The sequence below is a fragment of the Microchirus variegatus genome (assembly GCF_963457635.1).
Source record: "Microchirus variegatus genome assembly, chromosome: 3".
In the NCBI taxonomy this organism is placed as follows: domain Eukaryota; kingdom Metazoa; phylum Chordata; class Actinopteri; order Pleuronectiformes; family Soleidae; genus Microchirus; species Microchirus variegatus.
This window is the reverse complement of record NC_139804.1, coordinates 4,857,829-5,116,885: the sequence shown is the minus strand read 5'-3', so window position 1 is coordinate 5,116,885 and position 259,057 is coordinate 4,857,829. Positions and strand designations below refer to the sequence as shown.

General features: G+C 42.3%; 10 protein-coding genes across 17 annotated transcripts; 5 read left to right on the top strand and 5 right to left on the bottom strand.

Moving 5' to 3' along the window:
- Nucleotides 1–6,002: 6,002 nt before the first annotated feature.
- Nucleotides 6,003–12,417, bottom strand: napab (N-ethylmaleimide-sensitive factor attachment protein, alpha b). Its single transcript, XM_083886773.1, has 11 exons — nt 12,213–12,417; nt 11,059–11,138; nt 10,854–10,970; nt 10,533–10,579; nt 10,351–10,428; nt 10,147–10,202; nt 9,728–9,812; nt 9,525–9,629; nt 9,330–9,398; nt 9,100–9,150; nt 6,003–7,150 (listed from the first exon to the last, which is right to left on the bottom strand). The coding sequence occupies exons 1-11, from the start codon at nt 12,308–12,310 to the stop codon at nt 7,049–7,051; spliced, it is 888 nt and encodes a 295-aa protein (XP_083742899.1). The 5' UTR covers nt 12,311–12,417; the 3' UTR covers nt 6,003–7,048.
- A 3,273-nt stretch (nt 12,418–15,690) lies between these two features.
- bicra (BRD4 interacting chromatin remodeling complex associated protein) lies at nt 15,691–24,927 on the top strand (the record flags this gene model as incomplete). The annotated part of the gene is made up of 14 exons (XM_083886595.1): nt 15,691–15,736; nt 15,847–15,892; nt 16,432–16,497; nt 16,765–18,846; nt 19,024–19,206; nt 20,506–21,108; nt 21,563–21,755; nt 21,883–21,980; nt 22,087–22,221; nt 22,322–22,386; nt 22,480–22,628; nt 22,726–22,820; nt 22,918–23,023; nt 23,108–24,927. The coding sequence occupies exons 1-14, from the start codon at nt 15,696–15,698 to the stop codon at nt 24,925–24,927; spliced, it is 5,682 nt and encodes a 1,893-aa protein (XP_083742721.1). The 5' UTR covers nt 15,691–15,695.
- A 1,731-nt stretch (nt 24,928–26,658) lies between these two features.
- Nucleotides 26,659–35,486, top strand: ehd2b (EH-domain containing 2b). 2 transcript variants are annotated; one of them, XM_083887307.1, is made up of 7 exons: nt 26,659–26,928; nt 28,041–28,519; nt 28,841–29,017; nt 30,002–30,099; nt 31,696–32,108; nt 33,358–33,522; nt 34,270–35,486. In XM_083887307.1, exons 2-7 carry the CDS (start codon nt 28,299–28,301, stop codon nt 34,822–34,824), a joined length of 1,629 nt encoding a protein of 542 aa, XP_083743433.1. In that variant the 5' UTR covers nt 26,659–26,928; nt 28,041–28,298; the 3' UTR covers nt 34,825–35,486. The 2 variants fall into 2 exon arrangements, with proteins under 2 accessions (XP_083743433.1, XP_083743432.1); XM_083887306.1 differs by having other exon boundaries at nt 30,002–30,114.
- A 2,399-nt stretch (nt 35,487–37,885) lies between these two features.
- Nucleotides 37,886–40,314, bottom strand: nup88 (nucleoporin 88; the record flags this gene model as incomplete). The annotated part of the gene is made up of 1 exon (XM_083885990.1): nt 37,886–40,314. One exon carries the CDS (start codon nt 40,312–40,314, stop codon nt 38,158–38,160), a length of 2,157 nt encoding a protein of 718 aa, XP_083742116.1. The 3' UTR covers nt 37,886–38,157.
- An 831-nt stretch (nt 40,315–41,145) lies between these two features.
- On the top strand, nt 41,146–45,056 carry psmd8 (proteasome 26S subunit, non-ATPase 8). The gene is made up of 7 exons (XM_083886811.1): nt 41,146–41,276; nt 42,561–42,633; nt 42,726–42,828; nt 42,926–43,091; nt 43,381–43,481; nt 43,747–43,858; nt 44,346–45,056. Exons 1-7 carry the CDS (start codon nt 41,172–41,174, stop codon nt 44,481–44,483), a joined length of 798 nt encoding a protein of 265 aa, XP_083742937.1. The 5' UTR covers nt 41,146–41,171; the 3' UTR covers nt 44,484–45,056.
- A 12,579-nt stretch (nt 45,057–57,635) lies between these two features.
- Nucleotides 57,636–59,749, top strand: spred3 (sprouty related EVH1 domain containing 3; the record flags this gene model as incomplete). Its single annotated transcript, XM_083886456.1, has 2 exons — nt 57,636–57,815; nt 58,739–59,749. 2 exons carry the CDS (start codon nt 57,636–57,638, stop codon nt 59,747–59,749), a joined length of 1,191 nt encoding a protein of 396 aa, XP_083742582.1.
- Nucleotides 59,750–65,084: 5,335 nt separating this feature from the next.
- Nucleotides 65,085–76,451, bottom strand: dhx34 (DEAH (Asp-Glu-Ala-His) box polypeptide 34; the record flags this gene model as incomplete). The annotated part of the gene is made up of 16 exons (XM_083886110.1): nt 65,085–65,311; nt 65,410–65,554; nt 66,710–66,901; nt 68,015–68,281; nt 69,306–69,412; nt 70,271–70,379; nt 70,523–70,696; nt 70,778–71,041; nt 72,031–72,132; nt 72,219–72,412; nt 73,548–73,722; nt 73,815–74,032; nt 74,146–74,248; nt 74,735–74,989; nt 75,341–75,652; nt 75,744–76,451. 16 exons carry the CDS (start codon nt 76,449–76,451, stop codon nt 65,166–65,168), a joined length of 3,471 nt encoding a protein of 1,156 aa, XP_083742236.1. The 3' UTR covers nt 65,085–65,165.
- A 1,694-nt stretch (nt 76,452–78,145) lies between these two features.
- st14a (ST14 transmembrane serine protease matriptase a) lies at nt 78,146–93,982 on the bottom strand (the record flags this gene model as incomplete). Its single annotated transcript, XM_083886044.1, has 19 exons — nt 93,890–93,982; nt 90,022–90,181; nt 88,479–88,609; nt 88,307–88,377; nt 88,007–88,173; nt 87,868–87,903; nt 86,856–87,090; nt 85,439–85,581; nt 85,186–85,289; nt 84,122–84,234; nt 83,889–84,025; nt 83,699–83,803; nt 83,493–83,600; nt 81,464–81,580; nt 81,215–81,346; nt 80,850–81,036; nt 79,694–79,965; nt 78,584–78,720; nt 78,146–78,304 (listed from the first exon to the last, which is right to left on the bottom strand). Exons 1-19 carry the CDS (start codon nt 93,929–93,931, stop codon nt 78,146–78,148), a joined length of 2,556 nt encoding a protein of 851 aa, XP_083742170.1. The 5' UTR covers nt 93,932–93,982.
- Nucleotides 93,983–96,686: 2,704 nt separating this feature from the next.
- aplp2 (amyloid beta (A4) precursor-like protein 2) lies at nt 96,687–197,512 on the bottom strand. Of its 5 annotated transcripts, none has more exons than XM_083886008.1 (18): nt 197,206–197,512; nt 147,641–147,814; nt 144,546–144,675; nt 126,871–126,983; nt 124,871–125,106; nt 124,440–124,627; nt 122,882–123,049; nt 120,041–120,174; nt 117,892–117,966; nt 116,747–116,905; nt 114,837–114,965; nt 110,663–110,762; nt 108,933–109,106; nt 108,201–108,236; nt 104,067–104,149; nt 101,654–101,731; nt 98,434–98,589; nt 96,687–97,387 (listed from the first exon to the last, which is right to left on the bottom strand). In XM_083886008.1, exons 1-18 carry the CDS (start codon nt 197,275–197,277, stop codon nt 97,286–97,288), a joined length of 2,307 nt encoding a protein of 768 aa, XP_083742134.1. In that variant the 5' UTR covers nt 197,278–197,512; the 3' UTR covers nt 96,687–97,285. The 5 variants fall into 5 exon arrangements, with proteins under 5 accessions (XP_083742134.1, XP_083742135.1, XP_083742137.1 ...); XM_083886009.1 differs by having other exon boundaries at nt 108,201–108,224; XM_083886011.1 differs by lacking the exon at nt 101,654–101,731.
- A 4,296-nt stretch (nt 197,513–201,808) lies between these two features.
- prdm10 (PR domain containing 10) lies at nt 201,809–214,687 on the top strand. 3 transcript variants are annotated; one of them, XM_083886778.1, is made up of 21 exons: nt 201,809–201,903; nt 203,145–203,306; nt 203,571–203,630; nt 203,719–203,823; nt 204,616–204,784; nt 204,886–205,127; nt 205,934–206,207; nt 206,689–206,806; nt 206,935–207,052; nt 208,142–208,432; nt 208,778–209,122; nt 210,227–210,382; nt 210,478–210,657; nt 210,760–210,870; nt 211,596–211,796; nt 211,882–212,025; nt 212,110–212,280; nt 212,361–212,444; nt 212,617–212,800; nt 212,903–213,000; nt 214,011–214,687. In XM_083886778.1, exons 1-21 carry the CDS (start codon nt 201,832–201,834, stop codon nt 214,200–214,202), a joined length of 3,477 nt encoding a protein of 1,158 aa, XP_083742904.1. In that variant the 5' UTR covers nt 201,809–201,831; the 3' UTR covers nt 214,203–214,687. The 3 variants fall into 3 exon arrangements, with proteins under 3 accessions (XP_083742904.1, XP_083742903.1, XP_083742902.1); XM_083886777.1 differs by having other exon boundaries at nt 212,361–212,498; nt 212,617–212,794; XM_083886776.1 differs by having other exon boundaries at nt 212,361–212,498.
- The last annotated feature ends 44,370 nt before the right edge of the window (nt 214,688–259,057 follow it).

Genomic DNA, 259,057 nt, shown 5'->3' with positions numbered 1-259,057 from the left:
ATTGGCCATTTAGAGTCTAAACATGTGCTGTGTGTATTAAGATATGACGTATTTATAGTTTGGCAGCGACGTTGTCGGCGGTGATCAGCTCCGCCTCTGTGGACGCTCGGTGTGCACTGTGAGCCGGCACAGAGCAGCTTCGCTCGGCCTGTCCTGAGGACCAATCGCAGCTCTTGCCGTCTCCGTTGTCCCTTGACGGAGTGACGGACACTTAAAAAATATTTTGTGCAGTCAGAGACGACGCAGAGGCTCTTCGACAGGCTCTGGGTCGACGCAGAGGACTCTGCGTAACCTGCAGAGCACTTTACGCAGGAGTATAAATTGGGCTTAAGTGTCCGTCACTCCGTCAAGGGACAACGGAGACGGCAAGAGCTGCGATTGGTCCTCAGGACAGGCCGAGTCACAGTGCGCACCAAGCGTCCACAGAGGCGGAGCTGATCACCGCTGACAACGTCGCTGCCAAACTATAAATACGTCAAGTATAATGTGGCCTTTATTTAATCTGTTTACACTGTTACGTTATGGGGACTCAACGTCCTTGTGGTGATAAAAATCAGTAAGGTCAGAGTAAGTCTCCAGGAAATGAATGTAAGTTAATGCAATGTCCTCTGATCTCATGGAAACCAGACTGTGTGTGTGTGTGTGTGTGTGTGTGTGTGTGTGTGTACATGTCTTAAATAGGCTGTGTGGACCAACTGTCCAGCTAACCTACCTTTGTGAGGACATTTTGGCTGGTCCACACAACTTTAATAGGCTTTTTGAGGATTAGGACCTGGTTTTAGGGTTAGGGTTATGGTTAGATTGAGGTTTTTGTTAGAGTAAGGGTTTCTCTCTTTTTTCAAAATTTAGTTTATTATTATTACTTAATTACATTAAGATTATAGCTGACATGATATTCCAACTTTATTCTCAACATTCCAGGCATAATGGCCAAATACTGAAGTCAACATGGCGGGTTTTATCTCGTCATGGCAGAGATCCTGCACGTATTTTACAATAGGAGTCTTGTTTTTTTTGTTTTTTGTTTTTTAAAAGAGGAAGATAACATCGAACTGAAACGCTTCAGTGCTTTTACTTTGACACACGTACAGGATGTGTTGTGTGTGTGTGTGTGACACATGTGACAGATACAATGGAACTGACCTGCAGTTCACTGGAAGCTGTCTTATGTACAGTTCAATTGCAGGAATCTATTCTGAAGAGCCTCACCTGGATCTGAAGATCTCCAGGGGGCACAGAAATCAAATCCACTCCCTGGTGGTGCAGTGCAGTACTACAAGCTGGGCATCATTTTGTTGTAAACCTATTAAATAAATAAATAAAGAAATGTCTCACTGTAATAACCAGCTGAGCTTCAGTTTTGTTCAGCCAGACAGAGAAATAAGGTTTTTTCACGACACGACGTCTGCTGCCGCCTGACATCCTGTATCAAACAGGAAGCATGTCACGTCACGCGACCCCTCTGAGGAAGACCACAACCACACAAGGCTTCAATCTGTCTGACTACCAAGAAGACAGTGAGTGGGTTTACATGCACACTAACAAAAAAAAAAAAAAAACGATTACTGGCAACAGTCGGGTAACTGGAATAAGGCAGGGGTCTCAAACTGGCGGCCCCCCCAATCGATTACATGCGGCCCCCCCACTTAATATCATGTTATAATGAAAACATGGCCCACGAACTCACGAGGTGATAGAATATAATATATGTTTGCTAGCAATGTTTATTATAACAGTAATAATAAGACATTTGGTCATAATTATCCCATTATTAAATGTATCATATACAACATTCAATTATATATACATAAATACACTTGTTAGGGCCCGAGTCACGAATGACAGTGGCCCCGAAACGGCTCCTAGTACAAATTTGAATGACAGTTGTCCACACTATTATTTATGTCATTTCAAATAAATGTCTGTTTTTCATATTAATACATACATTTTGCATCGTAAATAGTATTATTAAGTATACATGTGGTATTGTGAACAGTTATCTAGTCCAATAGATGCGCATTGGCCCCCAGGTTATTTGAGTTTGAGACCCCTGGTATACATGTCTCCAAGAAATGAGATTATTGACGGCAATAAGCCAATAATGATGGATCACTTGAATAACCAGATAACTACAAAAACCCGATAATAATTAGTTTTTTTAGTGTGTATGTGAACACACTCACAGTGAATATGTTCAGACTCAATGATAACCAGCTTAATCTATTTGATTTGGCAGAGATTTCACGCTGGATTCCCCTTATCCAGGCTTGGGATCAGCACTATAGGACCACAACACTGGATCTGATCCAAGGACTTCAACTGGCAACCGTCCGGGTTTCGTCCATGCGCTTCCCCCAAACGGACTTAAAAGGAAACATTGATAACGCCGATGTTTGCGTTCATGCGTTGACAGGAATAGTTACCGTCAGTTACACGCGACGCATTGATTGAAGGCCTTTGGGCAAATAAATAAATCACGACATATAGTTTCAGACGTTGGTTTTCTAGAGGGTTAGCGGCAAATCACACAACTCGGGACTTCAGTGTTTTGATACGCACAATGGCGATATATGAGAAGAGTTGCATTCTTGTGAAACCGATGCCAGGAAATGCCACGCCGTCGCTGTCGTCGCCGTCAGCCGGCGACGAGACGATTACAACATGCAAGAATATGAGATATTGAGTGATGACAGAGAGAGACGTTCAACGTCACGATTCACCGCTCAGTCGAATGAATGCGCCGACTCAGGTTAAAAGGTCACGTTCACTGCTTAGTACACGTATTTGACGAAATGTTGATCCAGTCTTACAATATCAACCCACCATCATTCATATATGACATATGTCGTTTCTTACTATATGGTGATCATTTTAGAGCTGCGACTGACGATTATTTTTTATTATTTTTTAATCGGTCGATTATTTTCTCGTTTTTGTCCGCAAAACGATTTATTTTATGTGGAGCAAAGAAACAAAGACAATATTCACATTTAAGACGCGAAAAAACAATAAGTTATCTATGTTTTAGTGATGGAAAAAAGCTTCAAAACGATGAATCGATTATCAAAACAGTTGACGATTCCCTCACTAATCGATTAATCGATGAATTGTTTCATCAGCTCTAGATCATTTATTACCTTTTTTGAAGGCCTTTGCAGCTGCAGACGTCCCCCTGTTGTGCGCTGCTAAGGCTGCTGCATCAGCCTCTCCCAGTTGGCAGAGCGCCGGTAAACTTTAAGAACCTACTAGTGTCCGTTCTTGCGTTTCCTGGATTTAAAAAAAAACGGCGTCATAGAGCTCCTTTAGTGTTTGTGATCCAGGTTAAGAGAAAAAAAAACCACTGATTTGCACCTGAACTGAGCAAGCTCATTGGTAATCGGTAGTGATGGCAGGGCAAAGTGTAAAATCTGATGCTTCATTTTAATAAAAAACAAATTTGAATTTGCCTGAGGTGATTATCTCACACTCTGGTGAGATGCTCGTGGCCACATCCTTCTCTCCTGTGGCTCATTAGGCAAACAAGGTTAGTCCAAAAAACCCGGGCAGGAGGAGGAGGAGGAGAACCCCCGCGGGGGAAGTGCAACAGGTGAAAAATAAACCACTGCACCTGAGGTCTGTGTGTGTGTGTGTGTGTGTTGTCATGTACGAGCTTTTTGAATGTGTCAGACAAGATTCACAGGATGAATGTGGCAAGTGTGTAACGTGTGAAAAAAAAAAAATTGTGATTTAAAGGGACACTGCGTAGTATTTATGGGTTTATATAACCCAAAATCCACTCTTTTATACATATTATGTGCTCCTGCATTGTCTAGTCGCTGTATAATAGTTTTTGTTTCATTTTCGTAGTGTTTCAAAAAGTCATGTAAAATAACATGGTCGCGGGCCGCGGTTGCATTGCCACGACGTCGCGTTTCTACGGGAGCCTGTAAGGACAAACGCGAGAGAACAAATCAAGCGTCGCTTTACTTGTAGCGGAAGTCCCGCCTCCACTCTCTCCGCTTCGTCTGCTACGGCCGCGGCAGCTCGCCCTCTCCCTCGCCTCACGAACCTCATCTGCTGACACGGAGAAAGACGGCGAGGACGACATTTGACCGGCTGAGGACACCGTATCGCTCAGGGAAGGGAGGGGGTGAGCAGAGGAGCAGTTCGTTGTTGTAAATTTCTCGCCTCTCCTCTAGATGGCACTATAAACTACTTACTTCACCTTTAACAGCTTTTTTTTTTACAAACAACCAGAAAAACATCACAAACCAGCACTGCTCACTTGCCACCATCTTTCACCTGGTGATTTACAGTTCAAAGACAGACCAGAAATGATGTGTGTTGAAGTACTTACTATAAAAAAAACAAACCTCCAGAAGAATACACAAAGCTGGAGAAGAGCAGCACCGGGCTCCTGCTGACAGGTTCACAAAGCTGCTGTCGTGCTCCTCAGTGGAGGAAGTGATATGAACACATGCACCGGCAGATTTCAGGCAGACAGAGGACACACCCACCACGATGCTTCACCCATAGGCTACAGGGTTATTCTTGATATGGAAAATGGATCATTTGTTGAGTGGGTTTTAATCTGATGATGTTTTCCCTGACTCATGCATGTTGAGAAGCTGAAGCCCAGGTCTTCGCTGTGAAGATCGCTTTGAAGATCGCTTTGAAGAAATGATGTCGCCGTTGTTATCTGACAGCATGAAGATATGTAGGGCTACGGTAAAAGTATACTCATGAGTGACGTTACATATCGACAGAGGTGGAAAAAGTACTAAAATATTGTACTCAAGTAAAAGTACCAATACTTTGATGAAATATTACTCAAGTAGAAGTAAAAGTAGTCATCTGAAAATGTGCTCAAGTAGAAGTAAAAAGTAGTTCATTTGAAATGTTGGAAATGTTGGAATTGGAATTCACTCTTGTAAGCGCCGCGGGTGTCCTGCCAGACTTCCGGGCATTGTGTCTAAAGACGTCACAATGGCGGGAAATTTTGGCGCTGACGCGAAAAGCGTAGTGTAAAGTGTACGAAGGAGTATTAGGGCCAACCCAAAAAAAAAAAAAAGAAACAGCCGGTAAAAACAAAAATCTGGCACAAGAAAAAAAATTTGTCACAAGAAAAAAATAAAAAAAACCTCTCTGGATCGCACGCAGGTGCAACCATCGGTACCCGATGCATCTGCCCTATTCCAGCTATTTCATTTTGTATGAATGCGGCCACCTCCTCCAAATTTTTATGGTTTATCCCCCTGAACAAACCAAGTTTCCGACACAGTCTCTTCAGCAGCCATGGCCAATTAATTGGCCAACTAATATATTTTTATGCCGGATTTTTTTTTCTTTTTCATTACTTTTTTTTGTGCCATTTTTTTTTTTTGCACCGGCTTTTTTTTGTCTGACTTTTTTTTTTTTCTTGGGTTGGCCCTTATACTCCTTCGTAAAAGTGGGTCTAAGTTGAAGTAAAGATGGAATAGAACTCTTCGAAGACTTGCAAACAGGATAAGTTGCAGAAGGCCTACTGAAAACGTTAGAGTGAAGAGTAAACCGGTTCATCTCGAGATAAGCACTTAATTAAGGGGGCAGAATTACCATGCCATAAATGACGGCCTATTGTACCTTTAAGTGCTTGTTACGTCCTACTTGATATTTTTAACAACCGGCATCAATGAATGACACGCTGTGCTACAGCAGATAACCTGTTGCTTTGACGACAAGCAAATAACCTGCTTCTGAGGAAGCCAACATCAACAAAAACATAAAATGGAAATGCGGGTTTAAATTGGAGAGTTTCCTGATAATATTAACTGTGACTTGTAACTAGAAGCAGTAATATGTAAATGTGCCACAGAACCACCACGTAGATAACAGAGTAACTGTGCATTTGTAAACAGGAACATTGAATCATTGTGGTGGAGCCTGTGTCCGAGTAATTCTCTGTAACCAACCCGGTTTGATTACTAAAAGAAGAAGGGAAAAAAAGACTTGTTATTTCTCTTCTCACCAATATTTTTCCACGACAATTCCGATTTTTATTATTGACAGGAAACATCACTGTTATACAAATTATTTAAGACAAAAATCATCCGGAGGATACACGGGCACAGTGTTCAGATCAGTAAAGCTTCCTCGTCTTCACTGTATTGCATTTGGTGCAGGCGTTTATTCGCAGCCTGTTTTAGTATCGACAGAAAACAAACAAATCAGACAATAACCAAAGAAATAAGGCGCGAAATGTCTCGATTCAGTGGAAAAACGTCTCCGTTCAAACCAAACCATGCAAATGTCTTAAAAAAAAAAAAAGGGTCTTTTGTGGAATAAAAGCACTTTAAATGGAAATGGCAAAATTAATTAGCTAATTTATCAACAGCTCTTGATAAAAGCAGCCATTATTAATATTATAGTGATATTTCTTTATTTTTTTAATTGTGTCTATCTTTTCATGTCCTGAGAGAGGAAGAGGAAGAGGCAGAGGAAACATTTGCCATAGAATAACCTCGGGTACTCCCGGGGCTCTCTGCGTGAGGGGAGGAGGAGCTCAGGTGAACTGGAGACAGCACGATGTGACCTGCAGTAAAAGTACCAAGAACAACACGACTGCTTTACTCCTCATGAGGACTTTTTTTGGTCGGTTTCATTTAATCAAATGCACATTTTCTGGAAAATAGAATTTGCAGGTCTCAAGTGTCACGTTGGTGTCGTCCCATCCATTTTCATACACTAACGAAAAAATAAAATAAAGCCTTTATATTATATTACGCTGGTATTTGGTATTGCAGCCCAATTATGTAAAATGTTAACTAATACTAGGCCAACACAGGAATCATAAAGATATATCTAACATAATGTGTGCAATGTGCACTCAGGAAGGTAGTGTTCATAACTATAAAGACCATTGTTGTTGGAGGTTTGAGTTGAGCAGATTAAAAAAGGCAAGAAAGTATACTGCAGATGGTAGGAGGAGAACTGTCTGTGAAGGAATACACGGGCTAATGGTTAAAGAATTAAGTGGGAGTGGCCGGCTCGAGGCAAAACGAATCCTTCGTTTGTCGAGAACGGAGGGAAGTCAGCGGAGGTCGCTCTCCTCGTCCTGTATGGTTTTCTTGATGCGCAGCAGCATGGTGGTGAGCCACTGATCCAACCGAGAGATGGTGTCGTACTCCTTCACCTGAGACACGAGAAACGACGTCATCAATTTTATTTATACAGCACTTCTAAAAGTAGACATATTATACCCTATTTCTCCAAGCTAACCTACTTCCCTGGTGTCCTAATGAACATGTCTGTGACATGCTTTGGTCAAAACACCTTAAGGATCAAGCACCACAGCAGTTCAATCACTCTGCCAAAACAGCCCTGTTCAGAACGCTTGCTTTTGAGCGCCTGTCTCTTTAAATATGCAAATGAGACACAGGAAACTACGTAAGCGTCACGGAGGCTACGGCAGCTAACAGCAGTTAGCATTTGGAAAAGCCATTTGCCGACTCTAGCCGGCACATTGCCGTCATATATAAAATGTAAATCCTCTGAGGCTGGACGTTTGTGTAGAACTCTGTGCTGCACTGTGCAGACAAGAATAGAACACTTTGCGGACTTGCCCTCGGACAAAGCGGAGCTCCGCGAGACAATTCCAGGAATGTCTCATTGTGATGTAGCAACGAAAAGGCGGACCACAAAAACATGACCGAGTTATCTTTTTTCACACTTTGCCTACTCATAGGGCCTCCAGAGTCACAAATATAAGGATTAAAATGATTAAAAAGTTGATTTTGCATAATATATCCCCTTCAACATTCTTGACAATGTGACAATGTAAAAAAAATAAACAACTAAGGTGAATAAAACGGGTGAATTGAAACTAGAATTCAAAATCAAACAAACAAGGTTTGTGATTTAACCAAGAGCAAAAAGGGAGTGCGTTTCCAGGGCCGTACACACAAACACAAGTTCTGTAGAATCCGCTTAAATTCTTATCGTGTTGGCTTTTCATCCACATGCAAATTTGGGGATAAGGCAAACTAGACGCGCTAAATTGACCGTGAAAGTGAATGGTGGTTTGTCTCCATGTGGCCCTGTGATGGACTGGCACCAGTGCCTCCTGTGACCACTCATGTAAGGAAATGGCATTTGGGGAGCCCTAAAAATGCTATTTTTGGGAAAAACAGGTGGTAAAATGTAAAAGAAAAAAAGAAAAAAAAATTATTTATTACTTCGTTGCCCCTGGCTTGGTTCTTTCAGTCTGTGACTGTAACATTGTAATAGAGTAAAGTTTTTTTTTTTTTATGCATGCTCAACATCTCCTGTGTTTCTGTGGCAGCGTTACAGCGCCACACAGAGGTTTGGTGGATGTACTACAGTGTTTAGACTATATTGTGGATGAAGACATTCCTTGAAATATTTTAAGAACGGAAAGAAGATCATAAACGTTACTGTTTGCTTTCCCAGAGCGTCGGGGCTCCAACTCCTTTTGTCCGAGTGTGTTTAAAAATGCTCTCCAGCTCAAAAACATTCAATGCGAGGGATGTATTTTGCAGGTGCCACAAGGGGGAGCTAGCATTTCTGTAGTTCATTTAAAATGTCCCTTCCCTTTAAAATGTTCTCTACAATACATTTTGTGATGCATAAAACCTTCTCTTTTTTAAAACTCATGAGTGATTTCAGAACGTTTCCGTCTGGGAATGGTTTTAAACTAGTAAACAAACATTACATTTATTAAAACTATATGTCATGCTTCTTATTTTAAACATATACAGATACATTTTGACTAAGAAGGTTGGGAAAATTCTGCAAACTTGTTTGGGGACCCAAAACAAGTCTCCTGCTTCCCATCTGTGGGTTCCGACCAAGTGCTTGGAGATTTAAAATGTCAATTTTAAAACCTACATTGCAATAATATTGACACTTATTTTAGTCAGGAAAAAGGTGACCATCTAAAAGAGTGTGCGTATTACTTTGAAGCCTAACACACATTTGTTTGTTTGTTGCCTTCAAGAAAAGAAAAAGGGTAAATCTTTTAGACTCTAATCACCAATCAATACTTTTCACTGGTATCCCATCAGTGTGAAATCACAGAGACCCAGCATCATCGAAAACCTTGGCTATAATTGATTAACTCACTGAATCAGTATAGGCGTCCACCTTCTGTTCTTCATAGGCATCTAGAAGTTTCTGGTGAGATAAAAACAGTTCAGTTCAAGCACTGTCAACACTTTTTAAATGAAAACAAGGACAGAAGTCACAGTAAAAAGGAAACAGAGGTAGCATTCAAGTCCGACTGTTTAATTAAACCTCCTGGCCTGGATTTATACTGTTATATTGTTTCAGGGATTAAAAGCCTCAATACCAACCTTCAACAGTTTGCATTCTCTCGAGTCTGAAAAGGCTGGAAACATTCCTTCGTACTTCTGCACCGCGAGCTGAGTGAGAAGAGGAGGAATATTATTATCATTATTATTATTATTATTATTATTAGAGTAGCAGATCACACTACTGCATCTGCCGTGTATGTACTGTCTGGACACAGGTTCCATGACATGGCTCACCTTGGCATTTAACATGTCTATGCAGAAGTGACAGAGCGCCGCCTTGAAGAAGTGATCCTTGGCACTGTATTTCAAGAGCGTACTGTCCATCGCGTGGGTTCCAACCTAAAGAAAATGACAAATCACAGGTCTGTTTAGTTACTACAGCCCTTAGTGGACCGATCACATGGTTAAAAAAAAACAAATGCTGCATCGTATCTCACCTGTTCATAGATATCAATAGCTTTTTGGTACTGTTCCAACTGAGCTGCATAGGTTGCTACTTTCAGAAGGCACTTGTTTGCTGAACTGAGAGGGAGAGGTGGGGGGAAAAAGAGAAAAAGATTCTCAGCCAAAAGACATTTAATGAGCTCAAAGAGCACAAATTAACACAAACACAACAGGATTTGAGCTTATTCCTTCACTGAATCCGTGTTACTGATCGGATTGGACTTTCTGTATTAATAAAATGCTTAATTTCAAGATGTTTTAGAATCATATAACAGAAAGTATTGCCATTAGTGTGACTGTAATACATATGAGATACTGGTTATGGGCCTTAATGATTTATATATATGATATTTTGAATCATATTTGTATACATTAATATAAAAAGAGAAAGAAAAATCATCTTAATAGTCACCTGGTGGACTCTTCCCCTTTGTAATAATCTGCAGCTTGCTCGTAATGAGCGACAGCCTGGATTGGAAACAGGAAATAAGGTAAGGTAAGCACAGCTTGAACACACACACACACGCTTATAACATTTGATTATTATCGTTATTGTTCATTTGAAAGAGTGGAAATCAATATGTAAAGCAGAAAAAAGTTGATTATTTCCTCCGACCTTGTCAATGTCCACGAGCTCTGTCTCGTATATTTCGGCAATGGTGATGTGATGTTTGGCTGCAATGGTGAAGCGGCCCTAAAATCCAAAATAAAGAGGAGGGATATGTAAATCAGACGCTAAAAACACAAAACAATTATAAAAAAAAAAAAACCTCTTCTATTTCTAACATATTTACTCACCATATCCGTGTATATCTCAATAGCTCTGTTGAGGCAGTTTATGGCCTCTGTTGGGGGAAAATAATGATGTTAGTATACACAGAATAACACTGCAAGTGTCTACACGTTTGTTTAAGCATTGTATATTATAGGATTAACAAAACGACTGTTAAAAATTTTAATAAAACAGTTGATTCTGTGGTTTACTTCTACATTTCCCCACAGCAAATGATTAATCTCGTTCCTCATGTGTGATAAAACTAGTAAAAAAAAAAAACCGGTACTACACATGAACTTCAGCACTTGTATGTTTCTGTGATGGTGAGGCGGCGTAATGATTACCTTGTGGATCTGCTTTTTTAAAGGCGTTCCCAGCATCGATGTAGTTTGTCGCTGCGTCGTGTTTGCTCTGCATCTGCAGGTGAAGGCGGGCGGCTTGGGAGAAAGCGTTTCCTGCGGCTGAAAAAAGAAAAAAAATGTCCACCACGTTAGAGGACGGAAAGACTCCAACAACACTTTTGTTCCTTCACGTTTGAAATATTCTTACCACACCAGTTCTTGGCCATCTTGTACATGTTGGCTGCCCTCACGTACATGTCACAGGCCTCTTCAAGCTTGGAGGAACCCCTGTGTGATGACACATGTCGTCAGCTATCCGACACAGACTCCTATCACATCACCAAGGCGGATACAGCGGCATCTTCAAACCTCACCACAAACTCTAATGTAATAATATATCTCTAATGTAAAATCGCTAATGTCTGGTATTGATTTTTCCACTGGCAGACACCTGAGAATCAGGGCAGCTGTTATTTTTTCCCCTCCATCTGATAAACAGTATAATAACAAACAATACACAAACTGATTATCTTACTGATCGTACAGATTGTTTTTTGTTGCTTGCTAACCTCTGAGCACAAAATTAAGTTTATTATTAAAACTACTTTTACATCTAATTTGCACCACCCATGATCACACGTGTATCTTGGTTCTTTCAGTGGTTTACTTTAAATCCAGAGGAATAACAATAAAGGTCGATTTTATTTAAAGCTCCCACTACATTTAAGACTCTTCTTGGCGGTTGTGTACATACATAATGATTCAATGGGAGTCAATGACAAAGAAAATACACATAAAAATGCCTAAGGAGCACACTTTATATGCAATTAAAGAATTCTGGTTATATTTTATAGTGTATATACACTTGTGAATAGTTTTGTTGTACTGTTGTACTACCAGAAGCTTACACACATTTATCCAGGCGATGGCGCCACAGCTCCAAAACTCCCAAGCACACAGTGTTCCAGAGGATATGGAGCAGCACAGTTTAATGTTATCTAATGTTATTGAATGTCAACAATATTATCACCTGGCAGCTGAGTCACGTTTAAATCACCGTATAAACAAACAGAGCAGCAGCTCCACTGTGTAACTGAAGCAATATACTGTATACATACAACCAAGTTGGGTGTCAGGATACGTATTCTGCAGTGACCCGAGGGAAAATAACGCTCAGTACTTATGTAACATTACTTATAAAGATATAACGGTATATACTGCGTAATGGTAACGTGTCGTTAAGATCACAGAGTGTGTGATGAAGAATGTAGTCGTGTGTTTTGACAGATAAATCCACCTTCCGCTTCGTTGGCCCCTTCGCTTGACAAAATTAGCTTCACAGCAGCTAGCTAACATACTCACCCAAACATCGAGCCGAAAAACGACTGCGACGACCGTACTTTCTTCTCGGCTTCGGCCATTAAGCTGGTCGCTTCCTTTTCTTTGCCGCTATGCTCCATTTCTGTGTCGCTGCTCCGATTCAGAGAAGAAGAAGAAAAAAACAGGAAAAAAAACGAAAGTCAACAAACCTGCTAACCAGAGCTAGCGGCAGTGGATTAGCCTTGTCACATCACCAGTGGCGAAAACGTCATCACCCCCTGTCACGTGACACGCTGTACACACAGATGCTGCGTTCAAGTGCGTGTCTGTAACTTTGATTAATTCACATCCCCCGGTTTAAATACGTTGCTACTCACCGGCTCAACTAACCGGCATAAACTAACCACGTACATGTATTTACAATCACAATATTATACCAGTATATATATTTTTTTTTACCACATCATCATCTGTTCTGATCTGTTCCCGACAACGACAAAGCTATTTTACAACAAATTCTAAAACCAAGACAACAACGACTCTATGAAAAAAAATATCAAGTGAGTGTCCTTTGATGTAAACAAGTTGGTTTGAACTCAAAATTTTTTGGGAAAAATAAATAAACTGCCCCAACGGCAGCTTTGCTTGATTGATCGTTGTTAATTTGTCGTATTATCTGCTCGTTTTGTCAGTTTGTCATCGTTTGTAATGGTAGTAATAACAGTTTGCATGCCTATGGCATATATATTGCACTTAATTGTTGTAGTAAGTGCTTTCTAAAGCCAAAACTGCAAAAGTCCTGTATGGATAGCGTTCCCTGGACATTTTGCTGTAAAGCAAGTGTGCACCAAATTAAGTCACATAATGCACAAACTGTTTTCGAGCTTTATTTTCTTTGTGTTTTGTTACCGTTGTCAATTTTTGTCTCCTTGTTTCACAATAAAAATGTTATTGTTCTTACTGTTATAACCGTTGATGGCATACACGTTTTATGTTTTTTCCCCCGTTCATTCAAACGCTTAAATGGTCAAACTTTCCAAAAAAAAATACAGAAGGGGGCATAGATTTCAGTCAGGCAAAACGGAAGTCTGCTGTTTCCTGCCTGTAGTTGGGTCCTGCACAGCAGCCCGTGCGAGGTTGTCCTGGAGACCCCGCGCTGCCTGCACCTCTATCGTCTCGGGTGAGTTTGTCATAAAACTGCATATTTCTCAATTTATCCGAGTAACTGTAACAAACCTGCGATATTCACGCACTGCGGGCAACCCGCAAACTGCACCGGCACCGCAATCGAAGCGCCACGTTTCTGCACGAACCTGCAAACACAGTCATTTTCCACCGAATTCCCAAGCATACCCCCCTCATCCAAGAGTATTCCAACATTAACTCATATTTTGCTTGCAAGGAGAACCACATAGCTCGCTACGCCATTGCGTTAACACTTCTAAGCACAGCATGCTGCGTTTTCTCGGTCGAATTGAGGCGCCCCGGTACTAAACGAGTGTTAAAAATGAGTCAGTCGGTTGTTTGTTTTGAATGTCAAAGGCTCAAGCTAGCTATACGACTGAATATTGTTGATAGCTGGTTGACTTAGCATCCTAGCTCGCTAGGCTAACTAATTTCAACCAAGGTGCCTCCAAACGCTGTAAACGGAGGCGAAACTGGTTTTTGAAACTAATCGTTTTATCAGAGTGAGCTCTTGAGTCAATCGCGTGGTCGTTAAACAGGCTGTATTGAAACATATCTGCAAAATATGCACGGAAAGGCTTTTGAAAACACTAGCTAGCATGTAGCTAGCCGCTTGCAGCGACTCCATTCATATCCTGCGCACTGGCTCTGCTCAGACCCGAGTAATGGCTACAATCCGCTGCTATTTTAGAGCGGTAACCGGGGATGGATCTCCATCATAACCCCGGTAATATATATTTTCAAGTATTCTACGGTTACTGTCTGTGTTATTACAAGTTCAGTGCTTGAGATTTTTACTTGCTCTATCGACACTCCGCACTCGGAATGTTTTCAGGCTGAGTGAAAACCGCGCGTTTTCAGTTTGTTGTCCTCTTCCATCCGCTGTGTCTTGGTGCAAATCGAAAATTATTTGCTCCTTGGTTTCTCGATGTGTACATACCATATGCTTGTTTTATTGTTATTGAATATGTTTATGTAATATATGACATGTTTCAATTGATGAGTAAGTTGGACTAGTGTGTTGAGAGTCAGACTAAATGTGTGTATTTGTAAATCTCACTAATTGCAAGTGTTAATGTAGGTGGTCAAGTCCCAATATCATTTCATTGCCACTGTGTAGACCCATATCTTAGACTTTTAACAGCATTGGACTAATTCACAAACCTCTGTTTATTTTAGGGTTAGGGTTTTTTAGGGTTTTTCCCCTATTTCTTTTTCACTTATGTTTAAATTGGGGATGCATAATGTTGCAAATTTTTTGCCAATGTCCAATATGCCAAAATATCAGCAGTGCTTGGGCCGATAACCAATACCGATATATAGTATGTCTTTCCTTTCACTCAGCTGCAGAGGTAGTCTCTTCTGTGATGTATTTAACATAATATTGTTCAAACTCTGCTGCTGTTACCTATGTTGTGCCGATAATGTTGTGCATCCCTAGTTTAAATATTAAGAAACTACCAGTGTGTCTGTGTTTGCTCATGGGGGAATTCAATGGACGAGCCTTTAATTTAAAACGAAAGAAAGCTGTCGTTTCTGACAAGGCAGCGCAGTTTCTTTCTGCTTTGCAAGGCCAATAATTGGTTATTAAAAAGTTCTGTATCTGAAACACCCGGAAGATTCGTCACAGATTGTTCTTTACTTTTAGAGTTATGCTGCTCACCTGTCAACGCGGTGTATAAGGTAATGACTATAGTGGCGCGTAACACAGAAATGCCCCAGTGTGAAAGCGGTTTAAGGGATCGTCTTGCACGTATGCTGTCCCTTAGTATGTGCCCTGTATAGTAATTGCAGTGTAGTATGATTGCACAATTAACTGTGTGAGCAGATGTTTTTGTTGTTTTTTGAAGTTGGTTTTCCGTATACATTAGAAAATATCTACATGAGCAGTCTTATAGTTTTAGATAAAAGTTTTTGTGGTTCTGTAATGTAAAGTGTGTTGGGATGCAATCCATGCTAAAAGTGTATGATTAATTTTTGCCTATTAAGTGAATGTTAGTAGTATATATAATATATGGAATTACTCAGTTTCACATAAAGTTAGCAGGTAATTAACTTATTATTGGATGTTGCCAGTCCTGTTAAAATACAAGCCTACATTAGCACTTAATCAAGTAAGCTATTAAATGTAGTGCTAAAATATAACAGTGTGATCTGGACCTAATATATTGGACATAGAACACAGTGCTCGGACGGATAGCTGAACATATTATTTGATTATATATGTATATATACATATATACATATATATATATATATATATTTGATTGACAGTATGTTTTGTTTGCTGTTGCTGTGAGTGTATTAACAACTTGATAAATTATATTTTCATCAGTTGTCATGGATGATGAAGACGGCAGGTGCCTTCTCGATGTAATTTGGTAAGTTGTTGATGAATAAGTGCTAAATCGGCTTCTGGTGATGTGTGATAACAATATGAGTCATCTTATTTGTCATGTTGTGAATCTTTTTTATTTATTTGTTTTTACAGTGACCCAGAAGCTCTCAATGACTTTCTTCATGGATCTGAGACCCATGTGAGTATAGGAGGGGGAAAAAAAGTTAAAGACTTATTCATGTGATTCCTAGTTGTTGCCTTCTTCGCTTAAATTATGATCATTATTATTATTATTGCGTATTATAAAATAGCTTGGGGCACTTGTACTTGGGTCAATTTCAGATTTCACACTGATGTACCATCAAACATGTGACCCTCACTGCTTTCATTTTATTTTTCTTATACTGGTGCCATTGCTTCATGGTTGTTTCTCTTTACACTTTGTATGGTCTCACCCTCCCTTCTTTTTTGTTAGGCTAATTCACAAAATGAGAAATACTAATACTAACACTTCCCAGCTCCGTGTCACTCCTTTTGTTTTTGCCCCTCGTCGCTGTACTTTGCACTTTTCCTTTACACTTTTCCTTTACAATCTTGGTTCTATGGACTGTATTCTGTCCTTTCCTTGCCCCCATCCTCTGTTTGATGGTCTGTATATTTCTCTGTCCTGGTGACTTTTGCCTGCTGGTTTGGGTGCCTTTGGTTTCTGTCTGTCCTATCCTGGGTGGGTGTCTGTAGTTGGACACTGACGACCTTTTGGATGGTGCGAGTGACCCCTCCAGCTCGTTCTTCTCTACCACTGGGGTGAGTAAAATCCCCCAATCCTCCTCCTCCTGTTTCCTCTCCATCTATGTAGCATGTTAATCCAAATACCCTCCCTTTCCACTAACATTCCTATACTTCTCAAGCTGTGATTTTCTGCGACGTGACGAGGTTTTTTCGAGGGATTTTAATGTCTGTAAATCTGTGTTAAGGACAATGCACTCCTTGGCATCACATCCACATCTCGCCAATAAAATCCATCTATTCTCTGGTTTCACCTTTTCCCCATTTCCTCTACTTTCCTTTTAGGGCCATGTTCCAGAGGTCCAGCCCTCAGCCCAGCTGTCGGCCAGTGAACCGGCAGGCCTGCCCAGAGTCAGTGTCGACCTGGACTTCCTGGAGGATGAAGACATTTTGGGTGGATCCCCAGGTGGTGATGGTGGAAGCAATGGCATTGGGGCAAATCATGAACCGTGCGACATCCTGCAACAGAGCTTGGCAGAAGCCAACATCACAGAGCAAAGCTTACAGGAGGCAGAGGCTGAGCTGGACCTGGGCTCCTTTGAAATTCCAGGCCTTACACAGGTGGTTCAGACGCTACCTGATCCCAGCCTCTCTGGGGCTGGAGGAACTGCTGTTGGTGTAGGCTTAGGTGTTGGTGTTGGGGGAGCAACGGCAATTTTCCCTGGGTCAGCCACGAGCACCACTGCTACTCCCTCCAATGCCACAGCTGACATGCTGGGGTCAGTCCTTGCGCAACAGGGCCTTCAGCTCCAATCCCAGGTCATGAACAAGGCAATTAGTGTTCAGCCATTTATTCAACCTGTGGGCTTGGGAAATGTGACACTTCAACCCATTTCAAGTCTCCAAGCTCTCCCTAACGGGAGTCAGTCTGGACATCTGGGTATCGGACAAATTCAGGTTGTGGGTCAGCCCACAGTCATGACTATCAATCAGTCTGGACAACCAATCCTGGCTAAAGCCATGGGTGGTTACCAGCTACACCAGTCTGGGGCAGAGGTATCAGGTTCTGGTACTCAGCCGGGGCTTGGAGCCTCAGGAGGCGGACTTTTGATCCAAGGTAATAAAGCCACTTTGGGATCTCCTGCTTTAAATGGACCAGCCGTTTGTGTCAGCAGCACAATAAGCAGTGGTGGTGGTACAATGACTGCTCCTGCTGGGCTCTTGGGTTTTGGCAGCAACACCATAAGTTCAGGAATTGGACCCCAGACTCAAACACAAGGCCAACAAATCATGCAGAACGTAATTATACAACGCACACCAACACCCATTCAACCTAAACCCCCTCAGGGGGGAGCCATCCAACCGAAACTCTTCAAGCAGCAACAGCAGCCACAGCAAGCACCCCAACCCCTGCAAAACGATGCCCACAAGGCTCTGGGGCTGCAGCAGATACCTGTTTCTGCTGCTCAGAATGTAGCGTTCCTGACAGGAAAGCCTGGCTCTAACGTTGTCCTAAGTACTCAAGCCACAACACAAGGCGCCCAGTTTCAACAAACGCTATTCAAGCAACAAGCAGCACAAGCATCTGGCAAGCCCCTTAGTGTACACTTGTTAAACCAACCAAGTAGCATCGTTCTCCCCCCTCAGACTGTCCTGCAAGGTCAAAACCATCAGTTCCTCCTGCCACAGCTTCAGGCAGGTGGCCAGATTCTGACACAGCACCCTGGGGGCCACATCATAACTAGCCAAGGTCCTGGTGGGCAGCTCATCGCAAACCAGATTTTAACTGCAAACCAGAACATCAACTTGGGTCAGGTGTTGACTTCACAGGGCCATCCTGCCCACATCCTCTCTGGACCTATTCAGCTCCAGTCTGGCCAGATGGGCACACCCACCCTCTTTCAGATGCCTGTCACATTGGCCCAGAGTACAAGCCTGGCACAGACGCATACTGTCTCAGGTCATGCCCAGACAGTCATACAGGGCATGCCAATCCAGAACTCCCTGACCATGCTGAGCCAGGTGGAGGGGCTTAGCCCAGCAGTCACACTTCAGCCAGCGCTGCAACCTCAGCCAGGTGGGGTCCCCAACAGCAGCGGCAGCACTGGTGCAGCATCCATGGGTCAAGGCCAGACTGGAGAGTGTGTGACTGTGCTGGGAAGCTCCACGGACCAGGCTGCTCATCCCACTCAGCAGCATGTTCCGCAGCAGTCCCCCATCCTCACAATGCAGCCTGCTTCCTCCGTGTCCACGACGATCACAGTACCCTCGTCTTCTCCGTCCATGTCGGTGTCCACCAGTTCGCCTGTCACCGCAGTGGGGCTGGTCCCCCATCAGGCTCAGCACAGTCCGGGAAGGTTACTGCTCACCAACCAGGGCTCCAGCATGATCTTGAGCCAGGAGTCTCTGCAAATGTTTCTGCAGCAGGTCAGTGTTTCACTCCTTAGATGTTTGCTCTGCTGTAAACATTGTCTTTAAAAATACATAACATTGCACGGTGTGATATCATGGTCTGACCTCTTTGGTTTACTATTTTACTCCCCCCTTCCCTCCAATCCCCTTCCTCCCTCCCTCATCTTGAAACGGTAAATGTACACCTATCAGGAGCAGCACCACCAAACAGAGAATGAGTCAACCCCCTCTGTGGGCGTACCAGCGTCTGTAATCGTCAGCAGCAACAACGTCACTGCTCTGGCCCCCGCTGTCCATGACAGTCAATTAGCTGACTCTTGGGTGGGTCAGAGCCACAGCCCTGGCCCCTCCCACATGACAGCAGTGGTAAAGCAGGTAGAAATGCCCCCCCCTTTATGTTAAGCCCCACCCACTTGTTGCCGCTGCTGCTGCCACAACATTAGGGTATCTTACTTTTCCCCATCACTGCTCTGAACCTCTCTCCTGCACTGCGCATTGCTTTCCTGACCCTCACTGTTGCTATGCAAATATTAGCAATATTACTAATTTGCTTGCCGCTTCCGTGTGTTTCTAACATTGCTACATTGTGTGTCGAAGCATGACCATCCCACTTATTCATGTGTATTGTGTTTCTGTGTCAATATTCAACTTAATATCTCTCCAGTTTGCAACCGATAAACAAGTGCCATTTTTTTAAACTAGTCTACTAGTTTGCTGTTTTTAATTCATTAATTAATTCTATATATTTTGCCGAAAATGCAAACACTGCTCAGTATTAATTGCAGAACGACTAATGTGCATGTTTTTTTTTTTAACCTTTTTTACTGGAACTGATTAACTCGACTCACCTTGCTCGATCAAATTCAATAAAACTCACCTTCATCTGTTGCATTACTCACCAATGACTGATCAGTCACACCAGCACACCTCTCAACCCTGCACTTCTCCTTTACACTATTATATCCTCACAGTGCTTCTACCCCTTGTAATTCCTAGTCCGATCACTGTAATGACTCCCAAACCCAAATTAAATGCTACTCTGACCCGACACCTATCCCTAAGCCCTGAAATCACCTTCTACTTAACCATCACACAGACCTGCTGATCTTTACCTCCTGCTTTTGTCAAATGTTGTTCGTTTTTTGCTCGCCAAATGATCATTTTTTTCTCCTAATGTGTAATCCTCGTCAAATGCTATAAAAGAAAATATTGGGCTTCTACAACTTGCACTTGATTTTAAAGTCTTAACCCTTTGCTTTTGTATTGTTTGTTTGTATTTTCACTGTGTAGTTTTTGTTGTAGTGGTTGGGCGATAAATCCAAAAATCTTTCGTGGTAGTATGTGTGTGATTAAAAAAAAAAAAAAAAAATTGGGTTTTTGTGTTATCACACAATCATTGAATCACACATTTCACAAACGAAACTTTCATAAATTTGACATTGATGTCTAAAATATTCTGAATAAGATTGATATATCAATGTCGCCCAGCCCTGCTTTATACAGTATATAGCATATAATCTTGTCCTTAAATCACATTTACTATAATCTCTGTGCATGCAAAATGTTTGTGACCTTTTTGTTGCTTAATATCCTGATTTTCCACCTGTGCTTAAGGATTGTTTATATTCTTGAATCAGTTGCACATATCAATATTTTGTGATTCCACATCCTCAGGTACCCTCCAGTCAGCAGCCCCTGAAGATCCAGGGTATGTCCCCGTCAACGGCCTTGTCCACAGCTCCCCCGGTGGCAGACAGACCACAACCTTCCCAGTCCCCTCTGACTCTGAGCCAGCACATCCAGTCTCCACACCATCAACAGCAGTCGCGTCCTCCCTCTCAGCCTCAGCCACAGTCCCAGACTCCGTCTCGCTCCTGTACGCCCTCGTCTCACCCTCAGCTTTTTATTGTTCATAACCAGATTACAGAGTCTCCCCAAGCAGTTCCACAAGGCCAGATGCAGCTTCAGCAGGCGCACATTCAAGTGCAGCTTCAGACTCAGCCACGGCCACCCTCTCAGCCTGCCCCTTATCAACAAGATATGCCCCCAATGTCACAGTCACCCAAACCTCCTCCTGCACCACCCACACAACACCAGTTTACTGCGCCTCCTGTTAGCACTGCTGCTCCTGCTGTAGTCAAAGCCCAGGTTCCCATTCAGGGCCTGACGACAGAGCAGCAGCACCACCTGCAATTAGTAGGAGCGCAGATTCAGACCTTGTCAGGCATCGCCCAGCCCTCACCTCAGCAGAAACAGTTACTGGATAAACTGCACCAGGTATTTCACCTTTTATATTTTGACCTTTTCTTTCTTTCTGCCAGTTAAATATGCATGCATGTGTGGCCTTTTTCCATTGATCTGAATCATGGATATCCAACTGTCAATTGGGATTTGTGTCTCACCTGCGACTTTGCTGAGATAACTTACATTTTTGACAGTTCTCTTTCTTCCCGGTTTTCTGTTTTTGATGATGCACACAAAACAGTTTAATTGTACACATGCATGCTGTTTGAGAGGACTGTTGGCTTCACTCAAAGGTCAGATACACCTGTAGTTACTAATGTGAACCTTCAATTCTTTATAGCCTGTGAATGTATGCCACATTAAAATGTGCTCTATGTATCGATGGCACAACATGTGCTTTAAAAGGTTTTAATTTGCAGTAGTTTGTACAACATATGGGTATAAATGTGTTCATCTAGAGTTCCTCATGTGCTTTTTATGTTTTTAGATCCAGCAGAGTATCCTCCTGCAGGTCAAGCAGACTGCACAACCCCAGGCTCCAGCCCCCAGTCAGTTCAGTTCCCAGCAAGACGTGCCTGTCGATAAAGTCGTGCTTGCATTAACGCCCAGCGCTGGAACTCCTGCTCAACTCCCTTCTGTGCTGCAGTCGACGCCAGTGCTCGTAAAAACTCCTGCTACAGGTCAGACATAATTTTACCGAAGCATAACGGCAGGGCCCTGAACACACCTTGAAGTCTTTGAGCTATATTAATAAAAACTATTGTTATTATTCCTCTTTGTAATGACGTGTGTGTGCTCTTATTTTAGCATCAAGTGACTTAAAGGTATTCTCAGGAGCCCAAGGGCCAGCTGGAGCAATGGTGAATCAGACTGTCACTCCTGCAAGCCTTACCCAGCCTGCACAGGTACGCAACATTAGCTAGTCCTTTTCTCTAAGGCTCAATTTCAAAATGACACGTTTCAAATTCTATTAAATTGCCGCCTAATTGTCTTTCCCTGCTGTCCCCAAAGGTTCAGCCAAAGCCAGGAGTGATCAGCTCAGTTGGAGGGATGACTCTGGGGAAAGGTGGGTTGCAGATACAAGTGTTAGGAGGGAGTCTGACTCAAATGCCTGCTCCACAGCCCCCAGCTCCAGCACAAACTCAGGTAAGGAAGCTTTGATTCATTTTAGATCAAGAAACTTGGTCAGTTTTCAGCTTCAGTCCAAATGTTTTAATGCTGATTTTAACCTTTGCTGTCATTACAGACGACGACAGCAACAGCAACAACAATGAAGATGCCTTTCAGTGCAGAGCCCAGCAAAGAAGCCAAGTGCGTGCAGTAGGCATTTTAAACGTTATTTTACGCTGCCTAAAAATGCACTTTTCTTTTAAATAACAGCTCTTTATCTACACTTTATTACAGGATTCTGGAGCAGGTGAGGAAACAGCAGGGTTCGGTCCTTCACCCAAACTACAGTGCACCTTTCCACTCTTTTGACGACACACTGCACAGACTGCTGCCTTACCACCTCTACCAGGGAACTGCCATCTCTTCTCAAGACTATCAAAAAGGTAACGAGCTCCGTAGCTGCAGGCTGTACACCGTTAATTACATTTTCCTCCCCTCATTTCAAGATCTTCATGAATATTTTGGCTCTCTTGTGCACAGTGGATGATGAATTTGAGAGAGTCTCCTGTCAGCTGCTGAAAAGGACCCAGGCTATGCTGGATAAATATCGCTACCTGCTCTTCTCTGAGTCAAAAGTAAGTTTATAAATCAACATTTTCACCTCACAACCCTTCTTGTTCCATTTGTCCTGAATTGGTTTTGAACGAATGTTTTTTGGCCTTTAAACCCGAGCAGAGACTGGGTCCCTCGGCAGAGATGGTGATGATCGACCGAATGTTCATTCAGGAGGAGAAAGTTGCGTTGAATCAGGACCGGGTTCTGGCCAAAGAACGACCAGGTACAATGGCATAGTCTGTCATACGTTGTTGACGTTATCTACTTTGCAGTGTGTGCTAATATTATTCCTTGAATGTCATTGCAGAGGAGTTTGTAGCAAACGCTCGCTTGTTGGAGAGAGTAGTTTCATCCCATGAGAAATCCTCTTCTGCTGAGCAAACCTCAGGGAGTGGAGCTGTACCTGCTGCTGCTGCTGCTGCTGCCGCCGCCACCGCCGTCGCTGCTCCCGCTGCTGCCACCCCCACTCCTGCACCTGCTGCTCCGGCCCCAGTCCCTCCTCCAAACATCACACCCAAACCTCCTGCGGCACCGGCCCCAGTTCCAACTCCTGCTCCAGCGTCTGCTTCGACTCCAGCTCCTGCTCCAGCTCTTACTCCGGTTCCTGCTCCTCCTGCCGCCACCCCATTCCCTCCGACTAAACTGGTAATAAAGCAAGGCGGAGGTGGAGCCTCTGTGTCGTGGTCAAGCAGCTGTCCGCCAGCTGCAGGTGCAAGCAAACTGGTGGCTGAACCCGCCGGCCAAAGCTCGTCCATCAGTCGCACGTCTGCGGCCTCCTCGTCTTTCTCTTCCTCGTCCTTCAAGTCTCAAGCGGCCGACGACGACGACGACGCTCTCCCGCAGAGAACCAGCAAACCGCCGATCAAGACCTACGAGGCTCGCAGGAGAATTGGCTTGAAGCTGAAGATCAAGCAGGACCAAACTGGTTTTAGTAAGGTGGTCCATAACACGGCCTTAGACCCAGTGCACACGCCTCAACCTCAGCCGAGCAGCCAGTCCACAGCCCAGCCTCAGCCTGCTCTACCACATCCAAAGTCCCTTCTTTTATCTAATCCTTCTACTACAGTCATCAGAACTCAGTCCCCCATAAGCACTGCTTCTTCGGAATCACCAGTCTCAATAACGACCCCTCAGTCTAACCCAACACTGAGAGGTCATTTCCCTCCCAACACAGCCCCATCTTCCTCTACCTCTCACACTTGGTCGTCATCCTCCTCCTCGTCCTCGTCCACTCAAATGAACGGGACTGTGGATCATCACGATGTAGGAGGGGTCAAACATAACCCCGCCTCCACTGCCAATCCCTCACCGACGACGTGTCGCCTCCCCCTTCGAAAAACGTACCGGGAAAACATTAGTCCCCGGGTCAGACCTGGTGTTCCTGGGGGAGGAGACGAGAACCTTTCCTACCCCAGACCCACACCATCTCCCCCCAGGCACGAGGCCTCCTCTCCTCCCTCAGAGCGGACAGTGATAGCCAGTGTGAAGGTGGAGAAAAGAGGCAGGGAGGCGGAGTTGGGCCACGAAAGGAGTCGTTTAGGGAGCGCAATGCAGGGGCTGAACGAAGTGGACGAGGTGTTCAACCGTGGGATTAAAACCGCACACCATCACCTCCCACACCTCCTGGAAAAGGAAGGGTCAAAGGAGCGAGTGGAGGAAAACAAAGACCAAGAGACTGACGTAAGTAAGTACAAGAGGGCAGGGGGGAAAAATAGACATAGAGTAGGCGGGACATTCAGAATGGACCAGCATGCCCCTGGGCCGCCCTCTCCAGAGTCCTCCTTCACGCGAGACTCTTTACTTCCTGCCAAACGTTGCAAATCAGACTCTCCCGACATGGATAACGCCAGCTTCTCCAGCGGCAGCCCCCCGGACGACTCTCTGAACGAGCACCTGCAGTGTGCCATCGACAGCATCCTGAACCTGCAGCAGGAGCCACACATCAAAGGGGGCAACAGGTCCCACCAACACCAAAGCCAGCGCGCAGGGGGCTCGGCAGCTTTGTCCCACAGACCCTCGGTCCCGCCCCCTTCCTCTGCTTCCTCGTCCCCCTCCCTGGCCCAGCACCCTCAGGTCGGTGGTCGCGGCCACAACGGCAGCCTGGTGCCCCAGACTCAAAGTAGATAACAGCCCCTCAGCCCCAGACCCGGACTGACAAGTGGGAACTTAAAAGACAGATTTGGAGGCAGGGAAAAGGGGGGGGGGGTCATTGTGAAAACAGTATCACTGTACTACTCTGCCAAGCTGTGTTGGCTTTGTTTGTCCATTTAAATCGTCCTGACATTTCTTTGTCATTTACAGTCTGAGGTTAGAGGCGTTGGTGGAAGAAGCGTGTGTGCGATCTAAGGTAAAAAAAAAAACAGAAAAACGCGGTCGCGTTCCGTCAAAGTTACGCGACGACAAGGTGAAAATTATCAGAGGTTGATGTTCTCAATTCATACATTCCTTTCATGTGGCATGTGCACCAGTTCATCTCATCTGAGCAGTGTCCAAGTGAGCGTCAGGTTGTTTTAGCAGTCGACTGCCTTATTTGATTTGTTTACCTTTGCACTCTTATCAGAAAGAGAGTCCTCAAACAAACAACAAAACAAACTCGAGCTTGGTCGCACCACTCACAAGGCGACTGCTTTGTTTCAACTGGCAAAAAAAATCTAGCAGCCCCCCCCCCCCCATCTTCCATTTTACCTGTACATTTGGGTAAAAGGTGTCGATGGGATCGTTGTGAAGTTGTTTTCCTGTTCACTGCTTGTGGATTCTGTGTCGAGATGTAAAGAACATGTAAGGAAATTCAGTTTAGTTACTGCTCTTTTTAATGTCTGATGATTTTTTTTTTTTTTTCTTCCAAGGTCTTGTTTTTAGACGCCTCCACACACACACCTGCCCCTCTGTAAACTTGTGATGCCAGGTTAGGACTTGCATTTTAGTCAGCAGGGGGCAGGCCACTTTTAACTGTTAATTTTCTCTCTAGTCTCCAGTCGGTTTGTTTCATATTTCTGCAACTGTGCCCCTGCCTCCTGTGAGTGAGTGTGTGTGTGTGTGTATGTGTGTTTGTGTGTTTTTTAAAAGCCTGGTGGACAATTTAAACCCAAACACAGCACAAGCATTGAAATGGAAAAAAAAAGGAACAATAATATTGTACAAAAAGACGGTGAGAGAATTTGAAGTATAGTATTACAGATTAATTTTGTATTGTATTTATTGTGTATAATGACACTTTTTAAGAAATGTACATTTAGTAAAACTGTAAATTAAACCTTGCTTCTTTTATGAAACATAGCACAGCTTTTGTGTCTTTTTTTTTTTTTTCCCAGACAGTGAATCCAATTCTCCTGGATTACATTCCTTTGAATGATTAATGATGACTGAGGAAGGAGAGGGGATGGTTGTGGGGGTGTGTTCTCCATCAGACCACCAGCAGGTGGTGCATGGAAGTTAAAAAAAAAACTTTGTTTGTGCGTATGAGTGAAGATGGGGAGGAGCGAGAGAGAGTTCATAGTGAACTATCACATCTGTAAACGTATGAAAGTTACAGTAGAGAGAGAGAGAGAGAGAGAAATGTGCAGATAAGAAGCCACAGCTGGAGGGAGAAGCATGAGATGAGGTGTTTATCCTCCTAATTAGTCATGAGCGATGATTGTGAGCTTATGTCATGTTAAAATAAAGACTCCACCCAAAATTATTTATTCTCCACTCCCCTCCTCCAGCTCCACACCCTCTGACCACAGCTCATCCCTGCCCTGAGCAGAGTGTTAGTGCTGCCCACAGTGTTGCCAGGCATCCCTGGAAGAAGAGGAGGAGGAGGAGTGTGCGTACGAACGTACGTTACAGAACTGTTGAAATCTGTGTGTGTGAGTTGTGCAGCAGGCAGAGGAGTAAAAAGACCTTTTGCCAGATCTGGAGCTCATCTGAAATACATAAAAAAAAAAAAAAAAACCCAGGAGAAAGAAGGATCCTCTGTACGACTCCCGCTCCGCCGAGGGTTCCTATTTGCTGTTGCGAGGGTACACCCATGCAAGTAGCTGCAGCTCCACCAGAAGACTGACTGCTTTTGTGTCCTCCAGTCAAAATATTTTCCACACTCCCAAGGAGCAGGGGAGAGAGATCACAGCGCCTGAAGACGTCTGTGAGGTAATTACAATTTTTTTTTTTTTCAAGCTTTATGTTTGGATTTAAGGATCAGATTGAGTTTGAACTTTATTGTATGTCCAGGTTCAGATGCAGAAGAGCAAATTAAGCTGTTATGGCAAGTACAGATTATAGTTTATATCTGAAGATTGAATGCACTGAAAAAACTTTATATAAATTGTCAAAAGTTCATTTCTTCACTTGGATATTCAGTAAAAACTCTTCATGTAAGTGTTGCTCTCGCATTTGCAATTGATGAATTCCTTTTTCCAAGTCCAAGTTTGTCCCAGTTTGTGGTGCACAAACCCACAGAGAATTTTTTTTTTTTCCATCTTTAACTTTCACAAAGTCGACCAAAGCCCATTAAATGTCACAGGAAGCCCGTAAATCAGTTTGTGAACTGGCGCAGCTGCTATTATAATGAAAATGGTGGGGCAAAAATCACATTTGTTAGATCCTTCGGGGTTCGCCATTTTGATAGGAACTCTGTCCACACAGGTCTTGTGACATGTCAGTGCAGCATTGCTTTCTCTCCCGTGGGCATATTTCTTTTAATCTTGGTTCAAATGGGGTTTTTTTTTTCCTTAAGACAAGTTACCATCTGCTGGTGCGTGCCTCACTTTTGTGCCTCTTAGCTTCAATTCCTAATCCACTGTTTGTGTATATAAAGTCTCCAGAGGAAAGGAAAAGACCTCTACTTGAGGGTTATATGTGTTTTTTTCCATGTATAAACTAAGATGTCTTTTCCTCACTTGAACTCTGCACACATTTTATGTTCCACCAGGAGGAACTGCAGCGAGGATGGGGGGGGGGTTAAGAGGAATGTCTTACTCATTTCACTATAGAAAAAAAGGAGCTGTGCGATCCCGAACGCAGGGTTGGGTTTGCGAATTTTCCAACGTGAACACCAAATTTTTTTCCAGGCATGCACTGACGACGCTTGGCCAACTTCTCGTTGGGGCTGAGGCTTCCTCCTCCTCCTCCTCCTCCTCCTCCTCCCTTCTTACTTTGTGGTTGTGGCAGATCCAGATCACCAGCTTCACAGAAAAACAGGGACATGTTCAGGATTAATCTCACTTAATCACTTAATCTCCTTTTTCCCCCTGTCTTTCCAGGGAATAAAAGTTGTTTTCAGAAAAAAAAAAAGGAAGACCCAGACTTCAAAAGAAGCATCGCTCCCTGTGGTTCCCTGCGTCGTGTGCGGAGCAGATTTCAAGGACAAGAGAGCAGCGGTCACAGATATACAGGAAACACCTGAAGATTTTCCAGGGCTCCTAAGGCACAGGAAATACAGGCCCAGAAAACACAAACACACACACACGCTCAGCTTCATCTCTCGATTTCTGTAAAGAGGCTCGCTTAAGTCCATCAGCATGTCACGCTGGGGCAGGAAAAATGTGAAAAAGGCACCAGAGGTGATCCGCACTGTGACGGAAGGCCTGAAGTCCCTGTATCGGAAGAAGCTGCTGCCTCTGGAGCAGTACTACGGTTTCCACGATTTCCACTCCGCCAGTCTGGAGGACGCCGATTTCGACAACAAGCCTATGGTGCTGGTGGTGGGGCAGTACTCTACGGGGAAGACGACGTTCATCAAGTAAGATTAATCTGTCGATTGTTTTCTCGATGAATCGTTTGGTCCGTAAAATGTTAAAAAACGTTGATCAGTGTTTGTCAAACCTGGAAATGACGATGTTCTCCAACGTCTTGTTTCGTCCACAAACCGAAATGATTCAGTTTTAACAATTTCTTTGTCGTGTGGAGCAAAGAAGCGAGGAAAGTATTCACATTTAAGAAGCTAAAACAGCTTCAAAATAGTTAATTGTTTCAGCTGTAGAATTTAGAGCTTTGCATCCTTGTATTTGCTAAGTTTTTTTTAAAGAGTGAAGATATAAAAGGCCATCTGTGTGGCTAACAGGTATCTGCTGGAGCAGGATATTCCTGGAAGCAGGATCGGACCTGAACCGACCACGGATTGCTTCACCGCCATCATGCATGGGGAGGTGGAGGGGGTCATCCCCGGGAACGCCCTCATCGTGGACCCCAACAAGCCGTTCCGCAAACTCAACCCGTTTGGAAACACCTTCCTCAACAGGTGAGAGCAGCTGGGCTTCTTTCTTTTTTAAACATAAACATATGAAGGGAGCCAGATACAGATCGGCACGACGTGAACTGAGGGGAGTCCAAACAAGGAAGGAGTGATAACAGAAGGTTTTTCAGCTCGATGGAATTTTCAAGACCCTGTGCCAAATTTCAGAGCAGGGAGGCGCTTGCTTGCCTTATTTGTGGAAAAACTGAGAAAGGGAGCGACATCACCTCCCCGAGAGCCTGGTGAAAGCCGATGAACTCGGAGAGGAACTGTGATGTACGCACAACGCTCAAAAGCTGAGGTCAGGGGCCTCCGCTGGGCGCTCGGGGCAACGACAAACACATGAACTCACAGAGCGCGTGTGTGTGTGAGGCCTGTAAAGAGAAAGCCTCAACGCTGAAGGTTCTCGACTTCCACTGTGTTGTTTTTCCACTGTTTTAAACTGAGAAGGTCATAGAAGGGAATAGCAGCACGGACAGGAACTTGCAGTGCTCCTGCTAATGAGTCTCAAACATGGAGCTGTGATGCCAGTTTTCCAGCAGACCCCCCACCCCCCTTCACCCTGTCCCTCTGCAGGGTGTGTTTTGCGACCGTGTTTGCGTCTCCTGTCTTTGCGTCGACTTCCTGTCCCGCGAGCCACTGGGCTCGTTAAGTTCATAAGTGACAGGAAGTGTCGCTGTTGTTCTAAGCCGCACGTTGTTAGCAGGACTTATTGTTTGATTCTGGCACTAGCGGTCATTTTCCTTCAGGAAGCCCAGAGCAACGAGAGGCCTACTTGCACACAATGGCCTGCAGAGGCAGGGAGGGGCGGGGGAGTCCGGAGAGGACGCGGCTTCCCAATCTGCTCCTTGAATCACATTGGCCTCTTTGATTAGAGTTAGCCATTTTGCGCATGATTCGCGTTCTTTACAAAACAAACTTCCCGAAACTCGCGTGTCGTCATCATCGTTCACGTGCGTTTTTCTTTCCGTTTACCGTTGAAAACACTAGGTTCCAGTGCGCCCAGATGCCCAACCAGGTCCTGGAGAGCATCAGCATCATCGACACGCCGGGAATCCTGTCCGGGGCCAAGCAGAGAGTGAGCCGAGGTGAGGGTAACAAAGGTGAGAGGAAGGGATATGGGGGGGCTGCAGAGACACACATCCCCCTACCGAGCGTCGACTCACAAACTCATCTCCTTGCCACGCCTGGCTAACTCCTGGGACCAGTTTGCTCTGTCACAATAACACTTGGCAGCAGCAGCAGGGAAGCAAGAAAACAGCCATAAAATCCTAATCAGGAGCAGAGATAACCCTGAGAAGAGCCTCTGTCAGCACATCTGGAGGAGTGAACCACACAGTAACTATATCACCATCATCATCATCACTGTAGGTTTTCTGCTCATCCACGCTTCAAATAACCCCCAAACATTCATGTCAATCTGCATGAGCAACTAACGAGGTTAAAACAGCGAGTGAATCCGTATTATGAAGAACACGTTTGGCATTTTGTCATTGAGTTTTTATTCTCCAAGTAGATTTTTGTCACGTATTTAATAACATGTCATGTTATTGTTAATAACATTGATCTCAGAAACTTAAAGATGCATTATGTAATAAATCCAAAGCAACTGGCCGTAAAATCCTCCTAATATGTCACAGAGACTCAGGAATAATGTTCATATAACAAACTGAACTCACCAACAACAACAGTACAGGCAAAATATTTGCATTAAAAATATTTTGCAGACTGCAAATCATTTTTATGTTTTGAAATTATGTTTTGGCATGTGGCGCCACCTACCGCCGTCTACCAATCACTGCAGTCAGTAGAGTGTCAGCAGCCGACCCCGGAAACAAAACCTTAAAGACCTCGGTATTTTGAATTTGAGGGTAGTAACCGTTTTTGACCACATTCTTACATATGGCGCCTTTAAACCTTCTGCTAAAATACTCATTCAAACGTGTCTTTGACAAAGCTGAATTCTTCGTTGACCCGTTTCGTTAATTGAATATTTTGTTTATTCAATATTTCTGTTTGAAATAGACAAGTGCAGAGCAGAGTAGTTGTAGTAGGGCTAGGGTTGGGGTTAGGGTTAGAGATTAGGAGGTTCAATTTCTATTGCACAGCCCTATTGATCCGGTGAGTGGTGATGGTGGTCCAGTCCAAACTGCACTAAAATAGACAAGTGCAGAGCAGAGTAGTAGTACTAGGGTTAGGGTTGGGGTTGGGGTTGGGGTTGGGGTTGGGGTTAGAGGTTAGGAGGTTAAATTTCTATTGCACAGGTCTACTGATCCGGCGAGTGGTGATGGTGGTCCAGTCCAAACTGCACTAAAATAGACAAGTGAAGAGTAGTAGTAGTAGGGCTAGGGTTGGGGTTGGGGTTGGGGTTAGAGCTAACCATCAGATTCTTTAATTCAGATATAGTTACCTGAAAATCTTGTCGAGTAAAAACCAAAGCAATCCATTTTGGACAATGGTCATGTTGACACAGATGAAGAAATCATCATCAAGTGATTCTTTGTGACTCCAAACCTTTAGCTGTTGTAGGGTCGACATATACCGAGAAGAGTTGAAGGGTTTGTGTCTGTGTTGACCTTCTGTACCCTGCTCCTCTCGCCCTGCCTTGTTTTGATTGAGACATTCATGCACATTTATTGTTTCATATTCATTCTCTCATCTTCCCCTTTTTCATAACCAAACAGGCTATGACTTCCCAGCTGTGCTGCGCTGGTTTGCCGAGCGCGTGGACCGCATCATCCTGCTCTTCGACGCCCACAAACTGGAGATATCGGACGAGTTCTCCGAGGCCATCAGCGCCCTGAAGGGCAACGAGGACAAACTGCGCGTGGTGCTCAACAAGGCCGACATGGTGGGCACGCAGCAGCTGATGCGGGTGTACGGCGCGCTCATGTGGTCCCTGGGCAAAGTGTTCGGCACCCCCGAGGTCCTGCGCGTCTACATCGGCTCCTTCTGGTCAGAGCCGTTGATGGTGGCCGACAACCGCAAGCTGTTTGAGCTGGAGGAGGAGGATCTGTTCGCCGACATCCAAAACCTTCCTCGCAACGCAGCCCTACGCAAACTCAACGACCTGGTCAAGAGGGCGCGCCTGGTCCGGGTGTGTAACCCCTTAGTCTGCATGTCAAAATGTCTTCTTGAATGGTCCAGTGTGTTAGAATTAGTGACACCTAGTGGTGAGGCTGCTCAGCCTTCAGGGAAATACGCTAGCCTGGTCTGGCTGGTTACAAACATGGCTGCACAAGATGGCTGCCTCTGTAAAGAAAGACCTTTTGGTAGTGAGTAAGAATTAGTGCTGTCAAACGAGTCAACGGCGTTTAACGGCGTCAACGTTAACGCATGACACGTTTCCATGACGACTGACAGGAAAAAGACGCACGTGACGTCATGTTTACGTGACTCCCGATTGTTAAAACGAGTCTCTAAAGTAACGCTAAACTTTAAAAACAGAAGCACACATACGCACTAAACAGGTACGCTTGGTTATTTGTAGCGCTGCTCTTGTCGTTTAATAAACAGACAGCTCCAGTTCCACTGTAGGTGCGCTAACCGGCGCTAAAAGGAGCTAATGCAGCTAACGGAGTTAACTGGTAAACAGTGCCTGGACTTCGGTGTCGCGGCACGTAAACATGACATGTCATTCGCGTCTTTTTCCGGTCAGTCGTCATGGAAATGTGTCCTGCGTTAACGCGTGTTAAGCTTTTGCACAGCACTAGTAAAAATATTTTGAATAGCCACCAGGGGGCAACGCCACTGGTCGTAAAAATGGGAAATTGTCTGAATCTTTATTTTCTTCAATATATAAATGAGTAGATGACGACGTGCAAAACTTTACGCCAATGTAATTAACAGCTGGTATCGTCCAACTAGAACTGAAACAATTAATCGATGAACTACCAATTACTAAATTAATCGTCAACTATTTTGATAATCGATTGATTAATTTGTTTGAAGCTTTTTTCATGATTAAAACAAGATTTCTTATCGTTTTAGCTTCTTAAATGTGAATATTTTCTTTACAAACATGGATCCACATTTTCGGACATTTTTTGGACCAATCGATTAATCAATTACTGGAGAAAAATAATCGACAGATTAATCGATTGCGAAAATGTCCAACAGTTGTCTGGTTGCAGTCGAATCTTGAATCTTGAGCTTTTAAAAGCAAAGTTCAGATTCTTATGGATGACGACAAAAAAACCAAGTGATTAGCAAATGCAACTTCTGCCAATAAAACCCGCCTAAATTTTACACACTGGACCTTTAAGTATTATTAGACATCACTGTCGTCTCAAAAGGCGGTGTGTAGTAACTTAGCAATAATCGTGTTGTGCTTCCCTTCATCCCAGGTCCACGCCCACATCATCAGCTACCTGAAGCAGGAGATGCCGTCTCTCTTCAGAAAAGTGAATAAAAAGAAGAATCTGATCTACCAGCTGCCAGTCATTTTCTCCAAGATCCAGCTGCAGCACAACATTTCTCCTGGAGACTTTCCAGACTGTACTAAGATGCAGGTAAAGGTCTGAGTCCTGATGGTTTTCACTACTGAGGAGGCAGGCAAATGTGTAAAAAAGTACACTCTTGGAAATAAGGGTTCCAAAAGGGTTCTTCTACAAGGGCTGAGGTTCTACCTGGAACCATTTGCTTCTGAAAAACCCTTTCCCGAAGAAATGGTTTTTCTTGGTAACGCTAATGGTTCCAGTAAGAACCATTTTGATCCAGAGAAGCCTTTAAAACCCCTTTCCTGAATAAAGGGTTTTAAAAGGGTTCTTGGTGGAACCCTCCAAAAGAGTTCCAAGTGGAACCTTTATAAAAAGGTTCTACCTGGAGCCAAAAGGGTTCTCCTATGAGGACAAGCCGAAGAACCTTATATAGTTCTACTTTGCACTTTTAATGTATTTCCAAGAGTGTACAGTATGTAACCTCCCCCACAAGCCTGCATTTTTTTGTATTCAGTAGTTAGACAGGCACGGTGATGTATCTCTATATAATTATTATTATCATAAAATAGCTGTATCATGATATCATCGCGGAGGGCGTTTATCAAGGAGTGTGTTGTGATTAACCCCCAAGCGTAGAAGAAGAGATAGAAGAGCACGGAAGAATGCGATGGCTTTGTTGTTGTTCTTGTGTAAGAACATCGATGTAACCTTAATTTTTTTACTTCATCTAAAATGATTTACGGTGCCTTACACATCTGCACGGTAGTGATAAAAGTAGTAAAAGACCAACAACATATTTTCACTTTTGCCCTTTTTAAGGAGCAACTGATGGTTCACGATTTCACCAAGTTCAAATCCATGAAGCCCAACCTCATGCTGGCCTTGGATGAGTTGCTGGCGTCCGACATTGCCAAGCTGATGCCTCTCCTGAGGCAGGAGGAGCTGGAGGCGGGCGAGCAACTGGGCGTGCAGGGCGGAGCCTTCCTGGGCACCCGCGGCGGGCCGTTCGGCGAGGGCGACCCCTTCGCCGAGGAGAACGGCGAGCCGTGCGAAGGCGAGGAGGACGAGGACTGGGTGGTGACCAAGGACAAGCCCAAGTACGACGAGATCTTCTACAACCTCGCGCCCAACGAGGGCAAGCTGAGCGGCACCAAGGTGAAGGACTGGATGGTGACTTCCCGCCTGCCCAACTCGGTGCTGGGCCGCATCTGGAAGCTGTCGGACGTGGACCGCGACGGCATGCTGGACGACGAAGAGTTCGCGCTGGCGGGCCACCTGATCGAAGTCAAGCTCGAGGGCCACGGTCTCCCGCCGGAGCTGCCCAACCGCCTGGTGCCGCCGTCCAAACGCAGACAGAAGGGCTCCGACGCGTAGGCACGAGCCCCGCAGAGACTCTACTCTCTAAATTCGCTGTCACACTTCCGCTTCGCTGCTGTTTTTCCCTTTTAGACCCATTTGCATGTTTTTGGCCTCGTACAATGGAAATATTGTATTATAAGTGCTCGTCTCATGATTGAGGCTGTAACAAGGGCTCTTTGCAAAAAAAAGATGATGTATTTAGACGTCACATGGGTCTGAATTTGCTTTTTATTATGCACTTTTAAATGATATATCATCTTTGTGTGTGTGTGTGTGTGCGGAGCGGTATTCAGTATATCTTAAACAGAAATACCAACACACACACAAACCTTTGACCGGACAAACAAGACGATGCTATTTCAGATCCGACCGTTCCGGGCGAGTCGATCGTCAACAAATCTTATTTACGCAAACTAATTATATTCACATGATTTGTACTGTATGATAGCAATTCCAATCCCAAACTTAATAACCTGAGCGCGTTTCACTTTGATGCTTCACATGCCACATTTATATATTTGTGCATACTTTATATTATATATGATGATTATTTTTGTAATAATTGTTAAAGTGCTGTTGTTTTGTATGTGCAGGAGCGCGACCTCAGTGCACTCGCTGAGATTAACTTTTCAACCAGACTGAATGATTGATACACTGCTGACTACTGTACACAGCTCCACCCCAAATGTCAACTGTTATTGGAACCAAATAAAGTTTTCCAACTGTGTCGAACGTTTGTTTTTAAAGAGTGAGGAAACTCGACGTAAAAAAAGCTGCTGCGTGCGACGACCGCGGGAGACTTTCTTTTCTCTGGAGCTACAGTGACTCACTCTCTCCCATCTCTGCCAAAATCCCCATACCACCATTTTTCCGAGGCCTCTCATTCCCACCATCTCCGGTCGGTTTCACTCTCACTGTAGCTTCCTTGTGCAAAATCTGAGCAAAACTACAGGCACAAATACTGTCCCGTGTACGTTAGGGATGAGTGTACTTCACACAAGGCTTCCAAGATATTTGCGAGGAGGGAAAAAAAGGAAAGAAAGAAGGGGTGGGCCCTCCACTCCTCCATGGAAAGAAACACAAATGAGAAACAGAGGCGAACCAGCTCTTTCCTCCCAGCTCGCTGGCATACAGTGAGTCACTTGTGAAGAATGCGGTGGGAGGGCCTTCAGAGTTATTAATATCCCCCTTTTCCAAGGGTCTGCTGAGGTTCCTCAGACAACATGCACACAATCCAGACACGATTACACCTTTTCTGTAGAGACCTGCGATTGGATTGGAGCGCGGTTGTGCTTTACTACGCTGGGGGGAAAAAAGGTGAAAGTTGGGAGGTTGGAAAAAGTAAAAGTGACAACAAACGACGACAAATAGTGACGTGTGTTTACGTGGAAAATGAAGGTTCTCGATGACTTTCCATGTCACTGCTCGCGGAGTGGCTCAACATTTTCAGAGAAGCAGAACAATGCCCGGCTGTCACGGGTACACTGAGTCATAAACCAGCTCCAAACATCTGATGCTCATATAAAGCGGTGGTGAGGGACCCCCACCTCCTCCTTCTCCTCCACCTCCTCCTCCTCCTCCTCCTCCATCACACACACACACACACCAGGGACAGACATCCCCAACAATGAAGCTTACTCAACATAAACCGGGGGTCTCTCCACGTACGTCACTCAACGCTTACATGGGGAATTCCTCACAGCAAACCTGGAGTTAAGAGAGGGGAGAAAAAAAAAAGCGCTGGAGGTCATCGAGAGTGGATGGAGTGGTGTGACATCTGGTGGAGGAAAGAGGAGGAGGAGGAAGAAAAGTGCACATGACACCGTCTGACCATAGATGGCAGACTGGAGCTGTTTACTCAAGTCTGTACAAGAGCTCCCATAACTGAGTTAGGTAAACATCACAAGTTTGAACTATAGCTGGAACTAACGATTACTATTTTCGTAATCGATGGAAATGACGATCGTATCAAATTATATGATTCAGTTTGAATGATTTCTTTGTTTATGTGGAGCAAAGAAACAAAGAAAATATTCACATTTAAGAAGCTAAAACAGTCGGAAATCTTCAAATCGATTATCAAAATAGTGGATGGTTAATTTATTCGATCGGTTGTTTCAGCTCTAGTGTGAACAATATTATATTTATCATCTGAAAAAAACCGATATAACTGTTTTTTCTACTGTCGTTGCATTAGTCATTGGTCTTTTTAGCCAAATAGAGACAGAGGGAACAATTAAAGTGACTTATTTTACTACTTTTTTTTATTAATCTCCCTGCTTTCATGTATTAAGATTATTATTTTTTTTTTTAACTTCATTGCATGTATAGAAGGGCCTCTACAACAAATTATTTTTCAAATTGCATGTTATTTTCTCGAATTAATTGATTAGATTTGTGTAAAATCTCCTCCATTATATCTGAAACTGTCTCGTGCCTCAAAGACAGTGTCATAGGGCAACAAAAAAATTATTATTATTTAAATTGTTGACACTTTTTCAAGTTTTGACAATGTCTATTTTATTTAATGGTAATTATTCAATGTTGTGCTCAAGAGTAACCGTCTCGTGTCAGGGTGGGGGAAAAAAAATCTGTTCACATAAGAATCGCGATTCTAATCATCCACAATTAGATTTTCTTTTTTAAGTTTCTATTTTGAAAAACCACATAAAACACCAGTTTGTGTTAATTGTGTACAGTTTATTTTTGTAACTTTCTGGGAGAAAAAGGCAGCTCGTCTAGGCTTTAATTTTTATTTTATTTGTACAGTAAGTTTTTATTTGTTTTGAATGAATAACTTAACTTTAGTCTTAAGTCATTTTATTTAAAAATCACATTATCTTATACAAACTGTATTGTTTTGATGCCATAATTTGCCTAAACACACTATACATTGTATCAATTTTTGAATTGAGAATCGATTTTGAATCGAATCGTGAGACACCCAAAGATTCACATCCCTAGTCTCGTGTACCTAATCTCAAATAAATAGTCAGTTCCAGCTCACTTTGAAGTTTATTTATTCAAAAAGATACCAAACTATGATGAAAATATCTTGGCGAGGTTAGCTCAAAAAATAAGAAATCTTACCCGACTATATTTGACACATTCTGATCGGACTAAACCACAAGTCTTTAAAAAAAAGAAAGAACCTTAACATGTAGACACATCGAAAACAGCAAAACTGAACCACATCTTTATAAAGAGTAAAACAGGCCTGTAGCAAAGATAGTTCCATCGGTAAATATGAATTCCAAAGGCAGATTTATTAACTGGACTGTTTTCAAATGAACATTTGAAACATTCTCCTCAGTTCTTATAAGATAGTGTTTGTGATTTCTGCAGTGCTTAGAAGCTGAAGTGGTTTTTAACGTCCTTTATTTGCTTCATCATGTCACCGATCTGCTGGCCCTGTTCTCTCAGGACGTCCTGGACCACCTTCTTCTGTTGAGCGTTGAGCGAGACCTTGGTCCGGTCTGCGGACGCCTGCTTCTCCACCTGCGTCTTCTGGTACTGCATCTTCATGTTCACCTGTTTGATGCAGTTGTTCAGGTGCTTCAGCTGATCGCTGATGGTCTGCAGCTCCTTCTTCATGTCCTTCTCACTGCTGGACAGTATGGGCAGCTGGCTCTGCAGACTGCCCAGCACCTTCTTAACCCGGTTCATGATGGTCTCCTGGCGATACTTTGCGTCTTCGTACTTGTCGGCCAGCCTCTCTGCCGACTCCGTCAGACTCTTCCTCTCCTCTCTGCACAGCGACAGCTCCTCCAGCTGCTTCTTCCTCTGGCTCGTCAGGAGCTTCACGCGTCTCTGCAGCTCCTCGCGGGCCATGTCCTGCTTGAGAATGTACTCCTCGCGGAAGACCTGCGTGGCTCTGCTGAGGAGCTGCAAACACTCCGGCGGCGGCGGCGACGTCTCCTTGTCCCCGGCCTTCAGGACGAGAGGATTGGTGGAGCTGCGTGTCAGGATGTTGCGGATGTGCTGCTCGAAGGAGTCGTTGGCCAGGCCGCGCAGAGGGGAGCTGACGGAGCCGGAGCCAGGGTGGGTGCAGAGCAGAGGAGGCGAGGGAGGGCGGATGGAGCTCAGCAGGGGCAGCAGGATGCACTCGTACGTGCTTGTGATGCAGATCATGGTGGCGCCCAAGGACAGATCAGACACAATCAAAAAGCCACGAACTGGCGCCGACTGACTGGTAAGAAGTGGCCTGGTGCAGAGAATGTGCTCGACGATGCAGCGCTTCTCAGCAGCCAGCTCCTGGAGACTGTCCTTGTCCTCCTCGTTCGACTGGAGGAACTTCTGCAGCTTGTTGACCCAGATGAGCCCCACGCTGTGCACTCCCGCTTCGTGGGTGCAGTGGTACCTGTGCTGGCACAGGGGGTCTCGGTGCAGTCTGATGCGACAGGTGAAATCAAACTCCTGCGGCTCCTCGTCCTCGCCCGTGGCCACTTTGAGCGTGAGCTCCAACTCGACGCATTCGAAGACGTAGAGAGCCGGCACCGCCGCTGCGTCTCTGATCCACTTCTCCACCGCCTCCTCCTCCTCTTCAGACTCCAGCACCACACAGTGATACAAAGTGCCCGTTTCCGTGGCAATGACCAGGATGCTGGGCACGCATGGCAGACAGAGAATGGCACAAGCATCATAGCCATAGTTGTCCTCTGCTGCAGGATACATGGGGAGGGGTCCAACAGGTTTGGTTAGATTCACGTTGTTTGCCTGACTTGTGTAGCTCACATACGTCTCCCCGTTTTCGTAGAGGATGTACAGAGGATAGACCTGTTGATCTTTGCCGAGCTTTGCTGCAAGGTGCCGAGGAGGAGACGACACCGGTCCGAAGTCGAATGCCACTGCGATCTCACCTAGAGATGCTGCATAGGAGCAAACTGTAGGCAGGAGGCTGCCGTCGTCATCAGACTGCGACAAGGACAGGATGCTGGTCGGAGTCTGGGGCGACTTCAAGCCGTAAAACCTGATGGTGTTGTCGGATGTGAGCAGCACCAGGTGGGGCTCGTCGGTCTCGCTCGGGTACCAGGCCGCCTGTCGGAGATTCACGGACTGGGAGCTGGTGAAGTAGCGCTCCGCCACCGGGGTGGTCTTGCAGTTGATCTCGCTGCGTCCGCCCTCAAACTCGGACCGTTTCCCCCAGCGCTGCGGGAGCTCCAGCACGGAGACGCCCCGCTGCCCCACGAGCGCGACGTGGTGCTGCGTGGGACTCAGCAGCACCTGGCACACCTCGAAGAGAGGCGGGTTGATGCACATCAGAGTCTGACACTTCCCGCCGATGCTGCCGCTGTCGTCCGAGTTCAGCTGCCTCAGGTTGGTCGTGTGAAACAAGCGGTCCGCGTCGTCCCACACGAAAAAGTCCCCGCCCAAACAAAACGCGAGGTTCTTGGCGATGCCTCGTTCATTTTTACGACTTCTGGAATCCGACTTGTCTCGTATTTTTCTGAAAACTGCGTGGTTTGGCAAGTCTTCGACCCACCGCTCCGCGCCGTACGCCGCCATCTTGATTCGTGTTCTTCTTCTTTTTCTTTTTATTTCCGGTGCGTTCGTGCGCATTATCGCCACCTATTGGACCGGAGTGCGGTGTAAGAGAAAACAACGACAGAAAAGACGAACAAACAAAAGAACAATTCACGTATTTTTGTTGTTTGTATGTGTCTATGCACAGTACATCGAATCTAAAAATTGGAAAGTGCTTTATACGTAAAACATTACAATCTTAAAATAAAAGGTGGCTTATATTTGAAAAACTGTTTTGATATTTATTGTATATACCATACACACAACTGAAAATAAAGTGGAAATAACGTAAAATATTCAAGAGTTGTGCAGTTAAATAAAATCTAATAGGGGAAAAAATATATTTCCTAAGTTTGGTCAATCTACTCTTTTGTGCCTTTAATGTTACCTTAATCAAAGTAAAACAGCTTTAGATTAAACAATACACATGTTAGGCATCTGACATAGCAAGGAAGACTACATAATTTCCAGTGTAAAAATGAGACGAAACAACAGAAAGAACAGGTATCTTAATTTATCTTTAATGTTTTGTTTTGTAATTTGAGAAGAAAATGCAATATATCACTAATTGTGTTCAAGATGCATTTTTTGCATGTTTTGTTTTTTTAAAATGTACAACTTAATCGTAAGCAAAACGTGCATTTAAAAAACAATAATGTTGAAAACGATATAAAGAACTGAACAGTGTTATTTATCACATAGAATCAACAGGAAATATGTAAATACACAGATATAAACTGGTTTCCTTCCTTCCACACACTCCATGGCAACACGGGTGTTTCACGACAGTCATTTTAACGTATTACGGTGGCCGGTGTCGTACATTTTGCAGAATCACCATGGCGTTGAAAGAGACCGCCGGACTGTACGATACACTCAAAACAGAGTGGAATAAGAAAAATCCGAACCTGAGTAAATGCGGGGAGCTTCTGAGCAAACTCAAGGTAACGTATATCGTCGATTACCGTCTGTTTTTGGTTCAACGAGGAACCAGAAACAGCCGGTTTATGAAGCGCTAGCGCTGATAGCTTACGTAGCTAAGCTAACGGGGCTAATCATAGCTGTGTGTGGTTCTTGTGTTTGGTAAACTATATAAATACCCATAGTCGTGTCATTACAACGGTAATGTTGCGTTGTCGCCGTCTATCTGATAAAACTATTAAGACATTTAAAGTGATATAAACGAACAAAATAAAGGATTTTAATCAGTGTTGCTAACACGTTAATGTCAATTCATTGTCAAGCTAGCTTGTGCCTTGGATGTGACATATCAACATATCGGGTATATTTATTTTGTATATTGTTCTCGTATCCTAAATGTAACCACTAGTTTAAAATGACCTCAATAAGAAAGTCCAGGACAAATCAAACTAAAGCACTGCATATAAGATGAGTTAGTCCGTGATTAATCCTTAAATGGGAACATTTACAGTGTCACAGCAGCTAGGACGGTAAACATTAAGGTAAAATTTAAAAATAAACATGTATTTTCACATTTTGAATGTACAATAACGAAAAATATTTATAATATGACTTTAAACAAAGGTTAAAATAGAATATACGTTGTAGACATTTCTTACCTACAAATTATATACACCAATATTTTTACTAAAATGAATATACCACTAAATATTATTGACATTTTTATTAAGTATTCTACTTAACATGGACTATAATCCTTAAAATATCATGATGCAGCCACTTTAATAGGCACACAGGGTACCTATTAAAGTGGAGATCTCCTTCAGTGTGTGTTATTTCAGGTAATGTTGCTGTTCTTGTCATTTTCACCCAGAGAACTGCAGCTTACTGGATATTTCATTTGTTTCTTTGCTCCACATAACAAAGAAATCATTAAAACTGAAACATTTTGGTTTGTGAACAAAATAAGACATTAGAGAACATCGTCATTTCCAGGTTTGACGAACACTGATTTTTAACATTTTCTGGACCAATTTTTTGGACCAAACGATTCATCGATTAATCAACAAAATAATCGACAAATTAATCGATTATGAAAATAATCGTTAGTTGCAGCTCTAGTATACACGCCTAAATGCAGTGGGTTGTTGCAATGTCTTTGGCTGATCAGATATTTGCATGAACAAGCAGTCTTATAATCCAGTCGGCAGTGAGTGCATCTTTATCTTAGATTTAACAAGTAATTAATAGTAGCACAAGAGACATGTGAAATGTTGTCGGGAATAACACCAACTGTCTCTTTACAGGTTTCATTGCTGGAGCTGAACTTTTTACCTACCAGTGGGTCTGCGCTCACCAAGCAGCAGCTCATTTTAGCTCGTGAGTATTGGTGTCAAATTAAAGTTTAATTCATGGGGGAAAAAAATCAGTAGCAAAGCTTTCATTAAATCAAATCAACGTCTGTCTTTCAGGAGATGTCCTTGAAATTGGAGCCTTGTGGAGTATCCTGAAGAAGGACATCCCGGCCTTTGAGAGATACATGGCTCAGCTAAAATGTTACTACTTTGACTACAAGTAATGTCACCTTCAGATTCTTTTTTTTTTTTTTCATATTGTGTGGATGAATGTTCTGCTCACTTATTGCTGTTTCTCTCTCTGTTTCCTTTTAAAGGGATGAGCTGCCCGAAGCTGCCTACATGCACCAGTTGCTTGGACTGAACCTTCTCTTCCTGCTCTCACAAAACAGAGTGTCTGAGTTTCACACGGAACTGGAGAGACTGAGCGCGAAAGATATTCAGACCAACGTATACATCAGACATCCAGTGTCCTTAGAGCAGGTGCGGCTCTTTATCCAAAGCCAATGCTGAAAGCTTTGTTATCGCTCTGTCATCACCCTACATATGCAGATATTCCACTGTTAATATGTTCCAAAAATGAATAGTGAAATGCAGGGAGTTAATATTTTGTTTTCACAAACACTGAAGAGGTTGAAATTACTAATTTTAACTAAAAATAGTCTCTCAGACATATGCCTGGTCTGTAGAATCTACATAATACGTCATAACCTTTTGTGTTTATGCCACTTCTAATGTTTTCTAATGTTTTATATCTTCTTGGTCATTTCAGTACTTGATGGAGGGAAGCTACAACAAGGTTTTCCTTGCCAAAGGCAACATTCCTGCCGAGAGCTACACGTTTTTTATAGATATTCTGCTTGACACAATTCGGTAAGTATGAATATGACAATTTCTACCCGCCTTATAACAATATAGTACATTTTTTTCCTTGTGAAAGGGTTGTTTAGTTTAATTTAAAATAACATAATGACCAAACACCTCTCTAACTTGATGAGACTGTACTTTAAAATACAGAGTTGCTTGTCTGTCCTTTGTCACTGACTCATGACGGTGTACACAGACCAGATGATGATATTGTGTTTTACATTTGTGTATTAATTTGTCTAAATGTGTGACCTTTTTATTTTAATTGTAGTGATGAGATCGCAGGATGCATCGAGAAAGCGTACGAGCAGATCCAGCACAGCGAAGCCACCCGTGTGCTCTTCTTCACCTCCCCAAAAAAGATGACAGATTATGCCAAGAAGGTATGTATGTTTTCATTTTACACTCAAGAAGCTGACGTGCAATGAAATCTTTGGGTTTTCTATCTAAAGTTACATTCAATCCCAATGTTGGTAGGAGTAAAAAGTGTCCACGACTTAAAACAGAATAAGAGTAGAAAAACAAGGCAAAAATCAGATTAGTTATGTCAAATTAGGTCGATGTTTTAAGGAGTTTATTTGTCAAATGCAGCAAAGAAACCAGGAAATATTCACATTTAAGAAGCTTAGAAATCATGTTTTAATTATTATTTAAAAATGATTCATTGAATAATAGTTGCAGCCCTAGTATTATTTATCATTATGTAAACAGTTAAAAAGTGCAAATCAGCTAAATATATGGAATGACATAATTTATCGGCCACCGTCTGCCCTGATTTCTAAAAATCAGCATCAGTCACAGAAAAACCTGTGTCGACCTCTGCTCTGCAGACTCTCACGTACAAAATGTGCTTGGTTCACTCTGTTTCAGAGGGGCTGGAGTTTGAGCCAAGACGGCTGTTACTCTTTCACCAGTCAGCAGCAGCGGACAGAAGAGGTGACCATCCCCTCGACCGAGCTGGCGCAACAGGTCATCGAATACGCACGACAGCTGGAAATGATTGTGTAATCCAGGAACACACTCGTCTTTGTACAGACACACTCTGACATAACGTGACGCCCGAGCCACTTCACATCCAGTCCGCTCAAACGCAGCGTCCCTCAGTGGTCGGATTCTTATTCATAACTGGGATACATCCAGTGTCTGTTTTGTTTTCCCCCCGTTTTCATCCACAGGTCTTATTGTCAGGGCAATTGGCTGTCATTTTGAAACACAGGGAACACAATTAAAAGTTTTACAGGTGACCAGCCTATTCAGCAGTTGCTGCATACAAGGATTTCCATTTAATAAATACTTTAAAAAATTTATTTGGCTCATTGAAACTTTACTGACTTCACAAATTCAGGCGCTAACTCTCCTTTTTTTTTATATATATACAAAGTTCACTTTCTCGTTTGTAGAGCTCACACAAATGTGTCGCCCTCGCCTTGTATCCTAGCAACTGACTTTGAATTGCCATTGAAGTTTTGAGTGTTTTCTAAATGGTAATGCCTCTTCCTCTCTAGAAGATGGTTTGTAATCTAGTTGATCTCACACACACAAAAAAAGTCTTTGTCTGCAATAAATGATTCAGAGACTAAACAGTTTGAATGTCTGCTCCTTTATTTCACGTTATTTAATGCTACTACTCCTTGTCCGAGGAAGAAAATATTTTATTTTGAAAAGTTCCTTATAAGCAGCTAATCGATTTTGGTTTCTGTGGCAAACACCTTTTGTGACGATAAAGAAACTAATGATAAAAAATTATCTAGTTTTATAAATATTTATAAATCAACATAAAAACAAAGTAATGTACTTGTTCCTGTGTAGGTCTTCTTAATTGCTGTTTTTGTCCTCGTCATAAGTTTGAATACAGTGAGTACAATGACGAAATGGGAGTTATATATGGAACACTTGGTGCTGTTGTAATGTTTGTTTTTAAATCCTCAAAATGTTTGTTTCCACCCAGTTAAAGTATATCCAAAGAAGGATTGTTGACTTTGTGATTCATCACAAGCTGCTTAATGAGCTCAGTTTTGAATACTCCTCTGATTAAGCCGAGTGAACCTGAGGAAGCCGCAAGACCACGTGGTTCACTCATGAATAAAACTCAGCAGTGCAGCGGGTTTTCACTTTTAAAAATGCTCATTTAAAAAAACAAAACAAAAAAACATTAAAACGTTTTTTAAAAGTTTTTTGAAAAGTCCCCCAAAATTTGACTTTTTTATTTTTTTAATTTGACAGAAAAGTATGTCATCCAAAATTTTACCAAAAAGTAAAAAAAATCATGGGTAAGTATGTCGTCCAAAATTTGACAAAAACATTTTTTTTAATTTGTCCGTAATTTCACCAAAAAGTCATAGTATAGTATGTCATCCAAAATTTTACAAAAAAGTCCACAAAAACATTGTCCCAAAAAAAGTGTGAGGAAAGTTTTTCTGAAAAACAAAATGTCAGGAAACTTTCTTACAGTGGCCCTGAGGTGCAAAACACAAACGCAAATCACAAAACACAACACAAATCAAAAACACAAACGCAAATCAAAAAACACAAACGCAAATCAAAAACACAAAAACATTAACTCAAAACGGAAACATATCACACAGCACAAACACAAAAGCAGAAAACACGAAAACATTATCTCACAACGCAAACACAAATGCAGAAAACACAGAAACATTAACTCACAACGCAAACACAAATCACACAACGCAAACACAAAAGCAGAAAACACAAAAACATTTACTCACAACGCAAAGACAAAAGCAGAAAACACAAAAACATTACCTCACTTTAGCTCACTTGGTAGAACTGCTGTTCTATGTAGAAGTGCACGCTACAGAGAATTCCAGTTCAAATCCCGCCCCAAGCAGAAAACACAAACAAAAAGCATTTAACACAACAACATTATGTCACAACGGAAATGAAATTCATAAAAACGCAAACAAAAAAGCAGACAACACAACAGAAATGCATGTCAAAACGGCAACGCAACTCAAAAAACAACAAAAAACATTGTTTACTGCGATCGACCAGTTCAATGAGCGGGAAACAACGTTTTTCGTTGTTTTTTGAGTTGCGTTTCCATTTTTTAATGATTTTATGTTTTCTGCTTTTGTGTTTTCGTTGTGAGTTAATGTTTTTGTGTTTTTTGATTTGCGTTTGTGTTTTTGATTTGTGTTGTGTTTTGTGATTTGCGTTTGTGTTTTGCACCTCAGGGCCACCGTACATTTTGGGCAAAAAAAAAAAAAATTCAAAAAAATTAACAGATTTTGGACGACATAGTATAGTATGAGGTTTTTGTCAAATTTTGGACCAACATTTTTTTCAAAAAACATTGTGAGATTTTGGACGAAATAGTGTAGTATGATATTGAGGTCGACGACGTATGACGTTTTGTCACATTTTGGGCTAAAAAAAAAAATCATGTTTTTGTGTTTCCTGCTTTTGTGTTTGTGTTGTGTGATTTGTGTTACCGATTTGAGTTAATGTTTTGTGTGTTGTTTTGATTTGCGTTGTGTTTTGGTGATTTGCATTTGTGTTTTGCACCTCAGGGCCACCGTAGTATTTGGACAGGGGGTGGCGCACTTATTGGCCCCTCCCACATCCAATTTTCCACGTACTATCTATGAGTTTTAGGTCTTTAGAATCTTTTTACTTTAACCGTCATATACACATATATGTATATATATATATATATACACATACATATATATATACACATATATACATATACATATACATATATATACATACATATATACATATACATATACATACATATATATATAAATACACATATACAAACATATATATATATATATATATACATACATATATACACACACATATACATATGTATACATATACACACATATATATATATATACATAAACATATATACATACATATATATATATACACATATATACACATGTACATATATATATACATACATATATACATATATATATCCACTGAACATAATCATACAAATGAAAAGTTGAGTCATTGTTAAGTAGGAGAATGAGGCTGATGTGGCGCCCCCTGCTGGTCACAACTGAAACTTCATGTGAGGAAAACCTGTTGAGAAGAAAAGTTTCAGTGGAAATGAAACGAAAACACAGACGACAATTTAAATGATGGAGAGAAAGAAAGAAAGAAAGAAAGAAAGAAAGAAAGAAAGAAAGAAAGAAAGAAAGAAAGAAAGAAAGAAAGAAAGAAAGAAAGACATAAAGAAAGAGAATTAAAAGAAAGACGTAAAAGAAAGAATTAAAGAAAGAATTAAAAGACATGTCTGTGAAGACATGAAAAGAGAGAATTAAGAGAGAAATGTCTTCATGTCCTCGTGTCCTAAACGTCCTCGTGTCCTAAATGTCCTCGTGTCCTAAACGTCCTCGTGTCCTAAACGTCCTTGTGTCCTGTCCTGAGACACAGAGACAAACAGACTGAACTGAGAGTCTGTTTGTGTCGAACAGTTTTACTGAGTTTAAAAAGTGAAGACAGAAACAGAGGTTTGTCACGTTGACTCCTCCCACTCCGTCTCCTTCACTTTATTAAAAATCTAAACTAAACCGGGTGTTGATCAATGTTTTTTTCATGGATGATATCGACTCAAGTCAACTTTATTTACACTTTATATAAATAAAAATAATAAAAACTAAGTTACCATGAGAAAACCCAACAAATCACACGATGAGCAAAAGCCTCGAGGTAGGAGGAAATCTCTGGAGTGTGCGGCCTTCTGCCTCGACCGGTCGGGGTGAAAGGGAGAGGGGGGGGGGGAGGAGGGAGGGGGGGGGCGGAGCCAAAGGACAAGAGAGAGACACACAACAACAACAGCAGCAGCAGCAATACAATCAAAGTGTGACAGTAACATGGCTTTGTGTTTCGAGTTGCGTTCTAAGAGCGGCGGCGTAATCGAGCGGCGGCGTTATCGAGCAGTAACAACTGAGCATTGATAAGCAACTTTGTGTTGTGCACAAACAGAGGTAAAGAAATACAGAGACAATGTAACTGTGCATCGGCGATGGCGTGGAGACGATGGCGAAAACCATGTTGGAAACCATGGTGAAAACCATGTTGGCTTCCATTCTGGAATCGATAAGAAAAACAAAACATGAGTCACTTATGCAACAGTTGGAGTCTGATATACTCACAACCGCAGGTTCTTCTCATATAATGGAGGAGGGGGCGGGGCTAATCTCAGGTGGATTTGGGACGGTTCCACGTTCCACGTTAGGTCTCCATTCTGGAATAGATTAGAAACACAAACAGACAAAAGCAGCAGCAGCAAACATCGACGCTAAAACCTATTTAATATAAGTGGTTTTTGTGATTTACATTTAAAGTCTGTTAATTCCTTTAAATGTATATATAATAAAATACAACTTCAACTAAAGTAAAGCAGAAACTATCAAAACAAAACACACAGACTATAATAATCCTAATCTAACCCAACAGAGATCACACTTTGAGCGAGCACAGCTAAAGGCAAGTGGAGAGAAAGTTAAATCTCTGACAGAACCAAACTCAAAGATGTGCAGCCATCTGCCAAGGCCGGTTGGGAGAAAGGAAAGATGGGGGACAGAGAGGTGGGACAAGAGACAGGTAAAATGGTAGCATTTAGCTAAACACACTCCAATAATCTAACTTACATCTCTAAAAGGTCTTGCATCATCTAAGTTTACCTATAATCCTGATTGTCCGTTTTATTTCTACATAGTCGAACTAACTTTCTGAAAACTGCGGAGGACAATTGTTGCTAAAGCTAAAGCACAAGACCTTCCTAAGAAAGAGGAAACCCAAAAGGTTCCGGCAGTCAATGCAGCAGACCATATATCCTACAAGTTTCATTATCAGAACAGATTAGGTCAGCAGGTGTGGCAAGCGTGCCTCGACAGGTTGGGGTGAAAGGAAAAATGGGGGGGAACAGAGGAAGTGGGAGGGAGATAAAGGAGGAAGAGACGAGGAAAAGGGGGATAGTATGCTACCATTTTAGTGACTATATTTGATAATCTGAAAATCTCTGATAGAACCAGACTCAAAGATGTGCAGCCGTCTGCCTCGGCCGGTTGGGAGGGAAGAGGAAAAGGAAGAGGAGGAGGGAGGGAGGAAGAGGAGGAGGGAGGGGGAAGAGAGACTATGCTAACGGTTCTGAAACACCCTTTTAACAGGAAGTTAAAGAGAGACTATGCTAACGTTTCTGAAACACCCTTTTAACAGGAAGTTAAAGAGAGACTATGCTAACGTTTCTGAAACACCCTTTTAACAGGAAGTTAAAGAGAGACTATGCTAACGTTTCTCAAACATCCTTTTAACAGGAAGTTAAATCTCTGGAGAACCTGATTAAATAATATTAGTAATAATAATCTAAGATATAAGCTAAAGGGCTTGTTTTTCTATAAGATAAGACTTTATCCATCCAGGTGGGGGGTGGTCCACATTCCATTGCGTCCAATCCATTTCCATTGTGTTGAATCCAATCCATTGCGTTGACTCCAATCCATTTCCATTGTGTTACACCCAAGCCAAACAAACAAATGGCACCAAAGCCAAACAGAATCACAGCACATGACCATACCAAATGTCATGAAATTAAACACCTGAAATCAAAACACGAGAACCTGAAAAGTAACAAGTCTGTTTTAAGTCAGTCAAGCGGCGTCAAGGTCAAAACAATGTCGGAAGTCAGGTGTGTGTGTGTGTGTGTGTACGTATATGGAGACCTTCGAGAACCACAAGACATGAACAAAGTGCTCAATGTGATGTGCTCTCATAGACCATATATATAAACCTAAATAAATCTCTGAAAAGCCTTTGAAAACCACAAGACATGAACAAAGTGTTCAATGTGATGTGCTCTTTAAGAAAAAATTCTGAAAAAAAAATTCAGGAAACTGAAAAAAAAGTACAGGAAACCTGCCTTGTAAAGAAAAGGCAGAAAAGTATTTCATGCTTTCAAACTGAAATATATATTGAATTTTACTTTTTTATTTAAAAAAAAAAAAAAAGGAACATTAAAAAAAATTTAAAAACATTTTTGTGAATGTGAAGAAAATGTGAATTATTTTCAATATAATACATGCACAATAGTAGTAGTAGTACAGCCTAGTATATGTCAATAATTAGCAGCAACACTTGTGACAGTGCCATCTAGTGGACATAGCATGTTTTCCCCAACATACCAAAAATGACGCCATCTGGTGGAGAGCAGTGAAAGGTGTCGCTTCCAAGGCAAAAGCCCAGATTGACGCCAAGATCTAATAAAATGTGTGTATTATACTTTAATATAAGTTTGAATGGGTTTGAATGGGACAATTTTTGCGCTTAACGACATGAGTGTAACTCTTGTTTTGTTTTTTCAAACAGTGTATTTTAGCCTTACTGTAGGAGCTGAGCTGGAAATAACAAGATCAAATAAAAAAAAAGTAATGCACGAGCATATGCACTGACACAAAAATGTAAAATAAAGCCAAAATGATCACAAAGAAAGAGAAGAAGAATGAAAAGTGCATTAAAAATGTGCACAATCTGAAAGGTTGTAGTTATACATTTTATTTTAGTAACACATTCATATTCACATCATTAACACATTCATATCAGATTCAGTGATATTCACGTTGTTTTAACACTTCTTTCTTTCTTTCTTTATTATTATAATATTTGTATTATTATTATTAAACCTAAGCTACTGTGCCTTTAAGAGACACTGCTGTCCATGGTGCTGAAACACTGGGATCCTACACAGTTGGAACAGTTGGTTGTGTCCCTTGTTTTGTTTTTTTTGTTTTTTCTTGTTTTGAACAGGGAAAACTTTATAAAACACAGTCATAAACAACACAATTTACTGTGGCAGCACAAACACTGTGATATAGGATTTTTTTTTTTTTTTTTTGTGAATGGAAGCGCAAACGCGCGCGCAAATGAAGCGCCAGTGGTGTTTTTGTTCTACTATAGAGTTTGTTGTGATAATGAATGGAGCAACTGGGGCTCATTTGTGAATTTTTCTTTTTGTAATATTATTATTATTATTATTATTTATTTATTTATTTATTTATTTACCACCCACGTCACTGCACATAACTCCGTTTTGAACAATGCGAAATCACATGGTCGCAAACCTAAAGCCACGATGCTGTCAATGATTAGTGCGGATGTGTTGGCACAGGGGCAGGTAGAGAGAGGAAGGGGATGAGGGAGGGAGGGAGGGAGCGAGAGAGAGAGAGAGAGGGAGGGAGGGAGAGAGGAAGGGAGGGAGGGAGGGAGGGAGGATGCTGCCAGCGGAAAATGGCTGCTGCAACCTCAAGCCTATCCTGATACACCGAAACGACATCAAGGTGGAGAGAGAAAGAGGAGGAGGAGGAGGAGGAGGAGAGAGGGAGGAAGATTAGGAAAAATGAGAGCAGATAGAGAGAGAGAAATGTGACTGAGTGTTTCCTGAAAGGAGGATAAAAAAGAGAGAGAGAGAGAGGGAGGGAGAGAGAGAGAGAAAGAGAGGAGAGAGAGAGAGAGAGAGAGAGAGAGAGAGAGAGAGAGAGAGAGAGAGAGAGAGAGAGAGAGAGAGAGAGAGAGAGAGAGAGAGAGAGAGAGAGAGAGAGACCCTGGGGTGGGCTGCTGTGCTGCAAGCGGCGGGCAACACCGAGCCATGGAGGGCGAGTAAGTCCTTATATTTTCATTTTTAACATTGCAGATAATGTTCTATATTCAACCACATCCGCCACAAAGACAAGACAAGACAGGAGAGAGAGAGAGAGGGGGAGAGAGGAGAGGAGAGGAGAGAGAGGAGAGGAGAGCAGCGCCATCAGTGTTCCACCAAACCCAGCATCAGCATCAGCATCAGCATCAGCATCATGCACTAACATCAGCATCAGCCGCTGCTCTATAGAGACAGAATAAAAAACACACCATTACGTCGTCTGGAATCAACAGCATCCACCCTCATTTTCACGCCACTGTGTGTGTGTGCGTGCGTGTGCGTGTGTGTGTGTGTGTGTGTGTGTGTGATAAACGTGAAGCACCTGCATGTGCATCTTTCTGTGCTTTTACATAGCTCACACACACACACACTGACACTGACACACACACACACCTTTACGCACAGCATTCAACACAACACTGAATCCACTCTGCCTTTATATCATCACATATGTGGTCATTTTACACATAAAATGCGTGCCTGGTTATTTTTATAATAATAATAATAATAATAATAATATTATAAATATGAGTGTGTGTTTATGTGTGTGTGTGTGTGTGTGTGGAGAAAAAAAAGGCGAAATATGGCGAGTTTTGGCTCCAGCATCGCGTCATTCAAGACATGGCTACAGTGAGGCGAGGGAGGGATGGAGGCGTTGTGATTTTTATCAACGTGTCTCGGGGTTTCATTATGATTTTTTAAAGCCAAACTTTATGAATGAAATGTGATTTTTTTTTCTCCTCCTCTCTCCTCTCTCTCTCTCTCCTCTCACCCCCTCCTCCTCTCCTCTCCTCCTTCCCTTCTCTAATCGGCCCCCTCCCCCCATCTCTCGTTTCCTCTCCATCCTCTTTCACCCACTCGTTCCCTTTTTCCCCCCTCTTCCTTTGCCTTGCACTTAGGCCTCATCATCATAATATTTATCTAAATATAATCATGTATGCTATAAATATATATATATATATGTGTGTGTGTGTGTGTGTGTGTGTGTGTGTGTGTGTGTGTGTATAAGTCGACTCCCTGTCTTCCTGTGTCCCATTCATAAAAAAAAAAACCCTATCATGATATCGGGGGTGTTGTTAATGAGCGCGGTCAGCAGGGGCGGAGTGGAGAAAAGGAGCGTCTGCACTGGGGCAAAGAGAATCATGCTAAATTAATACATTTGTTAAAGACAACAATAACAATAACAACAATACTAACAACAGCTTCTACACATGTGGCTGAGTGAAAGAGGGCAGAGTTTGCAGATTTGTGTTCTTGCAGGAATGTTTCAAGGGGGGGGGGCTCTAGTGGAGAATGGGTGCGTTCATTGATATATATCTCTATCTGGGAAACGCTCATTCTTCGTCACTCTCTCTGTGCTGCCTCTGTTTCCACTCCCTTTAATATAAATGTCAGATAATTATGTAATGTGTTTATATATATATATATATATATGTTTATGTATATGTATGTATACACTCCTTCACAAACTATTTTTTACAAAATGTGATTTCAGAAATCACAAGAAAGACATTTAGATATTTCTGAAATGATGCCACGTTTCAGGGATTATCCCGTCTTGTCTTATGTTTTTAATGTTCCAGTGCAAGAAGGGAATGTAGGTTTCATTCATTCATTCATTCATTCATTCATTCACTGAGTGAAAGTTGAACAAACCAGATTACTTGCAGTGCGGGTGCCTGTTGGACATTACTGTGCAGGAATTAGAACAATCTGAGTTAATAATACGGATTAAAGTAAACAAAGATATAATACATATGGAAAAAAAATTTTTAATACCATGAATACCAGCAGTATTTCAATAGGAGCTATCGCACATTTTCAGTAGTATACATAAGTATGAATTAATACTATTACTATTACTACCTAACCCTAATCCTAATCTCACCCTAAAACATCTTCACCTTAAAATTTAATAATTTATGTTACGGGGACATGATTATTGTCCATAAATCTATTAATCTCAGGACACTTGATGATGGTTTAATTCCTTTAACGTTACACAAACCTTAACCCTAACCAGTTAATACTCACTCCTAACTTTAACCTTAACCTATAACCACAATTCAAATCTTATAATCCTAAACTTCTAAAGCAGTTCCTCAGAGTTTCTGCCTCACTAGGACCAGGTTTGGATCTCCATGAGGACTACTGGTCCTAAAGAGGTAACACACACACACACACACACGTTCAAACAAATATCAAATCACAAATTTCACTGAATTTCAATCGTTCTGTTTTACAGATTAGATTAGATTAAGAATAAATCAAGACATAAACGTTACAAACAATTTTCCATTCGCCCTTTGGTTGATGTTTTGGTGGAATATCATCTTTTATCCTCTAAATACTGGAGTGAAAAAACGAGATCATAAATCAAATCGCATCATATATATCAGAGGAATCTTTAATCCCCGATCTTTCAGCCTGGATTCTCAGATTATATCCTCATTATTAGTCTGACTGTGGCTCTGTGTGTTGTTGTTGTCGTCCTGTTGTTGTGTCTCAGGTTGTAACAAACATTAATCAAACATTCAAAGTGATTATAATATGTGGTGTCATTTTACTCACCAGGTAAAGTGTGTTCTTCTGCTTCACGGTTTGATGAGTGATGAGTTAGTTGCATTTCTGTCATATAGAAGCAGTCTGGTCATTCTCCACTGACAAGTCATAGAACTTAGATTCTCTTTTTCAGCAGAAACATGGCAGGAAATATTTAGTTCTTTTTTATTTTGAAAAAAAAAATGTTTAAAAAAAAATTCAGGAAGGGTTTTTTGAAAAAAAAAAAACTTTTTGAAAAATAAATAAATTTGAAATACATTTTTTTTAGAAAAAAAAAACTTTTTGAAAAAAACCCATCTATTTCAAAAAAAAAAACTTTGAAAAAAAAACTGAAAAAAAACCCATCTTTTTGAAAAAAAACATTTTTGAAAAAAAAAAAACTTATCGAAATAAAAACAACTTATTGAAATAAAAACTACTTATTGAAAAAAAAACTTTTTTTTTTTTTTTTTAAAGGAAGGCAATGTAGTTTTTTTTTAAATGTGATGTATTTTTTTTTTTTTTTTTTAAAGCCAAACATTTACATTTAAAGTGACTTAAATCACCTTTCTACCTCACTCTCATGCTCAGATTGAACTTAAGCCGGTCATCTTGGCCACGTCTCCATGCCAACATGTACTGAGCTGCTGCCTTGTGATTGGCTGATTGGACTTTTGCATAATCAGATGAGCAGGTGTACCTAATGAAGTGAAAAAGTAGCATTGTTTACAGCTGCAGCAAAGACAAAAAACCCACGTGTATATTTGAGAAAAAACGTCCCAGTTTTATACGTAGCAGCAGAAACAAGCACATCATCTTTATGTTTATGTTGGTTATTATAAGTTTTTACTTCAACTATGTTACCATGGTTAACTTTGTGTTATTTTGATAAAACAACAAAAAAAAACATTATAATACTTTCCCGTCATCTTTGTGTGGATTTAATCACGTTATCGTCGTCACTCGTGTTTCTCTAATCGGCCCCCGGGGGGCGCTCTCCCCTTCCTCTCTCTCCGACAGTGTGCGTGTTCGCGCAGTGGTGATGACACGTGATGACTCCAGCGGCGGTTGGGTGCCCCTCGGAGGCGGCGGCCTCAGTCATGTGGTCATATGTAAGGGGCGGAGCCACGACGGCCGGGGGCGGAGAGAGTACATCATACGCGGGGAGCGGCTGCGAGATCGAGCGGTGAGTGTGTGTGTGTGTGTGTGTGTGTGTGTGTGTGTGTGTGTGTGTGTGTGTGTGTGTGCGCGGTGTTGTAAATGTAACAAAGTACAAATGCTTTTGTTACTTTGTTAAAGTACAAATACTCGAACCTGCGTACAAAAGTCACGTATCGGTACTTTACTTTGTTATTTCTATTTCGAGCAACTTTTACTTTTACTCCAACTATCTTTGTTACTCGTTACTACCAAATAACATCAGAAGAAGAAGAAGAGTTGGTATTATGGTCTGTATTTATATAGAGTTTTTCTAGTCTTGTCTTGCTGCAACATGGTGTCTTTGCTCAAGGACACTATAGCAGAGCCAGGAATTTAACCCACAGCCTTCCAGTTGAAGGACAACTCGCCCGACCACTGATCCACCATCCTTGCTCTTCACTTTTAAAAAAATACTTTCACTTCTTAAACTCAAGGTACATTTCATATCAGAAAATTACTTTTGATACTTAAGTACAGTAAATGTCATGTACTTTAAGACTTTTAAGCACTTTTCCACCTCTGGTCCCAGCTTGCCCAGAGGCGCAGTTTGTGAACAGGCAAGGCAGGCAACGGCTTGGGGCCCCCGAGACGATAGGGCACGGGCTGTCGTCGGAGCCTGAGGGCTGTTTTTACTGAAATGTGCAGTGACCAGCCGCCTCCCCGTCCCCCTTAAACAACAATGGGCGATTTGCAATGACATCTCAATAGGAAACCCCCCCCAAAGGGGCCCCACCTCACTTTAACCTGTGTGAAGTATTTTTCAGTTATTTACAGTATTTTAGTGTTCTATATATTTATATTGTTTTATAATGTGGGTTCTTTACAGTGTAATGTGTTTTTTTTAAACAAAGTTTACCTAGTTTTTAATAGCTATTTACAGTATTTTATCGTTCTTTACATTTATATTTTCCCATACTTTTTAATTACAAGGTTTTTCCATGTTATTTAATTTCATTTTGTACTCATACATTTTTCGTCGGTGTCAGATTATCTATAACATAATGGTGATGAACACTGGTTGGAAGGAAGGGCCCCCTGGGAATCTTTGCTTAGGGCCCCCACAGACTCTAGAACCGCCTCTGAACTCGCCTACGTCAACGTGGGCGGAGCCAAACACTGCACGGCTGCATGAAACTGCCGTGACTTCCTTTTCACGCGCGACACAGACACAAACGAGTGACTTGTAAAGCAGTTGTTTTCAGTGCAACTGAATCTTTAGAATCAATAATTAAAACAATTTTCAGTTCAGGACCGACAATGACTGTACGCGTAAAGACTGTGCAGATGCATGTTGTCGCTGCATGTCTTTGGCGGCGTACGCTAACTGTCGCTGTGGCTGCTGTGTGTGTCTTCAGCCGGTGTTGGAGTGTGCGGTGCAGAGGGGGCTAGTGTACAATAAGGTGAACCCCATCTTCCATCACTGGCGAGTAGAGGAGCGAAAGTTTGGCCTTACATTCCAGAGTCCTGCCGACGCCATCTCCTTCGAGAAGGGGCTGCAGGCCGTCATCGACAAGCTCGACAGAGGTAGAGCGACACGCGTGAGAAACACTTTTTTATTCGCTGTGTGTGTTTGATCGGCTTCAGGAAAATTTCCTCTGCTCACCCTCAGGCTCCGACTCGCCCTCGTCCTCCACGCCAGAAGAGGCCGACACCGAGGACGACGGACAAGCTGTGAGTGTCCGAAGCGGTTTCCGCCTGACGCGAAAAGTCAACGCAGTTATGGGTGTTTGTTAACGTGTTGGATGACGTGCAGTCTCTGCCAGTCCCATACAGGAAGTGAGTCGTCGTCCAACAGCAGGAAGGAGATGCTTCCCAAGCCCGTCACCATCGTCACGAGCGAGTCGTCGTCCACCTGCTTCGTGCGATCGGAGGAGTTTAGTTTCGGATCCAGCCACGCCGTGACCACTCAGACGCCTGCTCAGGTAGCACATGCAATTTTCTCTGCTCTCCACCTTAAATGTAAAACATGTAAGCCTAGTGTTTAAAATGGGTACTGCAGTTCCCAGCTATTTGTTTTGGTTTGTCAGAGACTTCTTCCTATAGGGCGCGGTCACATGATGACCTGGGGGCCAATGCGCATCTATTGTGGTCAAGAGGGGGCCGGCCTAGAGAACAAAAAGTGCTGGAAAAAAACAACAGACATTTATTTTAAATTATTTAAAATTTAAATCGTGGCTCGAGCCCGAACAAGTGTATTTATATATGTAATTGAATGTTGTATATGATACATTTAAAAGTGGGATAATTATGACCAAATGTCTTATTATTACTGTTATAAAAACGTTGCTAGCAAACATACATTATATTCTATCACCTCGCCTCAGCTACACACTGTGCTTAAAAGACGGTGAGGTCGTGGGCCATGTTTTCATTATAACATGATATTAAGTGTGTGTGTGTGTGTGTGTGTGTGTGGGGGGTGGTGTGTCATGTGTTGTCACCTGTGTCTGCCTCAACATGTCGACATTTCAGCCTATAAGAACTCCACATGAAAAACTTAAAATACCATCGATTCAAAAAAAAAAAACTCCCATAGCTCTCTCTTTTTCCCCCAAGGTTGAGATGTTTTTGAGAGGGGTACTGGGGCTTTTTTAGGTTTGGTAGCATGACACGCTTCAGACCCACAGCTGGAGCTCGCTGTGTTTAGCTAATTTCCTGCGTCGAAGGGCTATGAGCTGCTGTGAATGAATGAATTTAAAGTTCAGTTTGACATGTTATGAGACGATACCATGCATTTCTTCCATACTTCGTACATACTGCTATTTCTGTTTGCGCCCAAACCTTCTGTAAGCGCTGCCACGGTACACGTTGTTCCTCTGTAACCTTATCCCGTCCTTTCCCACAGATCCACACCAGGCCGGGACAGCACCAGCTCTCTCATTTGACGTTGAATCCCCCGGTGCCCCCGCCCCCACCTCCTGCTCCACCCACTCCTCCCGTGGGGCCCCCGGCCTCCTCGCCCCTGTCCCCGCTCTCACCTACGATTTCCCTGCTGGAGGAGGGGGACCTCCGCAGCGTGGACCCTTGCAAAGACCTGTGGGGCTCTAGAGGTTACGAGGATTACCGACGGGCGGGGGCCACCAGGACTATGGTCGGGGGGCTGACCGGGGGCGTGGTCGTCGGTGGCGGCGGGAGTCACCAGGACAAGTCGGAACTGTGCGTGGTCCGCTTCGAGAAGGAGCTGGCCGGCGTGGGGACGGCGGGCTGCGACGTGACGGTGAGCTTGGACAGTAAAGCCTCGCAGCGTCTGTCCTCGTCGTCGCCCACCTGCATGTCCATGCCCAACGCAGTGTCGGGCGTGTCCTCAGGCGCCGGCTCGCCCCAGGAGACGGGCAAAGGCTCGCCCTCCCCGTGCTGCATCCACACCTCGGTGGCCACGCCACGCTCACGGACTCGTAAGAGAGGAGGAGGTGGAGGAGGCGGGGCCAGCGGCGGCAGCGACCAAGGCGCCATCTCCCCCGACGACGACAGCCCGTGCCCTCAGGCGTCGTCGTCGTGCTCGTCCCGCTGCGTGTACTGCCGCTCGGTTTTCAGCGCCTCGGAAAACGGGCGGGGCCGCTGCAGGGACGCCCCCGACCCGGCCCTGCACTGCCTGCGCCAGTGGACCTGCGTGTGGTGCGCGGAGAGCCTGCTCTACCACTGCATGTCGGACTCCGAGGGAGAGTTCTGGGAGCCTTGCTCGTGCGATGACTCGATGGGGGGCCACCCGCACCCGCTGTGCTGCGCCCGCTGGTTGGCCCTCGTGGCCCTGTCGCTCTTCGTGCCCTGCATGTGCTGCTACCTGCCTTTGCGCGCCTGCCTGCGCTGTGGGGAGAGGTGCGGCTGCTGCGGGGGGAAGCACAAGGCGGTCCGATGAGGCCAGGCTTGGGGGGGGGTGGGAGGATGTTCCCTGGACGACGACGACGAGGGTCTGGGTTAAAAAGGAGCGAGCGTCTGCGGGGATGATAGCCGGGGAGGCGCGGCGCTCTTTAGCCCCAGACCTCTCACACGTTCCCTCCAAAGCCCCCCCGGGCCTTCCACTGCATTCCGCTCTTTCTCTTTTCAACCTGGGGGCCTTTCCTCGCTGGTCCACGCCTGCTGAAGGTGCCGCCGTGCTCAGACCCAGGCTCTGTGGGAGTTCATCTGGAGCCTTAGAGTTAGCAGACGTCAGGAGCAAAGATGATGTGTACACTGTTTTCAAAAATGTCCGTTTTTTTTTTTTTTTTTTTTTAATTTAGGAAGAAAAACACAAAAACAAAAGATGTTTATATATATGATTGTAATAATTTTAATTGGTATATTTTATTAAATGTAAAACATATTGACAGAAACCCACCACCACCACCACCACGACCAACACCCACCCCCCCAGTGGCACACACCAACACGTATTCACAAACACAACGATTCTTGGGCGAGTTATATGTTTCACGTCAAGTCAGATGAAGAAATATCACCCTTTACCTCCAATTTTTACCTCACAATGTTTCTCAAAGCCTGGTCAGAAGGAAGAGGAGGAGCGAGCGAGAGCAGCCTTCAAAATAAAACAAGTATTAGCATCTAAAACAGAGACGGAGCTTATCAAAACGCCAAAAGGGACAATTATTGTGAAGGGAAGTTGCAACGACGACCACAAAGACTTAAAAGTCACAGCGTGATTCGTTAATGGTCCAAAAAAGATGATTTAACGAAAAATAATAATTTTAAAAAACAAACAAAAAGGTGTATTAAACTTTTCACAAGCTCAAATTTTGTTTGTAAAGTTGCACATTTAACTCCAAACAATGTCTACTTAACCTTACTGAAACTTAAAAACACTAATAACTAATAAAAAAATCTATCAATCTAAATGTTTACGTGTTGCAATATGCAAATGAGGCAGACTCCAGTATTATCCTCTCATGCTACGCCCACGTGGTGAGCGGTGGGCGTGGCCGAGTGGGCGGGCCTACTTTCAGAATAATTTTGATTCTAATGTTTGAATTCAACATTTAGATTTATAAACCATGTTGAGAATTTGTATTTTGAAGTTTTTTTTATATTGCTAATCTAATCGAATTTCAAAATAAAAGTATCTGTGTAGACACGGAACAAGATATAGTTCATGGTTAAATGTTTTTATTTATGATGCAAAATTAATCTATAATTAAAAATAAATAAATAATAATAATTTACGAGTTAAATAAAGCTTATTTTGTCATTGTTTGGGGTAAAATGTGCAAAAAAAAGTGCTAAAATTCGCCACACTTTATTCTTTTTCCTTCTATTTTCTACATTATTATTATCGTTAGAAACACAGAATCAGTCAAGGTGCTGCTTAAAAAGTGAGTTCCTCTGAGTGAGAGTATTATTGTGTATCTATAGCTAAAGAGCAAACAGTCCGTCCCCCCAAAGAAAAAACGATCCAGACGATGCGCCACCAAAAAGAGAAGAAAAAAAGCAACAAGAATTAAGTGCAATGAAAAAAGTATTTTTGTACCAGTTACTTTAAAAAAAAACAGAAAACCTGAAGTAGAAAGTTGAGAACTGAATACTGTCGTGGTGTTTGGATATGGAGCAGGAAAGAAGAACAGGAACATAAGTGTGTGTGTGTGTGTGTGAGTGACACTGACGAGTGTGTGTGTGTGTAGACTGTTGACCCTGTGATAAGAAAAAGAGACAAAAAAAGATCAGCGGAGGGAAGGTCTTTGTTTGCTGAATGTTGCTTTAAGTCTGAAGTTTGGTTGTTTTTTTTGTCTTTAAAGCTGCTACTTCACGCCCCAAAAACGTTCCCCCACTGCCTTTCAACAAAAACAATCCTTAGTGTGGGTCCTTCACGGTTGGACTTAAAAGAAAAAAATTCTCCCCTAAGTCATTTTGTGAAAATGCTTCTGGTGACGTCATTTGCATTTCTGCACATTAGGAGGCGTATTTGTCTGCGGATCTGGAAAAATGAGGCTGATACAGTGACTCCAATCAGTGTCGTTAAAGCTGCAGTAGGCAGGATTGTTGTTTCCTCTGCACAGTATTAAAAATACTAAAGTCCTGTGGAGCTATGGAGGCCAGTGGTTCAGACCAAAGATGTTGAAAAGTAACTCGTACAGTTGCAGATGCTTCTTTATGAAGTGTAGGATCTATAAATCAGGGTTTCTCAATTCTAGTCCTGGGGGAAAACCACTGTCCTGCATGTTCTAGAAGTTCCCCTGCTCCAACACCTGATTCAAGTACTGCAGAAGCCTGATCAACTCATGTATTTGATTCAGGTGTTGGAGCAAAGAAACTTCTAGAACTTTCTCCAGGACCAGGATTAAGAGCCTGTTTAATCCCGGGTTTACGTGTTTTTTTTTGACCAGAGGTAATGTGTTTAATCAGCATTCACTTCACGGGACACCTTGGTGAAAATGCTAAATTCTTCTTCATCTGCTTCATTTTCCCTCAGCAAAGGTTTTGTAGCGAGTCGTTATTTCAGGAACCCCCTGGAAATGCTATTTTTGGAACAGTCTCACCTGTCGCTCTCACGTTTGCCGTCACCGTCCTCGTCTTCTTGCGTTTTTGAAGATCGACGACGGTGCACGAGCTTCATCCACGTGCTCCGCATCATCATCATCATCTTTTTCTTCTCCACTTTAGAGTGTATTTCCGCGGCAGCCTTACAGCGCCACCTACAGGCCATGGCATACATGCTTCAGCAGTGGTTATCAAACTTTTTTTATACCCGGGAAAACACTGAGCTCTTAACGTGAAACCGTTAGCGCTAACGTTAAAACACGGTGGTGTAAATTCAGCTATACGGACTCTTCACATCCTCCTCCTCTTCCTCACACACTGGTTTAGTGAAATTAGAGCAAGATTGTATAAGTATTTGTTAAGTATTTGTCCACGCAGAACAGTATTTTCTGATTTTCTGAGGATTTTCTGAAGTTCCATTTCGGTGTGGATAAGAAATTGCTGCTTCAGTAGAATCTGTGTTTCTAATGAAGGGACCTCTGTTTGCAGATTAGCTAAAGTAGACGAGCCCTGTGATTGGTCAACGTCTCCTGTAACAGGCTGGATTTAGCAAAGGCTGTAATTTAAACGATTACTATGGAAATATTGACCAATAATATTAAAAATACTGTACCCTTTATTATTATTTTTAAAGGTCCAATGTGTAAAAATAATATTAGCATCTAATGACGAGATTAAATACTCACTCCACCCTCTCCAAAGTGTACCAGGATACTACGGCGGCCTCTTACAACGCTCTCCACTCTCCTCGCGGTTTCCCCTCTTCTTCCTTCGTCGTTTTAATGCGTCCGATTTATTCTCGTTAGCGTAGAAAGCTTCTGCTTTAAGACAAGAGACAAGAAAGCGAGCGCCTTTGCCTCGGAATCCAAACGACTCTACACAAACATCCTTATGGGTCACATATCGTACGTATTACACACTGGAGCTTTCAAAAAGGGGCTTCTGTCTCCACATTGCAGTGAAAGTTTGGAAGTTCGACCATAAAAGGACCAAAATTGATCATTAGAACGGTTGTTTTTGGTGAAAAAAGTGAGTCTAAAGGATCATACAAATGATGACAAACTGACTAAAGAAATGCACTGAGCATCATCTTCATCTGTGGGGGAATCTCTCTTTTAGTTCCAACAGGAATTGTCCTTTAAAAAGTACAAATAATTAAGTCATTAAGCAAAGAGAGGGGGAAACGAGTCACTACCATAATCTCATGTCAGATTATTATTTACGTTTTTTTTTTTAAGTTTTAGCCAAGAACTTTTATCCAAAGTGACTTAAAGTGAGTGAACTGAACACAACTGCTGATCCACACCAACACCAACCCTCCACTTAGTTTGTGTTACGGGGACGTTCAGCACTCGTCTACTTAGGTCTTAAACGTCTTAACGTAAACAAAAAAAACACAAACTCAGTCACTGTCGACTGCCATCGCCTGACCCAACGTTAACCCCACGCCTCACACACACACACACACACACACACACACACACACACACACACACACACACACACACACACTCGATGGTGCAGACACACACACACACACACAGATCCAGTAAAGCCATTGCACACAGTTTGCTTCTCCTGGTCCAGAAACGGTGTTTGAGTTCCAGCACTGACAGTCATGTGATCACACCTGCAGGCCCTCCCATCCTTACATCTTAATAAATGTGCCTTTTGATTTGAGTAATCAATAAGTTATGATTTCTAAAGTAACTCTGTATTCAGTACTATTTCCTTTTTTTTTTTTTCGTTATTGATTTCTGCCAATGTGCATAATTTTCAAATGTACGTATTTATTATTATTATTATTATTAGTTTCAAAAGTAATTAACTGAGATATGACCTGTTTTATTTATTTATTGAGATATTTATTCTGATTCTTTATTTTTTTGGAGACAGGTTTTTATCTTCCGTGCTGTCTTACTTCTGACTTTGTGCCAATGTGCTGCTTTGAGGTGTTACATATCGTGGGTTTGTATCATTATTAAACCCTCACTCTATATTTTAAAAAAAACAGTCTCTCGTTCCATCACTGTGCCTTTTTCCCAAACACGACGTCAAAGTGTGTGATGTTACAACGGCAGCTGGAAACTGTTCAGTGTGTTGGAATATTTTGAAATCAACAGGAAATACATCCAGTGACCACCAGGGGGCAGGGGACAGGGGACAGCAATTTAATTGAAAGTTTTACAAGTACAAAAGGAAGTGTCACAAATGCTATCAAAATAAAAAAATTGCCATTCAACCGAAGATGACGGACTTCCTGTAGGACTTACGGCAAAGTCGTCATTGACTTTTTGGACGGTCCTGACATGATTAGCACGTGTAGCGACTTTCGTCTGCGTACGTGAAACATGATTTTCATTTCCGTAAGCCCCTCCCACTTCCAATTTTGTTTTTACGCACATTCCGCGAAACTACTTTCACACGACGGAAATGTTCACCAGGTCTGAAATCCATGAGTTTTTGGGCACGGGAAAGGGCTTCAAAAACGCGATTAATTCGTGAGAAAAATAAGAAGAACTAGAAAAGCACTCGGAGAGCGCAGACCTCCGCTCAGAATCCCCCCCCCCCCATCCACGGATCACGCCCAAAATGTTATCACTTGTTCCTGGTTCCATTGCAGTCATTTCCTGAAAATTTCATTCAAATCCGTCTGTGACTTTTTCGAGTTATGTTGCTAACAGACATTCCTTCAGTTTCCATAGTGTTCGAGCACCGATGTGCGTAGAGAACGACTCCATAGATTCCCCCCGTTTATCCTCCGCAGAGCTGCGGTGGTCATGTAGTGGTGTGTGTGTGTGTGTGTGCTACTTGGCGGAGGAGGACATGTGCTGCCTCTTGTGTTTGAGGATCTCGGTGGAGGTGAGCGTCAGGTCTTCGTCGCAGACGTCGCAGTGGTAAACTCTGCTGAGACTGGACACCAACGACGGGCCGGCCTTTCCCGCCGCAGGCTCTGTTAGCACACACACAGCCTCGGTTAGCGTCGTGTGATCATTTTGTGCAGTGCAGGTTAATTCTGATTTTAAAATAGAAAAAAAAAAAACTCCTGACCTTCTCCGGGCTGCTGCTGTTCTCCGGCCGGCTTGCAGGAGACCTCGTGCTGCATGCGCTCCAGCGGCGTTAGCGGCATGTAAAGGTCACAGTTAGGACAAGTCCAGAAAGTGCGTAAACACTCGCTGTACAAATCCTTAGAGTCCTGTAAAGGAGAAAAACAAGGACAGAGGACAAATGACTCCTTATTCACGTCAACTATTTTGTCTTTTTGCAATTTTGGAGCAACCTGGAACAAGAATTTCCTTCGGGATTTATAAAGTTCTATCTTATGCATCGACTACTGAATGATTAGTCAGCTATTTTGGTAACAGATGAATAAGTTTTAGTGTTTTTGTTCCCATTTCTCATCTTGTAAAATGTGACTTTTTACTAGTGATGTGCAATAGGTTAGTGGGTGTTAACGCATTCCGCGTTTCCATAACGACTGACCGGAAAAAGACGCGCATGACGTCATGTTTACGTGCCTCGACAACGGAGTCCAGGCACTGTTTACCAGTTAGCTCCGTTAGCTAATTTTAGCGCTGTTAGCGCGCCTACAGTCGAACTGGAGCGTTCTGTTTATTAAAGGAAAAGAGCAGCGCTACAAATAAGCAGCGTACCCGTGTACTGCGTATGTGTGCGTCTGTTTTTAAAGTTTAGCGTTGCTTTAGAGACTCGTTTTAACAATCGGGAGTCACGTAAACATCATTACGCAGACGCAATGCGCGTCTTTTTCTGGTCAGTTGTCATGGAAACGCGGTGTGCGTTAACGTTGACGCGCTAACGTTTGACAGCACTACTGTGTACATTTTCTTTGCTCCATAAAAACACTTCAAATCAACAATTTTTAACATTTTCTGATATTTTAAGGACCAACAACTAATTAGAATAAGTGATTATAAAGAATAATCCTTAGTTGCAGCCCTACAGACAACTAAAACTACACCGTCATCCCATTTGGTTTCACTTATTCAGAAACGATTCAGTGAATTAATTACAGTACAAGTACAGAACAACCACATGGCTCCCTGTTTGACATACAGGCATGAGGAAGCTGAACTCTTTAAATAAGTCTTTTTCTACGATGAAAAATAAAATAAATTGAAGACTTTTGAAGAAAGACCTCATGGTGATGTTTAAGAATCGAGGATTTTTGTATTTAAAATCTTTTTTAAGTATGATAAATTAATGAAGCAGCAGAAAAAATGAAGGACAGAGAGTATTTCACTGATGCTAAGTTTGACATTTTTGCCAAATATTAAGCCATAGATGATATTTTTGTGTGTTAAAAACAAATTTTTTGGGGGGACAGACTCACAGCCAGACAGTTGTAGGTGAAGAAGCTGGTGACACGCAGGCCTCCTTTGATGGGGTGAGGCTTGACCTCTGCTCCTGGAAACAATGGGCTCAGATCAGGAGGTTTGTCCTCAAACAGCTCAGACTCAGGCCGAGGACCGATGTAGAGGTTCTGGGTCTGGAAAGCTGTGAGTCGCCGTAGGCTGTAGCTGACCTGGAAGAAAAGGTGAAAACAAAAGAGTTTTGTGAGAACGCGACAAACACAGGTAGTCGATAGTCGGTGTTTATGGAAGACGATGATGTAAGATTTAACCGCCGAGAACTATTTACATCAGGGGTCTGAAATTCAAATGACCTGGGGGGCCACTGAGCATCTGGACAGTCGGGGGCAGGGTCATTTCAATTTAAATAAAAATATATATATAAATAAACTTTCAATAAGAAAAATAGAAGCAACTTTTCAGTATACGGGTGAGCTTAAAATTAAATCATGCCTTTTCTACCACGACATTGCACTTTTTTCTGATGATATTTCACAGAATTTCATAATAAAAGCATTTTTTGATATGGAACCATGTATAGTTTACAATAAAAGTGTATTTATTAAGGATAAGTAATCTTAATATGGAAAAAAAAACATAACTTATAACTAATGTGCTGTTTTTATTTTGTCGTACACGCATATATTAAGTGTAATTATAAGTTTGGTCCATAAAATGTCAGAAAATGTTTATCAGTGTTTACCAAACCTGGAAATAATGTCTTGTTTTGTCCACAAAGGCAAAAATAATTCAATTTTATTAATTTCTTTGTTATCTGGAGCAAAGAAACCAGAATACATCCACATTTAAGAAGCTGAAAATTCCTAAACACTCAAACCAATTAATCAACTATCAAAGTAATTGTTTCAACCCTAGTTTAACCTCTTCTTCACGCGTTTTTAAGCTCCTACTGCATACTTTAAAGGTGATATTTGCTTTAAAATTCAATATTTTTTTAGGCGAGAGAAAAAAAATCCTTCAGTTATGCTGTGTTCCATGTGCATTTTCTCTGACACAGTGGCATCTACAGTGAAACGTACACCTCTGGTGGAATCTCACAAGTGTTATCTTTAATTTGATACCAAGATAATCCACATAGAGCTTGTAACTGCAGAGATTTACTCTATTTAGTTTGGGCATGTCATTTTCGAGCAGGGACTCCAAAAAAGAGGGTCAGGGAAGAAGAGGTTCATCATTAAATTCACTCTATTCTACTCTGTTTTTCACTGAAAGAACTTGATGGATGTGTCTGGGGCTCTAATCTGAGTCATCCAGAGCGCCGTTACCTCGGTGTAGAGCAGGAAGCGGACCAGGCCGTCGCTCAGCTTCTCCATGGTTTTACGGGACACGTCTTGGCCCTCTGATCTCATCTCCGTGCTCTGTCCGAGCTGCGCCTGCAGGAGGCGCTCCCACTCTGCCCTGAGCGTGAGCGCTGTGGAGATCAGCTTCAGCGCCTCCTCTGGCTGCCTCAGCTCCACCTCCAGCCAGCCGTCCACCACCAGGCGCGCACAGTCAGCGTTGCTGTCCAAAGAGTTGGCAACCAGCAGCAGAGCCTGGAGAGCACACGGACGCAGATAGAGATTTAAAAATAAGGATGTAGATTATTACAGAATGCTATCATGGATAAGTAAAGGGGGCAGACACAGAATGCATACCACATCTGGTACAAACAGGCTTATATAAAGTACTTGAAAGTGAGAGCAAAAGTACAAGTATCTGAATTTGGTAGAAGTTAAAGACAAGGTAAGTTTATTTGTATAGCGCCATTCTTACACAAGGGAATTTATGGTGCTTTGCAGGCAAGGAAATACATTTGAAATTAAAATACAATCAATTAAAAAAATCAATTATAGAAATTAAAACAATTTAAAACATTAACCAATTTAAAATCAGACAGAAATTAATAAAACAATAGAATGCAATTTAAAATCATTATTTTAAAATGATTGAAATCATCAAAAAGGAAAGTTAAAGTAGTTAAAATTGGCAATATCAGAAAGGTGCAGTAAACAATAATCAAAAGTCACCTTTTAGAATATTACTTGAGTAAAAGTCTTAAAGTACCTGACATTTAATGTACTGAAGTATCAAAAGTAATGTTCTGATGTAAAATGTAGAAGTAAAAGTATTGGTTAGCCACTGAGCTAACACTGTTAGCTGAAAGCCAGCGTCCAGATTGTGTACAACAGAAACCCGGAGACCAGAGCCTTGGTGTCGGACACGGTAAACAACGAGCCGCTGGTGTGTTTTAAGTCCATGTGAAGCTAACAGCTGAGCAGCTAACTAGCTAGCTGGCTGGTGCCGTTAACTAGCTAGCAGGCTGGTGCCGTTAACTAGCAAGCAGGCTGGTGCCGCCAACTAGCTAGCTGGTGCCGCTAAAAACAACTAGCGACAAAAAACAGGCATTACGTCACCAACTCAACTTTTATTTTGTAGTACCAAGTAAAGAAGATGGTTAAGGGAAATGTATCGGAGTAAAAGTTGTCAGAAATATAAATAACGAAGATAGATATGTTAAATTTTACTTACAGTAACAAAGTATTTGTACTTAGTTACATTACAACACTGGGTACGAACCTGCAGCGCTGGAGCTCGCACACAGTTGGACAAATACGGCTTGTTGGTCTCCAGCAGAGTGACGAAGGCGAGCAGCTGATGTTTGCTGCTGTCTCTGCGCTCAGGTCCTGCAGAAAGAGAGAAATGTTTTGGGGAAATTGGGAAATAAATGTTGTGAAAGATCACAAATAAGGTACGGTAAAAGGTTCTTTTTGTGAGCAACTTATCATGAACGTTCTTTCCAAAAGTAGACGAGATACCAAACGAGGGGAAGGAAACAGGTGCAACAGTTACAAGAAGTAAACAAGGACCGCAGTCATGAAAATAAGTTTTATTTACGTTAAAGCTTTCAAAAAGCGGAATCTTAAAGTAGTTTTCCTCCCATTTTAACGTCAAATTTGTCGAAGCGCTGAGGCCACACCTTTTTACGTAGAGAAAATCCTTTGACAACTTTTAATCAACAACTTGTCTAGAACATATGGACCGAGTTTAACGCGGCTAGCTCAATCGTGTTAGGACGAGTTCGTTCAAATGCGTAGACTAACCATTTAGTTTTTTCCAAAATGGCCGACTTCTGGGTGGGCGGAGCTAATGGAAGTACATTGGATATTTGTTTGGAATCATGAGAGCAACAAGTTTACCAAATTTGGTTGAAATCGTTCAAAAACTATGTGCAACTTAGACAAAATTTAGCATTTAATTAATTATTATTGATTAAGCCTGACAAACTCACCAAATTTCATCCTGATCCGACGACTTTTTTCTGACAATGACCTGACTTCTGAGGGCGCTATAGAAATCTGGGGCTAGTAATGGGTTCTGGACCTATACCACTATCGCATTTTTCGCCAACCCAGCCTCCGTACCAAATCTGAAGAGTTTTTAAGCGTGTTAACCTCCTCAAAAATGAGCGCAATGTCAGAGAAAAATGATAATCTCAACAGGAACAATAGGTTCATCGCACATTCCTAATATTGACGTATTACCTATTTCGCTATTTCCGCCATCCTCGGGAACATGAAGGACCTCTGGGTCGCTGGCAAACACACTGGTTGGATGGATCACCACTCCGTGCTTGTTCTTTGTGTGAAACACCTGCACAAAGTGAACGGAAATTAAAGTTCTTCATCACGACTGGTTTAATAACAAACTGCTTTAATATTACATGGATTGACCCCTTTATTGCTTTCCAGTGGCGAGAACACCGACGATAAGGGTTTTAAAACCTTGAACCTGACCTGGTCTGAGTCCTTGCGGTTGGTGTTGTGTTCGTCGGCCACGGCCAGCTGAGGGTAGAGTCCTCGGCACAGCAGCAGCTTCAGTAAGGACTGGTGACGCGAGGACAGGTCCTGACTGACGGTGACGGCCTCCTGCAGCGCCGACATGTTGTGACGCAACTTGAACTTCACTTCCTGTCGGAGGCCAAACACAGCGTTCGTGGTCAGTATCTCAAATACCACACAGAATGAATCTCTTTAACGTTGTTGTACAACCTGAATGTCCATATTCTGTCCTGACGCGTCCTTGTCCTTCTTACGCCTGCCTGTTTCCTCCGTGTCTGACCCAGAGGACATGTCTCCGTCCTGGCCCTCCTCCAGCTTCAGGACTTTGCGTTTGCTGCCCTCTTGCTGCTCGTGGTCTCTCTTCATCTGATGCAGCTTCTTCCTCTCCGTGAGCCTCTGCCTGCGCTGCCCACGATTGCCATCGGGGGCAGCGTCTTTCTCCGACTCCAGCAGGCTGTGGCTCTTCAGCAAGTCCTGTTCACCGCAAAGGAAGATGTTGTCAAAATAAGGGGACAAATATATCTATTCTGACTTTGTTACTCCACAGGAAACCACTTTGCCAATTTTGAACGATTACAAACGTCGCCATGCGTTTTAAAATAAGGTTTCACTTGAAGCATCCGTTCTTCTTCTCTACTTCATCACCATATCTATAGGACTTTTAAATTAAACGGTAGAACGAGGAAGATTAGGAGAAGGTGCAGTTACACACAAGTGAGCGAGTTAACTGCTGATTAACACTGAGAGTTTTTATATCATCACTCTGTTAGGAGGCGGAGTTACGCTAACAATGGCTCAGGCGTGTCATCGAGCCATATTTTTGGACACGCCTATAAAATCTTGACTCTTACTGTTCTGTATAAACTTATAACTTGATACTGGTTTTGTATATCTGCTCCTGTTCTCCTTCTTCGGTCTATACCCCCATTTTTCCTTTCACCTAATCTGTCTAGGCAGATGGCTGCACATCTTTGAGTCTGGTTCTGTCAAAGATTTCTTCTTCTTCTGTTAAAAGGGAGTTTTTCCTCTCTCCACTGATGCCCCTAGTGCTTGCTCATTGTGTGAATTGTTGGGTTTCTCTGCACTGCATGATGTTGTCTATGTACAGTGACTTGAGATAATGTATGCTATGATTTGGCGCGATACAAATACATTGAATTGAGTAACAGTAAAATGGTCAGAAATGTTATAGAATGGAAACATTTCTTATTGTAGTGACTTATATATATATTTTTTTAATCAGGTCAGATAGTTTGTCATCTTTAAAATGCCACATGACATGTCGGAATAGATAGAAAAGGTGCCGTCCTAAAACTGTTGCCACAAAGTTGGAAGCATAGCTCTTCATTAGAGATAGGGGGGCCTAGTCGAAGGCCTGATTAAAACGTCCGAAGCCAAATACATTTGTTGATATAGTAGATATAGTGTCATGTGTGAGGAGGAGAATTTGCTTTACTCCATACCCTGAACTGTCTGCGTAGGTTGACCATCTCATACAGCCGCTGCTCCTCCAAGCCCCGCCTTCTGCACCACTTCCTCGAGCCACCGCCTCGTTCCCCCTTCACCTGTTGGTTTTCAAAGAATGAGCTGTTATAGTGTTTACTATGCAGATATTTTTTAAAAAAAGTCACGTTATGTTTCCTTTGCTGACCTCCACCCAGGCATTAAAGGTATTGAGCAGCGTGAAGGGGTCTCCCTGGTTGCTGTGCAGGGGCTGGCGGGCAGTGGCGCAGTCCGGGTTGTGCTGCGAGCTGCGCAGGAAAGGCGACTGAACGCTGAGGGCGGCTGCCACAGTCAACACGGGCTCCACGAGGTTAAACAAAGAGCCCAGGACCAGCATCTTCCCTGTGTGAACACAAACAGTCACTGTCAGCTGCTCCTGTTTGGCAGCTGTCATGAAAACGCAGCAGTGAGGATAAACTAGGGGATTTTTTCTCAGAACTGGTGTTGTCAACGCAAATATGATTCATGTTCTCTGTAGTGTTTTATACAGGGAATAATGAGATGAACGATGTGCTGTGCAATCAGTTTTGACCTCATTTAAACTCAGAATTCTGACTTTATTCCCAGAGTAGTTCTGAGTTTAAAGTCAGACTTCTGAGCGTAAAGTCAGAATTATTCAAATAAAGTCAGAATTCAGAGTTCAAAATCAGAATTCGGAGAATAAAGTCAGAATTCTACGAATAAAGTCAGAATTCTACGAATAAAGTCAGAATTCTGAGAATAAACTATAAAGTGAAAATAAAATGAGAATTCTGAATGTAAAATCAGAATTCTCAGTGTAAAATCAGAATTCTGAGTGTAAAGTCAGAATTCAGAGTTTAAAGTGAGAATTCTGAGAATAAAGTGAGAATTCTGAGTTTTAAAGTGAGAATTCTGAGAATAAAGTCAGAATTCTGAGTTTTAAAGTCAGAACTCAAATATTTTTTTCCTCTGTGGCTCTAATCCTCTTCCGTATCGATACAAATATGATTCCTGTTCTCTGTATTGTTTTATACACGGAATAATGAGATTAATGATGTGCTGTAGAATCAGTTTTAACCTCATGATAATTTGAAGGAAAATAGTAAGTTGTCAATACTAAAGTTTTAAAGGGATAGTATTGACTTCACTGAACACACCACTGCTCACGCTGCCATGCCCATGGACCCATGTGGGACACTTGCTCTCACTGATAACATGGCTGCCCACAGGGATACATGGTAAGAATGGGTTATTAACAAAAGGCTCACTTAATAAAAATACAGTATATACAATATCTATACACAAAATGATACACTTAAAACAAAAAAACCCTGAACAATCCCTATAAAGCACATGTTGGCAGGTTAAAGCTGCAATTGTAAGTGAAACCATTGATTGAAAGAGAACAGGCCAAATAAATGAGCTTCTCGTTTCATGCTCTTCAGTTAATCACTGTGTTGTTATTTTCAAAAACAAAACAAACGAGAGAAATTATTTTTGTTGCCGTGAATCTCACCTATGACCACATCCACAGGAAGCTGCGACAGCAACGTCCCAATCGAAGTCAGATCACCGTGACTGTCAAGCGCCCCCTGCTCTTTCAGATACGTCACTGCAGTCTGAATACTCGCAGCCGGGGGAGGATCAATGAAGACAAAAGACATCGGGTCTCCCAGACACATGCTCTTCATCTGCAAGAGCAAAACAGAACCAAAACATTTTAGTGAATTTTAAACTACAGAGGTAGAAAATTGAGCCGAGAATGAGTTGCTGTCCTGGAGACCTGGAGAATGAGGGAGTCCAGAGCCACTCTGTGGATTTCAGGGACGGGATAAGGTGCAAAGGCGTCGTAGTCCGACTCGGCATAAAGGCGGTAACACACTCCGGGACCCGTGCGACCGGCTCGACCTTTCCTCTGCTCAGAGCTGGCTCTGCTGATCCAGAACTCCTGCAGACGCTGCATCTTAGCCTTAGGATCAAAACTCATTTCTTTAACCTTTCCTATAAAAGAACAAATACAAATCTGCTTATATTGTTGCTGTTCAGGTTAATGAAATGACACTCTTATGACGGGCTTTTATGGTTAATTCCCAGCGGTGAACGTGTTTCAGTACCAGAGTCAGCGACAAAGCGAACACCATCGATTGTCACCGAGGTTTCGGCGATGTTGGTCGAGATGATACACTTTCTCACGCCGGGAGGAGCAACGTCAAATACCTGAGTCACAAAACCACAACAGAGAATTAACAACGGATATCAAGTGTTGCTTTATAGACTACTGTTCAAAGGTTTGGGGTCACTTAGAAATTTCCTTATTTTTTTACACTCTATACATTGTTAATGTAAACAACTATTCTAGCTGCAAACTGGTTTTTAATGGAATATGTACATAGATGTATAAAGGCCGATTTCCAGTGTTCTAATGGTACATTGTGTTTGCTAATGGTGTTAGAAGGCTATTGGATGATTATGAATGCCTTGAGCAATGATGTTAGCACAGCTGAAAACAGTTTTGCTGGTCAAAAAAATCATTATTTCTAATCTTGTCAATGTCCTGACTATATTTTCTATTCGTTTTGCAACTCTTTTGATGAATGAAAGTGTTACTTTTAATGGAAAACACAACAAAAATTGTATAGGTGACCGCAAACTTTTCAACGGTAGTGTAACCGTGACCTGTAATGCAAACAAATCTTATCATGCCTTGTCCTGCTGAATCAGAGAGAGCGTGCTGTGGAGCGGCAGCACGATCCAGCGCTGCGTGTGCGTGGCATAAACCTGACACGCCTCCTGGATGGCGGAAATCTCCGCCACGCCGCTTAAGAAGAGGAGCAGGTCGCCGCGCTCCTCCGGAGGGTAACGCTGGTCGATGCCCTGCAGGATGCGCAGGTACGGCCTGGGGTCCAGTTTCTCGGAGCGTGAGGGCTGCTCTTCAGGTGGAATGGGCCGGTAAATCACCTGAGAACAGGAAAATGCGATTAAATGAATAAAAAAAACACTATAATGCAACTTTGCAAACATAATTTTACATGTACAAATTTTACTGTACAACATTTATGGCTGAGGTTCCATGTTGCAGATGAATATCAGTAACGTTTGTTGGAGAACCTCTGTAGCCTTCAGTTGGCATCAAAACTAAAGATGTTTAGTTTGTCTAATGTGAACTATTGTTAAAACATGGTGGTACAAATATGAGCTGACCCAGCTCCTGATATAAATGCAAAAGAAACATTCTGGGGTAATGAAAACCAACAATTCCTTGCATTTATTAACCCTGATATTTCCATCCCTCCTCATCCTTCTGCTCACCTGTATAGGAAACAGCCTGCCTGGCACCTGCAGCACAGGGGCGCCACTGAAATATTTGGAGAAGAGTTTGATGTTGATGGTGGCCGACATGAGGATGAGACGCAGGTCCGGCCGCTCGGCCACCAGAGTGCGCAGGACCCCGAGGAGGAAGTCGCAGTGCAGGTGCCTCTCGTGGACCTCGTCCACGATCACCACCTGGTACTGGGCCAAGGTCCTGTCCTGCTGGATCTGTCGCAGGAGCAAGCCCTCGGTGAGGAAGAGCAGCTTTGTGGCCGTGGTCCGCGTCGTCTCAAAGCGGATTTGGTATCCCACCTGAAACATAAATCTACAGTTAGTGATTTTTGACATGATCTGGACTATCTGGTGTTCCAGTGAAGGTAAAAACCTGCGTTTACTAACAAACCTTCGATCCATATTGATTCAGACTCTCAAAGCTGACTCTCTTTGCCAGGGAGATGCAGGCGATTCGTCGAGGCTGAGTGCAGGCGATGTAGTCGAACCCGGCTGACAGGAGATACTGAGGTACTTGGGTGGATTTCCCACAGCCCGTGTCACCGGCCACCACAACCACGGAGTGTCTTTGCACCAGCTCCACTATTTTGTCTCGATACTGAAAGATGGGCAGGTTCTTCTGTTCCCGCCGAAGCTTGGCCAGTTTGCCAAAACTCTGCCTCTGGTTGAAGTCCAGAAAGTGGAGGAGAGCCAGGCGACAGTCAGAGATCTCCTCATCCCCTGGTCCTGAAGATCTCTGCCTGCCTCTGTGCTCTGACCTCCCCACTCGCTCCTCGACGTCTCTGGTACACACTGACACGTTGATCCGGTAGCGAGCATCATACTCCGCGGGAAGGCCCAGATCTACCTTTGCAGTCTTTCCCTTGACTTTTCTGTCTTCGTCTCTGTCATCCTCCTTCCTCCCCTTAGCTCCGGCCGAACCACGCATGTCCTTCTTTGTTTTAAACCTCTGGAAGCGGTCAAAGAAAGCCCAGAACTCCCTGTGCTCCGGGCTGCCCGCCTGGATGTAGTCATGCTTGCGGAAAAAGACCTCGTCCAGCTGAGCTCGGCAGTGCGGGCTGCCCCAGTCCCACCTGTCTCCCCTTCTATCCGAGTCCATACTCACACGAGTTTATTCAGTCCACACGACTACGACTCTGCGTACACTTCATTATTAAAAGCTCAATTTTCACAGCGGAAACGCGTCTTTTTCTCCTTTCATTTCCACGAGACAGAGAGAGGACAAGTCCTTAATACTGTCTCAAGTTAGTGCGATAACATGTTATCAACTTAATGTAAAGAAAAGACTAAAAGAAATACAGCCCCGCTACTGCAAAAGCTGCGGTAGAGCGGGGGAACAATAATACGGAGGGACCATTTCCGCTCCGTGTCCTAAATTCTTCCGGTAGGTAGATTCGAGTCGACTCAAGAAAATATTTATTCATTTATTTTTAATAAAGCTTTATTTGTAACTACAAAATAAGAAATATAGTGGTATCAAACAAAAAAACAAAACAAGAATAACATAATATAAAACACGTATAAAAAGGGAGTCTCAAATAGGGGATATATACAAGTTGTGGTATATTATACGGGTAATGTCTTTACATATATAGCTATATGTATATAAAGTTTAGCCTAAAAACAATGAGGAAAGTGATTATATATTTCACTGCTGGAAAATGTGACTTTTTTGAATATTGTGTAATAGATTGAAATTCTTTGAATGGGATATTTTTTTCCCACAAAATGTCTTTCAAGGTCGAAATGAGAATTGTTCCAGAAATGCTTAAAAATATATATTGCACATAAATAAGTAAAATGTAAACAGTGCCAGTACAAATGTTTTTTTAAATACAGCTAGAATGATTTGACGCCCAAAAAGTCATACAATTTACTGCCGAGCTTTAGTTAAGCATTATTTCCATTTTCTAACCTTGCCAGTGGAAACTTGGAATAGTTAAAACAATCCTTAAATGTTTACATCTATTTAAAAACACGGTTTATTTTAGATGACATGACATTAACTTTATTAAAAGATAAATGTACACTTGCAGGCTGGAAGTTATATTAGAAATATTTTTATTTAAAAAACATCTCATGTACACATTTACACAGATTTAAAAAGACAGACTGATCTAATATTGCGTTGGGTGAATGAAAGGTCACATTTGCATAATAATAACACGAAAGATTCAACTCAAACAAAACCCACAACGTTACTCTGTGTTTTACGCCATTAAAAAGTTAAAATACCATCCCTTATGAGGAGGCCAGTGGCAGGCAGAGATTTTTGCTGGACTAAAAATCAATTATAAAACGCATAGAATACCAAGCCATAGGAGGTAAGATGGAAGGAGCTCGCTGCCATTTAGTTTTCAATTCAGAAAATTTTAAACAAAGACAGCAAGAAAAATTATAATTTTTTCTTCCCATAAAACAACAGAGTAAAAGGAATGCACGTTTCAAACGAGTGTAACAATCACAACTGAAATCTATTTACTGTGCAGCACCTAACATTCACTCTCCATTAAAAGAAACTAAAAACAGCAACACAAAATAAAATTCATGACACAAATAACAGACTTATTTACACATTTTCATAAAACCCTGCAGTGGAAGAAAAAAAAAAATAGTGTTGCAATTGATCCTGAAACAATTTTGGGGGCCACTACATTGACTGGAGACAGAAAAAAAACCCAAAAACGAAATCAGTGTTCTTTTCAAGGCAACAATCTGTACGATGCCTCCTCTCTCATCAGCATGTGTTCATGTCCTTTACATTCTGGCCTCGTCAGACCATTTCACAGTCGTCTAAACTCCCGTCTTTTCTTTGATCCAGCCACGGTATTTGGTGACAGTTGTGTAGATGCCGGGTTTGTTCCTGCGAGCGCAGCCGTCGCCCCAACTCACCACGCCGGCAAGGAACATGCGACTGCCGGATGGACTGGAAAGAGGACCGCCGGAGTCTCCCTGAAACAGACACACACACACGTATATACTTTTACTGGTGCATATATTAACACAGGAGTATGACACGCCTCATATTTTATATTTAACATGATTTATTTGCCTTTTGGAGAAAACGCAGATACTATTTTAGCAATGTTTGACTTTTTTCTTTTCTTTCTCAGTCCAGGCTGAAATAAACCAGCATAAACGAACAACCTGGACCTTTTTTTGTGAAACAGCACTGAAGAAGAAGAAGAAGAAGAAGAACTGAACATTCAAAGTTGTTTTTTTTCTTCTTACCTGACAAGCATCGATTCCTCCGCTCAGCACTCCAGCACACATCATCCGAGAGGTGATCTGCCCACCCATCAAATCATCACACACAGAGTGCTTAATGATGCGGACCTGGGCCTTTTGGAGCACTCTCTCAGCAAATCCTGAATCACAAACACACAAGCAACCGTTTAGTACACAAGCGCAAATCGAAAAAACAGAAAGGCAAATCACACGCGTTTGTGTTTCGCGATTTGTGTTTTACACCTCGGGGCCACCGTAGTTTAGGCTCTAATGCTGCGTTCCAGAGCCCATCCAAACAAATGAGATGTGGGACTGATCCTACCTGAATTGTACTAGCTCCTACTTCAAAGCGTTCCAGCAATTGAGGTTAAATGCTGAATGAAAACATGGACGATCGCGGCGCTTTATGTTTGAAGAGGCATTTTGACCGTCAGCAATTAAGTCTACTTACATACACAAGCGAGCCGTATATGTAAAAGCGACGCATATCGATATGTAACGTCATGAGTATACTTTTACCGTAGCCCTACATATCTTCATGCTAACAAATAACAACGACGACATAATTTTTTCGCCATAACATGAAAAACAAGTTGTGATGAAATTGCTGTGTCTAAAACAACTCTACACGCAGAAAAGTAAAGTTTATAGTCTATTCATTTGACTCCATGGGCTCCGCCATAATTCTCCAACTTCATTATGGTGAAGTTGGGGTAGGCCGATCAGCCCCGACTTCGCTAGTAGGAGGTCCCACTTCGACAGGCATTCCAGTGCACTTTTTCTAGTTGGAGGTAGGACTGGTTTGGATGAGCTCTGGAGCGCAGCATAAATGTCACGATAGCCCCGTCGAGGCTCTTACGGTCATTCTACTCCCAATCAAGGCAAGAACTTTGCTAAGAGTTACATTTTCCACTGACAGGTTCACAGAGAAGTGCACAGTCACAATAAATGATTAGGTCATGTGATGAATTTAGATTTGAGTTATTCTATCTGACCTCCAGGGGGTGCAATTGTGCTTCAGGTAAAAATCTGACAAAATCACAAACTGTCATTTCAGTGTTACTGGCTAAAGATATTCAACAGAATTGAGGAAACTATTTCATCAGGACTCACCTCCTTCTCGAGTGGCCCCCCACCCTGTGATCCACACAGTGTTACCGGTTGGAAAATCATGTTGCGCAGCTGGCAAGCAGATGGGCCTGATATAGTCAGAGTAAGTGACTGGACTGTCGAGCTCCATCAGGGCAATGTCGTTGTCATAGGTGTATGCGTTGTAGTTCGGATGGGATATGACCTGCTTGAGGTTCCTCTTCGCCACCATGGTTCCAGTCTGCTGCTGGGTGTGGAGGCCGAGGTACGCTTCCCACGTGCCGGGCTGAGAGTATCTGAGGACACACAAGATATTTAAGACATATTTGTGGCTCCAAAGCACATTCAATACATATCAGGAAGCAGGAAAGAGATAAGAAAAGAATGCAAATATTAACGTGGGGAACGTGAGACTCTGTTGTTTATAACTGCTTAGCTTTCCAAATACTGACATTGTATCTTAGTTTAGGCCCATTTTATGGATTACTGACGTCATTGTTGCGTAACATTTATTTTTTAGTTTACGATCTTTTGTCAATAGCCGGCCGGTGCGGACAAGCGATCGTTTGCTATGGTTTACTTTTCAATAAGCCGTGGTGTGTGGTAACTGTCAGCTGAATATGTCCGTGGTTGTGGTATTTGTATGAGTATCATCTTATAACTAACTGACAACCTAATAAACTTGACTGACAAACGGATCGTAATAAATAATCCTGACGTAAATGTGTTCTTCTTCTTCTACTTTTTTGGAGTTGACAGACTGGACGCAGCTTTCGCGTTATTCTGCTCCCTACAGTCTGAAGACGTATCTGCATTTAAGGGGTGTCCCATTTCTAAGTGACAAAATAACCCTCAACACTTGGTTTTGAGGCGAGTTCAGATTAAGGGTTGAGCTTGAGGGTTAAGATAGGAATTGGAATTGGCCCTTTCTCTAGTATTTACAGAGAATAGTCCAATAAAGAGAACATTTCTAGAGAGCAATAGTTATTTGGGATAAAAATAAATTTTTGATGCCAAAGGTCAGCCGAGAAAAACCAGACTGGTTCAAGACGATGAAAAAGGAACGGTAGCAGAAGCAGAAGACAACACCGCGCGACGTTCCCGACACGCATCCCTTGTCCCTAATATAATGGCCAGTGAGTGTATCCCACTGTGCGGCACAAAAAGTGTTTTTTTTTACCTCGTCTTGCCGTCGTCTTGCACACAGTGAGCGGCGGTGACCAGCCAGCGTGGACTGATGATGGAAGCTCCACACACATGACTGTAACCTTTCACGTGGAGGCTGACCTGCCAGGGAAACTCCCCGACTTCTGCTTCCTGACCGCCCACAATACGCGTCGATGACTTAAACATGCTCTTCCCGCAGTCTAAAAAAAAACAAAACAAGGAGAAGAACACAATTAATCATCGACGCCGTCAACAGACTTGTTGCAGCTTGTTGCTTCAGAACGCAGGTTCAGGTTTGTTTTCGATGCAGACGGAGATACTGGCTCAGCTGTGGTCTGCAGGCACCGGCAGAGGCTTTTTCGTTTTTTGGCGACATACCGCAGTTTTCCTCGTCTGAGCCATCCGCGCAGTCCGGCGTGCCGTCACATTCTGGGTTCGGTTTGCTGATGCACTTGTTGTTTTTACACTTGTATGCGACATCGCTGCAGTGTGTTTCAGCGACTCCAGAACCTGCAGAGAAAAGAAAGAGAAGAAGGTGTTGTGTACTGTTCCTCTTGTTTTGAGAAAGCAAAAACAAACGTAACGGCCGATTCTTTGATTTTTGTCAGGAGACAAAACTGGTCTCACCTCTGCCACAGTCCAGCTCGTCCGATCCGTCCCCACAGTCGTCCCGACCGTCACAGCGACTCTTCTCAGAGACACATTTGTTATTCCTACAAGTAATTTGTCCAGATTTGCATCCACCTTAAAAAGACAACAACAACAAAAAAGGCACATGTAAGAATTTGACCTCTCTCTCTTTCTGTGTGTGTGAGAAACATGTCCTACAGACAACTGAATGAATCATTAATCATGATAATATCCTGTCTGGTGAGTTTTTATTGATGGCGTCAGAACGACAAACAACTACTCTAAGTCATTCATTCCATTTGTCATTAAACTGCTGCATGCAGGGTAATTAATTCTTTAAAAACACACCGGAACTACAACAGCTTTATTTATTTTGTTTAGTGCTGTGCACGTTAACCGCGGTTAACGGCGTTAACGGTGTCGACGTTATAGCTCATATAGTGCGTGCCACGTTTCCATGGTATAGAAATACCTTGACGTCCAGCGTACCTGTAAAGCACCCTTTTTAGGCTACATTTATACCCCTATGTGATTTTATATGACATAATTTTAAATGATCCTGTGACTGTATTCATGAAAATTAGTGCTGGGCACGTTAACAGTGCCAATATTAACGCACATGTACACATGTGATGCGCGACGTCATGTTTACATGCCGCGGCACCTGGAATCCTGGCACCATTTAGCAGTTAGCTCCGTTAGCTCCTTTAGCGCGCCTACAGTGGAACTGTTTATTAAAACGAAATGAGCAGCACTACAAATAACCAGCGTACCTGTGTACTGCCTATGTGTGCCTCTGTTTTTAAAGTTTAACGTTACTTTAGAGCAGGGGTCGCCAACCTTTTTGAGACCGAGAGCTACCTGAAGGGTAAAGAATAATATGGAGGGCTACCATATAAACATTTTATGCACCATTTTCTTTTTTTTTACCATTTACCAAATGATTAATATTATGCATTCATTTGCATACACATTCATTCCAGTGCTTACTCCTAACGATTATCAGTTTTTATAAACAATATCAATGATATTTTACTGAGTGAATATATGGATGCATGCAAGTGAGTTGAGGTGAAGTGAACCCGCGGGCACCATATTGGCTGCCCGAGGGCTACCAGGTGCCCGCGGGCACCACGTTGGTGACCCCTGCTTTAGAGACTCATTTTAAAGGTCCCATAGTATATCCTATTTCTCCAAGTTAACCTAGTTCCCTGGTGTCCTAATGAACATGTCTGTGACATGCTTTGGTCAAAATACCTTAAGGATAAAGCACCACAGCAGTTCAATCACTCTGACAGCCCTGTTCAGAACGCTCGGTTTAGTAGCATCTCTTTAAAAAGTAAAACAAAACTTAAGGGACAGGAAATGACATCAGCCACAGAGGCTACTAGGAGCTAACAGCAGTTAGCGTTTGGAAAAGTGATCATTTGCAGGCTCTGGCAGGCACATTGGCGTCATATATAACATGTATCCACTGGACAGATAAATCCTCTGAGGCTGGAAGTTTGTGTAGAACTCTGTGCTGCACTTTGGAGTCAAGGATAGAACTTTACGTAGACATCCTGGACTTCCGTTTTTCGGATACCCTCGCCCTCGCCAGCACTCTCGCGTGTTTTACAGACAAAGCGGAGCTCCGCCAGACAACAATTCCAAGAGTTTAGCGCATTGTGACGTCCCAACGAGTGCAGAAGTCAACATTGCGTGTTTTACCGCGTGTCCTTAGACTGAGGAGGACCACAAAAACATGAGTGAGTCATCTTTTTTCACACTTTGCTGAATGATAGGACCTCCAGAGTCCCAAATATAAGGATTTAAATGATTAAAAAGTTGATTTTGCATAATATGGGACCTTTAATGTTTACCGCCGGTAACATGCATTTGGTATTAAATCTATATGTATCCTGGTTTTTATTTATTTTATTTATTCATACCGTGCTCAGCCCTTGAACCAGCAACCCAAAGCAAAAAAATATCTGTATCTGAACTGAATGTGAAATAAATTCTCTCATCAATCAACAAGTCTTACCACAGTTGAGCTCATCTGTGCCGTCGCCGCAGTCATCGATGCCGTCACATTTCCAGAACGAAGGCTTACATATTCCGTTTCTGCAAGCGACGTGATCCGAACTGCACTCTGGACAGGAAAACACGGTTTAAATAAAAAACATGAAACATTACAAATCGATCCAGCAGTTTAAAACCCGCTTCATGAGTCTGATGCGATTTACTTACTGCATTTGAGCTCGTCGCTCATGTCTCCACAGTCGTTCCAGCCATCGCACTTGAGTTCGGATTTAATGCAACGCTGATTTTGGCACTGGAACTGCTTTGGACAAGCTGCGGATCACAGAGTGAACATGAGACACACTTCCGCCAAACTGTCGGGAACAATCGTCATCCCGAGAGAAACGGATTCACTTACGGTCTTTGACGTCGATGGCCTCATACACGGCGTCAAAGCCTCGGTCCACGTAGGAGTAATCGGAGTAAAACACCACTGTCATTTTGTTTGAACTGCTCGTTTCTGTTAAAGCTCCATCAGGTTGTTCGCCGCACAATCTGAGGGCGAGGCGTACACGCACAACTGTGTTGATTGCTCTACAAGTGAAAACCTTCTCTGATTGTTTTTATACACGTACAAAAGCATGGACTCACTTCTTTCCATTGACCTCCACGTAGTCTTTATTACAGCCTTTTCTGCTGTCCTGCCCGGGCTCAGACAGGAGGAACTTTTTGAATTTCAACATCACTGCCTTACCAGCAGGGACCTGAAAGATTGACAGAAAAAATGGAGATATGCAATAAATAACAGACACAAAAACAAAGATTCCATCTATCTTTTAATATTATCATATATCCTGTAGTAAAAGCTGAGTCAGCAGTCTATTGCGTAGAACTAGAAATGGTTGTTCCGATGCTTTGGTGTTATGGTTTGTCCTCCATTGTCACCGCAAAACAACGCAACATTTTCTTCTTCTGAGGAAATAAAAAGGAAATGGCTAAAGGACAAGCTCCCTCTCACAGCGCCCTCTGCTGGATGTGAACTTCAAGGCTGGTATTTTTACGGTTTTGAGTTTGATTTATCTACACATGACTGTACTGTAGATTAGCGCTGTGTTGTCTTATTAGATAAAGAGCATATGAATATGACTACAAACTAGGGTCAATTTTATTGATGCACTCCGTTCAGTGAAAACCTCTTTTATTATATCTCTAAATTAGTGCTGTGCAATAGGTTAACGTGCATTAACGTGCGTTGATGCATGACTCGTTTCCATGACGACTGACCGGAAAGAAACGCGAGTGACGTCATGTTTTTACGTGCCATGACACCGGAGTCCAGGCACCGTTTACCAGTTAGCTCCGTTAGCGTTAGCCTACAGTCGAACTGGAGCGGTCTATTTATTAAATGAAAGAGCAGCGCTACAAATAACCAGCGTGCCTGTGTACTGCGTATGTGTGCCTCTGTTTTTAAAGTTTAGCGTTACTTTAGAGACTCATTTTAACAATCGGGAGTCATGTACGTCTTTTTCCGGTCAATTGTCATTGAAACCTTGCCGTGCGCTAACGTTGACGCCATTAAACGCCGTTAACGCATTAACGTTTGACAGCACGACTCCAAATGAATCAATGTTGAATAAAATCAGAAATTAAGCTGAATCTGGACCTTGTGAAGCAGAATCGAATACCCTCAGGAAATGTTTGGACTGACGTCTCACCTCAATTGACCACTGACACGTGAGACGAGGAGGATAGAAGTTTGGATAATTGGGGGAAGAGAGAGTGCCCTTAGTGCCAGTTAGTTGGCCACCGCATGTGGTACCTGTAACAAAAAAAAACAACGAAATACAATGAATGAATGAGTGAATAAATAAATAAAGACAGTGTGTTTGCAATTACAGTTAAATAGATGCTACATCTTGTAACCACAGGCTAAAGCGAGTCATAATCTCGTAAAACATAAGTTCTCACCTGTCGATCCACGCCGGACTTGTGAGACTTTTGCTCTGAACCCTGGGTAATCCTCTCGCTCATTTGTGGCCATCGTCACCAGCATGACGTTACCAGAGGACAGAAACGTCAGCTGTTCACTGGGTGAATAGTATCCGCACATCCTACACGGGAAAAAAGATGAACATGAACTTTCCTATATATGCAACTGTTTTTCTGGCCTTTTCTTTAAGATGCAGCAGTTTACCAGTAGTTTTCCTCAGAGCTGATGGTGTGTTGTGTCATAACAAGCGTCAGTGTTGTGGACTCAAACACTCGACCCTTGCTCAAAGCTACTGCCTTTGTTGTTTAGCTATGCTACATAATAACGTAGTAAAAACAAGGGATAGAAGGGACAGATGTACCTATATACACGTATAACGACTAGACCTGCACCCAACGATTATTTAGCTCGATTAATCAATACGTTTTTTTTGTCCTCAATTATATATATGGAGCAAAGAAATTGAATATTTAGGATGCTGAAAAACCAACAAAACCAAGAACTTCATTAATAATCGACTCGCAGTCCTAATGGTGACAGTTTTCAAAAATATGACAAAAATATGAAAAACATGGAAAAATATTGAGTTAGAGGTCACAATACATATATACATGTGTGTATATATATATATATATATATATATATATATATATATATATATATATATATATATATATATATATATATATATATACACATATGTATATATATATATATATACATACATACACATACACATATATATATATACGTATATACATATACACATATATATACATACACACACACATATATATATATACATATATACATATACATATATATATATACACACATACACACACACATATGTATATATATATATATATATATATATATACATACATACATACATACATACACAGGCATATACATACATATATATACATATATATATTCAGTTCAAACAAATCACCAGTTTTAATGTTGTGTTTGACTGCCACATATTATTCTTCTTTATGCACATTTGTTCATATTGTATATTTCTTTTGTTTTTAGGTTAAATCACTTAATTTAATTTTAAATTTAATTTAACTACATTTTATGACTGTTTGTTCCGCAAAAAAACAAAAACAAATAAAGCAGATAACTTGTATGTTAATTCCTACAAATTAAAGTTTTTGGTTCAATCATTACATGACCTGACCAGGTCCCGCTTGCTTGTTATTTTCCTAGTTTGAAGAGACCAATCACATTGTCGCATTCATAACTCATTATAGTCCTTTTACGAGCCTGAACTTTGGGCGTGTGATCTGCAGCTTCATGTACAGTAACGCGCGCACGCGCGCACACACACACACGCGCACACACACACACAGTGAACCAGTGTATGAGGGAAAAGAGCTGTGAACTCACTCCTCCAGAACGCGACTCTCGATGGCGACCAGGGAGTCGTAGATTTTGACAAAGTCGTTCCTGCAGTCGTCCTCCAGGTTCATGGTGTCAAAGTCCAACTTGATGACATAGTTGGGGTCGGCTCTCAGCTGCCACTGGATGAAGGTGTTGGAGGAATACGGACTGTTGGGGAAGCCGGGGGATTGGATCTGCCCGATGAAGTTGGACTTCGTGTGTTCGGAAAACTTTAAAAATCCTGGAGACGGAAGCAGCGTTCAGCTTATTTACCATCAACATTTAGACAATTAATGTTTTTACTCGATTAATGGATTATTTGTTTGGTCCATAAAATATTGATTTATATATATTTTTTCGATGTTCTTAAAAGTTATGAATTCTTTGTTATATGGAGCAAAGAAACCTGAATATATTCACATTGACGAAGTGGAAAAATCTGAGAAAATGCACGATTCATTGTTGTAGCCCTACGTTCAAACTATGCTTTGAGATACACTGCCGTTCAAAAGTTTGGGGACACCTATACAATTTTTGCTGTGTTTTCCATCAAAAGTCACACTTTTATTTATCAAAAGATTTGCAAAATGAATAGAAAATATAGTCAAGACATTGACAAGATTAGAAATAATGAGGATTTTTATTCAAAATAATCACTTTGCCCTTCAAAATGTGCTTTTTTCAATGTTTCTGTAATCAACACAATGTACCATTAGAACAGTGGAAATGTGCCTCTATACACCTATGTACATATTCCATTAAAAAACAGACGTTTGCAGCTAGAATAGTCGTTTACCACATTAACAATGTATAGAGTGTATTTCTGATTAATTTAATGTTATATTCTTTGAAAAAAAAAGTGCTTTTCCTTAAAAAATAAGGACATTTCTAAGTGACCCCAAACTTTTGAACAGTAGTGTAAAATTGTGTGAAATACTAATATAATGTAGGTATTTCACACATGGTTCTGTATGATTAAGAACATAATTACACATTATTTTACAAACGGAGCACTTACTGCTGAATGATCCAGAAACCAGACGGGTATCCAGCGCTGTGAAAAGGACACAGACATTATTGATACGAGGACAGCGACAAAAGTACGACGACCTCGGTGAACGTGGAACAAAATGAGCTGGATTTTCTTGGACTTTTACCTGCAGACACCACGTTGTCGAGGACCAGTGCGTTGCCAGGTCTGTTCAGCGAACGCTGCTCTTTCTCCACGAGCCTGTCCACCGTCGCCATGGCGCTGTCGACGGACGCCTCTTGGCCTGAAGGGATGTTGAACTCGGAGAGGTGGTAAGCAATGACGCTTCCTTCGCTGGAATGCAAGAGACAAGGAAGATAATAAATACAGTATAATATAAATAGATTTAACTTACAGGATCTTTAAATGAGAGTTTCAGATATTCTGTCAACCAACACAAACAAACAACCGGTGCTCACCGTCTTACCTGAAAGCTTGAACTGTGGAACCCACGTAGTATTTTGCCAGTTGTGGACTCTTGGAGTAAATGGTTTTGAGCTGAAGACGTCGGGAACATAACCACAACATGAGCATGAATTAAATTAAATTAAATTCGGTCGAACGTTGCATAATCTGAAGATGTCGGTCAGCGGTCTCACCTGTGTGATCACCTGCCTGGCCAGGGCCTTAAACTCGGAGCTGTTGGAGTTCTCATAGGCCTGTTCGAACACCTGGTTTGTGATCCGCATGGAGCCGCTGTACATCCTCTTGATACGGACATCTTTACGGACTGCAGACAAAAAAACACACAGACAATAACCTCTGAGTTGAGTTTGAATTCTAGATTAACAGATTTATCTTCTGTGTTGAGGTGTTTTCAGCCCCTCTGGTGTTTTCATGTACCTTTAATGTCTCCTCCTACGCTCTAGGGCATTTGCATGTGCAAATAAAGGGAAAAGAAGGTGCTCCAACTTGTCGTCTATGAAGCTTTCAAAGTTCATTCAAACCATGCGTATTTGTGTGTAAAGGTGTGTTAATGCACAGGTTTTTTTTCTTTTATCTCAAAAACTTAAAGGTGCCATATGTAAGAATGTGGCCAAAAACGGTTACTACATTCAAATTCAAAATACTGAGGTATTTTAGGTTTTGTTTTCTGATGTAACTGGCAACCCGTGGTTGCTCGGCAGCTGAGACTCTACTGACTGCAATGATTGGCAGATGGCAGTAGGTGGCGCCAAAACATGATTTCAAAACATAAACATGATTTGCAGTCTGCAAAATATTTTTTTAATGCAAATATTTTGTCTGTACTGTTGTTGTTGGCGAGTTCAGTTTGTTATATGAACATTATTCCTGAGTCTCTGTGACATATTAGGAGGATTTATGGCCAGTTGCTTTAGATTTATTACATAATGCACCTTTAATTTTTTAAATGAATGAATGAAAACAGTATGGTGAATTTCAAATCCTGTAAGATGATACACGACATCTGATATCGTAATACTGTATGAGTATTTACCTTTAAAAACAACTACTTTAGATGATTGTGGAGCAGTGATGACATAGTGTTCATATTAGGGGCTGCACAATATTAGAAATACATTTGATCACACCAGATATAATTTGGTCAAAGAGAAATTCTCCACTCCAAGAAAACAAACTGCAGCCAGTGAGAGGAATGCAGGGTTTGTAAAGTGATGTTGAGCTAGGGTGAAACGGCAAACGAGATGCATTCAAGGACCCTGGCAAATGCCATCTTTATCTTCCACTGGGAAACACAACGTGTTGAGCTTAGAGGAGCGGCGTGAAGATGCATTCATGAAACCTTGCATAGTATTTCCTGGAGTAGAAATAATTTCTCATCAGTGCAATCATTGGTAAAACATTCTTTACTGATCAATCAAAGAAGTTCTTCCTGGTGCAAACCTCCCTTTTATCCAATGGGGATTGTGGGTACCATGCCCATCCCTAGTTCATAATTATATAGGCATGTAACCTATATATCACACACACGGACACACTTCACAGCGCTGCTTGTTAAGTTTCTATCTGCAACATGTTGTCGAGTCAGTTTCATAATAGCAGTCGTAATAATAGTGTTGTTCCTCGTCTCACAGCGTCACAATGGAGCTCGGTGGCCATTGTCTGTGTCTGTAAGTACAATCGATCCAGTGGACCAAGGGAAGACGGAGGGCTACTCACAGTGGAAATGCCAGACGAGCAGTCCGGTCATGAGCGCAATCACGGCGGCGAAGATGACCACGCCGATCACAGCCCCGACTTTGCCCGGACCCTTTTTCTTCTCAAGCTTTTTGTTATCTGAAGCCGGCAGGAACTGGACAGACGTGTCCCAGTCTTTGCCCTGGACGAGAGGGGCAAGAAAAAAGAAAATAATATACAAATAGCACATTAAAGTCACATTAAAGCAGCATCGTACATGTTTGTTCACAGCTGATAGTTTTGTTCAACATTTTTAAAAGGTCTCCATTTTCACCTGTCCAGACTTAAATGCTGCGTCTTCGTTTTCAAAATAAAACGAAGGCAGCAGCAACTTAAAATGTTTTTGACAAACTGAGGTAATGTGGACGGCAGGCACGTCACCTCAAACAGCCAGAATCATGCCCAGCATGTTTAAAGGTGCATTATGCAATAAGTCTAAAGCAACTGGCCATAAAATCCTCCTAATATGTCACAGAGACTCAGGAATAATGTTCATATAACAAACTGAACTCACCAACAACAACAGTACAGACAAAATATTTGCATTAAAAAACATATTTTGCAGACTGCAAATCATGTTTATGTGTTGAAATCATGTTTTGGCATGTGGCCCCACCTCCCGCCATCTACCAATCATTGCAGTCAGTGGAGTCTCAGCTGCCGAGCAACCATGGGTTGCCAGTTATGTCAGAAAACCAAACCTAAAAGACCAACCGTTTTTGGCTACATCCTTACATATGGCACCTTTAAGACTAATACTGAAATAAGACGTTCATTCTGCTGTTTTTGCTACAAAAAATGTCACACGGTGTCGCTTTAAATCCCCATATATTCATTCAATCTTGGGCTATTTCTTGTCCACAAAGCACAATCACTCAGTTTTAAACAATCTAATAAAAAGATAATATAAACATTTACAATACTCAAAAATCAGAGAACTTGTTGCAGCTCTAAGTCGATGAATTTCACAGGAGGATGAGAGAAATGTGTTGCTCTTTTCCAGACATGCGACTGCTTTTCATGATATGATATAAACAGTATAAACAGGTTTAATTTTTGTAAAAACACAATGGAAATGCTTTGGCTTTGTGTACCCCGAGTAGATAATCAACTAGAGATAAGTGACAGCTGCAGACAGCAAGTAGATACTTGTGTATGTTAGGAATGCCTCAGCCTATGGTCAACTAGTAACTGCACAGCTTTATTCTAAACCTAAAGACGAGCCGCCGGTATAATCTGAAACCAAAGATCATAAGTGGTTTTATATGGAAAATAAATTGGAATGAATCATCCCTCAAAATCCAGTCCTGAGAAGCCCAGAGGAGAGTTTCAGTGACTTGTTGCCTATTTATGAATCAAAAGGAAACGTCAAAGCCTGAGTCAGAGCTCTGTTGTTACCTTTAAGAGGAGACACAGGAGAGAGAGAGAGAGAGAGAGAGAGAGAGAGAGGGGGAGGGAGCACCAAAGGTTTCACTATGTAAAATCCTGTCAAACCTGCTGTGACCAAACTACTCACACATCTGAAGTGGAAACAAACACAAGTTTCTGAGCTCGGCTGCAGCGGCAGAGTGGAAGCAAAGCCTTTCTCACAGGCCATTGCAAAGACGTAAACCCGAAAAAAAGAATTCTGATGTCCTTGATTGATTTTGTGGCTGCCAATTTCTAAAAATAAATAATTTTTTACTACAGAATTGATTATTGTGGCACTTTATTTTTTTTGGCACTAATAATGACTTGCACAATAACTGTACGAGGGTATGGCAACCGCTGAATCACCTCAATGATATAAAAAAATAAAGAGTCAGTTTTACGTTTGTCACATTCAATTCTCTGTGGAAAACTGTCCTCCGACCTCTTTGTTTACCAAATATTGCACTTACGAATGAGCTGCTTGTGGTCGCACAGGTTACAAGCATCACATTCAATTGAATTAGCTTAGTTTTTCTTTCTTTTCTCTTTTTTTTACAGTGCCATAACACTGAATCTCCTTCTAAACCAGACAAAACACTCCTGGCTGTGTTGTTTATTAAAAACACAAGAATTGCTGAAATACTGTCACAGCTCCTCAAACACTTAATGAAGTGCGAAATAAGCCACAAAGTGTCCATATTGTGTGATGGGAGACTTCCTAATCGCCTGTGTTTCAATCAATTTAATTATGATAACAATATGAATTATTCATATAATATTCCTTGACAAATATCTCATTTAGCTTCTTATTCCTGGAGGACAGGAGAATCATGCAATTGCCTGCAAATCAATGCCCTGCTTTCCTGTCAGTGACCATAAACGGGCTTTAGCGCCGTTCACCTCGCCTTGTACGAATTTGTACGGTGCATGCATGTAGTAACACTGAATGACTGTTAGTCAACACAACTGGAGGACTAAACTGGACAAGTTGCAACAGGGTGGAAGAACCCGGAGGAATTCAGGCAGCAGCTCCATGGTTTTCCAGCATTCATCCTCCATAGATACACAAAAATTACCTTGTCGGGAACCTTTTATTAAGAGAATTTGACTATTACCGACTCTTTTCTGCAGGTGTGAAGAAACCGTGCTGCAGACACAAGGGCATTGGGTTGAAGGTTTAACCACGAGACTCAAGGTTTTCTTACAATTTCTGCCCCTTTAACCATCCACGAACGACAGCTCTCTAACGTGAATGAGTAAAAAATAGCTTGAGTTTAACGTCTGCTGTAATTGTGCACCACTATTTGTTTTTTTGCAGCAGCACAGGAATTAAGAGGCTGCACAGAATGAAGAAATGGCCGGAAAAACAAGTTTAAGAGTTCACCTTCAAAGTGCCACATGAAACTCTACGACACAGATCCTGATCCGCACTGATTCAGACGTCTGGCAAAGAAATGAAAGCAGTGGGTTTTTTCCATTTTGTTTTTTTTTTAAATCGATAGTGTGTTGAGAGTGACTCAGTGATCCTGGAGGATGACATTTATATTCCTGCTTACACGTTACAGGTCACAGTCTGATTGCAACTACATTATTACTGATATTAATATTGTTACATATTACTTTTTGCGACTATAAGGGTTTAAAACATTTATTAAAAGCTTCAAATAGGTCCAAGCTGGTGTGAGAAAGCTCCCTTACCTATAAATGATTGACCTAACGTGTGCATTAATGTAATGGATACTCTCTAAATTGGACTACCTTAAAATTAAAAGTGACCCTGCACACTGGGACTGCAGGATTTCAGGACTGTATATGGACACTATTTGGTAACAAAATCTGCATTTCCTGAAGTTTTTAGAAGTCAATCTACCTTGAAATATTATAAATATTAAATGGATCCAAACTGTGAGACCTTTCAATCTGGTAACATATGCTTGCCATGGTGACAGAACATATCTGATTACTCTGCTGGAAATGGTTGGATGGATTGTATTTGTTGTTTCTTTCTAATTATCTTTAATTAAACCATGGGCTCTTAAAGACGATCCTACTTGCCTATACATACACATTTGAATGTGCTTGTTTACCACAATATCTCATGTCCTATACGTATGTTTTGTCATATTTATGTGTGTTTTGTTGTGCAATCAGTGTGAAAGTCACTCAAGTCACATGATTCAATAACAATACATAGTCTGGAGGTCATTTTCACCCATATCAGCAACTATACACTTTGGTTTTTTTTTCACTTAAAGTGTTTGTAATTTTCTGTCCACAAATGTAGAACCTCAATTAACTTCAATTAGCTCAAATGTACCATGATACTTGTCAATATCTACTGATTTTAAACTTTTAAAATAGTCCTCGTTAGGCCCTTGAAGCCTAAAACAGACAAAACAAATAAACAAGTACAGGTTGTGCAGAGGCACTTGTTTCTTACCGAGTTCGGGGTGTATCTCAGTCCACTGTCCATGTAATCCATCAGGGTTTGCCACCTGCGACAAAATTAAAACGAACAAAAACGACAAAAACACCGATCTCCTTCTTCTCTTCCACCTATTTCTTATTTTATTTCCTTCGACCTCTGGTAGTTTTGAAGCTTCCCTCAGGCTGTTTTCCCGAGGTGCACCTGCGGCCCGCTGTCGCCAAGAGATTCAATAATGTTCTTGTTTGTCAATTAATTCAGAGGAAAAACGACACAGAAAGGTGTTAAAAAGTGGAAAAAGGAGTCCTTTATAGTTGTTCTTCTTCGGCTGAGCTGTTCGCTAGTGTGTGTCCCACCTGAATATGTCGCCTACCTAGCTACCTGTCGTACGTGTAACCAGTAACTACAACGGAGGGAAACCAGCACAGGAGGGAAGGAAAAAAAAGAAAAAGGTGTTCCGGGAGCTTCAGGTTTCTACGGGCGTGTCTCATCCACCCACAGCCACTTCCTGTTTACAGGTGAGAGCGACCATTAAAACGACGTCACATGGAGGAAAATATTCATTAAACGTAGCAAAAAAATCAACAAACAAACAAACAGTAACTGCGTTTTTGGGGTCACAGTGTGATACATTTACGGTTTGTTCTTGTGTATGTGACGAAGTTTGGGGGACACATTTAAAGTCCGCACACAGGTTCAAAAACTTGGTAAAAGGCAAAATAAAGAAACATCATTTTACACCGAAGGTTTCGTGTAGCCTATTTTTAGTATCAGTTATGTGACAGTTTTGGTAAAATGATGACTCATTCACCTCCATTCCCCTTTTTGTGATGAGACACTGGTTTCTGTTTAAGGACATCCTCCTCCGTAAAGGAAATCCCCCACAATAATCTACACGTAATTTAAACCCATCCATGTTTGTGTAACACGGGCGGAGTGATACTTCCTTCCTGTCAGGACATGTACACCTGCAACCTTTCAAAATAAAATCCAGATCCCGGAAACACCTTAAAGTTCAAGTGGTAAAATCATTTTACTTTGACAGGAATTGCAGATGAAATAATTCAATTTAATTTATGACGAATTGTATGAAATGTTATTTTTCATTACCCCCAGAATGAGCCTTTTATATTTACATTACCCCGCTTTGCGATTATTAATGTTTATTATTATTTTAATGTGTGTACATCGATATTCATGTTGAAATACACTTAATCACTCATAGAATATAGTAGTGCTATATAATACCCTTTATATATATATATATGTTTACAAACTGTAAGTGTATAATTACTTTAATAAAGTAATCAATAAAACTAATTTGGTTTACATATACTTATTGTTTTTTGTTTTTTTTGTGACTCACAACGCCATGTGAGATTCCAAATCCCTGGATTCTCCTCTCGGAAATCGTTTGATTTGACTGGATCGCTTTCTCAGGATTTAATTAAGTCAGATTTAAAAAATCCTCCAGTGTGGGGCAGAATTAACAAACCTGGAAAAGAGTGATGAGCAGAGAGGTTTTTACAATTTCCAGTGCCACCACTAGATGTCACTAATTCATACAAACTATATCTTTAAACATTGGGTGTCTATCTATCTATCTATCTATCTGCATAAAAGACAACACATCCATATGAAAGTTGTGAATTTATTGATGTGTATCCCCCCTGTAACCATGAATCTGTTTCCATTGGTGTCAATCATTTTTTTTTCCTCCTCTTTTTTTTTTTAAAAATCACTATTGTTTATATTATATTAGTTCCCAGTTCCCAATCCCACAATCAAGCAGGCAATTACAAGATTGAAGCCGTTTGGGTGCATAGTGAGACAGTCACATACAGAGATACTGTCACAGGAAGAAGAAGAAGAAGAAAAAAATAGAAAACAAACTTAAAAATATATATATCATATCATTTCATATAAGAACAATGCACACCACAGGTAATCTTCCAGAAAAAAAAAAGAAGCCATGATTGCAACATCAACTATACAGGCATACAAAGACAAATACTAAGAGAGAGAGAAAGAGAGAGGACTCTAGGATTCACTTTACTTTTGTGTCATTCTCTACCTGGAAATTTAGCGTTTTTTTTATTTTTATATTTCAGAAACCAGCTCTTCAAGCCTCGTCTTTCTCCGTCCACCTGACTGCACAACCCTCCAGCTCCATCCCAGGCCCTTTTGTGTGAACCCTAAACCCTAAAAAAATCTGGATTGAAAATGTGCTTTTCACACAAATCCCCCCGAAATAATATAACTTTAGCAATATTCAGATTCAGGAAATCCAGTGTTTACCAGTGATTGCCGTGACCCCCATTCGTTTGACTGCAGCGCCCCTCCTAAATTCAACAAACTGCTTGACTGTTTCACGCTTTATGACCAGCAAAGCTAACAGCGGCTCCGATAACGTGTGTGTTTTTTGCTTCTTCCATTAATTCATTTTGCAGTTGGAAATTTGTATTAAAAAAAAAAAAAAAAAACTCCCACCCTGGAAAAGACACATCTGTAGAGTTTCATGATCACAACAAATGGGAAGCCTGTCATATATATATATATATATATATATATATATGTATATATGTCGTTTTTGGAGGAAAAAGAAGCTTTCCGCAATACATTCAACTATGTAGCACAGATACCAAAAGCTAGTTCTTATTGTCCTGATCTGTTTCCTCATTAATAACAACACAGTGGGTTCTGTGTGATGTGTCAGAGCTGGAGGTCTGTGCACACCTTCACCTCCGCCTCCGCCGACTCCTCCTCAACACAACTCATGACTTAAAAACACCTACTCTCATATGTATATATATTTATATATTTCAACTGTATATGTATATTTTATGTCAGTTATCGTAACAAAGAACGGAAAGTAAAATAATTCATGATTTCCTTTTTTTTTTTTTTTTTTCTCATTTGTCGTTTCACTATACATTTTAATCGGTACAAAGAACCTTCATGTACAAGCAATCTATCGGGGGGAGAAAAAAAAAACAAAGAACAAAATAAAACACTCCAATGATGGGGGGGGGAAAACCAAAGTATGTGTTTAAATTCTAACTCGATTTTGCCTTTCGCTTGAAGAAATTAACAGAAACAAAATATCTGAAGAAATGTTGTACACCTTGATCTGAGATAATAATTACAGAGAGAATAAACGGCAGGTACGTCACCTTTTTTTTCAAAATAAAAGAAACATGATCAAAAAAAAAGAGCTCTATAGTACAATAGTAGCAGTAGTTAGAAGTAGTAGCATTATGTCAGGATTGTTGTCAACAAACCAGTAAATGGAGTTTGGATGTATGCAAATAATTGAAACAACAGCATCATGTGTTATTGGTCAGTAGTATGTTCCCCCCCCTCCCCCAACCCGGCCGCCGGTTTGCCGTCCTCCACTGCGCCCCCCTCTGGTTAGATCTGCATCTGCTCCAGATATTTGTAAGTGGGGTTCTCGTAGCCGTGGTTCTGCATCTTGTTGAGGTGACGTTCCTCTGGGGTCAGCATGGGGTCAACCTGTGAGACAGACAGACATTCATGAAGTAAAAGGTGACAAGGGCAGCAGGAACAATGCTGTGTGTGTTGTATTGTAAATGCTGCAGGGGGCAGTAATCTGATTGCACCTGTCAACTTTTCAACATATAAGATAATCAGCAAAAAACATACCATACATGCACACGCCATGATATTTACCCCACATAATTTACTGTTTACCTCTCAGAGTCGGCCTGAGGCATAAGTAAACATAATTATCGGCTGCTTGGGGCTCTCAGTAGTGTGTGGAAAAAAGCATTTTAACAAATAACAAGCTTATATGGTTTTTAGTTTTTAGTAGGACTGGGCGCCAGGCTAACGCGCGTTAGCGCATGACACGTTTCCATAACGACTGACCAGAAAAAGACGCGTGTGACGTCATGTTGCGGGCCACATGAAATCGATTTGGGGGCTGCATGTGGCCCCAGGGCCGTAAGTTTGAGCTCACTGCTGTAAAGTTAAAAATAGATAAAAATGACACTGTTTTGGTGTGAATAACACAACTATTATAAACGCAATTCATGGTAATAATGGGGGGGGGGGGGGGGGGGGGCAAATTCAGCTTAGGGCCCCATTAAAGCTTGGGACGGCCCTGTATCAGATCTTTTTGGGATGTTTTTCTTTTCTTTTTCAGGTTTTAAAGTGGATTGCCCTCTCCGATGAATGGTGTAAAATAAATAACAGAGAACAAGCGAGGAGGGACTAAAAATGTACTGAAGCGTCAAACCGTCGCGTCCATCAGACTACCAGCTCATTATGGGGCTGTTACAACTTAAATTTAACCTTCAAACAAGCGTCAAACATTGTTTATTTGTGTACCTGTGTAAATTCCACATGCAATCTAGCAATTGTGCAAATTCCGGCATATTAGCATTGATGCTAACATGCTTCATTTACACAAAACCCGCTAAATTTCATATAAACCGTCACTCGTAACAAGACGGGCGATCGTATCGTGTGTGTGTGTGTTTGCGCGTTCTATGACCTCGACACGCCGTGCCACAGATAACAGGGGGATAACGGCTCACCTCGACGATGCCGTGGCTGATGGTGCCGTATTGCCTCTTCCTCAACAGCACCAGGCTGATCACGATCACCGTCGCTATGGCCACTGCGATCACCAGCAGGCCGATCAGGGCGCTGCTGCCGAAGCTGAAGTCCTCTCCCAGAGGACGGTAGGTCCCCTAACATGGAGAGAGAGAGAGAGTGCTACAGTGAGACGATGCACACAAACACAGCTGAGGAACTGTAATAATGATAGAAAATATATTTATACATATATATATATATATACACTAGTGTTCAAAAGTTTGGGGTTTTTAATGGAATATGTACATAGGTGTATAGAGGCCCATTTCCAGTGTTTTAACCCTTTAAGGCAGGGGTTCTCAAAGTTTTGATACCTGAGGGCCAATTTAGGAACCCAACATTGAACTGAGGGCCGTCAAAGGGAAAAAAAAACTGAAAGAAATCACATTTGTAATAATTCTAATGACCAGATTGCAGTTCTACAGTTTAGCGTTAAGTAATATAAGTGTTAATATAATGTAATTTCATATATAATAATAATAATAATATGTAACATAATAACACTTTATAATTTACTGGGTAATTACCCAGTATTTTGGCCATTGTTCTTACCTTCTAATTACAGGTTAATACCAAGTAACACATTTCTGTTACCATTTTACTGGGTAAATAGAAATTGGGGGCTGTAGCTACCTGCTTATTACCAGCTTATAACCCAATAATACACTAAAATTCACCATATGGAAACCAGGTAAATACCCATTTTTGTTTACACTTATTGGTCTGTATTCAGTAATGTCCAATAAACATTTAACAAGCTTAGTAGCTTCTGGATTAAAACTATCAACTGTAATCCACTGTGGGCCGCCAGAAATGTTTCTGCGGGCCGCCATTGGCCCCCGGGCCGCACTTTGAGAACCAATGCTTTGAGGTACTACTCAACCATTTGGTGGACCACACTTTAAGTCACTATATCTCATTGAAAAATGCATCAAGCTGAACTCACTAACACTTTAATGTGACTCTGAATGTTGTACATTATGAATTTACCAGGTTTATTGTGAACAGACGTCTCAACCGTTTGGTAGAGGCCCGTATCTGAAATACTGTAGGGTCTAATTTAAAAAAAAAATATATATGTATATATATTGATTTTCGTTATAAGTAAATAAAATAATAAAAAATGCAAATATATAATTTTTCCTTTGATTTTTTATTTGTGTGTACCTTAAAGGGCTAATGATACATTGTTTGCTAATCACGTAAGTAGGCAATTGGATGATTAGAAAACCCTTGAAACCCTTGAAAACCCTTGCAGCATTCTTTATTTTGAATGAAAATCATTATTTCTAATCTTGCCAATGTCTTGACTATATTTTCTATTCATTTTGCAACTCTTTTGATGAATAAAAGTCTGACTTTTAATGGAAAACACAACAAAAATTGTATAGGTGAGCCCAAACTTTTGAACGGTCATGTATGTCCGTGTGTTGATTTATTATTTGGCTTGTTTGCGGATATTGGAAGAATTATGGGTCACAAATTCAGGCGGGAGCTGAGCATTTGTAGTTTTTGTGTACTATGTTAAAACATCATCATTAGTCTTTTATCTTGAACAGTTTGGAGCCCTGCAGACGTGAACTGTTGCCTCGCATTTGCTGCTAAATTGAGCTTGAGGCGAGCGTAAATTCAGATAACTGCGGATCTGAGCACGGACAGAGAAGATGTGGAATCTGCTGTGATTTCCACCATTTCATCTGATCTTCAAATCCCATTATAGATTTAACAGTGAAAATCATTTCCCCCGATGAGTGCAGTTCATGTTCTGAAATCTTTACGGCTGAAGTCCGAAGAGAATACTTAAGAGATTATAAGATTAGCAAACGAGGCTGACACACACAACCATTTCCATTTTTAAAAAAAATAAAACATATATAAGCTACTCAATTATTTACTATGAGGAAAAAAAACGACTTATTTATGATAAGCTGAATTTGGATTTTAATGATGCCCAGCAGGGATAATGGAAAACATTACTTTTAGGAGAAGAATCTAAATCAAAATAACGCTTGAATAGACAGGGGCGCAGCTTGTGAACAGGCAAGGCAGGCAACTGCTTGGGGCCCCGAGCTGATAGGGGGCCCCGACACTCGGAGCCTAAAGGCTGTTTTTTACTGAAATGTGCAGTGACCAGCCGCCTCCCCGTCCTCCTTATACAACATTGGGCGATTTGCAATGGCATCTCAGTAGGAAACCTCCCTAAAGGGGCCCCACCTCACGTTAACCTGTGTGAAGTTATCGTTCTGCAAGTTGGAAAATGATTATTTACAGTGTAATCCATATCTTTTTTACTCAGTTTAAATATGTTTTTTTCAAATATTTACAGTATTTTATTGTTCTTATTGTTTTATAATGTGGGTTCTTTACAGTGTAATGTAATTTTTTACTAAGTTTATATGGGTTTTTAAAAGCTATTTACAGTATTTTATTGTTCTTTACATTTATATTTCCACATACTTTTTAATTCCATGTTATTTCATTCATTTCGAAAAAAAAAAAACACTGGTTGGAAGGAAGGGCCCCCTGGGAATTTTTGCTTAGGGCCCCTACAGACTCTAGAACCGCCTCTGTGAATAGAGACATAAATGAACAGGACTCTACGATCTTACATACGTCATAAAAACCACAGGGAAGACGAGACAGCGTCTCTTCAGACTCGGCGAGGGTCTGTGATTTGTGAGTCGTGTGTACACATGCATGAAATGCGCCTTTGTGATGGATTCTCGTAACGTGGCCAATTGTGTATTTACGCACACACACACACGCACGCACAAAGACAGACACACACAAACAGAGACAACCACAGTCACCGCCACCTACGCCAACATAATCTGGCACATATGACACAGACTACTCATATGCGTAAAGGAGCCCAAATGAGCAGAAATCCACGTGTGTGGATTTTTCACATTCTCCGTTACTTTTCCGACGTGTACATTCACATAAAAACAAACATGCACCCATGCACAAATAACCAAAACATATTAGCCTGAAAAAATGAGAGAGAGGGGATTAGGAAAAAAATGCTATAAAGCCGTTTCCTTTTTTTTTGCACACTCCCACACTCCCTCCTTTCTTCTGTCATCTTCTTCTCCCCCACTACTGATATCTACAGTTCCCCAGAAAAGTTCCCCCTGCGGAGGTCACTGCTATACTCACCAGCTCATCATCATGCAATACGTAGGCTATATCTGCACTGTAAACCTCTTCTTTAACATCCAGAGACTCATCAATCACCTGTCAACACAGACAGGGGAGCCCAGGTTACACTCACACAATGTGTGTGTGTGTGTGTGTGTGTGTGTGTGTGTGTGTGTGTGTGTGTGTGTGTGTGTGTGTGTGTGTGTGTGTGTGTGTGTGTGTGTGTGTGTGTGTGTGTGTGTGTGTGTGTGTGTGTGTGTGAGAGAGACAAGTGTGTATGTGTGAGACAGATGGACAGTGGAAAAAGAGGTTTGTGAATGTGCAGCCGAGTAAACTGCAGGGATCGTCTGTGTTTGGGTGATGTCGTGTACAAACTGGAAGGAGAGAGTTGAGGAAGGAAGGAGGGTTTTTTTTTTTTTTTTTTTGCAAGCATCAACAACAGACTCTGCACGGCACACAGTTAGCATTTAGCCTTTTTTTTTTTCTTTCGCTCTAATCTGGAGAAGAAGAAGAAGTGCCGTGAGTGGACGTGGGCGTGTTCACGTGACAGAAACCACAAAAACAACAACAACAACAAAAAATAAATCTGCCTTCCATGGAGACGGAGCAGCCCAGAGAGAAACGGATTATAACACAAAGTTAAACATTTTCTTTAAAGGGGTCATATTATAACCTATTTCTACAAGTTAAACTAGTTCCCTGGTGTCCTAATGAACATATCTGTGACATGCTTTGGTCAAAATACCTTAAGGATGAAGCACCACAGCAGTTCAGTCACCACAGCCAAAACAGCCCTGTTCAGAACGCTCGCTTTAGTACAATCTCTTTAAGTCCACCTTTAAAGGTCCACCTTAAAAATAAAGTAGAGCTGCAACTAACAATTATTTTCGTAATCGATTAATCTGTTGATTATTTTCTCGATGAATCGGTTAGTCCATAAAATGTAAGAAAATTTTAAAAAACGTTGATCAGTGTTCGTCAAACCTGGAAATGACGATGTTCTTGAATGTCTTGTTTTGTCCACAAACCAAAATTATTCAGTTTTAATGATTTCTTTGTTATGTGGAGCAAAGAAACAAAGTAAATCTTGTTTTAATCATGAAAAAAGCTTCAAACCGATTATCGATTATCAAAATAGTTGCCGATTAATTTAGTAATCGATTAATAATCGATTAATCATCGATTCATCGATTAATCAATTCAGCTCTAAAATAAAGTAAAACGAAACTTAAGGGACAGGATATTACATCAGCCGCAGAGGCTACTGGGAGTTAACAGCAGTTAGCATTTGGAAAAGTGATCATTTGCAGGCTCTAGCAGGCACATTGCCGTCATATATAACATGTATCCACTGGACAGATAAATACTCTGAGGCTGGAAGTTTGTGTAGAACTCTGTGCTGCATCTGATTTTTGGATACTGTTGCCCTTGACAGCACTCTTAACCTCCCGGGATTGCTCCGTCTTAGGAAAACAGCAAAAAGAAAAACATGCATGCATTGACTCATATTCACACAAATACAGCAGCCTTGCAGTTGGTGTTGGATTAGCATGCGAAACACAGCAAACGGGCCCTCGTCTGACGATCTGTGAGGAAGAATGGTGCGTCTGGCAAAGGAAAGCAGCGTGCGATGACTGCCGAACAAAGTGCAGGGTTGCATCTGAATGAAAGTCGCTTTTTTTTTTCTTTTTCTTTTTGGCAGAGGCCAAAGAGAGACACGCAAATAGCCCTGTGTGAGATAGCTGTAACTATGACAACATAGTTACTGGAAGTAAACGCTGAACTTGAGAGAGCTGTGTGAAAGCACTGTATGGGCTGAAATATGTGCCACCAGAAACTGAATTTGAATCATTTATATTTGAATTTGAATTGCTAAACTTGAACAATTGCATGAAAAAACTGAATTTGAATCATTTATATTTGAATTTGAATTGCTAAAATTTAACAATTGCATTAAAAAACTGAATCTGAATAGTATATTTTTGGAAATGGAATTTTTCAAATTCAACACTTAATGTACCTTCACATTCAGTTCTCACAATTCAAATTCAGTTCTCAAAAATCAAATTCAGATTTCAAATTCAGATTTTCAGATTTCAAATTCAGATTTTCAGATTTCAAATTCAGATTCAAGTTCAAATTCAGTTTTCAATTCAATAATTCAAATTCAACAATACAAATTCAAATTATGTGATTCAAATTCAGTTTTTTAAATGCAATTATTCAAGTTTAGCAATTCAAATTCAAATATAAATGATTCAAATTCAGTTTCTGGTGGCACATATTTCAGCCCCATAGCACTGCGGCGTACGTTTTATCAATCTGTGCAACTGACGATATCAAAACATTTTTTTTTTTTTTTGCTCTTTCACAGCGCTCTGCTCTCAGTTCACGCGTCCAGCAAGGTTAAGAAACGGGACGGCGCTCATACCACGTTGTTGCTGATCTTGGGTTTGCTGTTGATGATCCTCTCCTCGGCGCCGATCAGGCCGTCCAAACCAGACATGGCAGAGCCTGCAGGAGGTGGAGAAGGAGCAACGGTGAATGAATAAAAAAAATATTTTAAAAAAACCCAGCAGAAAAGCAGCACAAACACAAGCAAAGGACTGGAGTGGTGTTGATGGTGGACAGCTGCACACACAGATAGCCCAGCTCTCGACTGTCGCCTCAGTCTCCCGGTGACAACAAAGCCCTTTCTTTGCATTCGGGCACAGTGTGAGCGAGCGCGAGAGGCCAACAACTGCGACACTACTGACCCTATATCGTCTACAAAGAAGCCTGTTTTAAAAAGGCTGCTTTGCATATACAGTGCGAGCTGACCTTTCTCTGTTATGAAACTCAACATCTTCCTCCTCTAAAAATCCTTCCATCTAAAAGTCCCGTGAGGTTAACAAAACCTTGAGTTTAAGCCAAAAAAAAAGTGGGCCACAGTGTCAAATATGCATGTTAGATTGATGGCTATGAAATAAGCATAGGATCTTTTAATACACACACACACACACACACACACACACATACACGCAAGATATGCGATGAATAAATCAGAAGCCCAGAGGAGGGAGGGGGGGGGGGGCAGTGTGAAGCAGGGTCACGAGCAACATATAGCATAGAGTCTGGCGTTGTTAGCTTATTGTCTGCTGCTCCTGATCGACAGCCAGCGCCAAGCGAACGCTGGAGATTAGTACAATTGCCTTTTGGATTAAGCGAGGAAACAATGCTGGTGTGTTTACAAAAGCTCTCTGCACTCGGCAGATGTGACGTCAGAGATGGCACGGCAGGGCACGCGCATCGCATCGCACCGCAAGCTAGCAGCCAACAACGAGAGAGTGACCTCTGCGCAATCGACGCGACCTCTCGTACGCACTGATTTGTAAAAGTGCATTTAAAGGTGACTTTTATTTTTTGTTGTAATTATTACGCTCTGTTGGGTTTTCGTGAACAGAAACGACGTAATATTACTTTTCGCGCTGCCTCCTTTATGTGGAAACAACTCTGATGTTGACATTACAAGATAAAAAGTAAGCTAGCACTTACACACATATCCACCATTAACTCGGTGCTTACTAACATATATAGGTCGCATACTAGCCCTTTATTAGTAATCATTAAGCACCTAATTCTACCTCTATTACGACATGAATGAAGATTTTTCCTAAATAAGGTGTTAATACGTGCTTAATATGGGCTAATATGCTACTTATATGCATGCTAGTAAGCACCAAGTTAATAGTAAATGTGTTCCCTAATCTAATTCTTTTTGCTAGCAACTTATCAGCCATTTTTAATTTTTTTGCAGCAAACAAACAACATCAAAAAGTCCTAATCTGTCAAATTAAGGAAGAATTTTCAGCATCATCAAGCTATTACATTACATGTCAGACCTGATTGAGGGAGCGTTTGTGTGTATACACCTGCAGAGCAACGGATGACCGGGGGACAAGAAGCATTTATACACCGCGCGAAACTGCTGAACAATAGAGTTTTTAGTAGTGCTGAGCACGTTAACGCATCAAAGTTAACGCACATTAACACATGACGCGTGAGTGACGTCATGTTTACTTGACTCCCAGTTGTTGAAATGAGTCTCTAAAGTAACGCTAAACTTTAAAAACAGAGGCACACATACGCAGTACACAGGTACGCTGGTTATTTGTAGACAACAGACCGCTCCAGTTCGACCGCTAACGGCGCTAAAGGAGCTAACTGGACTCCGGTGCCGCGGCAGGTAAACATGCCGTGTTCGTGTTGAGCTTAATTAGCATTGTGCTAACTAATTTAACAACAATTTTGAATGTAACTCACATTTGTTTACATTAAAAAAAGTTTGTGCCCTACAGTTTTAAGTCATTTATCAAGCAATATCTGCTGCGTCACAGTGGTCTGGGGGAAAATAATGGACCAACTCATCCATAATGATTATTTGTAGACTAATATGACACAAAATAACAGCAAATTCAGAGGAAAAAAGTTGTATGGGGGAAAAACAGTTGGGAAGGTTCAGTATTTTAGTTAGAAATCGATAGAAATCAATATTGAATTTAGATTTGGCAATTGATGGTCAGTGACCTTGCCACCGAGTACGATCGCACAGTTAACCACACGCCCGGCTAATGTCTTTCCAGAACAAATTGAGCCAATTTAAATTGCACTGTGGGTCAGCGGTGGAAACACTGAGCCTCAGACAGAGTCACTAAATCAGGTCCTATCTGGAAGAGAGGGCGACGACTGCTGAGGTGAATGAGTGTGTGTGGGAGAGAGACGGTCATTAAAGGAAGGTGCTTCATCAAATGTACTGTGGACCGGATGACAGGAACGAGGACATGACTCAAGACTCTCTGAGTCCACCAGACCTTTAGCTACATCCAATCTACTGTGTTTTCATTTAAAAACTGTGTTTTAAGATGAAAAAACAAGCTCCATATGGGAAGAAATCAATATTAAACTCTTGAAAACGTTTATTACACGAATGTTCAGATATGCACCGGGGCCAGGAAGTGGATTCTCGCCTCTGCTACAATAAAAAACTAAGGACAACATTAACACTTTAACACCTAAGAATCAAAATGTCTGTCTGGACTTTGTTTTTTGCTTATTTTAACTATAAAAGGGCCAGAAAAGGCAAAGTTTTCCAGAATAACTTTCAATATCTGGCAGTTACTGCATGTTAAGACAGTGTATTAATAGTTTAAATTGAAGAAAATCCTTTCATTGAGGAAAAAAAAACACTGTAGTTGTACGCGAACAACAGATTTTGCGTGTTAAATCTGAAATTTGAACAGTATAAAATGTATTTCAGGGCCAAAAAAATGGAAACTTATGTACAGGCTTTTTTCCAACTCTCTCTTCTATGGCGACAAAAACATGTGTGACGTTGTTTACGTGTCTAGTCCAGGCAAAATTTACCTGTTAGCTGCGTTAGCTCCTTTAGCACCGTTAGCGTACTACAGTCAGACTGGAGCGGTCACTTTATTAAACGAAAAGAACAGCGCAACAAATAACCGGAGTCCACGCACCATTTACCAGTTAGCTCTTTTAGCTGCGTTAGCTCCTTTAGCACTGTTAGCTGCACCTACAGTCGAACTGGAGTGGTCTGTTTATTAAACGAAAAGAACAGCGATACGAATAACCAGAGTCCAGGCACCGTTTACCAGTTAGCTCTTTAAGCTGCGTTAGCTGCGTTAGCTTCTTTAGCACCGTTAGCTGCGTCGAACTGGAGCGGTCAGTTTAGCAGCGCTACAAATAACTAGCGTACCTGTGTACTGGGTATGTGTGCCTCTGTTTTTAAAGTGTAGCGATACTTTAGAGACTCGTTTTATCAAAACGGGAGTCACGTAAACATGACGTCACGTTAGCATTGACGCTGTTAACGCAGGTTAACATGCCCGGCACTAATTTCAAATAACATTTGCTTGAGTCTTTGTCTCAATGAGCAAAAACAGGGCCAAAAAAAATGGAAACTTATGTACAGGTTTGTTTTTTTCCAACAACTCAGACAAAGACACTGATTTTCCGGCTTCCTGCAACAGCGTGAGTGAAATTAGGGTTCAGAGACTTGAAAACAAACTGAATATATCTGTCAGCAGGTGTTTGACAGAGCTTTTCATTCACAGCTTTATGGATCAGTATGAATGCAGAAAATACGATACGTGATAATTTACAAAGATTTCAGTTTCGGCTCATCCAGACTAAAACTAAAATGGTGCCGGCAGCGATTTGACACTTTTTGGGCACTCGAGTGGTGTTTTCTTGAAATGAAAATGGAGTAACGTGGATGTAGCCAAGCGATTTTGCTGTTCGGCATGAGGTGATAATCCTTACGTGATAAAAATAATAATACAAAGTGAGAGCCAAGCACGCTGCTGCCCATGTGAGTAAGAAAGTAGAAAATGAAGCACGGCAGGGAGAGACAGAATATTCCAAACTGCACCAAAGGGAGAGGAAAACAGCGGAACATACTGCAGGTGTGGATGGAAAATGGTTTTAGGAGGATGTGGGGACGGGGGGGTGGGGGAAACAGAAAAAAAACAACAAAAAGAAATAAAAGAGATGCAACAGAGGCACCAACCTTTCTTGAAGGCACGTGGGGAGTCTGAAAAATCACCTTGGCATCAGAAATGAGCAAAAGGAAAAAGAAAACGACAAGAACAGAAAAGGGGGAAGGGGAGGGGGGGTAAAAGAGAGAAAACTGAAGTGAGAAGAGAAAGGCAGGATTATCAAGCTGTTAATCGAGCAGGGAAGTGTCAGGAAATAAATTTGAGAGATTTCCAAAGTGAAAAAAGGGGGGAGCCCATTTCAGAATTGGCTGGCTCCGTCTCAGCCCTCTGGGATGTTGGCATGTATATTAAATGCTCCACGGAGACGTGTAATTTCCCTTCACTCGAGCTGGAAACGCTCCATCCGTCACTTTTTTCTCTCTTCTTGAGAATTCAATCTTTTGTTTGGCATAAATGTGACAAAGGCGAAAAAGTGCGACTGCTCTTTTTTTTCTTTTTTTTTTTTTCACTTCTCCCCCCCCCCCAGAGCTTTTGGGGCTTGAATAAAAGCCCGAGGCTTTTGTGCATTTATGAGCTTACTTCACTATGTGCTGTGTTGAAGGCGATGCCACAGGGAGCTGTGCAGCCACAGATAAGTCCAAACCAATGGCTTCACAGCACACTTTCATTGGCATAAAACATACTGTAAACCTATTCTTCTTCATATGTGCAGGCAGCGCTGCTTTGTCGCCAAACGTCCTTCAGAAAAGTCGTTTTTTTTCACCACACATGACGCTGCCGTGTCTGATGCTGCACGTGCTCACCCTCCGGCTCCGAGTGCGAGCCCAAAGATGAGACCTGGAAGGGCCGATAGGGCTTGCCCTCCGACACGGGGACTTCCACGCTCTCCTCCGAGGACACGGTGACATCCGGCTGCGACTCGGAGATGGACGTCAGGAACAGATCCAAGTCGGCCTTCTGCTCCTGGAGCAGCTCGTCTGTGGACGGACAACAGAGAGAGAGGCAAACAGAGACACTCATTATTGTCTGTTTTTGACACCCAACAGTTCATTTTGAAGCCTCAAGAATAACTGCCGAGGTAAACGTGTGTGCCAAATCAGCTGTCAATCACATCACACACTACCTTTCAAAAGTTTGGGGTCACTTTGAAATAACCGCAAAAATAACCGATCTCATCCCACTTTTTGGCATGATTCTGCGCTAAAGATCGGGGTTTAACGCTGCGATATAGCACTTCTTCTGCCCTCTTTCGCCCTTCTCGCCAAACTCTATTAATTAACGGTGTCGTACACTACCGTTCAAAAGTTTGGGGTCACTTAGAAATGTCCTTATTTTTAAAGGAAAAGCACTTTGTTTCAATGAATATAACAATAAAGGTGCATTATGTAATAAATCTAAATCAACTGGACATACAATCCTCCTAATATGTCACAGAGACTCAGGAATAATGTTCATATAACAAACTGAACTCACCAACAACAACAGTACAGCCAAAATATTTGCATTTAAAAAAAATATTTTGCAGACTGCAAATCATGTTTATGTTTTGAAATCATGTATTGGCATGTGGCGCCACCTACCGCCGTCTACCAATCATTGCAGTCAGTAGAGTCTCAGCTGGCGAGCAACCATGGGTTGCCAGTTAAGTTTTCATGCACTTGGCTTAAACGCCATTCATTTCTTCATACAGTCTATGACTCTACCACACTACTCTGTGACTAACCTGGCGCTGGCAGCAGAAAGACAGGAGATGATTTCCTTGCATTTGCCAGAACAGCAAGGTGGAATAATAAAGGTGGAACATTCCCACCTTCAACTCACTGTGTCAAAGGAACGGCATGAGTCAGCCCCTGGCACATGCCGTCACAGCTTCATCAATAATTTGCCTCCATCATTCCCGCCCCCCCCCCCTCCAGTCTGAGAGCTGCTCCAGAACGAGACGGTCGCTCCCGTTTCGGCTAACTACCAATTAGCATCTTATCTGAGAGCCGTTTTCCATGGAAATCTGCATCGTCTCCCAACAGGACGCTGCGCGGCGAACGCCGTGACCCAGTTCTGTCACTTGAAGCCACTTTAATAATCTGTGCCGTGACACCGTGCTGTGGCTCCATTCAATGAACCAAAGGAAAGAAAATAATAACAATAACAATAATAATAATAAATAAATAAATAAAAAAATATAAGACATATTCCCCGTGTGCCTTTAGATCTCATTGTAAAAATGAAAGCTGCTGTGAACTGCAGCTGAATTCTATTCCCCTGCACAAAAGGCACATTAACAAAAAGACTCTGTCGGTCTCCTCCTGTATTTCTGTTTCCCTTTTAACACTCAGAGAAGCTTGTGCTACAGACAGAGGAATTGTGATGCACCGGCTTGTCTGGCACATGCACGAATTCCATGCTCTTTTCATTTCATTTCATTTTTATTAACGCACACCACCTCCTCCTCCTCCACCTCCTCCTCCACCTCCTCTTCCTCCTCCATGCTGCCTGCCTGTCTGCCTGGGGCTTTTTTCGTCTTCACACGACTCACCGATTTCATCCTGAATCTCCTCGGCCACATATGGAACCTTGTAGAGCAGACTGAGACTCTGGTTCATCCTCTCCTCGATCACACGCAGGTGTGTCATCACCTGTCGGGGAACAAAAAACCGTCAGGTTACTTAGAATCCCTTTGTCGAGCTGCAACTAACGATTATTTGCTCGATTAATCGATGAATCGTTTGGTCCATAAAATGTCAGAAAATGTCCAAAAAAAGTTGATCAGTGTTTGTCAAAGCTGGAAATGACGATGTTCTCGAATGTCACGTTTTGTCCACAAACCAAAATGATTCAGTTTTAATGATTTTGTCGTTATGTGGAGCAAAGAAACCAAGAAAATATTCACATTTAAGAAGCTAAAACTATCAGAAATCTGGTTTTAATCATGAAAAAACCTTCAAACCGATTATCGATTAATAATCGATTAATTGTTTCAGCTCTATCCCTTTGTGCTCCGAAAATCCTGGACGATCCATGACCGAATAATACAATCTTTAATATTCCATAAATATGTTATATTCCCATTTCGAAACACAATGATTTGACTGATAATAAGATCCTCTGTAAATCCCCCGTCATTGGAAAGGCAGGATTTGCTTTGCATTTCAAACGCGCGCGTCGCTATTTTTGTGACAGACGACAAATCCATTTACTTAAAGTGATCATTTCAGCGCTAATCCTGCGGTGACAGCTATTAGCGTAGCATACGGAAAGAAAAATCCCCATGTAACTCGCTCTGTTGCTCATTGTCGTCTGTGAAGTTACACGTTTTTTTTTTTGTCACCTAATAGCATCGCAGATTACAGACGTGGCTTTGTGCCATTTCTGTGCAGAACTTAATAATAATTATAATAATGATAATAATATGAGCGCGAGGAGGAGATTAAAAATTCATCCTCGGAAATAGGAGTGAGCAGGATGAAGAGATTGACTCTTAAAACCTGGAAGATGATAAGAACCAAGGAAATCGACAACGATGAACGATGAAAGGATGAAATCAGTGGTCGAAGGATCTCGTTTAATCCGTTCAGGTGGATTAGATTAAACATCTGGGACCAAGTTTTGACATTCAAACTTAAATATATGTCTGATATCTCACAGGCCATTTAATTTGATCCCTCCAGTTAAGAATATTCCATCAAGTAGTCTGGTTCCAAGAAGGTTCTTCAGCTTGTCCTCATAGGAGAACCCTTTTTGGCTCCACCAAGAACCCTTTTAAAACCCTTTATTCAGGAAAGCGGTTTTAAAGGGTTCTCTGGATCAAAACTGTTCTTACTGGAACCATTAGTGTCACCAAGAACCCTTGAAAAACCCTTTCTTCGGGAAAGAAGAAGCAAATGGTTCCAGGTAGAACCTCAGCCCTTGTAGAAGAACCCTTTTGGAACCCTTATTTCTAAGAGTGTGGGACTCTTTGGTCGCTTAAATCAATCATCAATGCAATAAAAGATTCAGGATTCAAGAGTCTTTTATTGTCATTATGAGCAAAACCATGTGTATAAAACATGGGTATCATGTATTTACTATGATCTACCAGACTACACTGTGGTGGGTGTGTAGGCAGGATGTGGGTGGGTTGTTTTTTACAATATTAGGACTGCAATTAATGATTATTTTCACGAGTAATGGATCAGAATAATATTTGTACGGCTAAAATGTCAGAAAACGTGTTTCCCAAACCTCAAAACGATGTTGAGACATTTTTATGACTTCTTTGTCATGTAGTAACACGACCCAGTGTGAGACGTTGGTTTTTTAATCTTTTTATCTTCTGTTTATTTGTGTTGTTTTAATGTATTTTATCCTTTTATTGTTTGTTCTTAGGTCTATTAGGTCACACATTAGTATGTTTTATTTGCCTCTGATGCACAGCACTTTGTTTCAGCTGTTGTTGTTGTTTCTAAAGTGATTTATAAATAAAGTTGGATTGGATGCAGAGCAAAGAAAACCAGAAAATATTCACATATAAGAATCTCAAATATCAAATAATGTGCTTTAACTATATATATAAAAAAACTGATGGACCAATCAAAAGCAGTTGACACTTACATCAACGCACGTTCGTTGCGTTACGTGCTCGTAAATACACAATATTTATATCGGGAGAAAGAAATACTTTACGTGACAAACTTGAGGAAATACGGTGCAAAACTGTTCTCCGCTCAGGAAACAAGTTATTGTAGGAAAGTGAGTTGTTCACGTTCATACATTTTAACTGAGGTGTCACAGAAATAGCAGGAAAATAAATTCCCCCACGGTTAGAATTCTTCACGAGATGAAGCGAGACTCAGCCAGCCGACGTGCAGACATGAAACACGATGCTGCTGCTGCTGCTGCTGCTGCTGCTGCTGCTGTGTATAATATTCAAATCAGCCTTGAACTGACATGACAGGATCTACAGCCTGTCAGTCCCAGTGATCACCACTATATCAGTCTGGGTTAAAGGAGTGTGGGGGGGAGGAAAGTATGTTTTTTATGCATTGTTGTGCATTCTCACAGTAATATGATGCTTAGGAAGGATAAATATTTCCATATTCCTGTTGCCAAAGTGCTTGGCACAACATGAAAAAGCAACCAACCGCTGACAAAAATGACCAGCTCTTGGCAGCTAGCGCGTGTTTATTTGCCACTAACGTGATTAGCCATGGTTTTTTTAATCCTGCAGCGCAGCGGCGCCGCCAACAGAGGGCACCAATGCTCCACTTCCCCTCATTCCCCGCCTCAGCCTCTCCTCTGCATGTTTGCACACACACACACACACACTACAGGAGATCACATGTCCAGATTTCAAAACATCAAGCAACCTCTGTTGACCTAGACAGGTGAGGCTTTTATACAACAAAAAAAGAAAAGAAAAAGAGAATAACCCTGATCCCAGGGAGTCACATAACACAGTTATATAAAGCACAACAAGCCTGCCATTTTACTCGGGATTGCTTCGTAATGCTCTTCTAAATCACATGTCAAATCCAAACACACAAAAAAAGGAAAATGCAGAATTTAACTCTCGGCAAGAGAACAACAACACAGTCTGAGCACATCACCACCTCCCAGATCCCTTTCAATATCTGTCACCTCTCCTCCCTCCTCCCTCCTCCTCCTCCTCACTATATGTTGTGCTCATCCATCTGCTGTGTTATCTGCGGCCGTGGTGAATAACTATAAACGGTGTCGAAGGGCACCGGCGCGCACGCACGCAGGCGAGTGCATCAAACAGAAGAGCGTCTCGCAGCCAAATCCCATGCGCAGAAGCTCAGAGTCCAACGTTACACAAGACCTGCGCAATTTTAATCTTCGGGGCTGAGGCTTAAGTGAATGAACCACCTCACCCCAGCCCTCCTCCTCCTCCTCCTCCTCCTCCTCCTCTACCACAACCACTCAGCTCCACTCCCTCCGTCACACACACACTCTCCTCCGACTCATAGAAACACACACACACTCTTTTCTTCTTCCTCCTACGCACTTAGAAACAGGACAGAGGCTGAGACATCATTATCCTTCCCCTGTCAGAGCAGGAACAGGAGGACTGTGAATTCTTGGAGTGGCTCAGCGTGAGGTTTCACATTTTTTACCGAAGCGGCATCTCGTACAGTAACGCCTTACGTCTTTGCAGGGAAAGGGAGGGCAGGAAGGGAAGGAGGCGCCAATTAACCAAATGGAAGCGTGCAGACCTTAAAGGACTGCAGAGCGATGATTAACTGTATAAATCTACGCTGCGCTGCTTCCAAATGTTTGCATTTGATGTTTGATGTGCTGGAGTTTGAGGGTTCAACGCGGTGGCGCAGTGTGTCATTTGGACCTTTCTGTGCGTGTTAGATTTGGGTTCTGTGCAGGATGCTAAGTTGACTGGACATTCTAAATTGACCAGGGCGTAGCCTCTCAGGATACAGCCAACCCCCCCCCCCCATCCCTGCAAACCTCACATGGAGGATAAAGTGGTAACAGATGGATGGAGCCAAGAAGATGCTCAGTATCCAGCCGATAATGGCCAAAATCACTAAATTGGACAAAAAATTAGCACTGATGGAGCATGATGTTGGTTCAAGCTCGGTGGTAAATGCATCATTATAATGTATTAGTAACAGCTACATTGGGGTAAAAGAGGCAAAGACTGTGTCATCAAGCCATCCCGATACTCTCTAAAAATCATTACTCAGAGCTTGGGGCACCTGTGATTTCATCTGAGCAGCCTTCTCGGGGTCCACGGCCAGGACGTGCTGGTAGTGTCGGATGGTGTGCTGCCGGTCCTTGTTCTCAGCGCGGACGTATCGTCTCAGGGCCTGCAGGATGCGGTGGGGCTGAAAGGAGGAGAAGGAGGCGTGGTTAGTCGTGTCGGTGGCAAAACACTCGGCTACGTCAACATTACTGCAGCACTTAGTAAATTCAGACTGTACTACTGATGACAGGGATAAGTAAGTGAGTGAGTGATAAGTTAAGCTAACCAAGTGGGGGACAGCCCTATGTTCCGAAATCCCTATGTTCCGAAAGCCTTATGAGGTTTGACCTCCTTGCCCTGTTCCGACCAGCGCTTTGAGATTACAATGTAGTAACCTCCACATTTCAAATACTGGCCTGGCCTTTCAGTGGAGGGCGATTTCGCGGCACTGATCCGCCCGCGGTACGTGTTTCGCAAGGCGGAACGAGCCATACGCGTTGGTGGAAGCGCGGATTTATCCCCAGCGTAATGTTCCCGACGGACCTGGCATCAGTCGATGTCTGTTAGGGTAAGGGTAGGGGTAGGGGTAGGGGTAAGGGTAAGGGTAAGGGTAAGGGTAAGGGTAAGGGTATAGCTCAAGGTAAGGGTTAGGTAGGTAGGGTTAGGGTAAGGGTTAGCATTCTGTATTTTGTAAGGATTTCAGAACATAGGGATTTCGGAACATAGGTGGCGATGTCTGTTAGGGTAAGGGTTTCGGGTAAGGGTTAGCATTCTGTATTTTGTAGGGATTTTGGAACATAGGTGGCGAGGTCTGTTAGGGTAAGGGTTCGGGTAAGGGTTAGCATTCTGTATTTTGTAAGGATTTCGGAACATAGGGATTTTGGAACATAGGTGGCGATGTCTGTTAGGGTTGGGGTAATCTTCGGGTTAGGTTTCAGTGGACGGTAATTTTGTGGCGCTGACCAGCCCACGGTACATGTTTCGCAGGGAGGAACGAGCCATATGCGTTGGGGGACGCGCGGATTTATCCCCAGCGCAATGTTCCAGACGGACATCAGCCGATGTCTGTTAGGGTAAGTGTAAGGGTAAGGGTAAGGGTTAGCATTCTGTATTCTATAGGTTTTTCGGAACATGGGGATTTTGGAGCATAGGTGTCGATGTCAGTTGATGTCTGTTAGGGTTAGGGTTAGCATTCTGTATTCTGTAGGGCTTTCGGAATATAGGGATTTCGGACCATAGGTGTGTAACCAAGTAAGTGATAGTCGATAGTTCTTATTGTGGCTAATAAGAATCAGCCGGGAATCAAATGCAGTTAACTGCATCAACGTTTCCACAGATCTCTGTTTCCGCAGCCTCACCAATGCATTTTCAAATATCTACAGTCTGTGGACGGCAGCCACACATCCAGAGTTTTTTTTTTCTTTTTTTTATCAAAAAACAAAACAGAACAAAAACAGATTAAAGTGAATGTCGCCACAGCCTCACATCTATTTAATGTATTCCTTTTTAGGTAGAAAGTCCACAACTGGGAACACTGAGAAAAGACAGAGTAGCAAACTGTGCTTGGCAAACGGATCAAACGACGACTGAGATGAAAGGAATTACACAAAATAAATAGCATTTTGAAATAAAAACAATGCAGGGATAAAAGACGACGGTTTCAAACGCGACTGTGTTGGATTTGTTTTATGTGATTTTCTGGCCGCAGTGGTTCAGTCTCCTCCATGATGAAGTGAGAGTTGGCAGCGGGTCCTTCATCGGGATATGAGATTAGCCACGGGCCATAAGTAGTGCGAGGCTGAGCGAGTGCAGCGTGACAGATGTGTGTGTGTGCGGGTCAATGTGTTTGAGAAGGAAAACGCAAACGCACAGATGGGGGAGAGACTCAAGGAAATGATAAAATATGATCTCAGTGGTGTTTACCCTGGGGGGGTCGGCCTGCAGGGCAGCCAGGTAGTTCTCCAAGGCCAGACGGCGGCGGTCATTCAGCATGGCCTCCACCCGGGCGAGGTGAGTCTCCACCAGCTGCTGCTTCTCACTGGCTGCCTCCTCCTCCAGGGACTCCACCATGGCTTGGAAGTGCTGTAAAGGAAATAATAAACAGACATAAATATGTGCTTGCACTTTAAGCAGCGTGACACAACAGAGCTCCTTCAGAGGTAAAAAAATAGGTGTGATAGTCGATGACTACTAATGCTCCGCGAGTCCATGCGCCCACATTTTTATGCCAATTTTAAAGCAAAATTTGCTAAGGCAATGAAGGCCACTTTGGACATGTGGTGTGCAGCTGTGACCTTGAAAAGTAGGTCAAGGTCACCGATCTTCGAACTTGTTCAAGATACTTGTAAGAGGCATGGACAGTGCCAGTTTGGCAGCAATACAACAAATATTTGTCAAGTTATCGCGTTGACAAGCTTGAAACGTGCCGGTTTTGGCTATTTTTCAAGTTTCAAGTGCAGCTGTGACCTTGAAAAGTAGGTCAAGGTCACCCATCTTCAAACTTGTCCAAGATACTTGTAAGAGGCATGGACAGTGCCAGTTTGACATCAATATGTCGAATATTTGTCAAGTTATCATGTTGACAAGCTGGTAAAGTGCCGTTTACACATTTCTCACATTTCCCCCGCAAAAAAAACGCGTAAAAATTCACGAAAAATTCAAAAAAAGGTTTTTGGACAAAACGAAAAAAAACGCCTGGAGATATTCACCCACTAAACAATCCTGCAAAATGTGAAGGACGTACGCGCACAGGAAGGTATTCATTTTAGTCTGGACGGAACGGTGCGAACGCGCTCGACGAGCGACGCGGAGCATAAAAAACAGGTCTCCATTTCACACTCGTCGCCTCTAAGGCTTGTCAAGGGAGTTGGGGGCTCATTTAGAAGTCTCCCCATTCAGAGTGTGCCCTAATTTCGTGTGAGAGTGATAAAGATAGTGCGGCCAGGGAAAGGAGATATTTAATGGCACAGGCAGGCAACAGATCCAGTGCCTGTAAGCCATCACATCTCAGCCAAACAAAGGGACAAAGAGGGGTGGGTGACTCTCAGGGGAGAGGATCAGTGACTTACCTGGATCAGTGTCTGCCTCTCGGCTTTGGGCAGGTTCTTCGCCTGAAGATCGGCCTCCTCCCACTCCTTTCTTACCTGGAGAGAGAACGAGACCGAAATGAACGGATGAGATGAGAAGTGGTCGACAAAAGGCCGACGTTTGCCAAAAAAAGAGTCCTGTCGAAAACACGGCACACTGCAGTCTCTACAGGCCTCATCCAATAAAAAATAAAATGGGTCAGCCAACAGTCCGTTTAGTAAGATATCATTTAATTATGACCTTGCCGGTCGACTGTACACCATTATTTTAGTGACTTGTACATCGTCCAGGTGACAGATGAGCTCAGCCGCACACGAGCAAACACAAAGCTCATGAAGGCCGGATCGATTGAAACATACTTGATCGCTGAGACTCATCTCCCAGTGGTTCAATACTCATTTTTTTTGGGGGGGGTTGAGGCTCTTTGTCCTGAGTTCCTCCCACCAAATGATCACACAAGATGATCCGAGGAAATGCTGTGTTCATTTCAAAACCCATTTTAATGTGCGTTTATTGTAGTTTACGCGACATTAATGAGTTTTCTTCCGACTTCTTAGCTGGAAATACCGTCAACAGAGCTGCAAGTAACGTGTTACAAAAGTGATGCATTACCTTTCGCTGTAACGCGATAATGTAAGGTATTACTAAAAAATAAATATTATCAAAAAATATATAATATTTTACTCGGTACAAATCTATAAAAAAATATATATATTTTTTTTAAATAATAATAATTGTAATGCATTTTAACCCTGAAATTAAAATAAATAAAGTAAAAGTAATTTAACGCTAAAATTAAGCTAGCAACCAAAAGAAAGCAAACTGAGATTGAGAACAGAGAAAAAACTAAGCAGCAAAAGCTAGCAAGACCCATTTTAATGTGTGTTTATTGGGAGACTCATTTTTTTTAGTTTACACTTCATGAAATTCCGACTTCTTAGTTTCTAAAACCATCAACAGTGCTGGGAGTAACGTGTTACAAAAGTAATGCATTACCTTTCGTTGTAATGTGGTACTGTAAGGCATTACTAAAAAAAAAATTGGTAATATTTTACTCGGTAAACTCGGTTTACTTCCTGTTAGCGAAAAAACTTAGCAGCAAAAGCTAGCATTCTCCATTCCTGTGATGCTTGAATCTCGAGAAGTGAGGGGACTCATGGCAGAGCATGTTATCAACGTTATGCTTCCAATTTGAACGGTGGATTCTCCATCTTTTCGGAAAATTGTGAGCAAGATTCCCGTCCAGGCTAGCAACAATAGCTGCTAGCGATAGTGCCTCAACAGGTTAGTTGCACTGGGCGATTGACTATAACATAACTTGCCACCAGAACACTGACATATCGTCAATCTGTAGCATGTCAGTCCTTATCCAGATAAAACATACAAAACCAATATACAGTGCTAGGCTAAACAGGTAAAAAAAACCTCTAGCATACTTAATTTCCCAGAATTCCACACCTATCTATGTAAATGGCATCTCAAAGTCTGAGAGCTTGTTCTGTGACAAGGTCAGGTGTGCAATCTGACCTTTCAAAAACAGGGTCACGTATGCACCGCTGCTGTTTGGAACAGCCAGTAGGAGGCGCCATTTCTCTGTGAACTAGCCTGTGATTGGTCAAAGTTTCCCGTTATGGGCCTTATTTAATTCTCTCTCACATCATTAGATTTACATTATGCTGTAAGATTATTATGGAATCGTTGCTCAGTGCAAACCTAAAAAATATGCTCGGCTATAAAATTCATCGTTACGCTCACTGAAGTGCATTTATTTCTTTTCTTTTTAAGGTTTTATGCACTTTAATGTTTGAATAGCAGTAATCCAGGAGTCCATGCTCCCTTAATTAAGGAAAATAACCAAAAACAAGAGCCTCATGAGAAAAGTAAAGTTTCACGATTTAAAAATGCTGCTCTGTTTTGTAGTTTTTGGATCAAAAAGTATTCACTGCAGGTGTTGGCATAATGTCTTTGTTCCAGAGAATTAAGCACAAACTTCTTTAATTTACTAGTATTGATAATCAGTACTGCGGATAATGTATTACAGCTATACTGCAGGAGAGGCAATAAACGTCTCACTTATTGCCTCCTTTAATTAGAGAAGCCGTGTCCCGGCTCGACCCCGGCGTAACTCACCCTCTCCATGCGATTGCGGTGCCTTATCTCCAGCTGCTCCTTGGCCCTCTGGAAGCGACTGTGCTCCTTGTCGTCGGCCGGAGTCTCAAAGTAGATGTCCACATCGTCGGTGGGCTGAGGCGTCGGGGGCACGACTGCAAAATGTGGAAACAGGCGGTTAAGCGACGCTGTGCGTGCGGAAAACGACAACCTGGCAGAGTGATGTGCACGATAACAGACAGACAGACAGACAAGGACTGGCCGATCCACGCAGAAAGACCAAGGGTGAATTCCAATTCCTTGCTTAACCCTCAATCTCAAAAATGCGCGCTGCTTCTAGTGCAGGGATTCTCAAAGTTTTGATACCTGAGGGCCAATTTAGGAACCCAACATTGGACTGAGGGCCGCCAAAGGTAAAAAAAACAGAAATAAATCCCATTTGTACTCATTTTAATGACCAGCAGTTCTTATTATACATTAATATAATAACGCTTTATAATTTACTGGGTAATTACCCAGTATTTTGGCCATTGTTCTTACCTTCTTATTACAGGTTAATACCAAGTAACACATTTCTGTTACCATATATTTACTGGGTAAATAGCTAGTAATTGGGGGCTGTAGCTACCTGCTTATAACCAGCTTATAACCCAATAATACACTAAAATTCACCATATAGAAACCAGGTAAATACCCAGTATTTTTGTTTACACTTATTGATCTGTGTCCAGTAATGTCCAATAAACATTTAACAAGCTTAGTATCTCCTGGATTAAAACAATCAACTGTAATTTATTGCGGGCCGCCAGAAATGTTTCTGCGGGCCGCACATTGGCCCCCGGGCCGCACTTTGAGAACCAATGTTCTAGTGCAAGTGCAGTCTCGATTCTCAGAAAAATTTAGTTGAGGGACAAGTTTAAGGGCTGTATCGCCCTCAATATTGAGATTTTCCGAGACCACCCTTTCGAGCAAGGGCTACCCAGAATGCATTGCGTGTTTTACCATAACAAAGATAGCGCCGAAAGCAGCGAAGCGAGTACGCTATGAATTAAGTATTTTCTTTGTTAATAGAGATATAAAAATGATGAAAACCATTGTATTATCTCAGTTTAGGATGGATGGATTACTGACGTCATTGTTGCGTAACATTTATGTTTAGTTTACGATCTTTTGTCAATAGCCGGCCGGCGCGCACACAGGATCGTTTGCTATGGTTTACTTTTCAATAAGCCGTGGTGTGTGGTAACTGTCAGCTGAATATGTCCGTGGTTGTGGTATTTGTATGAGTATCATCTTATAACTAACTGACAACCTAATAACTTGACTGACAAACGGATCGTAATAAATAATCCTGACGTAAATGTGTTCTTCTTCTTTTTTGGAGTTGACAGACTGGACGCAGCTTTCGCATTATTCTGCCCCCTACAGTCTGAAGACGTATCTGCATTTAAGGGGTGTCCCATTTGTGACAAAATAACCCTCAACACTTGGTTTTGAGGGCCAGTTAAGATTAGGGTTGAGATTGAGGGTTAAGATTGAGGGTTAAGATAGGATTTGGAATTGGCCCCAAGATGGACGGATGACTTAGGACAACAGGGAGAGATAAAGGGTTGAGAGTGGAAGTGAAGTTGGACAGAAATCCTCGCAGAAGCACTCCTTTTCCCTGGGTTCTCTCCAAACTGCTGTAATTCGGATAAACTTAACAGAATCTGACAGTCTTTCCTCTTCAATTCTCTCCATCATCCTCGTCGGCTTTCAGCTGACAGGCCGCGTCTCCAACACTAATGGAAATATCTCAGTGTTTGACAGCTGGGTCATCGAGGACACACACAGCACTGCAGCTCGCAAAAAACAACAAACACGCTACCGGGCTCGCAACAAAAACAGGACGTTTCACTCCCCCCCCCCCACGCCTTCAAAAACAGGACACACGAACGGATTAACATATTTCCCCCTTCAGCTCCCTGCAAATCGTTTCATGTTATAGGGCAAAAAAGGAAAATCCAATCGGTCACGGCAATGAACTGTGTTCGAACTGAAGGAGAGAAAAAATAAGAAAAATGGAGATGCTTGCCGACATAATGCTGGGATTTTAACAAAAGTAGTGGTGGACGGACAGGTTGTGCACAGGCAGATAAATGAAACGGCAGGAGGAAAACAATGGGAAGCAAACGAGGACAAACGGAAGAAAGTGTGTTTGAAGTCAGCGGCACACACAGACGAACACAAAGGAGGGAAACTGAAAGTCTTATATTTTTGGAAGTGTTGTTTTTTGTGTGGGAAGTTTTCACGTTTTTATTCTGTCAACAGATATTCTATCTCTTAAAGTAAAATAATAAATACAGCCCTTAAGACTGAATTCTAACAAAATTAATAAATAATTTTTTATACATATATATATATATTTTTTCTTGTTTTACACACAATATTTGGAACCTTCAAAATTAAATTAATCTACAATTGTTTATGTTGTTGTTCTTCAGCGATAACTTTCCTTTGTTGTTGTTTTTTTAATTGGATTGGCAACGATAACTGAATATTAATTCTGTGGCACGAGGAAACCGTGTGAAATTTTAGCCAAAATAATGAAATTAAACAAATAAGTTGGACATCATGTCGTGAAAAATAGCGATTGGTTGATAGTGGAATAATAGTAATTAAACAGATAGAGATTGTTGCAGTGGGGGGGGGGCGATGTGGTAACAGCAGCTGAGGTGTTACGATTGGGAGTGGGAGCACAACTAAACCTACATTTTTTTGTCCAAAAAGCAGCTTTCAGCAGAGACACAAACAGATACAGAGAGGACAGAGCGAGGAGGTGCCGTGGTCAAAACGGCCGCCTCTCGTCACATGACAACTTACTCAGGCGCTTGCACACGGCCATGCAGTATTCCTCTGAGTCGAAATTGTTGCGGTTGCCGGCGCAGCCCCCGTATATGAAGCGCACGCACCTGCGCTGGCTCATGTCGAAGTGCCAGCGGGGCATGGAGGCACGGCAGGGGCCGGTCTCGGCCTCCAGGGCGCACACCGCTGTCAGGGGACAGCTGGTTAGATCATGTGGCCACGCTTTTGGGCATCACTTCATTCTAGTCTCTAGGACGACAAACTGCTACTACTACTACTGTCAAACGCTACGTAACCACGGCTACATCTGAGGACGAAGAGTTAAACAGAGCATCGTAATAAAGGAGCAACTGCTGAGGGAAGGATTCAGCCACAAAAAAAGAGGGAAAAGGGTTCGTCCTTGTACTCATAACAAAGCGGAGTCTGATGCAACATGAATGAAAGGGTAAATGCTAATGCAGATAAGGGTACTTCAAAAAGTTCTCAGCCTTCACTTCACACCGTCTATTCAACTGTGCACAAAAAAACATTCCTTTACAAGTGGCGACCTTGCAAAAAAAAAATGGACAAGAAGGTGACAGGTCACATACGTTCTTTTCTATAAAGACACGGCACACGTCTGCAGTCATGTTCACGGTGAGCACTCTCAACGCATGTTTTGATACTCGGGGGACCACTCTAAGTGGTCTTTGTCCATTGTGCAAGAAAAAGCTCCTGAATCAGTTAAAGGACTCATATTATACCCTATTCCTGCAAGTGAACCTAGTTCCCTGGTGTCATAATGAACATGTCAGTGACATGATTTGGTCAAAATACCTTAAGGATGAAGCACCACAGCAGTTCAATCACTCTGCCAAAGCAGCCCTGTTCAGAACGCTCGATTTTGAGCGCCTGTCTCTTTAAATATGCAAATGAGACACAGGAAACTACGTCAGCTGACAGCGTTTGGAAAAGCCATCATTTGCCGACTCTAGCCGACACATTGCTGTCATATATAAAAACGTAAATCCTCTGTTTGTGTAGAACTCTGTGCTGCACTGTGCAGCCAAGAACAGAACACTTATCGGATACTATTGCCCTTGCCTGCACTCTCGCGTTTTTTTAGGGACAAATCGGAACTCCGCGAGACAACAATTCCAGGAATTTAGCGCATTGCAACGTAGCAATGAGCGCGGAAGTCAACATTACGTGTTTTATCTCCTGTACTTAGACTGAGGCGAACCACAAAAAACATGACTGAGTCATCTTTTTTCACACTTTGCCTACTCATTGGGCCTCCAGAGTCCAAAATATTAAAGTATTAAAATGATTAAAACGTTGATTTTGCATAATATGTCTCCTTAAAGGGTTAGGATTTGTAGGTGTGCTGTGTTTTTGATTGTTAGGCTTCATTGAAAACTGCAGTAACTTTGACCATCTCAGCAGCTCCTGGGTGACCTTCTACCACGTAGTGCATCGATGTTGAAAATGACGACATTTCGTGGCCAAGAACTTTCTGAAATACCCTTGAACACGATAAATTGACGGTGATTTCGATGTAAATGTGTGATTATATTCAAAACAAATCACGACAAACCTTTCACTTCCTCGTCTTGGCTCTCCGACATCCTGCTGCTCTCCTTCTTCTCGTCCTCCTCCTCCTTATCCGCCTCCTCGTCGTCGTAGACGTAGTGGTACTCCTCCTCATCCTCCTCCTCATCTTCATCTTCATCCTCGTCCAGTGGCTCTTCCTTCTGCGTGGGCTGCTCCTCGGTCGGTGTTTCGCTGAGGGAGGGAGGGTGGGAGGGAGAGATGAATGAGTGAAGGGGTGGACACCGGGGAAGAAGAGTGATTTATCAAACCAGCCAGAGCAGCTGCCGTAGGTCAATGCCACACACTCTAATTCATCCAGATGGCCCCCGTAATACCTGCCCTTCACAAGAGAGCGGATATTAAGGCGGCCATATTTCACGGCCATGCCACGATCGTCCGACTCGGGCACCGTCCTCCGATTTAACATCTGCCCACCTTTTCTCCACAGCGTCCTCCTCCTCCTCCTCCTCCTCCTCCTCGTCCAGGTCGTCAATCTCCTCATCCTCTATCTCCTCCTCTTCGTCGTCCTCCTGCGAGGGCAGGGAAGGCGGGGCGGAGTCCTCGGCGCGAGAGGACGGGCAGCACACGTACTCCGTGCCGTGGAACTTGTCGATGCCGCAGGGCAGCAGCATGCCGTAGGTGTGCAGCACCATGGAGCTCTTGGCACAAGCCTGACAGGGGCAGAGAAGGAGAGCAAAGGGGATGAAATCGTCCACTCTGAGGCCACCGACTTCAGCCTTGACAGAATGATATGTGTTTAACATTTATTAATCAAGGCAAGGTCACAGCGCTACGGATGGACGAGCGAGTCACAGAGGAAGGAAAAAGTTAAAATACGTCATATGGTTTGAACGCAGAGTCAGACTTTTCTTTTTTTTTGGACAGCTAAATCTACCAGGAAATCCTTCTTAACCCAAATTTCCCCCCTGTTATTTTACTGCTTGACAAATCCCAAAGCATGTGTTTCTCAAGACCATCACATTTATAAACCTCAAAAGGCCAAGAGTGAAGCAGATTAAGACAATATTCCATAAGAATCTATTACTTGGTTAAATGGATCATTTCCTGAATTTCAAAAATTCATTAAAATTATTCCTTTAGAGGTTTGCAAATATTTTCGACAGACCCTTGTTCAGGGCGATGCCGACTACTATGATGGTAAATTTCAAGTCATTCCAAGATACTTTTTATTTTTATGAAGAAAGTCAGCTCTCTGTCAAAGTGCATCAGGGCAAATGGATCATTTCCTGAATTTAAAAAATTCATTAAAATTATTCCTTAAGAGGTTTGCAAATATTTTCAACGCATCCTTGTTCAGGGCGATGCCGACTATTATGATGGTAAATTTCAAGTCATTCCGAGATACTTTTTTATTTTTTTGAAGAAAGTCAGCTCACTGTCAAAGTGCATCAGGGCAAATGGATCATTTCCTGATTTTCATGTGTGGGAATCAGAATGTTATAATCTTGAAATTCATCCTCATCCATTGTTATCACGTGTTCGTGTTACCACCATTATTATTATTATTCTGTTAAGAAACTCAAAAACACCTCACGATAACAGATCACCCACAAACTACATACATGTCGTATGTTTGCATGTGCTGTCGTTGGCTTTCCAGTCACATACTGTGCTGGGAATGATTAATGGGGCCAAAACTCCCTGAAGGTTGCGTCGTCCTTTAAGCGACGTGCTACTTTTTCAACGAGCCTGCTGTGTTTCATGTTGTAGCCAGGAGCTAACAAGTGCAACTTCAGTCTGACTAATTGCTGCTGGAAAATCCACTAGAGCTGTTGAGGATTAGCTGAGCCACTCTGCTTAAGAATGTCTCTGCTGCAGTTGCTAAAGGGGTATTTTATTTATATATATATATATATATATATATATGAATGTTTTCCTCCTCCAATAACGTTTGAGTGATTTAATTTGGCTTCAAACTCTATGATCGCGTGAGGCTCAGTCCATTTTCAGGCTGCAGATGTGAGCGTAATAGATGTCGGGGAACGAGTGCGTCTCCGGAATCACGAGGCAGCGACACAAACAGAAGAGGCTCGACAGGCTTATTGAGCTGCTGCTCTTACTGTCATGGTTGGAGTGGCCCCCAGGGTCTCTCTCTGTTGCTGCCCCGGGGGGAATTAGCCCGCATTAGAGGCACAACACTAATCTGATTAGGAGCTGAAATGCGAGCGCTCCAAAGACAGGCTGTGATCAGAGGGCCGCCGAGACTCGCACAGACAGGTGGAAAGAGGAACGACATGTAAACTACCAATGTGAACAGTGAGACAAAAGAGGATGGGAATTTTTTTTTTTTTTTGTTGTTTTTTAATATTAAGCGGATGCATTAAGCGGATGCCACACAGGACATTTTCTTTTCCACTGCGTTGCGTTCCTCCTGCTTCCTCCCACGGCTTCCTCTGAACTAATCCCTTCCTCACCTCTTTGGCCACGCCGTGCCACTGCTGGTGGCTGACGCACATGTCCATGCGCTCCTTGTGGAAGAACTTGCACTTCTCCGGAACCAGGAGGACGTCGCTCACGAACTCTCCCACTGCGGAAAAAACAAAGCAAAACGCGCCGATTATTGAGTTAGTTCGTCAAGAAAGGCCTAGAAAACCAGGAAGATTATACACTGCCGTTCAAAAGTTTGGGGTCACTTAGGGGTAATTAGGGGTAGGGAAAAAGAAAAATCGATTCACATAGGAATCGCGATTCCATCCACGATTTTGAATCGATTCATAAACTTCAAAAATCGATTTAAAAAAATTTAATTTAGAAATTTAAAAATAAGTTTATATTTTGAAAAACCACACAGAACACCAGTTTGTGTTCTTTGTGTACAGTTTATTTGTGTAACTTCTGGGAGGAAAAGGCAGCTAGCCTAAGCTTTTATTTATGCAACTTATTTTTGTTGTACAGTAAGTTAGTTTTTATTGTGTTTTGAATTAATAAATGTTAACTTTTGTCTTAAAGGTGAAGTAAGTAGTTTATAGTGCCATCTAGAGGAGAGGCTGAAATTTACAACAAAGAACTGCTCCTCTGCTCACCCCCTCCTGAGCGCTACGGTATCCTCAGCTGGTCAAATGTCGTCCTCGTCGTCTTTCTCCGTGTCAGCAGATGAGGTTCGTGAGGCGAGGGAGAGGGAGAGGGTGAGCTACCGCCGTCGTAGCAGACGAAGCGGAGAGAGTGGCGGCGGGACTTCCGCTACAAGTAAAGAGACGCTTGATTTGTTCTCTCGCGTTTGTCCTTACAGGCTCCGGTAGAAACATGGCGTCTCGCTGCTAACAGTGGCTATGCAACCGCGGTCCGCGGTCATGTTATTTAACATGACTTTTTGAAACACTACGAAAATGAAACAAAAACTATTATACAGCGACCAGACAATGCAGGAGCACATAATATGTATAAAAAAGTGGATTTTGGGTTATATAAACCCATAAATACTACACAGTGTTCCTTTAAGTTTGCTGTTGTGTGATCACATTATCACATTATCTTATACAAACTGTATTGTTTTGATGCCATAATTTGCCTTAAAGGTGCATTATGTAATAAATCTAAAGCAACTGGCCATAAAATCCTCCTAATATGTCACAGAGACTCAGGAATAATGTTCATATAACAAACTGAACTCACCAACAACAACAGTACAGACAAAATATTCACATAAAAAAATATAAAAACCTTTGCGGACCACAAATCATGTTTATGTTTTGAAATCATGTTTGGCGTCATGTGGCGCAACCTACCGCCGTCTACCAATCATTGCAGATAGTAGAGTCTCAGCTGTCGAGCAACCACGGGTTGCCAGTTACGTCAGAAAACGAAACCTAAAAGACCTTGATATTTTGAATTTGAGTGTAGTAACTGTTTTTGGCCACATTCTTACATATGGCGCCTTTAACGCACTATGCATTGTATCAATTTTGAATCGAGAATCGATTTTGAATCGAATTGTGAGCCACGCAAAGATTCACATCCCTTTCAGAAATGTCCTTATTTTTGAAGGAAAGCACACTGTGAAAATTGTTAATGTGGTAAATGAATATTCTAGCTGCAAACGTCTAGTTTTTAATGGACTATGTAGGTGAGAGGCCCATTTCCAGTGTTCTAATGGTACATTGTGTTTGCTAATGGCGTTAGAAGGCTATTGGATGATTAGAAAACCCTTGAAAACCCCTGTGCTATGATAGGAGCACAGCTGAAAACAGCTTGGCTGGTTCTTTGACAAAATGGCACAATCATCATTTCTAACCTTGTCAATGTCTTGACTATATTTTCTATTTATTTTGCAACTCTTTTGATGAATAAAAGTGTGACTTTTAATGGAATAGACAAAAAAATCAGTAGTGTCGGTGGTGTGCAGCAGCTCTCGCTCACACAAATTGTTTTGTCCGTCCTGTACGGTTGTGATCAACTATCTTCTACATCATTACCCTCCTTTTTTTCATCTGGACAGAGATCTTTGCTCGCTCCCCAGAGCCAGAACTAACAGATATGGATCTTCGCACAAATCTTGCTCCCACTTTATCGACAATACTGGCACTTTTGATCGGTTTGTGTCGCGTCGCGTCGTCCTGCGTCCTTGTTTACTGTGTTTCATCGATTTTATACGTTTCTTGTATGTCATTTACCCCTTTGAGTGACAACAAATAAATAAAAACTGCATTTTGAAAGGACAGTCTTTGATTATTATTCATATAAAACACATTCCCATTAGCACAAAGGGCTTAACCTTTGACTGAATTCCAATCATGTGGGCAGAAGTGAATATTTCTGCGGCTGTAAAAACACGGTGTCGCCATGACCTGGACTTTTGAAAACCACTCAAACAAGTGAATGTTTGAGTCACATCTTAATTATTTTCCCTTCAAGGTAATTCTGAGACGTTGCATTCACATCATAACGCAAACGTCAAAATCAACCTTTGTGATTTGCGAAGTCACGGTGATCTCGACGTCTGACCTCCCACCACTACTTAAACCCAACCAGTTCATCCTCGACTGTACTGAATTTGAAGTAATCCCCTCAAGGCATTCCTGAGCTATCATGTTCACAAAAGACAACCTGGAAAAAATAAAGCCTCCGGCCACTGGAACTGAGGATTAAAAAAAAAAAAAAAAATGCCACAGTCTAAAACAATAAATCACCTGCTGCGACTTAAAAAGGAAAAGCTGATGAGATGAAGAGGGGAAAAAAAAAAAAGGGCCTGGTTCAATAATTCATGGCTGCCTGGTCCATTAAAGTTCTCTGTAATTCTATTACAGTCAGAAACAGAAGGATGTGACACTCTGACATCTGCCCAGAGCCCAGGGCCGGCCCAAGCCTCCGTGGGGCCCTGAGCAAAATTTGATTTTGGGTCCCTGTGTTACTGCCAATAATAATCATTATTGATCATTCACACACCTACTATATATAAAGGTATTCTACTTATTCTACTACTGTCACAAGTAGTAGAATAAGTAGTCGACACCAGATTTGCAAACTTACAGAAAAAGCTTTCAATTAAAGGGATAGTTTGGAATTTTAGACATAAGACCTATTTTCCAATTCAGCCGGTGTGATGGAGACGTCTGGAGACGTTTTCAAGAAATTTCATTCAGTTCTTCTAGTTGCCGAGTTCGCTGGTGCTATGGCTAGCGCAAGTCAATGGTACACGTTAGCATGGGATTAGAAACACTCATACCGACTCCACAGTGCACCCGAGGCAAATAAATTGTAACGGCAGACTATCGATGTACATATCTGTGTTGATAGAATAATGTTTGAAATAAAACCAACCTTGCAATTTGAAGGATTTATGTCTCAGCAGCAGCAGCAGCGGGTCATACTTCCTGTTAGCCTATGGCAGCGGCGGACGGATTCCTGCTGCTGCTGAGAAAGTAGTCCCTCAAAAATTCATGTGATGCGAGGTTAGTTTTGTTTCAAATATTATTCTATCAACACAGATATGTACATCCAAAGTCTGCCGTTACAATCGATTTGCCTCGGGTGCACTGTTGAGTCGGTATGAGTGTTTCTAATGCCATGCTAACTTGTATCATTGACTTGCTCTAGCCATAGCACCAGCGAACTCGGCAACTAGAAGAACTGAATAAAATTTCTTGAAAACGTCTCCAGACGTCTCCATCACACCGGCTGAGTTGGAAAATAGGTCTTATGTCCAAAATTCCAAACCATCCCTTTAATATTTGGCAAACTCAGCAACTCCCCCTACTGGCGACACAGAGAATCAATACATAAAACCAAAAGGGTTCATAAATAAAATATTAAGATATTAGAGGCGCCATATGTAAGAATGTGGCCAAAAACGGTTACTACATTCAAATTCAAAATACCGAGGTCTTTTAGGTTTCGTTTTCTGACCTAACTGGCAACCCGTGGTTGCTCGGCAGCTGAGACTCTACTGCGGTAGGTGGCGCCACATGCCAAAACATGATTTCAAAACGTAAACATGATTTGCAGTCTGCAAAATATTTGTTTTAACGCAAATATTTTGTCTGTACTGTTGTTGTTGGTTCGTTCACTATGTTATATGAACATTATTCCTGAGTCTCTGTGACATATTAGGAGGATTTTGTGGCTAGTTGCTTTAGATTTATTGCATAATGCACCTTTAAGGTATGAAAATCTAAAAATGTGCAATTTGGGGGGGGGGGGGGGGGGGATGGGATTCAAAATACACTACTGAAGATTTTGATTAAGCATTAAATAAAATAAACAAATAAATATCAAACAAATACTTCAATAATAATGTAAATCAACAGAGGCACCCGGAACAAGGTAATAAAAATGTTTTTTAAATAAAATATAACGTTAAATAATCACGTCTGACAACTATGTAAATACTGTGAAAAAGCTTTGATAAAAATGGGGATAAAAATTCTAAATAAATTACAGCAATCCAAACTTTTATTTATTTCGGGGGGCCCTCTAGTGGTCACGGGGCCCTAAGCAGCGGCTTAGTTTGCTTATGCCTTGGGCCGGCCCTGCCCGAGCTCCTGAATCCATCCAGCGTCTGTCAATCATGCTATGAAAATAGCAGCGCGGGGGAAAAAAAAAAATCGTGTTTCATTCGGCGACTCTTTAAAGGGAACAGCTCAGACTCTTCCTGTGTGAGTCAGTGATATCATTGGCTTGATACGATGCGATCATGTTTTATTCATAGAACGAGCTGACAAAGAGGGCAAAATCATCGGGAGGAAACAGAAGACTTGAAAGGAATCTGGCGGTTTCCCTATGAATAGCTTCAGGTTGTGCGTGTGTTTGGGTCAAAAACGGAGATTAGAAAGGACGGTGACTGCTGATGGGCTGACGCAGCGTGACGAGGCCTTCGGGAGAAAACAGATGGAGATCCAGGCGGAAACAGACGGTCTACAGTGAGATCAGTGTGGTTGAGAGGTGGGTGGGTGGGTGGGTGGGTGGAAAACACGCAAAAATGAGTTGTCTGGGATCCGTCTCCTAACTGCCACGACCTCGGGGCCGAGGCCGGGCTGCAGGAGGATTCTGTGCGAGCCGAGCAAAGGAAAAGGCAGAGGGAAGAAAAACGGTGTTTTGGAAAATGAGAGGGTAGCAAAGAAAGAGCCGAGCGAGCTGGAAATAGCAGAGGACTCGGCAGCTGCTTCTCATCTCCGCCCAGGAGACACTGTGACAACCCCCCACTCACACTCACGCCTGCCCCCTTAACCCTCTGCACTGAGAGGACCATTGAAAAATATCTCACACAGTAACATTAATTACTCACCTGGACGTTTTTCGCCAAATTTGAGTGATTTAAAAAGTTGTGGACACGCTAACGCGGGTTAACATCGTTAATGCACGTTCCGTGACAACTGATCGGAAAAAGACTCAAGTGACGTCATGTTTATGTGCCCCGGCACCAGAGTCCAGGCACCGTTTACCAGTTAGCTCTGTTAGCTGCGTTAGCTCCTTTAGCGCCGGTTAGCGCACCTACAAAAAATATCTCACACAGTAAAATGAATTACTCATCCACACGTTTTCGCCAAAATTTGAGTGACTTAAAAAGTCGTGGGCAAGCTAACGCCGCGTTAATAGCATCAACAGCGCCAGCGCTTGGCGCGTTTCCATGACGACTGACCGGAAAAAGACACGCATGACGTCATCTTTACGTGCCGTGGCACCAGAGTCCAGGCACTGTTTACCGGTAAGCCACGTTAGCTCCTTTAGCGCCGGTTAGCGCGCCTACAGTCGAACTGGAGCGCTCTACACTGCCGCTTTCAGACAAGCACTGAGAGGACGTGTGAGGCGACTAAAAATATCTCACACAGTAAAATGAATTAATCATCCACACGTCTTCGCCAAATTTGAGTGACTTAAAAAGTTGTGGGCAAGCTAACGCTGCGTTAATAGCATTAACAGCGTCATCGCTTGACACGTTTCCATGACGACTGACCAGATAAAGACTAACCCACGTGCCGCAGCATCTGAGTCCAGGCACCGTTTACCAGTTAGCTTCGTTAGCTCCCTTTAGCTCCTTTAGCGCCAGTTAGCGCCCCTACAGTGGAACTGGAGCGGTCTGTTTATTAAACGAAAAGAGCAGCGCTACAAATAACCAGCGTACCTGTGTGCCGCGTATGTGTGCCTCTGTTTTTAAAGGTTAGCGTTACTTTAGAGACTCATTTTAACAATCCAGAGTCACGTAAACATGACGTCACGTGCGTCTTTTTCCGGTCAGTCGTCATGGAACCGCGCCGTGCGCTAACGTTGACACCGTTAACGCCGTCACCGTGCCCAGCGCTAGTTGTAAATTAATAAAAATGCTGCTGTTCACAGAATATCGAACACACACGTAGATAAGCGACGTTTCGGTTACAGTTTAACGACACGCTGAGCACAAACACAGAGCGGCTTTAGCTAGCTACACTTCTCGTCTCCATCAGCAGCGCCTGCAGCCTCACAGCAGGAGGCTGATCTGCTTTCTGTTCTTTCTTCTACTTCATTTCCTCATCTTTAGGAATTTTAAATGAGGCTTTTCTTGTTGTTGTTTTTGCATTCAGGTGAGACATAATGTTTTTTTTAGGAACAAAGACATAGCTAACGAGCTAACCAAAGGCAGCAGCAGGTGCTAAACTGTGCTTTTACATTGTTACAGCGCGTGAGGAGGAGGAGGAGCTACACCAGCTATGGCATCATTGAGCAATATTTTAATAATAATACAATAATAAGTCCGGAGATGTTCCTGAAATTCAATAATTCAGTAATTCAACCTTTATTTATCCAGGACATCATAATAATAATAATAATAGTAATAATAATCTCTTTTCCAAGGATGTTCTAACCCAAATGAGACGCACATTTTGCATAAATACAAAAACAAGCGATTAAAACATGGAACAAGGTCGAGGCCGTTAAAATCAGCTTAGTATTAAGTCATTCAAACTTTTAAATAATAAAACACTCAAATACTAAAAGAGGAAAACAATGACACAGACTAAAAAATAATTCCAAACCATGGACCGGAGTAAGATCGGATCTTCGTCCTTGAATCTGTCCTCACCAAGACAATGTTTTACTAAATTTTGGAGTTCATGTGTGAAAACCACCGACAATGGACATTGTTCTTATTTTTGCTGATAAAACTTTTTATATCGTCACATAAAATGTACATTGCTTCTTTTTGTAGTTTTGCTGGTGATGAATTAGCCTCAGCGTGCAAAGGATAATATTTTGGTGTAGAATCGCATAAAAACCAGGTTAGAATCTGAGTTTTCCATTAACTCATAATGGGACGCGATGATGGAGCTGCAGTAATACTTTTCCACGACCAGCCAGTTTTTGGCTGAACTCTATAAACCGCTATCTGCATGTGACTGTGAATGAATGAATAAAGCAGATGATGTATTTCTGTCACTGTTTTGCTCTCCACATGAAACTCTTTTACCTTTGAGCGACCAAAGCGAGAAGAGAATGCTTGTGTTTACGCGATGTGTCATTCTACTTCCTGCTCCGATCTTAACGTCAAAGAATGGAGAGAGAACTTAAATCTGCACATCCTGGACACAGGAAACCAACTGATTCATTACCGCTCTCTCTAAGACTCGGACTGTCTTAGGTTTGCTTTGACTGTGAAGTGGAGTGGGTTTCATGCACACAGTCACACTGCAGTCGGTGATGGATGGTGTGTGTGTGTGTGTGTGTGTGAAAGAGATGGCATACGCTCGTCTGTTTCATGTGGCCTCCTCCTCTCATATGAAATTTTTAGATTTTTTTAGGCGGTATGTAAGATATTTTGGTTATATTTTGATTATTATGCCATAAAATTACCATAATATGAAAGCCCATTTTTTTTTATCTCATAATTATGACTATTTATGCCATCATTTCATTTTTTTTGTCTCATAATTATGACCATTTTTATCATAATTTCGACTTTTTATCTCAAAATAGCAACTTTTTATCTCATAATTTCGACTTTTTATCTCATATCAACTTTTTATCTCAGAATTTCAACTTTTTATCTCAGAATTCCAACTTATTATCTCATAATCATGACTTTTTATCTCATCATTTCGAATTTTTGTCTCATAATTATGACATTTTATCTCATAATTACGACTTTTTATCTCATATCAACTTTTTATCTCAGAATTTCAACTTTTTATCTCAGAATTCCAACTTATTATCTCATAATCATGACTTTTTATCTCATCATTTCGAATTTTTGTCTCATAATTATGACATTTTATCTCAAATTTCGATTTTTTATCTCATATCAACTTTTTATCTCAGAATTTCAACTTATTATCTCAGAATTTCAACTTATTATCTCATAATCATGACTTTTTATCTCATAATTTCGAATTTTGTCTCATAATTATGACATTTTATCTCTAAATTTCAACATTTGATCTCCTTTCAACTTTTTATCTCATAATTTCTGGTGGAAATGGGCTTCCATACCATGATATGTCATTAGAGGTTATGATAACATGTTCAATTTACATAGATGCCTCTGCCAGTAAATTCAGAAAAAAATAATCACATCAACAGCTGACTCCTCTCCACCTCCACCTACTCTTCATCCACCCAAGAGAAGCTGCAGTACAAGCGTCAGGGGAGTGTGTGAAGTTCACAGGAACACACCCCATAATACCCTTCACTGACACACAATCATGCACCGATACACAAGTTGCGCTTGTTGACAATCCCGACTATCGAGTTTCAAGGGCTCTCCACGTACAGGAAGCGTGCTGTGATGACATGTTGGTGTTTAGCGCACTTGATGGATTTAATCTGTAGTCTAGAGCCGACCGCTCAACACACTGACACACTGCATTGAAATATGTGGAGAGTAGAGCACAGGTTCACTGTTCTTTTCGTTTAATAAACAGACCGCCCCAGTTCAATTGTAGGCGAGCTAACGGAGCTAATTGGTAAACGGTGCCTGGACTCCGGTTATTTGTAGCGCTGTTCTTTTCGTTTAATAAATGAAGCGCTTCAGTTTGACTGTTGGCTGTGCTAACGGCGCTAAAGGAGCTAACACAGCTAATGAAGCTAACTGGTAAACGGTGCATGGACACCGGTTATTTGTTGCGCTGTTCTTTTCGTTTAACAAAGTGACCGCTCCAGTTCGACTGTAGGCACGCTAACAGCGCTAAAGGAGCTAACTTGTAAACGGTGCCTGGACTATTTGTTGTGCTCTTCTTTTCGTTTAATAAAGTGACCGCAGTTTGACTGTAGGCACACTAACGGCGCTAGAGGAGCTAATGCAGCTAACTGATAAACGATGCCTGGACTCCAGTTATTTGTAGCGCTGTTCTTTTCATTTTGTTAAATAAACAGACCTATCCAGTTTGACTGTAGGCGCGCTTATGATACTAACGGCACTAAAGCAGCTAAGAGCTAACTGGTAAACGGTGCCTGGAATCTGGTTATTTGTAGCGCTGCTCTTTTTGTTTCATAAACAGACCGCTCCAGTTCGACTGTAGGCGCACTAAAGGGGCTAACGCAGCTAACGGAGCTAACTGGTAAACGATGCCTGGACTCAGGTTATTTGAAGCGCTGTTCTTTTCGTTTAATAAACAGACCGCTCCAGTTCGACTGTATGCAGGCTTACGCCGCTAAAGGAGCTAACACAGCTAATGGAGCTTACCGGTAAACAGTGGCTGGACTCCGGTGCCGCGGCACGTAAAAACATGACGTCACACGTCTTTTTCCCGAGGCGGTTAACGGTGGTTAACGGTGGTTAGCGGTGTCAACGCGTTAACGTGCCCAGCAAAAACTGGCAACAAACATTATAATAAATCTTTAAAAAAAAAAAGACATTAATAATTGATGGGATCTTTTTAAAAGTCACTTTAATCAGAATCATGAAATACTTGACTTGAATCCCCCACGGGTGGAGAAATTGAATATCAAGGATATCGAGTTTCCCCCCCCTCTTGTGCTTTGATTTTGGCAGATTTACACCGCAGATTGTGCCTTTCAAAGACGGAGGAAACGTGATCCAACAACACGGTGAAAGGATTTACACGGAGGAGACGTGACTCAAAGCAGGAGGTCGCCTACGCTCGGCGTTTCACAACGGAAAGAGCGCTGGCGTTGAGCGCGTGAGCCTGAACCAACACTGCGTTAAGCTTTGACCTCCGTGTTCACGTGTGGACGGGTGACGGAGTGCAAACAGCCAGAGGTGCGGTTCGCTGAAACAAGTCTGAGTTTGTGTCCGTTTATCCGACTTCTTCACAATCTGATGATATCACACACGCCCTGCAATGATTACACTTCCATCTACAGGCTGAGTCAACAGGAAGAACAAAGCGTGTCAGGTCTTTAAATGTCACTTATTAAAACTCCGCCCATGGCCTTGTCATGACTTTGACATTCTACTTTTCCTCCTTTATTCCACGCTGTGTTGGGTTTTATTCACATTTTTATAGTTTATCTTAAATCTAAAACAGTAGAGTTTGAACCTCGTGACTTCAGACTTTTACTTTTCATTCCACCCCTTGTTGTGTTTTACTGTTTTATTGTGTTTTATTGTTGTATTTGCTTTTGAATTTTCCTTTTATTGTGAAGCACTTTGAGCTGCAATCCTTGTATGATAGGTGCTGTAAAAATAAAGTTTATTATTATAATGATTATTATTGTTATATATTGTAGTCGTTATATTAATACTATTCAGAAAGTGAGTGAGTATCATGACAGTATTGCGTTTAGCTACCAACATATGAAACTTTTAGATTTTAATTCTATCTTAAAGAGGCGGTATGTGAAATAGTTTGATTATATTTTGATTATTTTGCCATACAATGACCATAATATGAAAGCCCATTTCGGAAGCTCTAATTATTACTTTTTATCTCATAATTTCGACTTTTTATCTCATAATTTCGACTTTTTATCTCATCATTTTGACTTTTTATCTCATAATTATGACAATATCTGATAAATATTACTTTTTATCTCATAATTTCAACTTTTTATCTCATAATTTCAACTTTTAATCTCATAATTTCAACTTTTTTGTCTCATAATTATGACTTTTTATCTCATCATTTAGATTTTTTTATCTCATAATTTCGACTTTTTGTCTCATAATCATGACTTTTATCTCATAATAATCACTTTTTATCTCATAATTTCGACTTTTTATCTCATAATTTCAACTTTTATGTCATAATTATGACTTTTTATCTCATAATTTCGACTTTTTATCTAAAAATTTCGACTTTTTATCTAAAAATTTTGACTTTTTTATGTCATAATTATGACTTTATCTCATTATTATGACTTTATCTGATAATTCTGACTTTTTATCTCATAATTGACGTTATCTCATAATTATGACATTTTATCTCATGATGTCACATTTTTATCTCATCATTTTCAAAATCGACTTAATTACTTGCATATTTTAATGATCAAGGCTAAGTTTTTGGGGTTTTTTTCTGGTGGAAATGGGCTCCCATACCATGATACGTCATTAGAGGTTATGATAAAGTGTTCAATTTACACCAATGCCTTCTCTGCCATGGTTTCACACAAAAACAAATCACATCAACAGCTGACGAGCACAAGATTTTCACAAGTTTGCACTTGTATAACTGCTTCGACAATAATAATATGAAATTGGGAATATTTCTTTCTGATCTCAGCTCTTTAAATGTGAATATAATCTTTTTTTGCACCTATATAAAGAAGGAAAGGATCTTTTATTGTCACGATACAACTGAAAATGCGAGGCTTGACCAGAGTCGTCACGAGGGACCGACCTGACCGAGGAAACCTGAGGAGAAACCACTACGCCACCGTGTCTCTGTGACAGTAAACTAAATATGTTTCCTGGTTTACTGGACAAAAAGACATCTGAGGATGTCATAATTTTTCAGGTTTGGGAAATAATATAATTATAGGTCTGCTAAGGAGTATTTTTGATGCAGTGATAGTTGCATCATGGAGGATGTTGTTTGTGGACGGGGAAACTGGGAGCTGTGTATTCTGAGTCAATGCATTAAAGATGAGACACTGTCTTTTTTAATATTATAGTTTCTCCATAGCGCTTATTCATATAAAGCTATTAACTTGACATGGTCTGCCAGTCGGGTCTTTTTAATCACACCCTTCAAACCTTTTGCTCCATTTCCTCTTCGTCTTCTTTTTTTCATTCTGATATAATTTATGCACAGTGATGAATATTAGGTACCGGCTTGACAAATTACAGGCTGGTGAGGTGAGTCACAGCGAGGTGACGGAATCATGCAGCGTATTTGATCAGACGGGCCCTGCAATTAAGCCCCTAACATGCTCCATTACATAATGAAGTAGAAACCTTTGTAATTGCCTCCTCTTCGCCAACACCTTATGTTTCCCCCTCTCTCCTCCATCTGTCTGCGTTAGCTCAGCTCCTCGTTTGTGGCTTTTTTCTTTCATACTTTTAACAACGATGAGAAAAAAATTTGCAAAACCAAGCAATGGAGCTGTTTTTAAATGACGGAAGCAGCAATAATGGGCTCGTTTTAGATTTTAATTCTATCTTAAAGACGCGGTATGTAAGATAGTTTGATTATATTTTGATTATTATGCCATACAATGACCATAATATAAAAAGCCCATTTCCGAAGCTCTAATTATGACTTTTTATCTCATAATTTTGACTTTTTCATCTCATAATTTCGACTTTTTATTTCATAATTTCGATTTTTAATCTCATAATTTAAATTTTTTTGTCTCATAATTATGACTTTTATCTCATAATTATGACATTTTATCTCCTAATTTCGATTTTTAATCTCATAATTTCGATTTATTATCTCATAATTTCAACTTTTCAATCTCATAATTTCGACTTTTTATCTCATAATTATGACATTTTATTTCATAATTTAGATTTTAAATCTCATAATTTTAATTTTTTTGTCTCATAATTATGACTTTTTATCTCATAATGTAAATCTTTTATCTCATAATTATGACATTTTATTTCATAATTTCGATTTTTAATCTCATAATTTCAATTTTGTCTCATAATTATGACTTTTTATCTCATAATTTAGATTTTTTATCTCATAATTATGACTTTTTATCTCACAATTATGATTTTTTATCTCATAATTTCAACTTTTTTTCCTCATAATTTCTATTTGTTCTCATAATTGTGACTTTTTATCTCATAATTTCGACTTTTTATCTCATCATTTTGAATTTTTATCTCATCATTTTGACTTTTTATCTCATAATTTTGACACTTTATTTCATGATTTCGATTTTTTATCTCATAATTTAAAATGTTTTGTCTCATGACTTTTTATCTCATAATTTCGATTTTTTATCTCATAATTTCAACTTTTTGTCTCACAATTATGACTTTTAATCTCATAATTTCTCATAATTTATGATTAATCAGACGGGTCCTGCAATTAAGCCCCTAACATGCTCCATTACATAATGAAGTAGAAACCTTTGTAATGGCTTCCTCTTCGCCAACACCTTATGTTTTTCCCTCTCTCCTCCATCTGTCTGTGTCGTTTGTGGCTCAGCAGAGCAGCTTTTTTCTTTAATACTTTTAACAACGATGAGAAAAAAATGTGCAAAACCAAGCGATGGAGCTGTTTTTAAACGACAGCAGCAGCAGTAATGGGCTTGTTTTGAATGAAACGACAGTCACGGCGCTGTTGCTGAATCACGATGAGAGGTCTTTTGTTGTTCGACTGATGCGACGCGCTCGCCGTGCAGACAGGAGCACAGAGGCTATCAGGTGCTTCTGCAGCTTCAGGGTGGAAGATGAGAGCACACTGGGGGTGAATTCTCCGAGCCTCGCTCATTTGTATTCCTCCCTCCCCCCCCCCTCGGCCGCCGAGTGGCTTCCTCCAGTTGTGGTGTTTGCCGTCCCATGAATTTCCCAAAAGCCTCCTCTTCCACATTTGCCAAAAATGCTCTTGAACGGTCGCCCATTTCACAGTCCAGTGCAAACGCTAATGGCTTTTTCATCTCGGAGAGCGTCACAACTCAATCAGAGAGATGCTGTTGGACAGAGGAAGGTCTGCAGCACAGACTACAATGTTTTTGCTCCTTTATTACAATCCTTGCAGGCGGCGGCGGCGGCGAGAGTGTTCTCGGTTTCTGTGAGTCGGGGAGTACACTAAAGTTTGGGGTCACTTAGAAATGTCCTTATTTTTGAAGGAAAAGCACTTTTTTTTCAACGAAAACATACATTGTTAATGTTTTAAACGACTATTCTAGCTGCAAACGTCTGGGTTTTAAATGGAAGACACTACCGCTCAAAAGTTTGGGGTCACCTTTATAGTTTTTGTTGTGTCTGTTCTATTAAAAGTCACACTTTTATTCATCAAAAGAGTTGCAAAATGAATAGAAAATATAGTCAAGACATTGACAAGATTAGAAAGAATGATTTTTATTCAAAATAATCATTTTGCTCTTTGGTCAAAGAACCAGTTAACAGCTGTTTTCAGCTGTACTAACATCATTGCACAAGGGTTTTCAAGGGTTTTCTAATCATCCAATAGCCTTTTAATGGGATTAGCACTGGAAATGGGCCTCTATACACCTAACGTTTGCAGCTAGAATAGTCATTTACCACATTAACAATGTATAGAGTGTATTTCTGTTTCATTTAAAGGGGACATATTATTCAAAATCAACTTTTTAATCGTTTAAATACTTATATTTGGGACTCTGCAGGCCCTAACAGTCGGCAGTGTGAAAAAAAGATGACTTACTTAAAGTGTGCTGGCGAGGTCAACGGTATCCGAAAACGGGAAGTCTGCAAAGTCCGCGAAAAGTTCTATTCTTGGCTTCACAGTGCAGCGCAGAGTTCTACACAAACTTCCAGCCTCAGAGGATTTATTTGTCCAGTGGATACATGTTATATATGACGGCAATGTGCCTGCTAGAGCCTGCGAATGATCACTTTTCCAAATGCTAACTGCTGTTAGCTCCCAGTAGCCTCTGCTGCCGATGTAATTTCCTGTCCCTTAAGTTTCGTTTCACTTTTCTGTTAAGGTGGACCTTTAAGGTGGACCTAAAGAGATACTACTAAACCGAGCGTTCTGAACAGGGCTGTTTTGTTCAGGGTGATTGACCTGCTGTGGTGCTTCATCCTTAAGGTATTTTGACCTTTGACCTTTTGGTATAATATGACTCCTTTAATGTTATATTCATTGAAAATAAAAATGCTTTTCCTTCACTATTTTCTATTCATTTTGCAACTCTTTTTGATGAATAAAAGTGTGACTTTTAATGGAAAACACTAAATAAATGTATAGGTGAGCCCAAACCTTTGATCGCTAGTGTACTGTAGGCACGCGGTCCTGCTGTGGGTCTTATCTATCTGGCGTTTTAATAAAAGAGAATGCAGCCTTTGTTGCAGCCACTTGTGATTACAGTAATGCAGCAGGAGTCAGAGCAGTGTAGAGAGAGAGAGAGAGAGAGAGGCGAGCATGACAGCGCAGGACGGAAAAGAGGAATGGCGAGTAATAAAAACAGGCCTCCTCTCAGACCTCCTTCTCCCTGACCCTGTGTGTCTGTGTGGGGTTTATGGCCACTGTCTGCGGGGGAAAATAAGATTGTACTTTATTGCTCAACAAGCCAACCCAGCAATAATAGCCCCCCCCCCCCTCTTGGTTATACACTCTGAGAGACATTAGCTTCCACCGTAGCAGCCTGGATCTGCTAAATCTGCTGCTCCAGGCCTGGATTACAGTCCAACGAATGAACAACATTGTTTCATTTTTCACATCTGCTCGTGTTTAACATGAATCATTACCTCGCCACATGCACATGGGTTTAATACGTGTGCCATATGATATGAATCGGAGCAAAACATTTCCCTCAATTGTGATTTATTACAAGAAGCCAAATCGATCACTGCACTGTTACACGGAAGTCTTTGAGGACTCAAAAACGCCGCAGGTGTAATAACCTTCAGAGCGTCCTGTTCTTATGTTTTCCTCGGCTTTTTTTGATCTCGTAAATTTGAAGTGAAGTCTGCCCGTCACAGTCGCGTGCATAAATAAAACAGCATTTACAGCTCATTTTTAAGTAACGGCAATCTTTTAACCCTTTAACGCCGACCCCATCGCAGACGACGCGTTTGCACAAGCGCACTTCGCACGACCGTAATCATGCGACGGTTTGTGCTAAAGGAAAAATTCACAAAAATGGTTTCTGAAAGCTGAGAAGTTGCACATCGAAGACAAGGCGCGTTGTTATTACGGTAATTTCACCCGCGCTGCTGCAGGAAGCCGGCGAATCAGCGGATTCCTCACCAGAGAGGAGTAGTTTGTTTTTGGATTTTGGGACAAAAACTTAAACAAATGTTATTTTACATACATTTTATACTATAATACATACATTTGACTGCTTGGTGATCGAGTACAAATACAGTACTTTTTAAAATAAAACTTTGCTCAAATCGATAATACGTGCAGTAAGTTGTAAATAACTGCCAGATATTGAAAGTAGTGCTGGGCACTGGGTAAACGCATTAGCGGCTGTTAGCGGCGTCAACGTTAGCGCACGTTAGCACACGATGCGTTTCCATGACGACTGACCGGAAAAAGACGCGCGTGACGTTGCATTATCGTGACTCCCGATTGTTAAAATGAGTCTCTAAAGTAACGCTAAACTTTAAAAAACAGAGGCACACATACGCAGCACACAGGTACGCTAGTTATTTGTAGCGCTGCTCTTTTCGTTTAATAATGAACGGACCCCAGTTCGACTGTAGGGTTGGAAGGTGGCGAACACAATCATGCACCGATAGACTAAGTTGGGCTTGTTGACGATCCGGGCTATCGAGTTTCAAGGGCTCAGCACATACAGGAAGCGTGTTTAGCGCACTTGATGAATTTAATCTGTAATCTGGAGCCGACCACTCAATATTGACACTTTGCATGGGTATGTGCGAGAGTAGTACACAGGTTCGCTGGTTATTCGCAGTGCACCGCTTCAGTTCGACTGTAGGTGCGCTAACGGAGCTAACTGGTAAACGGTGCCTGGACTCTGGTTATTTGTAGCGCTGTTCTTTTCATTTAATAAACAGAACGCTCCAGTTAGACTGTAGGCGCACTAACGGCTCTAAAGGAGCTAACACAGCTAACAGAGCTAACTGGTAAACGGTGCCTGGACTCCGGTTATTTGTAGCGCTGTTCTTTTCGTTTAATAAACAGACCACTCCAGTTCGACTGTAAACGCGCTAATGGCGCTAAAGGAGCTAAAGGAGCTAATGCAGCTAACGGAGCTAACTGGTAAACGGTGCCTGGACTGCGGCGCCGGGGCACGTACACATGACGTCACGCGCGTCAGTCGCCATGGAAACGGTGTCAACGTTAACGCATCCAGCACTAATTGAAGGATATTCTAGAAAAAATAGCAAAAGCACTTAGTTACAGCAGAACATTTACTGGCCCTTTAATGGTTAAAATAATCAAAAACAAAAGTCCAGACGTACATTTTGAGGCTGAGGTGTAAACGGTTAATATTGAATTTTAAATTCCTAACACTGAAAGACGCATCAGTGATCAGTTGAAAGTGCAGGATACACCTAAATCACACAAGAAAAACCTTTGAAAACAATAAAATAAAACAAAAACAAAACACCCAGAATAAATAAAATAAAATAAAAGTAGAATCTTACCTAAGCACTTGTACGGCACCACAATGTGGGCGTGGCCTTTGCACACCTTCTTCTCCTTCTTGCACCAGTTCTCGATGCGGATTGGCTGATTGGCCTCCACCACGTTTGTGATCTGGAGCTCGGGATACATCTGTGGTGCAGAAGAAGAAGAAGAAGAAGAAGAAGAAAGTGTGTGTTAAATAATGATAAAATCATTTTCTTCTCTCATGTGTGTGTGTGTGTGCAGGAGATGCGATGAGTGCGATCCTTTAATCCGTGCTTTATTCTCCCGAGATGCCATCTGCTCGACCGTGAAAGAGCACGCAATTTACTCTTTTCCCCCCAAAATGCCATTAAAATGTCATCAATAAATGCAAGTGGAGCTCGAAGAGGACGTTCCGCCGCTCTTCCTCTCGGACAGCTGTATAATAAAAAAAACTGCGACGGTAAAAACCAGCGGCCTGACGTTGTTTGAAGACACAAAGTAGGAAGACGAAGAAGAAAAGGAGGACATCCACGTCGAGGATAAAATAAACACGTTCCTTAATTACACAGACGGACACAAAGGAAGTAAAGGATCTGCTGATTGAAGTGCTGCCGACCCTGAGAATAATGACTGTATTTCAGCGGCAGCTCAACAGCCTCTCTGTGCTGATGAATGACAGTGAAATCGCAAACTGCTTTTCCATCACATCCGACCTCAGGATATCACAGCTCTGTTCAATAACACGCATTTACATGTTTTGTCTGTTATTTTTATATCAGTCCAATCAGAAGGGCGAATGATGATCGTGATATTTTCTTCACTAGCTATTGGCCTTTTTATTTCCATTATACAGTTCTAGCACAGCACAGCTCGACTCTACTTAGCGATAGTACCTGGTACCTTTTTTAAGTACCTGCAAGAATCAAACTGTAGATTAGTTAAAAAAAACTTTAAAGGTGCATTATGTAATAAATCTAAAGCAACTGGCCATAAAATCCTCCTAATATGTCACAGAGACTCAGGAATAATGTTCATATAACAAACTGAACTCACCAACAACAACAGTACAGACAAAATATTTGCTTTAAAAAAAATATTTTGCAGACTGCAAAATCATGTTTATGTTTTTAAATCATGTTTTTGCGTCATGTGGCGCCACCTACCACCGTCTACCAATCATTGCAGTCAGTAGAGTCTCAGCTGCCGAGCAACCACGGGTTGCCAGTTACGTCAGAAAGCATAACCGAAAAGACCTCGGTATTTTGAATTTGAATGTAGTAACCGTCTTTGGCCACATTCTTACATATGGCACCTTTAAAAATCCTGGAAACGTGTTAATCGCCAACATTTAGTTTTAAGGAAATGTCTAAAATCTCAATATTTAACACATATTGAATCACAACTTAAGTCTTAAGTGAGTCTAATGATTCACTTACCCGGAAAACAACTGCTTTGCTCATCATAGTTTGTTTGCAGACTTGGTCCAATTGGGGGACCCAACATTCAGCCGATCCGAGTTTGCTTTCACACTTTTGTGAAACGAACCGAAGCCTTTTGAATAACCTATTCCCCTCCTCGCCTGAGGCGGCGCTGCATCAAGAATTACTGAAGGAGTCGACAAAGACAACAATACGCTGCAACTATCTCCCGGCTATCGTTCTACACGAGCGTATGTTCTGGTTGCGTTTACCCACAATGCCCTGCGTTAAAGTCCACTTCCTGCATCATTTGGTTAACTTTAAGAGAACCGAGACCTTTTGGCGGAACCAGAGTTCGCTTCTTTGGTGCGGATGAGAGTTCGGTTTGCGGGTTCACACCTAACCCAAAACGAACCGGACTTTCCGAGCAAACGGACAAGGATTCGATTTAGAAGGAGCCGGTGTTCATGTGACCATTCAGGCTCACTGGGCCTGTGCTGCTTATCTCTGCAGTTGTTTGCTCAGTTTTTAAAAGGGGGAAAAACTGCAGATGGAAAACAACAATAGTGAACAAAGGGATTTCTGTAATCAGACAAACACAAAGAAGTGAAACTGAAACTGTTAATGGAAGTTTTCCCTCACAGCCGACGGCCGAGTCACGGCTGATAGAAAACAATCAGGGAGTGGAGTGAAATTAACGGCGTCATTATTTCCAAACGTCTCTGTTTCACAATAAAATGCATCTCGGGTTGTTTTTTTTAACTCTAAAAGACCGGAATCTGAGTTTGCAGCCGTGTTCAGAACGCTCGCTTTTGAGTGCCTGTCTCTTTAAATGTAAATGAGACACAGGAAACTATGTCACTGAGGCTAACGGCAGCTAACAGCAGTTAGCATTCAGAAAAGCCATCATTTGCCGACTCTAGCCGGCACATTGCCGTCATATATAAAATGTAAATCCTCTGAGGCTGGAGGTTTGTGTAGAACTCTGTGCTGCACTGTGCAGCCAATAATAGAACAGTTTGCTTTTTTTTTTTTTACGTCTCTGTTTCACAATAAAATGCATCTCGAGTTGTTGTTTTTTTACTCTAAAAGACCGGAATCTGAGTTTGAAAGTGTTTTTATGTGGAGGATAATGACTGAAAAAGGTTAAAAGCAGGATCAAAGACCACTTTTTTAAGTATCTGACATGAATTGCTGCAGTTATCGATACCGGGATTCCGCTAAATTCAAACTGGCCCGCTCGTTTTTAGCGCAGACGAGACATGAAAACGCGTTATTCGTCTCAAGAGGAAAGTGAAATCGTTCACTTCGCCTGTTTTAAAATGTCACCGGATAACATTTGCATCATTTCCTGGTTCATCTTCGAACAGTAGAAAGTAGTAAACTCGGATGTTCAGCAACTCGGTGTGAACATCTGAGACTCGTGTGAGTCCCATAATGTTATGATAATTTATTAATGCTACGCTACATATTCAGGATACATCAGAAACACAATCTGGTTTTTCAATTTTGAGTCTCACACCAGGAGACGAGGGGGGGGGGGGGCGGGAAATGAAAGATGGATGAGCGATACTTTTAAAATATAATGTCACAGAAATCAGAGCCACTTCCCTCGTTTCATTGGTTATTGATAAGAAACCACTTTTCTTCTCCCTCTTCTCTGCCTTTAATGCGTGAATTCTGAAGTGCGCGACGGTGCCGCGGTGACTCACCTCCTGGCAGTACTGCAGCACGCCCTCTTTGGTTCCTACGCAGCTCTTGGTTCCGGATGGGTCCGGTTCCCAGCGGCCGGTCTGGATGTTCACGTGCATGTTGAGCTTTCCGCAGAACATCGCCACCTGTGGCTCGGCCACGGCGAAGCCCGTGCCCGCGTTGGCCGCCAGTGCCTGCAGAGGAAGAAAAAAAACGGGGTTAATGCAAATCGATCAGTACGAGTCCGACGGACTCGAGACACCGTCTCTCTTGAACAGTGTTATGAGCTCTCTGAAAGTCAGCGAAGCAGGTTCTGCTGCAAGGGCAGACCTGTGAGAGGCGTGATGGAGCAACATCATCAGTGCTGCAGTGCTGAGAGAGCAGAGGGCTTCAGACAGGAAGACGAACGACGTTCACCTCGGGAATGTTTGGCGAGGTTGATGGTCGAACAAGAAGGGGTTTGATTGGATTTGTGCACATTTTTTTTCCTTGCTCTGATGCCTCTTGAGTGACTGAGAGGCTGCACACACACACACACACACAGAGAATTGCAGTCCGTCATGCCTCACAAACCAGGACATTCCTAGCTTTGCTTATTCTCAACTCCTGGGACTGAAATCTTTCCAGAGAGAGCGGATCATTTGCTCTTTGTTGTAAACAAGAACGGCCGTGCGTCAAACACCACCTGAGCTGCTCGGACTCGAACGTCTGCACGTTTGATTTAAAGTAGACATGTTATACCATATTTTCTCATGCAGTGTTTCCCAACCCTGGTCCTCAGGGAACACGGCCCTGCCATGTTTTTGATGTTGCCCTGCTCCAAAAAAACCTGATTCTAATAAATGGTTATCTCAACATCAAGCTCTGAAGAAGCTTGATAACGAACTTCAAATAATTCAATGTTTGAAATAATTTAATGTTACAACTTTTGTTAAAAAACAAAAAACTTTTGTCAATTTTTTTATTAATGTAACATTTCAACTTTTGTAAAAAAAAATAAAATAATAATTAAAAAAAACATTTAAATGTTGTTTTTCAACTTTTGGTTAAAAAAAACGTGTAATTTTTTTTCCCTTTTTTTCCAAAAAATGTAATATTTCAACTTTTGTTACGATTATGTAACTTTGTAACTTTTGTCCATAAAAAAAAAAAAAAACCTTTAATCTCAATCGTCGCTCAAGCATTGGAGCAGGGCAACATCTAAAACATGGCAGGACAGTGTTCCCTGAGGACCAGGGTTGGGAAACACTGTCCTAATGAACATGTCTGTGACATGCTTTGGTCAAAATACCTTATGGATGAAGCACCACAGCAGTTCAATCACTCTGCCAAAACAGCCCTGTTCAGAACGCTCGCTTTTGAGTGCCTGTCTCTTTAAATATGCAAATGAGACACAGGAAACGACGTCAGCGTCACTGAGGCTAACGGCAGCTAACAGCAGTTAGCGCTTGGAAAAGCCATCATTTTTTGCCGAATCTAGCCGGCACATTGCCGTCATATATAAAATGAAAATCCTCTGATGCTGGAAGTTTGTGGAGAACTCTGTGCTGCACTGTGCAGCCAAGAATAGAACACTTTGCTTCGGACTTCCGTTCTTACGGATACTATTGACCTCGCCTGCATTCTCGTGTTACTTAGGGACAAAGCGGAGCTCCGTGAGACAACAATTCTAGGCATTGTGACGTAGCAATGAGTGCGGAAGTCAACATGTCGTGTTGTATCTCCTGTACTTAGTCTGAGATCACACTTTGCCGACTCATAGGGCCTCCAGAGTCCCAAATATAAGTATTAAAATGATTAAAAAGTTGATTTTGCATAATACGTCCCCTTTAATGGAAATGTGCGTTCTCAAGACGGCGTTTGCTTTTCCAAGAGTCTCTCGTCTTTGTTTACCTCCTGGCTCTTCCCGTCCTTCCTGTCATCGTTTACTGAACGCAAGCACACAGGAAGTAGCAACACCCAGTCTGCCCATCCTTCCTCTCAAAATAACTCACAGAACGGGCACCAACTGTCCCAAACTACTGTGTAATCAGTGTTCCCATGATTCCCACGTAGCATCACTACAACTCATCAACTCCTCTTAGCCAGAGAAGCTAAATCACAAACGGGCTAACATGACGGAGTCTAATGAAGGCGATGCAGCCTCCAGAGAGGAAGTGGAGTGGAAGCTAACCTCTCGTGATTGTCATGATGTCATCGGGCTAAGAGTAAACATGGATGAGCCCCAGAGAGAGATAGCGATCAGGGGTTTAGTTTGGACTGTTGGTGACTGTGGTGGAAGTGTCCTCTGTCTGCAGCGTCAGCCCAAGGAGAAACTACAGACGATCGACTTGTAACAGCGTTTGTGCATGTGTGAGATAAAGCTCTCCGTCCCAATGCTGCTCAGGCGCTGATAATGGGAGCGTAACAGCGAGTGTACAGCGAGGAACAAAACAAGTGCTGCGTAATCACCAGTCTGCTGCCGCGGTGCGCGACGAGCTGCAGAGTCTGCATACACACGTATGGATATACGCACGCATAGAAAGACACAGGCGGTCGACGCAGGCACGCGTTCACGAAAACACACTCCGGCCTGTCGTGATCCTGTCCTGAAGGCACGAAAAGCCTCATTTCCCTCCTTCCTTCTGTGTCTATGTCTGTGTTTTCATAAACACTCCACTCCTCTCTGTGTGTGTGTGTGTGTCTGTGTGTGTGTGTGTGTATGTGAGGCGGCAGCAGATTATGCCGCATTCCATTTACATCTGAAGTCGGAACTGGGAGTGACGTCGTCACCGAGTTCCAGTCGAGACGTCGGAAATGCCACCGCGAGCTACGCCAGTCGACGATAACACTCCGTAGTACGTTACGCGCGCGTGACTGATTTTCCCGTGAAACGAATACAACAGAAGTGCTAGCGTGGATTAGCCTGGATTTTTCTGAATTGGAGATTAACTCGGGAGATTCCGCGTTACGACGACAAATGGAACGTAGCATTAGGGTGGAAAACTTGGAAGTCAGTACTTTTACCTGACGTAAGGAGCTGTGTGTGTTCCACTAAAATTGGATTTAGCGTGGATTAGCTTGGATTCCTGAATTGGAGATTAACTCGGAGATTCCGCCTGGATTCCTGAATTTGAGATTAACTCGGAGATTCCGCGTTATGACGACAAATGGAACGTAGCATTAGGGTGGAAAACTTGGAAGTCAGTACTTTTACCTGACGTAAGGAGCTGTGTGTGTTCCACTAAAATTGGATTTAGCGTGGATTAGCTTGGATTCCTGAATTGGAGATTAACTCGGAGATTCCGCCTGGATTCCTGAATTGGAGATTAACTCGGAGATGAGCCCCATCTCCGAGCCCCATCAGTTGGTGCCCGTTCTGTGAATTTGAGATTAACTCGGAGATTCCGCGTTATGACGACAAATGGAACGTAGCATTAGGTGCTGAAAACTTGGAAGTCAGTCAGTACTTTTACCTGATGTTAGGAACTGTGTGTGTTCCATTAAAATTGGACTTCGAGTAAATCGAGTTTCACAAATCTGGAATAAAGCAACATAATTTAATCCAGATTTTAACACTTATGTACCGACGTGGAGAAGAAATGTATTCTCTGTAAGCTTTAAGAATTAAATACTTTTAACTAGACAGACACGGACTAGCGCTCAGCATGCTAACAACTAGCTAGCAGTTAAATGTGCCGTCGACTGTGACAGGACAGGTCAACCGTAAAAAAACGGCCAATATCAACAAAGCTGCCAGGGGGGGGGGGGTTTCCAAATCGCCACCTAGCCTAGCCTAGCCTAGCATAGCATGGACACACTTCAATCACTCAATCAATTCCCTGCTTGAGTGCGTGCGTATGCTAGGACGAGAACAGCGGTCCAGTTAAGGTTAAGTAACAAGCTGTGACAGCTTGACCACAGCTTGACACTGTGGCCTCCTTTGACTCCGCTAATATGGTTACGGCTAACTGTGTCCACGTACGACACGGTTAATGGAAGCCGAGAGGAGGCGGTGGCTAATAGAGTTTGGCGACGCTAAACCTTGAACTTTAGCGCAGAGGGACGCCAAAGAAAGTGGGATGAGATCAGTAATTTTTGCCATCTTTCACAGTTTTTGACAATCAAAATGCAATTTGAGCAACACAGCGACGAGAACAGGACCGTACCACTTAGTGGGGGACGAGGCTTATGTCTCATCTCTTTAGTCCCTGTGTCATCACTTCTGTTACCTGAACTGAGACGATTGTCCTTGAAGAAAAAAATCAGCTCTGCTGACTCTGGAAACCTTTACTGCAGACACAGGCAGATCCAAACTCACGTTAATAGAATCCATTTTATTTTAGAAATTATCCATTTTTATTATTATTTCTGTCCAACTGTGACTCAGCCATGACTAAGACATGAGCTGTCACACTTTATTATATTCACCCAGTACGGATCTATTCCATCAGTGATTGTGAAACTGAACGAGACGACAGAAAACTCTTAGTTTGCTTATTCTCTACTCTTAGTAAGAGTAAGGGCCGATTCCAATTCCAATCTTAATCCTCAATCTAAGGGTGAATTCCAATTCCTTGCTTAACCCTCAATCTCAAAAATGCGCGCTCCCTCTAGTGCAAGTGCTGTCCTGATTCTCAGAAAAATTAAGTTGAGGGGCAAGTTTAAGGGCTGTATCGCCCTCAATATTGAGATTTTCCGAGACCACCCTTGGGAGCAATGCAAGGGCTACCCAGAATGCATTGCGTGTTTTGCCATAACAAAGATGGCGCCGAAAGCAGCGAAACGAGTACGCTACGAATCAAGTATTTTCTTTGTTATTAGAGATATAAAAATGATGAAAAAATCATTGTATTATCTTAGTTTAGGCCCATTTTATGGATTACTGACGTCATTGTTGCGTAACATTTATTTTTATTTTTTACGATCTTTTGTCAATAGTCGGCCGGTGCGGACAAGCAATCGTTTGCTATGGTTTACTTTTCAATAAGTCGTGGTGTGTGGTAACTGTCAGCTGAATATGTCCGTGGCTGTGGTATTTGTACGAGTATCATCTTATAACTAACTGACAACCTAATAACTTGACTGACAAACGGATCGTAATAAATAATCCTGACGTTAATGTGTTCTTCTTCTTCTTTTTTGGAGTTGACGGACTGGACGCAGCTTTCGCGTTATTCTGCCCCCTACAGTCTGAAGACTTATCTGCATTTAAGGGGTGTCCCATTTCTAAGTGACAAAATAACCCTCAACACTTGGAGTTGAGGCCAGTTAAGATTAAGGGTTAAGATTGGAATTGGAATTCACCCTAAGTCATATTTTAAGAATCTTTAACGGCCTATAGAGCAGACGGCATGAATTACTTTCTGATGCGTCTACTTCAGCTATCGTCTAACTTCACTTTCACAAGGATTTGTCTCCCTCTAAATAAACCATGGACCTGCAATGGCAACAAAAAGGGAGTAAACTAATCAACGTGACTGTGCAGTCGACACAAGTCTTTATCAGCTCTGGCTCTGATCGATGGTGATGTGACACCGAGGGTGAACCGGCTTAATTTCTCTCTGTCTCTGCTTTAGTTTGTTATTCACAAAGCTGACGCTGCATCTTTACCGGAGGCAAAGTCATGACACGCGCCGTCGAACCCGCCGTTCACAGTTTCTGTTGTGGTGATTTCTGCTGATGAAAAGTGAACTAACAAATGTGGCTGATCATACCATAATGTGGGGAGAGGTCTTTAATCTGAAACTGTAATCTATAAGAACACTGACTTTATTATCAGAATTCTGACTTTAAACTCAGAATTCTGACTATATTCTTAAAATTCTGACTATATTCTAAAAAATTCTGACTTTAAACTCAGAATTCTGACTTTAAAATCAGAATTCTGTCTTTATTATCAGAATTCTGTCTTTACTCTCAAAATTTTGTCTTTAAACTCAGAATTCAGTCTTTAAAACTCAGAATTATTTGTTTATTGTCAGAATTCTGTCTTTATTCTCAAAATTCTGACTTTAAACTCAGAATGATGTCTTTATTATCAGAATTCTGTCTCTAATCTCAAAATTCTGACTTTAAACTCGAACCCGCCGTTCACAGTTTCTGTTGTGGTGATTTCTGCTGATGAAAAGTGAACTAACAAATGTGGCTGATCATACCATAATGTGGGGAGAGGGCTTTAATCTGAAACTGTAATCTATAAGAACACTGACTTTATTATCAGAATTCTGACTTTAAACTCAGAATTCTGACTATATTCTAAAAAATTCTGACTTTAAACTCAGAATTCTGACTTTAAAATCAGAATTCTGTCTTTATTATCAGAATTCTGTCTTTACTCTCAAAATTCTGTCTTTAAACTCAGAATTCAGTCTTTAAAACTCAGAATGATGTGTTTATTGTCAGAATTCTGTCTTTATTCTCAAAATTCTGACTTTAAACTCAGAATGATGTCTTTATTATCAGAATTCTGTCTCTAATCTCAAAATTCAGACTTTAAACTCGAACCCGCCGTTCACATTTTTTGTTGTGGTGATTTCTGCTGATGAAAAGTGAACCAACAAATGTGGCTGATCATACCATAATGTGGGGAGAGGGCTTTAATCTGAAACTGTAATCTATAAAAGATTAGACTTGTTTGCAGTTTCATTCTTGGCTTTTAACTGTGATTGGATGCAGCTCAATTCCTCCTCAAAGGTCAAAACAAAGAGACAATCATTTGCTTTTGTAGACTTTTTGTCTTTCAAAGTTTTACAAGTGTGTTAAACCAAATCAACGCTGACCGTAGCCTTCACAACAAAAACAACAACACAATCCCTTCTTAGTCCTCTTTGCCTTGATCGAGTCACGACTCTCTGCTAGCTAACTGCTAGTGCTAATTCAGCTCGGTAGAGCTGCAGGATTTATAGGATGTGAAGGTTTGTCTGGATTTCCCCCAAGATCTATAATCACATTTTATTGAGAGAGAAAGAGAGAGATCTACAAGATGAGTTATTAATAATAATTTTGTGAGAATAGAAAGGGCTGCAGATGAAAAACGAGATTTATCTTTTGTGATTTATTCAGCATTCATGAATATCTTCCCGTTAGATGGGCAATAAAATATCGTAATGTTAATGGTATTAAAAACTATTGTGTTGGACTATATTCAAAGGGAAGGGTTTTGAAGTATTAGCTGATAGAGTTAACTTTAGTTTCTCTTGATTACAGAGGGAATTGGTGTCAATTTGAGTCATGATACACAAATGGTACGTCCCCAAACCTGGAGCTACTTCCTTTTTCGCCACATAGACTGTAGAAGTCAAACTAAAATGAGTTTTGTGTCGTCTTTACTGTAGCTGGACAGGGTCCAAGGAAACCAACAGTCTTCAGTGCTAATGTTTCATGTTGTATTTTAGCAAAACTTCCAGCTTTTAGGGCCCTTGTGTTTTTCAGCTTCTTAAATGTGAATATTTTCTGGGTGTTTTTGCTCCATATAACAAAGAAGGAACAAGACATTTAAGAACATCATCACTTCCAGGTTTGGCTAAACACAAATTAACATTTTTCAACATTTACTGACATTTTACAGACCAAACTATGGAAGAGGATTGGGGCCACACAGGAAAAACATATTTGAGTTCTGACTTTAAACTTAGAATTCTGACTTCAAACTCAGAATTATATCTTTATTACCAGAATTCCGTATTTAAACTCAAAATTCAGACTTTAAAACTCAGAAGTCTGACTTAAAACTCAGAATTCTGACGTTAAACTCAGAATTATGAGTTTAACGTCAGAATTTTATGGTCAGAATTCAGACGTTAAACTCAGAATTATGAGTTTAACGTCAGAATTATGAGTTTAACATTAAAACCCAGAATTCTGACATTAAACTCAGAAATACAAGTGCCCAGAATTCTGAGGATAAACTCAGAATTCGGACTTTAAACTCAGAATTCTTACTTTAAAACTGAATTCTGACTTTAAAACTCAAAATTTTGACTTTAAACTCAGAACTACAGGTGCCCAGAATTCTGAGAATAAAGTCAGAGTTTAGTAGTAAAGTCAGAACACAACTATTATTTCCCTGTGTGGCCCTAATCCTCTTCAGTATCAAACAAATACTGAAAATAATCTTAATTTGCAGCCCTAAAACCAGGATCTTCATATAATTCGTCATTGTAAGCTGCTTTTTTAACGCTGCTTTAAACTGCTTTAAAGCTGAATTGCAGAAACCAGAACTGAAACGCAGCCTCCAGCGCAGGCGGGCCTCTGCATTGAGACACGGCTTCAGTTACTGGAAAAATTATCCTGCCGCACCTAACGAACGCAAGTCATCCAGCATCCAGATACTGACTCAGTGTGAGATGTTATATCATGTGCATGTGTGAACACCTGCTGCTGCGTGGAGATTAATCAAGGAAGCGAGGAAGGAGAAGACAAAGGAGGGAGGGAGGGAGTGGAGGTTTGGGGGTGAGGCAGTGACAGTAAACAGATAACTGCAGCGGGGGAATGTGCTGATTGACTTACATCGCAATTTGACATATTGTTCTCAAATTAAGGCAGTTTCCTTAACGCAATAAAGAGTAAGAAGCGTGCGGCGGCGTGAACGCAGCGGGGACGGATCTGCCAACCGCCGTATGGGCCGAGAGAATGGTTTCTGTTCCGTTTCCAAGCTCTGCAGACTACTCGCACCAGTCTGTCGCTGCCTCCAGCAACAACACAAACATGTTTTATTAGCCCTGCTCTGCGGAGCCAAGTTGCACACATGAAACGAGCCAAGGCATGATAGTGCTTGTTGGAAAATAACGCATTTAAAAAAAAAATCCAACGCATCCAACACAAACACGCTCTATTTTTAAACCTCTTCGCAAACAAACGGGACATAAATCTGCCTTCGTTTCTCTTCGGAAAACGTTCCCCGGCAACACTTGAAGCAGAAGAGCGACGCGATTTGGAGTTAGGAGCAGTCGTCAACCATCAGTTATTTCCCGATGCGTGCCATACATTTTTACTTTTACTTGTTTTTCCCACAGTGTTGCGCGAATCTTGAAATAACGTCAAATTCAGTCTTTGCATTAACTGTGACAGATGGTTCGGCTCAGGCGATACTGGAGTCGGTGAAAGCGGTTTTATTTGCACCGTTGTGACGGAAAATAAGGCAGAAAAAATAGTTTCCTCTCGCAAAAAAAGGGAAGGAAATTAAGTCGTATAATGTCAGACTCAAGCAGGAAGAACAAGTATTAAACGATTTTTCTTTAAACTATACTATCTAAAATATTTGATAGCTACAGCCCGAGTGAGCTACATTACATTAGCTAGCATCAATGTTTACGTTAGCGTGTGCCGGAAGAGTTAGCAAGTGGATGCTATCGGCTCAGATGCTGAATCATTGAGGACGTGCTGTTGTGGTTACGCTAGTCGTTGTCGTTTACAGTGGTTCCACTGCACCTTGTTAGCTTCTTATTCAGGCGCGAAATGGTCGCACACTTTGGACATTTTCGGCGTGCGTCTGCTAAAACGGTCCGTGTGGAACAACGATCCCTGCGCTGGAGAGGCCGCGCGAGACAGGAATGAAACTGAATACTTGAGGCAGAGTTTTTGCCTCGAGGAATTTTTTTGTAAATCGAGTTACTGGAATCACTCGAGTCATCATTGCTGCCTTTAAAAAACAAAGTGCAAATAAGACTAGAAAAAAAAGACATTGGACCAGTTCAGGTCAGTTATAACATGACCTTCCAAGCAGCAGCAGGGCAGGATCCAAAATAGCTAATCCGATCCATGTGTGTGTGTGTGTGTGAGTGTGTGTGTGTGTGTGTGTGTGGTCTCAGGACACACACAGAGAGGACAGTGGGTAATAAACGACTGCCGTAATATTCACAACACCAAGGTTTTTACGTCGCGCTAATGATCGTCTTATACAAACAAACAGAAACTTGTCCAGAGCGACGGTTGGAGGGGAACAGGTGAGCTGCTTAATGTGCTGTACACACACACACACACACACACACACACACACACACACACACACACACACACACACACACACACACACACACACACACACACACACACACACACACACACACACACACACACACACACACATTCTTGTACTTGCTGCATACTGAGGACCAGCATTTCCACTTTATAAATCAACACAATTACAAATATCTACTTCATGAATGACATCTACAAAGAACTACTGGTTGCAGTACCATAAAATGTCTGCAGGTGGAGCCCCAGAGCAGAAAGGGCTGGAAAACTTTTTCGATTTTATTTTATTTTTTACATTTTTGGTCCAACATTTTACAAAAACGTCATACTATATACTATGTTGACCAAAATTTTAAAAAGAATTTGCAAAAAAATGTTGGTCCAAAATTTGACAAAAAACGTCATACTATACTATGTCTTCCAAAATTTGAAAAAAAAAATTGACCCAAATTTTGAAAAAAAAATTGACACAAAATTTTTGGTCCGAAATTTGACAAAAACGTCATTCTATACTATGTCGTCCAAAATTTGAAGAAAAAAAATTACCCAAAATTTTTGGTCCAAAATTTGAATAAAAAAAAATTGGTCCAAAATTTAAAAAAAAAAATTGGTCCAAAATTTGAAAAAAAAAATTTGGTCCAAAATTTGAAAAAAAAAATTTGGTCCAAAATTTAAAAAAAAAATTTGGTCCAAAATTTGAAAAAAAAAATTTGGTCCAAAATTTAAAAAAAAAAAATTGGTCCAAAATTTGAAAAAAAAATTATGGTCCAAAATTTGAGAAAAAGTCGTCCAAAATTAAAATTTTTGATAAATTGAGTATAGCATGTTATAGCAACCTAAGGAAGTGATTTCAATGAAAACAAAGTGAGGACCGGCCAAAATGTCCTCACTCCATAAAAATTACCTCACTTTGTTGGTTTAAAACCCTCACTGGTCCTCAGTATGCTGCAAGTTCAAGAACACACACACACACACACACACACACACACACACACACACACACACACACACACACACACACACACACTACATGTATTTACCACATTGTGGGGACCACGTTCGGGACCGGGCACAATGTCCCCACAATGAAAAATGTCCCCACAATAAAGGTGTTTTGCCAGAGGGTGGTCCACACAAGCATGGAAAGACAAGAGCATAAACACACACACACACGTCTACATGTCTTTACCACATTGTGGGGACCACGTTCGGGACCGGGCACAATGTCCCCACAATGAAAAATGTCCCCACAATAAAGGTGTTTTGCCAGAGGGTGGTCCACACAAGCATGGAAAGACAAGAGCATAAACACACACACAGACGTCTACATGTCTTTACCACATTGTGGGGACCACGTTCGGGACCCGGCACAATGTCCCCACAATGAAAAATGTCCCCACAATAAAGGTGTTTTGCCAGAGGGTGGTCCACACAAGCATAGAAATACAAGAGTACACACACACACACACACACGCTGTACGCTTCAGTCAGCTGCAGTGTCAACACGTCTATAAAGCACGCAGACGCGGCTAATTTTGGCGACGGCACGGCAAAGCCAGCCTCGGAGTCTCCGGCTCTTTTAAAAGCCGAGACACTGGTAGAGTTCCCAGAATTCTTAGCGGCCGTACCATGTGACCCCCCGAGTGTAGAAATGCCTGGCATTGTTAAATCCCCACTAATCCTTCTCTGTGGTGACTTAATACTTAAAGACGATAGACACACACACACACACACACACACAAGGGTGGAAACATATACGTATATGGACATAAAATGAAGGTTTCAATTTGTTATTGCACGCAATAAAAACAGAGAAGAAAGTGTTGATGTGTGTGTGGGAGGAAGCAGTGAAATTACCGAGCTGTGCTAAGAGGAGCAAAGCAATTACAGCATTTTTATTTCTTTATTAGCATCTACACCGTGGCTTCTTTATAACTTGATTATTTTTATATTAGCAGCTCTTAGTATAGCATATGGTGGTTTATTGTATCTTAAACTCTATAGATACTCCTGCGGCAACGGATTTTCCCATGAGGACCATATACATATACATATCTATACATATATATATACGTATATACATATATATACATATACATATATATATATGCATATACATATATACATACATATACATATATATACATATATACATACATACATACATATATATACATATATATATATACATATATATACGTATATACATATATATACATATACATATATATATATGCATATACATATATACATACATATACATATATATACATACATACATACATATACATATATATATACATACATACATACATATACACATATATACACATATACATATATATACATACACGCATATGTACATACATACATATACATATATATATACATACATACATAAACATATAAACATATATATACATATATATATATATATATATCCCTCGATTAATAGACCTTCTAAGGTCTGTTGAGTGTGTGGATGGATGAGGATTTTTAAATATCACATTTGACGCAGACATGGGATGTGATGCATCATTTTAAGTTGACAAAATATTAAAAATCCCCTTTTTTTCCATCACCTTGATCTCTAAATACGAGGTGTGTTCACTTTGGAAGACAAAAGATATTGAGATGATTTGAAGATACAGGAGAAGCCACTGCAGAGGGACTAAAGAGACACAGGTTGCAGACCTTAATCTGCTTTAGATGATTGTTTTCATTAATAGAAAAGGGGGAAAAAAAAAACAGTTAACAACATCATTACCATGAGAACACAGCTGTGTTTTTTTAAAAGAGAAGCCTCCAGGTTATAGTCGACAGAGAAAACAACAGGGTGAAGGCTGGTGTTTGGAAAAGCTGCTGCCGCTGCTGCTGCTGCTCCAAAGAGCATTAGCAAAGGCCATTAAGGCAGAGGCTATAATCAGCAAAGCAGTCATTTCACGCCGAGACTGATTTTAAAATAATGACGAGGATTCAGCCTCTCATCAAGCTTTGTTTGTTCACTCTGAGCGAGAGAAAACGTGACTCCCGTTGTTAGTGTTAGGTGGGAGGCGGGGTCAAGATATCCATTTGGTCATCAACACTTGGGGCAGAAGTAACCATGGCTGAAGAAGAGGGAGTTTACAGCTGGAGAAAGCTACGCTAATAGATGCTACATCCATGTTCAGTACATAGACTTTACATAGACTTTGTTCTCTGTGTTGTGAATAAATAGAGAAATGTATTGCGATATTATTGGTATCGTAGACCATGTATCGTTTTGTGAGGTACCCGCCCCTAGCTTTGGCATGTTAGCATGTCGAGCACCATTCCAAGGCTTCCTACCATCCATGAACTTTTAAAATATTCCATTATTTTGGCTCACAGGGCATAAAATATGTCTCCTACACTCTTAGAAATAAAAGTGCTAAGTAGAACCATATAAGGTTCTTCGGCTTGTCCCTTTTTGGCTCCATAAAAAGGTTCAACACTTTTGGGGGGTTCCACCAAGAACCCTTTCAAAACACTTTATTCAGGAAAGGGGTTTTAAAGGGTTCTCTGGATCAATATGGTTCTTACTGGAACCATTAGTGTTACCAACCTACCTAACCCTAACACTTGAAAAACCCTTTTTTTTGGGAACGGGTTTTTCAGAAGCAAATGGTTCCAAGTAGAACCTCAGCCCTTGGAGAAGGAACCCTTATTATGGAGCCCTTATTTCTAAGAGTATAGTCAGGCCCAAAATATAGCTCTGCCTGGAACAGTTAACTAGATTGTCAGCAACACAGTGTAATATTGGTAAAACCAAGATCCTGAACTGTTACAGCAGAATATTGATTTTACCCGACATGACCCAGGTTAGCATGGGTCGATGACTGGGTATTATTTCTGTTGACTACACACCATCATTGACGATTTCCTGGTTACTGGTATACATCTTCTGAGGTCGGGTTGCAGGGTTAGCAGCTTGAGCAGAGAAGCCCAGACTTCCCTCTCCCCGACCACTTCCCCGAGCTCTTCCAGGGTAATCCCGCGGCGTTCTCTCCGGCGAGTCCTGGGTCTTCCTGGTGCCTCCTCCTCCTCCTCCTCCTCCCAGAGGGACCTGCCCAGAACACCTCACCAGGGAGGCGTCGAGGAGGCAACCAGGTTCCCCCCCCACCCGAGCCACCTCATCTGGCTCTGGTGCCTGCTCTACTCTCTCTGAGGCCTTCCCTGGTGACCGAGCTTGTGGTTAAAAGGTCATAAAATACTTGTTCCTCCTATAAATACGCCGCTGTGTGGGCTCGGTGTGATTTATCCTGCTGGTAAAGCCTGTGGGAAGAGCAGGGCCTGAGCCGGTGCCACCATCGCTGCACAAACTAGCTACAGCAACAGACAACAGACGACAAGGTGGGGGGGGGTGAAGTCAGCCACAAAGGGATGGTGACATTTTACTTCTGACCACACAGCTCCCACCTCCTCCCATCCCACAGAGGGACAGACAGTAAAAAACAGTATAATGAAAAAGAAAAGAGGTGTCATGTTCTTAGCCTCTGAATCCAAAGGGCAAAACCCATCTCTGCAATGCAAATGAGCTCCTCTCCGTCTGAATAAAACGACCTCTTTGTCTTCACCATTTCAAGTGTCTCCAGACGACCGGGGGGGGGGGGGGAATTGCCCTATGAGCCGCTGCTCCCCCCCCCCCCGCCCCGCCCACAGTGTGAAGAAAAATACTCTCACACTCTGAGGAACAAAGTCCTCGTCCGGTCAGTGCCAGCGTCGTTTCCTCCAAAGACGTAAAAGCTGTGAAACTGACGGTTTCAGCATAATCTCAGTGTTCTTTCCTAAAACAGGAACAACACGCACTTTCCACTTCCTCTAAAGTCCATGTACGCGCTCTCCATAAAAAGTCAAAGTATGTACACTACCATTCAAAAGTTTGGGGTCACTTAGAAATGTCCTTATTTTTGGAAGGAAAAGCACTTTTTTTCAACCAATATAACATTAAATGAATCATAAATACACTCTATACATTGTTAATGTGGTGAACGACTATTCTAGCTGCAAACGTAGGGCTGGGCGATATGGCCTCAAATAAATATCACGATACATTGAGTGTCTTAAAGAGACATGAACATATAGGTACCCTGTCTACCTACACACTCAGCCAAAAACAACTTTTATTTTTTTATTTTTAATTATCGAATGTATCGATAATGGCAAAATGACGTCGATTAATCGTCGTAAATTTCCATAACGATACATTTTCGATATATCGCCCAGCCCTATGCAAATGTTTGGTTTTTAATGGAATATGTACATCGGTGTATAGAGGCCCATTTCCAGCAACCATCTCTCCAGTGTTCTAATTAGTACTGCTAACGGCGTCAACGTTAGCGCATGGCGCGTTTCCACGGCGACCGACCGGAAAAAGACGTGTGACGTCATGTTTGCGTGACTCCCGATTGTTAAAATGAGTCTCTAAAGTAACGCTAAACGTTTAAAAACAAAGGCACACATACGCAGTAACACAGGTACGCTGGTTATTTGTAGCGCTGCTCTTTTTCGTTTTAATAAACAGACCGCTAAAGTTCGACTGTAGGCGCGCTAACGACGATAAGGGAGCTAACGTAGCTAACTGGTAAACGGTACCTGGACTCCGGTGTCGCGGCACGTAAACATGGCGTCACACGCGTCTTTTTTTCCGGGTCGGTCGTCATGGAAACGCGTCAAGCGCTGGCGCCGTTAACGGCATTAGCGCAGCGTTAGCTTGCCCACAACTTTTTAAATCACTCAAATTTGCCGAAAAGTTATTAATTTTACTCTGTGAGACATTTTTTGTCGCCTCGCACAACCTCTCAGTGTATGTCTGAAAGCAGCAGTGTAGAGCGCTCCAGTTCCGACTGTAGGCACGCTAACCGGCGCTTAAGGAGCTAATGGAGCTAACTGGTAAACGGTGCCTGGACTCCGGTCTTTTTTACGGGTCAGTCGTCATGGAAACGCATCGTGCATTAAGTTCTAATGGTACATTGTGTTTGCTAATGGCGTTAGAAGGCTATTGGATGATTAGAAAACCCTTGTGCAATGATGTTAGCAGAGCTGAAAACAGATTTGCTAGTTTTTTGACGAAAGCAAAGATATTTTCTATTCATTTTGCAACTCTTTTGATGAATAAAAGTGTGACCCAGAAACTTTTGAACGATAGCGTTTATGCAAAAATCACCTTTTACTTTGTTCTGCTTCACGATTAAAAGTTTGGATCTTTGTGGCAACGGGGGAGATTCTCCAGAGAGAGCTGAACATGACGTTGTTGTTTCCTCATTAAACCGCCATCATTCACACCCAGACAGGACAGGACAGGACAGGATGGGACCGGACAGGAAACTCTTCCTGTCCCACAGTATCGCCACAGCACCGTGGACCACCGCCCACCGTAGAAAACAAAGCCGGGAACACGCTCGTGAACCGCCGCACCAGGGTCACGACCGTAAGCCTATTTGTAATCCTCCACAGCTCCAGCCTGTGCTTGACGGAACACGCCCGAGGTTATAATGAGGCTGCGTGGCGCTGCTCCAGGTGAAGAAGACTGGAAATACTGCCGAGTGCAGCCGTTGTCGTCCGTTATTTACCTTTCATGTCTCGAGCCAAAAAAAAAAACAGCAGGAAGGCAAAACAAGTAGAGGGAGTCTCTTTTAAAAGATTCTGCGATGATACTTTCACACATTCACTCCCGATAATGAATTTGCCATGATTTTTGTTTTGTGAGAAACTCAAATGAGTTTTGTCCGTGTTGGAGCATGTTTCTTCTCGACAACCACAAACTGGAGTTGAACGTGACATTTACGCCCCATTCCCACTGGTAAAAACCTGTTGAATCCCGAGTTTAAACAAGTTTTTCACCAATGGGAATGTGTTTATTTGGCATTTACTTTACGGGTTTCCAGGTGAACGCACTCATTTCTGCTTTATCAGCACTATGACATGGATTCATATTCTCATTGTTAGCATTAATATCTTACTATTTTTAAATGGCGTTTTTTTAGTCTTGATGACAATTTAAAGGTGCATTATGTAATAAATCTAAAGCAACTTGGCCATAAAATCCTCCTAATATGTCACAGAGACTCAGGAATAATGTTCATATAACAAACTGAACTCACCAACAACAACAGTACAGACAAAATATTTGCATTAAAATATATATTTTGCAGACTGCAAATCATGTTTATGTTTTGAAATCATGTTTTGGCATGTGGCGCCACCTACCAATCATTGCAGTCAGTAGAGTCTCAGCGGCCGAGCAACCACGGGTTGCCAGTTATGTCAGAAAACGAAACCTATAAGACCTTGGTATTTTGAATTTGAATGTAGTAACTGTTTTTGGCCACATTCTTACATATGGCACCTTTAAAGCTGCTTTACACCCACTCTAGGGCTGGGCGATATGGCCTAAAAATAAAATCCCCAATTTATTTAAATAAAAAATCGATTTTTTTTTTAAACTACTAAAGACAACATAATTATTCATATGATGTACTATGTGTAAATGCATGACGTTTTACACACACACATACACAGTGTTTCAGTGTCAGTTAATCAAAATATTTTAAATACATCCATCCTTGGGTAAAAAAGTGCGCCATAGTAAGAGGAGAAAATAATCGATATTTTTATTTTTTTAAATCGTCCGGGAACAAAAAACTCGAAGGCCTAACTCACTTACATTCACCCTTTCACTCACACATTGACCCGTGTGCAGTACACATCTATCATACCCGGTCATATGCTCCCGGCACAGCTGTCTTGCCCAGCGACAGTTGAAAGGCAATCCGATCTAGATCGTCACCTGAGTGATTGATTTAGGAGAGACCAAAGTAAAACATGCATAACGTTACATTTTCTCACAGGTACGGATGTCACATGGGTGTTCAAAAATCCCGGGTACACCTGTTTGTTAAGCTGCCAGAAGACGTACGTAAGTCAAGCTACCACAAATGCGTGAATACCGACGCCTACAAGTGTCACTCGAGACATTTTCCCGGACTTTTTTCCTGCCAGCTTCTTTGTCAACTTTCCAGAAAACTTTTAAAAACAAACACAGCAGGAAAATGCCGCACAGCGAGTGAGTGGGCAAGCGTCCTGCCGGTGGCACGCTCTGGCCCAGATGCCGCCGATTGTTCTGGAAACGTCCCTGCTGCTGTTGTATAATGAACACAATGTGCTCATTATACACGAACGGTATGTGTGAACAACAAACTCTGGGACATTAGACTAAGAATAGTAGATCTTTACGGTCTCTGTACAATACAAAGGGATGCTACATCTGCATACGAACACATTCAATGTAAGGTATATATATATATATAGAGGTGTTAAATTCCACACAATAAAAATAAAACCACACACACACACACACTGATGTTTTTCTCTGCAAAGACGCTTTAAAACAAGCAGCATCGATTGCTTGAGTAAATGCAGTTGTATTGATGTCTGTGTTGCACGTATACTATGGTTTACAGCTTCACTGTTTAACATCAATACATATATATATATGTTCTACCGTTCAAAAGTTTGGGGTCACTTAGAAATGCCCTTATTTTTGAAAGAAAAACACTTTTTTTTTCAATGAATATAACATTAAATGAATGAGAAATACACTCAATACATTGTTTATGTGGTAAACAACTATTCTAGCCACAAACGTCTGGTTTTTAATGGAATATGTACATAGGTGTATAGAGGCCAATTTCCACTGTTCTAATGGTACCGTGTGTTTGCTAATCACGTTAGAATGAAAACCCTTGAAAACCCTTGTGCAATGACGTTAGCACAGCTGAAAACTGCTTTGCTGGTTCTTTATTTGGAATAAAAATCATTATTTCTAATCTTGTCAATGTCTTGAGTATATTTTCTATTCATTTTGCAACTCTTTTGATGAATAAAAGTGTGACTTTTAATGGAAAACAAACAAATTGTATAGGTGACCATATATATATTATATATACAGTATATAGCTCAATTGCACATTTAATATAGAGTAAAATGGCACACAATAAAACCACACACACTGCTGTTTTTCTCTGCAAAGACGCTTTAAAACAAGCAGCATTGATTGCCCGTGTAAAAGCACTTGTATTGATGTTTGTGGTGCACGTATACTATGGTTTACAGCTTCACTGTTGTAACATCAATACATATATATATATATTACAACGGAAAAACAAATATCGCTTTAATTCATACGTTTTATACGTAATATTGGCATTTTCCTTTGTTTCGATGAGCACGGGCAACTCGACTCGAGTTTTGCATTAACTGCGGTAATGATTTACTTTACTGTTAATATTCGACATGTTGCTAAAACAACTTCGCGAACACTTTTCCCAAAGGGAAGCTGTGATTTAGCCGCGACCGCATCTCGCTGAAGGTCAACCTGAAGTCGCGGCGGGAGCGTCGGGGCGAAACGTGGAGACGTGGAGCGTGGGCGAGGACGTGCTCGCAATTAAGCTCCGGCGAGAAGATGCGAGGCGACTAACGGTAACGGCGGAGGTGATCGAGCGGCGCAGGGTCTTGCCTGGTGTGTGTCACGGCGAGATAACGGCGGGCCTCTTCTCCAGCTCGCAGCAAAACGGACGTGAATAACGACTTGTTCGAATGGCCCGTTGCTATGGAAACCGTCTACAAAAGCATCCCCGGCTATTCACATGGAGGAACATTGAGGCTTGGGGGTGGAAGAGGGGGGTAAAAACGAGACAAGGGCAAAAGAGAAACAGATAGAAGAAGTGGAGCAGAAGAGAGGCGATGGATCATCAGAGGCTCGCAGGGACGGAGCAAACGGAGAGAGAGGAGAAATCAGAGGGGGAGAAGGAAGATGAAGGAAGAACAGAACGATGGGAATGAGGCCACATTTGTGAGAGACTGGCATATGAGAGAGAGAGAGAGGGAGAGGGAGAGAAGACAGTAAGCTGTAATAAAGGAGGCTGAGAGTGGAGCGGCGCAGAGGTCGACACTTACAATAATAGCCGCTCTGGCCTGTTTGGTGCATTCAGCAACGCTCTGTCCTTGTGAGGGTTAAAAAAAAAAAAATATGACCCTCGGCTCCATACGTTTTCCCCTGATGCACAACGTACATGTTCACTACGCAGTGTGTGAAGAAGACACTGATATCAAAGCGGACCTAGACCGGAAGTTCCAATCAACGCTGTTTTTTAAGTGTGTATCTGCGTCATGACCTTGTTTAAGAAGCCCTGAAGGTTCAAAACAAACAGTTCAGCCACTGCTGAGAACGCTGTGTTTTATTGTAATCTCGGGCTCAGCGAGATCTCTGAAAAAACCTGGTCCAGTTACGTAAACACCAGTTCTCCTGAACACCAGATCGTCCTGCTGTTCATGAGAACAGATGTTACGATGTTGACTCCGGGTTAAAGTCATAAAAGGGACTGCGGCGGGGAGTTGTGACAAAGCTATTTCTAAACATTGTTAAAACAATGTTTTGATAATGAGTAGCAGTGCATCCACCGTTCCAGAGGACGGCGCTGCGCTTCTGAGAGCGGGTGTGCTGATTACGTCACTTCCAGGTTTTGGCCAATCACAAGACAGTTGGGAAGGCTCTACGCTGGCTGGCCAATCACAACACACTCCGTCTTCTGGGTGTGAGATTTATGTCTGAAATATCGCGGCTCAGGAGAGCGTCAGAAAAGACAGATTTCTATCGGCTCGTTTACAGCAACTAGGAGGTTTTTGACGGGAACATTGTCGTCATATATAAAAGGTAAATCCTCCGAGGCTGGAAGTTTGTGTAGAACTCTGTGCTGCACTGTGCAGACAAGAACAGAACACTTTGAAGATGTCACCGCAACTACTGCTAGCTTGGTTGTAAACTAGCATAAATGTAAACACATAACCCTAACCCTAATGATGACTTCAAGAAGAAAAATTAATGTCCAAGAGGCGTTAGCGCCATTCTGACGGAGATGCAGTTTCCTCATATTTACTCACCTTTGTTCACATTACATATCTGTTTATTTTCAGTTTGTACTTTGATTATTGAAATGAAATGCAAATAAAGTATGAGTAGTCAAAATGACTGCCCTTGGTAGTTCTAGTAGGTACATAATTCCCGGTAGTTGGAGTGCTAACACACACTTTTTAGCAGTGACCTTGAAGCTTCTTTAACGTTTACTTTTAGTTTCCATTTGACCTCATTCTTGGTTTCTGACCCTGCTCCACCCTCTCATTCAAATATGGCTTTATTTTCTTTGGTCAAACTTTAAGCCTCTTTACAGCAGTTCACACTGGAGCAATCATCTACTCAGCTATACTCGTCAAAATAAGACGGTCATGTTCACACACCCTGTTCAGCAGCCTGTTGTTACTTGGTATTTCGGTCCATTCTTTATCTGCACAATACATTCGTCATCCTGTAAACACATGCCACACTTTACCGTTACAATCCAAGAAGAAATGAAAACAAACAAAAGAAAGAATCGTCTCCTTTGTCAGCTTGAAGCATCCGAAGCAGTAAATATTAACAGAGAGACGAGTTTGTTTGTTTAATCCATGTTTTTGCTCTTCAAAAGAACAACTTCTATATGTGTTTACAAGCGTTATTTCAGTTTGCTCGGGAAATACGGCAAATCTCAGTGTAACAAATTTACACAAAGGCTGGCAGAGATTTCTGAGGTTGAGTCGTCCTTCGCAGTCCCTCCACATGTTTTTGTGCGAGTCTCTTCAACACTAAATGAGTTGCCCTGTCACTGCTCAATCACGGCTCCCACTGCTAGTCTTTTCTCTCCGCTTGTTGTAAATTGCTCTGCCTACAGTGGCGTCTCTTCTTTAGCTCATGTTTTCCATTTATTTCCATCACTTGCATCACTTACAGGATCATTGTGTAATCACAACAATAGTTTTTTGCAGCACTCTCCCTGCACTCCTTAGTTTAACATGTTAGAGGGTAGTGGCCTAGGCCAGAATGTACCCCTCTAGACAAAACTATACCCATCTAGTCGAGTACACCCCTATAGGCCAGATTATAGGCCAGACTATATCCCTCTAAAACAGACTATAGGCAAGACCATATCCCTCTAGGCCAGTCTACAGGCCAGACTATATACCTGTAGGCCAGACTATAGGCCAGGGTACACCCCTATAGGCCAGATTATAGGCCAGACTATATCCCTCTAAAACAGACTATAGGCAAGACTATATCCCTCTAGGCCAGTCTACAGGCAAGACTATATCCCTCTAGGCCAGTCTACAGGCCAGACTATATCCCTCTAGGCCAGACTATAGGGCAGACTATACCCTTCTAGACCATAATATAGGCCAGACTATATCCCTCTAGGCCAGATTACACCCCTCTAGGCCAGACTATAGGCCTGACTATAGGCCAGACTATATCCCTTGAGGTCAAACTATACCCCTCTAGGCCAGACTACAGGCCAGACTATATCCCTGTAGGCCAGACTATAGGCCAGAGTATACCCCTCTAGGCTATATTATACGCTAGACTATATCCCTCTAAAACAGACTATAGGCAAGACTACAACCCTCTAGGCCAGTCTATAGGTCAGACTATATCCCTTTAGGCCAGACTATATCCCTCTAGGCCAGACTATAGGCCAGACTATATCCTTCTAGGCCAGACTATAGGGCAGACTATATCCCTCTAGACCAGACTATAGGCCAGACTATATCCCTCTAAACCAGACTATATCCCTCAAGGCCAGACTATAGGTCAGACTATACCCCTCTAGGCCAGACCATCAACCAGACTATATCCATCTAGGCCAGAGTATACCCCTCTAGGCCAGACTACAAGACCGAGGAGAAAAACGTTTGTGCACGTGCAGTACGCCAGGTCTGATTCTAGTCCGACTAAGCATATACATGCAGGAGTAATCGGACTATGAACATCCAGGTATGTTAGTTTGACTAAGACTAGCTCGATTTTAGTCGGACGAAACATTAACATCGTTAACATGACATTAAGAAAACCTTTAACTATGAGACAAATAAGCGGGAATTTCGACTCCAAACTACAACTGGAACACACCATTAAATCTGTGCATTCGGTTTTTAGAGCCAGTGAAATGCCTGGCATGTGAGTGTAGACAAGTCGAAACACCAGGCCAGTCGAAGAGAAACGTGTTAATTAGAGCAGAGGACTTTTGTTATTCCAGTGGCTCGCTGCCTTTTCACTAGGGAGAGGGTGTGTGTGGGTTATTTATAAGCTGCTCGAGCGTGGGGGTCTTGTCCTGCCCTGTCCAGTGTTGCTGGCTCAATGTGTGTGTGTGTGTGAGGGAGAAATAAACACTAGAACACAAGTGGACACAACAATGAAGTTGTGATGATGAAGCAAAATTTGCCGTGTGATATTTTGTAAATGAGCGCTAACGGGTTATTATTATTGGCAAAATAGATGTAATGAAAGAAGACACCGGCTTCCTCCTTTATAAAGAAATCCTGTCAGACCGATTAAAGAAAGGTTATTACATGCTCGTTTGGTGCTTAATTTATTTTCTTTGTCACATTAGGGATTCAAGGCGACTCTGATGAGCGGTGTTGAGCTGTCACACTGAGTATTCTGATTTTACTGGAGACACAAGTGGGTTAAATTTGTCATGCGACAAGATTCTGACCCAAAAAATGCACTCTTGTTTCCCTGTGATGTTTTTATATGATGTGACACAGACTGATGCTAACAATATGATGGGAAATGTAGATACAGATAGTGCATCCATATTGATTTGCAATAGCATTTTATTACAGTCAAGATTCAGCTAAATATTTAATACGTGAGTTACTTTATATTATAATGCAGGGTTTTTAAGATATGACATGTTTCCAACGTATAATGTAGGAGCCATGAATTATTTACAGGGTCTCTGCAGGTTTCTACAAGTCAAATTTAAGACTTTTTAAGACTTTTTTAAAACCATAATGAATAAAATTTAAGAGCCATTTCAATTCAATAGTGGCAAAAAAGCACAAAAGACATGAAGGAAAATTGGAGCCACGATACGTTGAACTTGCAATTCGGCTTAGCTGTGGGCTTTCATTAAGTTTTCTCCGCTGCTATGCTAAGCTGTAGCACACCGCGGCGCGCGCACAGCACGCTAGCTAGTTAGTGCACGATATCGTTATCGCAATCTTAAAAATAGAAACATTTCAAAGCAAGACTGAAGTTTATGCATGGTTTAAATAAAGGTAACGTTAATAGATTTTGAAGGGACCATATCTATGTTCCCCGGGTCCTATGTTCCCCAATTTGTATGTGACCTGGGAACATAGGACCCTTTCTCTAAAAAAGGGTCCTATGTTCCCCGCTGTTCACCCAAAAGGACCCGGGGAACATAGGACCCTACCCCTTACCCTTACCCTTACCCTTACCCTAATCCTTAGCCTAACCCTAACCCTAACCCTAACCCTTTACCCTGGAGCTCCACACCCAGTCTTCCACAAAGTGGGGAACATAGGACCCTTTTTTTAAAAAAAAAGGTCAGATGCTCCCTGATCGGGGAACATAGGACCCGGGGAACATAGGTACGACCCCGATTTTGAAGACCTTTCAAAATTGTATTTAAGACCTTTTATGAAATTTTAGGAGAATTTAAGACAATTTAAGGCCTTAAATTCAAATTATTGGATTTAAGACTTTTTAAGACCCCGCGGATACCCTGTATTTAGTTGTTTTTTCCATTATATTACGGTGTGTTGATTACTTTGTTTTGATATTAGTTTATACACGATATTATGACTTGATCCCCTTTCTTTCATTAATAAAATGTTAAATTCATATTGATGTCTTAGTAAATATGTATTTAATTTGAACAGATACAAAAGGGTTGCTTGAAATTGCGATTTCAATTTGACAACGATGCAACTTTATTGACAATAGGCACAACAATTCTATTTGGACGTACCAATCCATTGCTTTCACGCCAAAAAATCCGCCAAGACAGAGGTGATTTGAACCGACCCAGCGGTTGACTTTTATCGCTATTTGATCCCTGAAGTCGACTGACTGCATCTTGGCCTTTATAAAGTGCCGCTTAGGTCAATAAATCACAAAATAAACACATTCTAAAAAAATGCAAGGCTGAGGTAATGCTAATGGAGGCTGAACTATAGTGAGTTTAGCTACTGACCTGAATTTCAAGTGTGTTTTTCAAGTTTGCATTTCAAGAGCAGTTTCCTTGGTTACAGAAAGACAATTAGAAACATTCTTTTCTTTTCTTTTTTTTTTTTTCTCCGATTGCCCCTGTTTTTTTAATGCACAGTTAGATTAATCAATAATATTCTGTGTGGGAGACTTTGATGTTCCTGGGATCAATGAGGTTTAACTTGCTCGAGAGAAGCCAAACCAAAGAACACATTAACTCGTGCAAAGTGCACCGCATACTTTATTTTTCCGACGTTCAAAGGGCAGCCAGTCACAAGTAGGAGTAAAAAAAACAACATCTAGAGCAAATGTCTAAGCCGCGCTCTGACATCACAGGACAAAGGTCCTCGTTCCTCCCCATTTAAATCCACTTTTTCCCCCTCACGGTTTTTACACATTTTTCTCAGAGACGCCCGGTGTTGTCAATACTCTGTGGTCTCGCCATCTTTCTCTCGGCTGTTATCTGTGACACATCACGCAGCAAAACAGGGCCGCTGCTCAGAAAGCCTGCTTGTTAACACAACACACACACACACACACATTCTTGTACTTGCTGCATATTGAGGACCGAGTATAAGTACTGACAAAGTGAGGACCAGCATTTCCACTTTGTAAATCAACACAATTACAAGTATCTACTTCATGAATGACATCTATAAAGAACCACTGGATGCAGTGCAATGAAACGTCTGCAGGTGGAGCCCCAGAGCAAAAAAGTGTGCGAAACACCAGGGCTGGAAAATGGGTTTTTGTACCAAATTGAGGAGCTGTGTTAAAAACAAGAGTAAGGGTGAATTCCAATTCGTTGCTGTCACAATTCTCAGAAAAATGAAGTTGAGGGGCAAATTTAAGGGCTGTATCGCCCTCAATATTGAGATTTTCCGAGACCAACCTTGGGAGCTACCCAGAATGCATTGTGTGTTTTGACATAATAATAGTTAATAGAGATATAAAAATGATGAAAACCATTGTATTATCTTAGTCGTAAATGTGTTCTTCTTCTTCTTTTTTGGAGTTGACAGACTGGACGCAGCTTTCGCGTTATTCTGCCCCCTACAGTCTGAAGACGTATCTGCATTTAAGGGGTGTCCCATTTCTAACGAAATTACAAAATAACCCTCAACACTTGGTTTTGAGGGCCAGTTAAGATTAAGGGTTGAGCTTGAGGGTTAAGATAGGAATTGGAATTGGCCCTAAAGCATGTTTGCAACCTCAGAAAGTGCTTTCAATGAAGACAATGTCCTCACTTTGTTGGTTAAAAAACCCTCACTGGTCCTCAGTATGCTGCAAGTACACACACACACACACACACACATACACGGGTGCTCCTGAAAGCCGACGGCAGGATGCTCGCTGCACCTTTCATTATTCTGAAACAGGAGAAACGCAGAACAGGAACACTATAGGGAAGTAAAGCGCTTTATTTCCCCTGCAGCCAACGCTTGACACAGATTTCAGACTGCATGCACCTCACCGGAATACTCGTCCTCCCTCTTTATATCACACACACACACACACAGGCCCGAGGATCATTCTCAGACATCATAATATTATGCTCGGGTTTTTCCTACCAGGTTGGATTAAGTAGAAGAACCAGATGAGAGAATTGGTTTTTCATTCGGCTCGAGGTGTATTTTTTGGCAGCCAAATTCAGGAAGAGGCGCGTCGAGTGACGGCGAGGGCTCGACTACGGTTTCCTCGTTAGTCCGATCACCATCAAGAGACGTTGGGGAGAGATGTTTAGAGAGCAAACGCTCGGTACATGACAACAGGAATAAAACAATTACTGTATAAGTTTGACTAAAAGCCAACTTTTAAAATACAGTTTAATTAAGTGAAATTGTGCGAAGTCGTACTAAGACGCTCAGATAATGCCACGACTCCATGTACGCCTTCAGAAGAATAAAACAACTCATAACAAATACATGGAAAATCTCAGGCTAGTGCATTTTCTGGATCGATAATGAAACACGTGTGTTTACAGGGGGGCGTTTTTCGCGGAGGTGAACCCACTTAATTTAATAAACGATTCCAGCTAGCTTGACTGCGCCATTCAGCTAGCGTAGCCAAGCACGAGACTGGCTCTCTGACTTGTGTGTGGGATCGTACCGACTGAACCCACGTCCACACGGAAACGACACACAAAACAGTCTTTTTTTCTTTTTAAAACGGTCCTTATTGAAAGAAGATTTGGAGCATTGGGGGCCCCACACATGGGTTGCACTTTTTATTTCTGCATGGAGTTAGCATGTTTTTGGACTGTGGGAGGAAACCGGAAAAACCAGGAGAAAGTGACAGATTTGGGGCATTAGGTAAATTGGACACTCTAAATTCAGGTGGTTAGAGTGGACGGTCGTTAAAGTGCTCGAAGATGGCTATGACAGTTTTTTCTAAACTAGCTTATTCGCAACGGCGTTGACGGTGTCAACATTAACACGCGACGCGTTTGATAACGTCACGCATGACGTCATGTTTACATGCCGCAGCATGTCCAGGCACCGGTTACCGGTTACCAGTTAGCTCCGTTAGCTCCATTAGCTGTGTGAGCTCCTTTAGCGCCGGTTAGCGTGCCTACAGTGGAACTGGAGTGGTCTGTTTACTAAAGGAAAAGAGCAGCGCTACAAATAACTAGCGTACCTGTGTACTGCGTATGTGTGCTTCTGTTTTTAAAGTTCTTCTTTTTCTGGTCAGTCGTCGTGGAAATGCTTCATGCGCTAACATTGACGCCGTTAACCGCCGTTAACGCGCTAACGTGCCTAGCACTAGCATTCACCCGTTTCCGTGTGGACGGTATCTCAGTCCCGCACGTACAGGACGGCAATTAGTTGCCATGACAATTGCCGAGGAAAGAAATAGAAAACGGTGCAATTATCTATCTGCCCGGGAGATTTATTAAAGCCCTCGTATAGATTGTGCTTCTATCATCAAGTTTCTCTCGTAGACTGAAAACATTTTCAGGGCTATACATGGGAGCGCTTGCTTGCAGAGACGCATTATAGCCAGTCAACAGAGAAATAATTGATAAGTGAGCGCTGCAGCGATAAACAGATAATTAGACCCGGAGCGTTGTTGTTGCGCGGTTGCTAAGCTACACAGGTGCACGATCGGATAAATAAGCCGGCGAAGTGTAAAGACTATTTCTAGCAGGAAGAGGATAATTGCTTCTCGTTTGGGGCGGTAACGACTCGAGGACTGCGATGATTCAGGTCCATTTTCAGGTGAATCTTCGGATTCACAGATGATGACAGGTCTGAGTGCGTCTGTCTGTCCAGGTACAATCGGCCGTTCTTCCCTCCCCTGACGACTAAAAGCTCTCTGCGTGAGCCACCAGTCCAGTCCAGTCCGGTCTAACATCTCGACCTTCTTTCATCTCGATCCACTTCGGACAACTCTGCGTGAGCTCCTCTCCTCCTCCTCCTCTCAGAGCACATGTGAGCTGGCAAACCCTTTCAGCCTCTTCTATCCGAGGGGCTTATGTTCCATCACGTGGCACCAGAGCCGATTACATTCTTGACATCACTGTGCCAGATGTTTATGGCTAAAATGAACACGACAAGGAGCCGCACACCGTTACGACAAACACCGCCTTCATGCCTTCAGCGTGACACCTCAGGTTGTTTTCTTCGCCCCTTCTGTTTAAACAGTAAAGATTCCCTGTTGTCTAATGATCTCCTCGCCGCTTCATCCCTTCTGTCTTTCGTCTACAGAGCTGTTGTGGTCTTCATTACCTCGCTCAGGAGACTAAAATTGACGAGCTTTTACTGGTTTTCACTTCATTGCATTTCCACGCCTGTTCTTCCTCCTGCAGCTCCCGGCTCTCTCTCTCTCTCTCTCTAGTGAGCTGGAAGTGAAGATCAAATAACCGATAAGCCGCCCACTGTAACATACACATTAGCATGATTAAATTAGCCACCGCCCGTGCATTTATTAAAAGCCTCTCGGTGCTAGGTGGGAGGTCTACAGTATATGGGAGAGCAGGAGATGAACAAGCTGCATATGTGCAGTGCATCGATCGCCGCAATTAGAGCTGCAAATAACGATTATTTTCCTAAGCGATTAATCTGTCGATGATTTTCATTATGCAAAATTACCTTTTTAATCATTTTAATACTTTTATCTGGGACTCAAGATGATGACTCAATGTTTTTGTGGTCCTGGAGATAAAACACGCGATGTTGACTTCCGCACTCATTTCGACGTCGAAATTCGCAAATTCCTGGAATTTGTCACTTTGTCTCTAAAAAACACTAGAGTGCAGGCGAGGTCAATAGTATCCTGAAGAGCGGAAGTCTGCAAAGTGTTTTATTCTTGGCTGCACAGTGCAGCACAGAGTTCTACACAAACTTCCAGCCTCAGAGGATTTACATTTTATATATGATAGCAATGTGCCGGCTAGAGTCGGCAAATGATGGCTTTTCCAAATGCTAACTGCAGTTAGCTGCCGTTAGCCTCAGTGACACTGACGTAGTTTCCTGTGTCTCATTTGCATATTTAAAGAGACAGGCGCTCAAAAAGCGATACCTCAAATCATGTTTATGTTTTGAAATCATGTTTTGGTGTCATGTGGCGCCACCTACCGCCCGTCTACCAATCATTGCAGTCAGTAGAGTCTCAGCTGCCGAGCAACCACGGGTTGCCAGTTACGTCAGAAAACGAAACCTAAAAGACTTTGGTACGACACCAGGGAGCCAGGTTAGCTTGTAGAAATAGGGTATAATAATATGTCTGCTTTAAAACAAACGTTGATCAGTGTTTGTCAAACCTGGAAATGACGATGTTCTCGAATGTCGAATTGTTTGTGTCCACAAACCAAAACGAATGAGTGTTATTAATGATTTATTTGTTACGTGGCGCAAAGAAACGAAGAAAATATTCACATTTAAAGGGATAGTTCGCAATTTTGGACATAAGACCCATTTTCCAACTCAGCCGGTGTGATGGAGACGTCTGGAGACGTTTTCAAGGAATTTCATTCAGTCCTTCTAGTTGCCGAGTTCGCTGGTGCTATGGCTAGCGCAAGTCAATGGTACGAGCTAGCATGGCATTAGAAACACTCATACCGACTCGACATCGATAGTCTGCCGTTACAATTGATTTGCCTGTGGGTGTACTGTGGACCCAGGTAAGAAGCTAAAACAGAAATCTTGCTTTTATCATTAAAAAAAAGCTTCAAACAGATTAATCGATGATCAAAATAGTTGACGATTAATTGTTTCAGCTCCAGCTGCCTTGTCTGCGGATAATGAGAGGTGCAGGGCTTTTCTATAGGGTTGGGGGGGATTCAGGTGATGAGATGGAGAGTGAGTTTGTTGACAGTGATATCTGGGTGGGAAAAAAAAAGTCAGCAGCAGCTTTGGCAGCAGCTACACGGGAGATTTAGGGCTTAGGTGATTGTTAGACGGGGGCTCGGTTTGTTAACTAGGAGCCTGTGTTTTCCACAGGCGGCTTTGTGTCCACGCCGACTCTTTTCCCCGCAATTTGAACTGCACTCTCAGCAGTTTAAAGGAGGAGGATTAGACACAGAAGTGTGCGTCTCACTCTCTCTCACTCTCGTCTACTGGAGAGCGTTTCATCCTTTTTGCAGCGAGAGAGGAGAATTTGAGAGAAATGACCTTTGCTCACTTCACTATTCCTCGGCTTCTCTTCCTCTCCTGTGTCGCACGCTGACTGAAAACACCGCTGCGTCCGTCCCTTCCCGTCACTCCCACCAGAGGCGGTTCTAGAGTCTGTAGGGGCCCTAAGCAAAAACTCCCAGGGGGCCCTTCCTTTCCGTCCAACCAGTGTTCATCACCATTGTGTTACAAATAATCTGACACCAACGAAAAATGTATGAGTTCAAAATGTTGTTTTTTTCAAAATGAATGAATAACCTAAAAAGTATGTGAAAATATAAATGTAAACAACAATAAAATACTGTAAATAGCTTTTAAAAAACTATATAAACTTAGTAAAAAACAACAATAACATTACACTGTAAAGAACCCACATATATAGAACAATACAATACTGTAAATAACTGAAAAAAACATATATAAACTGAGTAATAAAGATATGCATTACACTGTAAATAATCCTCTTCATTTTCCAACTTGCAGAACGATAACTTCACACAGGTTAACGTGAGGTGGGGCCCCTTTAGGGGGGGTTTCCTACTGAGATGTCACTGCAAATCGCCCATTGTTTTTTAAGGGGGACGGGGAGACGGCTGGTCACTGCACATTTCAGTAAAAAACAGCCCTCAGGCTCCGATTGTCTGGGGGGGGCCCCCTATCGACTCGGGGGGCCCCAAGCAGTTGCGTGCCTTGCCTGTTCACAAGCTGCGCCTCTGCACTCCCACTGCCGCTTTCTCATTTCCCTGCAAGACGAGTGCGCGCTCATCAGCATGCAGCACCACACGGCTGCTGCTGCTGCTGCTCAGGAACCCGTCAATATAGGAACCCACAGTAAAGAGAGCATCATCCCCCCCCCCCCTCCCCCCCAGCTCTGACACTGACGTCTCTCTTTCTGCTGCCCTGGACTCCACTCACTTAATGAGCAGCGTAATTGTTGTGCAAGCAAAAGAGAAATTGAGGGAAAAGTGGCCACGGGGGTGAGAGAGGTGCACCAGAGAGAGAGAGAGAGGAGCACAAGGACGGATTGTTCCAGTGAACAAAGTAAGACATAAACAGCCAATTTGTCCCGTAATACAGTCAGTGCTGAGAGGAGGAATGCTGTGTCTAAGTCTGAGGGACTGTGTGGGAGCAGGAGAGGAGGGGGGGGTTGGGCGCAGCTTCAAGGACAACATGAAAATATCACACACAGTCACTACGAGGAGAGTTATGGCGAGAGCAGCCAGAGAACTGCAGGAGGAAGGAGGGGGGAAGGAGATCAAGGACGCACAGCGATGTTTTCCAAAAATGTCTGACAATACGGAATAACAGCAGGTGACAGGTGGAAAAAGGTCGTTGACCTTAGTGGCATCAAACCAGGGCTCGGAGTTTTGAGGACGCATCGGATTTTAACAGTTTATTTCGCACATTTTAGGTGCATTAACGACCCGCTTAGAAATAAGGGTTCCAAAAGTGTCCTTCTAGCTGGAACCATTTGCTTCTTACCAAGGGTTCTTGGTAACACCAATGGTTCCAGTAAGAACCATATTGATCCAGAGAACCCTTTAGAAGCCCTTTCCTGAGTAAAGGGTTTTAAAAGGGTTATTGGTGGAACCTTCCAAACGGGTTTATAAACCTTTATAAAAAAAAAGGTTCCAAAAAAGGAGCCAAAAAGGGTTCTCCTATGAGGGTAAGCCAAAGAACCATATATGGTTCTACTTAGCACTTTTATTGCGTGTAGGTGCTTACTAGAGCTGAAACAATTAATGGATTATTAATCGATTACTAAATTAAAGGCGCCATATGTAAGAATGTGGCCAAAAACGGTTACGACAATCAAATTCAAAATACCGAGTTCTTTTAGGTTTCGTTTTCTGAAGTAACTGGCAACCCCAATTTCATGAGGTCTGATTTTAACAGTTTATTTCAGTTTTATTTTATTATTTTAGGTGCATTAATGACATGCTTAGAAATAAGGGTTCCAAAAGTGTCCTTCTACAAGGGCTGAGGTTCTACCTGAAACCATTTGCTTCTGAAAAACCCTTTCCAGAAGAAAGGGTTTTTCCAGGGTTCCTGGTAACACTAATGGTTCCAGTAAGAACCATTTTGATCCAGATAACCCTTTTGAAACCCTTTCCTGAAGAAAGGGTTTCAAAATGGTTCTTGGTGGAACCCTCCAAAAGGGTTTATAAACCTTGATGAGGCAACCAAATCCTACATATACACTAACAAGGCAAATTATTAGGTACACCTTTTCAACCGCTTTTAAAGTCCAATGCATGTAGGCTTGTATGCGTGCAGTCACGTCAACCTGCTGAAGTTCACCTGTGCATTAGAATCGGGATGACTTTGTGTTTTGGCGCCAGACAGACTCGGTCGGAGTTTCTCAGAAACTGCCGATCCGCAAAGATTTTCACACACAGCGATCAAGAGGGTTTACAAAGAGGTGAAAATATCCAGTAAAGCAGTAAAAAAAAAAATGTCTTTGACGATCAAAGGAGAACAAAGTTTGGTCCGAGTGAATGCCAGAAAATGTAGCTACGGTGTTCACCCCTACGTCCAAATGAGTAAATAACCCCAATATATGCTGATGATGTTAAATCCACACCGAGTGGTAGAGCACGGACACAGAACCACTTTTCTGCTCCAGGCAATGATAGAGAGGGCATCTTTACCACGGGGAAGAATGATGGATGTCATGTATTTATGCTTATCTGTCATTAAGCCCTACTCTGCCCTCCCTAAGCCTCTCTCTCTCTGCAGGGGGAGGGATTTCAATCAGGCCCCGGTGAAGAAAAATAACCCCTGCGAGACAATCTGTGGCCAACAGCTAATCAGTCATGTTTCTGTGGAGAACGCTGCAGACTTCACAGCTGGATCGTTCATCTCAAAGCGACTTTAATACACTCGGTTTTCCTGTCGAGGATTCGTCCTTGCTGCTCCCGACACCTCCCGCGTCTTATGCCACAACCTCTGAGTCTAAGACCCTTCACAGCAGACACTGCTCTGCAGGAGCGAGGATCTCAAACTCAAACCAGCGCGGCGGCGGCCGTCTGACAAATCACCGCGCCCTCGCACGACTGGGCCGCACTGTGCGCCTGTCAGCTCGCAGCACCGCGGTAATGGCGCAGTGGCACTAAAGAGGCTCACTGGAACACGAGGGGTGGGATGTGACGGACACTGGAGCGAGCAGTTTGGAGGGGAATGGAGGAGGTGGAGTCCGGCCCAAGCTGCAGCTCTGAAGGCTCTATAATTAGCCGCGGAGGATCAAATGACTTTTAATGGGTTTGTCTGAAAACAGCTATTTCAGATTTGCGCCTGGAGCCGTATCATATCTCATCAAACTAATGGAATCCTCCAGAGTGCTTGATTGGTTTTTATCCCAGATCAAAATGGCTGATGGGGGTGCAAGGCTGCAGCGTTAAAAACATTAAAAAAAGTGATCCAAAAAGTGTCAATATTTACTAATAAAGGGGCTAGTATGCTACTTATATGCATGTTAGTAAGCACCTACACTCTTATAGATAAGGGTTCTTCTACAAGGGCTGAGGTTCTACCTGGAATCATTTGCTTCTGAAAAAAACATTTCTCGAAGAAAGGGTTTTTCAAGGGTTCTTGGTAACACTAATGATTCCAGTAAGAATCATTTTGATCCAGAGAACCCTTTAAAAACCCTTTCCTAAATAAAGGGTTTAAAAAGGGGTTCTTGGTGGAACCCTTCAAAAGGGCTCCAGGTAGAACCTTTATAAAAAAAACGTTCTACCTTAAGCCAAAAAGTGTTAATATTTACTACTAAGGGCTAGTATGCTACTGATATGAATGTTAGTAAGCACCTACACTCTTAGAAATAAGGGTTCCAAAAGGGTTCTTCTACAAGGGCTGAGGTTCTATCTGGAACCATTTGCTTCTGAAAAAAAAAAAAAAAAACTTTTTAAGCGTTACCAAAATTCCAAATATGACCCATTTCATGAGGTCTTAGCAGCCAAATTATTAGGTACACCATTTCAACCACTAAACGTCTATATTTATGTTCATAAGCACCTACTTTATGGTGGATATGTGTTCCCTCGTGTAAAGTGTTCCCGAAAACACGAAACAGAGATGCACTGCAGCAGTATCGTTATAATACATTTATTTATTTATTCAGTCTGTTGTGACCTTTATTAAGCAAACATTTACTGATGGTCTAATTTGTATTTGCATGGCGCTCTTCTACTCTTGCTACCACACATCACTGCACAAACATCTCGACGAGAGTCTTCACCACAAGGACAGAGGACGGAGCCGGGGATCAAACCACCACCAACCTTCTGGATAGTGGACTAACCCACTCCAGCTCCTGACCCATAATAGCCACATGGTCTCATTTCCATTTTATGACATCACTGGATGATTTTAAACATGGAATATCTTGTACTCTCTGCGCACAGAGAGAGGAGCCGCCGCGTGGTAAAAACGACATGTGTCTAGCTCTGTTTACATGTTTACGAGTGTCCTTTATTTCCCCAAGGTTCCCGGCTGCTAGCGTTCAAATGTAATTAATTTCCTCACTCCGTCATCTGGGGTTTTTCTATTTCAGATTTATGTCCACTGAACTCCAGCCAGGCTCCAACTGTCATTTACGTCGTTTGGTGTTTTCCACTCCTTTCGTTTTTATTGCCTCTGCGATGGCAGGGAGGGGATCCGCGGCCTTCAATCGTTTTCATCACGCATGAACACCTCTAATTGAATTAATTATAGTGTTTAAAAAGGTAGGAGCGAACGCACAAGTGGCGGGGGGGGGGGGGGGGGGGGGGGGACTGAGAAGGAAAATGTCATCTAATTCCCGTCATGGGAAAAGAACTGTTCGGCGTCACAAGACTAAGGTGACTTCTCCTTCTCCCTCCTGCTCCTGTACATGGGAGGAAAAAAATCTCCCCATTGTTCTGCCGGAGTCCCAAGTGGATCATCCCACATGGCTGCTGTTTGTCCTTGGTCACCTTCTCCTGGAGAAAGTGCTGCATCAGACAGGCTGCTAACAAGGCCATCACAAAAACGGCGGCAAAGGCATCGGCGGCAGCAGCAGCAGCAGCAGCGGCAGCAGCGGCAGCAGCAGCAGCAGCAGCAGCAGCACAGGCCTTTCTCTGGGGATCTGGAGTCACACTGCGCTGCTGCCATCCTTTACCATTCTGACATTTTCATTTTCACTCTCACTCTCCCGAGGAAAGAAAGAGAATATTATTCTAAAAACATGAGAGGAACAGGTTCACGATTCCCCCCCGTGTGGATGATACCATTTTCACGACAGGCACGGGGGGGTAAAAAGGAAGACTGACAGGGAGCAAGCATGTTGTTTTCCCTGGCTGTAAACGTGTGTTTAAAGGGATAGTTCTGTCTTCGTTTTTACCAACTTGGATTATTTTATTATGTTGTTTATGTGAGACAGTATAATCTTAATTTAAAAAAATGATTGCAATACTTAAATTTTGAGTGTGCAGTTCAGTGTTTTTGCTGCTTAAAAGGATTGTTTGGAATTTTGGACATAATATTTTCCAACTCGGCCGGTGTGATGGAGACGTCTGGAGACGTTTCCAAGAAACTTCATTCAGTTCTTCTAGTTGCCGAGTTCGCTGGCTCTATGGCTAGGGCAAGTCAATGGTACGAGCTAGCATGGCATTAGAAACACTCATACCGACTCCACAGTGCACCAGAGGCAAATCGATTGAAACACTAGACTATCGATGTACATATCTGTGTTGATAAAATATTTGAAATAAAACCAACCTTGCAATTTGAAGGATTTATGTCTCAGCAGCAGCAGCAGCGCGTCATACTTCCTGTTAGCCTATAGCAGCGGCGGACTGATTCCGCTGAGAAAGTAGTCCCTCAAAAATTCATGCGATGCGAGGTTAGTTTTGTTTCAAATATTATTCTATCAACACAGATATGTACATCGATAGTCTGCCGATACAATTGATTTGTCTCGGGTGCACTGTGGAGTCGGTATGAGTGTTGCCATGCTAGCTCGTACCATTGACTTGCGCTAGCCATAGCATCAGCGAACTTGGCAACTAGAAGAACTGAATTAAATTTCTTGAAAACGTCTCCAGACGTCTCCATCACACCGGCCGAGTTGGAAAATATTATGTCCAAAATTCCGAACTATCCCTTTAAAGGGGAAATAAGTAGTTTATAGTGCCATCTAGAGGAGAGGCTGAAATTTACAACAAAGACCTGCTGCTCTGCTCACCCCCTCCCTTCCCTGAGCGCTACGGTATCCGCAGCCGGTCAAATGTCGTCCTCGTTGTCTTTCTCCGTGTCAGCAGATGAGGTTCGTGAGGTGAGGGAGAGGGCGAGCTACCGCGGCCGTAGCAGACGAATCGGAGAGAGAGGAGGCGGGACTTCCGCTACAAGTAAAGAGACGCTTGTTTTGTTCTCTCGCGTTTGTCCTTACAGGCTCCGGTAGAAACATGGCGTCTCGCTGCTAACGGTGGCTATGCAACCGCGGTCCGCAGTCATGTTATTTAACATGACTTTTTGAAACACTACGAAAATGAAAGAAAAACTATTATTCAGCGACTAGACAATGCAGGAGCACATAATATGTATAAAAAAGTGGATTTTGGGTTATATAAACCCATAAATACTACATATTGTACCTTTAAGCAGCAAAAACACTGAACTGCACACTCAAAATTTAAGTATTGCAATAATTTTTTTGAATTTGGATTATACCGTTTCATATAAACAACACGATAAAAGAATCCAAGTTGGTAAAAAACGAAGACAGTAGTTTTAAATGTAATGCGTTTAAAATGCTAAATAATCACCTGGATGGGAAATCTTGGGTAGGTGCATGACTGTTAGCTCGCCACAAGCGTACAGGCAATTAAAATACATCGATTAAATATGAGGGAGTGGAGCATCGAGGCTGTCTGTCTGACATCCAACAAGCAGTAAAGGGTAAAAACACTGCCCTCCCTCCCCCCACACACACCTCACATCTACTTCAATAATTAGATCAATTAGGGGAATAATCTGTTTGCTTGACATGTGTTTTATTCTCATTGAAATAAGACTGCCTGTATTTCTATTGATGTGTCTTGTTAGTACATGAGGGCTGGGCACCTTGTAGTGCACGACACATTCAATCAATCAATCAATCAATCAATCAATCAATCAATCATCATTATGCGAAGGAAACTGAGCCAACAGAACATTTCACCGCCACAAACGACCCCGTGGATTTGACTGTCCTTAAGTCGCATCATCATCATCATCATCAAACGTCAATCGCTGGCATTTTCGAGCACGAATGATGCACGTGCACCCCCGAGAAAAGGGATATGATGCAGAATCAAAGACAAAAAAGAAAGCAGACGCACCCACACACGGGTGTAAAAAACAAAGCACTAGGAAAAGAGATATCAATTTTGACTAAAGTTGGGTAAAACTGGGTCTGGTTTCAACGTTCCTGTTCAACAAGAGAGACTAAATTCAGCTGAAGATGCGTTCAAACACAGCGAGAGAGAGAGAGAGAGAGAGAGAGAGAAAATAGTCCTTCAGTAATTTATACATTCTGGTGCAGTTGAACAAGCAAACAGTGGGATACACTGACGCTGGCACACAGTCGCTGGCTCCTCGACTTTTTCGCTGCTGCTGCTGCTGCTGCTGCTCGCCTCCATTTTAATCCAGGGAAAAACAAATCAGCACACAGACCTCACCCATGTCTGCACATGACTCAATGATATCACAAAGCTGGGAGCGTCGCACCTGAATAAAGCCTAAATATTTTCCACCAGGGCAGTCCAGCTCACGACGGTATGATGGTTTGGCTCGTATTTCCAAAAATGGGTTGTGTCTAGGGCTGTAACTGTCCTCAGTACCGGGGGGCAGCGTCAGACGCAGCGACAAAAACCGTCATAAAACCATGTCTAACTTACACAGACATGCTGCATACCCACAGAAAGGTCAGAAACTCAGCTAAAAGCTCGTATAAACCATCCTTATGTTCACCAAACACAGTTAAAACACCAATGGATAAAGCGGCACCGGAGCGTCAGCGTGATTACGTAAACAGCGGAGAATCCACAGATTCTAACGGTACCATTTTTATCACTCTACGACCAAGATTCACGGACCGAGCCCCAAAATAAGAGCAAAACAACAACTGACATACAAGCGGAAATGTTGTCTTACCTTTGCTGTTTATCAAAACAAGTTATTTCCACTGGAACAAAACTGCTTCTAATGAAGAACTACACTTCCCAGCATGCTTTGGGAACAAATCCCAGTCTGATTGATCATTTACTTTGTATTTTTCAACAGTATTATTTTGTTACAGAAAAGAGAGAAATCTATTTATTTATGTTCAAATCTGTTCAGTGTTAAATGTTAGATTAAGTTGTTATATAAGTAAATGTTTTTAAAAATTGTAAAAATTTGTGGAATGTATCGAACCGTGGGTCAAAAATCGTGATACGAATCGAATCGAAATAGTTTGTGTATCGTTACAGCCCTAGTTGTGTCGGCTTTTTGGGCTTGATGGTGACAGTTGTATGAGCTACGTACAGTAAACGGTACGATTAGGTTTCGGTGCAGTATAGTACGGTTTGGTGTCGAGATGTGTAATGCGACACAGCAGACAACAACACAAAGGAGGGCACCCAGCAGCTCTCCCCCCCCCCCCCTGCTAATTAGTAATGGCTGTTTAAGGGGGATTAGGGTTAGGGTTAGCGCAGTTTCTTTGTCTCAACAAAGATGTCAAGCTTGTTGAGACAAAGAAACGGCGGGGCATAGAAGAAACACCGGTCGCAATGGAGTTACGGTTTTCTGTCGCCGTATCAGCTAACTGTCGCAGAGTAGGGGCTCGATCTAAATCCACCCAGACCGTACCAAGGGAAGGGTGCCAAAAAACGGTTCGGTACTATTCATAATGGAAACACAAAATAATATGTACCGTACTTGTTCCAATCGACTGACTGCAGTGTGTCTAGCTCCTCCCCTAAGGTGCCGGGCCACTGTGCTTGGTACCCCCCAACAGACGGGTGCCAAACAGTGGGAGGGTATGGATTGATAATTCTGGTAGCCTTCAAAAATCTTGACAATTTAAAGGTGCATTATGTGATAAATCTAAAGCAACTGGTCATAAAATCCTCCTAATGTGTCACAGAGACTCAGGAATAATGTTCATATAACAAACTGAGCTCACCAACAACAACAGTACAGACAAAATATTTGCATTAAAAACATATTTTGCAGACTGCAAATCATGTTTATGTTTTGAGATCATGTTTTGGCGTCATGTGGCGCCACCTACCGCCGTCTACCAATCATTGCAGTCAGTAGAGTCTCAGCTGCCGAGCAACCACGGGGTTGCCAGATACGTCAAAAAATGAAACCCAAAAGACCTCTGTATTTTTGAATTTGAATGTAGTAACTGTTTTTGGCCACATTCTTACATATGGCGCCTTTAAGTACAATAATCACGTCATGTCCCAAATTGAACTGAAGCGTACACACCAACGGGGCTAAAGACAAAAGAGAAGGATAAGGACAGCAGGCGAGGTCTTCTTCAAAGCGACGACAGACGGAGGCAAAGACAGAAAGGCCATAGGGAAAGGTGCAAGTGCACTATAACTCATAGATAGAACATCCAATATTTTATTTATGGCAAGAAAAACCCGAGCAGCAAGAGTGACTTAAAGAGCTACAGGGACCAACACACACACACACACACACACACACACAGTCACTGAACAGGGGGAGGGTGGTGGGGGGTGACAGGGTGTAACCCACCTAGACTGACTGCCTTCTCATTCTCGGAACTAAAAATACATTTTAAAAAATAAAAATAAAATCTAAAATAGCAAGGCTTGTTCTAGTGACGTTAGAGAGGTGTTTTTGTTTTTTTTTGTCTCTCCACTCACTAACACTGTATAAAGTCACTATCATTGCTGTGACAGGAAGAGAGCCACTCACTGCACAATACACTGAAGCATTTGCTCTTCAGGCGACGCATTCCTGAGCGCTCTGGCAGATAAAGTGACAAAGGGAATTCTCACAGAGCCGCTCTGAGGCAGACCATACAGTGAAAACATACAGACTACTCGGGTCTTGCAGCCTTCACCTTGGCTGCTGTGTGGGACTGAAGTGGTCTGGTGCAAACTCAAAGGGACACTGTGTAGTATTTATGCGTTTATATGACCCAAAATCCACTTTTGTATACATATCATGTGCTCCTGCATTGTCTAGTCGCTGTATAATATTCTTTGTTTCATTTTCGTAGTGTTTCGAAAAGTCATGTAAAATAACGTGGTCGCGGGCCGCGGTTGCATTGCCACGACGCCATGTTTCTACGGGAGCCTGTAAGGACAAACGCGAGAGAACAAACAAGCTTCGCTTTACTTGTAGCGGAAGTCCCGCCTCCACTCTCTCCGCTTCGTCTGCTACGGCCGCGGTAGCTCGCCCTCTCCCTCACCTCACGAACCTCATCTGCTGACGCGGAGAAAGACGACGAGGACCGGCTGAGGATACCGTAGCGCTCAGGGAAGGGAGGGGGTGAGCAGAGGAGCAGTTCTTTGTTGTAAATTTCAGCCTCTCCTCTAGATGGCACTATAAACTACTTACTTCACCTTTAAGCTAAGAGCAGCGTCGATTTGAACCCGTGTGCCCAGACCCTGTCACACAGGACCTCTCAGTGAGAAAGACTTTGGCCCTGTCCCAATAGGCTACCTCCCCTAACCCTACATTTTTCCCCTTACCCTACATTTTGCATGTTCACGTGAAGGGTGGAGCGAGGGGGAATTGCGATTTTGCCCTTAAAATCAACCTTTTAAGCTCTGGTGCAGGCTTAAAAAGAAGTGGAAGATGAAATTACCCATGATGCTTTGCAGATTCAGCGATCCGACTGATATTTTCCAACAAAGATGGCGGCCACATCTGCCGAGGAACATTTTCGTTTTAATATATATTTTCGCAAATAAGCACGTTACAATGTCGAATTGTGTCGGAATATGTTGGTTTGATATACATCCAAAGGACCGCTGAGCTTTGAACACTAATGTCAGAAAATAAGTGACGATTTATGAAAGCAGCTAGCTAACTAGCTAGCGAGCGGCTACCCGCCGAGCGCCCCGAGAGAGCACGCCCGCCAACGCAGATGACGCCGCATGACGGGCAAACGCTCTCGAAGCGCCCGGCAAACAGCCGCCAGCTAGCTCTGCTACATCTGGGTAGTTTTGTCGTCAGTGTTTTGGATGCGTGTACACTTGAACACAAATACCCTGGACTTGTCAGATTTCAATCACATGGAGAAAAAACGGCGTTGATGGAAAAAAACAAACGGCTGTTACGCCTGCATTTTTTCTGAATGAAGGTAGTAGCGCGCTCCACCGGCAGAATTGTCAACATGTGACGTAGGTTAGCGCGTTCGTTGCGTTCACTACGCTAATTTGCATGTAGTGGTGTCCCAATACCACTTCCCTCAACGAGGGGAATTTACGGTTGAGGGCGCTCAAAACCAAGGGGAAATTTTAAGGGGGAGGTATTGGGACGGGGCCTTAATATGCGATGAGCTGATATGTAAGCGGATTTCACACACACACACAAATGTGCATTTCCACTTTGCAGAAACAACAGGGAACTGCACTCCCTCGGGATCGTCAGAGCGCACGCAGTCAGCGCCGAGATTTCAAAGCCCCGGCATCTTGAGAACAAGTCTCGTCTGATGAGGCCTCTCTATTTAAATCCCCGAGAAGAGCTGCGAGTGTGCTGCTTGTTGATGGAATCGCTCCAGGTGACACATGCACAGGCTCGGGAGGATGAAGCAGCCAATGCCAATGTGAAAGGGAAACGACGGGAACGCAGACTGAAAATTGCAAAAGTACAGTGGCAGGGAAGGCGGGGGAAAGGCGTCTTTGAGGAAATGAAAGGGCAGCGAATTCACTGGCTTTTATCTCTTGCCGTTGTGAGTCACGGCGCGCAGATAAAGACCTACAAACACCGACATATGTGACTCACTATGGTCTGTACAACTTTGAAGTCGGTTTGCCACTGCAGGGCGTGGAAATTAGGGTGAGTGACTGAGTGAGTGGGTGAGTAATATTATAATATGAGAGTGTGAGCTGACAGAGAAGGGTCGGGCTCTGGGATTAGTACCTTCCAATTTGCTGATCCATAAGCACCCACTGTTTCTTGTCACTTAAGAGGATTCATACGGATACGGGGGCTGTTCCAACAACTGAAAGCAAGGCTTTAGATGCTAATCTACGAATTCAAGGGCAAGTCGGGCCGATTCCCAGGACGGTTGAACACATGCTACTGCCTTCATCTTGATTGACACGGCAGACCGTAGAGGTCAAAGACGCAATCTTTGCTGCTTCGACGGGAGAGGAAACGAAACAGCTTGCAGCTGTGCATCAGCACTCACTACAACAGGACTATTCAAAAAACACTTCCAGAGGGCAAGCTTTACCCCTGTATACTATTTTGTGTTGCATGTAAATGGATACAAATAGATACAAAATGTTATAAATTATTTAGCACTAGTTTTGTGCAAAAAAAGGTAAGTTACAACACCACCAACATTCAGGTACAATACAATTTGCGTATAGTGCAAAAAGGTTACAGTTACAGTATCACTAACATTTGGGTAGAACAGTCACAATTGGCTCTTTATTTAATTAGAGGCAACAATATAAAAAACATTAAGGTGCAATGGCCACAATGGGCTATTTTTGCAGAAATATAAGTAACAGTACCAATAATATTCATGTACAACTGCTACAGTTGGCTGCAAAAATATCCTGGTACATACATAGGCTGCCTACAATTACAGCTGTACTAGTATTTGCCAAAAAAGGACGCAAAGTGTCAAAAAGTGTCCCAAAGTGTCGCAAATTGTTGCAAATTGTTGCAAATTGTTGCAAAGAAATATGCAAAGCTACGGTTTTAATGGCTTTTTAATAATACATTCATTATTTATGGGTTAAATTGCTTGAAGGGCTGGTTCTGTGTCGACTCCGACTGCACGAAATATCTTTGAAGTGTCCGTCACTCCGTCAAGGGACAACGGAGACGGCGAGAGCTGCGATTGGTCCTCAGGACAGGCCGAGTGAAGCTGCTCACAGTGCGCAGCGAGCGTCCACAGAGGCGGAGCTGATCACCGCCGACAACGTCGCTGCCAAACTATAAATACGTCATATATTAACACACACAGCACATGTTTAGACTCTAAATGGCCAATTTCTCGCCTCAAATTATCTTAAAGCTGCGTTCCGTGAGACAGAAAAGTGAGAAACGGCCACTGTATCAACAACAGTCTTTCTCTCTCTTTCTCTCTCGGACGCCATTGCTCACTGTCGCCAAAAGCGACTGTATCAAACTGTATCAAACTGTATCAAGGCTCAAAGGGGTCTCCGTGGTGACGCAGTCGGAGAAGTATAATGTGGCCTTAACTATTCATCATCTTCTCTTATCCAGAGCAAATTCATATCTTCAAGCAGGCAGGACTTAAATACCAGTGCCTGCCTCAAAGCACACACACACTCGAGCATGCACGCAGACTTTATGTGATAAGAGGAAGAATGTTGCACTCCAGCACTTCCTGCTCACGAGTATCCAGGACGTCTCCACCTCAGCGGGTCGGATCAACATGCCCATTCCTTTGTTTCCCACCCATTCCTACATGACTTCACGTATGCGAACGGCACAGTCACAATCTCAAAATCACTCCTCCAGCGTGAGTCGACACTGGCAATGTCTCCTCCAAACAAGCTCCGTCTTGCCGTGAATGTTGAGGCCTTAAATCGTGTTGATTGGTTTGACCTATCAGGTTGACTGTAGGAGAAAACATTTTTGTGATTTTATAGGCGTTGAGTTGTGCAACCTTCTGAGTCATGGCTTTGATAGTCTCTGCTCGCTTTAATCAGCACAGGATAAATTGTACCCAATGCATTAACTGGTCCCGCATAGTCAATATTTCATTAATCCGACGGGAGCCGTATCAGCAAACGCCTTAGCGTGACGCAATTACCCTCGATACAATTACCTTCTGTATCTAGAGTTATGTGGCCCTTGTCTGCACCCTGTTTTCACAGGATACAGCTGGTCACCCAGGGAAGTGAGCGAACAAGAGAGTCCTCGCTGCTGGTATAACAAAAAAAAAAAAAAAAAAATGATAGGGAGAGCAAAAACGATAAATCACCGGGGCGAAGCCACTGCAGAACGCGACGCCTGTGACACAAAGATGCCGAGATGAGGGAGGGAAGAGCGGGCACAGCTGAAGAAACAAAAGGTCACTATCTGGCACTCTCACAGGTATCTGACAAAGCAAAGCCGTTTACACAGCAGGCAAATCCCTGATGTTTACAAGGAAGGATCCTGGAAAACAAGCCTGCAGCCACTGAAGTCTTACTGTTCCAAACAAGTTCCACAAAGCACATGTTTCCGACTGCTAGCATCCCAGTTCCAAGCCTTTTCGCTCAAGCAAAACCTTTGTTCTTCGCGTGATAAACGGCCAACGCGGAAGTCTGGACATCCTACGATGCTGCTCTAGATTTACTGCGTCGCTGATCTTCTGCTTTGCGGGTTTGCATTGGCAAGCTAACCCGTGTCACGACAATGCTATGTACATGCTAACTAGGGGTGGGGGGAAAAAATCGATTCACATATGAATCGCGATTCTAATCATCCACGATTCTGAATCGATTCATAAACTTCAAAAATCGAATTTTGAAAAAAAACACCCGTTTAATTTTGTAACTTCTGGGAGAAAAAGGCAGCTAGTCTAAGCTTTTATTTATGTTATTTGTTTGTACAGTAAGTTTGTTTCTATTTGTTTTGAATGAATAAATGTTAACTTTTGTCTTAAGTTTGCCTTTGTGTGATCACATTATCACATTATCTTATACAAACACTATGCATTGTCTCAATTTTTGAATCGTACGAATCGTATGAATCGAATCGGTTGAATCGAATCGTGACGCTAAGAATCGGAATCGAATCGAAACGAGAGCCACCCAAAGATTCACATCCCTAATGCTTACATATAACCCACACTCACCGCAGTGAAAACATAAGCCAGAATAGGGTGTTCCGTTTTAAACCACTCCATGGCAAACCAATATTTTTGTAATCGAGTATTCGGCCAATTATTTTTCAATGGGGGACTCAAAAACGCAAAATTATTATTATTTATTTAATGGCAGTTTATTTATTTATTTTTTTAATCCAATTAATCGAGGAATAATTGGTAGAATACTTAATAGCTGCAGCCCTAGTAAGCTACATTAGATCAGCTAACATCAATGTTTACGTTAGCATGTGTCAGCATTAGCGTTAGCAACTGGATGCTTCAGATGCTGAATCACTGAGGATTTGAGGAATTAAAGGTGCCATATGTAAGAATGTGGCCAAAAAACTTACTACATTCAAATTCAAAATACCGTCAAGTCTTTTAGGTTTAGTTTTTTTGACGTAACTGGCAACCCGTGGTTGCTCGGCAGCTGAGACTCTACTGACTGCAATGATTGGTAGACGGCGGTAGGTGGCGCTACATGCCAAAACATGATTTGCAGTCTGCAAAATGTTTTTTTTAATGCAAATATTTTGTCTGCACTGTTGTTGTTGGTGAGTTCAGTTTGTTATATTAGCATTATTCCTGAGTCTCTGTGACATATTAGGAGGATTTTACGGCCAGTTGCTTTAGATTTATTACATAATGCACCTTTAAACTAATACTCCAGGCAGAATTTTTGCCTCGAGGAACTCTCGGAATCGAGTTACTCGAATCGCTCACGTAATCGTTGAAGCGACGAGGAACCGCTGAGGGGGGACAAGCAGAACGAGCAATGGGGAACGAACCGTGCCCGACAGTGAGCGTCTATGTCGCGCTCCAACTGTATGCTAAATGAGCGCAGTCAGAATGTCAGTACTATTTCCTCCACTGCTTCTGCACGACAATGTGTGCTATGCAAAAAGGTCACCAGAGCTTCTTCAGGCAAGGGCGCTTTTGATTGTTTACCTTGGTGAAACCTGACTGCGAATATGTAACCCTTTAACTAAGGGTGTAACCCAGTGCTGCTTTTGAACGGTCGTGAAATCCAACTCAGAAGTTTCCTTGTAAACTGAGGCAAATATTCTGTCCGCAGAATACAGAGCCTAGTCCAGTGATTACAGAGTACAGTAATCCTCAAATGGACCAACATTTCTCATTTTAATCTGGGCATCTGATCAGCCAGATTCCATCGATCCCATCCATTAATCATCTCAGGAGAGTCTGTGCGGTATCGATCAGTGAGTCTGTGCGGCCATGAGGCAGACGATGAGGTAGACAATGGGGGGGGGGACAGGTCTTTTGTACAGAGAGAGTGCAGCAGCAGCAGCATGGATTTTGTTCAGGACATAATAACCATTATTTCCCCCACACACAATGCCAGCCAATACTGTCTCAAAATGGCTGAGGGTATTTCCCCCCCCCTCTTTTTTTTGGCAGGGGGGTTGGGGGGGTGGGGGGGGGGCACTCCCAGATAATGACTTTGCACTGCACACAGCAGCGGTCGGGGGGAAGAAGTCTTGTTAGAATGTTTTGTCGCACTTGTGTTTACCCTCTGAGGGGCTGTTTGCTCTGAAAATGGCTTGCATTGTCATTCGATGACACACACACGACGTCCAGCGCTGCAGGCGAAGGTGTCCGGGGACAATGCCTGGTGATCCGGTGGGAAAATAGAAAATCAGGACGATTTAAGAGTGTGTGTGTGTGTGTGTGTGTGTGTGTGTGTGTGTGTGTGTGTGTGTGTGTGTGTGTGTGTGTGTGTGTGTGTGTGTGTGTGTGTGTGCAGGAGGAACTAAAACATGGCTTATTCTGGATCCAATGGCGCTATTCCTCCATTGTTTTTCCATTAGTAATAGTAGCTGGTGCCTGATGCTTTTTTAGCGCCTACTCAAAACACATGGCAGATGATGTGTGTTGAATACGATGACAAATCGATTCACGGGTGTTGCCACGGCAACGGCGCTAAGTCGGATTTTCGCGAAAAAACTGAACAAACTGTTACAACTTTGCGAATCCTGGTCCCATCTGAACCAAACTTGCTCAGATCGATGACAGGCCGGCCCTGAAGACGTCTATATGAAAATTTAGAAACTTAATATGTGAGACCAGAGACCCGTCCTAAAATATGACCTCCCAACAGGAAGTGGAACACCGAAACAGGAAGTAAAGTCTAACATTGTCCGACCTGCACGAAAATTGATATGTGAGACAAGGGAACTTCCCTGAACACGTTTACGGACACAGCCTTTGACCCAACAGGAAGTCGGCCACTTTAAACAGGAAGTGCCCTCTAAGGCTAAACGATTTTGAACAAATATGAGTTGTGATATCCGAGGGAACGGTGATTTTTACTAATTTTAATTCAAAAAACAATTTAAAAGGTTTGTGCAGATCTGTAAGAACCAAAGATGTCATCTTCAGTCTGTAGAGTAAGATGTGCATAGATCAAGACAATAATGAATCTAAAATTATATGTTGACACACATTTTGGCTTTAACAAATATCGCGCATCCTGCGATTTGAAAATTGCAGTAGGCCGTATTGCGATTTCGATATAATTTAGTTAATGATCATTTCGATTAGTTGTTATAGCCCTAGTTCCAAGCGAGCTGAGCCAATACTAAAATGCGAAGCCGAAATGTAGATCAGTTAAAAAAAGACTTAAAAACCCTGAAAACACGGTTTTATGTCCAAAATTTAGCAAGGAAATTTCTAAAATCTCAGTATTTAACCGGTCATGCAGGAAGTACTGAACGATTTGGTGAACAAATCCTTTCAATGAACCGATTCTAACGCTTCGATCACACCCAAAACAACTACTTTGTCCGTCACTAGGTTGCTTCGCGTATATACAAAACAACATCACGGCGGTTTCGCGCAGCCTTGCTAACGGAGTAGTGCTAAAACTGTGTGATGGAAAAGTGCCATTCGTGTTTCTGGTACTAATAGAGTTGTGAAAATAAGATACTGAGAAGGACAGGTGTGGAGAAGGCCATTTTAGTGACCCATAAAATACCACAATTTGCATTAGCAGGTGAATGTTTTCTTGCAGAAGGCCTGTGATGACACACACATATGATGGACACACTCAGGATGCACAGCATATTGTTTTGCTGGCCGACTGCAGAGGTCCCATGTGTCCCCCAAAGGCCTGACAAAGCGCCAGTTGTCTGTCATCTGATCTCTGCAGCAGCAGCAGCAGCAGCAGCAACTACAGTCTTGTTCAGCACCTTCCAGACATGACATGCGCACGACTAATAATCTGACATGAACCAGATTAACACGGCAGTCTGAAGGCCACGCCGCCACCTTAACACGAATAAGGTCGAAAACATCAAACATCATCATCAGATTATGACATAGCAGCAGGGGATGTGATGAATGTTTGAGTCATCATCATCATCAATCTATGCTCTAACTTGTTCACAGGAATTATGGGATAATCTGTAATTTTACAAGACAATAGAAGGTTGAGAGATGCTTCTTCTGGAAATAGTAAACAAACACAAGACATACTTTTAAATACCAGTGAAAAAATAGCCTTAAAATATTACATTAGCACCCTAATAAAATCTGAATATGGTCAAGTGTCCAGATTAGGTATAGTCAAACAATAATAAACTGAGATTAGAGGTTGAGAATTCATTGATTTTTTTTTTGTGAAAAAAGTAAAAAAATACAAATCACGATCAGTGAAATCAATGATTTCCGTTAACTGTGTCTGACTCTAAATAAACACATTTCACCTTCAGGTCACGTGATCAATCATGGACATGGAAATGCCTCGAGACGAAAATGTGACATTTTTGGACCATAAATGTTTTTGTTTTTTTATGTTTGTTTGTTTGTTATTTTCCTCCCAAACATCAGAAAAATCCTTACCTCGATGTATCCGGACAGCACAGGGACCACGATACCCAGAACGAGGGCAGATATCGCCGGGAATGAACCCATCTTCCAGGGATTGAGCTACTGTAAATAACTTGTATCCTCTATGTGAGATTGATATAAATATCTGTGTCTGTGACAGAGTGAGGACGCGTCCTGGACAAATCAAAGTCCTGCTGCTGCTGCTGCTGCTGCGAAACGGACAAAAACAAAGATCCCGGGGAGCGGAACGCGTCCTGCGCCGCTGCGTTTGGTTCCAGAGCTCGGGGTGAAAATGTTGGAGGTTCAGACTCAGCGTTTGTTCCTCTGTAGAAACCAAATGTGGACTGAGAGTGTTGAGTCTGTGGCGAGGTTTGCTCCCTCCCCTCACTCCCCTCACTCACTCACACCCCGTGGTTCAGCCTGATCTGAGCCAAGGAGCGGCGCACTGCGCCCCCAGGCGGCCAAAAAAAAAACCCAAAAAAACGCACAATATTCTGCAAAGTCACACACTGATACTACTGAGTCAATGCGAATTAAAAACAACTGAATTTTACAAAAACTTGACAGGTGTTTATGATTGAATCAATGATGGCTGAGTTCCATTTAGCTAAATCAGGGTGCATGCTGGTTCCAGAGGCGATTCTAGAGTCTGTAGGGGCCCTAAACAAAAATTCCCAGGGGGCCCTTCCTTCCAACCAGTGTTCATCACCATTATGTTATAAATAATCTGACACCAACGAAAAATGTATGAGTTCAATTTTTTTTTCTCTATATGAATGAAATAACATGGAAAAAACTTGTAATTAAAAAGTATGTGAAAATATAAATGTAAACAACAATAAAAAATACTGTAAATAGCTTAGAAAAAAACGTATAAAGTAAAAAAAAAAAGTCTAGGAGTTAAACAATTTTCTTGGGGGTACTAAAGCCACAGCAGACAATTCCTCATCAGCACCTTTTAATCACTGCTTCTATTAGTTAGCGTTAGCGTCAGCTAGCGTTCTGACGCTAATGTTAGCTACTGTTCAAGTCTGTGTCCCTGTTAGTTAGACAAAGTAACTGTTCAATGAGTGCGTTTAAATGCACACTAAAAAAACGATTACTGGCAACAATAGGGTAACTGGAATAAACCATTTAAAGTGTATACATGTCTCTAAGAAAACAGATTATTGACAGACACCTAGGTGTGTTTAACAGGTTTTTCATAAACCGATAATGAATATCTTTTTATTCCGTTTACATGAGCGCTTGAATGATCAGATAACTACAAAAACTCGATTCTAATTGTTTTTTTTAGTGTGAATGTAAACGCGCTCAATAACAGCAGTCGTTTACTGTTAATGTTATGATTATATCATTATGTGCGCCAGCAGCGCCACTTACAACTGTCTTTCTTTTCTTCTTTTTTTTCCTTCCTAGCGTTAGCGTCAGCTAGCGTTCTAACGCTAATGTTAGCTTCAGTGTAAGCTGCTGTTCAAGTCTGTGATATGGTCAGTGTTTGTGTCAGAAAAGGTCCCTAAAGAGATGATAAACACAAGAAAACACACACACAACACTGTTATGACTGGATTGTGTAACAACCCCCAACTTTTTTTTTCCCCCTTCCTAGATTGTCATTTAGTACGTCTCTCTTGGTTATCGTTTAATAAGCATCGTGTAAATTTCATCGTTGCTTCAGGCAGGACATTCAGAGTGGTTATTCATTTAAAAACACCAGCCAACAGACGTGTTAGAACCAGAGACGAATTTGCACATTTGTAAAAATCTAATCGAAATGGGATGTGTTAGCTTGATCCCCAGATACGTCGGGAGAAAAAACGCCTCGGGACGAAAAAGGAAAATGATTTTTTCAACTTCCCCTGGTGATAACAGTAGAAAAGTGTTGCTCATTACCAACTCACTGTCTTTCTTACCACTGCGTTATAGTTCTGACATTGTGGACAAAATTAGTGCATTTCATATGACAATATATATATGAGGCCTATCATATATATATATATATATATATATATATATATATATATATATATATATATACGTATATATATATATATAAACATATATAATATATATATGTGTGTGTAAAAAGCTGCACATACTTTATTTAACTCTATTACTTTTTTGCTCTACTATAATGGTAAGTCCATAATTGTTTTATTATGAATGTCCCAACCGGAAGTCATTCTGTTATTGTACTATTTTACAAAATGTGTACGATTCTAACTGCTGTTGTAGTCTAAGATCACTGCGTATTCGTTGCAATGTTCATTTTGACGAGAATTTCCCAGTTCGTTGAATGAATTCATAATGTTATTATTCCCTTTCTAGTCTCCTTTTATTTTGAAGGTACACAGACCGGAACTAATAATGTATTAACCGTGTATCTCAATTCCGGCAGACGAAAAATGGCCAGTACTGCCCTCTTCGGGTCACTTTTCATACAGTTAACTCCAATAAAATCACAATAGCAACTACTCACACGTGAGCGTTTGAAAAAGGAGCTTATTTTAAAACAAATCCATGTTTTTTTTCCTCTCAAATGTGAAAAAAAGGAAAGCAAGAGAAAATGCATTTCCTGCTCAAACATATGCTTTGTATTTTGGTTTAAATTTCAAAGTTCAAATTTGTAACTGTTCTTGTGGAGGTGGTTTAGAAATAAAGCTAACTTATCGTTATAATTACTATTATGGTGAATAACATATTAATCATAAAAAAATATTAAAATAAACCTGCAGTCTCGAACGTAGTCATATTATTTGGAACAGGTTTCACATGACCGCGCTTTGCTGTGCTCGTACACAGCTGTGACATCACTATGGGAAATAGTATTTTTCTGGTCTTTTAGGGAGGTTTTTCGAATATGGAACTTCATGAAGTAAAAAATATAGAATATAAAGATCTATAAAAGCCCGTGTCCATGTCTCGAGGTGTCCTGTGGACACTTTTACGGGCGTCTCTTTTACTATTGCGGTCAATGGGAAAATTGCTTTTTGGGCCCCATGAGTATTTTTCGTTGCAGTACCCAGAGTGGCCACCACGACAGAGGGTGGCGCTCTATCCAGTTCTTGTAATACGTTTCATTATACATCAAAGCTTCACTTCCACAACAGTCAACGGTCATTTTGATATAAACACGTGAAAATGTTTGCAGCTCACAAAGAGAATTAATACTTAAAATTAGAGGAATAGAAAAAACTGCCTTTGGATAGATACTATAATTTCATTGGTTGACGCCGATTGTTTCCTTTTTTGGATTGGCTGTAACTGACCTAGCTAGAACTGCTCAGATAAACACAAACGACAATAGCGATTGTTTAAATGTACCAAATATTCGACTTCCGATCAGTACACGAACTCTTTCGTGCCGACACTTTAAAACGTCACACGCTCCGAAGTAAATGGCCACCAATCAGGGACCAAGCTGTCGCTCTGTTGCCAGGCAGATTATGTTAATATATGCAACGCAGCCGTCTCTGCAGCTACCATTCTGAGGTAAGAACAACCAGGACGTTTTCCACAAAATCTAAGAAAAACAGGGACTGCTTCGTGGCTAGTTGTGTAGCTCGACTGCACAGTCGTCTCGTCGATTAAATTAATTAAAAACGTGGGCAGGTTTGGAGCACATTTGCGGCGGAATGAAATCTATTTTTTCGTCGGGTCTCTTCGAATGTGGCTGTTGTTGTTAGTCCCACCCAAAATGGATTCCCCGGTCTTCCTTGTTCACTGCAAACTGTTAAGGGCTGGGCTCAACTAGAAGCGGGAGACGGGTGGGTCAATCCAAATCATTTTGGGCCCTAACCGTCTGAAATCCACTTTTGTTCAAAAACGCACACTGTGATGAAAGTACAACGGCCTAACAAGTCACGTCTGCCCGTGTGGTCGCTGTTATGTTGCGACTGTATAGCTGTAATGCTAACATTGCGGCGTAGTAAATGCCCGGGTTTCTACGACGCTGCTTTTTGTGGTATGGTCCGGTTGGGACTGAGAAACTGCAGGGTTAAATAGGGGGGGGATCTGGATTTATTATTGAATATACCAACTAGATTTCTGAATGAGATTACCGAATCGCAGCTTTTGCTGTGGCTTTTGTGCTAATGTGCGGTTGTGTTTGGACACGATTTTCCTCGCGGCCTCTTGAACACACGCTAAGCGCGTTTTTCCTTCGTACCCCCGCCGAGAGAGTCCCGTGTGACCGCTCTCTGTGCAAGTTGACACGCTGCTTTATTTTGATGTGCACGTCCCTCCAGCAAGGACGAAGCAGACACTGCAGACCCCAAATATGTGCTCCGGCTGGTGCATGGGGTTGAACTGTAGTACAACAGTATTTAGAAATGGCTGTTGATGTTCATCATAGTTGCATTAAAAACAACAACACACTCTGAAAATATGACACAAGAGGCTTCTTGAATTGTGAAACTCACTTCACATATACTCATTTATGAAAATCCAAAAAGTACCTGACAATCATCTTCAACCAGCCATGCATACAAGTATTTTTTACACCAGTATTGACATACTCTTTGCATTGTTGCTAATATTACAATCATCTAAGACCTTTTGTTTGTGTGCTTTTACAGGTGTGCTCTTCTGTTTCATAAGTGAAGTGGTTGGTGACGGGTTGACTGTCACCGAGCTGCCATGGAGACCAAGCAGGAGCCTTCAGCAGTGTGGAGTCAGGCTGCAGACAGTGATTCAGGCAACACGACGCAGGTCTGAATCGCATCCATTCTGCTGTATTAGAGTCATAAGCCACGATTCACGTCAATTAATCCGACAACAGTTAGCGCTTTGGAGGATTTGTCCTTAAAACACAACCCCTACACGAGTATACTCATGTTCAGCAACATATAGCTCACCGTGCACATAGACAGTTTAGACCAGGGGTCTCAAACTCAAATGACCTGGGGGCCAAACGCGCATCTGATGTGGTCAAGATGGGGCCGGCCGAGAGAACAAAAAGTGGGGGAAAAACAACAACCGTTTACAATCATGATATCACACGTATACTTAATAATACTATTTATGGTTCAAAATTAATGTATTCATATCAAAAACAGACATTTATTTTAAATTACATAAAAGTACGGACAACTAATTAAAATTCGTACCAGGAGCTGTTTCGGCCACTGCCATTCATGGCTCGGGCCAGAACAAGCGTTTTTATATTTGTAATTGAATGTTGTATACGATACATTTAATAATGGGATAATTATGACCAAATTTGTATTGTTACTGTTATAAAAACATTGCTAGCAAACATTATATTCTATCACCTCGCTGGCAGCTGTGCCTCAGCTACACACTGTTTAAAAGACGGTGAGGTCGTGGGCCATGTTTTCATTATAACATGATATTAAGTGGGGGGCCGCATGTAATTGATTGGGGGGCCACCAGTTTGAGACCCCTGGTTTAGACGGATCAGAAATTAATTTTGAACCATGGGTCCAAGTCACTAGGTTCTATCCTCAACCAAAACGAGGAGGAGTCCACCTGTAACAGATGCACAGCGTGTTGCAAATCAATAAAAGTGGACGCCATTGGGTGAAGCGGCTCTTCCAAGTTGTCCTTCCTTCCAGAGAATTAGTCCTTGAATACCTTGAAAAGTCCTTGAGTTTGATGTCAACCAATTTTTGGAACCCCTGATGATGAATTTAGCTCAGGAGAAGGTTCTCTCATGCGTCCTGAGCAAGGATGCATTCGTGCAGCTCAGACATGTGGACAAACGTGTCCTCAACCCACCTCTGAATGGGGTTTCTGAGGATGCATCCAGGACAGATTGGTCGCAGTCAAACCTGTACTTGGCAGCATCTAGAATGTGTGGATGTTCATACCGAGACCCAATAGATCTACAGGGAAAATTAAAAAAAAAATCATCCATAAAGTCCCTGAAACCTTTGCACAGAACAACACCCAATCAAAACATGTGTGGCCTGTGTGTATCTGTGTTCCAGGTGCATTTTGAAGGCAGCACAGTGGCCCAGATAGTGTACAGTGGAGACCAGGCGGACCGGGCCCAGCAGCAGGTGGTTTACACAGCAGACGGGAACTCCTTTGCCTCTGTGGAGTCTGGAGAACACACGCTGGTCTACATTCACCCTGCAGATGGCACTCAGGTAAGAAGGGCTCATGTGTGGGGTTGATATTTTTAAAGCTGATATTATATTAAAGCTCCCATAGACAGGAAGCTCCAATTAACGCTGTTTTTTGTCCATAAAAACAAGTTAACGTACGTAATTAGACCTCCATAACTCACATATATGTGCGGTAGGACCACTCTATGGGAGTTTTAATTACTTCAAAGACTCTTGGCGCTATGTAAAATTGATAACATGCCTTTGTCCCTGCAATATCAGCTCACAGACATTTTTTCCTTTCAGACTGTATTCGCTGACCAACCACAAGTGGCGTACATTCAGCAGGACGGCACGACTCAGCAGGTTGGCGTATCTTCTGACATTAGCAGCTCACCGTGCCACTTATGCCGGTTGTAGAGAAGCCTTAAAAGCAGCCCGATTTCTCCTGTAGGTGACGGTTCTGCTGCCCAGCGGACAGAACATGAACGCCGCCAACCTGCACGTTCTCAGCAATGTCGCCGAGGCGCCGCAAGCTATACTGGAGCCGGTTTCCCAGGTGAGTGTCCCCGGACCTAGACCGGAAGTTCCAATTGTTTATTTAGTGTGTATCTGCATCATTACCTTGTTGAAGAAGCCCTGAAGGTTCTAAACAAACAGTTCAGCCACTGCTGAGAATGATGTGTTTTATTGTAATCTCGGGCTCAGCGAGATCTCTGAAAAAACCCGGTCCGGTTACATAAACACTCCGGTTTTCCGGAACAGCAGATCGTCCTGCTCCGGGCACTAGTCCGGGCACATCCGGTTGCGTACATTGAACCGCAGAAGAAGAATAACGTCCGTTGTGGAGGTGTTTCACGAGCGACAGTGTCTTCTGACTCTGGGTAAAAGCCATAAAAGGGGAGTCGTGAAGAAGCTATTTTTAAACACTGTTAAAACAATGTTTTGATAATGAGTAGCAGTGCATCCACCGTTCCAGAGGGTGGAGCTGCGCTTCTGAGAGCAGGTGTGCTGAATATGTCACTTCCGGGTACTGGCCAATCACAACACACTCTGTCTTCTGGGTGTGAGAGTTGAGTCTGAAATATCGCGGCTGAGGAACACCGTCAGAAAAAAGGGTTTCTATCGGCTCGTTTACAGCAACTAGGAGGTTTTTGACCATAAAAACAAGTTAATACATGTAAGTAGACCTCCATAACTAACATGTATGTGCAACAGGACCACTCTATGGGAGTTTTAACTATTTTACATTTCCAAACAAGTAAAAACATCCTGGAAACATGATTTATTTTTTCTTTTTTTGTGTGCAACAGATGAGTGAGTTTGACTGTATCTGTCTTTAAAAACACAGGAGCAGCTGTCCAACTCGCTCACCTCCATGGCGGACATGGCAGAGCCTCCTTCCAGTCCCCTCGGGGCGACAGACACCACGGACGACTCTGAAGAAGAGGAGGACGAAGACTCCGACATGGACGACTGGGAGCCTCATCGGCCTCAGTCGTTTAACCCTCACAACCTCTGTGAGTCACGTTCTCGGATTGTTGCGTTTGAAGTAAACGTAAATCGTTGTGGGTTGAACAGATCACAACATCTCTCTTGTTTTTGGTCGTGGCCTCCTCAGGGTGCGAGGAATGCAACGATTCCAACGCCTCGGTCTGTCTGAAACACGGAGCGCTGCACCCCATCCCAAACAGGCCGGTGGTGTCCAAGGCCCGGGCCAGTCTGCCCCTGGTCCTCTACATCGATCGCTTCCTGGGCGGGGTTTTCTCCAAGAGACGCATCCCCAAGAGGACTCAGTTTGGTCCACTGGAAGGACCTCTGGTTCCTCAGGGAGAACTTCAGGACCACTACATTCATCTCAAAGTAAAGCCGGAACTCATTTGTTCTGATTTGTTTTTGAGCTCTTTCTATTTTCTAGATCTGGAAACCTTGTTCATTCTGCACATTAAATGTTCAAGGCACAGTGTGTAAATGTCTTTTAATGCTGAGACTACACATAGTAACAAAGGGAAGACTCCGACAGTGGCCTTCACATACGAGGATGGATGTCATTTGTCTTTGTTTGCATCGAAAGTAGAGCTGCAACTAACGATTATTTTCGTAATCCATTAATCGTTTGGTCCATAAAATGTGACAATGTTCTCGAATGTCTTGTTTTTGTCCACAAACCAAAATCATTCAGTTTGAATGATTTCTTTGTTATGTGGAGCAAGGAAACGAAGAAAATATTCACTTTTAAGAAGCCGAAACAATCAGAAATCTTGTTTTAATCATGAAAAAAGCTTCAAACCAATTAATCGATTATCAAAATAGTTGACGATTAATTTAGTAATCGATTAATAATCGAAAGCTTCTGCTTCAAATTCTGCACTCTGACTGTTTTTGTCCATTCAGGCTCCTGTAGAAACATCAGTGAAAGATCGTAGCCTTCGTTAAACAAGTATGTGTGTAAGGTTTATTCTAAGGCTACGAAAACCAAAGCATTATTATTTTAAAGCACTTCTAGCCTTGTACAAACATACTTATGGGAAATGTATATAGACATAGTTATAGAAAGTGTATATATAATCCTAAATCAAAATCCAAACTGAAAAAAAATGAAAGAAAAGGAAATTCTCACGTTGCACATTGTTTGATCCTGATCCTCCGTCTTAATCTCGTGGCCACAGCTATGTCTGCTGGATGCCGAGAAAGACGCGGAGAAGCCCAGCGACATGTGGTTCGACCTCTCCGACGAGGACAGCTGCAACTGGATGATGTTCGTGAGGCCCGCTCAGAACCACCTGGAGCAGAACCTGGTGGCCTACCAGTACGGCTCGGAGATCTTTTACACCACCATCAAGAACATCCAACCCAAACAGGAGCTCAGGGTGTGGTACGCGGCGTCGTACGCGGAGTTTGTCAATCACAAGATCTACAGCGTTACGGACGAGGAGAGGAAAGGTGAGTCTTGATGGCTGGTACACTAGCGTTCAAAAGTTTGGACGTTTATTTAGTGTTTTCTATTAAAAGTCAGACTTTTATTCATCAAAAGAGTTGCAAAATGAATAGAAAATATAGTCAAGACAGACTGTGCTTTCGTCAAAGAACCAGCAAAACTGTTTTCAGCTGTGCTAACATCATTGCACAAGAGTTCTAATCATCCAATAGCCTTATAACGCTATTAGCAAAGACAATGTACCATTAGAACACTGGAAATGGGCCTCTATACACCTATGTACATATTCCATTAAAAACCAGACGTTTGCAGCTAGAATAGTCGTTTACCACATTAACAATGTATAGAGTGTATTTCTGATTCATTTAATGTTATATTCATTGGAAAAAAGAGCTTTTCCTTAAAAAATAAGGACATGAACGGTAGCGTATTTTCCCTTGTTAGTGGCGGTACTTCCTGGTCCTGACTTGTGTTTTGTTTCGTCAGTGCTCCACGAGCAAGAGAAGAACTGGCCTTGTTACGAGTGCAACTGTCGCTTCGTGAGCTCCGAGCAGCTGCAGCAGCATCTCAACATGCACGACGACAAGTTAAACTCCGTCCACAGGTAAAAAAACAAAAAAACAACAACAACAACAAAAAAGACGTCTTCATCGTCTCAGTTCGTGTCTTTACGTTTATGTCTGGTGCACCATCCATACGACCTCGACGCCGTGTGTCTTTTCACTGTGTCAGATCCAGAAGCCGAGGGCGAGGAAGAGGCAGGAAGAGATTTGGCACGGGAAGAAGACCAGGCCGGCCGCCCAAACTCATACGTCTGGATGCACCAGTGGACTCAGTCGTGGAAAAGACAGTAAGAGGACTTTAATCAAAGCAAATAACAACACACTTTTGGTTTTTAAAGGGTACATATTATGCTAAATCAACTTTTTAATCATTGGAATACTTATATTTGGGACTCTGGAGGCCCTATGAGTAGGCAAAGTGTGAAAAAATATGTTTTTGTGGTCCTCCTGAGTCAGGACAGGAGATAAAATACGCGATGTTGACTTCCGCACTCATTGCTACATCACAATGAGACATTCCTGGAATTGTCCGCTTTGTCCCTAAAAAGTGCAGGCGAGGGCGATAGTATCCGGGAGAGCGGAAATCGGCGAAGTGTTCTATTCTTGGCTGCACAGTGCAGCACAGAGTTCTACACAAACTTCCAGCCTCAGAGGATTTACGTGTCAGAGTGGATACATTTTATATTAGTGCTGGGCACGTTAGCGCGTTAACGGCGGTTAGCAGTGTTCACGGCGTCAATGTTAACGCATGACACGTTTCCATGACGACTGACCGGAAAAAGACACGTGTGACATCATGTTTACGTGTCGCGGCACCGGAGTCCAGGCACCGTTTGTCAGTTGGCTCCTTTAGCGCGGCTACAGTCGAACTGGAGCGGTCTGTTTATTGAACGAAAAGAGCAGCGCTACAAATAACCAGTGTACCTGTGTACTGCGTATGTGTGCCTCTGTTTTTAAAGTTTAGCATTATTTTAGAGACTCGTTTCAACAATCGGGAGTCACGTAAACATGACGGCAATGTGCCGGCTCGAGTCGGCATTTCCAAATGCTAACTGCTGTTAGCTGCCGGAGCCTCAGCGACGCTGACGTAGTTTCCTGTGTCTCATTTGCATATTTAAAGAGACAGGCACTCAAAAGCGAGTGTTCTGAACAGGGCTGTTTTGTTCAGAGTGATTGAACTGCTGTGGTGCTTCATCCTTAAGGTATTTTGACCAAAGCATGTCACAGAGCATTAGGACACCAGGGAACTAGGTTAGCTTGGAGAAATAGAGTATAATATGTCTACTTTAAAAGTTAGCTGCACTTGGAAACAGATCTACTGTTGTTGAAAAACTTATTAACAAGGTGCTTTTATTCATTCCAAACGTGCCCATTAGGAGATGTTGGAGCTGACTGAGAAGCAGCCGCTGGAGGAGCAGGTGGAGGTCACTCACAACGGCCTGAAGGTGGTGGAGATGGAGCTGGAGGCCGAGGCTGGGACTGAGGAGGAGGAGGAGGGCGGCGGCGGCGGCGGCCAGCTCATGACTCCCACAGGGGAACCGGTCTCAGAGTCGGTCACTCCACCCGCCAACCCACTCCCCGTACCAGTGAAGGAGGACCCGGGACAGAGCAGCCAAAGTGACAACCACCTCACGTCTCAGGACATGCGCCGTGCCAAGAGGATACGGGTGAGACGGCGGGGGGAGGAGGGAGGGAGGGAGGGAGACCCGGTGTTATCGTTTGTTATTTAGTGCCGTAGAGGCTCTGATTTGCTTCACAACCGTGTGTCTCTCTTTCTCAATGCGTTCCTTCTTCACAGATGGATGTGCAGGTAGGTGGGATCCTGGAGATGGCAGAGAGGTTCCTTTAGTGAGGATTTTCCATGGTGTCAGTGTTCATGTAACATTCCAGGATATTCTCCCTCCTCCTCCTGCACACTCCATTGCATCCGTTCAGTCTGCTCCTGTCTCGGCAGATCAATGTTAAAAAAATACACGTTTTTTTTTTTTAATGATGAATTCCTCTGTTTTCAGAATGCAGCACTGCAGCACCTTTTCATCAGGAAGAGCTTTCGTCCTTTCAAATGCACCCAGTGTGGAAAAGCCTTCCGCGACAAAGACAAGCTGGACCAGCATCTGCGCGTCCACGGCCGGGACGCCTACGCATTTTCCTGCCACATTTGCAGCAAGAGCTTCGTCAGCGACTCGGCCCTGGAGGACCACCTGCTGGTGCACACGGAGAACCGCACCTACTCCTGCCTCTTGTGCCCGGAGTCCTTTGAAAAGCTGGACACGCTCAAAGACCACATAGGGGTGCACGCGGTGGACGGCTGCTTTTCCTGTCCCTCCTGCAAGAAGACGTTCACAGACTTCATCCAGGTTTGTCTCCGGCATCGTTTTAGAAATAATCAACTTCTACCACACAGAACTTTACGGAAGAGGAGTATGGCCATACAGGAAAAACACATTTGAGTTCTGACTTTAAACTCCAAATTCTGACTTTATTCCCTGAATTTCAGCCCTTAAAACCCAGAATTCTGATTTTATTCTCACTTTAAACCCAGAATTCTGACTTTATTCTCAGAATATCTGACTTTATTCCCACTTAAATCTCAGAATTCTGACTTTATTCTCAGAATTTTTGACTTTAAAACCCAGAATTCTGACTTTATTCTCAGAATTCTGACTATTCTCAGAATTTCTGACTTTAAAACCAAGAATGCTGACTTTATTCTCAGAATTTTTTTACTTTAAAACCCAGAATTCTGACTATTCTCAGAATTTTTGACTTTAAAAACCAGAATTCTGACTTTATTCTCAGAATTTCTGACTTTAAACTCAGAATTTTGACTTTATTCTCAGAATTTTTGACTTTAAAACCCAGAATTCTGACTGTTCTCTGAATTTCTGACTAAAACCCAGAATTCTGATTTCATTCTCAGAGTTTCTGAATTTAAACTCAGAATTCTGACTTTATCATGAGAATGTATGACTTTAAAACCCAGAATTCTGACTTCAAACTCAGAACTCGTAATTTTTTCCCCTAACCCTAATCTATCCCTAATCCTCATCTGAAGAATTTACTGCAATAGCTACAGCTTTATCAAACTTTATTGAACTTTGTGCTGCATCATGTAGCACAAAGTTGACCTCTGGTGCCACCCACTGGCTTGATTTTGAACTGCACCTTGGGTGATGTTTATATCTCAAGAATACCTTCACAGCATTTGCTGAAGTATTGATTTAACTTTTCTAGTCCTACCCTTTGTTTTTCTTTTTCTTTTTTATACTCAAACTGTCATGGACGCATAAAAGACCCACTTTACGTTTTCTGACCATCTGAATTTTTACAGTTTTTACCGTTTATGATACATCCAGGCATCATTTTAGTGCACTTTTAGTGCAGGAGGCTGTTCTAAGACATAGAAGTAGCGGTCAGATTTCAAATAGTATTTTCAAATAACAACATTTTCTCCATCTTAGGTTAAGAAACATATACGCTGTTTCCATGCGGAGAAGGTCTTCCAGTGTTCTAGCTGTGAGAAGGCCTTTTGCCGGCCGGACAAGCTGCGTCTGCACATGTTGCGCCACTCGGACCGCAAAGACTTCCTGTGCTCGACGTGTGGCAAACAGTTCAAGGTGAGATGAACCGGGGAGAACACAGTGGTGATGTCAGCCGTGTGTTTATCTGTGAGGTTTTTTAATCTGACGGTTACTTTCCCTGCGACGTGAAGAGGAAAGATAAGCTACGGGAGCACATGCAGCGCATGCACAATCCCGACCGAGAGGCCAAGAAGGCGGACCGGATCAACCGCTCCAAAACCCTGAAAATGAAGGTGCCCAACATGGACTTTGAGAGCTTCATGTTCAAATGCAGAGTGTGCATGATGGGATTCAGACGCAGAGGCATGCTGGTGAGCAACACTTTGCACAAATCTCTTTATTTATTTATTTATTATTTTTTAGTTACGTTTTTCAAACAAGTGCATGTTTCCTGTCCGTTTTCCTGGTTGCAGGTGAATCATTTGTCCAAGCGTCATCCTGAGATGCGGATCGATGACGTGCCTGAGCTAACGTTGCCAATTATCAAGCCCAACCGGGATTACTTCTGCCAGTATTGTGACAAGGTTTGTTTTTCCCCTTCTGTCGAGTCGCATCAGAAGAGAGCAGCGCTTAGTAAGCTAATATGTTTAATAAAGCTAACATGTTTATTAAAGTTAACATATTCATTTAAAGCTAACATGTTTATTAAAGCTAACATGTTTATTAAAGCTAACATGTTTATTAAAGCTAACATGTTTATTAAAGCTAACATATTTAATTAAAGCTAACATGTTCATTAAAGTTAACATGTTTAATTAAAGCTAACATGTTTATTAAAGCTAACATGTTTATTAAAGTTAACATGTTTATTTAAAGCTAACATGTTTATTAAAGCTAACATGTTCATTAAAGTTAACATGTTAATTTAAAGCTAACATGTTTATTTTAAAGGTAACATGTTTATTCAAGCTAACACGTTTATTAAAGCTAACATTTTTTATTTAAAGTTAACATATTTATTTTAAAGCTAACATGTCTATTTAAAGCTAACATGATTGTTAAAGCTAACATTACTGTTAAAGCTAACATGTTTATTGAAGATAACATGTTCATTAAAGCTAACATGTTTGTCACTTTTGAAGTTCCTTTTATGATCTTATCTTATATTGATATTTTTGTACTTGTTATTATTATTGTAATTTTGGCAATTTTGGAGCAACCTGAAACAAGAATTTCCTTTTTTGATTAATACAATTCTATCGTATCTTATCTTATCTCAGTACATGATGATTTTATGACGTCTTTGCAGGTCTATAAGAGCGCCAGTAAGAGGAAAGCCCACATACTGAAGAACCACCCGGGGGCAGAACTACCTCCCAGCATCCGTAAGCTGCGACCGGCTGTTCCTGGTGAACCTGACCCCATGCTGAGCACTCACACACAGCTCACTGGCACCATCGCCACTGCACCCGTCTGCTGCCCCCACTGCGCCAAACAGTACAGCAGCAAAGTAAGTTATTAGTTTTTTAATCAAGATAGGAATCTGTTTAACCATTTAAATACAGAAATCATGACTTTCTCTGTGTGTTTTTCAGACCAAGATGGTTCAGCACATCAGGAAAAAGCATCCAGAGTTTGCTCAGCACGCCGGCAGCATCCAGGCTCCTCTGACCACAGCTGTCATCAGCAGCACTCCTGCAGTCATCAGTGCAGATGGCACCACGGCCGAGGCTGTAGTGGTGAGGAAAACTTATAAAAGCGTACACAAGTTTTACATAAATGAATATTAATACTTAATACTGACTGATTCATGTCATCCACAGACCACAGACCTGCTGACCCAGGCCATGACGGAGCTTTCTCAAACTCTGACCACAGACTATCGCACGGCACAGGGAGACTACCAGAGGATTCAGTACATCCCCGTCTCTCAGGCAGGAGGCGGCCTCTCTCAGCCGCAGCACATTCAGCTGCAGGTGGTGCAAGTGGCCCCGGTAAGATCCAGATTCTAGTTGGTATTCGAGTATCCAGAAAGGTGCAGGAAAACGTTCATCCAACAATCTTTGTCTCACAGGCTTCTTCCCCTCACTCACAACACCCGACCGTGGATGTGAATCAGCTCCACGACCCCCACGGCTACAGTCAGCACTCCATCCAGGTACAGCACATCCAGGTCACCGAGCCGTCAGGCAGCGGACACGATGCCGCTCAGGTCGGGCCTCGTTTCTCTAAATAAATAAATAAATCTGTGTACCTCTTGTTTCTATATGATTGATGAAAAATCCAGTCCACAGAATAAATGGACAACCAATCTGTTCTCAATCTTCCAGGTCACGGGTCAACCACTAAGCCCCACCTCGCAGCAGACGAGTCAGGAGCTGAGCCCCACCCAGTTGACCCCCGTCACCTTAGCTCAGAGTCACACACTGCAGGGCAGCAGCGCCCAGCAGCAGCAGCAGCAGGGGGCCGTTCAGCACGCGTACATACCAGGAAACTGGAATTATCGAGGTTACCGTGAGTCTTAAACGTTGCACTGTATGCAGTATCTGTGGAATGCTTCGTACGGTTTGGTTACATTCGAGGTTTTAACGTGTTTTCCCTTCTTATCGCCCCCAGCCTCTGAGATCCAGATGATGACTCTGCCGCACACTCAGTATGTGATCGCTGAGGCGAGCGCGCCTGTGTCTGGAGTCAACAGCAACCAGGTGAAAACGGTGAGTGTTCGTAATCGAAATCTGAATGGAAATATCACTTAAAAGTTTATACCCGTTTAGCGAAGAGGAAAACATCAACGTTAACGCACATTAATGCATGACACGTTTCCACGGCGACTGACCGAAAAAAGGCGCGCGTGACGTCATGTTTACGTGACTCCCGATTTGTTAAAATGAGTCTCTAAAGTAACGCTAAACTTTAAAAACAGAGGCACACATACTCAGTACACGGGTACGCCGGTTATTTGTAGCGCTGCTCTTTTCGTTTAATAAAACGGACCTCTCCGGTTCCACTGTAGGCAGGCTAACCGGCGCTAAAGAAGCTAACGGAGCTAACTGGTAAATGGTGCCTGGACTCCGGTGTCGCGGCACGTAAACATGACGTCACACGTGTTTTTTTTCCGTCATGGAAATGCATCGTGCGTTAACGTTCATGCCATTAACACCGCATTAAGCTTAAACTAAGCTAAGCTACCTAAGCTGGGTTTATGGTTTAATACACTCTACACATTGTTAATGTGGTAAACGACTATTCTAGCTGCAAACGTCTGGTTTTTAATGGAATATCTACATATATAGAGGTGTATAGAGGCCCATTTCCAGTGTGCTAATGGTACATTGTGTTTGCTAATCGCGTTAGAAGACAATTGGATGATTAGAAAACCCTTGTGCAATGATGTTACCACAGCTTTGACAAAAGGGCAAAATTATTATTTTAAATAAAAATCATTATTTATAATCTTGTCAATGTCTTGACTATATTTTCTATTCATTTTGCAACTCTTTTGATGAATAAAAGTGTGACTTTTAATGGGAAACACAACAAAAATTGTATAGGAGACCCCAAACTATTGAACGGTCGTGTAGATATGGATTATTTTAGTGCGATGAAGTGGTACATTGTAGTGGGAAAGCGCCATACTATACATATATTATATATTATAGACAAAACAACAATAAAAAGTGGACAGAAATTCATGTGAAAATGCCTCTATGTCCCCGTCTCGCAGACACACTACGTCATCTCCGAGGGTCAGGCCGAGCTGGAGCCCAAACAGAGCGTTCCTCAGAGCACGACTCAGGGCCACGCAGAGCATCTGGAGCAGCAGGCGAGCGCTCAACAGCAAGGCACCACGCAGTACATCATCACCACCACCACCAACGGGAGCGGCGCTAATGAAGTTCACATCACTAAACCTTGAGACTGATCCTGCATGTAAAGAAAAACAAAAAACCCCACAAACCTCAGAAGCTTGTACGCTTGTACACACGACACGAACAAATATGCAGGAAAACGAGATGAGACGATGACAAGCACAGTTTTATGTGTCTGTAAGTTATTAGAAGTGGAGATATGTTGACATTAGTTTCTCTGTTCTATATTCACTGGAGCTGCAGAACAATATTATATGAAATACAGGGTTCATGTGCTGCTTTCAAAAGGTCAATATTTTTAAGAGGTAGATGTTGGACGTCGTGTTGATCACCTCTTACACACATTTTACACATTTGTAAAGTTGCGGACATTTCTTGAAGAGAAACTATTTGTAAAAATGAATTCTGGAGAGAAGAGCGACGTTGAAGAAAACTGTATGAAACAATCCTTTCATCACGTTATTGTCATTTTTTTGCCCAGTGTTAAGGTGACTTCTTTGTCGTCTCTTCATTGTTGTCAGAAGATGAACCAAACCCAGTGTTTTCAGAGTAAAATCTAGAAAAACCAAACAACCATTTCTGTTCTTCTGAGACTTTTATACAAGTTTGTATAGAAACACTCTTTTTGTTGCAGTAACAGTGATGTCACACAGTCATGAAAACAAGTCCCAGCAGGAAGTTTCAACTGGAACGGCCATTCAAATTGAATTTTCGACTCGGAAAATTGAAGAAAAAAACCCCACTAACATCTAAATTTGAAAACCAAGATGGCTTCCTCTCATATTAGTAGTTAAACATGCATCTATTTTTGCTGCACAATACTAGTGCAGTAACCGTAGGAAGTATGTATTCCTATAGTGGGAGCTGAAGAAGATTATACAGTTATGATAAGGAACGTAAAGGTTAACATAATACAAACATCGCAACCTCATAAGGCACAACTCAAATGTTTTGTTGGCTTGCGTGACTGACAGTCACAACATCTAGCTATGCTAATGTTAATTGAAAATGAAGATATGCCTGTCACAGACAGACAGACGCACAGGTGCAACTTGCTTTATAGATAGATAGATGGATCATTTCCTGAATTTCAAAAATTCATTAAAATTATTCCTTAAGAGGTTTGCAAATATTTCCAACGGATCCTTTGTTCAGGAAGATGCCGACTATTATGATGGTAAATTTCAAGTCATTCCAAGATACTTTTTGTTTTTTTGAAGAAAGTCAGCTCACTGTCAAAATGCATCAGGGCAAATGGATCATTTCCTGAATTTCAAAAATTCATTAAAATTATTTCTTAAGAGGTCTGCAAATATTTCCAACGGATCCTTGTTCAGGGCGATGCCGACTATTATGATGGTAAATTTCAAGTCATTCAGAGATACTCTTTGTTTTTTTGAAGAAAGTCAGCTCACTGTCATAGTGCATCAGGGCAAATGGATCATTTCCTGAATTTCAAAAATTCTTAAAATTATTCCTTAAGAGATTTGCAAATATTTCCAACGGATCCTTGTTCAGGAAGATGCCGACTATTATGATGGTCAATTTCAAGTCATTCCAAGATACTTTTTGTTTTTTTGAAGAAAGTTAACTCACTGTCAAAGTGCATCAGAGCAAATGGATCATTTCCTGAATTTCAAAAATTCATTAAAATGATCCCTTAAGAGATTTGCAAATATTTCCAACGGATCCTTGTTCAGGGAGATGCCGACTATTATGATGGTAAATTTCAAGTCATTCCGAGATACTTTTTGTTTTTTTGAAGAAAGTCAGCTCACTGTCAAAATGCATCAGAGCAAATGGATAATTTCCTGAATTTCAAAAATTAATTAAAATTATTCCTTAAGAGGTTTGCAAATATTTTCAACGGATCCTTGTTCAGGGCAGTGCCGACTATTATGATGGTAAATGGTCAACATTTTGCCTCATTGCATCAAAGTACAATTGTTGGCAATTAAAAGCGATTATACTTATTATTGCAGCCCTACTTCCCTGTGAAGATGAACTTACACGTTGACAGGTGTCTCAATGGGACAACCTGTATAAAATAAAGGTTAAATACATGAACACGTGATGTGTGACAATGATTCAGAAAGTAAAAATGTGCAGGAAGTGTAGGTCTGACTGGGCGGAGCAGGGCTTGTCCTCAGAAACAATCACGATCACTATGTTTGACACATTCCTGCGTGGACAGAATGTGTGGAAAGGAAAGAGCCACGACACGACCTGCCCACATAAAACAAATCTTCCAGTAAAACCAGCTCGACGAGCCTGTCCGGACACACAAATGATCCCATTTTGTTTTTTAAAGCAGGTGAACTTGTGTGTGTCTGTGTGTGTTGTTGCTGCTGCTCCAGTCTCTTAACAACATGTCTGTGTGTGTGTGTGACCTGATCCTAAGCCTCGGCTGACACTGGAGAGCTGGGACTGTAAATGGATGGAGGAAGTCAAAGAGAGGGGGAAACTGCAGAGGTAGGAATTGACTGTCATGAAAGTATGTGTGGAAATGTTCACGGTCTGAGAAAACGAAGGTGAACGCTGTTAAATCTGTAGCAGATAATCTGCTCCAATCTAAACATTTAACCTGAGCTTAAGGCGTCTGAGGCGACCCAACGTGACTTGGTTCTTTCGCGAAACGTGAGCTCCATGTTGTGTCACGTGTTGCTAAGGACATGTTTTCATTCAATCATGTGTTTGATTTGATTTATTTATATATCTCAAACACTCCACTTGATAGATAGACAGACAGACAGACAGACAGACAGACAGACAGACAGACAGATAGATAGATAGATAGATAGATAGATAGATAGATAGATAGATAGATAGATAGATAGATAGATAGATAGATAGATAGATAGATAGATAGATAGATAGAGTGATAGATAGATAGACAGACAGACAGACGGACAGAGATAGATAGATAGATAGATAGATAGATAGATAGATAGATAGATAGATAGATAGATAGATAGATAGATAGATAGATAGATAGATAGACAGAATGACAGACAGACAGATAGATAGATAGATAGATAGATAGATAGATAGATAGATAGATAGACAGACAGACAGACAGACAGACAGACAGACAGACAGACAGACAGACAGATAGATAGATAGATAGAGTGATCGATAGATAGACAGACAGACAGACGGACAGACAGACAGACAGACGGACAGAGATAGATAGATAGATAGATAGATAGATAGATAGATAGATAGATAGATAGATAGATAGATAGATAGATAGACAGAATGACAGACAGACAGATAGATAGATAGATAGACAGACAGACAGACAGACAGACAGACAGACAGACAGACAGACAGATAGATAGATAGAGTGATAGATAGATAGACAGACAGACAGACGGACAGAGATAGATAGATAGATAGATAGATAGACAGACAGACAGACAGACAGACAGACAGACAGACAGACAGACAGACAGACGGACAGACAGACAGACAGACGGACAGAGATAGATAGATAGATAGATAGATAGATAGATAGATAGATAGATAGATAGATAGATAGATAGATAGATAGATAGATAGATAGACAGACAGACAGACAGACAGACAGACAGACAGACAGATAGATAGATAGATAGATAGATAGATAGATAGATAGATAGATAGATAGATAGATAGATAGATAGATAGATAGATAGATAGATAGATAGATAGATAGACAGACAGATAGACAGATAGACACACACTTCCACTCAGGGTAACACTAGTGCAATAATATCAAACAGTCTGGCAATGGGGTTAAAAGTAGTTAAAAGGTTAAAAAGTAGTGCAAAAAAGCAGTTTCAAGTTGAAATTCCGAATTAAAATACACATACAAAGTTAATCCAGGGTTATATGTGCTATATCTAAATGCAAAAATAAAGCAGATTAATCAATTCTGTCAAGCAAGCATACTGAGTTTTTGGTCCTGCTCCCACTTTACAATATCATATAATTACACAATGAATATGTATATATACTGCACAAAACTACACCAATACAAAATAAAATAGATAAGATATACACACATTTATACAGTACACACATAAACATACCTACATTGGTTGAAGTATCCTCATTTCCTGTACTGGCCAAATAATATTATATACCTGTATCTATTTTTGAACTGTATAATATTATCTCTTTGTTTAAACATAAATAAACCTCTCAGGTATCAGCTATCCACCCTCTCTATCCTGAAACATTTGGTGTATTTGCTAAATGATTTTGTTTTACTTTAAACATAAATTGTGCTGCTTTAAAACGTGACAATTTCCATAAAGTGTCTCACTCTCTAAATTCAACAATTGTGAATTGCAGATAGTGTTTAAAGCAGGGGTCTCAAACTGGCGGCCCGGGGCCCACATGCGCCCCCCCCCCCACTGGATAACATGCGGCCCCCCACTTAATGTCATGTTATAATGAAAAATGGCCCATGACCTCACCCTCATTTAAACACACGTTTGCTAGCAATGTTAATGTTTAAAACAGTAATAATAAGACATTTGGTCATAATTATCCCATATATTAAATGTATCATATACAACATTCAATTACATATACAGTAATAATACCCTTGTTAGGGCCCGAGCCATGTTGTCCACACTATTATTGATGTAATTTAAAATAAATGTCTGTTTTTGACATTTATACATTCATTTTGCATCATCAATGGTATTATTAAGTATCCTTGTGATATCATGATGCAATATTGTGAACAGTTGTTTTTCCCCCCCCCCACTTTTTGTTCTCTAGGCCGGCCCCCTCTTGACCACAATAGATGCACATTGGCCCCCAGGCCATTTGAGTTTGAGACCCCTGGTTAAAAAGGCAGAATTACGCATAAAATCTGACACCAATTTTTCCAAACCCTCCATGGAGCGATGGGATCCAGGTCTGGGAAGAACCCATTCCAAATTTTGGTGCAGACCCGGATACTTTCTTTGATCGCGTTTTTACGATTTAATCATTTATTTTCTTATCATAAGATCATGTAGGAGTGTTGGCCTTTTCGAGTGTTATAGATTAAAGTCCAGCTTTAACGTGACTCCTAAGAGGATTCTGGAGTTATTCTTTCAGATAAAGGCCGCTGTTACGTTTCCCTGCTTATAGGCTGTGCTCGGTCTACTGTAATCAACGTGGCTGCAGGTTCATAAGGAATTAACTCTGTATTCCTTCTCCCTCTCCTCGTGGTGTTATTGTATTATTTCCTTTTCCAGCTCAACACCTCAAACACCAGCTGACAGTCTCGCCTCCCGTTGGTCTCAGGCTCTGCAGACACTGAGGCCGTGGAGAGACTGGAGCAGTCTCGTTCCAGTAGGCGCAGTGTGGTTGTTCTGTCAGGTGGAGGCGCCGTCGGCCGACGTCTCCCGGAGGCTCCTGTTAGTGTGTTCAGTGTGGCTGCTTCTGGGAGGCTGCGTTTACGCCCTCAGGTGCACCCTGTGGCCAGAGCAGCAGAACCAGGTGTGTGTGTGTGTGTGTGTGTGTATGGATTGGACCTTCATTTGACTTCACTCTGTTATTGTATTTAATCAGCTTGTATTTATTCACTGAAAAAAAGGAAGAGCCTCCAGAGAGGATACAGCAGCAGGAGGAGGAGGAGGTGATGGAGAACAGAAATATCCAGTATTCAGAGTGAGAACTCATCATTTTTATTGGTACACAGGTATTTATATGCCCTGAAGTTAGTGTCTCAAACCCCACAGCATCAATGTTTCCAGGCTTCCACTCAGTCTTGTATAAAGTATATTAAATGGATTACTTGAGTCACTTTAAAAAATAATAATAATAATAATAATATTACTTAAGTAAAAGTCTTAAAGTACATGACATTTACTGTACTTAAGTATCAAAAGTCATTTTTTGATATAAAATGACCAGCGCAACCATGACTTGAAAATTCACAATCTTTTTCTAGTTAATCTTATATTACCAGTGAAATATGTAAATTAACATGTTTGTCAAAATTTGGACATTATTTTTTCCAACTTTTTTTGTCAAAGGTTTGACTTTTTAGTCAAATTTTGGACATTTACAAAAAAAAAAAAATTGGGGTCAAAATTTGGACACTTTGTTTTTACATTCTGTCAAATGTTGGATAACAAACTAACCTATGACTTTTTTTGTCAAATTTTGAAAAAACATTTGTGTCCAATTTTTGATGGTTTTTTTCTACCTTTTTGTCAAATTTTGGACATTTAACCAACCCCACTTTTTTTGTCCAATTTTGGACAACATACTAACCTATGACTTTTTTGTCAAATTTTACTTTTTTTTACTTTTGTCAAAATTTGGAAATATGTTTAGAAACAACATCTCAGGAGATCAGATGATTATTTTCTCGATGAATCGCTTAGTTATTTGGTCCAAACGATGAAAGATGTTGCTCGGTTAAGTACATTAGTATCTCACCGTTTACTGCTGTGTGGTATGAAGTTACTTTATTTCAAGAAAGAGCAGCACAAAATCATAGTTTTACACATTTTACACACATTACACATTATTTAAAAGTGTATTTTTACACATTTCCTGAATAACAGAATTTGAGATTTGGAAAAAAAACCTGAAAATTTGCATCCAAATGTACGGTACTTTTTTGGAGTTCTCTAGGGTTAATTGAGATTTTTCTGAGACAGTACGAAGCAACAGAATAATCATTGACAAGGATTAGTAACACCGATATGATTCCAACCTTTCAAACAACACACCACTGCACCACATGGCCTGTGTGTGTCCTCCTTATTTGTCCAGGTCGCCTCAGTCGACGAGCCCACGCCGCCACATTCCTCTGGCCCTGACTCTGGCCAAGAGTCTGCTGCTGTGTTTGCTCCAGGAGCCTCTACCAGACCCCAGTGTGGCCCACATTCACACTCTGCTCTGCAGACTGGAGGTGAGAGGCCAACAGAGAATGACCTTTAAAAGGAAATGTAAAATATTAGGCCACACACACACACACACACACACACACACACACACACACACACAGCAGCCTGCAGCAATCCCTATCATCTCACGCACGTAGATCATTTTGATGTTAATATGAAAGACATCCAACGCGTCACTGAGGAATACACAGATATTCTAACCTCAGGCAGACGCGCCTGTCGTCTACGCTGTGAATAAGCAGACTGACAGAGGGAGAGACTGTTTTCTTTCCATCCGTGTTAAAATTATTCTTACATCCTGCGTAATGGAAGCCAACTCTACCCAAATCTTACAAACTGGACCTTTAAATAACAACAATGAAACAGTTTACCCCTTCAAAATAATATGATGTGTTACAGAGATCGCAGTCAAAATAGTGATATTGTGTTTAAAATGTTGTCCAAAAACCTAAATCCTCCCTGCAGTCACTGTCTCACTCTCTTGCTGATGCTGACCCTGGATCAGAGGATACACCAGATGAAGACTCCGCACTGATAGACAAAGTGAAGCTCATCCGTAAATACCTACAGCAGAGGTGAGGAGGCTCAGTGTCCAGGATACAGTCACCATCTGTTTGTTCAGTTGGAACAACAACTGTGCTTCCCCCCTCTGGCAGGACGAGGTCACTGCGCGCCCTGGTCCAGGTGCAGGGGGATTTTGAGACCAGCGTGAAGGACATGCTGCAGGGACTGGACGGCCTGTGGGCTCAGCTGGAAGAGCTGCACACTGGGGTCACGCTCACTAAAGAGGGGAGTCAAGACCACGGGGACCTGGCCTTAGCCCGGACTGACGCAGAGGTAAGCAGCTGTGGATGTGTCTGTAGTGTACTGCTAATGTTTTTAATTGATTCCATTCATCTTAACTACATCTACACCTGAATAGGATTTTCGTCAAATTTTGGACAACATGCTAACCTAAATGTATACATACACAACATATTTTTTTGTCAAATTTTTGGGGGGCTTTTTTGTCAAATTTTGGATGACAAACTTTAGTATGACTTTTTTCAACATTTCTTTTTAATTTTTGTCACATTTTGGACATTTTTTCACTTTCTTCCACTTTTTTGTCAAATTTTGGACAAAAAACATCTTAATATGATTTTTGTCAAATTTTTGACATTATATTTTTTTTACTTTAGTCAAATTAATTTTCGACACATTTTTGGAACTTTTTTCTAAAAAATTTTGACAATTTTTTGGGGGGTCAAATTTTGGATGACATACTTAAGTATGACTTTTTTCAAAAATAAAAGTCATACTTAAGTAATTTTAAGACGTTTTTGTCATATTTTGGACATTTAAAAAAAACTTTTTTGTCAAATTTTGGGCCCCAAAAAAAAGTCACGTTTTAAGGGTTTATCAGCAGAAATGTAACTTACTACTCATGAGTATGACTATACAAGTGTATAATCATAATAAAATAAAAACCATTTGGCTTTTATACGGACGCCTGAACAGACAAAGTCTGCAGCACAAACAAAGAAGAACAATAATCTTTTCTGGTTTGCTATAAGGCCACCGTAGTTCTCTGATGGTATTGCCCAAAAGATGTCACAACTGTTTGCTACTGGATTGAAAGAAGTTTGGATTTGTATAAGTAGCAAAAAGTGACCCGATGAAGCACCAGTAGCCTAACAACTCCCTTATTCTGCAAGCTAAGATGACAGAGGACAATAGTGAACTGTCCCTTAAAGAAACATTTCCATGACATTCATTTTCTGACCACCGTGGAGAGTTATTTGTAACGTTCTTGTTTGTTCTGGCCCAGAATTTGTTTTCAGTCCTGGGCGACTACAGGGAGCGACTTCACAGCTGCCAGACTCATCTGAAGAATGTCACACAGCTCCTGCAGGTATCATCGTCTCCTCATCATCGTGCAGCAAAAATCCACCTCTGGTGTTTCCTGCTGTCTTAAATCCCCACTGCCGTGTTGTTTCACACAGGAGTTAACGTGGAGTCACACTCACATCAGCAACAGCGTGAGCAGCAGCAGTGAGTGCGTCTGGCCCGAGCTCTTGCTGCAGTCCAACATTGAGCAGGTACACTTAGACCAACAGCTGCATGTTATTCGTAGGTTTTAAAATCACTCTGGGACTGATATTGTCCCCTCCTCCCTCCTCACAGTTTGACAAGGTCCAGGAGAGCTTCTTCTCTCTGGAGCAACAGACCTCGACGTTCCAGGCCCACCTGGAGGGGCTTCGGAAGGGGAATCAGGAAGAACACACAAGGGCCCTCGCTGCTGCTGCCGCCACCGCTGCTGCTGCCGCCACCGCTGCTGCGTCTCCACAGACGTCCCCGCATCTCCACAACGGACGCACAAGCGACGCCTCGTCGCCATCGGAGCGTTGCAACTCGGCCTCCGGGTCGACGTCTGCCTCGTCAGTGGATCCGGATTCAGACTCGGAGTCTCGTAACTCTCTGTGCGAGAGGTCGCGCCTGCAGTTCTCCTCCACCTTTAGACGCCTGCGTATATCTGGGAAGAGGAAGTGATTTCTGTTGTTTACGTTCAAATGTTGATCATTTGCTGGTTGTCTCGATTTGTGTATTTATTGATTTTTGTGACGATGCCACTTTTGCTTTTTTGTTTTTACAACTCAAAATTTTATTCAAAGACAAGAGCATGTAGGCACTGTCTGTCTGTCATTTAATATCTCACACACAAGGTGGCGCACTTCCCCCAGTTATTCAGGTTGAAGTGTGGTGTTACAGCCTCCTACAGTGTGTTATAGAGAACAATACTGTGTGTATAACGAGGGCTCCTCAAACAGGTGGCCCATAAGTGTGTTATTTAAGGGTTGGTCAGCCACAACTTATGTCTCAATAATCTTTTAATCATTTATAAGACTCAGGTATATGTTTTATGTGTAGCTTTTCATTTTCATCAACCATTATTTGTACCTTTTTAATTTAAAGCTCCCACAGACCGGAAGTTCCAATTAACGCCCTAAAGTTAGAAACACACTATATAGGGTTTAATTGTATTCTCGGGCTCTGTAACTCCCTCCAGTCGCGACGAAACTAACGTTGTTTTCTTGAACTGGTTTAATAAAGTTTCTTGCTCCATCAACACCGTGAAAACTGTACAGAACAACGTCATTGACACAGTTAGCTACATTAGCTCACCGAGCTACGTAGCTTAGCCTACAACAACAGAGCATAACAATATACTTTCAAACGATAAAATACCTCACCACAATGAGGGAATTGTCCAGGGAGTTGTTCTTTATCCTTTTCTTGACAAACGTAACTTATAATGTCCGTGCGTAACCCGAAACGACCGCAGGGGCGAAAATAGCCGGCGGACGCGCGCAACCGGAAATAGGCTAAACTACAGTTCCGGTTTTGTCCTTCAAAATTAAAGCGTGTCACTCAGTAAAACATGAAAATGAAAAAATGAAAATACAATGGTGTCTCAATCAATTAACATGAAATGTAAACAACCATCTAATTGATATACAGTTCATATATATATATATATACATATATATATACATATATATATATAATACATATATATATATATATATATATACATATATATATACATATATATATATATACATATATATATACATATATATATATACATATATATATACATATATATATATACATATATATATACATATATATATATACATATATATATACATATATATATACATATATATATACATATATATATATATATATACATATATATATACATATATATATACATATATATATATACATATATACATATATACATATATATATACATATATATATATACATATATACATATATACATATATATATACATATATATATATACATATATACATATATACATATATATATACATATATATATATATATATACATATATATATACATATATATATATACATATATATATATATACATATATATATACATATATATATATAATACATATATATACATATATATATACATATATATATGTATATACACATATACATACATATATATATACATACATACATAAATGTATAAATAAACTGTATATCAGAGACAGCAATGAATGTTATGCACCATTTGCATACATTTACATCAGTCTCATCTGGCATATGTTTTAGTCGTTCATGGTGAATTCCATCAACCATTATTTGTACTTTGTGCCCTTTTTTAAACCTTTTGTAACAAAAAGGTATTTTCCTCCCCGACCTAATCTAAGAAGGAACTGTTCTGGAACAGTTTTTCCATTCTGTCCGTCTCTATCAGACGTAGCCCTGACTTGAGGCCTTCAAAGCGGGGATTTTAGGGTGGAGGGGGAGAGGAAGGTAGAAGAGGGCAGTGGAGGTCAATGCCAGAAGCGTTTCTGTTATTACTAAAAAACTGAGCAGCCCTCTAGACCTTAAGGAAAAAACGTGAAAGGCTTTGATCCAAATTCAATTACACTGACTTTTTTTTTTTTGGCCCGTACGAGCGAGGATTTTCTGATGAGAAACCATTTATGTATACATTTATTCACTGCAGCTGCAGCTATAGGTGCTGCACAGCATCGGGATGTGGATGTCTTCTGACGTGATCATCGCCGACCATCTGCCAGATGCTGCATCTGTCTGATTCCCTCACACTGGGGGGGGGGGGGGGGCGGGGGGAGGGGGGGCAGTGATTGGGTTGAGGTGGGGCCGACCCCCCCCCCCCATGGGTGTGTAGTTGGCGGCAGTATCTGGGATGAAAGGAATGCGAGCTGTCACAACACTGAAAGTCTGAAAGGACGCGAGGAGACGTCAAGACCGCGGCGGTGCTATGACATGTCACATGAATATGGAACGTTTTCCACGAACACGCGGAACATAACGGGGCCTTTCCCTTTGAGGTCCAAACGGTCAAACGACGACAAGATTTACAAGATTTTGATTAATTAAACGTGCAGCGTGTTTATTATTCCGTTCAATCTTTTTCAACAGCAAAGGCGCCTGGAGACGATCCTGTCTGACATCGGGCGAAATGCAGCGGGAACATGTAGAGACAACATCACACCCTACGGGGCAATTCAGAGAGTCCGTTTGCACCTAATCCCTAATTCTTGCATGTTCTCCAGATCACCCAGAAGAGAGAAAGAGGAGAACATGCAAACTCCACGTCGGTGACCTTCTTGCTGTGAGGTAAATGAACAGTGCTACCCACGACGTGTTCCACCGTGACGTCATCAAAGCTGCGTAGAATCGTGGGAAAAAAGGCTTCGGCAACAGAACGTCGTCATCCATAAAACCCAGCACGCTGTGTTATAGTAGTAGTGATGATTTCCTTCTTCACTACAATGATTTATAGGATAGGTTTGCTCAACTGATCATAAGACCAGAGCCGTTTCTTGCTATATGCGGACCATGCAGCTGCATAGGGCCCCGCAGCCACCAGGGGGCCCCCCAAACTGCAAGTTCAGACTCATATTTTATTATATTTTTGAGAATTAAAAGTACCTGTCTTTATTTGCATGTATTGGATGCGTTCAGTATGCATATATTTGCAAAGCATGTAAGTGTTTGTGGGGTAGTCAGAAAAGTCAGGAATCTCTACCTGGAGTTTGAAAAAAAAAATAGGGGCCCCCAAATAGTATCTCGCATAGGGCCCCCAAACAGCTAGAAACGGCCCTGCATAAGACCATACATTTACTTCTGAAGCTCACATATTTATTTGCATAGCATCTTTCAACAAGTGCTTTACATAAAGCATTAAAAAGCATAGAAAAGAGACGTTTATACAGGTATATACAGTCCAAAACCTTGCAAATTGGACACTCTCTTATGGACTGGTGACCTGTCCAGGGTGTCACCCTACCTTTCACCTCTATATCAGCTAGGATTGGCACCAGCAGCCTCTCATGTGTTGGGTAAAAGCCACAGTATACACCTGCGTAAAGTGCTCTACGTCGGTTACGGAGACCCCTCTATGTCGTCGGAGAGCCTGTCGGAGAGAGCCTCTCCTTCGTAAAAACACTGTGTTCCGGGACAGAAAAATATTTATTTCAGTCTTACAGTCTAATAACAGTCTTTCTCTCTCGGACGCCATTGCTCACTGTAGCCAAAAGCACAACAACCTTGCGTATCGAAGAAGTATAATGTGGCCTCAAAGCAGTAGAAGATGGATGGATGAAGAATCGCCCTCTGGTGGCTATTCAATAGATTCTTACTTCCTGATTTGCTTCAGTAGCAAACCAGAAGATTTTATTTAGTGCTCAAATGTCAATGTCCTCATTACAAGGTGATCACAATGGCTCAGTCTGTTACTTTGTCATAATGTTACTTTCTTTTATTAGACGTAAAAGAAAAACAAATTCAGCTGTGTGTGTGTGTGTGTGTGTGTGTGTGTGTGTGTGTGTGTGTGTGTGGAGGGGGAATCTCAATTCTGACCAGATGAACTCATGCCTCTCATTGTTGCCGTGTGATGTCATGGTCAACAGAGGGACGGCTCTCAGCTACAGTATCTGCTCGCCCACAATTCACTCTCAGATCGAGAGAATGAAATCGCCACTCGGCTTTTGTCGAGTGACACAGAAACTCCTCACCGTTTCAAAAGCCCGACTCGAGTGCGGTGTTGTCTCAGAAAATACGGTTCGTGGCAGAGGTCAATCCCTCGCTTTAGCCCGACAATTACTCAAGGTCGGGTTTCACCGGCCGTACACATGTGCTGATCCCCTCCTATGATGACACAGTCTTGTGGACGGCTGCGATCTGACAACTGGTAATTCACAGGAAGACACAGGAAAACAAACTCCTACATTTCAATTTCCTTTTAAGATTGAAAAATAAGTGGTTTCCATGCAGCGTCGGTGTGCAAAGACAAAACGGTGGATTGACAGCTCCTCGATCTCAAGGCATTGATATCCTCTTTCTAGTCTGTTTTGATTATTAACTGGATTAAAACAGTATAATCTCACCTCCTCGCCTCAGTTGTCGGGGGCTTTATGCCCCTGGTAAGGTCACCCAAGGCAAAGGACAAAGAGAGGTTCAAAGACCTCCAATGAAGAAGAAAATAAATGGACCACACTCTCCCTGGCCCGGAAGTGGGTCACCGGCCCCCCCGGTGGTCGGGCCTGCACCCATGGGGCACAGCCCCGAAGAGGCAACATAGGTCCCCCTTCCCATGGGCTCACCACCTGTGAGAGGGGCCATGGAGGTCGGGTGGTAGCCGACGGAGAGGACCTTGGCGGTTCCGACCCTGGGCTGCAGAAGCTGGGTCTAAGGACGTGGAACGTCACCTCTCCGACAGGAAAAGCCTTCTTTATACTCGCGCGTGACGGCCTGCGACCATACAATTATGTACGGAGGCGTTTATGGTCAGCGCGTTGTTCGTTGCAGTATGCGCTGCAACGGCAGAGGGCGCGCAACCAAAATATTCAACTTGTACTGCCGGTAAACGTCCGTAAACAACAACTTTCCGCATATCGCTTACATTGGTCTCAAAATTGACTGTCCGTCTCTTGGTGTTTCAGGTATTTGAACAAACATCCCATAATCCACCAGAATCACCGGGAGGGCTTTTCCCCCTGGGTCACCACTCTCTCTATGGGCTCGTCTTTTGCCCTTCAAAAAGCGAGCCCTCTATTTTTTTCACATCCCTCGGCAGAAACCATCGTCTTTTTGTAACGTGGTAACAATCGCGCCCTAGCGCCGCGACACCTTTCGGAGCTCACGCGCCCGGCGCTACACAGGATATGACGTCATTTTGGCCGTTTTAGCAGACGCACACCGCACGTCCGGATTTCAGCTAGCACGATGGCGGAGGCGGAGAGTGAAAAGGGCAGAAAATGTCCAAACTGTGGGACCATTTCATGCTTAAACAAGAAGCTAACAAGGTGCAGTGTGACTCAATGATTCAGCACCTGAGCCGATAGCATCCAGTTGCTAACATTGATGTTAGCTGATTTACTGTCGCTTACTAGGGCTAGCTATCAAATCTTTTTATAATCGAGTATTCTATGGATTATTCTATTCCTCGATTAATCGAGTAATCAGATTTTAAAAAATAATTATATATATATATATATATTAAAAAATTAAAGGTGCATTATGTAATAAATCTAAAGCAACTGGCCATAAAATTGTCCTAATATGTCACAGAGACTCAGGAATAATGTTCATATAACAAACTGAACTCACCAACAACAACAGTACAGACAAAATATTTGCATGAAAAAAAATATTTTGCAGACTGCAAATCATGTTTATGTTTTGAAATCATGTTTTGCGCCCGGTGCTACAAAGGATATGACGCCATTTTGGGCACTCGCCCGGGGCGCTATGGCGGGTATTACCCACACTACGGCAAGTATAATCATGGCTTGAGGAGCCTGAGCTGGTTTGCGAGGTTGAGAGGTTCCGACTAGATATAGTCGGGCTCACCTCGACACACAGCTTTCGGCTCTGGAACCAGTCTCCTCGATAAAAAACATTAAAAACTTGTCGTTGTATTGGTTCACATGATCCTTGTTCTCTCTGTGTCATTGTCTTGGCCTTTGGGACTCAACAAAGAAACCACATTATTCTGGATCCAAAATCACTGAAGAGAGTTCACTGCAGTATGTCTACGCTGAGAAAAACTAAATCACTGACAAACTGAAATGAATTAAGTTCCAAACAAAAGACAATGAAGACAATTGACTTAGTTTACTTTGAATAAACCTAATTCAAAGTCTTTTTTTTTGAGTGTGTCAAATTGTGACGCAACAAAACATCGGCGCTGAGGAAAAACGAAATTTGGTGATCTCAGACCAAAGCAAACTGTAGAATGTCATGACATTGGCTCAGATTATTGATGCATTTATTCATGGAATGATTTGTTTTGCTCAAACCCAGTACTCCAGTGTCACTCGGCCACTGCTATTGACTCTACAGACACTCCTTATGGTCTGGTCAATAAAAGGGCACACCAAAATGTGGACTTTTGTCACTTGTCAATATGCCACAGATGTCACAAATCATGAAGGAGCGTGCCATTGGCATGTTGAGTGCTGGGTTGAGCATTTACAGCTGTGGCAACACAACTGAACGTGCATCATTCCACGATCGACAACCTGGTGATGTCCACGCGTCGCCGGTGTAGCGCTCTGCGTGAGGCTAACGGTGGACACGCACGTTATTGAAGTTTGTGAACTTGGATCACCGACCCCCATCGTGTTATTCCTGCCATTACTCCAGGACTTTTGTTTTGAAATTGATCCTAATGTTTGCAAATTAAAATCCACTTTATTGATAAAGTTGTACTGTTATTTTTGGACAGTTACTCTGTTTTGTCACATATAACAATATCTACAAAGTTTTTCTTTGTGCGTTTATATTTTTGTTGAGTGTAGATTCAGTATAATAGACTCCATAAGATGCCTGTTTGTTGTAGTGAGGGACATTTTTTATTTTCATTTAATCCAATCCATTTCTGACACTCCTTGCTTCGCATTCTGTGCCAAACCTAAACACGGCTTCTCCTCGCAGGTGCTTGACATTACAGTCTCCACAACAATGGCCTCCAGGCTTCATGTGAATTCTGGCATGTGAGCTGAGCTCTCTCTCCTTGTGAATCTCACACACACACACACACACACACACACACACACACACACACACGCACCATATGTGCTGGACACAGCGCCATTTTTCTAACCAGAGGCTGTTGGAAACAGGGACGGACGGACAGCTGCTGCACGTTGAGACGAAAACATCAAAAACACCAGGCCACAGATGTGCGCAATTAGCAACATGGTAGACATTTGAGGGGAGCAAAGGTCCATAAACGCTTAACTTATTATGGTTGATCTAACTATGTCTGGAGGGGAGCGGCATTAACGCTGCTTTGGTTTGGGTTGAAAGTAGGGCTGCAACGATTACCGGAGTGATCCGAGTAACGCGTTGTTCCACGCGGACCGTTTTAGCAGACGCACATCCGGGATTTCAGCTAGCGCGACGGCGGCGACGGAGAGTGAAACAGCCCGTAAAAAGGTAGAAAATGTCCAAAGTGTGGGACCATTTCACGCTTTAAACAAGAAGCTAACAAGGTGCAGTGTGACTCAATGATTCAGCACCTGAGCCGATAGCATCCAGTTGCTAACGCTAACGTAAACATTGATAGCTTAGCTGATTTAATGTAGCCTACTAGGGCTGCAGCTATCAAATCTTTTTGTAATCGAGTAAAAATAAATAATTAATAAAATTAAAGGTGCATTATGTAATACATCTAAAGCAACTGGCCATAAAATCCTCCTAATATGTCACAGAGACTCAGGAATAATGTTCATATAACAAACTGAACTCACCAACAACAACAGTACAACCAAAATATTTGCATTGAAAAAAATCGTTTGCAGACTGCAAATCATGTTTATGTTTTGAGATCATGTTTTGGCGTCATGTGGCGCCACCTACCGGCCGTCTACCAATCATTGCAGTCAGTAGAGTCTCAGCTGCCGAGCAAACCACGCGTTCTCGGTTACGTCTGAGCTACAATGGCAGAGAAAACTAAACCTTAAAGACGTCGGTATTTTGAATTTGAGTGTAGTAACCGTTTTTTTGCCCACATTCTTACATATGGCGCCTTTAAATAAATAATAATAATAATAATTTTGCGTCCTCGATTGATCGAAAAATAATTGGTGGAATACTCGATTACAAAAATATTCGATAGTTTCAGCCCAGAGAAGTTCTTCCTTCCAACTTTATTTATAGAACATTTTGACTAATTTGACAGACAGTGTAACGTACTGTATCAGAAATAATAATAAAAATACATTATGAGCATAAATCGTCGAATGGTTCCTTTTTCAATTCAGAATAATAATAATAAAAAAAATTATAAAATTAAATATTCCCTAAATATTTAATATCACTTTGTGAGTGTGTGTGTGTGTGTGTGTACATACACACATATGTTAGTGAGGAAGATGCATAGGCTGGAGGAGGAGGAGGAGGAGGAGGAGGTGAACGTCATGCTCAACGTGTTCCCACTCATTAGGAAATGTTAAGTTTCCTGTTTGTTTAAATGTTTTCTCGTCTTGTTTTTCAAGCGAGCGGGCTAAAATAATCAAGCGTGACCTCTCTGCCCTCCTGTTTCCCACCCATCACTGAGTGTGTGTGTGTGTGTGTGTGTGTGTGTGTGTGTGTGTGTGTGTGTGTGTGTGTGGACACTGCTGCTGACCAGAGGAGGTAAACGTGGACTCCTGTCACTGGTTGGGAGAGGTCAGCCAGGAATGGACGGACTCTTGCAAAGATGGTGAACAACAACAGCCACATACCGATGTGCAGCAGCTGTGGAGCCGGTTTTAAACTCCAAAGACAAAGACAAATAATCCTGCGATAATCTTGCAATTAATATTTAATATCGACAAGCGTCATTTTATGAATTAACAGTTGGAAAATATATGGACTTTTTTTATTGTTAATATATATCCCAGTATGAGTTATTTGTGATAAAAATTCCAGATGGAGCTGTCTGCAGCTCTGAATTACTACCTTTTAAATCTTCCAGTTCAGAATTCTTCTTGTATCTTTTTGGACTAATACCCATTTTTAGAAATCCTTAATTTATGTTTTAACCGTGTTGCCAGTGATACTGACAGTAAAAATGTTGGGATGCATCCGTGACCAGATGGTGTTGCTCTCGACTCTGGATTTCCTGTTGGCCTGTTATCGTTACACTGACATCTGGGAATGGCATCAATATGTAAAAAGAAAAAAAAGACGGTGGTCATCTGATTAAAATGGACGGAAAGATAATCAAAACCACTTTGCTCGGGCATTTTACTTTTGAAGTTCACCTCCTTTTCAGAGACGCGTGCTGCTGTTGAGATGAAAACGGTGAACACGTGCCAGTTTGCAATCAACATCCTTCAAGACACATCCAGTGTCCTCACTCAGACCCAAAGCCTTCATTTATCGGGCTCATATGGTGACTTTACAAAAGAAATGTAATTCAGTTTTTGATTTTGGGTCACTTTCATCTGTGGCCCAATTAAGAACTGAAGAAAGATCAGTTTCATGTGATGCTTGTTGACCGCGTGTGAGATTTCCACGCTGAAATGACGCACGTACCCGTTTTCTTCCATCGCTGTGACTCAGGTTTGAATTATTTCACGCAGGAAATCGTGATTTTCAAAGTCAATTTTCAAACCAGACTTGTTGTCACTGTATACTGTGTCCTCATACGACACATAAATTACCGTAACGTCGCTTAGAAATGTCCTTACTTTTGAAGGAAAGGCACTTTTTTTTTCAATGAATTTAACATTAAATGAATCAGAAATACACTATACCAGGGGTGTCAAACTCATTTTCACTGAGGGCCACATCAGCATAATGGTTACCCTCAAAAGGCCAGATGTAATTGTCATACGCAATAAATATAACCAAATATAATGTAAAATGAAGGTAACTACGCCGTAACATATTGCTCAATAACTTTCTGTATTTATTACTTATTCAATTTCACTCGTCGCATGATGCATATACAATGATGCACTGCCATCTAGTGGCAGGATGCCGTGACTTTGCGGGTAACGCAATCGCCATGCATTGTGGTAAATGTAGTTTATGGTCAACGCACGCCTTACAGCAGCATAGACCTATTTTAACGCAGATTTTTAAGACCAATTAATCACTCGTGGGGCCACATAAAATGACGTGGCGGGCCACATCTGGGCCCCGGGCCTCGAGTTTGACAATGCTTTGTTAATGTGGTAAACGACTATTCTAGCTGCAAATGTCTGGTTTTTCATGGAATATGTACATAGCGATTAGCAAACACAATGTAATGCATTAGAACACTGGAAATGGGCCTCACGCTATACAGCGTTAGAAGGCTATTGGATGATTAGAAAACCCTTATAAAAATCATTATTTCTAATCTTGTCAATGTCCCGACTATATTTTCTTTTTATTTTGCAACTCTTTTGATGAATAAAAGTGTGACTTTTAATGGCAAAAACGAAATAATTGTATAGGTGAGTTGTGTACGTGAGAAAAGTCCAATCAGAATCCATGAGACTTTTACTAATATTGGGTGTGAACGTCACATTTGACTGGAAAATGAACTCATTATACACTCTTAGAAATAAGGGTTCCAAAAGTGTTCGTCTAAAAGGGCTGAGGTTCTACCTGGAACCGTTTGTTTTTCCAAGGGTTCTTGGTAACACTGGTGGTTCCAGTAAGAACCATTTTGATCCAGAGAACCCTTTGGAACCCCTTTCCTGGATAAGGGGTTTTAAGAGGGTTCTTGGTAACACAAAGGGTTCTTCTATGAGGACAACCCGAAGAACCTTATATGGTTCTTCTTGGCACTTTTATTTCTAAGAGCGTGCTCTCGTAACTTGCCCAAGAATCAGATGTTTGGCCACTTGCGTCTGCAGCCTGATCATCGACGTTTTCCGGCCTCTCGTTGCTGGAGCTCATCTTCTCTGTCCTCAGTGTCGTATGAAGCACTAATGTGTGAGGCGGCTTTCTGAGGCCACGGCTAAACAAACAGGGCCGGCCCACGCACAAAGAGTCCGCCACTCAGAGACATGTGGCAGCGAAAACCCTCTCAATCCGGCGACCTCCACCCTGAGCCCCTCACACACTCCCACATTCCCTCAACGTGGAGCCGAGAGAAGGGATGATGACAGAGGAGGAGGAGGAGGAGGAGGGGGAGGGGGAGGAGGGGGCGCAAATTCTGATTCCTATTCACCGAATGTCACCAGCTCACAAAGGAGACCGCGTTACACTGCCGCTAAATCAGAGTTAATGGACTCCTGCGAACATGACAGGGGGCGTGTGTGTTTGAGAGTAAGGGGGTGGTGAGGGTGCCTGGGTGCCCCCCATTGAAGGGGCACATGATTGGGCCAGTGAGCCTCGTGTGAGATTGGCGAGAGAAAGTGTGTGTTTTCCACGGGCATTAAAGGAGACATACAGTATTGTACCCTATTTCCCCAAGTTAACCTAGTTCCCTGGTGTCCTAATGAACATGTCTGTGACATGATTTGGTCAAAACACCTTAAGGATGAAGCACCACAGCAGTTCAATCACCCTGAACAAAACAGCCCTGTTCAGAAGGCTCGCTTTAGTAGTATCTCTTTAAGTCCACCTTAAAAAAAAGGTAAAATGAAACTTAAGGAACAGGAAATGACATCAGCCACAGAGGCTACTGAGAGCTAACAGCAGTTAGCATTTGGAAAAGTGATCATTTGCAGGCTCTAGCAGACACATTGCCGTCATATATAACGTGTATCCACTGGACAGATAAATCCTCTGAGGCTGGAAGTTTGTGTAGAACTCTGTGCTGCACTGTGGAGCCAAGAATAGAACTTATCGTGGACTTCCGGTTTTCGGATACCGTTGCCCTCGCCAGCACTCTTGCGAGACAACAATTCCAGGAATTTAGCGCATTGTGACGTCCCAAGGAGCGCGGACGTCAACATCGTGTGTTTTATCTCCTGTACTTAGGGAGACCACAAAAACATGAGTGAGTCATCTCTTTTCACACTTTCACTACCCATAGGGCCTCCAGAGTCCCAAATATAAGGATTTAAATGATTTAAAAGTTGATTTTTGCATAATATGGACCCTTCGCCCTGCCAAAACTGCCCTGTTCTGAACGCTCATTTTTTAGTGCCTGTCTCTTTAAATGCAAATAAGACACAGGGCCACTGAGGCTAACGGCAGCTAACAGCGGTTAGCATTTGGAAAAGCCATCATTTCCAACAATTCCAGGAATGTCTCATTGTGACGTAGCAATGAGTGCGGAAGTCAACATCGCATGTTTTATCTCCTGTACTTGCGGACCACAGAAACATGAGAATTTTCGCACTCTGCCTACTCATAGGGCATTGGTTCTCAAAGTGCGGCCCGCGGGTCAATGGCGGCCCGCAGAAACATTTCTGGCGGCCCACAATGAATTACAGTTGATAGTTTTAATCCAGGAGCTACTAAGCTTGTTAAATGTTTATTGGACCTTACTGGATACAGACTGGTCATTACAATTATTACTATTAATTAAAATAAATAAATTATTATTAACGGGATTTCTTTCTGTTTTTTTTTTTTTCCTTTGACGGCCTTCAGTCCAATGTTGGGTTCCTAAATTGGCCCTCAGGTATCAAAACTTTGAGAACCCCTGTCATAGGGCCTCCAGAGTCTCAAATATGAGTATTAAAATGATTAAAAAGTTGATTTTGCATTATATGTGCCTCTTTAACAGTCCCACCCCTAGTTGGACATGTACATATACTGACTTGGCACTAACTCCAAAATTGTTAGCGATTTGACGTTAATCACACGCTTGTGTTTGACCGTCGCGTCGCCGTTGTGTCAGCGTGCGTTTGAAGCAAAACAACACAACATCCATCACTGTTGCAGCTCAACGGCGTAAAGTACAACGCAACACAAACCATGCTGGCGCACAAGGCAATCAATCAAACTCCCCAAAGTGAAGGTGTGGAAACACCATCCACAGCGTGTAGGGGTGTGATTTTTGATTTGCATGTGAACACTTATTACACAATGAGGAGCCAGACTGGTTGTGGGGTGGGGGGGGGGACACAGCAATTTCAGAGCCGTTTGTCATATTCCCTACAGGGCAGAACCTAATACAAGTCACCCCCCTCCCACCCTGCAACAACACACCGCATCCAACGCTCAAAGAGCACAGCTCGGAGGCCTTCGGAGATGACTGAAGATGGCATTGGTGTCACTTGGCAGGCATTCACGGCCTCGACCGCACGGGGTGGAGACGCAAAAGAGAACGAGGAGCCCCAGGTACCGACCTCATTAGCAGATAAAAGCAACCTCTCCCCGTGAACCCTGACCCCGGAGGTTGCCATGGAGCCTTCCAGTCGAGTCATAGATGGAGCATGCTGGGATTGCTCTCAGCAGGGTGGAAACGAATATGGGCTGCTGGGAGAGTTGTTAAGAGCCGCTATCCACACACACACACACACACACACGCTCTCAAACATACAGTGTCCGTCCACATCACGCTCCCGTGAACCTGCTTGCGCTGGAGCTCATGTGCTGCCGCCCGCTCTTTTTTCGCCTCGGCGCTTTGTTCCTGTTCGGTCACAGTTAAGCTCATTAGGTCCCAAAGTTCACCTTTAAAGTGTGAGAGCAGAAAGAGGTGAAATAGTTGTGTTTATTTTTTTTTACACATTTGCCACTTTATTAGAAAGAGGACACCAAATAAAGCAGCTTCAGTGGTGCCCGGTGTGGTCCTGATGTTGTTGTTGTTATTGGTCCAGAGATGCTCTTAACTTTGCTGTAACAGGGCGGTGATTTGAGCTACCGTGAACTCGTCAGGTCAGTCTGACCTCTGACCTCTGGCATCGACAGAACTGCCACTCACTGGATATTCTCTCGTTTCCAGACCACTCTCTGTCAACGCTGTGTGCAAAGAATCCCGGTAGATCAGTAGATTGTGAAAAAAGTCACCTTTCTGCCCCATTGAGATGAGCTTCAGTAGGTCGTCTTGATCACGACTAAATACCTAAAATACCACGTGACTGGCTAATAACACATTAGCAGTTGAATGCCCGTACCTAATAAAGTGGCTAATGAATGTACATTTAAGCCCTAAATCCCAAAGAAAACCATGTTTGCTGCGTGAGACTTTTTTAGAGCATCTACACCATTGGCTCTTAAAGTGCGGCCCGGGGGCAAAATGGCGGCCCGCAGAAACATTTCTGGCGGCCCGCAATGAATTAGAGTTGATAGTTTTAATCCAGGAGCTACTAAGCTTGTTAAATGTTTATTGGACAATACTGGATACAGACCAATAAGTGTAAACTGTAGAACTGCAATCTGGTCATTAAAATTATTACAAATGGGATTTCTTGCTTTTTTCCCCCCTTTTTTTTCCTTTAGCGGCCCTCAGTCCAACGTTGGGTTCCTAAATTGGCCCTCAGGTATCAAAACTTTGAGAACCCCTGATCTAGTGTTGCATAAAACAGCCACTTTATTAGAAAGAGGACACCATATAAAGCGGCTTTAGTGGCACCTGGTGTGGTCCTGATGTTGTCGTTGGTCCAGAGATGCTCTTAACTTTGCTGAAACAGGGCGGTTATTTGAGCTACCGTTGCCTTCCTGTCACCGTGAACTCGTCAGGTCAGTGTCCTCTGACCTCTGGCATCAACAAGGCATTTTTTTGGCGCACAGAACTGCCAATCACTGGATGTTATCCCTTCTCCAGACCGTTCCCTGTCAACACTAGAAGTGGCTGTGTGAAAAGAATCCCAGTAGATCAGTAGCTTGTGAAAAACTCACCTTTCTGCCCCCATTAAAATGCTAAGTTTGAACTTCAGTAGGTCGTCTTGATCATGTCTAAATACCTAAAATACCATGTGACTGGTTGAATGCCCTAACCCTAACCCTGTGTGTGCGTGAGGACGTCTTATAGCAACGGCACTCAGGAACACAGGGCAACGGGATAGCATGCTAATGTATGATGCTAAAAGAAATGTTATGTTATACTTCCAGTGGACTCACACGTGTTTTAACAACACGACAAACCCTAACCTAATAAAGTTGAATGTACATTTAAGTCCTACATCCCAAAGAAAACCTTGCTAGCTCTTGGTTTGTGTTGCATAAAAAAACCTTGGTGGAAGGAAGACAGGGCAACGGGACTGCATGCTAAAAGGAATAAACAAGTCACGTTATACTTACAGTGGACTCACGCGTGTTTTACGACAAACCCTAACCTAATAAAGTGGCTAATGAATGTACATTTAAGTCCTAAATCCCAAAGACAACCTTGTATTTGCTGCCGTGAGACTCAAACTATTTTAGAGCCTCTACACAAACAAAACAAGCTAGCTCTTGGTTTGTGTTGCATCAAAAAAAACCTTAGAGGAAGATACACAGGGCAACGGGATAGCATGCAAATGTAGGATGCTACAGGGAATAAACTAGCCATGTTATATTTACAGTGGATATCACGCGTGTGTTTTAACAACAACGACAACAAACCCTAACCTAATAAAGTGGCTAATGAATGTACATTTAAGTCCTAAATCCCAAAGAAAACTGTGTGTTTGCTGCGTGAGACTCTACACAAACAAAACAAGCTAGCTCTTGGTTTGTGTTGCATAAAAAACATATTGAGTATGTTCCAGGGTCCATGTGCGTCTGTGTGTACTTGTGTGTTTGTGCGCGCGAGTGTGCGGTTGTTGGAGAATGAGCGGGGGGAAGTTATATCTTGGTCACGCTGACTGAGTTTTATAAGCTGTGGCTAACCCTGCTCCCCACAGCTGACTGAATATTAAATAAACAGAGCCAAGTGGCTGAAGTCAGTCCCCCCCCCCCATGGGGTCCCCACATCAGCCTTGTCTTATTCTTGGCAGCTGCAGAGAAGAGGGTGGACGGGTTTATGGGGTGGTGTTTCAGTGTAAGCGTACTGTACATTTAGGAAGAGGGAGGAGTCGTCCAAAACGGAGATGGAAGGGGAAAGTTGGAAGGAAAAACGAGGGCTGGTGTTTGCTGTGGGATTGAAAAAAAAAAAACGACCGGCAGCAGAAGGAGGAAGCAGCTCCATCACTCGCTCAGTGTTCTTGCGGTTTTGAGGAGATTTGGTTGGAATCTCTTCTCCCTCGACTTACATCGGAGAGTGAGAGTGAGACCACAAGACTTCACCCCTCATTAAAAATAACTGCTGGACATCTTTTCATCACGAGAGATGAAATTTTACGATGTTTCATATTGTGACTATAGCATTATAGGACACACGCGGGACCGTATCTATGTTCCCCGGGTCCTATGTTTCTCGGGTCCTATGTTCCCCGCTTTGTATGTGACTGGGGAACATACCCTTTCTCTAAAAAAGGGTCCTATGTTCCCCGCTGTTCACCCAAAGGGTCCTATGTTCCCAGCTTTGGAAGGACCCGGGGAACATTGGACCCTACCCCTTACCCTTACCCTAACCCTAACCCTTTACCCTGGAGCTCCACACACAGGCTTCCACAAAGTGGGGAACATAGGACCCGGGGATCATAGGTACGACCCCACACGCTTGCTTTTGAGGGTCAAACGTTTGGGGGTCACTTAGAAATGTCCTTATTTTTGAAGGGAAAAGCACTTTTTTCATTTAACATTAAATGAATCAGAAACACACTATACATTGTAAATTTGATAAACGAATGGAATACATACATAGGTGTATAGCGGCCCATTTTCAGTGTTCTGCTAATCTGCTAACCGCTAATCGCGGCTATTGGAGGATTAGGAAAACCCTCGAAAACCCCAAAGTTTGAAGGGCAAAATTATTATTATCAGTGCTGGGCATGTTAGCACGTTAATGGCGGTTAACGGCGTTAGCGGCATCAACGTTAACGCATGGCACGTTTCCATGAAGACGGACCCGGAAAAAGACGCGTCGTGTGTCCAGGCACTGTTTCTCAGTTAGCTCCGTTAACTGCGTTAGCTCCTTTAGCGCACCTACAGTCGAACTGGTGGGGTTGGTTCATTAAAACGGAATTACAAATAATGTGTTTGCTAATCGCGTTAGAAGGCTATTGGATGATTAGAAAACCTTACGTGTACCTGTGCACTGCGTATGTGTGCCTCTGTTTTTAGAGTTTAGCGTTACTTTAGAGACTCATTTTAACAATCGGGAGTCACGTAAACATGACTTCACGCTCGTCTTTTTCCACGTCATGGAAACGCGCCGTGCGTTAAAGTCAATAAATTCTAATCTTGTCAATGTCTCGACTATATTTTCTATTCATTTTGCAAAACTTTTGAGGAATAAAAGTCTGACTTTTCATGGAAAACGCCCAAAAATTCTATGTGTGACCCCAAACGGTTTTGAACGGTAGTGTACATGTCATTTGGGAACCCGAAGAAAACCCATATCAGAGGTGGACGAGATTCCACAAAGACGTGTTTATGTCAAACCTGAATTGGAACGGATAAACTTTTAGCGCTTTAAGGCACTCGTTCTTACAATTCCCCCGCACCTATATCTGATATCATAAATCACACCTGTGTGATTTTTTTCTCTCTGCCAGGACGAGTCAGAAAGTCTACTGCGTGAAAAGGCCTATATATAGCTGGAGGACTCGTCTCGTTCAATAACGGCAGGAAAAAAAAGGTGTAAATCACACACACATTAACAATGGCCAGATTCCAGTTCGCTCCTCCAGTTTCAGCTGGTTTTGTGCAAACTGACACACACTCAATGGTAAATGGACTGCATTTATGCACTCAAGGCCCTTAATGTTACAGTCAAACACTCATACAGTGCTTCTGCTGCATATATATGTGTTACACTGTGCCTGTCACTTCCATTCAGACACAGCCATCAGGAAAATAATATATTATTATTATCATCATCATCACACAGAATGGAACAACCTATCATCTGAGCCATAACAGCCAAGAATAAAACTAAACTTTCTTGTCCATATTGGACCATCATCTATTGCTTTATCCTCCATATGAGGGTCGCTGGTGCCAATCCCAGCCGACATAAGCCAAAATGCAGGTTATACGGAGACAAGCAACCTTCCAGATTTGGATTGCATTGCTTTAAAAGTCCAAAGTGTAAGACTAAGCGACATCTAGTGGTGAGACCGCAGATTGCACTGCACCAGGGAAGTCCGACGGTCTTTGTCTGTTGAAGTTTTTTTTATACATATTATGTGCTCCTGCATTGTCTAGTCGCTGTGTAATAGTTTTTGTTTCATTTTCGTAGCGTTTCAAAAAGTCATGTAAAATAACATGGTCGCGGTCCGCGGTTGCATTGCCACTGTTAGCAGCGAGACGCCATGTTTCTACGGGAGCCTGTAAGGACAAACGCGAGAGAACAAATCGAGCGCCGAGACGAGGCTGAGAGCGGATCTTTTTACGCGTTTAGAATGAAGGAACACGCGTATTTTACAGCGGATGAAGGAACACCAGTACCTGACCGTACGCCCGCACCACGGAGAAAGACGACGAGGACGACATTTGACCGTATACCGTAGCGCTGAGGGAAGGGAGGGGATTGAGCAGAAGAGCAGTTCTTTGTTGTAAATTTCAGCCTCTCCTCTAGATGTCACTATAAACTACTTACTTCACCTTTAAAGCTTATAGGTACACTACCGTTCAAAAGTTTGGGCTCACCTATACAATTTTTTCTGTGTTTTCCATTAAAAGTCACACTTTTATTCATCAAAAGAGTTGCAAAATGAATAGAAAATATAGTCAAGACATTGACAAGATTAGAAATAATGATTTTTATTCAAAATAAAACAGTTTTCAGCTGTGCTAACATCATTGCACAAGGGTTTTCTCATCATCCAATAGCCTTCTAACGTGATTAGCAAACACAATGTACCATTAGAACACTGGAAATGGGCCTCTATACACCTATGTACATATTCCATTAAAAACCAGACGTTTGCAGCTAGAATAGTCGTTTACCACATTAACAATGTATAGCGTGTATTTCTGATTCATTTAATGTTATATTCATTGAAAAAAGAAGTGCTTTTCCTTCAAAAAAAAAGGACATTTCTATGTGAGCCCAAACTTTTGAACGGTAGTGCATGTATTTTCAAGTTCTACCTCCTCGGTATTGCACTCTTGACTCTTTCTAGCCTCATCCAGACATCACCACTCTGGACATGTTTACTTCTTCTTCTGGGAACCCAAAACCAAACGTGAATTCACCCACTGCAGACAGTGAATGAAAAAGCGATTCGATATCACACACGTGTTTGATTTATTCCGCCTGCATGAACGCTATTGAGGATCTGAGGCAGGTCCGTGGGAGCCGTTTTCTTCCAACACCCTGCTCTGTACAAACACAGCTGTCAGTCTCGTGTCTCCTGTCACTGCCAGCTCCTGGGTTTTTATCCTCTCTCCTCCTCGGCTGTTTTGTGGATGTGGAACACTTTTGCTCACTCGCTGATTACACAGCAGAGAAAATAATATATATTGGGACGCGTCCCTGTGTTTACAGAGCAATCTGTGCCGGGAACTTACAACTGCTGCAAAAACCGCCGGCCATCTCTAATGACTCACACCAAAAAACCAGCTAAGCACATAGCGAGCGCTGAGCTAATTGAAGCCAGTGTCTGTGCTTTTTTTGTTTTTTTTTGATGAATCGTTGTCCTCTTCGTGTCCCTCCCTGCGCTCACACACACACACACACACACTCCCAACACTGCACTTTAGACCTCCCACAGAAGACTACAAACACACTTTGATATGCACTTGCAGACGCACACTCACTTTCACACACACACACCCACACACACTCACAACCTCAGCCGTCAGGTACCGAGGCTGCAGTCTGGGAAATGTCGTTTCATCTCGGACCGCAGGAAAGTGCAGCTCAGCTGGTTTTCAAAGGGGTGAAAGAGTGAGTGGAGAACAGAGGGTGAACGGAACAGTGAGAGGTTGAAGTTTGGCTCGCTAAAAAACTCTCAGTGGACTCTCCTCTCCTGCAGGTTGGCGTTTCCCCCCCCTCCTCCTCCTCGCTCTCCTTGTGTGGTCCAGAGCGTCAAGTCATTCCCAAACAATCGGCATTAATCCAGGGAGTGAGTGAGTGAGTGAGTGAGGGGCCTGGAGCACAACACTGCAAGACTGCAGAAGCACCTTCACCTTGGCCTGTACTGATGCATTGCTACACACACACACACACACACACACACACACACACACACACACACACACACACACACACACACACACACACACACACACACACACACACACACACACACACACACACACACACACACACACACACACACACACACACACACACACACACACACACACACACACACACACACACACACACACACACACACACACACACACACACACACACACACACACACACAACGCAGCCTTTCATCATGCACGGTAGTTTTTGGCAGCATCATCATCATCACACAGCACATCACAGACTGCTGCAAACGTGCCAGACGTCTTTTTAGAGCCTTCAGGTTCTAAAACCAGAGTGAAGAAGCAGATTTTCTGCACTTCAGCAGAACTCGTTTCTTAGCTTTTTTTTTTGTTGCGTAACTCAAAAAAGTAAATTCTCAAATCTTCACACACAGATTATACTCACTACGCCACGACACACAGGACACCTAATAAAGTGTTTGGGTTTTTCCCCCTGTAGGTCTTCATTGTGCTGAATTTTTATTTTTACTAGGTAACGGATAGGATTTATAAAGTAACTAAGTAAAATACTTGAGTCAATACGTACTCAAGTAAAATACAAAATCCTGATTTTAAATTGTACTTAAAAAAATACAAAATACACACAAAAAAGTATTCAATACAGTAACTTGAGTAAATTTTTAAAATTATTTCATTACTTTCCACCTCCAAGTTGAAACATATACATCATTGTTGTCTTAAGGGCGACAGCAATGACTTGACAACAAAAAGGAACACACTCCAAGAACTAACTGTTAACAGATCATTTTATTTATTTATTCAACCAGATTAAACCAGATTTACCCAAACTAAGACTATGCAATAAGATTTGACATGCGTGACCCAACCAAACACGACGTGCTTCCTCCTGTGCAGGAGAACACAGAAAAACAGAGTGACAGATCACACCTCTCCTTAAGTATAGACTCAGATCAGCGGCTACAGGTGATCTGAGTTGCTGTAATCAGTTTTCTCTGGACGGTAACAGAGGCTTTCCATCACAGCTGTGACCTGATAATCACAAGAATGAAGAAGGGGAAAAAAGGAGAAAAAAGAAGGAAAAAACTGTGTTTATATGCTTTTTTCTCTCAATAATAATAATAATAATAAAAATGATCATAATAAAAAAGTAAACACAATGGTTCCTCAATCCTGGACCCACTGCCCTGCATGTTCTCCAGAAGTTTCCTCGCTCCAACACCTGATTCACATAAACAGGTCGTTATCAGGCGTCTGCAGCTCCTGCTCATCATGAACCTGAGCAGTCTTTTAATAAAGAGCTCACATGCAACAACTGTTTTTTTTGTGTTTTGTTTTGTGGAATTAACTCATCGACAGCGATGTGGAGTTCAGGAGTGAGTACGTTTTTTCTGAATCCTTCTTCTTTTGTGCCCTGAACACCTGAGGCGTGCACAAACTGTCAGCTTGTTTAAATCAGGGTTAAAAACATTATTGTTTACTGCAGCTTTCTAATATTACCAATTTTAACCACTTTAACTTTCCTTTTTAATGATTTTAAAATAATGATTTTAAATTGCATTATTTTTTTTGCGCGATTTTAAGTTGTTTAATGTTTTAAATCATTGATTATTAATCTTAAATTGTTTAATGTTTAAATTGTTTTAATTTCTATAATTGATTATTTTATTGATTGTGTTTTAATTTCAAATGTATTTCCTGTTTGTAAAGCACTATGAATTGCCTTGTGTAAGAATGGCGCTGTACAAATAAATTCGCCTTGCCTTCCATTGATATGTGCTGTATTAATAGATTTTACTGTGATTTAGATGACATTTTTTCCCAGTTTTTCCAGTTCAGCAGTTTTGCTTTCTTTAGCGATAGTTAGGTAACGGTCTTGTGAGATGTTCAAATACAGTGTTGTGGTTATATCTTGCCAGAAGTTTTGGATTAGTGGAGCTGGAGCTCGATTGCAGCGAATCATCTGTTTGTGTTGAGGGTCCAAAAAGTGCAGGTGTCTGATTCATTTAGCCCTATTTTGTGCATTATTTCAGTTAAAAGTTTTAGGTTATGTAGTCCAAACAGAATACAGAATATCGGCATCTTAGACTTCACCTTCGTATGTATTTATGGAGTAAACAAACTTCATTACATTGCATGGAGTCTCTGTTTTGTCATTTTGCACAAATCCAGTTAGACTAAAAACTGCATTTTGTCCCCCTCCCCAATCCCTCCCTCGCACGAAGGTCCAAGCAGCTGGGATTAGCCGACGTCGTGTGCTGCGGGCCCTGGAATGTATATTCCTGGCAGTGCTCGGGCTAAATTGCTGCAATCAGCCATTACTCTAATTCAGTCGTTTACCTGACTTTACACATTCATCACTTTCATAGAATCCGAGGCACACAGATGATGAATTGGACTGTTTTTTACCCCCCTCCTCTCCTCTGAGCCCGAAAAACATGTCTCACCAGGGGAGCAAACTGCCCCCCCCCCGGCCCCTTACAGACTAATCACCGGCTCTGACCGGCCATTAGTCAGTCAGTTCAGACACCACGTCCGGTACCAGGACCCCTCCTCACCTCGCTCCCCAGCAAACAGGCAAGAAGGCGGGGGTCCTGCTGGGAGGTTGGGAGGACGGAGCCGTGGCGAGGAACCAGGTCACTTGCTCCGTTACAGCCATTACTGTAATTATACTTGGCACTGGTAATTGTTTTTGGGTGGGCCTAAAGAGGAAAAAGGGGGGGGGGGGGGGCAGAAGGAAGACGGAAAAAAGGTGGAAGGAGGTTTGGGCGTGGAGACGCGGTGGGGTGAGCGGGTGATGCTGCTCTGCTCGGCGGGATTGAGTTGTCGGCCCGCGTTATGATTAGGAGGCACAGATGCGGCCATGTGAGAAATGAATTTCATGCCTGTTGATTCTGCGATTTTCTCCTGGAATGTGGGGCTTCACTGCAGAGACAGAGACGGGAGGACGGACGCTAGCTCTTTGTCCTCTGACTCGCAGAGGGGATAAAAAGACAGTGAGGAAAAAAGCTCAAGGAAATGCTTTGTTTTTACTTATAGAAAGTAAGGAAGCTGTGGTCATCGTACATAGTTGATCTTCTTCGTTTGCGTTGTAAGCTTCTGCTTTGCAAACATCGTAGCACATGATGCTAATTTTACAGCTTCAGAGTCCTTGTGATGCTTATATGTCTTGTTGCGGCGAGATTGGGGGCTGCCCTCTATTGCCCCCTACTGTTTATTTTGTGCAAAAGCAGCCTTGCAAGATCCAGGAGGTATCGCGAGCGTCTCAGGGTCTCGCGAACGTATTCTCATCAAGGGTACGTATGGAAACGTACGAAAAAGTGTGTACCCCGTTTTTCGTGCATTATTCTACGAAAATCCAACGACAAGAGCGCTTCAGTTAAGAAAGAAATCTGAAGTGCGAGTGAAGCGTGAGTGCGCATGCATTCGGTAAAATGCATTGTCTTCCGTTTCGCAGTTATTTCGCCGATTTTCGGGTCTTTACCTCCCGTTATGGTTACTGTCAGGGCTGGGGGGATATAGCGAATTGTCACGTGACCGCGGCTCTGTGGTGAAAATTACGCGCAAAAGCATACGAAAACACCGTGCATTACTTTTCGTAGCTTTCAGTACGAAACGGCTGCCTCTATTGCCCCCTACTGTCTGTTTGTGGAAAAGCAGCCTTGCAAGATCAGGGAGGTATCGCAAAAAATCTCAGGGTCTCGCAAGAAACACAAATTGCTTTACGGCACGACAGATCTACACACACACACCCTAACCATGTACCGACTATAAGATAACAACGTATTCTCATCAAGGGCTCGTATGAAAACGTACGAAATAGTATGTACCACGTTTTTCGTGCATTATCCTACGAATATTGTAGGGTTAGGGGATATAGCGCATCGTCACATGACCCCGGCTCCGAAAGCATACGAAAACATCGTGCATTAGTTTCCGTAGCTTTCAGTACGAATCTTTTGCGAATGTCTTGTTGCGGCGACATTGGGAGCTGCCTCTATTGCCCCCTACTGTCTGTTTGTGGAAAAGCAGCCTTGCAAGATCAGGGCGGTATCGCAAAGTCTCGGGGTTCGCAGGAGGAACAAAATAGCGCCAAATCATAGCATAGCATGGCACTGTACATACATAGACAACATCATGCAGAGCAATGAAACCCAACAATTCACACAATGAGCAAACCCTATCGAGGCACAGTGACAGAACCAGACTCAAAGATGTGCGGGCCATCTGCCTAGACAGGTTGGGGTGAAAGGAAAAACGGGGGATAGAGACAAAAGAAAGAGACCAGGAGCAGATTGGGCACCCACAAGTACGGATAAGCGAGGATAAAGTGGTAGACGATGGATGGACGGATGTTATAAATACATGTAGGTACTCCTACAAAACTGTAGGGGGAGCTCTTCTTGTTGCAAGAAATCTTATTCTAACGCCATGACAACCGAGCAAAGACACACAAAGTGTATACAAACCTCCCAAAATGTTACACCCTCACCCTTTCACCTTTTCATCATCGATGGTTTTAAGCGTAAGATTAAACTCCACTTTTTGCACATTACACTTCTTTTAATTTTAAGATGTCAGACACAAAGAACACAGCGTTGTCATGGCAATAAAATGTTTGTGTCCGTGCACACAGACGCGGGGAGGAGGAGGAGGAGGAGGAGGAGGAGGAGGCTGCTGCCTGTCGCAACCGAGCAGCCGACGTCACATAAATTATTCCCCCGGTGTTTTTGCAGGGCTGCGTCAGTTTGGGATTGAAAAAGGCTGCGTCTGGAGAAAAAGGTCGGGAGGAGGCACGAAGATGATGATGATGATGATGATGATGATGATGATGATGCATCCTCTCGCTGTGGGAACAACAGCGTCCCTATGTGTACACTCCTCTCCCTTTTTGACTCCCTATGTGAGCACATGTTTTCCATTTGTGTTTGGAGTGTCAGCGGATTGTGCGACACAAGGGGAGAGCAGAGTGTGTGTGTGTGTGTGTGTGTGTGTGTGTGTGTGTGTGTGTGTGTGTGTGTGTGTGTGTGTGTGTGTGTGTGTGTGTGTGTTTACTCTGCTTGTGGACACTACAGCCTGTAGCCAACTGCCAACCTGCCATCACACCAGCACTCATTACTCTGAGGTTGAACACACACACACCGCAGGATTTCCTTGGGACCAGACTCAAAATATTGGGGGCGATGCGGTCCAAGTGGACGCCGTTACACACAACAGGGTTCAGATGCATTTGACCCGCGATGAAGCCGTGATTGTTATTATCCAACGTGAAAGCAACACAAACATTGGACATGGAAAAACAATCCAAACGGGAGACGGGAGCAGTTCATCTTCGGGCTTCAGTGAAAAGCAATTAAGACGCTTCCAGTTGTAACTGATTACGCTTAATTTCCAGTTCTAAACGCAGCGGTGTTGAAATAAATGATGCTTGTAATGATTTGTCCTGACCAGTAGAACCAGAGCGTAGAGCATTGGTTCTCAAAGTGCGGCCCGGGAGCCAATGGCGGCCCGCAGAAACATTTCTGGCGGCCCGCAATGAATTACAGTTGATAGTTTTAATCCAGGAGCTACTAAGCTTGTTAAATGTTTATTGGACATTACTGGATACAGACCAATAAGTGTAAACAAAAATACTGGATATTTATCTGGTTTCTATATGGTGAATTTTAGTGTATTATTGGGTTATAAGCTGGTAATAAGCAGGTAGCTACAGCCCCCAATTACTAGCTATTTACCCAGTAAATATATGGTAACAGAAATGTGTTACTTGGTAAATTATAAAGCGTTATTATATTAATGCTTAAATTACATTATATTAACGCTTATATTACTTAACGCTAAACTGTAGAACTGCAATCTGGTCATTAAAATTATTACAAAAGGGATTTCTTTGGTTTTTTTTTCCTTTGGCCGCCCTCAGTCCAATGTTGGGTTCCTAAATTGGCCCTCAGGTATCAAAACTTTGAGAACCCCTGGGACAATGGGAATGAAATTGGCAAAAGAACACAAAATGTGTAATTTTTAAGTATGACAACAAAGGAGAGTCCAAAGGAGAATGCAATGCTGGGTGTCCTCGACTTTATTATTGTGTATTTTTCCTTCTTTTTCCTATCACTAAATTAATTGATGCATTGAACACCATTCAGGCTTCACACCCAATATACACTGAATCATATAAATGAATCATTAATACACTCTAAACATTGTTAATGTGGTAAACAACTATTCTAGCTGCAAACGTCTGATTTCAGGTGTACAGAGGCCCATTTCCAGTGTTCTAATGGTACATTGTGTTTGCTAATGGTGTTAGAAGGCTATTGGATGATTAGAAAACCCTTGAAAACCCTTGTGCAATGATGTTAGCACAGCTGAAAACAGTTTTGTTGGTTCCTAAAAACCATTATTTCTAATCTTGTCAACATCTTGGCTATTATTTTCTATTCATTTTGCAACTCTTTTTGATGAATAAAAGTGTGACTTTTAATGGAAAACTCAACAAAAATTGTGAAAGGTGAGCCCAAACTTTTGAACGGTAGCGTAAAGCCAGATCATTATACTGTGTACCATGGTTCCATTTGGTACAACACCTGTGGTTAACAGTTCTTTGACTTACTGTACAGTGCAGATTTACTCGTATACTTAAGATACAGACATTAAAGCGGACCAAGACCGGAAGTTCCAATTAACGCTGTTTTTTTAGCGTGTATCTGCGTCATTACTTTGTTTAAGAAGCCCTGAAAACAAACAGTTCAGCCACTGCTGAGAACGCTGTGTTTTACTGTAATCTCGGGCTCAGCGAGATCTCTGAAAAAACCCCGTCCGGTTACGTAAACCCCGGCTCTCCGGTGAGAGTTGAGTCTGAAATATCGCGGCTGGGAAACAGCGTCAGAAAAGAGGATTTCTCTCGGCTCGTTTACAGCAACTAGGAGGTTTTTGACCATAAAAACAAGTTAATGTATGTAAGTAGACCTCCATAACTAACTAATATATGTGCAACAGGACCACTCTATGTGAGCTTTAATACATAATATTTGGACACGGAATAAATACTATATTATAGCAAGTGGAATAATATACCATATTCACTTTATTACCTGGGCACCAAAAAGCTTTTCAGTTTAGTCTTCTGCACCAAGGAGGTACTTTCAGATTTATATAATCTCGATTCAGTGTTGGTTCTTTGGCAATAAATTGTTTTTTTGGTATGAGAGCCCTGCAGCCCCTTTTTTTTTATAAGAACACTGTACATTGGAGACGTGTTGGCAACGAAGTTTAGCAACGCTAACAAGCTCAAACTTGATGGCGTTGGAGAGCCAAATGCATTTTTTCATCAACCTGCAAACCCCCAAAGGTAATGACTTTTTTATTGGCGCATAAAACAGTCCTAAGAATTTATATAGTCTTGACGGCAAGATGTTGTTTTTTGCTGTCGTCCACTCCTGGTCCGGTCGGTCCAGCCTGAGCCGCGGCTGCCAGAGCGAGAGTGAGGTAACTGGGTGTCAAAGTGAGACACAGCGTCGTGTATGTGCACCGGGGCGAGGACATCAGCTCATGGAAAACAAAACACAGCTCTGTCCTTGTGCAGAGCCGGACGGTTGCGTAAAAACCTTTTAGCGGCCTGTGTCGGAAACAAGTCGCCAGTCTGCACTTGGCTGTGTGAGAACGACGCACAGGTGTAGATCACAGCTCGTGTGTGTGTGTGTGTGTGTGTGCCTCTCCCGCTGTGTTTGTTAATGAAGGAGTCTAATTGGATTTTTTGGGTTGGTGCGGAGGGCATTCAAGAGAAGGCGGGGCCCGGTCCGAACCCCCTGAGGAGACAGGAGATGATGTGGGGTGCGAGGGGGGGGGGGAAACCTGCATGGCTGGATTACCACTGTGCCGCTTTCTTGGCGGCTCTGTCTTCCCAAGGTCAGGGATTATTGTTTGTGTGAGCGAGCACGAGAGTTTCAGGAGTTCAGCTTGTTAAGATAAAGGTGCCAGGTCATGTGTGGCTAAATAAATTCTGCCTCGGAACACAAATGTTAAAGGGATAATCTGGCCCGGGTCAGCCGGGGGCCCTTTCAATCCATGACGGGGGCCGTGAACTTGGGAAAAGTAAAAAAAAAAGTGGAATTTTTTCCGGGCACGCTGACAGGAAGAAAATTTGACCTTTCCTATGTCCTGTCTCGCGCAGCCTGTTCAGCGGCTGGGATCGTCGTTCCACACGGACCGCTTTAGCAGACGCACATCCAGATTTAAGCTAGCGCAACACCAGAGACGGAGAGTGAAACAGCCCATAAAAGGCAGAACATTTCTAAAATGTGTGATCATTTAACGCATCCGGTTGCTAGCGCTAACGTAAACATTGATGCTGATTTATTGTAGCTATCAAATCTTTTTGTAATCGAGCGTTCTACCGATTATTCCACCATTAATCAAGTAATCGGATTTAAAAAAAATAAAGAAATAAATGAATAATTAAATAATAATAATAATTTTACTTTTCACGTCCTCGGAAAATACTTGGTCAAATACTCGAAACACAAAAATATTCGATACCTGCAGCCTTACTCCATACGTATAAAACACTAATGGCACTGATGGAAACTCACCTTACACTCTTAGAAATAAGGGTTCCAAAGGGCTGAGGTTCTACCTGGAACCATTTGCTTCTGAAAAACCCTTTCCAGAGGAGTTTTTCAAGGGTTCTTGGTAACACTAATTGTTCCAGTAAGAACCATTTTGATCCAGAGAACCCTTTAAAACACCTTTTCTGAATAAGGGGTTTTAAAAGGGTCTAGGTGGAACCTTTATAAAAAGGGTTCTCCTATGAGGACAAGCTGAAGAACCTTATATGGTCCTAGTTTCTAAGAGTGTACTTACATACTGTTAATTCAGTTTCCTGTTCAATGAACGGACTGAATGAAAAATGCTGCTAGGATATGGCTCCACAACGGTAGAAGTAGAGGAGGGCGTTTCTGCTGCGTTTTTTCCCCCCTAACAACAAAAGCAGTCAAACAGAGGGAGACATGCAGTGAGGGTGAATACAGAGTCGCTGTCCCTCTCACTCCTTCCCACCCTCCCCCGGTTACTTCTCCCTCCGCTAAGCCATTGTCCGATGTCCCCTGAACTCCCCGTCTTCCGGCTGGGACGGGAGTGGTTCCCGATAGACCCCAAACAGGATTAGGGGGCAGCCGCGGCTCTGGTCATTCTCTGTGGATTTGGGAGTGTTACTGCAGCTTGACTGCTCTATGGTACTTTAATTACCCTGCCACCAGGGGGCCTCAGAGTGGCCCAGTGGGTAACAAGCATGGAGCGGGGTGAAAGGCATCCATCTTTACATGGGAATAATCCCCGAGCTGCTCTCATCAGGTCAACTAGTGCTAAGCACGAACAACAATATTTTTTTTTAACCCTGACTGCTGAACATTAGCAGTGCGCTAACGTTTGTAAAATATTAGAATAAGGAGCAGTTCCAATATTGTTCTGCAGCCAAGAGAATTAAAAAATTCAAAAATGTTGACTTCCTGTTGAGTTGAGGCCATAGTTGCGGTCGACTTATTTGTTCGTCTTGGTCGATAACATCTTCTCACCAAGTTACGGGAGATTCTGTGGAACTCAATGTATGCCGAAGTCATAGGGCACTTCCTGTTTTGTAGCAAATGTTTGAAATTCGCCAAAAAACGGTGGGGGTTGCCGTGGTCACACCGTTTTGAATCTGCCAAACCTTTGTGTCTAGTACAAATTGCCACATTTTTTATGTCCGTACAACAAATGCGCTCGGACGAGTTCGCTCATTTATGTAGAATGCAAATTGCCAAATTGGACGCCAAAATTCAAAATGGCTGAGGTCCCTTTTAAGGTGAGGCCATAGTTACAATTGACTTTTTTGTTTGTCTTGGTCTATAACATCTTCTTACCAAATTTTGGGAAATTCGATCAAACTAATTTTGCCTAGGTTTTCACCTTAGGAGGCGCTTTAGAGCCCTTGAGCAACGCAGGGGTTCGGGATACATGCCAATATCGTATTTTCGGCAGACTTGACCTCCATGGCAAGTCAACATATGCCGAAGTCACAGGGCACTTCCGGTTTTGGGCGGATGTTTGAAATTCGCCCAAAACGGCGAGGGTTGCTGGTTGGTGAAACTAATTTAGCCTATGTTTTCACCTTAGGAGGCGCTATAGAGCCCTTGAGCAACGTAAGGGTTCGGGACCTGCGTAATTGTGTCACATCACAGTTATTAGCACGTCAAACACATTTAAATGTAAATTGTGTGGCAGATGTGAACAGAAACCAAAAGCATGCATCATATTTAGTCACTCCTAATTATTAACAAATGACCAAGAACCACAATGATGCGTATAAAGGACGATTCTCCATTGTTTCCAAAAAATAAAATATAATATAGAAAGTAAAGCCATTTATCGTGAGCATACAAACCAATCCACCATACGACTTTCTTATGCAGTACATACAGTAAGAACAAAAACGCTAAATCACCTTGCGTACATTTACAAGTCAGTACATACAAGTTCTTTGTCGATCTGTTGTTCAAGGTCAAGCTTGACCATCTCGTAGTGTTTTTCTGGGCTCTGCTGCTGCTGCTGCACCTGCTAATGATCGACAGACTTCAGCTGTAAAAATACAACAATAATAAACCGATCTTTATGACTTTCACTTTATGCATTATTTGCACTGACACCAAGAGACCGTGTAGGTCACGGACTCGGATGCCAAGGTGTAATCATATTATTAACATATACCGTGTTAGCTATAATGTTTTGCATGTCATGGATGCTAAAAAAAATACAAGTTGTGGTGAAAATGCCAGAGAGTGGAAGGCAAAAAAAAATGTAGTTCAGACTTTAAAATGCCAACATCTGGCTCAGTGACTGTTTGTGAGTGTGTGTGTGTGTGATGGCAGATACAGTGAAAGTGTGTGTGAGAGCTGAGTCTGCAGAGATGGAGGGGAGGGGAGGGGGGGGAGCACGGACACAGACAAAGGTAAGCCTGTGCGCCCCCTCTCACTGACGACCTGTGGAAAATTCCCCCGTCGGTGTAGAGCCAAGATGCCTGGCCGTGCATGCGCCGTGGGACCGCACCAAGAATCTGAGAGGCAGGCGAGACCCGGAGAGCCAGGGGTTGTCATCTTAAATATGCAGATTTCTCTTGCGTCGATAAAAGTCACGGTAAATCCGAGGTGCGACCAACAAGCGACAAGCTCTTTTGATTGCTACAAACATTTCATAGATTCCATGACATGGTTCCAGTCGTGGGTCACGCAGTCATGATAGGGCCCTCGCATCCAGATGCAAGCGTCCCCAAACAAGGTGGGGTGTGCAGCAGTTCCCTGACTGGACTTGTGAATCTGCAAACCTGATGTGTGCCACTCATTCACTTAGGTTGCAAATGGCCAAACCCTAACCCTAACACTAACCCTAACTGGACACAAAAATTAAAAAAGGTTGACTTCCTGTTGAGTTGAGGCCATAGTTACGGTCGACTTTTTTGTTTGTCTTGGTCGATAACATCTTCCCACCAAGTTTCTGGAAATTCTGTGGAACTCAATGTTTGCCGAAGTCATAGGGCACTTCCTGTTTTGTGGCGAATGTTTGAAATTCGCCCAAAACAGCAAGGGTTGGTGCAAACCGCCAAAATGGACAGCAAAATTAAAAATGGCTGAGTCCCTGTTGAGCTGAGGCCATGGTTACGGTCGACTTTTTTGTTCGTCTTGGTCTATAACATCTTCCCACCAATTTTCGAGTAATTCGGTTAAACTAATTTTGCCTATGCTTTCACCTTAGGAGGCGCTATAGAGACCTTGAGCAACACACGGGTTTGGGACCTACGCCAATATCGCATTTTTGCCAGACTTGACCTCCATGGCAAGTTTCTGGAGTTTTTATGCATGTTAACCCCCCCGAAAATGACCGGAAAGCCATTGATATAATAATAATCTGAAGGATAACAATAGATGGAGCCGTTCGTGGCTCGGGCCCTAATAACTGAAGAGTTAGGCATGAAGAATGTCAATATTATGTGTCCTGCCATAGGTTGTCTACAGTATTTGCACCTTCATTGTCGCGCTTATCGCTCGCTGTTGACAAAAATCTCTGTCTGCTCATTTAAAACGGCCCAAAACACACAGTTATACTCCTCTCTGGCTTATTTAAGACAGCTGTCCTCAGGCACTTCACCTGGCTCTCTGGCCCCCAAGGTGTCAACGTGGACCAGGTGTCCCGTTCTACCCTTCACGTCTCCGGTGAGACACGTCTGACCTTCAGACGGTTGCCAAAACACCTCGCCCCACCTGCACTGGAGGGCTGCAATTCCTCCAAACCTCCAAACCTCTCTGTCTGGAATACATGCCGGAGTGACCGCGAACTTCCGGGAATGGAACGGCGTGAATATGCAGCTCGGCTAACGAGTGTGAGTTACTGCCCGGGACGGACATTAACAAGCAATGAGCACAGTCTTCTTTGACAGCGAGATCGAGCTTTGGTGGCTGTAAGGACAATGGTGAAATTCCCTTTTCCACTCTTTCTACGATGCCACTAAAGACCAGAGAAACATGTCTGTAGAATAGTGATCAGGTACACTGAAAAAAGTGTAACATGCAGTTGTTAATTCAAACTAATAACTGCCATTTAAAACAGGATAAAATGATTGATTTGATTGTGAAACTCGTTCTTTTTGCATTTAGAGACATCAAGTTTGATTTATACTGACCTAAATATAACAACGTTTTAGATTTCTCTCAATTTGTGTTTTTTTGCGGATATCGTTTATGTCCTGGGTGGGTTTCGTCCAAAAATAAACGGCAGTAGCGAAGTAGTTGCTGAGAATTCAAATGTTACTGTTTTGTTGTTGTCAAAATTGCAAAGACTAGCCCAATTTATGCTGGCTGGCTAGCTAGCTAGCTTTGGCGGTGGCTAGCTAGAAAATCATTTGGATCAAGGCAAAGGATTAGAATAATGGTCAGGTACACTGAAAAAAGTGTAACATGCAGTTGTTCATTCAAGCTAATAACTGCCATTTAAAACAGGATAAAATGATTGATTTGATTGTGAAACTCGTTCTTTTTGCATTTAGAGACATCAAGTTTGATTTATATTGAACTAAATATACGTCTAAAGGACCAAAACAAAGTTTTTGAATTCTCTCAATTTGTGTATTTTTTTTCCGCGGATAACGTTTACGTCCTCGGTGGGTTTTGTCCTAAAATAAACCTAAGTAGCAAAGCAGTTTCTGATAATTAAAATTTTAATGTTTTGTGTTGTCAAAATTGCAAAGAGTAGCCCAATTTAAGCTGGCTCGCTAGCTAGCTAGCTTTGGTGGGGGCTAGCTAGAAAATCACTTGGATCAAGGCAAACAGCAATCAGGTATACTGAAAAAAAGTATGCCTGACAAACCAATAACTGCCATTTAAAACATGATACAATTATTGATTTGACTGTGAAACTCATTCTTTTTGCATTTAGAGACATTATACTGAAATAAATATAGCTAACTAGCTTTGGCTAGAAAATCGTTTGGATCAAGGCAAAGAATTAAGGTTGAGTTATTGTTTACACCAACATAAAATAATCAGGTCAATCAAGAAGTAACTCAGTTTGAAGTCAAATATTTTAGACGTGATATCCGGACATACATCAGTACTTCAGTGTACTGCTGTATTCCCTGTGTTGTCCAGGGTGCAGAGAGGAAATTGTCCCATCTGCCAAGCCTCCATGGATTCTGTCAGAGGCTCCACTGGGGCGACTGAGCCTCCTTCAATCAGACCCAGGAGCCGCCATGGACGCTTGCATCTGGTCCTGCTTAGGGGGCAGCAGAGGCCCCCCATGCCTCTTCTGACTAGCGCAACAACGTTTTAGCGAGGCTCTGCAGAGGGGTGGCGCTATAAGACAAACTGCTGGGTTCGCGTGACCAAAAGCATGGCATGAAAACAGCCAGGGTTCGGAGGAAACACATGCGTAAATACGTAAACAAACACCCGTATGGAGACGTGCGCGCACAAAATGGAGGAAGGAGAAAAGGTCAGCGCTGCCTTGCAAACCCACCCCTTATAGACATTCCTTTCCTTGAGCACCTGCACTCACTTAATATTTTGGCAGGAGTGAAACAGTTTCTCCGCTCAGTGCCTGTCATGTTTGTTCACTGAAGGAAACAAGTTTGGTTTTAATTAGAGCCGCGGCCAAGAGCTGAGGTAATTGCCACTCTCTATGCCTCGCTTTCTTTCTTTTTTTAAAAAAATAATGTCTTTTTCTCTCTTTTGTTGCCTCATGCACTTCAAAACAGAGCAGAGGAGGCGTTCACTGTCGTCCCTGACATCAGACTTACAGTATATATGACAACGAACAATAATCATTTGGATAATTGTGTTTATTTAAACCAACCCCACTATCTTCACGTCTGTCTCTGTGGTTGCTTTTGGCCCGGAACAACTTTTTGTCTACCTCGACTCTCCAACATGACCCCCCCCCCCCCCCACCTGTAACCCAGCTGCAGTTTTGTGCAGCTCATGAAAATTCCCACCAAATTATTCTGAGATACACCAACATCTGCTGAACCCCCCCCCCCCCTCCCCTTCTCCTCACTGCACACACAGATACACAGTCCAACACAAATGAACATATAAAAGGTTAAGTGTCAGCGGTGCAGACACATGTTAGCGTAGCTGCAGCGGCCAAGGAAGCTCGACTCAAAGTGAGAGAGTAGAATTAATAGCAGATTTTTGAAAAACAATGCTCTGGAGTCTGCTAGGTCGTTTTCACACCTAATCGTCTCCGCTATACCCTCCCACACTTTCGCACTTTAGTGAAACGAACCGAACCTTTTGAATAAGGTAATTCCCCTCCTGGCCTGAGGCGGCGCTGCGTCAAGAATGACTGAAGGAGAAGACGAGACGAACAATGAACAAGAAAACTCGCTCATCTGCATAAAATCCTACGGTTTTTACATGAACATACGACACATATGCACAGCAACATTGTTGGTTTGTTTGGTTGTGGTTACCCACAATGCCCTGCGTTGTAGTCCGCTTCCTGCATTTGGTTCACTTGAGGCAAACCGAGACCTACGTAGGCGGAAACAGAGTTCCCTTCTTTGGTGCGGAACCAGAGTTCGCTTCTTTGGTGCGGAACCAGAGTTCACTTCTTTGGTGCGGAACCAGAGTTTGCTTCTTTGGTACAGACCAGGCTTTGCTTCTTTGGTGTGGAACCAGAGTTTGCTTCTTTGGTGCAGAACCAGAGTTCGCTTCTTTGGTGCAGAACCAGAGTTTGTTTCTTTGGTACGGAACCAGAGTTCGCTTCTTTGGTACGGACCAGGCTTTGCTTCTTTGGTGCGAACCAGAGTTCGTTTCT

Bases quoted from the DNA above. Each gene is read 5' to 3' on its own strand.
- ehd2b (XM_083887306.1), top strand. From the start codon at position 28,299: ATGTCACGCTGGGGCAGGAAAAATGTGAAAAAGGCACCAGAGGTGATC. The intron at 32,109-33,357 runs GTGTGTAACCCC...CCTTCATCCCAG, and splicing joins AGAGGGCGCGCCTGGTCCGG to GTCCACGCCCACATCATCAG. The intron at 33,523-34,269 runs GTAAAGGTCTGA...GCCCTTTTTAAG, and splicing joins CAGACTGTACTAAGATGCAG to GAGCAACTGATGGTTCACGA.
- prdm10 (XM_083886776.1), top strand. From the start codon at position 201,832: ATGGAGACCAAGCAGGAGCCTTCAGCAGTGTGGAGTCAGGCTGCAGAC. The intron at 210,871-211,595 runs GTTTGTTTTTCC...ACGTCTTTGCAG, and splicing joins TCTGCCAGTATTGTGACAAG to GTCTATAAGAGCGCCAGTAA. The intron at 212,801-212,902 runs GTGAGTCTTAAA...TATCGCCCCCAG, and splicing joins CTGGAATTATCGAGGTTACC to CCTCTGAGATCCAGATGATG.
- aplp2 (XM_083886008.1), bottom strand. From the start codon at position 197,277: ATGGGTTCATTCCCGGCGATATCTGCCCTCGTTCTGGGTATCGTGGTC. The intron at 110,763-114,836 runs GTGCCCCAAGCT...GTTCCCCGACAG, and splicing joins CTGCTCAGATGAAATCACAG to GTGATGACACACCTGCGTGT. The intron at 98,590-101,653 runs GTGAGTATAGCA...TCTCCATGTTAG, and splicing joins TATTGCATGATGATGAGCTG to GGGACCTACCGTCCTCTGGG.
- psmd8 (XM_083886811.1), top strand. From the start codon at position 41,172: ATGGCGTTGAAAGAGACCGCCGGACTGTACGATACACTCAAAACAGAG. The intron at 41,277-42,560 runs GTAACGTATATC...GTCTCTTTACAG, and splicing joins AGCTTCTGAGCAAACTCAAG to GTTTCATTGCTGGAGCTGAA. The intron at 42,829-42,925 runs GTAATGTCACCT...TTCCTTTTAAAG, and splicing joins TGTTACTACTTTGACTACAA to GGATGAGCTGCCCGAAGCTG.
- napab (XM_083886773.1), bottom strand. From the start codon at position 12,310: ATGGAGCATAGCGGCAAAGAAAAGGAAGCGACCAGCTTAATGGCCGAA. The intron at 10,971-11,058 runs GTAAGAATATTT...TTCTTTTTTCAG, and splicing joins GATGGCCAAGAACTGGTGTG to CCGCAGGAAACGCTTTCTCC. The intron at 10,203-10,350 runs GTCGGAGGAAAT...TTTCCAATCCAG, and splicing joins AGCTCGTGGACATTGACAAG to GCTGTCGCTCATTACGAGCA.